This window comes from Peromyscus leucopus, chromosome 11 (assembly GCF_004664715.2).
Source record: "Peromyscus leucopus breed LL Stock chromosome 11, UCI_PerLeu_2.1, whole genome shotgun sequence".
Lineage (NCBI taxonomy): Eukaryota > Metazoa > Chordata > Mammalia > Rodentia > Cricetidae > Peromyscus > Peromyscus leucopus.
Genome location: NC_051072.1, coordinates 28,122,080 through 28,410,437, shown reverse-complemented (window position 1 = coordinate 28,410,437; position 288,358 = coordinate 28,122,080). Strand labels below are relative to the sequence as shown.

The 288,358-nt window shown below is 40.3% G+C and overlaps 3 protein-coding genes across 4 annotated transcripts; 1 reads left to right on the top strand and 2 right to left on the bottom strand.

Moving 5' to 3' along the window:
- Nucleotides 1-6,539: 6,539 nt before the first annotated feature.
- Nucleotides 6,540-21,479, bottom strand: Fbxo4 (F-box protein 4). Its single transcript, XM_028875572.2, has 7 exons — nucleotides 21,222-21,479; nucleotides 19,582-19,817; nucleotides 17,533-17,753; nucleotides 14,097-14,172; nucleotides 13,810-13,985; nucleotides 10,736-10,911; nucleotides 6,540-6,874 (listed from the first exon to the last, which is right to left on the bottom strand). Exons 1-7 carry the CDS (start codon nucleotides 21,402-21,404, stop codon nucleotides 6,785-6,787), a joined length of 1,158 nt encoding a protein of 385 aa, XP_028731405.1. The 5' UTR covers nucleotides 21,405-21,479; the 3' UTR covers nucleotides 6,540-6,784.
- Nucleotides 21,480-22,593: 1,114 nt separating this feature from the next.
- C11H5orf51 (chromosome 11 C5orf51 homolog) lies at nucleotides 22,594-39,912 on the bottom strand. 2 transcript variants are annotated; one of them, XM_028875575.2, is made up of 6 exons: nucleotides 39,650-39,912; nucleotides 36,299-36,405; nucleotides 33,863-34,009; nucleotides 32,032-32,163; nucleotides 31,001-31,082; nucleotides 22,594-28,769 (listed from the first exon to the last, which is right to left on the bottom strand). In XM_028875575.2, the coding sequence occupies exons 1-6, from the start codon at nucleotides 39,747-39,749 to the stop codon at nucleotides 28,486-28,488; spliced, it is 852 nt and encodes a 283-aa protein (XP_028731408.1). In that variant the 5' UTR covers nucleotides 39,750-39,912; the 3' UTR covers nucleotides 22,594-28,485. The 2 variants fall into 2 exon arrangements, with proteins under 2 accessions (XP_028731408.1, XP_028731407.1); XM_028875574.2 differs by having other exon boundaries at nucleotides 31,001-31,115; nucleotides 39,650-39,902.
- Nucleotides 39,913-74,139: 34,227 nt separating this feature from the next.
- Oxct1 (3-oxoacid CoA-transferase 1) lies at nucleotides 74,140-210,117 on the top strand. The gene is made up of 17 exons (XM_028875576.2): nucleotides 74,140-74,412; nucleotides 82,987-83,095; nucleotides 84,310-84,400; nucleotides 95,992-96,127; nucleotides 99,651-99,800; nucleotides 104,049-104,155; nucleotides 106,357-106,417; nucleotides 142,865-142,965; nucleotides 144,154-144,275; nucleotides 146,814-146,908; nucleotides 149,107-149,155; nucleotides 157,195-157,267; nucleotides 157,866-157,941; nucleotides 185,562-185,651; nucleotides 198,078-198,158; nucleotides 203,381-203,482; nucleotides 208,383-210,117. Exons 1-17 carry the CDS (start codon nucleotides 74,332-74,334, stop codon nucleotides 208,422-208,424), a joined length of 1,566 nt encoding a protein of 521 aa, XP_028731409.1. The 5' UTR covers nucleotides 74,140-74,331; the 3' UTR covers nucleotides 208,425-210,117.
- The last annotated feature ends 78,241 nt before the right edge of the window (nucleotides 210,118-288,358 follow it).

Below are 288,358 nucleotides of genomic sequence, written 5' to 3'. Positions count from 1 at the left end.
GCTCTGTAATCAGGACAAATACTTTGGAGGCAGCTTTTGTTACGAATGAGAATTCTTGCTGGGGTTATTTGGTAGCTGCCTTGACTTCTGGAGATCTGGTTTTAGTTTTTTAGTTAGTTTTGGCAGAAAGCTAATTAAGAACTATATGAAGTTTATCATGGTGGCAGCTGATCCATATAATCTGCAATATTTTCAGATATTACTCAATATGTGAAAGTCTTTAGCTTTTCAAATGGCAAAGACTTTGTTTATTTTGGTTTTTGTTTTTCAAGACAGAATTTCTCTGTGCAATAGCCCCAGCCGTCTTGGAACTCACTCTGTAGACCAGGCTGGCCTTGAACTCATAGAGATCCACTGCCTCTACCTCCTAAGTGCTGGGACTAAAGGCATGCACCACCTGGCCCAGCTGGCAAAGCTGGCAAGAGCTTTTGATAGGCATCAGACAGGTAGTTTCTGGAAGGGAAAATTACCCAAGGCAAGTGCTTTTAACAAGAAGAATGCTGTATTGTTTCCAGTACCAAAACTTAAAGATATCTGCTATGTTGTGGCTCAGAAAATAATACCCAGAGAGAAGCTTCAGAAACAGCCACAGAATTCAAGTTTCTGACCCTCTGTCTTCCTGCCTTTATTTCCTCTTTCTCCCTTGCCCAAACAAACCTCAGGAAATAGAATTCTTCTTCTTCAAAGTGGGTCATGGAAACTAGAACCGCTGCTCCCCCAAAGCCAACCATGAAGTTTAAGATTTTTGTACTGTAATTTTCACATACCTTACTGTTTTGAGTAAACCAACATCTGGACCTACCTTGTCTGATGGAGATCAAAACAACCAATTTTGGCCAGCAAGATGGCTAGGTGGATAAATGTACTTGCCATCAGTCTCAATGACCTGAGTTCAGTCCCACATGGTAGGAGCGAATCAACTCCCACAAGTTGTCTTCTTACTTCCACATGGGTGCACACACATACACATGCAAACGTGTGACAAATACATGTAAATTACATTAATAAAATCTAAAAAAAAAGTGTGCTACACAGAGAGGCCAAGAAAACCCCAGATAGACTGTGCTTCATTTTCTCACTCTGACGATCAGCATGTGGTAATATCCTTTTCCCTAAATCCATCTTTCTACAGTTGTTAGTAGTTTATGTCTGAACCCATGAACAAAAGCATCCTAAGTAACTGGACCTTCAGTTGGGTCTTATGTTACATAATAGTAGGTTAAATAAGTTTACTTATGTTCTCTTGTTAATTTATAATATGGGTGTTGGCTGTGACCTTTTATGATAGACAGGAGGAGGTCATTTCTTTTTCCACCTCTACAGCAACATTCAGGCATATTTCTCTACCAGATATTAATTTTTTGTTCTCTTATTTTGTTGTTTGTAGTCCTGAGGATTTAACACTTAGGGCCTCCTCACACATACTAGGTAAGGGCTCTGCCAATGAGACATGCCACCCGCCCTCTTCTCTACTTTTTTGTTTTGAGACAGGTCTCACTAATTTGTGCAAGCTAGCCTGGCACTCACTCATTAGTCCACACTGTCCTTGGATTTGTAATCCTCCTGCCTCAGCCTTTGGAGTAGCTCATACTATAGGATGCCACCATGCCTGGCTACATTTTTGAGATCCTGACTTCTGAAAAGGGCAATGTGTTCTTTGGCTAAAGTTATGCCTTTTAAATGTAAAACACAAGAAGATTGAATGAACATAAGAGCAACATTTTAACACTGTTTTACAGTCTGCCTTTTTACTTAAAATATACTGTGATCATTTTTTATGAATTTAGGTATAATTTAAAGCCATTTTAAGGCCACATTTCATCATATATTCTTTCATCACTCATTTTAAAAATATTTACCACACACCTACTATGTGCTAATCACTGTTGTTGGTGACAAATGGTAAGCTGGTAAAACACATAGTAATTCACAAAGCTTACATGCCATTTCTCTTTATAGTTTTGTGGTTGAAAGTTTCTCAACCAAGTGTTGTTTTGGTTTTGATTTGGGTTTTTGTTTGGTTGTTTGTTTGTTTGTTTGTTTTTTTGTTTTTGTTTTTTGCTCTGATTTGAAATATAATGTTCTCTAAAGGTCCAGACACAAAGTCTTGGCCTCCAGATGGTAGTATTAGAGTTCTATGGACCTTTTAAGATACAGAAACTGAGGGAGTCCTTAGAGGTTACACAGTCCCACCATCTGGTATTTTCTGTTTCTACTCCTTGGCTCATGAGTGGTTTTCTCTACCACATGCTTCTGCCATATGCTGTCCTTACCAAAGGCTCAAAACAATGGGGCAGCCCTGTCTTGGACTAGAAACTCCAGAACCCTGAAGCAAAATTCGCCTCATCTCTTTAAAATTTGATATTCCAGGCATTTTATTAAAGTAATGAAGAGCTTGTTAATATAGCATGTGTGGTTGTGAAGATTTTTTTCGCTTTCTCTCAGTTATCATGTGGAATTCTTTTCCTTTTTTTTTTCTTATTAGTTGTAACTTTGTGCAAATCAGTGACTATTCCTTGAAGATATGTGTCTTCTTTAGGGTTTCTATTGCTGAGAAGAAACACCATGGCCATGGCAACTCTTATAAAAGAAAAGATTTAATTGGGACTGGCTTACAGTTCAGAGGTTTAGTTCATTATCATCGTGACAGGAAGCATAGTAGCATGCAGCAGGGCATGGTACTGGAGAGGTAACTGAGAGTTCTGCATCTGGATCAGTAGGCAGCAGGAAGAGAGAGAGAGACACTTGGGCTTCACTTGAGCATCTGAGACCTCAAAGCTCACCCCCAGGGACACACCTCCTCCAGCAAGGCCATGCCTCCTTAATGGTGTCACTCCCTCTGGGGGCCATTTTCATTCAAACACCACAATATGCTTTAAAAAATAAGTTACTGGGGGCTGGAGAGATGGCTCAGAGGTTAAGAGCACTGACTGTTCTTCCAGAGGTCCTGAGTTCAATTCCCAGCAACCACATGGTGGCTCACAACCATCTGTAATGAGATCTGATGCCCTCTTCTGGCGTGCAGTCATACATGCTGTATACATAATAAATAAATAAATAAATCTTTAAAAAAAAATAAGTTACTAAGTCAAAACAGTTAATGTTTTTAATAAACTTGACATTCATTGTCAAAGCCTTTCTCAAAAACTTGGGTCTCCCTAATGCTTATCACTTCTGCTATCAGTTTAAAATGTCCTGAAAAGAAACCAATAATTTCAAGTTTAAATCTTGTCTCTCTCATCAGATGAGGAATTCACTTTTTGTATACTAGCATGGTCAATTTATAATTATCACCAATTTATATACCACTGGAAACTAATCCAACTTTGGCTGATACCAGACTGCTGAAAAAGTCATTGTGCTGAGAGCTTTATAGCACTGGTTTTTATTTCTGTATCCCCAGAAATGGCACAAAGCCTGGCACACAGTAGGCCTGAACTGAATCTTAAGCTTATTATTTCTATATTTTCTATTACTACAAATCTGAAATATCTCATAAATGAAGATGTCTAATGCTTATGTGATTTGATTATTTTGTTGGATGTATTTCAGAATGACAAATTTGATAGTCAATCACTATGGTAACGATCACAATTTCCACAAATCATTAGTTCTGTCTTCCTACTCCATGCAATGAAGCACTGAGAAAACTGCTCTTTTTGTATCGTGAGATCAAGCTATAAATGTTAGGAATCATTAAAAGGAATGGTGAGCCACTAGGTTCTAAAGAGTAATGAAATAGAATAAAGATTTCAGAAAAATAATTTTGACAATAATATGGGGAATTATACTTTTCCTTGGTAGAAATAAAGCCAATAGTCCTTTAACATATACTTATTTTAATTGTAGTTATAAAACTGAATACCATTATATATTGAGACCTTCTGTATGATTTCTGCAAGACAGCAGCCTAAAACCAATACAAAACAACATTCAATTGTGAAGCTAGTTTTCTTTGGATGCCATGGCAAAATAGTTCAAACAGCTGAAAAAGATAGAAGGTGATTTTGTCACACTCCTGAAGGGTATATGATAGGTTGGTCTTTTCTTGAGGTTTCTTGATTACAAATATCAGTCTTTTGTGTCTTCATGGAGTTTTTTCTCTGCTCACCCACATCATTAATGTGCCTCTTTGATTATAAGGACAGTAGTTATATTAGATTAGGTCTATTAGATTAAGTATGATCATGTAATCCCATTTGATCATTATTACCTCCTTAATTAAAGTCCCTCAGCTGGCTGTGGCGGCACACACCTTTAATCCCAGCACTCAAGAGGCAGAGGCAAGCCTGGATCTACAGAGCAAATTCCAGGACAGCCAGAGAAACCCTGTCTAAAACAAACAAACAAGCAAGCAAGCCCTCCATTTGAATATAGTCACATTCTGAGGTATACTGAGGTATCCTAGCGGATTTCAACACATGAATTTAGAAGGATATCATTTAGTTCACAACATTTACAAATAAATACATGTGGTTCTCATAACATCTCTAGGGCACACTTTTCCAGTTATTTTTCAGCCATTTGGATGATGAAATATTGGTCCTTACTTTTTAATCATATGATCCATAGCAGTTAAGTGGCTGTCCAAGCGGAATAATCATCTCAGAGTGATACTGAAAAAAAAACTTAGGTTAGCACCGAAGTGAAGACCTTCCCACAGAGAGTTAATCTAGCTCTTGGTAGAGCCAAAACTCAATTTCAAAGCAAATGTAGTGATCCCTATTCTGTACAGGAGAAAACAAGAATTCAGAATTTAAGAAACTTACTTGGTCATGTGAACAAGAACTGGAATCCCTGGGATTTGAATGAGGTCATTGTCAACATCAGAGGTACCATGCCCAGCTGTTTTTTATTTACTTCATCTCCTAAACAGCACTGATGAGAGTTTAGTGAACCATAACAGAGTCCAGGAAATTGACTTTTAAAGTTGTTACTGTGTGTTTCTTCACGTGTGTACACACATGCTCATATATGCATGCATGCTATTGCATGTATGTAGAGGTCAGAGGATAACTTTTAGGAGCTGATACTCTCCATCCAATGTAGGTTCAGGAGATCTGTGGTGCTTTGAATGAGAGTGGCCCCAATGACTCATATATGTTTGAATGCTTGGTCCCCAGTTTATGGAACCATTTAGGAAAGGCGAGGAGGTGTGGCTTTGTCACTAGGGGTGGATTTTGATTTCCATGCCATTTCCCAATTAGCTCTCTTTCTGCCTGATGCTTGTGAATCAAGGTGTGAGATTTCAGCTACTGCTCCAGCACTCTGTCTGCCTGCCTGCTGGCATGTTGCCTGTCTTGATGGGAATGGACTCTAACCTTCTGGAATCATGAACCCCCAAATTACATGCTTTCTTTATAAGCTGCCTTGGTCAGGGTGTCTTATCATAGCAACAGGGAAGTAACTAACACAGGGCCTACCCTGGGGTGCCGGCTTTTCCTGCTGAGTCATCTCAATGGCCCCAGGGAATTGATTTCTCAATTAACATTGTAATAACTGGTCATTCTTTAACTTAGGTGAAAGAATCTGCAGTACCCATCTCATGTCCTCCCTAGTTAGACATACCATGGTATGGGACCTGGAATTCCCCACTTCTCTGTGTCTCTGTTGCTTCAACTAAAACCAAGAAAAATATGTGGCTGTGATTTTACACAATTTGTCCTTTCTGAAGCACATGTTGAGTTTAATCCCTTATATATACTATTAAGAGGTAGGAACAAATGGGATCTTTAAACGCCAATTTGGGAGCTGCTTTCTTGAGCGGGTTGAAGCTATTCATGAGCTCAATGGATTCATGAGCACATGTGTTAGCTCAGGAACATCCTCATGAGCTCAATGGATTCATGAGTACATATGTTAGTTCAGGAACATCCTCTCCCAGTTAGTCAGTCCCATGTATGTTTCTCTTGACATGTGAGGTCCAGCACAGCTGCGAACTCTACCAGCAAGACCTTCACCAGAAGGTCAAAATGGCAACAACAATCACCAGACTATTAAGAAAGAATACGATCATATGTATGGTACAGCTTTCTCCACAAAAGAAAAATACATTTAAATACAGAACCAAACAGCACCATTTATATTCCTTTCACTATAACTTGAAAATTCCCCAGTTCCAATGGGGTGCTAGGTTATTTCCTCTGTAAAACACGGGCATTTGGTGAGGTAGTATCACACATGTAAATATCTGGGATGTTTTCTTCATGACCCAGAAGTTAGCACTTCCATGTTCAAAATTATTTGAACATGACAACCAGGAAAAATTCATTTGCACTGAAGCAGTATCGGATATAACATAATATTCTTTCTAGTCTCTCAAAAAAGAACAGAGGTTTAGGCCATAATATTAATGCAGTTCTATTGAAATTTTCATAACTAGTATAACTAGTATTGAGAACAGATTAAAAACTCCTTTCTGATAGCCAATTAGTGAGTCCCCTGAAAATATCCTAAGCTAAGCAGGTTGACTATTACCCATCAGGGCAAACTTGTTGGCAAAAAAAAGAGAAACCACGAGGAATGAGAGAATCACAAACTTTTGTTTCACAGAATTTAATATTTTCAAAAAGACAGAAACTATAAAAGTTATCAAAAATGTGAGAATTCATTTCGGGGAAAGGTAGTACGATTGAAACTTGCAACTGATTATGGTCGAGAGTCAGGATCACGGCAACTATAGCTGTCCTGAGTAAGCCCTGCTACAGAAATGCAGGCACAGGATGGATGACGGGAAACACACACCACGTCATGCCCTGAGGCTTCTGAATGTCCAAAAGGAACATCATTTTGCATGTTTAGATTCCACTTCCTCAAGAATCCACTCAATGCCATTCAAGAAACCAGTCAGAGTTTCAGCCTCTATATCCTGGACCTGTGAGCAGGTGAGAGAGGATGCTGTCAGTTCAAACCAGAAGCTTAGTGCGAGACACATTTCTCTAGACATTATTTTGTTTTTGAGCTAAACAATATGAGCTAAAATAAAATGACCGGCACAAAGACTGAGTACGTTTTTTCAAGTACTATCACTGGGCACAATCATGTAAATAAGTGATCTTCTTTTATGTCTTCTAACCATGTTAGTGTTAGTCTTATTTCTCAGAACTCAGCTCTGGAAATGGGAGGGACAGGCTTCTTGTACATCCTGGAAAACAATTTCTCCAAAGGATCCACTTTAAAAACTAAAACACTTTTTAATAAACCTAACTGGCCAACTAATAAATGTGACATACTGCAGAGCTGACCGGAGCCACATGAACCTGACAGACATTTAGAGAACATTTTATCTAAAAACTACAGAATATACACTTGGTTTTCATCACATATTGGAACATTTTCTAGAATAGACATTATTTTAGACCACAAAATCTTCAACAATGAAAACAATTAAGTTAAAAAATCATATGTATTTTTATGATTAAAGGCAGAATAAAACTAGAAATAACAACAAAAAAACTAGAAAATGGACAAATACATAGACGTAACATGCTACTAAACAAACAATGGGCCATTAGATAAATTAGAAGGACAAATAAAAATTGGAAACAATGCTGTGGAACAATCTTTCTGTACACTGTGAATATGAATTACTCTCTGTTCTGGTGGAAGGTTCACCTCAGCCCCTGGCACCCTGGCATCCATATACCCAAAAGTCTGGAATGTTCTGATGGAAGATCCACCTCAACTCCCCTCCCCCATCTCTTTCCCAAACCCAGCCCCTTTAAAGCCTGCCAAACATGACTCCTCCCCCAGAGATGCTCAGCACCACTCCCACAGGGTATTTAAGCTGCATCCCAGAAAACAGACAAGTGGTTTTCCAGTCTCTCATCCCTGTCTCCTCTTCTGGGGGCTGGAGAATCACCGGGAATGCTTTACACATTAAACTGTTTTTGTTTGTTTGTTTGTTTGTTTTTCTTCTAATTTGGTCTGATGTGGATTGCTACATTGGCATAGAGTGCAAAACTTTTAATTCTCATTGTCTAATAAAAAGCTGACAGGTCAGTAACTAGGCAGAAAGTTAGGCAGGACAATCAAACCAAGAATGCTGGGAAGAAGGAGAGCAGATGAAGAGATGCCAGCCAGCTGCCTAGGAAACAAAACATGTAGAAAATGAGGTAACAAGCCATGAGCTGTGTGGCGAAGCAGAGATAAAAAATATGGATGAATTTAAGTGAAAGGTTTCTGTACCCTGATATTAAGTCTCTCTGCCAATGCAGTAATCCAAATCAAGCCTAATTAAAAATAAAAGATCAAGCTTATTGGGCAAAAAACGTTGGGGAGGTGGGGGAGACACAACCACACGGCCATTCTCCAGGAGGCAGTTTAAATACCCTGTAGGCATGGTCTTGAGTAGCTCTGAGGGGAAGAGCCGCAGTTTGGCACGCTTTCTGAGGGCAGGGTCTGGAGAAAGAGAGGAGGGGCTGAAGCAGAGTTCTTAGATAAACATTCCAACCTTTTTGGATATATGGGCATGGGTTCAAGTCTAGCTACTTCCTGGTTCAAGTCTAGTTACTTCCTGCTGGCATAGAACAATGTGGGGGGGGGGGTCGGAATCTGTGGGCTCATGCTCAGTGGAAGGTGGGGGTGAAGAAGTATTTGGATAACTGCCATCCTGGAGACCTCAGGGATCTGTTTCTCTAGGAAGTGAAGAAGACTGGTTGTTAGAAGAAAAAAATAGGTTGTTATCACTGGCCCTGCGAACAGGACTAGCCATGGGGGTGGGGAGATTGTCAGTAGGAATGGAATAGAGATATTAGCTAGTAACAAGTCTGAGCTATCACCCAAACACTTATATTTAATGTAAGCCTCTGTGTTGGTTATTTGGGAACTGGCGGGAGGAAGAGAAACATCTACCTACAAAAGAATACACCAAACATATGGGATACAGCAAACACAGTACAAAAAGGCAAATTAGAGCAAGAAGTACCTACATTAAAATACACACACACACACACACACACACACACACACACACACACACACACACACACACGCTGTGGATATCGCTCTGTATGCTGTGAATGTGTTGCTGTGATCAGTAAATAAATAAAATGCTGATTGGCCAGTAGCCAGGCAGGGAGTATAGGCGGGACAAGCAGAGAAGAGGATTCTGGGAACAGGAAGGCTGAGTCAGGAGTTGCCAGCCAGACACAAAGGAAGCAAGATGACAAGGCAGAACTGAGAAAAGGTACCAAGCCATGTGGCTAAACATAGATAAGAATTATGGATAAATTTAAGTGTAAGAGCTAGTCAGTAATAAGCCTGAGCAAATGGCCAAACAGTTTTAATTAATATAAGCCTCTGTGTGTTTACTTGGGGAACGAAAGTGGGAAAGATTTGTCCTGACTGTGGGCCAGGCGGGACACAGAAAAACTTAAACTACACACACACACACACACACACACACACACACACACACACACACAGGTAGGGGCATATTTTGGGCCCAAGCCCCAGTAAATAAATAAGATTTCAAATAAACATGCTAACGATGTATCTCAGGGGTTTAGGGAAATCAGAGCAAAACAAACACCATATTATGAGATGGAAAGAAACAACCAAGAAAACAGTAGAAATAAATGAAACAATGATTTAAAAGATAAACAGTTGGTTTTCTGAATTTTAAACAAAATCAACAAACCTTTAGGTAGATAGGGAAAAAAAGAAAAATCTTTAACCCTAGCACTTGGGAGGCAGAGGCAGGTAGATATCTGTGAGTTCAAGACCAGCCTGACCTACATAGCAAATACCAGGATAGCCAGAGCTACATAGAGAGGCCCTGTCTAAAAGTAATAATAATAATAATAATAATAACAATGAAGGAAGATGCAAATAAAAACACAATAGACCAATAGAGACTATTATAAACAATTTATCTATGGAGTTTCATATCAGCTATCATTTGAGAAAAAGGGTTTATTATACAAATAAAATTTAAAGCACTAACCCATGAGATGTACATTTTCAGGGGTGTTGGAAACCAAACCCTTGAGTTCCTGCCTGTTGGGTAGGTACTTCACCACTGAGCAACATCCTTAGCCCCAATGATCTGTATTTTTACATGGGAAATGCTACTCATCCTAAGATTCTTAAAGCATACACATTGGTGATGAGAAAACCATGAGAGTGGGGTCCTTAAAACTACCCCCAGTTACTGTCTTACTGTTCCTACCATAGGAGGGGTGAGTAGGGAACAGATGACCATTCAAATTCTCAGCCATCAGTCAAGCCCTTAAAATTCACTTTAGGGTAGTAGTTCATTTCGAAAACAAATGCTGTCGTTCCAATTAGTGTTCCCTAAAGTTCTGTGTGTCACAGGCCTGGTCCCTACCCCACACTGCTGTTAGGGAGTGGTGAAATTTTCAAGAAGTGGTGACTTCTGGGAGGTCACTTGGGATGTTCCTTGAAGGTCATCTTGTGATCTCAGCCCCTTCCTCTTTCTCTTCCCCTTTTGTTCCAAGACAGAAGTTTCCTCTATCATGTTTACAGTATGATAATCCACCTTGCCACAGGCTCAAAATCAAGAGGGTCAACTGATCATGAACCAAAACATAAACTGAGAGAAAATATGCCTTCTTTTCTTTTTAAGTTATTGTCTTAGGTATTTTGTTACCATAAAAGAAAGCTCACAAACACACATACATGCAAACATACATGTGCACATATATAAATAAATACATACAATAGAAAGTTCACTAAAATAAATTCTTTGTTACCAGAGCAGTTAGGACCTTACCATCCATGGGTGGTTTAGAAGATTGAGACGCAGCTCATGAGCTAAATAAAAACAGGGCATTCTTTTTACATCTGCTTGAGAAATACAAGATAAAACCAGCATTGGCCTTCCTGATGATCCAAAAGCTGGATCAGTCATGGCCATAATACGAGAAAATTCATCTTGCCATTCATGTCCTAAGGAATTTAAAGTTAAAATTTGTAATTTACATTACTTACAATTACTCTAAAAATAATTATAGTTAAAAACAGCACACAAAGGAATTAAAATTTTTACCAGGATTTAAACACAATAAACTGCCTTTATTGCTAAATCTCCCACAAAATTGTATTAAACTCACTTTCAAAAGTAGAAATTTTGATGATGACATAAAAAAATATAGTCACAAGAACATTCAGGTGTCCCGATCGTTTAAAGTAACTTTCTATGACATGATAATTTTCTCTTACACATTCAGCACCTGTCTGATTACTCTTTCTTTCAAAGGCCTTACTTCCAATATCTGAGCATAAAATTGGCTCTATTTTTTTTTCATCCAGATTTTTTTACCTCTGCCTTTTTACTGGAGGGTCCAGATCACTGACAGCATGTGGTAAACAAAATTCCCAAGCCATTCCCCTATATCAGCCTCCCAAAAGCTTGGCCTACAGATACAAGCCACTGTTCCTTTTTCTGTCTCAGAACTTTTAGATTTAATGCTAAGCATTTTATTTAGAAAAGCAATTGGAGACAGAGGTAAAGAGGATCGACTCTTAGAAGCAGGCATGTTCCTTTGACTGTTGGGCCATTAACACATTGGTTGGAGTCAAAGTAGTCTGTCATTGGTGGATTTGGCCTCTATTGCTAAAGTTAATGCCAACACAGAGAATTCAAATTCTCTCTGCAGCTAGGTATGATAGATCACACTTGTCATACCAGCAATCAGGAGGATGAGGCAGAATAAATGCCATGAATTCCAGGCCAGCCCAGGCTATGTAGTGAGGTCCAGGCTGTTTTTACACACCAGCTTCAGTCTTAGGATGATATGCTCCTAAGTGTAACATGAATTTCTAAACGGTCTTATTAAATAAAAAAACTCAGGGGAGCCAGGTATTGGGGTGAATTCTGAAAGATCAGATAAACAGAACATGCCACAGCCAACCTCACCTCGTCAGTTCCTCAACTGATCCTGTTTCCTCAAACTGAAAGCATCTGAGTCCTCACCTGAATGGATCTTAGCTGAACTGCTGCTCAAAAGCCTAAAAGATTAAAAAGCCTCTAGTTCCCCATCCTCTCGCCTTATCTACCTTTCTGCTTCCTGCCATCACTTCCTGGATTAAAGTTGTATGTCTTTCCCAAGCAAAGACAGGAGATCTCAAGTGCTGGTATTAAAGGTATGTGCCACCACATCTGGCTCTGTTCCTAGTGTGTCCTTGAACTCATAGAGATCCAAACGGACCTCTACCTCCCAAGTGATAGGATTAAAGGCATCTGTGCCACCATTTTCTGCCCTCTATGTCTAATCTAGTGGCTGTTCTGTTCTCTGACCCTCAGATAAGTTTATTAGGATACACAATATATCAACCACACCTAAGCATGAATTGTGGAAGCATTCTTGGTGTCCAAGCATGACTACTGAATTCTGCCCTGTATTGATAGAAAGGTCTTCTGTGAAAACATCCTTCCCTCCACAGAATCAGAAAACAAAAGAGTACTTGCTACAAGTTAGATTCCTACCTCTGTGCTCAGGCAATGAGCTTTGGTTTCTACCCTTCTCTCAGGAGCAGTCAGTCTCTGGTGGAATAAGAGGCAGAGGGATTTCTCATCCTATCACTGTTGATAGAAAGCTATGGCTTCATCTGAGAAAATGATATAGAAAACAGGGCTCCTCTCACCTGCATAGCAGCCATTTAACACATGCCTCTTTCCCAAAGGACTCAGAGGGTGCCTGTCCTACCACTAAACTTTTAATGAAAACCTAGCAGAGTTCCATGGAAGAAATTCTGTAAGTACGTATAGATTATTTTTGTATCCTATGTTTTAATTAATTAATTAATTTTTATCCATCATGCTTGGGATTGAGTCTGAGGCCTCAGTTATGACCTAGGCTAATACCCTACTTTTTCTGCCCATTTTATAAGGGGCTATTGGGACCAACCTGGAAGACTAGATGAAAGTGAGTTCTCTATCAGTTTTTGCTCTCAGTCTTATCTCCACCAGCAAATACAGGGTCTGACCTCTGCAACTATTGGTAACTCACCAAGTACTGGTTGAACAAATCAATCTACCTTTTATTTTGCTATTAATTTTTCCTTTTACAGTCCTATAATAACATAATAATTTATTATTTTCTTATGAATAATTTATCCAGGATTTCTAAGAATAATTGCCTTCAGGACTTAACAGATTGTTAGAAAAATAAATTCATTGTAAATTAAAATCAACATATTAGATAACTATGATATATGTATCATATATATTATATATAAGCAACATACACAATAAATTATTTATTGTATATTTATATTCTACTTTGTACACAAAGGATTTGGAGGAAATTATAATACTAGTTCATGGTCCAATGATATAGCAATGTCACCACCAAAACAATATTGTCAGTGATAATTATTCAGAGTATATGGAGTATATTATCAATCCACTGATTTAATTAACTTTAACCAACTCAACTAACATCCTATCCCCACACCTCTCTCCAGTATGGGTAGAACAAACCAATGCATTTTCAGTTACCTACATAAATTATTTGAATATATCAGAGACTGAGAAAGCATCAGTAGTTTTTAAAATGTAGAACTATACAAAAATATGGCTATAGATATCAGGACTCCGTGGTGCTTATAAAAACCGGATGTCCAGGATAACAGGCCAAATCTATGGATCACAATGTGGCAAGCTAGGAAGTCCCCATGTAGTCCCCACGTACAAGGTTTGAAAACACTGGTGACAGTAGCGGCCATAAAGTCACAGTGGTAAAATCTAACTCTTCTATTACTATGGTGCTGTAACGATAGGATTATTTATTTTGCAAAGAATGAAGTCATAGCACCTTGAAGAAGAAAGAAAAGAATGCTTACGTTTGTGAGCTTCGGCATTTGCCACATAGATGAAGCCATCTACAACTTCACACACCTTCTGAATTTGTGGAATCACACTGTAGCGGCTTCCTTGGTGTTCATCTCCTTCACTCTGTAGGCTGAACATCTTGTTAACTGTACTTGTATGCTCTTCCCTTGCCCTGTCTCTTTCCTTTCTGCAAGAAAAAAAAAATGTAAACATAAGAAAAAGACATCAAACAGGTTCCTTCCCACTAAAACGTTCCCCTGCTGATGTTTCGGGCAGCCCACTGAGCAGGCAGCCTTACCTGGTAGTCGAATATAATATAAGGATGTTGAATTTATGTTGATTGCTCAGCTGGAAATTGACTCCAGATCCAATACCTACACAAGAAAGTCAGTTATACAAACAAGCCAATCATAAAAACATAAAAAAAAAAAAAATTCCACTGAAAAATTATGCAGTGCAATCGAAAAGGGCAAAGAAAAAAAAAAAAAAAACAGCAAGTTACATGCAACTGTGGAATAAAATGCAATGCTTGTGATGAGGACAAAAAAGTTGTGTGGACTTGTGAACTCTGATTCACAAGGCAGCACAAACACAGATAGAGAATTAAGTACAGCTTGGCTCATCAGTCTTCAGTCATCATTACAAACATCACAGTAGCAGCCAGGGCATGGTAACTACTTCTATTTATCCTCAACGTTGACTCCTTTTCTTATTTTATGCTTCCAACCTCCACTGGTCTTATAATCCATGTATATATTCATTGAGGGTCTCTTCTTCCCCTATGAAAAACTGTTTGTAAACATGTGGTGTGGCATTAGAAATCCCTTAGAAATGGAGCCAGACCTACAGATGCTGAAATTTGAAAAACTAGAGTGATGTGGATTAGAATCCTAAGCTTGTCAGGACAGTCACTTATTTGTGAGACTGTTTCAACACAAAAAAGAAATAATCTATACCTCTTAGGGGTCGCTTCCAGGATTGCCTGAGATCTAATTTGTGATATCCTTAGATTGCAAATATTGGCTTCTTACTCCTTTGTGTCTGAGTCACCCAAAACTGTTGCTGTCCCTTTCTTGGCCTCTTCTGCTTTGTTGTTGTTGTTGGTGGTGTTGTTGTTGGTGGTGGTGGTGGTGGTGGTGGTTTTGTTCATGATCAATGTCTTTTTTTGGTCTCCAGGAAACATTCTTGATTCCATCACTCTAGTTTTTACTATACAAATTCTCTGCATGGCTCGTCTCCTTTTAGTATCAATTAAAAATCTGGAATCTAACCAGTCCTCTAAATCCTCTTGCTTTAACTAGTCTTTCTTGCAGCAGCAGATATACTGCTTAATGATACATATCTAAGTGTTTCTCTTCTCTACAAAGCCATAGGCCTCCAGATATACAAACAAATCAATATAGTCTGACCCCACTTACCTCAGTAGAGCGAACTCCAGTCTTTCATTCCCCTAATTCTCCAATTCTACTTAAATAAGCTATGTCATGTCATCTTATGTCACCATTCTAAGTATCACATGTGTAGATTTGGACTTATGGGCATGGAAACCATAACTATCCCCAAACTACATGATCCTCTGCTCCTTCGGTTACGTTAGTCCACAGAAAGCACATGGAAACAGAACCAAATGTTTCTGCCGTTTGTTTAGATCAGTTTAATTTCCAAAGATTATTCTTTCAAAACATGTCTAACCTGGGCCCAACTTATTATGCAACCCGTATTCTTCTCTGACCTTGTAGACTTTTCCAGCAATCACTTAAGTCTCTGTAAGAAGAATGTAATTGCCATTTCGTCATTATCAAATTTCCTCATATCTTCTGGCTTGTCCTGAATCGTTGCTTCTACTATGAGTCCTTGCCTGAAACTGGCCTGCCTTAGGTAATACTTCTCTCAGTTATCAGAACTGCTTATTTCCTCATACCCTACGGTGAAGAAGTGGGCTGATCTCTCTACTCCCAATGACTTGTCTAAACCATTACTCAAGAACCATCTGGAATAGTTCCATCTGAGAAACACACCAAGCAGCTGGAGAGCAGTCTCTCTGTCCTCAGCTTTGTCACCCATCCTCATCCCCTCCCCCACGGAGATTTCAGCATGCCGCTCACTATCTTTCTCTCCATCCTCCTAAACTTCCAACTCCGTGTGGACCTGAACTACTTATGACTCCCAAATGTTAATTTCTCTGGTTCTTGATCTTCTGACCTGGACACACAATCTGTAAGCCATTTATTTGCCGTGTGTGTGTGTGTGTGTGTGTGTGTGTGTGTGTGTGTGTGTGTGTGTGACAAAACGCCATGACTAAGGCAACTTATAAAAGACAGCACTTAATTTGGAGCTCGTGACTCCAGAGGGTTAGAGTCCTTGACCACTTGACCATCCTGGAGATGGTCATAGCAACAGGCAGCAGGCAGGCTTAGCAGTAGCTGAGAGCTTACATTTGAGACACAAACACGCAGAGGGAGGGCTAACTGGGAATGGTATGTGAGCTTTTGAAACCTCAAAGCCCTCCCTTAGTGATGCACCTCCTCTAAAAAGGCCACGCCTCTTAATCCTTACCAAAGAGTTCTACCAACTGGGGGCCAAGTACGTAAATATATGAGACTATGGAGCACATTCCCATCCAAACCACCATAGTGTGGAACCTATGATGTGTCTGGCATTACAGACACTAGTAAAAATAAAACTGACAAGACCCCTAGCTCTTGGCACCAAAGACAGTAAACCACAAACGCCATTCTTCTCTGATGAATCCTTACCCTAGTGAACAACTTTAAACCCAACAGAAACCACAAGGCAGAAATCTGTTATCCTCATTACAAAATCCTTATTCATTGCATCAACTTTCATCCTTGATGTTCATTCGTTTTCATCCAATGACCCCCTTTCATGTTTTTAAATCATAGATTATAGCAGCTTCTTTAGGCTCTTCTAAAGAGTTCTTACTCAGGAGCTGGAATAAGCTTTCTAAAATGAAATCTTCATCCTCTCAACCCCCTGAGGAAACTTCTTCAACAGCTCCCACATACTCATGCATGCCATGTGGTGGTGATGCCTACCCAGCTCCACTCTTGCTAGGTTTATAGACACTCCAGAATGCTGTGCTTTTATCCTTCCCCTTTTAAGGGGATACAGCTACTAATACTCAAGAGTCTTAGCAGGCATCATCTTCAGTGAGCAGCCTTCTTTGGTTCTTATCTTCCTATTCAAAAACTAACTGGTCACATTCCAATTACCTAAATACCTGTCTGTATCCTCACTTAGAGCCATTGTCGTCGTGGAAGACCAAGACTTGTTCTGCATCTCTGTATCTATGCTGTATAATGAATAAAGCACATTTTACATTGTGTATCAGTACTCACATTTGTAATACTTTCCCACCTTACCAAAAGGTCACACGCTGTCTTGTGGGTTGTTTTTGTTTTTTTCTATAGAGATGCAATAATATAAATCTTTTTCAAAAATCCCAACATATATAAAATAATTTGCAAATAGGTGTTCAGGGGTTTTCCTTGGTAAGTTTTTCATATGGTAAACATGATATACACTGCTAAAATATAATAATGTATTTTAGCATATTAAATTCTAAATTATACAAATTTGAGAAATTAAGAACAAACATACTTCTTATATTAATTTTTTCCCATTTAGTGGGAGCAGGGAGTTCATCCACCAATTTCTGTATTTCACTACAAGATTTAATTTAAAAACATATTGTATATTAGCATGAAAATTACCATCAATCTGTCTATGAGGCAAACCAGCAGTTGGGCAAAGTTCCTCAGAAGACATCAAACTCAACACCAAAGATGTATTCAGTTCTTCCAAACCTGGTCCAAACATAGCAAATCGGGGTTCATTCTGAATGATCAATGAGTGTAAAAAAGAGGTGACAGCTCCGTACATAGGACGGCTGGCTTTCAGGGCTCTTCTCGTATGTGGACAGCACATTTTATAACTGCATAAAATTGCCACAATTAGACAATAAAATAGAAAACATTTGACTTCTTCATTTGAGAATATATCATTTATGGAGTCCTTGCAAGACACAGTAATATAAAGAGTATGGTTTCGCCCCTCCCAGACAGTTGGTAAATACACCATTGTAACATGTACGCAGAGTGCCATGACAAGGAAAACCACCAAGTGATAGAGAGTGGGAGTGATCATGAAGCTGCAGGACCCTCCCCAGGGAAGACGTTCTTTATGTTCATATCTTTTATTTAGTTTCTCTCATGAAACAGCAATATTTGTTTGAACAGTTGAAACTAATTGCATAGACTAGTAACTGTTCTCTTTCTGAGAAAGATTTCACCCCTCATCCTAGAGTGTGTGGCAATGTCTGAACAATTTTATTTTCACATCTGGGGAAAAGGGACTGTGCCACCAGCATCAACTTAGTAGAACCAGAGATGTCACCGTACATCCTACAATTTCCAGGACAGTCCCCCACAACTGCTCCAAAATGTCAATAATGTTAAGATTAAGAATCCCCATAATTAAGATAGGCTACAGATACTTAGCATTAAATCCCAGAAAATTTAAAATATTACTAAAGCCACTAATATCAAACTTCTTTAATACTCTTTTAATACTCTCCAATTCAATAGTTCATTCGAACTATTACATAAATAAATACACAGGGAGGCCCAAATATACATCATTGAAAATTAGCAAAATAAAAACCATGTGCAAGAAAATATGATGGCTCAGCAGGTCAATGTGGCCAAGCCTAATGACATGAGTTTGATCCCAGGGACCCATATGATGGAAGGAGAGAATGGACCCCAAAGGTTGTCCTCTGACCTCCATATGTACAATGGCATGTGTGTGCCCACCCATACATACATACAACAAATAATAAGTAAGAGTAATTTTAAAAAAGAGAAAAGTCTTTTGAAATTATCTATAAAGATCATGGTACATTTGATCTAGTCATCCCATATTACCTGACATAATAACATCTGGATTAGAAAGGCTGAGTAACAAATAAAATGCAGATAGAAAAATTATAAATGTAGCTACTGAATCTAGCATAGTACAACAATTCTTACCCAAAGATCAAGGTTCTCTTGTTTTTTTTTTTTTATTATGCTTTAAATGTGGGGTTCACAATAAAGTAGGTTTTACCTACATACAGTGACACATTCTGAGGGAACAAGATAGTATTGAACAGTCCCTTACACGCTATGCCATATGCAAATCATATATCCTTTCTGAACCTCTACATCCTTAACACAAAGATAAAACCTTTACGTTATTCAAGTACAGGAGTTAACATACACAGAACAGATCCCCATAGAATCCAATATGCAGCATTTGTTCAATGAAAATAGCTTTCTCATGTGCATGATACTCAAGAAACAACAAGGTTTTGAGGGGATAACAAGATCTTATTTCTTGGATTCTCAAAAATAGTTTGCTTCCCTACCAAAAAGAATTGTTTTCTGATCTCTGGACATTCCTTCTGATTATAAAAAGGCATTACAATTTAACAAAATGGGAAATATTAGAAAAGTTATGAGAATGTTAAGAAATATGTCTACTTTCTTGCCTATTGTACCACATATAATGAATTGATAACTAGTCAGTCACAACAGGAAAATAACAAAGGGTTAAAGCTGTAAGGGTCTTATGAAAAAAGTCAATTAGCTCTACCCATCATTTTATCAAGGGGCCATTCAGACAAATTCCATGCAACAAATTTGTAGCAGAGTCAGAACTAATGTGGACTATTTGGTGTAACACTTAGTATCTCTTGTTAATTCACAGAAATTGATACTTACACATCCATGTAATCAAAACACTTGCTGTCGGTGACCTCAGATATGGGCTTTTTTAAGATCTCTAGATCTGGAAGTGACTTCCAGTCAATGGAAGACCAAGCAGGGAGGTCCCGCAACAGAAAATACCTCCAGAGAATTGGGTCTCTTACGGTTTTATTCCAGTACCGATCTGTACTTCCCAACTGGCACAGATCATGGGGAGAGAGAAATGACAAAATATACAGCTGTACATCGATCTGAAACAGAAACACGTGACACAGAAGAAAAAGGAATAATTTGTCTTGGAAGGCTGGTGATAACTTAGATAATCCACAAAGAATTGCTATACTAAAGGTCAACTGAATGAGTCACTTGTAGATGTAATCAACCATCTTATTAAATAAGAAACACAGAACCAATGCAAGAAGAAAGCCAAGAGGTCAGAGCTAAGAGCTAAAACCTTACCTTTCCTCCTGCGAGTGGTCCTACCTCTCCCAACCAGAGCTACTTCCTGTGTTAAAGTCTTTATATAGAGTTTCTGTTCTGCCTTCTCATTGGTTGTAAACCCAACCACATGACCGCCTCGTCACGGCCTGTCTGTATAGACCTCCAGGTTTTCTATGGTTGGTATTGAGATTAAAGGTGTGTGTATCCAATTCTGGTTGTATCCCTGAACACACAGAGACTTACCTAGCTCTGCCTACCAAGTGCTGGGATTACAAGCATATGCCACCACTGCCCTGCTTTCCTATGGCTTGCTAATAGCTCTGACCCCTAGGCAACTTTATTAACAGTCACTCTTTATACTACTTAAGTTTATTTTACTTTCCTTTCCTTCAGAGAATAATCAAAACTCAACATTTTAATTCCTAACACATATGAAACATTCTTGAAAGCTCAAGGCTCTGTGTTCCTACTTTTCAAGCAAGATAATTACTTCTGTATTTTTCTTCCCATAGATATTTTGATATATCACTTAATCAATAATTTTTCCTCAAAAAAAAGTGTATCTAGTGGAAATTTTTCTGATTTTACTATTAGACCAAATGAAAGCGTGTCAATCTGTCATCTGAATTTCTCTATATAGTCTATTAATCCATTTCAAAGGACACAGAAGAGAAACTTGGAGTGTTTTCATTTGGAATGAATATCAGTGGGATGTACCAATAATTCAACTGAGATAAAAAGAACTGTTATAACCAACAATGTCTAATCCCTTCATTTTCTGATCTTTCTCTGAAACTTCAAATAACATGCACTCTCTTTGTGACCTGTTCTAACTTGAGCTTATTTTCAATTTCGTTTATTTTCAACTACATGGCAGTTTTGTTGTTTAGGATATATCAGACTTGCTTGCTCCAGGCGATCCCCTACCTGGAATGAATGAATACACTGAGACTACTTTCCCAAGCTAGCCCCTTTCCTTAGCCACTTTTCCAGAAATCCTACTGGGACGACTGAGTCTATGGGTGTCGTGCTGGTCACTAGTGTGGGTTGTGGGGCGACCTTGGCTGGCTGGGAGGGGGGACACGCTGAGTCCGTGTCAGGACGACGCTGGCCACTCTCCTTCCAGGCCAGCACACACCCGGAAGTGGCTGCCCTGCGGCCCAGGCCCAGGCCCGGGGGAGGGGGCTGTGCGCGGCCCTGCGGTCTCGGCTCACCGGCAGCCGCGTCAGTGCGCTGGTCTCCTCCGCCGCCTCCTCCCGGGGCGCCGCCCGCGCCGCCCGCTCCTTGCCCACCGCCTGCCAGAAGGTCCTCCAGCCGCTCAGGATGGCGGCCTCCAGGCGGCTCCAGTCGCTGGCGGGCGGCGGGGAGCCGGCTCCGCGGGGCTCGCTTCCAGCCATGGCCGTGTTCGCGCGACACAGCCGGACGCACCGGCTTCCTGGCCGCTCGGCCTCCGTCTCCGCCTGCGCCCGCCCGCCGCGCTGGGCAGACCCGGGCTGGCCTATTGGGCGCGGTTCCGGGCCGAGGTCCGCGTCAACCATGGCTCACCCACTCGCTCTCTTAGCACTGCGGGAATGACTGTCCCCTCCCGCCCCACCCCCTTCTCCAGCCTGTACCTTCTCTTCTCATCCCCGGCTCTACTCACTGCAAGGACCTAGGAGGGAGGGCTTGTTGAGTAGCCACCCTTTTCTGTGATCTTGGGCGGGCCTAATGACACTTGCTTCCCCGTAGTAAGAATTAGTTGTAAGTGGGCTCTGTGTGTGCATCTGTGTTTTGGAATCACCAGTTGACCGCTTTCTTGGAGCTTGGTAAAAACTGAGCCTGTGGATACTATCAGGAGTCCGTGGAATTAAAGTTCTCCAAGAAGCTACATCTGTAGTAAAGATAGTGCAGGCTGTGTGACCATCCTGCTTTGGAGAAAGTACTGTAGGTGGAGAGCCAAAACTGCCTCAGGCACAGTCCTTTAAATAGCTCTTTACCTTCAAGCTCTGTGTTTACAGGACTAACCTCTTCAGGAATATTAGGTAAAACTGGTGGTTAGTAAGCTTAGCAAACATCTAGCCCTTACAAATGTTTTAAGGTTAACTAGATGTATGTGGGTATTTGCACGAACGTGCAGGTTCCTGCTGAGCCACCATCTCGCCATCCCCTTTAACTATCTTAACATAAACAATGTAACATCTGAAATCAGAAAAGATTTACCCAACTTTATCTAGGTTGTCTACATAATGCCTCCATCAGTGTAGGTGGTAAATGTATTTGATATACGGCCTTTGTTCTGTGGCTGTCAGTTCATGGTAACTGCTTCCACAACTCAGTGTGCCCTTCAAGGTAACTTGAATACAGTCTCTGGCCATGGTCACGCTTATCTTGCTTACATAAGAGTTGTTATTGTCCCTCAAAAAAGCCCAATCGTTAGGTACTTTATACCAAAACGGCGAGTTTAGGCCCACTACAAAAATTTAAGTACACTAAAAAATTGTTCAATGATCTATCATAAAAGGACAGGATGGAAGAAAAGTTGATAGGAAAACAGAATGTGGTATTCTTAAAAGTAACTAGTGAATTTTTAATCTTTCAAAAGCCAAGTCTGTTCTGTTCACTTTAATCTTAATTTAAAAGAAATTTAAGAAACCAGAGGTAGACTATAGAACAAAATAATATTATACAGCGCTGGATACAGTTTCTTTAGGAAAGACACAAACACCTGTGTAGTAGCATGTGTCAGTCATTTTCAAGTAGATTAATCTAATCCCCAAATCCGTTCCAAATCTAGACTTGTTACTTACATGGGATACTTTAATATTCTCATGCTAAATTATTTAAAATCTTTTAAGAATATTTAGTAAGGACCAAAACATGTTACACCACAGTAAGACAAACTACATCCCAATCAAAATAACCTGAAGGTGTAAGTAAAATCCTGTTCTTGATAACAAGCATGGTAGGTGGATTCCACATAATTTAGTTTAAAATCTTTGTCAACCTGTAACTGTTTACCATTCCAAGACATGAAGCTATATTATTTTTTGGAAAATATTTAAATTTTTTGATCTTGCATATATAATTGTTTTAACCTCTATTGTCAAAATGTTCTCCTACATCTAGTTCATAGAGTGTTTAAAAATTAATCCCATTTTATAACTTCAAAGTAGAAGGCAAGACCCACATCTTTATAAACATTAAATCTTTAAAGAACACACAAGGCTACAGGAAACAGTTGCTAGTGTATGAACAGTGAAGTGACAGATACTTAACAATATAAGCCAGCATGTACCAGAACTTACGGCTCAGTAGTAGACCCTAAATGCTTTCAACAGAACCCTTTATTCAAAAAATAGTACCCGAGGATCTAAATGACAAGCAGAGATTCAACAAAGCTTGGTGCCGGGGCAACTGAGGCTCCGTGAGAATCTGAATCTAAAATGACTATTATTCCACATGCCATTGCTAATAGTGAATAGGTCAACCACCGGCTTATCAGGAAAAGACTTATGAATTAATTACTTAGATGACATTTCTCCTCCTAAGTTGTGTTTTATTTTTCGTATTCAGAGAAAGAAAATTAGCATGAGAAACTAAGTCAGTTAAATTGAAGAAACGAGACGCCACTGCTCCTACATTTCGAGGAAATGTGAATTATCTATTGAACGGGAAGAATTCAGATTCATTATGGAAATACTTGTTGAAATAAGATTAAGGGGCTAGAGAGACGGATCATGGTTAAGAGCTTCCCCTGCTCCCGCAGAGGATGGAAGCTGGAGTTCCAACACCCACATCAGGTGACTTACAACCATCTGAAACTTCAGCTCCAGAGGATCTGAAGCCTCCAGCTTCCATGGGCCACATGCACAGAAACACACCATTTAAACATGCTTAAAAATAATAAAAAGAAATAGAATATTAAAAGTCAGGAAGATTTATTAATTTACATAAGCGTTACAGTTAGGAAGTGGCAGGGTTGTGATTTAACTCAGGCCTTCTAGCCCCAGAACTCACAATCTGAATCATTATGCTAACCTATCTGCAAGTTATCAGGACCAGAATAGCATTCAGAGATTAGAAAAGCATACTGAGAGGAAACATTTTTACTCTGATGCAAGAATAAAATATAAAACAAGAAACAAGTAGGGGAATGTGATTTTATTTTATTAATCATAGGTTCCAAAACACTGTAGTTGAAAAATGTTACTGAAAGTTGGTAAAACAAAACTACTAAACACCAGCATAAGTACATAATGAATACTTTTAATTCCTGTTATATTAAGCTTATGTTAATATAATACTTCCATAATGTATTTCATTTTATATTAAAAGAACTCAGGTAAGTAATACTAGAGAACTATGGGATCCTGGATTATGTGGCAGATGGGGTATTCATAGAGTTACAAAGGGGCCCTAGAAGACAGACCAAGGAGACAAGCAACCTAAAAGTAGACCATGTTAGTAGCAGTGGGTTTTTAAAGGTCAGGAAGGTAACTCTGAGAATGCCTTCACAGCACTCACACTTTAATGACTATCAAAGCACTGATCACAGACTGTAAAGCTAGGAATGTAACTTTACGGTGGCCTTTTAGTCATGACTCTTAGCTCATTCTACTGTATGTAAAAGATAAGGGAATGTCAATGATATGTACCTTAACATCAGATAATGCACAGTAGCCAGAAAGCCTATAAACACAGCAAGAGACAGTCTCTTAAGTCCTTTTTTTTCTTTTGGTTTTTGTTTTTTAAGACAGGGTTTCTCTGTTTAATAGCCCTGGCTACTCTGAAACTCTCTTTATAGACCAGGCTGGCCTCAAACTCACAATCAAGTCTTAAAGCCTAATCCACATCAGAAAATTCATACTGAGTAAAGAATGATAAACATTTAAGGATTATGGAAAATCCTATAACATTTTACATCTTAATAAACAGCAGAGAATTCATACTGAAGATAGTGATTTTTCACTAGAAGTAGGAAAACAAAAACTGCTGAACACTAACATGAATATATAATGTATAAATTAATCGTGACTATATTAAGTACCTCTTAATATAATATTTCCATACTATGTTACCTCATATTGTGTTTAAAATATATAGGGAAGTGATATTAAAGAAACTACAGTTTTGGCTTCTGTGGACAGAAGTAGTAACCTTATAGAAGGCAGAAAAGGGAAATGGAAGGTAGAAAGAAAACCACCTGGAATGAATAAAAAGCCCAAGGCCTTTAGGCAGTATAGATTAGGAACACCACTGATCAGAAATCTATTAAATGCAACAGAAATGAGAAAGTTTTAAGTGGTGACTTCAGTAAGAAAATCTTTGAATGTACTGAATATACAAGGCATCTAAACAACAGGATGGAAATTGAAGATGGGTGCTTCCAGATGTGCCTTTCCAACTACTCCTTATAAGATAGCACCCATCTCCAAGTCACTTGTCCCTTACACCCTGCTTAATGCTTTATAGTGTTGTCACTTGGCATAGTGTATATATTCTTCCTCTACTGAAAGCCCCATAATAGGAGGGTGTTTCCAAAGCTATATCCTCAGTGCCTAGAACAAGATATGGCATGTAGTAGGCATACAATAGCTGTTGAAAGAATTGATTGTAGGCTTAATTACTGTCCATATGTGGAATATTTTGTATTTTGAGGTTACTTCATTCTAAATAAAGAATTTACTCCTCAAGATTAAATGAATACAAAATGTGTTGTTCTTTTATAATAACACAGTAAAAAGTACTGAAACTATCATGGTCTACAAATTGTTCTCCAATTGTTTGGGTGGAGGGAGTAAAATACACAAAAAGCACCCAGGAATACCCTCATAATTGTACCATCCAGTGAGTCCACAAAGGTCATAAAGGCAAAACTTGAAGCTCTCAGCTTCTGAAGATGAAGTCTTATTTTCTCAGGTTTAGTATCCAAGGAACACTTTACTCCTCTGAGGAGTAAATTCCTCATTGCTGTATCAACTGCTGGTATAGAGGGCATGGCAGTTTGGAATGCAATAGCAGCAACCCTTTTGTGCAAAATTTGGCATTTCAAATCATGCCTCACTAATTCAAAAAACATTACTACCTTACCATGCAAAGAACAGTATGTGCAAAGGTAAAATTTTAAGATATGGAGTTCATTCAGTAGTAAGGAAAATAATTACAACACATTGAACTGTGGTCACATGGGAAAGGAAGATAGAAAAAATAAAGGAACATCTAATCTCTACTGGAAAGGGCTGAAGAAAAGCCTTTGGACATAGTATTACTAAAGGTACATCATACAAGTAAAGTATTATCTGGCCACAAAGAAGGGCCTAGAAATAATGATGTCTACAAAGGTACTGAGGTTGGAAAACGTAAGTGCATTTGGGAAAAGTACTGGAAGCACTTGATTAATGGATTATGACCCACTGAAGAAGCCTGTGCTTCTAAAAAGCACATTAAAGATCATTTAATTTTAGAAAGCTAAGGTATTTTCATAATAAAACTTGCTAAAATGCTAGGTTAGATAAAAATCTTGGTTGTATAAAGACAGGCCAGGAGATATAGCAGGGATGGAGGAATCTCCCCTGACTTCCAATGCTCATTTAGAATTTTGTTTATCAAAAGGAGCCTGGGGTTTTGATGTGTGAAAACCATTGATCTAGAACACAAGTGAGAGTGTTGTAGAAATGAGGATGGGAAGGTAGGCCTCTGTTTCCCTACTTGAAAAATACACAAAACTGGGGGAAACGAAGCAAAGAGGATTTCCCATAAAGGCTAAAAATTTGATGTTTGCTCATACTGACCTTAAAATTATTGTGCAGTCAGTATTTGTCCAAGTGAAGACATTTAATAGGCAGTTAGAAATAAACTTCAGAGAACAAGGGAAATGGAGCTCAAGTTCCTGGAATGGAAATCAGCCTGGTATAGGCATTATTACAAGCCAAATGGCCGTGAAAGGTATTGCTTAATATGAGCATTTGGAATAAAAAGAAAGAAGGACAGAAGAAAGAACAGACCCTTCATGAGGACAAGCAGAAAATGAGAAACAACAAGAGAAACAAAGGGAATAGCAAAGAGTAGTCAACAGAAAACAAGCAGCCTATTTTTTCTTTTAAAGCAGAATAGTGAGTAAATGTAAGTTGACTCCCTTAGAATCTAAACTTCCTGTTAAAGAACCAAGGTAGAAGTGACTAATGAAATTGGACTCTACCACAGTGGGAAGGACAGGCACCTTGTCGCTTGCAGTTAGGGTTCTTCTAAGTGAAGTCATACATGTAGTAACACACTTGGAAGGACTACATGCCTTCCATAGAACTGAGCCTCCTAAGAATAAATGGCCGAGGAAGGATTAACCCAGTGCTGAGAGCCTGCTAAAGACAAAAGAGAAGAATGAAGACCAAGGGACAGTAGTTCCGATGAAGCCCCATGAGGTGCAGGGTAAAGAAGTCATGAAAAAGGTTCCCTGCTCAAGAGTTAGGACAACAGTCAAGAACGAACCTGCAAAAAGGATGAAAGCTGTAGAATGAAAGTAGAGAAAAACCAATACAAACAAGGGCATTTTAAAAGCTGAAAAGATGAGAACTGTCATCTGTTACTGAAATTTAAGATTTTAGAAAAAGAAACTGAGTATGGCTGATACTCAAGGAGCAGTAACAGAAATGACCAGATGTACAGATATCACTGGGACAAAAGTCTAGCGCGTCAGAAGGTCTCATCATACAGACCATCCCAAGACAACAGGAGTTGAGGTAGGCAGGAAGACGGTGAGCAAGACAGCAAACGAGGCTCTCTGACCATCAGCATGTCAATCCTAATAAAGGCAAAACATATGTAAAGTTCATTAGGCAAAGATGTGCCCTGAACTAATGACAGAACCATCTACACTGATTTTTATCTTCATTATTGGAAACACCATGCAGTTTTTGTTTTAAACAAAATAAGAAAATAATTTATAAAATAGCTAAGTCAATAATTTAAGTATTATTAGTAACATATGGCAAAATAAATACAATGATTCGTTTTTAAAATATTTTGCTATTTAGCTTACTGGAAATGAAGTCTAAATATTAGTTATAATTTTTTAATTGCCTACATTTATACTTATAGTATATATTTGAAACAAGGAGGAAAACTGATTTTCATCTTTGAAGTATGCCTACTTCAAAATAAGGAGATTTTGTGTTACATATACTTTACTACAATGAAATATAACCTAAAGTATTAGAAAACAACTGTCAATCTACATTGGGTTCCTCCTTATCAGTGGCAGGATTGTATGTAGTTCAAGTTCAGTTAGAATAACATATATGCCATTTTAGAAATTGGAGAATACTTTTTTCACAGATTAAGACTATACAATGAAAGGTGATAGCATTAAAGAAGGGTGGCCACATTGGGCATCTTCACGTAGTGTACTATTCTCAAGATCAGTGTAGCAGAGCTCCTTCTCTGAAGCCTTCTTTTCCGGTTCACCCATCTTTACTTCTCTCAGTTGGGAGGACAGATGACCACCTAGCTGCAGCGCTGCTGAAAGAAGCTGAGGATCTGCTTTGCATTGGCTGTGCTCCACTCCTGCGCTTTCAGAGGTCCTTCACACACCGACACATACTTCTTCAGGATTTTTTCTCCCACTTCTCGGAAATCCAAAGGTTCTTTGTGTGTGGTGCAGCTCGCTCCAAAAGCATCAGTATCAACTTCAGGATTTTCTGACTGTGGATCTGGGCAGTGCTTTAATCCCCAGTAGCACATTTCTCCACTGTACATCATAGCCAGCACATGAATATCACTAAATATTCCTGGGAAGGTCATTCATTTTGAAATTAGAATTAAGTTTATAGAAGAAACATCAGCTATTGAAAAGCTAATAAAGTCATCACCAATAAACATTTTTCATGCCACTTATTAATGCTCAGAAAAGCCCACTACCACTCTCACAATCCTAACTTAATCAATACTTTTGTCTTTTACCCAGAAAAGAAACTCATCCCCAAACAAAGCAGAGTATTGTCAAATAATATTTTTTTTAATAACCATCTAGGTATTCTTAACATTTCTAGGAGTCCTCTTTAGGACCTTTTTTTTTGAGAATTAATTTCACTAGTGGAACACTTCTAGATTGTACCCTAAATTCTGTATACAACTTCAGAACTCTCATAAATTCCCTGAACTGCATCCATGAACACAAAGTTTATTTTGAAGGATGTTCTAGGATCAGTGATATAACTGTATTGTTATGACAGTCCCATATTTGAGTCTACTAATAATCTTATGTATCATTATGTGTTTGATGGGCCATACAATTCTAAATTATCAGATGCTAATGATATGCAAGATGCTTTGTATCACTAGGAAAAAAGCACATCCAGGACCATTTCCATCAAAAGATGAATAGTTCTTTAACATTATTCCCAGCAATTATGTAATTAAATATTTAAGGTCAAAAGCATGTTAATTTGTAAGAAATATAAATTAGACTTAGAATAAGAGAGTTCACCAGGAGTAGTAGGAACATTTGTAATTTGAACCTTGGAGGTGAGCAGAATTACAGTTGCAGACCAGCCTCCTGTACTACAGAGGAGTTCCAGGCTAACTGAAGCTACATAGTAAAACCTTATCTCAAAAAAAAAACAAAAACAAAAAAAACCCATAAGATTAAAAAGTGAATAATTAAAACAAAAAATGGTGTTATTAAAATATATGATCAACTTCTTACAGTCACTTAGACACAAACAAATGATTTATTCCAATGTACAAGTACTTGTATGATAAGCAAATTTACATCAAATAAATGGTCATGATAACCTCACCATGTTGGTTTAAATAAGAATGGCCCCAGAGGCTCATATATTTGAATACTTAGTCACCAGGGAGCTACATTATTTAAAAGAATTAAAGGTTGGCCTGGTTAGAGAAGTGTGTCACTAGGGGTAGGCTTTGAGGATTCAAAAGCCCATGCCAAACAAGCCCAGAGTCTCGCTCTCTGCCAGGCCCAGTCTCTGCCTGCTATATGTGGATCAGGACGTAGCTCTCAGCTACTTCTCCAGCACCAGGCCTGCCTGCCTGCCATCATGCTCCCACCATGATGATGGCCTAAACATCTGAACTGCAAGCAAGCCCTCAATTAAATGCTTTCTTTCATAAGAGTTGCCTTGGTCATGATGTCTCTTCACAGCAATAGAACAGTGACAAAGACACTCACATAAAATAATTCAATAAAACTACAAGTATGACTGTAGCAGAATGCAAATTTCTGCTGTTTTGAATGTGCCTAAGTCACCAAATTTGTTCTTATAAGCTGCCATCTTCAAATTCTATCTAGAAAGAGCAGCAAGTGAGGTAAGAGTTTGCAGAACAGCTGATTCACTAAAGCATGCTTCAATAAAAAGTAGTCACCAAAGAGCAGAGTCTGGGATGTGAATTCTGGAAAATGAGAGACCACACTACATTATGTTGTCTATGTGTAAAGCAATTTCTACTTAGCAAGTACAATTAGCACATACATGTCTATTTCATTTAAAACTTACTTCCAGTATAATACTAATAGCCAACTCTAGTTCTTGTCAAAACAAAAATAAGCAAAAGTAACACCAAACATTAACTCTCCCAAATTAACTCCATCTCTGCATCCTCTTCTGGCCTCCATAGGTACCCCCATACATGTACATATATTCACTCACACACAAAGACATTAATGAAAGTACACACACACACATATATCACATCTCATTATATACCTCTGATTGTCCTGGAACTCACTATGTAGACCAGGCTGATCTTGAACTCACAATTCCTCATGCCTCTGCCTCTTAAATACTGGGATTAAAGATTTGTGCCACTATATCTAGCCAAAACTAAATATGTTTTAAGTGTTTTTCTACATTATATGAAAAGATTTTAGTCCTTGAATTCATTTTAAATGCAGTATGAAATTCAAATGAGAGTAAAGTTAGCAAGTTTTCTAAAATCTTAAAACAACAACAACAACAAAAAACTTCACTTATGAAACTTTAAGAAGAAATCACCTTACCTGTACTTAGTAATTTAGCTGTGTCTAGGTCTTGGAAAGAAACACCTTCATTTAACTGGATAGGGCATCGATAATTTAGCATCTGCAGCAAGTAATTGATCCCATCAACAAGGTACTAAATAAATAAGTCAAATAATTAAAAGCATTATACACAGAACTATAAACAAGTACTTTTTGTCTCATTCTTTACTCAAGAATAAATGGACTGATACACAAGTATATATAATTACCATTACATTCCAATGACATAAAAACTCACCACTCTAAGACTGTTCTAATATAAGTAACCCCCCCAAATAATAAGAGTATGGAACAAGAAGAAAATATCAACCACAAACACATGGGGCAGTAATTCATTTATTAAATATCAAAGGATAAATGTTGTAAAGGTGAATTAAAAAAAAAAAAAAACTTTAATATATATGGAGTTTTGTTTGTTCTGCAGTCCTGGGAACTACACCTAGGTTATCATATGCTAGACAAGTGCTCTAACACCAAACTATATTTTCAGCCCTTTTTATGATTCAGATATAGTATATCTAAAATTTTCTACTAAAAGTATGGCTTCCTGTTTCCAAGCCTATGTAAACTATGTGTACATTTAGACTGAGCTGGAAACCTTAGTGACACAATACTAAGATTCATGTCTCTGGAATAATAATGTTAAAACAGATACAAATCAGAGTCATACTGTCTTAGGAGCACAGTTATACAGGCTTCTCAGAATCACCTTGCCTACAAAGGGAGACTCATAACAAAACCTCTTTAAATATTTAGAAATTAATAGCTTTATCTCATATTCAAATGAAAATAAAAATCAAGAACTTGAGAGACACATGTAGTAGTCTCCAAATGATGATATTCTTTCATGTGTCATCTTAGTCTTCACAGAAATTCCAAGAACCTAAAGCCTGTGAACCTAAAATGTAGGTCTACTAGTCCAGAATCTCTGATTTCACTACTGTTATTATAAAATGTTTTAAAGCCTGCAAATGCTAACATTCAAAATCAAAACTGAAATTGTTTCTTACCTTCTGAAGCAAGTTAGATTTTCTCAAGAGCCACTCTCTTCTCTTAGTTAGAGAATGACAATACATATATAACAGGGCTCCTCGTCTCCAAGAGAGGCATTCCAGTAGCTCATCCCCAAGCAAATCACATAGCTAAAAAGAAACATAAAATGCATATCCACAAAAAAGCCATACATTTACAAAAATCAAACTTCTAAAGAAAACTAAGTGATTCAAGCACTCTCATTTCACAGAATGTGTCTAGGTTAGGCTATAGAGGAAGGCTTATGTTGGAATTAAGTAGACTTAATTGTTGTCTGTTGGTATATACACAGCAAACTAACTGTAATTTACAAATAGTTTCATAAAATAACTTGAAATACCATAGTAGCAAAACCCCTTACTATAATTTGGAAAATGGAAAAAAATCCATTATCTCATTAAAATGATACCCTTTTAGAAACACACTTTGTCAAGATCATATCTATTTTTCTAGAAAGAAATAGGAACTAGAGAATAGAATAAGAATTAAATTGCTAGAATAATGAAAAGATATATATATATGAAAAAAATAATTTTAATAAATCAAAATGTTTGTAGTGGTATGGCCTTTAAATCTTGGGGTAATCTGCTTTTCCAGCAAGCTTGTCCTAATAAATATATAGAGCCAAGAAGGTATTTAGGTAGACAGTCAGCAGGCACATAAATACAAGAAGTAATTTACTTGAAATAGTATCCAGCAGGGCCAGTAAGGAGGCTCAGCAGGTAATGGTGCTTGTGGTCAAACCTTAAAACCTGAATTCAATTCCAGAACCCATATGGCGAAAGAAGAGAAATAACTCCTGTACGCCGGCCTGACCTCCACATGTGTACTGTGGCACATACACGTGCATGTACACAATGCACCCACAAATAAATGTTTAAAAAAATAAAGAAATACCCAAGACTAGATATATTAAGGCCAACAAAGTGTGTGAACAGGACATTCCAGACAGAACAGAGACTACCAAAGCATGAAGGAGACATCCTTGGGCAACGCCTGTCTCTAAGATGAAAAAGAGGAATTTCCAGCAAAGAGCAAGGGAAAGCTTCTTAGGGTGAAGGAGAAAAGAGCACACAGAAGACGAGCCATCAGTGCTAGTAAAAAAAGGCAGCAAATGTTCACCAGGACCAGGATTTAAACAAACAGTAAGGACCAGGTGTGGTGGGACATGATTTTTCCTTCTAGTACTTAGGAGGTGGAGGCAGGTAGATTTCTGTGAATCTAAGGCCAGCCTGACCTACAGAGTTCAAGGGCAGCCAGCATTACACAGTGAGACCCTGTCTCAAAACTCTAAAGGAAAAAAAAGGCAATGAAGACAAATGTAGAAATGAGATTATATGACTATCAAGAAACAGCACCTGCAAAGTAAAAGGACAAGGGAGCATCCATGTTAGAAAAGGATTCTGTATGTAATACAGTTAAAATTCCATTATATAAATATTTTGAAAGGAGTTCATAAAATATACTTTTCTGGTCATGACCTGGAGTGTTAAGCTCCTCTCCCTTAACCCTACCCTCTTTGAGACAGGATCTTTTCAAACAGTCTTAGCTAGCCTGGAACTTACTATGTAGACCAGGCTGGCCTAGAACTCCCTATTTAGACCAGGTTGGCCCCGAACTCAGAACTCTTGCCTCTCTCAAGTGCGAGGATTAAAACATGTGAAACCATGCCCAACAAACCTCTTTCTTTTAATCCTAATTTAAAACAAAGATACATTCACAAGCAACACAAATACAGTCTAAAGAGCGGGACAGCAGAAAGACAATGTGACAATGTTCTGTTACCATTCGCAAGCATACAGAACTTACTTTGGGATGCATATTGTTTTCTTTAACTAAAATTTCTGGTTCTGAAAGGAAACTGAGGAGCTCTTTTACTTTCTGGGGAGAAGAGTCTTCAGGAAAATCTTCATCTACTAGTTTATTCTCCTCAAAATATGTCATGTCCAATATGGCCTTAAGACAAAGAAGAAAAGTATCTGTAAGAGATGGAACTTCACAGAGTAACAAAGAATTTAGCCTTGCATATATAAAGCTTTATTAGACACTCAACCATGTTAACACATGTATTTAAATATGAAAGTAAGCAAAATGTTCAGGGCTAAACAGGATTAGTGATAGTACTGTTTCAAGAAGTAAATAAAGATTCATGTTTCAATTACCATAATTATGAAATGTAATCAATTATTAAATTATTTGCTGTTTATATTTGTATAACCCCTGAAAAGTTTATAAATGCCTGAAGGATTATAGTCTACTTCTACTTTTCAATATTGAATCTTCAGGAGATTTGTTTTTCCCAAATATACAGCCAGTATTTGAGAGCATACATTCTGCCACCACATAAATGAAGCATGCTATTCATGTATGAATTCCAACACTGAGTCCCTAACAGCCTGTAAGATGTTAAAACTCCTTAGCCCTTTTACTTATTTTAATCAACTAGACTAATACTAAGGAAATTGGGTTGTAGTGGTAGTTTTTCTACTGGTCACAAAACTAAGCAAGGATAAGCCAGTGCCTTTGAAATTTCCTTTCTTTGAGAATAAAATGCATATGTAAAACATGTGAAACACTACAAGCACAATTAATAATACCTAAGTGATAAGGCCTAAGCCTTATCTTCAAGGGGAGAGAGATCAGCATCTTACAGGCTTGATTGAAAGCCATGAGCATCTTACAGAGAGAAGCCATGGATTCAGAGCCATGGGCAGAATTCAAGGCATGGGAAATTTAAGTCTGTATCTCTAAATATTCTGCTGTATTGGGGGAAGTTCAAATATTTATAGGATCTTCATGTGAAAGACCAAGCATAATCCTCATCATAGCAGACAAGAGTGGAAAGTCTTCTGAAGAGCTAGATACCTTCCAAGTTAGTTCTTAGGGGTTTAGCTACTATAGGTTAATTCAGCCATGCTTGGAGGGAGAAACACTGACATGTACCTCCTATGAGGAAGCACAGTGATGGGCCTGTCAACACTATAAATATGCACTTGCAAAACTTAACCAAGTCCTCTACTTTCCATAACTACTTCATCTTTACTATCTCTTAGCAATCAAGAAAGGGCATATGAAAGCACTTTGCTAACCACAAAGTGCTATTCAAATATTAATTACTGTGATGGCATTATAGTTCTTGATGTCAGCTTTCCTCAGAAGTGCTTGAGAAGACCAAGAAAGCAGATACCACTCAAAAGAAAGGTGTGATGGTTTAAAAGAAAATGGTCCCCATAGGGAGTGGCATTATTAGGAAGTGTGGCTTTGTTGGGTAGGTATGGCCTTGTTGGAAGAAATGTTTCACTATTGGGGTGGACTCTGAGGTTTCATATATCCTCAAGACGCCCAGTGTCTCAGAGTACTTCCTGTTGCCAGCGGGTCAAGATATAGGACTCTCAGCTCCTTCTCTAGCACCATGTCTGTCTGCATTCTGCCATGTTCTGCCATGATGATAATGGACTGAACCTCTGAAACTATAAGCCACCCCAATTAAATGATTTTTCCTTGTAAGAGTTGCCGTGGACTTGGTGTCTCTTCACAGCAATAGTAACCCTAACTAAGACAGAAGGCAAAAAGTAACAGAAAAATGTCATGAATGTATATAATGACAGCACAGGAATCATATTTACAGTGCTAGGAAAATGTGAATTCCAGGGGAGAAAATTAGGCCTTAGTTTCTAGTATTCGGATTAGTTATCATTAACAGTGTTAATAGCAGTTTATTTACACATCTAATGAATCTTCCTCCTTTGCAAACTGCAGTTTCTTTTTCTCATTAATAAAATTCAATGCTTTAAGATTAATTTGACTTTATTACATATTTAGCCTTTGGGAGTCTACCATTTAAATAATCAATCTGCCTTCAAAACACCAGAGTTCAGGGACTGAGGAAAATGGCCCAGTCAATGCAGTCTTTGAGACAAGCATAAGGAACTGAGTTTCTCAGCATCCCTGGAAGAAGTTGGGCCTGGCAGTGAGCACCTGTAATCCCGGCACTGGGGAGGCTAAGACAGCTGGATCTCTGGCCCTCACTGGCTGGCCCATCAGCCCAGCTGAATCCGTAAGCTACAGGTTCAGTGAGAGACCCTGTCTCAAAAATCAAGATGGAGTGACTGAAGAAAAGACCTAACATCAACCTCTGATCTCCAGATGAATACACTCAAGTGCACAAGCACCCACATCCTCAAGAATATGTGTGTGCATCACACATACCCTCAGGAAAGCCAGACTTCACATTTGTTTCAGTACCTGTGTGTACAGTTCCAAAAGATTGGATGGATTTGAACATTCTTTCTCTTCTCCACACAAGAGTTTCAATTTTTCTAGAGCTGCAGAGGCCCGAATTAAAAAGTGATCTGTAAATAATAAAAACATGATTATTTTACATAAATTCAAAGTGCCTTTTAAACAAAAAAGCTATAAACAGAAATGATGTAACAAAACTATATTATGACAAGATAGCAATTTCTTACATAAAACCCAATCACAATAAAGTATATTTATTATCAAAAGCAAAGGAGTGAAAGCTTTTTAGATTCACTGTTGCTATTTCTTAAATTCGGTCTACATTCTTAAGCGACTTTATTAAAGAATTAAGTATACAGCCCACTTCTTTCTTGGGTGCAGTGTATATGCATATGTATGCATGTTCACACACGTGTGGGTGTGCACGTGGGAGGCAAAGACTGTCATCAAGATGTCCTCCTTAATCCCTCCTCACCGTCTATACTGAGCCAAGGTTACTCATTGAACACGGAGCTGCCAAGTTCGGCTAGTCTGGCTAGCCAACCTGCCCTGGGAGCCTTGGGATGACATGGGAACCACGACGGCAACCTGGCATTTACCACAGTTCATCCCGCTTGCACAGCACGTGCTTCGCCTGCTGAGCCGTCCACGTCGCTCTCAGTTTATTATAATGTTTTTTACAATGGTGAAACACTCAAAAAACTTAGTAAATTTACAACTTTTATCAAAATAATGCAAAATCTACACATCTGTGGGAAGAGTTCCACTGAATGCATTAATTTCATAAATGTAACTGCAAATGTTGCCTAAAAGAATAAGTGACCAAATCAAATCTGTAAAATTATCAGACTGTAAACAACTCAAACTTTTTTGTATTTGTATTTCTAGCTGCTACAACTACGATTACAATTTAAAAGGCTATCTTATTCCTTTAAAACTTTGCTATGGAACAAATTACCTCATTCCTTCAAAACCTACAGAAAAACAACAAGAAACAGACAAAAATTCCAATACTTCCTATGCACTTTCTTATCACAAGTTACCCAACCGTCCAGCCTTCACCATCTCCCCTTTACTACCACATCTTCTTTACGTCTGATTCCAGACTTCGTGGGTCCCAAAGATCCCGTCCTGCCTCTGCATCACTTCATGTAGTAAAATGTATACAAGCATGCCACAAGCAAGACATGAAAGTCTCTAAGCCTCTGCTCTGAAATACAGCACCTTTCCTAACCATCTGCCAATGGACAGGCAAGGCAGGAGTTGGTGTGGTCCCATCTGATCCAGCCTCTGCCGTTACATAAAGAGATAATCTGTTCAGTTTTAGAATAAAAATACCACCGGGTATATCAGCTGGCAGTCACATCATGACCTTTAGTTTTCCTGTGAAAAAAACTAAACTGTAGCTTTAGAGGATTTTTTTTTTTTTATTGCTGTTAAGATCGCTATTCACCTGGACTGAATGCTATCTAGTTAGCAGTCTTCCCATCTCTCCTTGGCCCCAAAAGTACTAACTGTACACAACTCAGAAGATTCTCCTGTGAACTCCAAAAGTATGGAATACTGCACTCCCCACACGCTTTAGAAGCTCTTTATATTTTTTCCTTAACTTCCAAGATGATTGTAAATGCCAAAACTTGTCCTGAACCAAGTCACTGCTGAAGAAAGATGGTAGCGTTATTACTGCAGGGGGATGAGGTCCTGGCGTAGGAATCACTTTGGAAAAGTCCATAAAAATACATCCCCTTTAACTAGAAATAGTTAAAGCAAACCAGCAAGGCAAAAGATAAAAGTGACTCACATCATCTCTGGAAAATGTCCTTCTTATGGTATAATTCCATACAAGACACTATCATACTGTTAGCAATGAGAAATAGATGAACAAAAAAAATTGGCCATAAATACAAAGAGCATTCTTAAGTAGAATGAAGATGTGCCTTATGTAATCTAGTTTGAATAAAATAGATTATCAATAGTGACAACTTAATAAAAACATGTAACTGTTAGGCTAAAGGACAAATTTCCAATGTGTGTTGTTTTTGTTGTTCGAAAAGGGGCCAAGTTTAATTCAAATACACATAATCTTGTTTTAATTATACTTAAGTAAGCCCTGTTAGTAATTCTCTAGTAAGATTAACTTCAATACTGACTAGGAGCTCATAAAGTGGACAGTTACCACTGTGATTTTTAGTAAAATTTAGATGTATAAAAGCCTCCCAAGACCATGTAACAATGAACTTCTCTTTCCAAGCTTCTTCTACAGGGGATCATAGAATCCTTTCCAAAGAAAATATGAATGACTGTTGGGTTAGGTAATAAGTGACTAAAGATTATTCAGGGATTCTGGGCTGACCCAAATAAAACTAGAATTAAAAGTAACCGGATACAGATCAGGTAACAGTCACTACTGAACCCTATCTTCCACTTGCCACAAAACAAAAGCCATAGCCTCACTGTAGTATGTGGGACACTGAGGAACACTGTCCCAAGAAGAAACAGTCCAGCAAATGTTCTTCATTCAAAGTGGCTCATTTAATTGTAGAACCAATTCTGTAAATATAAGCAACTATTCAATCACTTGGAAAAATGCTTCACTATGGTTTTTCTATGAATCTAGTTATAATAATTTTAAAGCTTGTGTACGGTAAAGGCACAACATTAAAAAAAAAAAAGTACTATCCAATCAGTTACAACTGAGAAATTATAAAAAGCAAACTGATTCTGATATCAGAAGAACGATCTATTTCCCAACCCACTTTTTCCCCCCTCCCTTTAAGGAAACAGCTCAGATATTTCTCGGTATATGCATGGCTTTGAAAGAACTAAGATAGTGTGGAGGGAAGCTCATTTAAACTACACCAGTGCAACTGTGTAAAATACTGTTTATTTGCGACTGAATTTTGAATTGAACACAAAGGGGGAAATTTACAAGGTAGGAATGAGAAAGTGAACTGTCACGCACGCCCCTTTGTATTTACTGGATGCAAAAATAAATAAATAAATAAAAAGAAAGAAACGTTCATTTGTGCACACTATTAAGCATTCAGGGAACCGTCCAAGGGTACTTTTATTCAGAGTCTACCCTTTCCGCAGATTCGACACTGCACATCTGGTGGGAGTAAACAAAAAGGGTTTCGAGGAATATCCTAAAACCGCTGCATGGGCAGCACGACTCCGGAGGAGAGGGTAAAGGACGGCCCAATGGGGACCGGCTCCGAAGCGCCAGCCCTCAGTGGGCCAGGGCCAGGGCCCCCGCCTGGGGACCGCGGGCCGCGCCTTCTGGCCAGCGAGCGCGGCGGCGGCACCGCGGGTCTCACCCCCGTCCGCCCGCCTCCCTCTGCGGCGCTCCCTCACCGTCTTCCCCCGCGGCTTCGCTAAGGTGCTGTATGTGGGCCTGAGCCAGGTCCCCGAGCTCTTCCACCCGCCTCACCACACCGGACACCGCGGCCGCCATGGCCAGCTCGGGCGCGCCCGCCCGCCCGGTCCACGTGACCGCGCCAGCCTGCGATCACCTGACGGCCCCGCTGGCGGAGCGAGGGCGGAGCCCACCCTGCCGGGGGTGGGGTGGGGGCGGAGACCTAGGCTCCGGGCGACGACCGTCCTGGCCCCGCAGAGGTCGTTCCGGGTATTTGGTTCCTCCTCCCAGTCGCCCCGTCCCTCCCACAATCCTGTGCTTCCAGGGGCCGGGATGATGTAAGGGCACACCTCCCTCCCGCCTCCTTCTTTCAACCAATCGGCAGCCGACCGTGCCCCAGGCTGAGCCAATGGGACGTCGGCTGTCTCCGCGGGGGGAAGGGGGGCTGGAGAGCGCGGCCCCTGCAGCTGTCTGGCAGAGGGCCGATTGGAAGGTCTGGAAAGAGGATTGCGGCAGCTGGTGCTGTCGTGGAGGAGGTTACCTAAAAATAAAAAGGATTGTTGTCCCGTGGTCAGACACGGAAGTCTGCGGACGGGTGAGGTTCATCCAAGCTCAGAGGCGGACGGTTCGACCGTCCGCTAGGTGCTAGTTGGAAAGACGCGTTCCCGATTATTAGCCCTGTACCTTGTTTTAGCTTGGATGTATCTGACGTGTCTTGCGCCCCGAATGTGATAACTGCAGCACTATCTGTTTTAGTTCACCTTGAGACCCTCCTTGAAAGTGTTAAGCGTTCTTCTGGATTTTAATAGGCACGTAAGAGGTCAAATCGGTTTGCATTCCGTGAATGCTAATTCTTGCCTATGGCCACAGAAATCTAATGCTCTTTGTGAGTTTTTCTGATACATGTTTGACACACTATGTCTTGAATAACTCTATCCTTTCCATCTTATTTTTAAAGTTCTTGTTCTTGCCTAGTAGAATGTATTGAAATTACAAAAGTACTACTGTGATCTTTCCTTCAACTAGCCTTTGTAACTTCAGTTTCTTCCTCCTTGTCAATTCACTCTGAATGAACAGAACAAAAAAAACCGTGTTCTGTGCCTTGGTGCTTGTATACCTGGCACATAGATTCATACTCAGAAAATGTTTTTTAATAAAAAACAATAAAATCCTCCAGTTAATTTCTAATCAAGAACCTGAAGGCCAGAAAAATTTCATCGTATAAGCAAGGTGAACTGAAAAGTACAAACACCTATGCTATTACTCCTGTAATCTCAACACTTGAGAGGCTGAGGCCAAAGGAATGCTACCTGTTCTAGAGCAGCCTGTACATAATGAGACCCTATTTACAAACAAACAACCCACAGAAACTAAAGGATCCCTATTCTAACATGCCAAACCCCACTAAATGAAAAATTTACAGATGCAAGATGGAGTGTAGTCTGAAGTTTCTGTCCCGCCAGCAACTCACAAATTCCCAGTAGCTGCTTCCCAAATTACCACACAGAGGCTTATATTAATTATAAATGCTCAGCCAGTAGCTCAGGCTTATTACTAACTAGCTCTTACACTTAACCCATAATTCCTATCCATGTTTAGCCATATGGCTTGGTACCTTTTCTCAGTATAACATCTTATCTTGCTTCCTCTGCATCTGGCTTGGTGACTCCTTACTCTGCCCTTCCTCTTCCCAGAATTCTCCTCATCTGGTTGCCCTACCTATACTTTCTGCCTGGCTCCTGGCCAATCAGCTTTTTATTAAACTAATTCCAGTGACAAATCTTTTCAGTGTACAAGAGGATTATTACATGGCATTTTACCCTTTTTGTCTAATTAAAAAGTAAGGTTTTGACTTTAACATAGTAAGATTATATATAGCAAAAACAGTAATTCAGTAAGAATTACAGTAATACTAACCTATTTACATTTGGCAAAATGGGAGAAAATAATTATCTTGGTGAGTATAAAGTTTTGTATCTAATTTACTTTCTATTATAACTAAGAAAAACTATAATTGTGGTAATATATTGTGTACCCTAATAAAATCTGCCTGAAGATCAGAGACCAGAACAAGCCACTAGATTGAACATAGATGCTAGGCAGTAGTGGCAAACACCTTTAATCCTAGCAGTCGGGAGGCAGAGATCTGTCTTGAGCTCTATGAGTTCAAAGACTGGACTACATGAGATTGACTCAGTCTAGGAGAGAAACAGCCAAGCAGTGGTGGCACACACCTTTAATCCCAGTACTTGGGAATCACGCACCTTTAATCCCAGCACTAGGAAAGAAATAATATGGCTGGGTGGAGAACATAAGGCATAAGGAGACAGGAACTAAGGTTTTTCCACTGAGAGCCTTTTGGGCTGGACTCCTTTTGTCTGAGGACTCAGTGACATTCAGTGAGAGGACTGGTAGAGTTGGCAAGGTGAGAAGTAGCTGTGGCTTGTTCCTTTGTCCCTCTGATCTTTCAGCAAATTTTATTGGGGTACAACAAAATATCACCACATGTATTTATAACTATTTAGTCTTCAACTCCATCAAAGACCCCAGAAGGATATAAAATTACCTGAGGAAACAGAAAGTGCAGAGCAAACAACTTCCAAAATTAAGAAAAACAGAAACAGCTGGCTGCCTGGATAGTCACCCAAGGCTCCTCTGCAACACTGGGGCATCCATCTTTGGCCTACAGGCTTGGAATATCTGACAGACTCATCTGTGAAGCAGGATTTTTGAAGGACTGTTCCATCTTGTCTTGGCAAAGTTCTGCAGTCACTTTCTTCACTGTCCTGCTTGTCCATTCTGCCAGCATACTGTCAGTAGTCAAGGCAAAGGTAATTTCTTGCCCAGCAGCTAACTTTTGCCACAAAGAAAGTAAACTCCATAGGGAGTTTCTTCAATGTCCATCATTTTCTTTGAAATAATAGATTGATGCTGCCAGGAGCATACATGTCTCATTGTCATTTAAAAAAAAAGAACTTTATGTTATTAAAATATCTTAAATTCCATATTCTGTAGATCTCTGAAGTGTTCAAAGACCACCTACCTATCTAAAATGTGTCTCTGTTTGACCTTTGAAAACATACCTAACATGACTACAAGTTTGATTGTAATAGGTGACTACTGTCCTACATTTTTTATTATCCTAAATAGTTTATAATAATAACTTTCAAGAGCTAGAAATTTACATTTGTGGTGATATTTTGTATATGCTCTAACAAATAAATCTTGCTTGGAGATCAGAGGGTGGAGCTAGCCACTAGTTAACCATAGAGGTCTGGAAGTCTGTACGGAGAGGAGATAGGAAGTGACTAGGCTGGGTGGAGAGAGGAAGTGATAAGGCAGGGTGGAGACAGGATCTTGGCCCTTTGGCCAGAGGATTTTGAGAGGTAGGAAGTGACTGTGGCTGCTCCTCTACTCTGATGTTTCAGTTTTCATCTGACTCCTGGTTTTTATTGATAAGACTAATTAAGATCATGCTTCATTGGAGTGATGATCAGTTAAGAGAACTGGATTAAATTCATGATTCCTGGAAACCACATGGCTACTCACAACTTTCTAGACCTTTAGCCCCATGGGATCTGATGACCTCTTTTAGCCTATGTGAGCATTGTATGCAGACATACATGCAGGTACTATACCCATACACATAAAATAAAAGTAAATGAAAAAAATTTAATTACAATCACGGTGATGCAGCTAAACCATAGTAGTCTAAATGAAAAGTCTTAACACTGGGAATTATTGTTCAACTGATATTTTGGTGTGTTCATTTTCAGAGAAAGAGAGTTGGAAGGGATCTGAGCCTAACAGTCTAGTCCTTTATTTGCAGAAAAGGAGAATGAAAAGGACAAGACTGTTAACCCCACAAACCATAGAATACATGATTCCATTGGTTATCCAAGATCATAACAAAGTAAGTTCCCATAGAAAGCTGGTTTCACCATGGAGATACACAGGCAACAACAGACAGCCTTTAACAATTCACAAGTTATTTAAACACAGGGAACCTCTGCACTAGAAAGAAAGCATTTCCCTCCTACAACTTATAGTTAGTTATAGTACTTTAGGAAACCCACATGACTAGAACAAATAAAAGATAATGCTAGATTTATTTTTAATATCAGATTAATTACAATGTACCAAAAATATACCAAAAGCAAAGTAATCACATTTGAACCATCTCCCTCTCCACTGACATACAATTAAAAACCATGTGGCAAAGAAGAAATAAATTTCTGTAGATATTTATGAAAGATTTAAAGTTTTTAAGTATTTTTAAACAGAAATCTTGCTTGTCTCTGAATTATCTTTACCAACGACTTGTAACATTCATCTGTAAACTTCTTTAATTACTTGGTATTTTTGTGGGGGTCTTATTTTCTCATAAAAGTCTCCGTGGACTGACTGGGTAGGAGTTCTGCGGAAGCTCTTTTTATTGATATACAAAAGTCCTTTTAGAAAGTCAATTCCCCAATACCAAAATCCCTTATCTGAACTAGGAATTGTCTTAAGGAACTGTTACCTAAGCAAACACAGTCATTATAAGAATTCCGGGTTTGCTTTCTGCCTATTTGCTTCTCTAGCCTGATTACAGTGTTCCATGGCTGCTGCTTCCCCTCTTCATCAAGTAAGCCATTGCAATTGAGGACCAGCTTCTAGTATAGCTGCCACAAAAGCCTTCCAAGCTTGTGGGATTAATCTATTCTGAGTATCCCAGTTATCTAAAATCTGTCTTACATGGGGTGAATGCATCCCATATGCCTCTGCTTCCTCTTTAAATCACTTCAGATCTATCATTTCTGTAGGTCTCCAACTAATTTGAATATAACCTTGAGGATATTGGTTATTTCTAGGCATTTGCTAGTTACTGGAAATACCTGAGGTGGTATCCTTATAATCTTAGGCAACAGTCCCTCAGTTCTTTCATAAGGAGACTCCATAGGTCCTTGATTATGCTTAACCATTTTTTCTCTACTGGGAAGAACCTTTTTTCTTTTTTTTTAATTAATTAATTTATTTATTTTTTATTTTACAACACCATTCAGTTCCACATAATAGCCACAGATTCCCATGCTCTCCCCCCCTCCCTCCCCTTACCCCAGGCCACCCCCATTCCCACCTCCTCCAGATCAAGGTCTCCCCCGAGGACCAGGATCGACCTGATAGACTCTGTCCAGGCAGGTCCAGTCCCCCCCTCCCAGACGGAACCAAACGTCCCTGCATAAGTCCCAGGATTCAAACAGCCAACTCATGCAACCAGCCCAGGACCCGGCACCACAGCCCAGCTGCCTCCCAAACAGATCAAGCCAAATGACTGTCTCACTCATTCAGAGGGCCTGACCCAGTTGGGGGCCCCTCAGCCTTTGGTTCATAGTTCATGTGCTTCCATTCATTTGAAGAACCTTTTTTCTTATTTCACTCTTTATCTCTGGAGTCTTTTTATTTGTATCTTCAAATTTGCAATTGTACAGCTAGTGCTACAATTTTTCCTTTTTCTAAATCTGTTTCATCTAAAAGAGGAGTAGATTAGTGTCTTGACCTTCCTCACTTTCTTTTTGTTGTTGTTGTTGTTTTTTGTTTTTCAAGACAGGATTTCTCTGTGTAGCTTTGCGCCTTTCCTGGAACTCGCTTTGGAGACCAGGTTGGCCTCGAACTCACAGAGATCCACCTGCCTCTGCCTCCCAAGTGCTGGGATTAAAGGCCACCACCGCCCTGCGACCTTCCTCACTTTCATCTTCCTCCAAAACATCATTTTTATCTCTGAGATGACATTCTCTGCTGACCAACAATTCCGAGCTATAATTTCCTCCTTCTCACTTCCCTGTTCGATCTCTGACCAAGCTTTTTCTGACTTTTCACTCTAGGGCAGCTCCAAAACACTGGAAATTAATTAACATAAAGATCAAATCATTAGTGTTATAGTTTCTCCTTTTTGATAAGCTCATCTCAAAGCTCTCAGTATTTATTTCTAATCTTGAGCTATACTCAAGAAACATTACAAAACCAGAACTTGAGATAGAATAATAACTGGCCCCCATTCTCTTTTCCTGGTTCCTTCTAGATAAGGAACTCTGTCAGCCATCACAGGGCTTTTGACCCTCTTGCTTTGGCAGCTCCTTGCTGTTGGCTCTTGCATCATTTTGCCTTAACTAAATGATAATTCCTGTCTGGGTACCACTAAGCTGATGATACTAAGGTCCCAATATCAGCCCCTGGAGCAGATCTATCTCAAGGATTTGAGATAGTCCACTACTCAAGGGGAAATGAGGTAGCCTGGCAAATATGACAGGCTTCTAATAACCCAGTTAAGAACTCGGCCTCAGTTCCTTCCCCTTGAAACTGGACAGACAGTTTCTAAGGAAGCCATGAACAAAGGACAATCAATCACCAATGCCCCTGACAGTAAGGATGAGGAGAATTGCACTGTACTAGGCTTGGACCAACTCCTCCCACAACCCCGGGTACCTCAAGGCAATAATCAAATAAGGACAAAGCCTGGAACTTGTCTAGACTTGCCCAAGAATGGAAAGCCTTAGCCAACCCCTGCTAGCCCTAACCAATTAGAAATGTACTAATATGATTGCCACTCACATAAACCAATCATAGATAAAATTATCTATCTGAACCTGAAACTCTTGGGGTCTTGCCATTTTGTATGTACAGGTGAATGAACCCACATGCATGCTGGTATAATAAACACTCTTACCGATTTTATCATGACTGGTGGTCTTTTATGGGACTTCTCACAGAACCTAACAGTCTCCACACCATCCATTTTAACTGAACATGAAGAGAGTCCTGAAACCAACAGCAATGACATTTAATCAATACTAAAAAGTTCGGTAAGCTGGTTTTTTTGTTTTTCACTTTCACTCCATTTTCTTTTTGGAAGAATTTTAACAACTGCATATATTGCTGCTTCTAAGATGGGGAACTCCCCATGTCTTTTCCAAATCCTGGAGTTTCACTTACCAGTAAGTGATCATTACCTCCAGTCCTGGAGTGTCCTGACCCCTCTTTTCTCCCAACCCACCACATTGGGTGTCAGATGTCAGTGTTCTGAGTTACATGGGCCAGGTAAAGAAAGAGAGACACTGCAGAATGAATTTAGGCTTAGCAAAAGCAGAAGGGGGAATCAGTTTCCATGGGCTGACTGGGTAGGAACTCTGCAGAAGCTCTTTTTAGCCTTTTATCAAGTTGATTCCCTCATTCCAAAATCTCTCATCTGAACTAGGAGTTGTCTTAAGGAACCATTAACTAAGAAAACAGTCACTATAAGAATTCCAGGTTTGCCAGGAATGTCTTATGACTGAGGTTATTCGAAATTCCCAAGAAAGAGCAACCCCATAAATCACAGACAACAATCACTGATTATTTCAAAGCCTAAGGGACCAGAGTAAATTCCAGGTGCAATGGCCCTTTTAATATTCCACTATAATCTGTTACATATTTATTGGGTCATGAACTATTGTTGGCACTGGAACTATAACAGTAAATACTTCCGGCTTAATCCCTGCCCTCTTGCAATTTATTATCTAGTAAATACTATAGAGATAATAACAATACACAAATGAATGTGCAATTTTAGAAGTGTGGAAGGTGAGATACTGAAGAAAGCATTCCTCAGGAAAAAAATATGAGTACCTAAATGATGATAAAATCGTCCAATGAAGAGCAATAATTGCTCAGTCAAAAGCCAACCAAGAGAGAGAAAACACATGGTGTCAGGCATGGTGATACACACCTCTAATCCAGATCAATGATGAGTTAGAATCTTGAGTTGAATAGTAAGGCCTTATTGAGAAAAGGGGGATTGGGAAGAAGGTGAGGCCACGTGGTAATATGAACATGGAAAATTCAACATAAGGAATTATAAAGTATAACAATTAGATTGACTGTAGCCAGTTTTTCTTTTGGGACCACCAACCCCCTAATAATGACATTAATTATGAAAGCTTGCCCTTAGCTTAGGCTTGTTCCCAACTAGCTCTAATAACTTAAATTAACCTGCTTTTATTAATCTGTGTTCTGTCATGCGGCTTTTTACCTCTCTTTCATTCTGTATGTCTGACTTCCTCTGTGTTTTGCTGGTATCTCCCCACCTCTCTGCTTCCCAGAGTTCCTCTCTCTCCCCAGAAATCCTGTCTATTCTCTCCTGCCTAGCTATTGGCCATTCAGCTTTTTATTAAACCAATCACAACAGCACATCTTCACACAGTGTAAACAAATATCCTGTAACAAATGACAGTGTATTGTTTAATAAAAATTAAGAAAGCTCTAACGAGTAAAAGAGTCACAGGCAGAAGAAATAGCTGTGGTGGTGGGACAAAGATTCAGATCTTGCTGGAGAGCTTATGTCCATAGTTCACTGGGTGGCAGTAAGTCACTGGGTCACTTCAGCAAAATGTTCTGGAACTCTGTTTTCTGAAACTTACTTTAAAGAGAAAGAAATCCTCTAGGGCAGGGGTTCTCAATCTTCCTAATGCTGCAACCCTTTAACACAGTTCCTTATATTATGGTGACCCCCCCAACCATAAAATTACTTTGTTCCTACTTTATAGCTATAATTTTGCTACTGTTATGACTCATCATGTAAATATCTGATATGCAAGTATCTAATGTACAATTCTATGAAAGGATCGTTTGATGACCCACAGGTTGAGAACCATTGCTCTAAGGCTTCCAGAAAATCTGTTCATGGGGAAGTATTTCACATCAGGATTGCTAGTATTAAACCTCCTGGGTGACTGTGAGATCAAGCTGGCAGCTGTGCTTTATAACAATTCCTGGCCCAGATAACTTGTGTTACCCATGGCAGGAGCCTGGTACCAGCAAGCCACTCACACTTCAGGAGACTGCCAAGAAAAGGGCGCTCAAACCAGGAAAGACCTTTTGCCTCCTGTAGTGTCTCCATAATTCCCTCTACAATCAAAGTTGAATATCATTTCTGCTGACCAAGTAAAACATTTAAAGGGCACAGATATGCTTGCACAAGTTGGCCAGGAGGTTACGTTGGAGCTGAGAGGCAGAGATCCATGATTGGCACGGAATGGAAAAACGTACAAGATGCAGGAGATAACATATGCAGGAGGCCTGGAGCTGGGAAAGAGCTTAGTGCTTTGTTGAAAGAATAAAGGAAAGTCAAGCAAAGGCCAAGAGCAGAGGAGAACTGGCAGGACACCTAGAGGTGACATCTAGAACACATGACTCCCGTTAACCACAGGGATGGACCCCAAAGTCTGTGTGTAAGTCCCAAGTCGGTCATGGCTGTTAATTGTCCTCTGACCCTTAATTTCAATATTTAATGACTGTTGACCTTTCACATCATCCTAGTGGACCAACAGGGGCATCAATTTATATGAACCCGAATCCAAATACTATCTCTGCTCTTTTACTGTATGCCAACCAGAAAGTGAATTAAAATTTCTAGGCCTCCAGTTCATCATTTATAGAATAGGGGTTAAGAAAACTATTTACTCATTGAGTTGCTGTGAGGGTTAAATTAATGGGTATTTGTAAGGTGTATTACCCAATATATAGTAACATCAAGTAAGAATAAATGAATGGTGATTCACTGCTGGTCAACTTCGACATAATCTATGGGGTTATATCTTTTCTTGTTATATTCCATGGCTGAAAAGCTCTGTTCCCAAAAGAGTACAACTGAGGAGATGGATTCTCTGTAAATTAAGATCTTTACCCTCACTGGAGTCAGCAATGCTTCTTTAGGTCCCTAATCAGTTCTTCTTGTGCCCACAAACACACCTAACAATTTCATGACTTCCCTTCAGGCTGTGGATTTAGCAATAAGAAGTGACTCGATGCTTGCAACGGCTTGGCTGAATCTCAAGGGAATGTGAGTAAGAGAAAAATTACAAAGCCTGAAAAATTATAGCCTATATAATCCCATCTATTGTTCTTAAAGTGACAAAATTCTAGAAAACAAGAACATTTTAATGGTGATCAGAGTCACAGATAGAGGGGGGGGGGAGAGAAGCGAGTGAGCGTGGTCACAGAAGAGCAGCAGGTGCTGGGACTATCCTGCCCTTCTTGACTGTGGAAATAGGCACGAGACTACTTGACCAAGTTTCACAGAACTAAATACACATGCAAACTGATATCACAAGGAGTTCGTAAAAATCTGCCAAATGTCCCTGGATAATAATATCAGTGTCAATTTCCTTGTTGAGATATAGTAATACAGTTTTTGCAAGATCCTTCTTTGCATTGGGAATAAATGTGATGAGATTTTTCTGCTATTTCTTCCAAACACATGTGAATCTACAGCTATTAAAAATAGCTTAGCTTAGCTACAGAAAATGACAAAACATTAGCACTCTCGTGGTATAATGCATCATCTGGAATGGGTCATGACAGAGACAGAAGTGAAGTGTTAAGAGGAACTTAAGTCAGCAAAACGACACAGGGAGGTGAAGTGAAGATTATATTTAAGGAAAAACCTGAGACTGAGCTTAGTGGAAATCTAGAAAACAAATACGGAAGTGCTATGGAGAACGAGGAAAGAACATAAACCAGAGAAGCAGTGATGGCATCAGAGCACAGGAGAAAGCATTCTCCTGAGACTGGTGATCCGATAAGACACTGGGTCATTCTGTCCTAATAGGACATCATTTGTCACTCTTCTCAGCTGTCCAATGTCTGAAAATCCCAACGTTCAGTCAACCACTAGACAGGAAACCTTCCTAACATTCTAGATGACAAGGAGTTATAGTATGGCTTGTGAGACTACACAGTTGTTCAGTGTCCTGAGATGCTAACAGGTTGTTAAATATAAACTAGAAGTTGCAGTGAGAGAAGGTGGTCACAACAGTTGTTGTAAGGGTCAGGTGTAGAAGGTAGGAAAGAGAGAGATCATGTCTGAGGGAAAGTTCATAAGGAAACATTTTAATGGCTGATACAGAGCTAATAATAGACGGAAAGAACAGGGTTACGCTAGATGCCTTCTGAATCATCAGTAGTTTAGAATCCAATAAAACCTAAAAATCGTATAACGAATTGATCAGAGAATAACTTTTGAAAAATAATAAACACTTGACTTAGAAATTTTGTTCTCCTTAAAAATTTATAATTGCCTATCTTCCAAGACCCTTAAAAATATGCCTGGCAATGTAGCCCACAGACAAAGGAAAATTGTGGGTATCTAGGTTCTTTCTACTAAATAGTTAGCTTTGAGTTCTACTATTCTCAACTTATGAGCCTTACAGAAGCTATAATAGGGTGCACATAATTGGATAATGCATTTTCTAGCCATGGAGTTTCCTGTAGGAGAACTTGCTCATGATCTATTAGTCACCTTTGGTTGGTATTTGAATCAAAGAAGAGTTCCTTGATAAAATAGATAGTCAAATATTTGATAGATTCTTTGATTACACCTATGTTTTATCTGTTGACTTCCATAAATGGCATTAAGGTTAAATGCAGAGTGTTTCCAACCACTCGTTAGCCTTTTTCTTTTTTTCCTTCATGTTTTCTTCCCTTACTTGGTGGTATGGACCAGTGTAGGAACCTCATAATTGTCATTACATTCATTTAGTGCAGAGTTTTACACAAACTTTAAAATATCAAAATCTACCGATGCCATCTTCACTTCCATTCCTTCTCCCATGCCATCGTCTCTCAGTCCCTGAGGACCATGTTGCATCTCCGCTGGCCCTAATGAGCTGAGCTAGTCATCTCTGGTTAAATTTAAACTACTTAAGGAGCACGGAGTTCAGACATCAGCACTCTTTCAAATTTGCTGAACACCAAAACTCTCTCAGATACTTTGTAAAACCACTTTTCCCTCTAGCAGGAAGTGTGGCTATATTTTTTAGACCTTTCGGAAAGTAAACACTAAACTTTGTGATAAGAAAGCACAAGACTGGATATAAAGAAAAAATACCAGGAATATATTGCACTATCTATAGGCACTCACATGGTGCATGTACAAACACACAGGCAAAATACATACATATATATATATATACATATATATATTCTTTTTTATAAGGCAGAGCACATAATCAGATGATGCATTTTCTAGCCATGGAGTTTGCTGTAGGAGAACTTGTTCATAATTTTTTAGTCACCTTTAATTGATATTTGAATCATTTGATATTTGAAGCTTCTTGATTAAATAGTCAAATATTTGATAGATTCTTTGATTACACCTATGTTTTATCTGTTTACTTCCATACGTAAACACTGTTTAAGTAGGTCAGCCATTAAGAGCACTTTCTGCTATTGGGGAGGACTGGGATTCAGTTTCCAGCACCCACATGGTGCTTCACAATCATCTGTATCCAGTTCTAGGGAATCCAGTATCCTCTTCAGGCCTCCACAAGCACCAGGCATGTACACAGTGCACATACATATATGTAGGCAAAACATTCATACATATATTTTAATTATTTATTTTATTTTTGAGACTATAATATAATCACATCATATCTCCCTTCCCTTTCTCCTCTCCTCCTCACCCCTCCCCCATATACCCCTCTGCTTTCTTATAGCCTCCACTTTCATTATTTGTTGTTGTTGTTGTATGTGTACTTCTGAACACATAACACAATCTGCTCAATCCGTTCGATTACTTGTATATGAATGTTTTCAGGTCTGACCGTTTGCTATTGGACAGCCAAATGGTATGCTCTTCCTTTGGGAAGACTACTTCTCTCACTCTCAGCATTCCAAAGTTGACAGTGGTTTTTTTGTGTAGGGTGAGGCCTCCAAGGCTTTCCTGCATCCACATTATCACATTCATTGGTGCTGTCCTTGTTCAGGTCATGTTTAGGAGGTCATGTTGGTGAGACTTTATGGGTAGAGCTTCTGACATTCCTGGGAGACACAGTCTCACATCAAACTCCCTGTTTCTGGCTCTTACAATATTCCCCCCCACCCCCCCACCCCCCCCACCCCCTATTTCATGATGATCCCTGAGCTTCATGAGTAAGAGCTGTGTTGATGCATCAGTTGGAACTGGGCTCCACAACTTTGTTTCTGTAATGGTCTTTGTCTGTTGTAAAGAGAAGTTTCCTTGGTGAAGAATGAGGATTATACTTATCTGTGGGTATAAGGACAGATATTTAGACTAAAATTAAGCAGTTACAGGCACTCTAAGATCCATGGATTAACTATCCCTGGGTAGTTTGCTAGATTTCCCTTATGCTGAGCAGGTCTTAAGTCCAATTAGAAAGCTAGTGGTAATCAGCAAGGTATGTTTGACACTGCTGCACCCTTAGAGTTATCACCCCATGCTAGTCACTGTAGGCATCATAGCTGGGCAGGGCTGTTGGTTGCTTCTCTTCTTTGGAAGCTTGCTTGACACCTTCTGGTACCATGAAAGTTAGTCAGTCGCTAGGCAGGTCATTTCCAGCTTTACCCTTCAAAGACCTACCTCCTCCAAAAAGACCCTGCTCCTAACAGCTCTTTAAGATCTCGGCGCATTAATCCCTGGATGAAGTCAGCGCTACCAATTCAGTTGCCTCTCAGTAGTGGCACCTGGTGAACCAAACCTTTAACATGTGAGCCTTGGGGAGGGGGCATCTTATATACAAATGGCAACAGTTATTTAGACTTAATATGCACTTACCAGTTTACATTTTCAAAGACCTTAAGTTATGAAAAGTAAATTTATAATCTCGATGCATTCACACGTAGGAAAAAAAAACATTTGCAAGGCACATGTCTAATAGGAGGCGGGTATAAGGAATTCTGTTGCAGAGAGATGCCTGCTGCTGTAGGCAGCAAAGCCCCTTCGAGGAGCCAATGTAAATGTGAACGGTTTATGTTGACTTCAGCCTTTCAGAAGGCTCACTCCTTGGTTACTCGGCTCCGTCAATCTGGGCCTGTTGCATTATTTATAATGAACAAAAATCAGAAATAACCTGACTGCTTTTGAACTGATTAATGAAATCCGTCTTAATCAGACAATAGAACATCATTCAGGCATAAGAAGCAATAGTGTTGGTGTACATGCTAGAAAATAGACCCCCAACAAAATGAATTATTCTGTGCGACAGAATCCAGACACAAGAGACAAGTCACATGATTGTATTTTTACTAAATGTCCAAGTTATATAAATCCCAGAGACAAAGCATATCTAATGAGTCAGGGTAGGTGAGAATATAGAGAGACTCCTCAAGCACTGTAATGAGGAATTGGTGATGGATGAATAGTATTTACCTGTGACTTTCCTAAAAGTGGTGGAAATTAATATATTCGAATGAATTTTATGGTGTGTAAGTAATATTTCAATAAAACGTTTTAAAACCACTGTCCAAGTTGAGCACGTGAAATTTATTCCATAGCAGTGCCGGCTCACAAATTCAGAGGCTGTGGCTCTGATGGATTCTCACAATTCCTCAGATATCTTGGCAGTCAGAGCTATTTCACTCGAGAGCAATTTCTCTGCAGCTACACTTAGAATTTGTCAAGCACAGAACAGACACGTGTTAAATGGGTATTTATTAAGTTTTAGAAATGCAGTCTCTCTCTCTCTCTCTCTCACACACATACACACACACACACACACACACACACACACAGAGAGAGAGAGACAGAGAGAGAGAGAAATTTATTTAAATGGGACCCTGAATGAAAAAAAAAAAAAAAACTTTGAAAAGTTGGCAGAGGAGACATTACGGAATTCTTCCCATGTCAGGGAAGGGATAGATAGATACAGGCCTTGGAAAGATCTGGAATGGCTCTTAGCTAGACACAAGGCAAGATAAAACCTGTGGCAGACACACAGGCAGTAAGCAGGAGGAATTTGGATGTATAAGTGTAGAGAGAGCGAAGCTGGTAAGAAGACAGCATGTAAGACTCAAACTAGGACATTAGTATGTGTGGAAGAGAAGGTAGTCATGAGCAGGGAAATAGTAAAGGGGAAAATAAGGATTTTTTTTGCTCACTAATATATCACAAAGTAAACACCCCCAAACATTTCTGCCAATGAGAAAAATCCATCATTTAATCTATTAAACTTCCCTACTGTGTCATTTTCATGTTAATTTTAGAGATCAGAAATCATTTTAGCATCCTTGGGCCAGGCACAAGTCTCAGCAGTTTCTATTTTTGCCATCAACGCAGTGAGAAACTGAATATATCACAAAATATAGTGTCAGAGAGCAGCCTGAACAAATATCCTTTCCTTTCTTCATCCAGAAAGTACTCTCCTTTGCCTTTACTGCCTCCAATAACATACTCAGCTCTGAGAGACGCAATTTACTTTCCCTGCTCTGAAACAAGGTACGCTCTGGTAAGTGGTCTGAAGCCTGTGGTCTCCAGCTGCACTCCCGAGCCCTTGGCGATGGAATCGATGCAGTCTGAAATCTGCATCCACGCCCTTATCTCTCTACCCTCAGCTTCTTTCCCAGGATTTCCTAACGGACTGCCCGCAGCTTTTCACTGCACCCCTGGGGGACTCTTGCTCTTGTGTCATCAGAACCTTCGTTCCTCGAATTTTCCACTTCACTGCAAACTTGACTGTTATTTTGTGGTTCCTCTTCTCGGGGCCAGGCTTCCTTAATGCTTCTCCCCACCCCCACCCCCGCCCCGCTAATCTCTGGATCCTACTCTCACACTAAGTACAGACACTGAATGTCTGTCGCTCCTTTAACCATTCTACTTCACTCTAAATTTCTGCCGCAAGTGGAACACAGTACAACATCATGGTACACCAGAAAATGTCTTAAACCCCAAAAGGGAATCTCTGACTTTATTCCATATTTCCTTTACATTTTGGTCTTGATTACTGATCGTTATCCCTTTAGTTCCCTCCTGGATTTTTGTCTTTCTTTATGTCGCCTGGGGCACGTGACTGTTCACTTGAGCAAGTGCTGTCAGCCCCCCCCAGCCCCCGCCCCGGACCTTTTACCTTATCAAACCCTGCCTTCCCTCCCAGGCCACTCAGCCGCGTGTGAGCGACTCCCTCCCCTGGTGTCAGTGGGCTTTTGGTGTCTGCTCAGAGAAAAGGCTCCGGAATTGTTCTTTCAACTCAGCACACCCTTGCTGGATTCCTGACAAAACCCCAAGAACATAAATTGTCTTCGTAAGCCATTAAACGTAACTGCTCGTCACCACAGTGGAAAGTAAATAAGCTCCTTTCCTTGGTCTATTTTGAACTCTACAGATCTATCGCTATAAGTGAAGACTTACATCCTAGATTCTCACTTAGAGCTAGGCTGGGGACTTAGTTCAGTCATAGAGTACTCTCCTAGTACATACAGGTCCTGGGTTCAATACTCCGTAACTCCCCAAATACTCCAGAGTTAGAGTCTCATATAATAATCCAACTTGTAATCCTTTCTGCCAATTCTTAAGAGGATTGGCCAGAAACTACTAATGTCTAAGCCAGTGGTTCTCAGCCTTCCTAATGCTGCGACCCTTTAATATAGTTCCTCATGTTGTGGGGACCCCCAACCACAAAATTATTTTCATTACTACTTTATAACTGTAATTTTCCCACTGCTGTGAATCATAATGTAAACATCTGTGTTTTCCGATGGTCTTAGGTGACCCCTAAGAAAAGATCATTTGGCCCCAAAGGGGTCGCAACCCTCGGGTTGAGAACCACTGGTCTAAAGGCTACTCAGCCTTTACATTCCTGCTAGACAGACAAGCACTGTCTAATACAATCTCTGTGGTAAAAGAAATGACCTGTACTCATAAATTACCAGAAAATTAATATTATATATGACTATTTGCGATTGGCTTCTTCACTTTTTTTTTTTGGACTATTTGGTAATTTTTTTATTAGGCAAGTGAATTTCACACATAATAAGCAATGCCTCTTCATCACTCCTGCTACTCATCCTCCTACTCCTTCCGTGTTTGATACCTCCCTCTGAAATTCATGCTCTCCTCTTTAATTATTATTGTTATACATATGTACATATGTATACATGTATACACACATACATGTGTGTACACATGCATATTCAACCCATGAATGTTACTTGTATGTACTTGTGTCTGGGGATTACCAATCGAAATTGAAAAAACGTGTGAGGGAGCTCTTCCCTGGAGGAACTCGATTCTTCCTCTCTCATGAGCCACTGGCCACCTGTAGATCTTCAGCTCACATCATGGAAGGCAAGAAGCAGAGAGGATGACAGGGAGAGATCTGAGTCATGATGCAAATCCCAAGAATATGACCTACTTCTTCCAGCTAGCTCTGTCCCATCTCCTAATGTTTCCAGACCTTCTCAAAATAGCATTGCAAGCTGAGGGCAAACCTGTTGGTGCATGATCTGTTTTGGGTGACTCATCATATTGAAACCATTATATGACCAGAGAAGAGAAATAAAAAGGGTTACACATATGCTGGATGAATACCTCCACCTAATACACAGGCACCTGGACCTCTTTCTTCCCCCGCCCTTAACATTTATCTGAGTTCCCCAAGACTTTGAGTGTGGAGAGTCAGGGCAGGAAGGAAATGGTAACCCCATCCCTACATTCCAGCTCTTCAGCAGAACTTGTTTCCATCTTATCACCTCTTCTTTCCAAATGCCAGACCTATGTCCAATAACATTCCTGGTAATGAGACAGGCTAGTGACCAAATCTCCAACACATGGCCTTTGAGGGATATATAAGATCCAAAGCACAACAAAGATTATCCTATTGTTCCTTCCCATGCACTGATGGACAAAGGAAAGATTAATGTGAAATATGGAGCATAGCTAATCTCCTGAAATTATTCCTGGGTTACCAGGTTAAGAATGAAGCAGGCAAAAGTTGATAACCAAATAGTGTTTTTATTACTGTGGCCAGGAAACACATACAATACCTACCTTCTTAATGAAGAAATCCAAGTTGCCTTTTGGGTTCTTACTCTCATTGATAAAATAATTTAAAAACAGACCAAAAGGATCATTTTGAGTTTGAATAAAAACAATATAACAGGCAAGCTGTAAATCTTGGCAGCTGGTGGGACGAGCAGAATGAAGAAAAGGAAGTCATGCCTTTGAGTTGGGCTTTAAAAAAAGAACCCTCCTGCTCAGCAATGGAAGTCAGCAAGCAGCCGCATGATGGAGGGGAAGAGAGGCTTCTGAGCAAGCATGAGAAAGTCCTGAGTGGGAAAAGAAGTCACAGTTAGGCTTTGGGCTGGTTTCTGAAAGAAGAAGATAGAAGGAAAAGTGAGTTACTTTGTTGTTGTTGTTTATTTAGAACTAAGAAAAGCAAGCAGGCTGAGCAGAGGACGCAAGATGAACGCTCGGTAAGCAGTGTAAGCAGCTGCAGCTGAGGAGCGGCTTTTGGGAGAGCTAAGCACATCATCTCATTAAGGGGTGATTATTTCTCCCGTCTTCTGGCCAGGCGGTTTTACAAGCCTAGCTGAATTAACTCTTAAAGCAGAAGACAACGGTATATAATGATCTAACTTTTGGAGTAGATCAGAATGTCGTATCTCCAGCTAGGGCTGGAAATAGAATCCGTTCCTTCGACCAGGAAGTCATTTCTCTTAATAGTCCTCTCAATAGAGGCCTGATATCTCAATCTTTTCATACAGCATTTTAAATCCTAAGACGGTGCATTTGTGGTGTTTACCTTTCTAGTGTTACAAGGGAAACAGGAGGTGGTATCCAAAGCCAACCATATCTCTAGAACTTATTTTGTATAACTAAAAGGCATATTCTTTGAATAGTAGTTCTATTGTAGGGTAGACACCACAGACATGGGTTTAAGCCAATAGAAAGTCTTTATTAGCCATCCAGTGAGTACACTAGGTGTTTGGGATCCCAGTGTAGCTCTGAGCCTTTCTCAGGGTGAGCTTTTAAAGACAAAACCCATGCTCTGGGTTGACACACTTCAGTTAACAAGAACAGTTAACCAGAATGGAACCAGAGAAGCCAAAAGGCAAGGTTAGTACATTTGAAGACTTTTCCAGAACTGTGGACTTTGATGGATTAAGTCTTTGTTTTCACTTTGGCTGGTGGTGCTGTCTATGTGCTGAGTTTTATGACCTGAATGGTACTTTCATCATGGAGTCAGTTGTGCTAAGGTCCGGGCTCCTACTAAGGTCTGCAGCCCGGTTACAGTTCCTCATTTCCCACCCATCACACTCCTGGAAAACATTTCTCAGAATTTGACCATGTTGGGACCTAATATAAGTGGGATCATAGAGCATTTCGTCCTTCTTCGAGGAATATTTTTTTTTTCTATCAATGCTAGCTAACTCACCAAGGGCCAATATTTATAAATCCCCTCCCTCCTTGTAAAACTTTGGTTTCCACGAAGGCCTTACCCACCCACCCCCACTTCCTGGAACCCGATGGCCTGGAGCTGCTGAGCCTCTCCCCCTTTCCTACATTTCCTTGGCAGCAATTCTTTTCAAACTAGCCAATCACAAACCGCTGTGAGGTTGGACTCCAGCCTATGAGGAAAAAAGCAGCCATTGCCTGTGTTGGGAAAAAACGAGTGAGCTCCCTGCCCTTGTCAATCTCGTTTGAGTTGTTCCTCATTTTTTTTTGCAAAAGACATGGCTGTGCTGGGCTACCTTCACTTTGTTCTGGTGTTCCTTTGTGAGACACAGGGGTCATTCTTTGTTTCTCATCTTCTAGAGCTGTCCTATTTCGTACAGCTTAGCCTCAAGGTTCACTCACACTGTCACACGTGTCAGGATATCTTTTTTTTTTTGTTGTTTTTGTTTTTTCGAGACAGGGTTTTTCTCTGTGTAGCTTTGCGCCTGTCCTGGAGCTCACTCTGTAGCCCAGGCTGGCCTTGAACTCACAGAGATCTGCCTGGCTTTTGCCTCCTGAGTGCTGGGATTAAAGGCGTGCACCACCACTGCCTGGCTCAGGATATCATTTTTTAAGGTGTAAAAGTATCTAACTATTATGCATTACCATGTTTTATTTATCCACCCATACAGAGATGGATATTTAGGGTGTTCTTCTACCTTGATTGCTATATATAATACTATAATAAACATGAGAGTGCAAATATCTTTTTATGACTGTTTTTGAAAATTTTGTGTGTGTGTGTGTGTGTGTGTGTGTGTGTGTGTGTGTGTGTACACCACAGTAAATGTGTGGCAGTCAGAAGACAACTCGCTGGAGTTCATTTTCTCCTTTCACCATGTGGGAGTGGACTCAGATCAGCAGACTTGGTGGCAAGTACCTCTAAAACACAGAGGTCTTATATAAATTATATAATAGAATTTGACTCCTGCCTGTTATGTTTATCCTAATCATTTCTACACACGTGGGAGCCCACAGAGGTTTCCTGGTGAGATCCGAGCTTGCTTTACCCAGCAAGGGTACATAAGTGGGTGGATTGACCACATATGTGGTTACCAGGTGATTGGAAGGGCCTGCACTTGGCTGTGCTAGGGAGAGGTCTTTTGCTCCACCCCTTGGCATTCCTTTTAAAAGCTCTTTAGAAGAGACAGAAGGGGCTGGTGCATTAGGACCGAGGCCCTCCCGAGGCTATCCTGTGTTTCTATCTGTCTCTCTCCCCTCTATATTTTTGGCTAAATCTCGTATCCCTCACTCCTCAAGAGTACCCTGGGGGAAAAGGTGAGGGCATGCCCCCCACATACACACAATTTAATATTTTTACTTTTTCATGTGGCAAAATAGGGTCTCAGGAGCTAGATATTTATAAGTGACTCTGACCTGTATTATACTGGGCCACTACGATAATACACATGGAACAGGATATGGAAATAAATAAGGGACATTATAATATCTTGGCAGCAGTTTTTGAAATGTATTGCTGCAGGCATTAATAGCTATCTTGGTACATAATCAGTAGGAAGTGGTTGCCAACATTCACCTTTGGTTTTACTTTCTTCATTGTGAAAAAGAGTAGGATAGTTATGTTTTATTTTTCAGATGAGAGTAGGAAATAATAATGAAAAAAAGCACAGAAGACTTTGTGAGAAAATAAAGAAGTGTAAAATAATACCTAGCTCGTTGAGTAACTATTGAATTCATGTTCTTTAATGGCAGGTTATCTGTGGGGAAAGGGCAGCTAGAGGTACTGGATCCAGACAAAAGGCTAAGAGCATGGTGGTCAGCAGAAGAAAGAGAATGCATGTGGGAATAATTAGTACTTTCCCGTCTTGATTAAGGAAGAGATGCTCCATCTAAAGAGGTGAGCTGAGAGGTACAGATTAAGGCTCATGGCTTGTGTTAGGATAGAGAAAAGGGCAACTCAAATTAATAAAACCAAAATATGTTGAGCATCTGCTCTGAATTTAGCATTAATTCCATGACACAATGAATATAAAAATCAACAATGACATTCTTGAACAGATCATAATCCAGGAGACAAAAGTCCCTGAAAGCATGGAGTAAAAGAAAAAAAAAAAATTGGAAGTGGACTCTGGTGTAAGTAGTCAAGGTTCATGATATGTGATGTTGATCCTCAAAGATGAGCAGGAGCTTGCTCAGTTGATAAAGGAAAAAGTCATTAGCAAAGATTCCATGTCATAAGGTCTCTGTTATGAGCAAGAAACAGAAAGGCTGATTTAGTTAAAGTCATTGTGTTCAAAGATACGTGAAGTAAGAGTGATCCTTCCAAATAAATTCAGATAGAACCCCAACATATAAGATAATTGGTATATAAGGTAGCATATAATATATATCACATTCTTTCATTTGAAGAACATTGTCCTGTTGTAAATGGAAACCAACAGGAACAACAAATCTGATCATTGCTGCAACCATTGGTTGACATCCAGTGGCTTATTATTACTGTCTTTGTATTTGGCTATACAATATCAAGAACATTTTGATCACACTACAGCTTGCCCTTGTGGTGGTAATCTAATTGTACTGAATTATTATTTTGATTGTATGTTAATAAATAAAGTTGTCTGGGGGTCAGAGCTATTAGAGCCATAGCAAGAGTGTGGCGGTGGTGGCACACGCCTTTAATCCCATAAGATCTCTGTGTGTTCAGGGATACAGTCAGCATTGGAGACATATACCTTTAAGACCTAGGGGGCTGTACATTCAGACAGTGACGAGGCAGTCATGTGTTTGGGTTTACAACCAATGAGAAGGCAGAACAACATACTTTAAAAAAACTAACCGACAGGAAGTAGGTCTCTTTTCGCGAAGCTGGGACAGCAGAAGGAAGGGTGAGATTTAGCTCTGAGCTCTGACCTCTTGGCTTTCTCTTTTACATTGTTTCTGTGTTTCTTATTTAATAAGACGGTTGGTTACATCAACATGCCCTCAACTCTCAGTGCATGCTTTAACTAAAGAATCTGAGAAATGTGAAGCAAGGAGCAGAAAACATTTTCTTCAATAGCTGACAGGTACTGATATCAGTGCCTCATGCTGCCATGTAGAAATGTCAAGTAAGAAGCAGTCAAATTGAAATAAGCCTCTGAAACTATATAGTGGACAGTCATGTTTTTAACTTTTTATTGTTTGTGAATTTCACATCATGCACCACAATCCCACTCATCTCCCTGTCTCTCCATATCCACCCTCTGCCCTTGCACCCCCCACCCCTGCCAAAGAAAACAAAAGAATAAAAGAAAAATATTTTTTTTTGATATATATTTTTTATTTTACAATACCATTCAGTTCTACATATCAGCCATGGGTTCCCCTATTCTCCCCCTCCCACGCCCTCCCTTACCCCAGCCCACCCTCCATTCCCACCTCCTCCAGGACAAGTCCTCCCCCGAGGACTGTGGTCATCTTGTTAGACTCAGTCCAGGGAGGTCCAGTCCCTTCCTCCCAGACTAAGCCAAGTGTCCCTGCATAAGTTCCTGGTTTCAAACAGCCAATTCATGCAATGAGCACAGGACTTGGTCCCACTGCCTAGATGCCTCCCAAACTGATCAAGCCAATCAACTGTCTCACCTATTCAGAGGCCTGATCCAGCTGGGAGCCCTCAGCCTTTGGTTCATAGTTCATGTGTTTCCATTCATTTGGCTATTTTTTTTTCAATAATTGAGTAAAACTGAAATTTATTATATGCCACAGTCGTCCTAGGGACCTCCATGCTATATATATATAGCCTTTATGGTTCTATGGGTTGTGGTCTGATTGTTCATTTTATAACTAGAATCCACCAATGAGTGAGTACATACCATAACTGTCTTTTTGGGTTTGGGTTACCTCACTCAGGATGATTTTTTCTAGTTCCATCCATTTGCCTGCAAATTTCATGCTTTCATTGTTTTTCTCTGCTGAGTAGTACTCCATTGTGTATATGTACCACATTTTTTTCATCCATTCTTCCGTTGATGGGCATCTAGGTTGTTTCCAGGTTCTGGCTATTACAAATAGTGCTGCTATGAACATAGCTGAGCATGTATCTTTATGGTATGTATCAGCATTCTTTGGGTATATGCCCAAGAGTGGGATGGCTGGGTCTTGAGGTAGTTCAATTCCTAATTTTCTGAGAAACCGCCATACTGATTTCCACAGTGGTTGTACAAGTTTACATTCCCACCAACAGTGGAGGAGTGTTCCCTTTGCTCCACATCCTCTCCAACATTGGTTGTCATTGGTGTTTTTGATCTTAGCCATTCTAACAGGTGTAAGGTGGTATCTCAGAGTCGTTTTGATTTGCATTTCTCTGATGATTAAGGATGTTGAGCATTTCTTTAAATGTCTTTCAGCCATTTGTAGTTCTTGTTTTGTGAATTCTCTGTTTAGCTCTTTAGCCCATTTTTTAATTGGACTGTTCAGTGCTTTGATGTCTAGTTTCTTGAGTTCTTTATATATTGTGGAGATCAATCCTCTGTCAGATGTGGGGTTGGTGAAGATCTTTTCCCAATCTGTTGGCTGTCTTTTTGTCTTATTGACTGTGTCTTTTGCCCTGCAAAAGCTTCTCAGTTTTGAGAGGTCCATTTATTAATGGTTGTGCTCAGGGTCTGTGCTGTCGGTCTTTTATTTAGGAAATGGTCTCCAGTGCCAATGCGTTCAAGAGTGCTTCCTATTTTCTTTTCTATTAAGTTTAGTGTAACTGGATTTATGTTTAGGTCTTTGATCCACTTGGACTTGAGTTTTGTGCATGGTGACAGATATGGATCTATTTGTAATCTTTTACATATTGACATCCAGTTATGCCAGCACCATTTGTTGAAGATACTTTCTTTGTTCCATTGTATAGTTTTGGCTCCTTTGTCAAAAACCAGGTGTTCATATGTGCATGGATTAATGTCAGGGTCTTCAATTCGATTCCATTGGTCCGTATGTCGGTTTTTATACCAGTACCAAGCTGTTTTTATTACTATAGCTCTATAGTAGAGTTTGAGGTCAGGGATGGTGATGCCTCCAAGGGTTGCTTTATCGTATAGGATTCTTTTAGCTATCCTGGGTCTTTTGTTTTTCCATATAAAGTTGAGTATTTTTCTTTCCAAGTCTGTGAAGAATTGTGTTGGGATTTTGATGGGGATTGCATTGAATCTGTAGATTGCTTTTGGTAAGATTGCCATTTTTACTATGTTAATCCTACCTATCCATTTCACATCATGCACCACAATCCCACTCATCTCCCTGTCTCTCCATATCCACCCTCTGCCCTTGCACCCCCCACCCCTGCCAAAGAAAACAAAAGAATAAAAGAAAAATATTTAAAAAAAAAAATCTCATGGTGGAAACTGCAGTGTGTCACCTTGTGTCACACGGTTTTCCTTGCAAATGTTCACTGTAATGAGTCATTGGTCTGGTTTGAGACCTCTGGCTTCCGACACTATCAATACTGGATCTTGCCCTTGCCAGGACTCCTCTGGGATATCCTGTTGTTGCCCTGTGCCATGGAGATCCTGTAGCCTTGGATCTGCAGGACCGGCCCCTTCATGCACTCCAGCAGTTCATGGATGGGGTAGATGTTGGGGGTCCGCCAACTCAAAGCCCTGGATCTGGGCCTCGGTTGTATAGGATGAGGAAGTGAGGTAGCTGGGCTAAGAGAGGGCAGAACAGCAAGGCAATGAAGTCATGGATAGATAGGAAGTAACTTGCATTTTGGAAGCTGCAGAGTTGATGAGGTAAGGTTGGCTGGTGGCTTTCCCTATTTCCCTGATCTAAGGCTTTCACCCCTATATTTGGCTCCATTTTTTTTTTATTTGATAAGATCATTTTAGAAATTCGTCTACACTGGGTGGTAGCTGAGTTGGTCAGCCCGCCTGATCGCCTGCACCGGTGCCACCAAGGTCAGCTTTTCTGTTTTTGCACAGGTGAGGGGTGGGGCCAGCTCTCCTGCCTGGGGCAGCTGGCAAGGGGTGAGACAGGCTCTACCAGAGCGGGGTGCTACAGCCAGCAGGACCAGCTCTCCCACACTGCCCAGGAGCGAGGCAGGACCAGCTCTCCCATACTGCCCAGGAGCGGGGCAGGACCGGCTCTCCCACACTGCCCGGGAGCGAGGCAGGACCAGCTCTCCCACACTGCCCAGGAGCGGGGCAGGACCAGCTCTCCCACACTGCCCAGGAACGGGACACGGCCAGCTCTCCCACACTACCTGGGAGTGGGGCAGGACCAGCTCTCCCACACTGCCCAGGATACGGGCAGGGTCAGCTCTCCCACACTGCCCAGGAGCAGGGCAGGACCAGCTCTCCCACACTACCCAGGAGCGGGGCAGGACCAGCTCTCCCACACTGCCCAGGATACGGGCAGGGTCAGCTCTCCCACACTGCCCAGGAGCAGGGCAGGACCAGCTCTCCCACACTGCCCAGGAGCGGGGTAGGACTGGCTCTCCCACACTGCCCAGGAGCGGTGTAGGTCCGGCTCTCCCACACTGCCCAGGAGCGGGGCAGGGCCAGCTCTCCCACACTGCCCAGGAGCGGGGCAGGGCCAGCTCTCCCACACTGCCCAGGAGCGTGGGGGACAGGACCAGCTCTCCCACACTGCCCAGGAGCGGTGTAGGTCCGGCTCTCCCACACTGCCCAGGAGCGGGGCAGGACCAGCTCTCCCACACTGCCCAGGAGCGGGGCAGGACCAGCTCTCCCATACTGCCCAGGAGCCGGGCAGGACCAGCTCTCCCACACTGCCCAGGAGCCGGGCAGGGTCAGCTCTCCCACACTGCCCAGGAGCCGGGCAGGGCCAGCTCTCTAGCTTTCATGTCCTCAGAGCTGACTCACCTGTGTCCACGCCACCAGGGCCAGCTCTACTGTGCTGTCCTGGGGGAGGTGTGGAGCCTGCTTTCCCAAGTGTTGTACCTGACAAGGGGTGGAGCTTTCTCTCCTGCTCTCAAGGCCAGCTCTCCCACCTGTAGTAGGTGAGGGGTGGAAGGGGGCAGAGCCGGCCCTGTCCCTCACTGGCTGTGGCACTCCACTCAGGAGAGCTGGCCCCACCCCTCCCCTAGGCAAGGTGGAAGAGCTGGCCTTAAGGGTGTGAGAGCGGAGAAAAGCAACTGAAAAGGGCATAGTGGCTGGAGAAATGGCTCAATGATTAAGAACACTGGTTGTTCTTCCAAAGGACCCAGGTTCAAGTCCCAGCACTCACATGGCAGCTCACAACTCCAGTCCCAGATGATCTGACACCCTCTTCTGGCCTCCTTGGCACTGCATGCACATGGTGCACAGACACATATGCCAGAAAAACACCCCCACCCCCACTAAATAAACAAATAAATAAAAATTAAAAAAAAAATTTTTAAAGCCACTTAAGGGAGAGAGGGTTTATTTTGGCTCACAGTTTGCAGGTAAAGGTCATCATGGCAGGAAAGGTCACGGCAGCTGGTCACATGGTCTCTGCAGTCTGGAAGAAAAGAGCTCTGAATGCACATGCTTAGCTAAGCTCTCTCCTTTTTATTTATATTTGCAGTCTAGGACATCCCTCGGGGAATGGTGTGCCCCTGGGGAATGGTGTCATCTACATTTAGTGTAGGTCATCCCCCCTTAATAAACCCAGTCAAGAAAGCCCTTGCTAGCCGGCCCAAAGGTTGGTACACTGAGTGATTCTCAAGCCTAACAAGTTGATAATCAGTATTAACCATCACAGGCAGTATGTATGCTGGCCAGAGCATTCAAGTATTTTAAACAAGCGAATACTCAGAGAGCAAAGGGATAAAACAGGGAATACAAATAGACAACTCTTTGAATGATTTATTTTCTAGGTTTAAGTGATAGAAACTGAGATGGTAGAAAAACTATCCTGATGTCTCTTTCCAAAATGTACAATCTGCTAATCATTAATATGTTAAAATATGTCACAACTGAACATACAAGTGATTTGGGTTGCAGCTGCTATAACAGTTAAAAGATAAAAAGTTCCATTTCAAATGTCAAGCAGTATCTCTGTTGAGTCCTTAGGATTAGACGGGTTTTTCAAGCCGCCTGCCTTGTAAATTCTGGCATTTGGAATATGACTTGTATAACTCTGCCTTGTAAATAACTGGATGTCGGACTTTACCTTGTGCTGCTGACAGGAGCTTCTGACTCAGTGATATTGGAAATAAATCTGAAGCAAATAGTAGGAAGACTGAAACAAAGCTTCAGTGGAAGCTTTTCCTCAAGAAGTGGTGGAGAAGGGGGGTGAGCAGCACTGACAGAAACAGGTATCTGTCTACTACCTCAGAATCAGAAGCAGGATAATGAGCAGCACTGACAGAAGCAGGTATCTGTCTACTACCTCAGAATCAGAAGCAGGATAACATTTTTATGAGATTGCTGGAGTGGGCTACGGTCTGGTAATTTTACAGTCATATTGCTTCTTCTTTGAAAAAAAAGATTTCATTTTTATTTTATGTGTATGATTGTTTTACCTACATTATGTAAGTGTGCTTTGTGTATGCCTGGTAACTGTGGAGGCCAGAAGAGGGTACAAGATGCCCTGGAAATGGAGTTATAGACAAATATAAGCTGCCATGTGGGTAATGGGAACCAAACGTAGGTCCTCTGGAAGAGTAGCAAGTTCTCTTAACTTCTGAGTCATCTCCACAGTTACTATTTTCTAAGAAATATCTTCATCTTGGAAGATAAGGGTCAGCAACCAGTTTATCCTTGTGCTCTTTGAGACACTGAGCCATCACCTTGGTCACAGACTTTTTTTTTGCCTCTTGTGTCCATCATGGGTACATGTGAAGACTTCTTGAACTATTTTAGGAAAGGTTGTAAAAACACTGGGCACGCATTTGAAATGGAAGTTGTAAGAATGCTTACATTTAAGAGAGAAGCTTACTTGGGAGGGATTCACAATAATCAATCTGAATGAAAGAGAAGTGGAAACTTGGAAATAGGTTTAGTCAAACTGGAGAACTGGGGTCAAATCCAAAGACATCTCAGGAAGTGGGAGATGCAAGGGTAGCAACAATTAATATCATAAAGTAGAGTTTGAATCCTGCCTGATATTTTCCAGGTTGTGAGGAAAGATGAAATATCAGTTATGGTATAAAAATGTACTCCCTATATTTCTTCACTTTATAACTTGATTCCTAATCACAAATGTAATAATATTTGGGGGTGTGGCTTTTTAGAAAGTTATTAAGTCATGAGGGTGGAGTTTCTATGAAATGGGATTGTTGCCAGTATAAAAGTTATAACACAGCTTTCTGCCATAAGGATATAAAGAGGGTAAACAAGCCTGTATAAGAAACCTGTTATAAGAAAAAGAGTAAACATTAAACCTAGCAGCTTATTTAAACAGAGAAATATTTATTTATGAGGCAGCATCCCAAGTCACTAGTAGTTCAGAGAGCTTTACTCATTAATATGGGCAGACATTAAGAAAAACAAAAAGAAATCCCTTGATTAATCACAGCTCAGCATTTGTCTTTTGGGTGCATGGTATCACGAGTTATTTGAGTCATAGGAAAATGGCCTGGTCAGCCTACGATTGGATGAAGTATAACTGCTAAGATTGGCTGCCATTCAGCTATTTGTTATAGGAATATATTCTTAAATTAGGTTGCAGTTTGCTTCACTGGAATGCAAAGCACTGAACTAGTTGTCACGCAGATCTTAGGCTCTCTAGCATCCAGAACTGTGTGAGATAAATTTCTAATTATGTTCCCTAGTATAAGGTAGACTGTTGTAGCAAAAGAATGGGCAGACAGCACTTAAGACATACATAAATTCACAAGGTATAGGTTTTTATCACCCTTCTATTACAAATAGATACTGGTTGGTATATTCTCACATGTCTCAGCAATTTGCAAAGATATCATTAACTATCACACCACAGGAGCTACTAGTTAGGGAACGACAGTGCTGGGATTGCTTTGAACTCAATCCACCTACCAGAATTCACATGTGTCTTGGTTTGTTTGCTCTCAGTTGTTACTGAAGCTATGTGAGTTCATCATGTAAAATTCCAAAGGCACATGTAATTTGGAATAAAAATGTGTGTAGGAGAGGAAGATTAGGAAAGACAATTCATTTGTATGTCTCTAAGAAGTGTGGAATTTTGGTCCCCAAAGGCATGGGGGAGGCCATATGGGCTAGCTGTTGTGATTAAAAATACCAAGGCAACTTATAGATGGAAGCGTTTATGTTGGCATATAGTTCCAGGAGTATGAGAGTCCATCGCGCGGAAAGGCATGGCAGCAAGTAGTAGGCATGGCTGCAGGAACGGAAGCAGAGTTATTGCATCTCAACCATGAGCATTAAATGAGGCAGAGCATGGCAGAAGTAGGATGGGCTCTATACTCTCAAATCCTGTCCCCTGTGACAAACTTCCTCCAACAAGACCACACCTCCTAAACCTCCCCAAACAATGTCACCAACTGGGGAACCAAGTGTTCAAATTCCTTTGTCAATCGGGGACATTTCTCAATTAAACCACCACATTCCACTCCCTGGCCTCCAGAAGCTCATGACGACATTGTAACACAAAATGTATTTAATATAATTTCAAAACTCCCCCATTGTCTTTCACGACCTCAATACTGTTTAAAACTCAAAAGTTCAAAGTCTCCTCGGGGACTCAAGGCAATCTCTTAATTGTAACCCTTATAAAATCAAAACACAAATTACTTATATTCAATGTATAATTGCCCCAGAATATACACTACCCTTCCAAATGGGAATATTATAACAAAGTAATATCAGAACTCAACAGGGCAAGCACAAAATCCTGTACTTCCACATCTGATGTCAAAGGGCTTATAGTTGTCTCTACTCCTCGACTTTGCTGCCTGTAATGTACACTCCTCTCCTGGACTAATTCCATCCCCTGTATGCAGTTCTCCTTAACAGGTATCCCATGGCTACAGAATCACCAAAATTTGGGTATCTTTGCTGCAATTCAACCTTCACTTTCACAGCTTCATGCAAAACTTCTCAGAGCCTCTTACCTTCTCAAAGCCTTCATGCAGGGACTCCTCTCCCACAATTTTCCTGGCCTCCGAAGCTCTCTGAAGCCATGAAAGAAGAATTCACGACCCTTTCAATCTTGATTTTCCTTCATGCATCTATGACAGCACCATGTTGAGAAACCTGCCCCAGTGGATCACATTAGCAGCTGCCTTTGTTTGCCATTACCTTCCAAGAGCAGAAAAACCTCTTAGTCCTTTTTCTTTCAGAATCTGGAAGCTCAGCTGGGTGGGGTCTCACCCTGTTCCAGTGCCGATTAGGACTTCCCTTAATGGTGTTTAACTCCTTAACAATTGTAGCCTCTCTTTCAGTGCATGCCTTGACTGTAACATTCCGAATGCTCCTTTTCTTGCCAAACTGTATATTTTGTTTTCTTTCTATCCTACGTGTTCTCTTTCACTGTAGACCCAAAGAAGCATTATCAATAAAATCTATGCCACAGACTCAATATTATGTAGTTCTGAAATTTTCTTCACCAGAAAAATTAACCTGTCACTTTTATATTTAGCCTCAGGCAAGTTCTTAGGATAAAAGCAGAAGGTGGTCAGACTCTCTTCCCAAATGTCACAAGAATGGCTTCTCGCCCAATTGCTAATATTGTTTCCCTCTGAAACCTCTTGAGCTGGGCCTCCTGAGTCCTCACTGCTCTCAGGACTGGTGTCTTTCAGGTCTTACTAGGATTATCACTTAAAGGACTCAACTGCTTTTCTCGCCCACATTTCCAGTCTTGCACATTCCCCCTCAAAACAATATGGCCACATGCTTCACAGCAATAGCCTACTCTCTGGTACCAGCATTTGTATTAATTACTTATCTGTTGTTGTGACAAAAAACCATGACCAAAAGCAGCAACTTATTTAAGAAAGCACTTACTTTGGCCTACAGTTCCAGAGGGATAAAAGTCAGTCACGGCAGTCTCTCCCTCTCACTGGAGAGGCTGAGAATGAAGTTGAGTGTACTAGATTGCTGGGTTTTCCTCCTGAAGCTTTCTTAGCCCCTTAACATGACTCTCATTTTCATTCCTGGGGTGAGCTCTTTCTGACCGTGTAGCGCATATATTTTCATTTTCTTCTATGAAAAATGGAATAGGGAAAAAAGTCAATTCTTTTATTTTTCTTTCTTTTTTTTTTGAGACATGGTTTCTTTGTGTAACACTAGCTGTCCTGGAACTCACTCTGTAGATCAGGCTGGCCTCGAACTCACAGAGAATAGCCTGCCTCTGCCTTGAATGCTGGGAACAAAGGCATGAGTCACCATCGCCTGGCAGAATCCAATTCATTTTAATGTATTAATTAAACAAAATCAAGTAAAAATTATTGCTTCAAGGGAACGATGGAAATATTAGGTTAACAAAATAGGCAAATCAAGGCATAATGATTTACAGAGTAAACAGTACTTAGGTTTGCAAATTTATATGAGGACTTTGTATATTTTCTTACTGGAAGACACTGTGTTTGAAAGATTTTTTTCTTTGCGGCTTAAAGGACCATTATATAAAATGAGGCATTTATGCATTTTGTAACTGCTGCACACCACATAGATAAAACTCCTATGACTAGTTAAGCCAGTCAGACAACATTTGAAAGCCGGTCTTCCCAGCCCCTGACTTTCATCTTGGAGGAACATGCTGTTAACTAGGGAAGGGTGTCTTATCTTTCAGTAAAAGGAGGAACTATTACACTATATTTCAGGAGAATTAAAATGAAATCTCTCAAGCAGAAACACGGTGACTATACTCTAATTCACGATCCAACAGACTGCATTCAGCTGGTGAAAGACACCTCAACTCTCAACCTCAGAACACAAACTTCCCTGTTGGTTGTGTCGACCTGTCATTTACAGTCTCTGAGTTTAGTCTTCCCAGTCTTTAAGAGTGTGAAAATCAAGTGGTATAATATTTTATGAGGAAACTTTCATGAATGTGAAATATTTGCCACAAACTGCCTGTCAAGTGCATTGAGGACGCTGGTCCTGCTAGTGCAGGCCTATAGTCCTAGCTACTCGGGAGGTTGAGACAGAAGAAGGATCAGGAGTTCAAGGCTAGCCCTGGACTACAGAGCTTATTTAAGGCTCAGCTGGGCAACTTAAAAATACAGCAGAGGATATAGTGCAGTGGTTGGGTGCTCATGCAGGAGGCCTTAGGTTCAGTCCCCAGAGCCTATGCCCCCACACATATGGGAGAGGGAAATGTTCCTATTAATCAGAAATTTAAAAGAATCAGGATTTTTACATGCAAGTTAAAATTAAAATGACCTTCGTAGAGCCTGGATAAAGATTTGTACAAAGTAAATACTCTTTTCAAGTTGCATGGATCGCTTGCCTACACATTGTTGAGCAGGTGTAAAATGAAGCCGATGACGGAGGCATCAGCAACACAGCACCCTGTCTTCTGGCTGTGCAGTGGGAAGCCTGATTTTTTTTTTTTTTTCCAGGAGCAGTAGTTCCCCAGAATACAAGATTTAAAATACCTGTTTTCCTCATCTAGGAGCAACAAAATGAACCAGCCAAGAAGAATGCGTCAGATGACTACACACAAAGTTGCCAGTGCCCTTCCCTCCGCCCCCCTTTTCACATGGCCCTGGAAAGGAAAAAATGGAAAAGGAACGCTAGCTTTTGTTCCTTCTATAAACTGCAACACATCAGCTGCCACGTACGTACTGTGTTGGGGCTAGTCAGGAAGCCCCGGTTCGAACTCTTCACAACCCGGAGCATACTAAAATGTGCCTGAAAATATCCAGGATTACCGAGCTAACTTCTTCTAGGTGACTGGATCGTTTCACCTGATGTTTTACTCCCCATATTAAAGCCATAGTATTCGCAGGGGAAAAATCTTTGAGTTACAAGAATACTGAGATGGTTGCTTTTGTGGACAGACTTAAGAAGGATTTATCCATTTATTTTGTGCATATGCAAATGCACGTGCGCACGCACATGCCACAACACACGTGAGGTTAGAGGATGACTTGTGGGAGCTGGTTCTCCCCTGGCACCGTGTGGGTCCTGGGTGTCAAACTGAGGTCACCAAGCCTGGAGGCAAGTGCCCTTACTATCTCACCAGGCCGATTGGTAGATTTTAATTAAACCAGATTATTCATCCCTCACTGCCTTAGTGTCCTTTCTAAGGAAGTTAAAGGGTCGTTTAATTTTCTCATGGGTTTTGCATTATCTCAAAATTAAATCAGTCTCTCAGGATGTGGGCAGCCTTTAATCCAATACAAAGTGTTCCTGGGCTTCCAGGTGGTTTTTTTTTTTTTTTTTCCACCCTGCCATGTGCATAGAAGGTCCTGACGAAATCGAATTTGTTCAGTCCAATGGGTGCCAGTCAAAAGATATGGCTTGAGCCAGGCACGATTGCACACACACACACACACTTGGATAAGCTGCAGCAGAAGGGGATGGAGAGGTGGAGGTCAGCCTAAGACACACATCCATGAGTTTCAGTGAGGGTGATATAGAGAAATGCTTTCTCAAACAAGACAAATCAAAAACAGCAACCAAACAAAACTCCAAAAAAAGTTAATCCAACCCCGAAACTGAAGTAAATTTAGTGCCTAACATTTGTGTGTTCACTGTGTCCCAGAAGCCTTGCCTAGCTTTTCTCATACAAAACCAAGACAGGCAGGACACTACAAGGTGAGGCAGGTTACGCAACTTGGCTAAGGCCAGGACAGACACTTCTGTTTGTACCTGCTGTGTAATCTCTGGAATTGTTGGGACTCCGGTGCCAGGAAAATCCTGGAACATAAACTAGGATGATGGGGAACAAGGGCCCTGTTCTAATTTTGTCCCTCTGTCGGTTAAGCAGGACACATCTCCTGAGGGTCAGTCAGCACACAGTTGGTTTTCTGAGGAAATTAAGGCCAAAGCCAGACTTTCTAAAGTGTGTGTGTGTGTGTGTGTGTGTGTGTGTGTGTGTGTGTGTGTGTGTGTTGGATGAGAAATGTTAGAAATATGAGCGGTCTAGACCTGGGAGAAGATCTTTTATCAGTGACCCTTGGTGCCTGTACACATTCCAGAGGCTGACTTGGAAAAGTAACCAAGAAGTTCAGCAAGAGGACCCCCTCCAGCCCACTTTTAACCCCGGTCAATGGTAAGCTTCGCGCTGCGGGGCAGGCACACACTAGCGCCTCCTCCAGGCTTAAGGTGGCTGCGGGTGCGCCCGCAGATAACCCCAGCACATCCGGCCCGGGGACCTTCGGCGGGACTCGCTTCCACTCGGAGCCGTGGGCCCCTCCCTGTCTCGCTGCTTGACAAGCCAGCCGCCTGCAAGGGGCAGCACCGCCCTGAGGTCCCCTAGGACGTCACGGACGCGCGGTCGAGCCTCCAGCCCGCCCCCCACGGCTCGCCTTTCCCTTCTCTCCTTAGCCGGTGACGCCGCCGCGGCCCCGGGCAACCAGCGCTTGCACACACTCCCGCGCGCTCGCCCCGCTCCTCCAGCTCCTCCAGCTCCTCCCGCATGATGGCGGCTCTCAAACTCCTGTCCTCCGGGCTTCGCCTCTGCACCCCGGCCCGCAGCTCGCGGGGCGCCTGGCACAAGGTAAATCGAAGGGGGAAGAGGAAGGCCACGCGCGGGAAAAAAAAAAAAAAAAAAAAGCGCGGACGAGCCGCGAGCGGCGCGCGCGTCCTCTGCCCCTGCCCGTCCCCACCATCTCCAGCCGGGGACCTGGCATCTGCAGCGCGCCGTGCCCGGGGCTCGGAGACGGTCGGGTTTCAGGCTCGCCCGCGCCACGGGCCGTCTGTCTGTCTTTGCTTCTCCATCCGCCTCCTTGATGGGGCGAGATGAAGACAAGCTGTGCGTGCAGCGCTGAGAAGCGGTCGGGGCTCTGGGCAGCGCTGCAGCGACTTTGGGGGGAGAGAGGGTGCCCGCGCCCCGGGGGCTCGCGTCCCCCACCCGCCTGCCCGCCTACGCCCTTGGGAAAGGGTCCCCGGGGCCGCCGCCCTAGAGAGGGGCGGGTTGGAGGAGCAGAGCCGGGAAGGGCGGCGCATCGAGGCTTGCGCCCACCTGAGGGAGCCTCTGGCGTTTGGCGTCGGCGCCAGCTGAGGCCCAGAACCCCCGGCCGGGTTAACCGCTGCTGGCTCAAGTTCACCGCCAAGTGGGCGGATGCTGTGTGCGGCGCGGGGCGGACTGCCGCTCCATCCTCCCCTTCCCTATATGGCGGTGGAAAGGGGAACCCGGACTGGAGCGCTCGTCACGGGGTGTCTAGCCTGCCAAGCGGTTGGGAGCGGATGGAGGACTGGCGGTACTCCGCTGCAGGCTGCAACGCCTCCCCGCTGCAGTGTGCAAACGCCGCTGCCATCCTTTACTTGTCGTCTCCTCCCGCCCCCACCCCCACACCCCCAGATCCGGATTAGAGACATGCAATTTCCAAAGACCTTTAAAAATATACCTTGACCCACTACACTCCCACAGCTCCACTAAATTGGTATCCAGAGACACCCTCCTAGCGGATCAGCGGGTCGTGGGTGTTTTTGCTTGTACACTAGCTTGCCTGTAAGCACACATTCGGTTGGATTTCACTGTGGGGCCAAGGAATTGAGTGCTGGACAAGAGTTCAGCTCCAGGAGGGTGACTTCACCGTGGTGGGTTCAGTTTGCTCAGGAACCTCTTCTTTGAACAGGAAAACGAAGTGTTTTCTTTGGTGATGTTTCAGATTGTAGTTCCGAGTTTAAGAATGCATTGCACAGGGCATGTGCTCACCATGTGTACTCTGAACTTTTTGCTTTCTCTGCTGCTTATTCCCGTGCTAGAGAAGTCATCAAGCTACTCCCGCATGTCCTAGGGAATGCCTCAGACCTGAATTATTGCATTGTTAAATTCCTCATAGGAGGCATTTTGGTAATTAGATATAGATTTGGGTAAACAAAACACGATTAAAAGAGAACTTGACCATCAGTCAGCCTGCTGCAAGTGATGGAGCAGATGCCAAAACCAGGACACAGGGATGTCCTTGGGCCAAGGTCGAAACATTCTTTTGGTAGTGCATGTTTGTCTGAGTATAATTTTTTTCACCCCTAGTCTACCCCACTTTCAATATAATCATTAAACCATTTCCCAAGCCAGCAAACCTCCAGGTGGATGAGCTATAATTATGGGTTTTCTGTCTCTTATTAAAAGTTCGTGGCAGAGTTCAAAGTTAGGCTTCTTGGGTATGGAAAAGAAGGCCTAACTCTTGCTGTCTGGAGTATTCTCCGGGCTCAGCATTGCTTGGTCTTCCTGCTTGCTTAGCACTGAAGTCATCCCACCTCTCTTGAGTTGTAACACTTGTGTACTTGTTGAACGTTGGGACCCTGATATAGGTCAGTTCTTTGTCTCCCTCAACATCGCACACCGCTTTGAAAAGAATGCTCATTGACTGTGTGCACGAGAGAACTCTGCTAGCAGCTTAAGTGACCTTGAACATTTTCCAGCTAAATATAGCCAACAGGTAAACTGAGATAGTTATTAAAGATGCTTTTATCTTTTTGTTTTGGGAGACAGGCTCTTGCTCTGAGGGCCAAGAAGGCCTGGCAGCCATGATCCTTTTGCTTTAGCTTGCAGAGGTCTGAAAGTACAGGTGTGAGCTTATTTACCATGCCTGGCTTTAAAACAAACAAACAAACAAAAAAATGGTTTCTTTGTTTATTTATTTTTCCCCCCATGGTGAGCAAGTTCATTGTCTGAAACTTTAGCATGACTCAGGTTTACCTGGAGGCTTTTAAATCCGATTGCTGTGCCAACTCCAAGGTTTCTAATTTGGTGGGCCTTAAGCAGACTCATTCACAATGAACTTGGATCGATTCCTGTTGGCAGAGGTGCCACACTTCCTGGCAAGCTTGTGCTTATTCACCCGAGTATTGCTGCCTCTTCCTCCTAACTAGTTTTCTTTGTCTCTTTCCATGACTTCTCTTCCCCAATTCTGTTTACCAAACTTTGATACTAAGGTAGGCAAAGTCAGCCTTTCCATGTCATGATTTCTTTAACAGTAGCGAGGTGACAATGTTATCACTTGGGTGTGTAGTTCTCTATCATTAAGGTAATATATATATTCAAAATGTATTTTGGGCCAGTGAGATGGATCATGGATTATAGCCTGAAGGTTTTTCCAGTCTTGCCCGGCTCTGCAGTCCCGCAGCCACTTATAAAATAATCATTCAGAGGTTTAATATTATTTACAAACTGTATGGCCTAGGGCAGGCTTCTTGCTAGCTAGCTCTTTCTTCTTAAATTAACCCATTTCTATTAATGGGTTATGTTTTGACAATTGGCCGTGGCATTACCGGTCTGCTGGCATCTTGCTTCTCCTTTGGCTGCAGCTGCATCTCCCTCACCTCTCCTTTCTTCTCTCTGTGTGTCTGCTTGGATTTCTGCCTGCCTGGAAGCTGCCTTGCCATTGGCCAATGCAACTTTATTTATCAACCAATCAGAGAGACATATACTCACATACTCACAGCATACAGAAAGACATCATCCCCCAGCAGTGGATAATGACACTTCCCTAAGTCTGATGACCCAAGTTCGAGCTCTATACCTTACACGGTAGAAAGAGAGAACTGACGTCTGCAAGTTGTCCTCTAACTTCCACAGGGGCACTCTGGCACATCCCTTCCCTACCCAGATACAAATACACGCACACAAAATTAAAAAAAAAAAAAACATAGTCAAAAATCTCAAATGTATTTTGAACATGTGTTTGGTGTATTTTCATCCCAAAGTACATTTCCCCCAAGTTCTCGAGTGTTGAATGACATCGGAAAGAGTTGGAGGTGAAAGAACTAACAGTGACGGTGAATGGCTGGAAAGGAAGTCGTGAGATGAAATTTAGGTTCAACCATGGAGTAAGACTTCAGAGGTCAGGTCGAAGAGCTGAAGGTCAAAGTGGAGATGATGCCGAAGGGAGAAGCATTAAACAGAAAAATATTTTCCACTCTTAAGAATTTTGTTTCTTTCATTAAAGTACTTCTTAATCACTATGTTCCTCACTCCTTTTTTTTTTTTTTTAAGATTTATTTATTATGTATACAATGTTCTGTCTGCATGTATGCCTGCAGGCCAGATGAGGCACCAGATCTCATTACAGATGGCTGTGAGTCACCATGTGGTTGCTGGGAATTGAACTCAGGACCTCTGGAAGAGCAGCCGGTGCTCTTAACCTCTGAGCCATCTCTCCCAACTCTCCTCACTCCATTTTCATATCAGAAATGAGTACCAGCAATAAAATGGGGTTCTGCTGAAGGTAGGAGAGTAGACAAAAATATAAGATACTTTGTGACGAAAAGCTATCCCCAGAGTAAGTGCCCCACATTCTTTTAGGTACTCTGTGCAAGCGTGAAAGTTATTTATGTATTTAGATATTTGGCAGCAGCTGGTACATGAACTTTTTTTTTTTTTTTCTCCAGGAATGATCTCATGAAGCCCAGGCTAGCTTCAAACGTGCTATGTAGCCAAGGCTGACCTTCAACTTCTGATCCTTCTAGCTTCTAGTACTGGGATTGCAGCTGGCTTGCTGGGGCCCACGAGGGCTTTGTTCACGATAGGCAAGCCCTCCACGAACAAGTTTGTTTTTTTCAAAACGCCTTTTAATGTATAGAATATATTGGAAGGAGAAGATTAATTGGGAGTGGTTTAAATAGAGTGTCTTTAAACTTGCCCATCTGAGGAAAGAAGGTAGATGTTAGCAGAGATACACGTTTCCCCAGTTGCCTCGTCTTAGGAATTACTGCCAGTGACATGGGTCTGTCTTGACCCGCAGAGACACAGTGTGAATAGAGGAGCAGGGGAGAAACTGGTTAAGACTGGTTAAAACTGCAAAGGCAAAAGCTTCCTGTGTGGCCCCTAAGGTGCTTTCTGGGCTTTGGGTTTTGAAGACCCTCTGTGGTACAGTTAGCCACGGGCCTTGGGCTTCCTCATTGCCCTGCCGTCTGCACTCACTTCCTGGCTCGCCAACTACCTCTCATTTTGCAGACTGGCAAGCTGGATGGCAAATGGCATGACCATATGGCTGGATAGTGGTGTGTGTTTGTAGTCCCGGCTGCGTGGCATTGAGGCAGGAGGATTGCTCAAGGCCAGGACTTTGAGACCAGCCAGACCCACACAGTGAGATATTGTCAAGAAGCAAGAATGACAGGACTGGACACATGAAGGAGGGAAAAAGTAATCATAAAGCTAAGACCTAGGCTTTGGAAATCGTGAAGCAATATCATATGGATGAATTTGCAGTGGTGATGGTCATGTTACAAATTTTCTGTATGAAATCATTGATGGGGGAGGGCAGGCAGGGAGTGGTGAGGTTAAAAATTGGACTCCAGTAAATGACAGCTTGCTTTGACTGTCTTAGCTGGGAATGGGAACAAGGTGTCATTTCCTAAAGGAAGATGACATCCGCTAGGAATTTCCTTGTAGTCTGGCATAGAGCTTCTTCTCTAGCTGTATCTTTGGGAGACGGTCCACAGTGGTCATCTTTAGGCACTGTGCAGGCTCCTCACTGGGCTTTGACCAAAACAGCACCTCTCTACAAAGACATAGTCAGTTGTTAAGTACTGGCACATCCATTCAGTCCTGGCTGAGCTGAGATTTGACACCAGGGTACTTTTGAGCCTAGGAGTATATGGCGTGTTACATCATACTATCTCCCAAAGTAGGTGGCTAATTTTCTGATACCGAAACATGTTTTACTAAAAGTTTGTTTCTCAGTACATAGTACATAAATATCAAATGCCAAAAGAGCATACATTAACAAATATTAACATGTTTGAATAATGAAAAAAATCAAGGGCTATGAAGTTCTTCATTATCTTAAGCTCATATTACATTCCCTGGAAATATGTCACTTTACTTTTATTTCTGTCCGTGTGTGTATGACCTCATGAGTGTATATGCACCACTCGCATGCATGTGTGCCTGCTGAGGCTGGACGTCATTGTATCCCTGGGGAACTACAGTTGCAGGCCTCGGATCCTCAGAACTGCAGCTGCAGACAGTTGTGAGTGCCACCTGATGGTCTGATGCTGGTGCAGGGGAACTGAGCCTACTACTCTGCAAGTCTTCTCTCCAGCCAACCTTGCTGGTTTTGAGTTTTGGTTGTGTGGGTACATTTATAACAACTTCCCACATCGGTTTGAACCCAGGGCCCTTTGCCTACTAGGTACTCGTTCTGCTACTGAACAAATCTCCAGCAGTTTCTACTTTTTCTTCCTTCCTTCCTTCCTTCCTTCCTTCCTTCCTTCCTTCCTTCCTTCCTTCCTTCCTTCCTTCCTTCCTTCCTTCCTTCTTTCCTTTCTTTCTTTTTCAAGAAGGGGGGGAAGTTCAGAGTGGGACAGGCTGCAGGGTAATTAGTGCTGACTGCTAATTAGTGCTATGACAACACTAATTATCAGCTACTCCAAAGGGGTGGGATTCTTGCTAAGTGTGTGGCTTTGGGCTGCTTCTGAATCTTCGAAGGCTCTCTGGGTCCGTGGGGGAACTGATTCTGCTTCCAGCATACTCTCCGTGGAATTCCACAGAGAAGCAGTTCAAGGTGACCTCACCTTTCAGCCTGTCTGGGTGGAGATGAATTCTTTCATTTTCTTCCGTATGTATCCTGCTGAGGCCTGGACTCTTTATTCCGAGGCAGAGATCCTGACAGCAGAGTTACACATTACAGAGCAGGACTCTCGTCAAGATTTGTTGTGTGTAAATGACAGGTGGAACAATAGAGGACTTTCAGAAAACATGCAAGAGCACACTGTGGTGGAAAGACTGTGTGACAGGAAGCCAAAACCCGAGACCAGTCAAAGATGTGTGTGTGTGTGTGTGTGTGTGTGTGTGTGTGTGTGTGTGTGTGGTTGTGCCAACACAGGCTAGAAGCATCAGATCCTCTGCAGCTGGAGTTCCAGGCAATTCTGAGCTGCCCAACATTGGTTCTTGGCAAGAGCAGTAGATGCTCTTAACCATTAAGCCATCCCTCTAGCCCCCTGGTCTTGTTTTTTGAGACTGAATCTCATGCTGTTTCCCAGGCTAACCTGGGACTTGCTATGTAGCTCAGGCTAGCAATCATTCTGTCTCAGCCTCCCTGGTGCTGGCTGGAATTACAGCATGTCTGTATTCAATCTATTATATTTTTTTATTTCTGAGACCAAAACTAGCTCTACTTGTCACTTGATGTGTGTGTGTGTGTGTGTGTGTGTGTGTGTGTGTGTGTGTGTGTGTGTTTTAAAAAAAGAAGCAAATGAATCCTCACTAGTTGAGGACAGGAAGAACAGAAACTTCTTTGTGGTTAAGCCCTTTCAGAGTCCTTGTCTCTCCCTCTACTTACGTCCTTACAGGCTTTGGGCAGTGTGCAGACTCTTGACCTGACCTTGACCAAAATAGAAACTTAGAGGGACAAAAGTCCTGTGATCATGTGTGTAACCTCAACCTTTTTTTTTTTAATCACTCATTAGACTCCCTCAGTGTTTACCCCTTAAATGGTCTTTTGTGGGTAGAAATTGACAGGTACTTTACAAAATGAAAACAGTTTTTAGAGGGAAGAAAGCATGATAGTTCTTGACCACCTCAGGTTGTGGCTGTCTGAATTTCTGTTGGGTAGTCAAGTGGGTGTGCCTTTATAGCTGGGCTTGTTAAAATGGCAGGATATCAGGGTTCAGCTGTTATTCTCTCCACTTCCTCTTTCTCAGGTTAAATATATAATGGGAGTCAAGTGAAGGATTGTTAATATGGGTCATTAGTTACCATAGAATCCATTTCCTCCTTTTCGCTTGCCCATATTGTGGATGGAATAGACAGGGCAATAACTTACAAGTGGTTTTATGAATGCTCACTGGGTGACTCATTTCGGCCCATCTCACTTGCTATAACAAACACTGGGTAGTTATAAAAGAAGTTTATGTAGCTTGTAGTTAGATGGAGACCAAAAGCCCACTAGTTGGTGACTACATCTGATGAGAGATTGTATTGCTTTATGACATGGCAGAGGAGCAGAGGGACCAGCAGGTGTGCAGGACAGGCAGCCTCACTTTAGGAAAAGCCTAGCTTTGGCAGTCAGCAATTCAGGGAGTGCAGCCAGAGCAAGGACTTGCTCGCTCCTACAAGAATGAATCCAGTAGCCTTCATACCTTTGTGCAGGCTCCAAACCTCATGAAAGTTCTACCGCTTCTCAACACCGTTGACCCGGGGACCCAGTTCTGACATGGGCTGTGGAGGTGACAGACCATCTCCAGATCGTACATGCCCTGGTAGTTCTCCGGTGTGGCCCACCAAGGCCTCCCTGGGGTGGTCATAGTCTGCTGCTTTGCCCTTCAGCTTCTGTGGTAGCGGCACAGGGAAGTGAGTCCTCTGGTGTGCTGCTCCTCACGTGACTCTAGAGTTCTCCTAGCACTTGGAACTGACCACACTGTATTTAATTCCCCAGAGAGCGGTACTCAGACCGTAATAGAGAGTCGACAAATGGCATAGAACTTGGCGCAGGTAGGTTCTCAGTACTTGTCGACTGACTGGAAAGCTAGGTTACTATGAGCAGTGGGTGAGACTCATGACACTAATATCATAAATCTGCATCCCAGTAGATGATGTGAGTTATCTACTTTTATTCTTTTGGGTGGTGGTCGCAAGTGACACAGCTGGATGTAGATCACAAGGGATCCTGGTGAGAACCTGTCCATCCTGGATAGAGCATGTCCATCCTGGCAAAGATAAACCATTGTACCAGAGAGACAGAGTCAAATGACATTCTAGATGTTAGAAGTTGAAGGAGTTGGGAAGATATCGGTCAGAGAACACATTTCAGTTAGACAGGAGAAATAAACTTAGGAATAGATGTCCTGGTGATGAGCAGTAGCAGTAACTATATTTGAAAACTCTGAGTAGTTGTGAACTGTTCTTACCACAAAAGAGTGACGTGCAAGGTGACGCTGTGTTAGATAGCTCCAGTTAGGCATTTTGCAATGTATGTATGTATCAAAATGTGATGTTATATACTGTAAACATATTGTTTTTGTCAATTAAAAATACCAAATGTTAAAAGGGACAACGAACTTACCACTATATATATACATATATATATGCACACACATACCTATGTATATATGGAATCATTTGCTATTTGTGAAAAGTGAAGCTGCAAATGATTGTTCACTGGAAATGTTTTTAATGTTCCAGGGGTGTGTCCGATACTTTTCTGTCAGTACTCGTCACCACACCAAATTTTACACAGATCCAGTGGAAGCTGTCAAAGATATCCCTAATGGTGCCACCTTGCTGGTTGGTGGTAAGTAGAGGAACTGTTTTCCTTTCGATGGTAATGTTCTTAGGTCTTTAGGAAAATCGTATGACAAAGCTACGTAGATTCTAAATGCCAGTTATTCTGTCATTTAGCTCTTCCTCATTTACTGTCTTACTTACGACGCGCCTTGACCCCTGCCACTCTGAGACAGTCTCTCCCTGGAAGATCAGCACTTTACTACTGTACTTTTCCTTTTCCTTTTGTTCTGATTATAATTGAAAAGCCGGAGGTTTAGTGTGCTAGTGTCTTGTCAGGAGCTGTCATGGATCCCTAAATCCTTGGGAATGCTGGTGAACTTGAAACACGTGCCTCATCTTATTAGGTACCCTAGCTCAGTGGCTTTCAACCTGTGGGTTGTGACCCCTTTGTGGGGGCTGAATGACTCTTTCATTCTGGAAAACACAGATAATGACATTACGGTTCATAGCAGTAGCAAAATTACAGTTATGAAGTAGCAATGAAATAATTTCATGCTTGGGGGTCAGCACAACATGAGACATTGAATTAAAGGGTCTCAGCATTAGCAAGACTGAGAACCGCCGCTCTAACCAGTCTGTATTGCTCCTTATTTGTTGAGCTGAAGAGCACAGAGCCTTTCTGTTGTTAAGTCCCCATATTCTGTTTCTGCTACTTCCTTGGGATGTCTTTTTTAATCTCTGCCTCGGATTTAATTATGCTTAACTTCCTGATTCTTATATATGGAATCAAGACTTATTTTGGGGCTGTTCTTCGTTCATTCATTCAAATTGGGGAGTTACTGAGTGTCCATCTTAAATCCTACACTCTTGGAAGAATTTTAAAGACATAAGAAATGAAAGTTATTAGCTTAGGGTTTTAGTTCTGTAAAATATACTACCTAGATGTATAAAATGTATATTTAAGTAAACAGCTGGATATGGTTTATATTATGAAGAGGGGCAATAGTACACATGTCATATCTAAGTGATTACATTTGGCCTTAACTTATTCAAATCCTTCACAACGGTGTCTGGTGATAGATAATGGTTTGAAACACAGAGATCCAGTAATCTGACTGATGGCTGTGTATTGAGTTGATGATAAGGTATAGTTGTTTATTTTGCTTATTACGTTTAACAAAATGCTTTGTGCCTTTTCTGTTCTATTGAGAATAATAACATATGTTTCTTGAAAGAACATTACCTCTGCACAGGTAATTGTTTCCCTTTTGGGTTTTGTAGGTTTTGGGCTGTGTGGAATTCCAGAAAATCTTATAGGAGCTTTATTGAAGACTGGAGTGAAAGATCTAACTGCAGTCAGCAACAATGCAGGGTGAGTAGATTTCTGAAATGATTAGCTAGAAAGAAAGGCCAGTTTTAAAATGTTACCTGAAAAGTTTATCAGCAATCAGGGATGAGACCCCTGATATATTATGCAGTGTCAAGTGGTCAGCCCTAAATACAAGTATACCCGAGAGACACCAAATGAACTCTGGATTTCTCTCTCTCTCTCTCTCTCTCTCTCTCTCTCTCTCTCTCTCTCTCTCTCTCTCTCCCCCCCCCCTTTCTCTTTCTCTCTCTGAATCTATAACAGTTAGAGAAGAAACAGTCATAAATCCAAGAGGGAGTAGGGGGAGGGGAAGGGAGAAACTGAATGGGGGTGGTGGTAGAAACAACGCAAATAGTAGATTCATATATGAAATTATCAAAACATAAAAAGCCTATCAATGAAATTAAATTTGCCTTCACTTATAAGAGTAATATATTCAGTCAAGACAGCGGCTAGCTGGATATAGTGGCACATGATTATAATCCCATCACTAAGTAGACTGGGGAGGATAATAAATTCATTACCAGCATGATCTGTTGCCAAGCAGTGAGAGTCCGCTCACAAGACAGAAAAGTGATAGTAAGGCCAAGAATGGAAGTTAATGTTTTTGTTTTTGTTTCTTGACTTGTAGCACCGTGATTGAGCTTAGAACCTTGGGCATGCCAGGCAGGTGGTCTACCTCTGGGCTATGGCCCCAGCCTCCTTTCTTTTTTCCCTTTTGATTTTATTACAAGATCTTACGAAATTGCCCAGCCTAGCCCTGGGCTTCCTCTGTAGCCTAGGGAGCTCTTGAATTAATGAGATCTTGAATTAATGAATTTCCCAACTCAACCTCTGAAGTAGGTGGAGTTGCAGGCTTGTGCTATCAGGCCCAGCTAAATTATACTTTGATGCCATGTTTCATAAGTAAATAAGCTTTGCTTTATCATAAATAAATATGTAAACTAATGGCTTATATCTGATATACTATCATTTTTTTTAAAAAATGTAAAATATATGTAAAAAAAGTCAGAATAAAAAAATTTAAAGATGGTCCCTCATGCTCTTTGTTATTATAGGCCATCATGTATAAAGCAAGGCAGACATCAATTTGTAATCTGTTTCAGGTTCTTTCTTTTGGTTTTATCATGACTCCAGATGCTATATAAAGAAATAAGTTGATTGTAAAATTTGTTGCTGGTCTTGATGGGATGTGAAGGACATGCTATCAGCTTAGCAGTAGGATGTAAATCAAAATGGTCATAATAATCTATGGTTTTAAAAAACGCATGCACATGTTGGTACATTTAGTGATGTCAGGAAAAGCTGTTTGTATGCAAAACAGTACGTCATTTCAACAAATGGATGAAAGACTTTAGCAATCTTAAGGTGTTTTGCATTAGCAGGTTGGCTTATTATTATAAAGGTTTTGGGAATAAACAGTGCAGATTATCCTGGAAGTGAGTGATGGCAAGAGCCCATTTTATGTAAGGATCTGTCGATGTCTTTCAGAACACTTACCTTGTGCTGTGTGACACTTTTCATGGGGAGGCGTGAACAAATGCCTCTTCATGTCGGATAGGGAACTGAATTAATGGATAGGGAACTGAATTAATGATACTACCGACATCACGAACCAGTGAGCTTATTGGAGTTACTTCCGGGGTAGGGGTTACTTACCAGATATAGACCATTCAAAGGCAGCTGTATCAACAAAAGGGCACCACATTGTGAAAGTTGAAGCCCTGGGGGACTTCAGGGAGACTGAAGGGTTGGAGAGTCTTCTCAGCAGTCCTTACTACTTATATAACCTTGGGGTGGGAGGGGCCTTGTGAATCTGGTAAGTTTCAGGAACTCCCAGAGACTTGTGAGTTTTTGATTTGTTTTGTTTTGTTTTGTTTGTTTGTTTCCTGAGTCTTAACAGTCTCTCTTTAAAACTTCCTGCATTTTAATGAGCTTCCTTCCAGCATGGAGTATTTCAGTTCAGAGGAAATTGCTACATAACACTTTTGTATGGGGTATTAACTGTTAGCCTTGATGAGATAAATGCTGCTTTAGGACCACACTTCTGAATATTTGATATTGTTGAATAAAAGGTTGAAAAAAGCTGCGAATTCATTGATTTTTGATAAACTTTAAGTTATAAACTGGTACGACCCAAAAGTTTCACAATAAATTGTATGTCAACCATTTAACTACAGAGCTAATAGAAAAATGGATATATTATGATATACGTGCTACTTTCTTTCTGACAAAATTATTTTGGGTTATAGATGTAAATGAATGGGATATAAATAACTTCCTGCTTATATGTGGAAGGTTCGATACTATTAGATGATACTTAAGCATGTGTACTTCTGGTTTCTTGTACATCATGCTAATCAGGTACAGGATAATTTCACTTGAAATAAAAATTCTAGTTGTGTGCCAGTGTCTTCACACCTGGAGTTAAATGCAAGTGGACTGTTGCTCTGCCCTATTCCTTTTTTTACTTCTACAGCATAGCTCTGGTGACCTTACTGAGCACATACTGGCCCCGTTGTCTTGACTGTGAGCGTTCCGTAGGGTTTGGTTATTTTGTTTGGAAAGGGCTAATGATGTCCTGAGATGTGTACTTACATTTATGTGCTTAGTTCATGAAAGGTTTTCTTTGTACCGTGAGATGACTGAACCTTACATCCAAATATAGCATTTTCTTTTATTTTTGTACTTTTGATATTACCAGAGTAGTTATAAATTGTATGATTGAGATTAAAACATGTTCCTAAATGAAGCAAAGGAAATAAAGTTTCCCCAATGCTTAATGTTTTAAAAATAATTAGTCAATTAGTGATATTTTAGAAAATAGATATACAAGAGGTTTTTTTTTGTTATTGTTGGCTCCTTTTTGATTAAGTTTTTTTTAACCTTCTTTTTATTTATTCTTTGTGTCTTTCCTCTCTAGAGCCCATTTACTTCCCTGTCCCTTTGATTCTGCCCTCTGCCCTTGTAACCCCTCCCCAAATAAAATAAAATTTAAAAGAAAAAAAGAAAAGAAAAAGGCAAAAAAATCTCATGGAAGTTGTAGTGTGACACAGTGAGTCACACAGTGTGTCCTTTTGTCCAAAGGTCTTTACTTACAAGTGTTCATTGCAGACAGTCATTGGTCTAGTTCAAAGCCTCTAGTTTCTGCTACACTGTCCATGCTGGGCCCTCACGGGGACTCTTCTTGGATAGCCTATTGTTGCCCTGTGTCATGGAGATCCTGCAGCTTTGGGTCCGCAGGACTGGTCCCCTCACATGCTCTAGCAGATTACAGATGGTGAGGATGTTGGAGTGGGTGAACTCATAACCCCGGTTCTGGGCTGAGTAGTTGCAGGGTTGGCCCGCCCGCCAGTTCTCCTCTGTCCTCATCACCATGGTGAGCTCTCTAGCATCTCCCCCCCTCCCCCGCCCCAGTTCACCCCTTGCAGCAAAGAGCAAGGGGGGTGGGGCTGGTTCTCCTGCTTCCCTACCCTCAGAGTTGGCATTCTCGCACCTAGACCTTCAGGGCCAGCTCCACTGTGTTGCCCAGGTGAGGTACAGGCGCCGCTCACCCAGTGCTGCAGTTGGAGAGGGGCCGGGATAGCTCTCCTGTTCTCGTGACCTCAGTGTCAGCTCCCCAACCTGTCACAGGCAATGAGGGGTGTGGGGACATCTCGCCCCTGCTCATGCCACCATATGGCAGGTGACGGGTGGGCCAAATTTCCCATACTCACATTCTCGGGCCAGTTCACCTGTATCCTTGTGAATAGGGTCAGGCTCTGCTGTGCTGCCCCGGGGAGGAGCATGGCCTACTTTCCTGAGTGTCTAGGCTGATAAGGGGGAGAGATGGCTCAGCCGTCAAAGGCCAGGCTTGCAACCCAAAATGTACAAGTTTTTTTTTTTTTTTTTTCTTCTGTTTGAGACAGGGTTTCTCCATGTAGTCCTGACTGTCCTAGAACTCGCTCTTTAGACCAGGCTGGCGTTGAACTCACAGATCCACCTGCCTCTGCCTCCCGAGTGCTGGGATCAAAGGCATGTGCCACCGCTCCTGCCTTCAAGAATTTACATTTCAGATGCAGAAATGAAATATTTTCAGAAGATGGATGCCCTTTGTGTAATGTCCATTTTTGTTTACATTAATACATCTCTATAGATTTTTGGCTTTAGAGTTCTTAAACCACTAAAATCTGACATCCTATGAAACCCAGAGTTTTCTTTCTTCAGGTATTCTAGAGAAATATTGGCTTCTGGTGGAAAGTCTGTCATCGTCACCTTCAATGTCTAGGAGCGTGGAGGGTCCTTCATACTCACTTCTCTATTAGAAATGGCATGGCCCCCATTTGCCAATGGGTACACATCCTCAGCCTTTGTTTTGTGAGCTCTTCGATGTTAGGGATGTAGTGAGCTTATGTTTTATCATCAGTGTTGATACTGTTATATCAGCAAATGTATTCAATGAGTTTGTGAATTAGAGACACTCTAGAAAGATACACTCTTACGGTAAACGATCTATCCAGTAGATTTTTCAAGGCCTAAGAACTCTTTGTCTGGCCCAGTTGTTGAGAATCTTAGGTATTGCCTGGTTGCTATGCCAGGAGATGACTAGTCTAAAACAAAAGCTAAATAGAGAGTCAGCCCCAGAGCCAAGATCAACAAATACAGAAGGTCATTTTTAAATAGGGCCATGTTAAAATGTGCAATGTGTGGCAAAAATAAACAGAGAGGTATGAACGAGTGGTCAGAGAAATTTCCAAGTCAATGAGTGACCAACTATGTTCTGGTTTTTGGAGTGGACTCGGAAGGCTTGGAGGTAGCTTCAGACCTTTACAACTATGACAAACAAATGGGCTATATCCACCTTCATGGATTGTTTCATGATTATGATTTTATTAGTCAGAGCTATGGATATTATCACTGGTAATTGAGGACTTTACCAAAGGGACTCCTTTAAAAGGATTGATTATAGTTGAAGGAAAGCAACATGACTGTTAAATAACCCTGGAGATAAAAACAGAGGGGTGCTGTTGTCACGGGCCCTCACATGGAAGGCCTTTAGAGAAGGAAGCAGTATTTAGAAGTTTTGTATATAGAAGGGAAGAGAGCCCGAGGACTGCAGATCCTGACATCACTGTTATTTGGACCTCATGCTCCCTGATCGTACCTCCCCGCCCCCTTGGCTCAGCCCAAGCAGAAGGAAGTAGCAGGAGAGCTCTTTGGTTCAAGGTGTAGGCTGGATACCAAACAGACTGGAAGCTAACAGTGGATCCAGAGGGACAAGTAGGAACTAATGAATGATTGTGCTTGTCAGTTTTGATGGCCACTGTCAACCTGACACCACCTAGAATTACCTGGGGGAGAGAATCTCCTTTATTTTTTATTTTTTATTTTCTTAGAGACAGGGTTTCTCTGTATAGTCCTGGCTGTCCTGGAACTCAGGCTGGCCTCAATTTCAGATCCGCTCACCTTCGCCTCCCCAGTGCTGGCTGGGATTAAAGGTGTGGGCCACCACTGCTCAGCCTGCCTGGCGAGAGAATGTTCATGAGGAATTATCTAGATCAGTTTGGCTTATGAGCGTATCTTTGAGGGATTGTTTTGATTGGATGAAGACACAGCCCATGGTGGTGGTACCATTTCCTAGGCAAGGGGTCCTGAAGTGTATTAGCGAGAAGAAAGCTAGCTGAGAGGGAGGAAGGATCGGTGCGTTTATTCCCTTCTGCGCTTAGCTGTGGATTTGTGGATATGATGCTTCAGTTTCCTGTCTTGTATTTCCTGAAGTAATGGATTATAACCCAGAGTTATAAGCTAAATGAATGCTTTCTGTCTCTGCCCGCCCCCAGTTGCTTTTTGTAGGGCTATTTAATCATAGCAATAGAAATGAACCTAGAATAGTTCATTCCCGTTAGAGAAGTTCTGGCTGGGAGGGGCAAATGGAATTCAGCAGTAAATTCTTTTAGCAAGTGCTCACCAAGTATTTCTGCAGTCCCTTCTATATGCCATAAGGCTGACAGGTGCTTGGGATGCAGAAGTGAAAGAAAAAAACAAAGAACCCCCCCCCAAAAAAAAACCCCACCATTACCACCATCACCACCACCACCAAAAGCAACAGCAGGTGGAGACCCCTTGTCACAGACCTTCTGTTCTACTTTGGAAAGTCAGATAATAGGTAAACATAAAAGTATGTAATTGGACTTTTTATGCCTGGTCCCAAATAACCAACTCAGAGGCTTAATATTACTTATAAATGCTTGGTCGGTAGCTCAGGCTTTTTACTATCTAACTCTTACACTTAAATTAACCCGTAATTCTTACCTATGTTTAGACACATGGCTTGGTACCTTTTCTCAGCACGACGTTCTCATCTTGCTTCTCTGCATTTGTGGAGAACCTTCTTACTTTACCCCTCCTCTTCCCAGCATTCTCCTACTCTGGCTCTGGCACTCAGTATCTTCCTGCCCAGCTATCAGCCAAACAGTTTTTTATTAGCCAATGAGAGTTATATATATTCATAGTGTAGAAAGATTGTTCCACAGCAAAAAAAAAATGGGTATATTTTCTGACACATTAAGAAGTTTTGTAACATGGGGGGGGGAAGAGCAAGCAAGAGGATTTGGACACCCCCCCCACCTATCCCCCCCCAGTAGGGAGGCGGCTGTCAGTAATCAACATGGTGGTCGGGGTGGCACAGAGGTAACATCTGAGCCCACATGAAGGAAGTTGTGGGCTGGGCGAGGAGTCATGCAGAGAAGAGTTTCAAAGACAGCTGAGAGCCAGTGCAAAGGCCCCTAGGGAAACATTTCTGGCATGACTAGAGTAGCCAAGAGGGCACCACATTTCTGGCATGACTAGGGTAGCCAAGAGGGCACCCGAGAGGTAGAGAAGTGAGCAAAGAGCCTAGAGAGCCCAGAGACATAAAAGGCACGCAAATAATGGGCCTTACAGGCTGCTCTAGAGCTCTTTGCTTTGTTCTGAATAAATAGTAACCTCTGCAGGGCTTCGGGCAGAGCGGGGCCCTGTTCCACTTCTATGTTTTACAAGGCATTATTTCAAGTTGCATCATAGGGACAGAAGCAGTGGCGGATGAAGGTCCTCTGGTGCCCAGGTAAAGACGGTTCAGGGCAGAGGAGGGAGTGGGGAATGATTTGGTTCTTAAACAGGTTGTGGAGTCAGCATGTCTTGATACGCTTGGTGGGGGGAGAGTGAAAGGTCACATTCCTAGTTCTGTCCTGTTCATCTCGGAGGAGGGAGCTGCTCTCAGGCATCCTGGGGCAGGCTGAAAGAGAAGCTGAGTTTGGAGGAGAATTGCTATCCTGCAGTGAGGCCTGGGCCTTAGGGGCAGGTTAGCAACAGACCAATGTGGGAAAAAGAGGAGGGGGAGGAGGGGGAGGGGGAGGGGGAGGAGGAGGAGGAGGGAGAAAACAGGAGGGAAAAAAAGACTAGAAAGCATGTCTCCCGGAAAGACAGCATCTTTGGTAATCCGGAGACCTCTAGTGGATAACTATATTATTGACCTGTGAGTCTGTTTGCCCTTTAACTTCAGTTTTCAAACTAGGATACCATCTGGGCAGTGGTTCACTTACTGTGTTCCATACTTAGCTGAAGACTGGACAGATGAGAAGCCACAGACCCCCCAACTTCCCGCTTTGTCCTAAGCTAGGTGAAGTCGATCTTGTGTGTGATCTCACTCACAAACTTTACTGGAGCCCATTAATTAGAAACTGTACCAGGCGGGGAAAGTACATGTTACTTAGCCTTTAATTTTCCTTTGGAAAAAAAGAATACTGTCTTAGTTAGGGTTTCTATTGCCTTGAAGAGACACCATGACCATGGCAAATCTTACAAAGGAAAATATTTAATTGAGGTGGCAGCTTCCAGTTTCAGAGGTTCAGTTTATTATCATCATGGTGGGACACGGAGGTGTGCAGGCAGACAGGGTGCTGGAGCTGATAGTGTGACATCTTGCAGGCAACAGGAAGTAGACTGAGTGTCACACTGAGGGAAGCTTGAATAAAAGAGACCCAAAGCCTGCCCCCACGGTGACACACTTCCTCCACACACCTACTTTAACAAAACCACACCTCCTAATAGTGCCACTCCCTTCGGGGGGCACAATTTTTCTTCAAACCACCACAGATACTAAATATAAATGATAGAGATATTTTTATGCCTCTGGTGGGTAGGAGGCAAAGATTACCGAATGATTAATGGTTCTTTGTTATTGATACACCTTGAGGGATATGGTGTGCAGGATGCTGTGGGAAGGGGAGGTAAGAGGCTTTAAATTAGGAAGAAACCATGTAAGCTGGAATGGGCACTGGTAAGCTTGGTAGCAGAGAGTGGAGGCAGGTGTTTGTTGCAATGTTAGCGGTTTGTCACACAGGCTGCCTTATTTAACACCTTCACTTGTCAAAACACGCGGGATGTCTCTTCTGACTATTAGACTCATTTCCCCCAGCTCACTCTTCCATTAGGTTCTGTTGTCAAAGCTAGAATTCTGCACTGGGTCCGGGTCTACACCAAGGCAACACGTCTTACGGATGAACCATTCCCCCAGTGCCTCTTGATGTACCCCCTCTTCTCCACTCCTGTGGCTTTCACTTTGGTTCAGATGCTCACCATTGTTTGGACTATGCCAAGCCTTTTCATTGATGTCCCTTCCTGACTTCACCTTTCAGCGGAAGCTTCTCCTGTCCTTCAGGATGAAGTCCTTCAAGGCTCGCCTCCCACTTCGGCCTCCCGTGCACATCCTGTTCATGCTGAGCACTGAGGAAGATGCCTCTAGCCTCAGGATCCTCATCTCCTACTGTGTTCTCAGATGCTGTTTTCTTTTGCTTCCATCTATTTTTCACCTTCCGTGCGAACTTTTTCCCTCACCTGGACTCCCTCTTTCTCTGTCAACAGTCAGGTCCTTGGTCTTCTGGGTTCTCATCACATATTATACAGACACCACTTAGCACATCCCACTGTGCTAATTACATACAGACTTACTGTTTATTTCGTCTGAACTCTCAACTACATAGGGCCCAGGCCCAGGCCTTCTCACAGCTGTATAGCCCCAGAAGCCAACATCCCATCTCTAGGGTAGAGTAAGCATTCGGTATGGGATTGCTGGATGAATGAGCCATGCAGGCAACATAAGCTGTATATGGGAGGGGCCCTCAGAACATGAGAGTGATCATTCGGGAGGAAATACAGACTCCTGTATCTAAGAGGATTTCAGGGTTGTTCTTATTGCAGTTTTATCTTTTAAAAACCTGTTGATACATAATATTATAGAGATGTAGAAAACTGACCACACATAGATGTAAAGATATGATTTTACAAGATGCACAGCCATGTAGCCAACATCCTTGAAAAGACATGGGACAGGACCAGATCTCCAGAAAGCTCCCTTCACAATGCTTCTGATGGAGGCTAGCTCCGACCTGTTGAAGGGTTCTTGGGGGGAGGAGAGATGAATAAAGAAATATTAAGATAGAAATATAGAAGGAGACAATGATGACGAGAAAGACAGAGACACAGGATAGCCCTGATCAATACCCAGCCACCCTGTTTATTTCTAATGGGATTTTTATACACTATCAAGGGGAGTGGCAAAAGACTTCCCCGCTTCAAGATCAAAGCACAATGTACAACCAAGTGTAGACCCTTCAAAACACCTGATAACCATGCTCATGATCACATCATCCCATTATGCAGCCTTGCTGGGCAAAGCAAGCTCAGACTTTCTGACCTTGAGTAAGGCCTTAGTAGGGAGCCTCTATGGGCCTCCACATACCCCCAGTTAATACTCTTATCTCTCTGCCCGATCTACATTATGGGCACTTTGAACCTCATTCATCAGTCCTGCCAAAGTCTGAAGCTCTTGTAAAAGGACTGATTCAATGTGTACACTTTTGTGTATAGCTTCTTTCATTTAACATTCTTTCTGAAATTTGTTCATGGTGTCTAGTGGTTGTCTATCATGCAGTCTCATTGCTGAATCTTATTACATTGTCTGGATAAACTCTAACTTTTCTGTTCTGAGGATAGGCATTTGAGAGGCTCTCATTTTTTTGTCATAATGCTATTGATGAGTATATTATATATGTCTTTTGGTGAACATGAATTCTTATTTGGTGAAGACCCAAGAGTGGAATTGCTGACTCAGCACCTGGATTTTCTTCAGTGTTAATAGGTTATGCTCACAGCTTTCTTATTTTTTTCCACTCCCTAAAGTAATTAGTATACATTCATCTTAGCACACAAGAAAATTCTGCTGTTTCATGTGCTTGCCAACTGGCGTGGTTTTTCTTTTTTGCATAATTATTCCTTTGTGTTGTCTCATTGTGATCTTCACCCCTAAAAATATGTTATCCTTAAAAGTAGTTTTATAAGCTCAGTAGTGGTGGCACACATCTTTAATCTCAGCACTTGGGAGGCAGATCTCTGTGAGTTCGAGGCCAGACTGTTACACAGAGAAACCCTGTCTCAAAAAACAACAACAGAACAACAAGAAAATAGTTTTATAAAGCCAGGCCTGTATCCCATCACTTGGAAAGCTGAGGCCGGGGGATCTTGAGTTCCAAACCACTTAGATTACATAATGAGACTGGCCCAGACAGACAAATGAATCTACAAAGAAAGTTTGTTCTTTTTTTTTTTTTACTCTAGTTGGGTAAAGAACTTCCAAAACCTTTGAGCATGGAGGGATAAACCAATGGACAAGGGATCAGCTTCCATCCAGTAGTTAATCTGTGAATAGTGCTTAAAAATATAGGTGCATTTTTCTTTGAAAATATGATAGAAATTAAGAAGTGTACACACCTGGAGATTTTTTATCTAGAAAAAGTTGATAGTACTTGCATCATATTCAAGAATAAACTGAGTCCTCATTTTAAAATAGAGGAATTATTAAACCAAAATATATGTATTGTAACAAATATAGATTCATTTTGCTACCTGCAGTCATTTCATTTAAGGGGATTAAGAACACTCAAGTATCTAAATAAGTGAAATGTCTATGATACAGGAACAATGTTCCTAGACTTATATATAATTTGGGTTCATATTTCAATGAGTGTGCTCACCTTTGTCTTAATACAGGAATGGTCCTTTCTATTTGCACTGGAGTGTTTGGGGGTGCTCCAAAGCACCAGGCCATCTGTGCCTAGAATCTATCCCAAGATCACTTTGCAGTAGTAAAAAGAACAAAAAAATGTGTGCACTAGAACTCCAGGATGAACGTGGACTGGAACTTTACTAGCTGTGTCCCTTACTCTCAGATCTTGGGGGATTTGAGATAGATCTCACTGTGTAGCCCTGGCTGACCTGGAACACACTATGTAGACCAGGCTGGTCTCAAACCCAGAGCTCCACCTGCCTCTGCCTCCCAGGTACTGGGATTCATGTCAGCCTTTTAAGCTTTATTTTCCCTACCTGTAAAATAAAAGACAGGCCACCTTGTAAGTTCTTGGAGTGATTCGGGGTAGAAGGAAATGTGGATAGAAATTCTTTAGAAGAAGAGATTTCTTTCCCTCCAGATTATTCAAGTTTCACCTCTTAAAAAAAAAGAACGTGTGCTAACAGTGTCCTGTAGATGGTCCTGATTACCAACTCTCTTTCTTTCCGTCTAGGGTTGACAACTTTGGCCTGGGCCTTTTACTTCGATCCAAGCAGATAAAACGCATGATTTCGTCCTACGTGGGAGAAAATGCAGAGTTTGAGCGACAGTACTTATCTGGTGAACTAGAAGTGGAGCTGACACCGCAGGTGAGGAGATCCCTCTGTCTTGTCTTACAGGACCAGTTTGTAGGAAAGGTCCCTTTCCCTTTCCTGAAATTCTGCTGTCCTTCAGACACAGAGATGCTACAATCGTCAAACCAAGAGATTTCGTGTTTGGGTTGCTCCTGTTGATTCTAGAGGATTAATGTTTTTGACTATGGAGGATTGGGTATTTCTAAGTCAAGAATATCTGCGCTACCGGATAGTTTTTAATACGACACTACAATGTACCTAAGTGCCAGAAGCAACAAAAGGACTTGCTGTAATGTCTGAGATGGTCCTAAAAGTCAACTTGAATGACTCTCAGGGCTAGAAATGTCTGAATGGTCAAGTCTTGCTGACTCATGTCAGGACAGGGAAGCCTGTTGGAGAGGGAAAGTGCTTCACCGAGGAAGGCTGGGCTCGGAGCCCAGCACTTTAGGGGACTGAGAGTGTGACAGGGCCAGCCATTTGTGCAGTTCCCGCAGCAAGTTCCTGCCTGTCTTCCGCCTCTCCTAATCCATCGAAGGCAGCATTTGAAGCCCTTTCGGGGAAAGCAAGGCTCTGCATGCCCTGTGTGGTGGGGTTCCCCTTCGACACACTCCGCCTTTGCTCTGGAACCAAGTGCACCATTGTGCCTCAGGGGAATGCTGCTTTAGAATTTTGCCAAGTTGATAAGCATGGAATGTAGCCAGATTTTATTAAAACAAAAAAAAAAAAGAGAATGATCGGGTCTTTGCTAGTCTAGAGAAGGCATGCCCAAGGGACTGTCCTTTCTGACTGAGGCTTTACAGTATCTTAGTCATACCTGGCCACCTAGAGCACTGTTACCTCTACTTGTTAGAACGCCGTGCTATGTTCAGTATTACTCAACTTTCATTTAAAGTTTTGTGAATGAACAAATATATACGTTTCTAGTCTCCATGGGTTTCTATAAAACAAACAATGAACTAAAATCCCTCCGTAGACTGGGTAGCTCAAACAACAGAAATTTGTTTCTCATAGTGAAAAATAGTTGGAAAGTCCAAGATTAGGAGCCAGCCAGTGTAGTTCCTAGTGAGTCTTTTCCTGGCTTCTGATGGCTGATGTCCTGCTCTGTCCTCTTGGGGCACGGAGATGAGCAAAGTAAGCTCTCTAGTGTCTTTTTACTGATCCTACTAGAACAGGACCTATATTTACAGGTTATTTCCATCTTAAATATTCCCTTGTACCTGTCACATTGGAGGTTAATGTGTCAACTTCAGTATTTAAAGGACACACAGTCCAGACCATCCCATACAGCTTTCGCATTGTTAGTTAGCACCATTGTGTAGTTATTGAAGATGACTCGTTACTCTTACGCATTGTCTCTGTTTTGCCAGAGGACACATACATGGGAGAGGAACTTCCTTAACACTTGCTGATTTTTTTCCCTTTAAACTAAAAGAAGTTAGTGTGTCTTTCCTCGACCACGTGGTACCCCATTCTTCTCGCCTCTTCCTGTGCAGCTTCAGAGCTGGGATGGGAGGACCACTGATGAAGTGTTAGAGACTGACACTCCTCTTGGGTAGGGAAGGTGATAATACCTGAAGGGCTCTGCTCTTCATAAATATTCTCCTTTCAGGCTTTTGGCCAGTGGGCAGAGAAATGGAGAAGGGTGTTTGGGAAGGGTGAACAAAAAAATATTTTAAAATGAGAGGGTGTTATTGTGACCATTTTAATGATTTAATTTTTTGAATGTTATTGGCTTAAAATACAGTGCAAAGTAGGGCCATTTGTCTATTAGGTGGAACAGAGATCAGTTAGCTGAGGAATTCGGCTCATGTGGCTTAGGTCTCCTTTTCTTCAGAATATTCCACATACTCAGGTGGCCCAGGGTCTGAGATCCTGACTGTTAGTCTCTTTGTTCCACATTCAAAGGCCCCAGTTAGTACAGAGTTCTCTGGCTGGGGCAGTGTAAACAGTGTCATTGATAACTATGTTGATTCTGGCTTCTGATTAGCTAATTGACTGTCTAGCAAGCATGGTGTACTAGCACCCCAGAAGTGGTTTCAGTATGGGAGAGAGGGAGTCAGGACACATTTAAAGCCAGAATTAGTGCAAAGTCAGCTGGGGATGGAGAGACCTAGCGAGCGGAAGTTTGAAATCGTCTGTCTCTGGGAGAGGGAAGGGAGCCCACCTGAAGGAGACATAAAGAGCCTTCACCTATATTAAACTTGAAGTACTCCTAGATTTTTACATATATATTTAAATTTCTCATTATTATTATCACTATCATCACCATCATCATCATCATCATCATCATCATCGTATGTGTGTGTGTTTGTGAATGTGTGTAGGCATGTGCATGCCGTGGTGCACCACTGGAGGTCAGAGGACACTTTCAAGAGTTGTTTCCCACCTCTATTGTGGGTGCCAGGGACTGAACTCAGGTTGTTAGGCTCCTGTGGTGTCTTAGTCACTTTTCGATTGCTGTGACAAAATACTAGGACCAAGGCAACTTACAGAAAGGAAGTGTTTAATTTGGGTTGCATGGTGGCAGAAGGTCAGAGTCCATGACCCTCATGGCGGGGAGCATGGTAGCAGGCAGACAGGAAGGCATGGTGCCAGAGCAGTATCTGAGAGCTTACATCCTCATCCTCAAGTAGGAGGCAGAGAGAGCTCACTGGGAATGGCTGGCCCTTTGAAACCTCAGTGCCTGACCCCAATAATATACCTCCTCCAACAAGGCCACACCTCCTAGTCCTTCCCAGATAGTTCCACCAACTGGGATTCAAGTATATGAGTCTATGGGGGCCATTCTCATTTAAACCACCATATGTAGCAAACACGTTTACCTGGTGAGCCATTTTGCTGTTTTACTCCCAGCTTTTAAAACCAGTTTCCCCATATGCCAGGTTTCGCTTCGATTTCCCTCGCTTAAATAAAACATTTATGAAAGTGATTTAAAATAAATTCTAAAGTAAATTTGAGCTTTTTTTTTTTTTTTTTTTTGAGATGGGTCCTGTTACATAGCCCCATTTGGCCTGGTGCTTGTGAGGTAGCTCATGTAAACCTCAAATTCATAGCAGTCTCCTTGCCTCAAGCCTCCCAGGTGTTAAAATTACAAATACTTTTCACCCTGCCTGGCATGCCTATTGCTGTGTAAATGATAAAAATATTTAGTTTACAATTACACATGATACACGGTAAGACACAATTGAACATTTAAAAATATACGACTAGCTACATTTACATAATTAAATTGTAAATTTGATTTCAAAATATTAGACATTTGTAGACTATGATGTCAAGAGACCAGTAGGCGTGGGGTCTAGAAACTGAAAGAGGGACTAGAGAAATGGACAGTTATGTCTGAATGTGGACTGAGAATGGAATGGTTATTGTCTTTTAATTGATGCCCCAGCTTGGGGGTGTTCGAGCGCATGCATCGCCACACGCTTTGCAGGATGGTGAGCCTCTAGAAAATGGGAACCGTATCTAACAGTATCTGTACTCCCCATCCCAAGTGCTCTTTGTGGACTTCTCACGGATGCTGGTTGCTTATTCGTAGGGCACGCTGGCAGAGAGGATCCGCGCAGGCGGGGCTGGAGTCCCTGCCTTCTACACCAGCACGGGGTATGGGACGCTGGTACAAGAAGGAGGGTCGCCCATAAAGTACAACAAGGACGGCAGTGTTGCCATTGCCAGCAAGCCACGAGAGGTAAGAAGCTCCTCACCCACGTGCCGCCGGGAGACCACGTTCCTCATGATTCTCTGTGGACTCATCTGATAGTTACCCCAGCGAGATACACGGCCATTCATTTTTAAAAAGGCAAGACTTGGGCTGGAGAGATGGCTCAGAGGTTAAGAGCACTGACTGTTCTTCCAGAGGTCCTGAGTTCAAGTCCCAGCAACCACATGGTGGCTCACAAACCATCTGTAATGAGATCTGGTGCCCTCTTCTGGTCTGCAGTCAGTCATACATGCTGTATACATTATAAAAAAAAAAAAGGCAAGACTTGTAGCTAAACCTGGGTATCTGTTCATACTTAAAAACCACACAAGGAAATTAGAATAAATTGGAATAAAAGAAGCCATAATGACTATACATTATATGATAACAAGGGTTAGTTAACTGACTTTCTGAAAGGATTCTAACAAAAGTGAGAACATCTACCATTGATGATCATGCTTCCATTCAAAACAAAACAAAACAAAAACCCCACAGAAGTTGTTTATGGTGTTTTGTATTACCCTCTTGTGCTCAGGTTCTTCCTAACATGATGGAAGGAAAATACAGTAACAAAGGAAATCTTGAGTTTATCTGAAATCTTATAGAATGGAGCACAGTTACAATTCTGTAATGGAAGAGAGAGTTCATACAATCACTTCCATATTTTACATCTTAGATATAGACCAAGCTTTTCACTGACTGGCTTGTGTGACGTAGGAGGGGGTACTTTAGAGTGAGCAACTTTACTCATATCAGACAACAGTAGACCTCTAGATAGAGTATTTGACACAGTTAGATTTAAAGTAATTTGAAAAGATATACAGGCCAATACATTTTTCTGACCTTAAAAATGGATGTCTTTCCATTCTTATTGTCCTTATGGCTCAAGGAAGAGAGTTGCTAGTGGTGGTTGTAGCAATGCTGGGCTGCACCTCTAGGGAGGTGAACTAGTCCAGGAAGGGATGCCCCACCAGTATTGGGAATGTAGTACTCTGGTTCTGTTGCTGTTCTGGGGAGACAAGGAGTCGATGATCATGCCCATGTCTGACTGTCTGGAGCCTTGCTCCTTGGCTGGGATTGACTTGTATTGATTCAGGTCACTTTTAGTCTAGTATTTTTTATATTTGGTCTTGCTTTTCCATTGCCGAATTAGGTTCAAAAGTTTCTTGATAATCAGGAACCTAATGAAAATGAATCTTAGGAGCATATGATAAAAGTGCCCCCAAAAATTGGGTTCACATTTTGAAAGTTAATATAAGGTGTAACTTTAACATGTCCCAAGAGAATGTGGAAGGCTAGACTCTTTCCTGACTTTTCATTTATGCCTGGATCCTGGTGTGTGAATCTAGTACCTTTATATAAAATTCAATCTCTCTCTGATTCTGTTTGTCTGTCTCTCTTCCTCTATCCCTGCCTCCCTCAGTCTCTGTCCTCTGTCTCTAGTCTGCCTGCTGTCTGCTCGTGTAGCTTAGAGTTCACTCAGTGTGGTAAGAAGCTAATGGAGGATTTGAGTGGGAGTATAAGCGTGCTGTGTTCTAAGTCCCATCTTATAAAGATCACTCTGTATGTTGGGTGGTAAGTTTTATGGTTTTGTTGTTTTGTAGAAGCCCAAGTTAGAGAGGGTGTTGATGGATCCTAACCGCTCCATTGGGGGAGTGGGTGAGAAGGCACAGTGTCAACCACACACTCCTTTATTTAATATTTAATAATGGGGAAGGTCTTATATACCCTCCTCCCAGCACCCAAGCTGTGTCCCAATCTGGTGGTATTGTGTAGTCGTCCATCATTGGCTGGGCGTGATCAGGTACTCTGAAAGTGAACAGGAACTCTGACAGTGCCTGTTGCTAGGCCATCAGGCAGACTCCAGGTTGACTCATAAAGAAGTACATTATGTGCATGCCTTGGCAACTGGTCTGAGCCAATTTCCTCAACCCTGTGGGCCTGACCTACTACAAGAGGGTAGGAGGCCAAGCATTGGTCCTGGTGGAAGCAGACATTGGCTAAGATAAGTGGTAAAGTGGAGTTTGTGCAAAGTGATTAGAATCAGGTCTGATGTTGGTGATGGAGCCACTGCATGTGACCTAGAAGACAGGAATCAAGATGGCTGCCTATTGAGATAGGAGCTGTCTGTTGGGGAAGAGGTGTCCTTAAGAACTTCAGGAGTCGCAAGAGGAAGTGCTTGGTGACTCTGGTCAGAAAATTTACAGAACAGGAGGCATGATATGCGGGCATTCAAACCCTTGGGACTAGACAGTGTTCTGGGCCACTGTGCAGATAGCAAGCCCGTCTGTAACAGTTAATGGCCAGGCAGAAGAAGAAGAAGAGCTACAATGGAAAATAGGAAGGGAGGCCAGGAGGAAACCCAGGGGAGTCTGGTGATCTGAAAGGTAAAAGAGGGAGCAGCCAGGCCAAAGGAAGGGTAAGGACTAGAACTGAACAGTAGTGTGCAGAAATAGGAGGTCACTGACAAAATCTGACTGGAATAGATTCAAGAAGAACCTAAAGATGGAGTGGAAGCCAAATGTACCATCTGAAGTGAGCACAGTTGTAATCCTGGTAAAGCTAGTTGTTTCCCTCTTTGAAGTTTTAAACAGGTCACACTAGCGAACATTTAGAAAACACTTGTGATCTTTAGGTCTCAGCCATCATCACTGGTGGATTTTTGGTTTGGTTTCTTTTGTGAAAGTTTTGTTCTGGAGTTTTTGAAGCTATCTAGGCCAGGCTTCTCTTGATCTCCCAGAAGTCCTCTTGCCCCTGCCTCTGGGATTATAGGCATGTGACACTACTTGCCTTGCCATTGATGTTCATAGGGATGACTTTTGAAAGACACAAACCTTTAAAAGAACTTTGTGTGCTGATGTGCAACTCATCTCATATGATTTCATATTAGTCCAGTCTTCATCAGTGGTTTTCCTAGCTCATATTTTCTAGCAAGAAAATGGGGTATCTTTGGAGAACCTTTCCTTTAAGAAACAATCTGTTGGAAACTCTTAACTTTAAAAGTAAGGTTGGAGATGGTCGTGGTGGCACATCCCTTAATCCAAGCACTCGGGAGGCAGAGGCAGTTGGATCTCTTGAGTTCAAGACCAGTCTGGTCTATAGAGTGAGTTCCAGGACAGACAGGGCTACACAGGGAAACACTGTCTTGGGAACAAACAAACAAACAAACAAACAAGCAAACAAACAAACAAAAATAAGGTTGGAACGTTACTGAGCACATGGTAATGTGCATGAGACCTCAGGTTCAGTTCCCAGCATCCCCTCCCCAAACAAAACAGAGCAGAAAGTAACTGAACCCCAACTTTGTGTTGGGACCTTCTAGAAAATGCATCCAGCCTTTTTTCCACTAGAGGGCGCAGTGGGAACGCCATTGGAATTCTGCTGTCACAGGGCTGCGTTTGTATAGGAGGGATCCAGCCCTCAGTGGGGTTGTTTGAATTCTCTGTTTAATTCCCAGAGGCAAATCTCCAAGGGGGAAAAGATAGGAAGAACATAATGGCAAAGGAGAGTTTTATTTTATGTTCTCTCCCAAAAGGCAGTAAACATTTAAAAAAGTCAAAAGCATTGTGTTAGATCAGTAATGACTGAAGATGTGCAAAACATTAAAACCAACCTTCATAGTGGCAAAATAAAGGAAGACGTTCCTATGAGTAAATGCAAAAGCCACTGAGATTTTATGTGAAGAAAATCTATCAAAGAAGTTAAATGAAGATGTTAATAGAAGGAAGCCTGCATTGTGCCCATACAGACGGGAGAATGCCAGCTCTTTTTCAATTTATTTACTTTTTTTCTGTCATCATCGATTATCTCAACAGTAATTATAGATCACAGACGAATGGGAAACAATAGATAAGCCATTTTGTGTAATGTGCATATTTTTATTTTAGGGGGGTAGAAGGAAAGAGGGCTATATTCTATGTCCCAAATGTAATCAAGGCACCCAGTCAAGTGGATAGTGACACACTTTACCATGTAGACGTGTAGAGGTTTCAGTTCCTCGAATGTGCTAAACTTGCACTCGTCATGGGACCTATGCCCATTCTCTTCCTAAAGCCTCCCTGGACCATTTTGAGAAGGCCCTATGCTATTGAGGAAGTCTCTTGAGGTTCCTCTCCCCCAAGAAAGCCTCCCTTGCTAGACTCACGTTCCTAGTGTGTGCCTCTTCAGAGCACATCGAGTAGTACAGTCACACAAGCCCTGCACAGATATCTGACAGCCGGTCTTTGTCTCCTGCAGGTGAGGGAGTTTAACGGTCAGCACTTTATTTTGGAGGAAGCCATCACGGGAGATTTTGCTTTGGTGAAAGCCTGGAAAGCAGACCGGGCAGGAAACGTGATTTTCAGGTATTGTGGGAGTTAAAAACAAAACAAAAGATACTACTGTAGGCCTTCCAGCCTATGTCTTGTATGTTGAGCCCCCACCCTTACCTCCTGTCTTGGGTAAAAAGGAAGCTATACCTCAGGCGATGTGCTTGCTTAAGGTCCTGTGTTCCATCCTTAGCACTAAAACAAAATGAATGCAATGGATGTCACCAGCTCTGTGTTTCCTAAATCAGGACAGCAGAAGTGAGTATCACAGAGGGTTGCTGTGGTATTCTGACCCCTTTCAAAGGGCTTAGAGTCGTGCACACCTGTGTATGGACTTGTGTCCAGAAGTGCATGCAGTCCCAGTGGTCTTGCTGATATGCTGTACGTGTGTAGGTCTGTTCCTATTGGCCAATGGCTTGCTAAATAATTGGGTCCAGGGCTGGGATGTAGCTGAGTTGGTAGAGTGCTTGCCTAGCATGCCTCAAGCCTTGGGTTTGATTCTACGGTATGGCATTCCCAGCACTTGGGAGGTAGAGGTAGGCAGAACAGAAGTTCAAAGTCATCCTCACCACATAATGAGTGTGAGGCTAGCTTGGGTTATATGAGACCCCGGTTAAAAATAATTGGATTTATACACTCTTGTTTATAGATACATAGATACATAAAATTATTTTCTTCCATCTGTATTTTCATTGCCAAGAGTGGTTATTTTCTTGGTAAGCATGACAGCAGCCAACACATATTTTTTTTGTTTTAATGTTGTTATCTTTTATACAGTGTCTTAACATGTCAAAATTGCTCTGATATTTTGGGGAAAATTGCTAATAATAGTTTAGGTGAGTTCTTTTCTTGTGCAGCTAATGTCTCCCAGGAAAGCCTTATAATTGTTCTATCTGAAGAGCTAATTATCTTCACAAATGATGAGCTCTTCCTGTTTTCATTATATGAGTAGCCACAGGCCTATGCTATTTTCCTGTCTTTTGAGTAACCTCTGCATACTAAACTCTAAGTAATTATAAGTATTTAATGTCTTGGATTTGTGGATTAGATAGTTGTGTTTTAAAAGTCGGGCCACTTTGGCTATATATGTAAGAGGTGAGCTACATCACCTATTCAGTTATAAAAAATTTTTCTTCTTAACCTTTTTTTTTATTTGCTGCTTTTAATGAAGGATTTAAAAACTATTTTTCTTAACAAATGTAGTTTGGCCTCAGTCACAGTCAAATTCTCAGCAGCACTTGCATTGTTTTTATTTATTTCTGAAGGACAATGTGATAATAATGATCTGATTTCTTGAATTGTAGGCTTTTGACACGCAACTACTTTTGGAAATTCTAGGCAGACTAATATACTGCTTGCTTTCTTTGACCATTGATGTGATGTTTGTAAAATCCTGATGCTTTATAAAAAAGACGAATGAAGTTATATAACAAGTATCAGTTACTTAAAATATTTGTAGAATTTCTTCCTGTGCTCCGATGCCTGGCTATGATCTCTGAAGACTTTCCTTGGGCCTGTAAGCGCCGACCGTATGTAGGTGCCGATGGTCACTGAGTGGTGGTCTGAAGCGAAAGCTCTCAACGCAGTGGTCAAGTGGTCTAGATGCTCAGAATACAAATTTCATTCACAGTCACTGGGACAGCTGATCCGTACATCACAAAATTGTTCTCCCAAATAATCGTTAGAAGGACTCACACATCTGTGAGTGTTTCGTATCCTGGCAGCTAGCAGAGGCTTCTCTTTGTTTAGTAGGGAATATTTAGTAGGAAAGACTGCACCTTCTCCCATGAGGCACTTTATACTTTACCTCTTTCTCTCTTCCTTTGTGGTGCTGGAGTTGGAGCCCAGGGCCTGGTGCACACGGAGTAAGTGCTTGACCACCGAGCTGCATCCCTGACTCTTCCTACTTTTAAAAAGTTTCTCAGTGAAGTATGTAACTATGGTAGCAAAGTTTAGTCTTGGTTAAAAGGTTAGGAGAATTTAATTTCAGATATTTATGAATACCCATTTTGTTTTTTATGTAAAAGCTATTGATTGAACATGAAAAACAGCCTTTCCTTCCACCTACTCTAAAAACCACATAAATCAAATGAAATGGCCCCGAGAGCTTCTAAGTTTAGAGACAGTTATAAGTCATGCACTCTTAGATCCATAGCTTCATGGTAGAAACGCTCTTGGTCTGCATTTCAAGTTGTCTTTGATCTTTCTCCCTCTTCTCTCTTCCTTGTCTGATACAGGAAAAGTGCAAGAAACTTCAACTTGCCAATGTGCAAAGCTGCAGGAACCACTGTGGTGGAGGTAAGAAAAAAGGCTTGTGAATTCATGGTGTTAATTTTTCTTTTTTCTTTTTTCTTTTTTTTGGCATTAGATTTTCAGGAGGACAAACAAGGAGAGTTGTTTTGTTATGTTTTACATATAGAGAGATTCTCTTTAGCTATCTATAATTTAGATAGGTAATAGCTGGCAACTTTCTGGTCATCTGGGCTGACTAGAATGCTCTGTTGTCTTTGGAAATTTATCTGGCTTATAAAAGTCATCTGGTCTTTGAACAAAATAAGATGAAAATCCCAAGATGAATTGGTGGATAGTCATGTCATACTGCTTAAGGACAAAAAATTGTCTGAGAAATAATTTTGCTGCTTTACAAATATCATGGAATGACTTACGCCAACCAAGTTAGGTACAATATCACTTAGTTGTATGATATTACAGGACCACTATAGTTCCATATGTAGTCATATGGGATGCACAACTGTATATGACATTCCGGTAAAGTAGGAAATCACTTGAACTGATTGTCTTACTGAGTTGGATGATGGGAATTCTTTAAAAGGAGGGTTATACAAATAACTACAGTAATATGTTCACTCAGAGCAGTTGGATCAAGGCACTGACTGACATCTTTGGGTGTTGTAGCATTTGAAAGAGGCTTGGACCATTCCAGAGCCTTTTTAGACTAAGGACCTGGAATCAAAATAGTTGCTTATACCAGCCTCCTGCCATTTGGGGTATACATATGTGAACTCCAAAGAAGACTTCAAAATGATTCTCAACTTGGCTTTGAGCATCACTTTGAACCAACTGTTTGTGGAAGTTTGGCATAGCCTTCCTTAGGGAGAACTTTGTAGGAACCTATTTTGGGACATGGAAATGTGAATATATGTTCCTAATTTTTCACCTGATGGTCATGTTGTATGACATCTTTTATGTGACAGTTGAATCCATCCATAGTTGGCTAAGATGTTACTTCATGGTGACACTTCAGGAATACTTTCTCAGAGAAAGAGAAGCACTGTGTGTCCCCAAGTGATGGGGGAATGTGTCATTTTCCATCCACTTTTATTTTTCAGTGTTTTTGGTATATTGTGTGCATCTGAAAAATGGATCATGCAGCTTACCTTATCTGTGTATCTTGTTTCTTATTTATTGAATCATCTTAATGACAAGACTGTGGCACACATCTGTAGCATTACTGAAGTTAGGGTTTTCAAGATGTGGTGTTGGAGAGGTGGTTCAGTGGCTCAGGGCACTAACCGCTCTTTCAGAGGTCCTGAGTTCAATTCCCAGCACCCATGTGGTGGTTCACAACTGTCTGTAACTGATGTCTCTCTATAACCATAGTCCCATGGGATTCAGTGCCTTCTGGTGTGCAGATGCGCAGACAAAACCATGTAAATAAGTAAGTAAATCAATCAATCAATCTTCTAATAAAAGGAATCATGATTCAATTCATATAGCATTCTGTCTTAGGTATTTAAGCAGAACATCTTGAGGCAATAGGAGTATTTTAGCCTGCCTCTCTGTATGCTCTTTATAAAGGGTCCACATACACTTAGATTAACCCACAACTGTGTTCCCAAAAGTAGAAGACAATTTGGACTTGACCTTTTTTTTAGTTTGAAATCTTCACATTTTGGAGGTGAAATTTTATGGTAACTTTCTGATGTTTGTTCTACTCCATGTCTGTCGAGAACCCTGGAACTGGGCTTCCTATCTCCCTCCTCGCCCTTCAGATTGGATCTCTTTCTCCCAGCCCCGTGTGATTCTGCTTTGCAGGAGTCTGCATGGGAGGGATGCTCAGGAATTCATCAAAAGTGTAGCGTTTAAAAGAAACTTGAGCCCGCGGTGGTGGCGCACGCCTTTAATCCCAGCACTCGGGAGGCAGAGCCAGGCGGATCTCTGTGAGTTCGAGGCCAGCCTGGGCTACCAAGTGAGTTCCAGGAAAGGCGCAAAACTGCACAGAGAAACCCTGCCTTGAAAAACAAACAAACAAACAAACAAACAAACAAATAAATAAATAAATAAAAGAAACTTGAGAGATTGTTAAATTCTGCACGCTATTCTGGACGTTAAATGTTGACCACGATGACAATTAAAAGTTTATTGTGTGCCCGTCCCTGCACACTTTCTGTGCGTTGTTATTTTTCATTATGCCACTAGGTGGAGCCACACAATAGAATGGCAGCATTTGCTCTTTGCTGTTAGGTTTTGTAAATACTTCAAGTCCCCATAAATGGATAAAGTTTCAAACTCTTGAATGACACTGAACCTCCAGGAGTGTAGGTCATTTCAGTGCTATCAGCATCAAGCACTGAATGTAGAGTTTTTTGTTTGTTTGTTTTGTTGTTGTACAATCTATCTGTAGCTTTCTTTGCACCTGTACCATCTACCTTAAAGATGACTTCGAGAAAACTGTCATCCTGTGAGTCATAGGAATTCACTCAACGTTTCTCTTGGATTCTGCTCACTCTATTTTTTTTTTTCACATTTTCCCCAAATCTGGTGATTAGAGGTCACTCTAGTGCTGCAAACAGTACCTTACACAGTGGGATGTATTGCCATGGTGGATCCTGTATTTCAGATAGCAAAGACAAAGGTTGTCTTAGCTGTGTTTATAGACTAAACCATCTTTCAACACATGACCTTCCTGCCTCCATCTACCAAGTGTTTGAATTCTGTAAATCATGCACCAATATGTTGTTCAATTTTATAGCAATTCATTTATGATAAATATTTTATGTCAAGAAATAAACCAGCCTGTATATGAAAAAGAAAATCAAATCGCCTTTGATATTAATTATTTCTACCATGTATAAATAACAGCGTTGCATTTGAGGATATGTTTTCTCTTTTTGGTGCATTCTATATAAACTTACAACGTATAAAAACAAAGAGGTGAGCAATGATGTGTGAGTATCATCGCGCATATCTTTCTGGAAGGGAACAGCCATTTGAGTATTTCCCCATGAAGCTGTAGCCCCCTCAGTCTGTCTGCCCCTGTGAAGAAACTGGGTGATTATTCAAGAAAAACAGTAAAAGTGGGTACATTTGTTGGCACACAAGCCAGAAAGATGTTTCTCTTTTTAGCCCAGACTGTTATTTCTGGACTTCCCTGTCTCTGAGGGGGAGAAGTCTTTGCTGATGATCTTCACAAGTTCCTGAGTAAAACCAGCCCGGAGTGAATGACTTCTGGGTGTTGCACATGTGTCTAATGAGGATCAGCGAAGGCTGTCTAGTCTCCTAGGCTGGCTCATTTGAGTGTGTCTCAGGAGGACTCTCATCAACCTCCCAACTCCCCGCAACACCTTCTCCCAGTCTCCTGTGTGTACAGCACGCTCAGTCCTGGCCTATTCTCTGTTTTTTTTTTTTTTTTTTTTTCCATGCTTTAACATAAATCTGGAGGGGAGCTGAGAGTGCTTCACTCAGGAGACGGTTGAGAATGCAGCTGCGTGCACATGTTGTCGTAAAAGGTCGTCTGACTCAGCCACCCAAGGCTGCCAGTGCTGCCTGTGACTGAAATAACCTGGCTGGTTTTGGTGTTTCCTTATTTGTTTTGGTGTGTGTGTGTGTGTGTGTGTGTGTGTGTGTGTGTGTGTGCCATCAGCCTGTGCACTGTGTGTGTGAGTGTGTGTCAGTTCTATTGGCCTGTACTCTGTGTATGTGTGCCTGTGTGTGTGTGTATGTGCGTGTGCGCATGTGTGCGTGTGTGCCATCAGCCTGTGCACTGTGTGTGTGAGTGTGTGTCAGTGCTATCGACATGTACTCTGTGTATGTGTGCCTCTGTGTGTGTGTGTATATGTGTGTCAATGCCATCAGCCTGTGCTCTGTGTGTGTGTGCCATCAACCTATGCTGTGTGTGTGTGTGTGTTTGTGTGTGTGCATGCATGTATATGTGTCAATGCCATCAGCCCGTGCTCTGTATGTGTGTGTGCCATCAACCTATGCTGTGTGTGTGTGTTTGTGTGCATGCATGTATATGTGTCAATGCCATCAGCATGTGCTGTGTGTGTGTGTGTGCCATCAACCTATGCTGTGTGTGTGTGTTTGTGTGTGTGCATGCATGTATATGTGTCAATGCCATCAGCCTATGCTGTGTATGTGTGTGTGTGTGTGTGTGTGTGTGTGTGTGTGTATTGTATGCATGTGTATGTGTCAATGCCCTCAGCCTGTGCTGAGTTTGATTTTATAAAGCAAAGATTTACACAGTGCCCTGTCAACTATTTTGGTTAATTTCATTACAATAAGTATATTCATTTTCACAACTTAAGCTCATTTCAATCGCACAGTATTTATGTTATGATATATTGACATAACTGAATATGAAAAAATTGTTTGCATAACAAGATAATAGATGCACATAAATATGGACAAGCCACCTGCATGGCTTACAAAGATTGAAGACCTGCGAATTATCTATTTGAAGGTGAGAGCCTCCCTCCCTCCCTCCAACCCCTATCATGATAATTTTGTGGTTTTAGTCCCCTTCTTTTAAAAATCTGTGTCATAAGGAGGTATACAATCTGTTTTCCAAAATGAAAATATAAGGTTTCTTTTTGTTACATCTTCAAGAGCAAAGCTTTGGAAACTGTGACTTCATGTTCTGTACCAGTGACAGGCAAAGCCATCTCTTTTTGGGAGGGTGACTTGAGGACTTGAGGAAAAGATTAGGAGGACATCTGCCACCTACCAGGCTGGCATGTGTTGTGTCTGGGTACAGAGTATGGGAAGATGAAGATGGCAGTGTAAATGACATGGCAAAGTTGTGCCCAAGATGTGTGGTTTCACGAAGGACTATGAATGCAGAGGGTGTGATGCACCCTTCCGAGCCCAACACTGCTGCAGTCACTGCCCATCACCCTTCCCGCCCCATCTCCATCCCCATCCTTTTCAACCCATTTTACTATGAAACAAGTGCTGGACGTTCTGACTCCGTGATGTCCTAACTTGAGTTCTCTCATGCACAGAAGTTCTAACCTTGCTGGCACTTCTCTGGGTGTTGCAAATTCATCCGGGGGGACACCACGATGGGTGGGGGGAGCTCTCTACGCTTGGGGGAGTTTCCTTCTGATCCAGATGGGCAATAGGTAGAATAAATAAGTGCAATGGATAGTATATAATCATGTTAAATACTAAGGAGGAAAGAAGTATGAAATGTTAAGGAAAGAAAGAACTTGTCATCAAGGTGTTCAGTGAAAAGCCTTGCTGCAAAGACCCCTTAGTAAACAACTCAAGAAATTAAGAAAGCTGGATTTTCAGTTAACCGAGGGGGCAGCTTCTTAGGGAGCACGGGTGAGTAGCATGTAGAGAGCTGTGAGAAGGGGGAGTGCTTTGTGGTTTATAACATGAGGATGCAGATTCTCTTCTGGGCATGGTGCTAGGCTACAGTCCTATGTGAGCATAACTTTTATGAAAGGCTAATGGTGGTATCTCTTCAGAGCTAGATGAAATGTAATTTTTATTTCTAGCACATTTTATAATAGTTCCATGAAATGATTAGGCCTTCCTATGGTTTGGATGTGATTTGGCCCACCTAGGCTCCTATTCTGCAAGCTGCTCCTCATTATGAGGTCCACTAAGGGCTAGTTAATGGAAGGTAATTAGGTAATGGGGGCATTTCCCTTAAGAGGGTTTAGCATGAGTCTTCTGGAGTGAGCTAGTCTCTAGAGTGTGAATTGTTCAAGGCACCATCTTGCTTTCTCTCTATGTTCATTATAGTCTTGGGAACCCTCAGCTGAGGCAGTCATGAAGGGGCTACCTGGTCTTGACTTCCAGTCTCTAAACTGATGAACTGAACACATTGTTTTTGTCTGTAAGGTACCCGGTCCCAGTCCTTTGTTATAATAACAGACAGCAGAGTACTGCCTAAGTCTGGCAGTGAGATCGAGTGAGAGAAGAATGTGATTTTGAGACGGGAACATCTTAGGGTTTGTGACGCCTTTCGTGCTCTGTTTAGAGAACTTTGTGTTAATAAAGCCTCATGAACTGTCTTAACAGAAGTGATCAAACTGGTTATTATTCCCTTTATGGTAGAATGTGGGAACATGGTGGCTTTTAACCAGGTGGCTGAATGACTTTAGTGGATAGTGTGGACTTGTAATCTTCATGGAGCACACCAGTTAATGAATCAGCATCTAGAGACTGACCATGTTCCTGCCTGCTTTAGAGAAAATGGAAACGCCTCAGGGGCAAACATTTCTCCTTTTCTCTTAAATTTCTTTTTATTTATTTCTTTTCAATTTTATGCACGTGGGTGTTTTGCCTATGCGTATATTTGTGTACTTACTTGTGTGCCTGGTATCTTCAGAGGCCAAAGCAGAATCTGATCCCTTGGAACTGGAGTTATAGATGGCTGTTTAAGCTTCCATGTGGGTGCTGGGCTTTGAACCCATGTCCTCTGGAAGAGGAGGCAGTATTCTTGACTGCTGAGCTATCTCTCCATCCAAATGTCTTTTACTTTAGGTCTTGAGATTGCTAAGGACTTGATACAGGGGTTATAAAAGCAGTGGGATTCAGACTGCCTTTAGTGGACCAGAAAAGGACAAAAATGCTATAAACAGACCAACGACAACCAAAAGTAAAGCTTCGATCCCCATAGGACAAATACTTTCAACCATGCTGAGGAATTTTTCCAGACAGAAAAATTCACTTCATACTACACACAGGCAACAGTTGCTCACACCTGTGCAGAATTCACTCACACAAACATCTGTGACCAGCATGTGGAGACACAGTATTTGTGAGAACTTGACTGAAGTGCCAAAATGACATTCGGTATGTGAACGCCCTTCAGTGCACTTTCGTATTGACCCAACAGAGCTCTCTGTGTCAGTGAGTCAGTGAGAAGAGTGAGGCCCATAAAGAAACAGTTTACCCTTCCAGACATAATGGCACACAGCTGTAATCCCGGCATGCAAGAGGTAGGGGTAGGAGCATTGCCAGTTTGAGGCTAGCCTGGACAACACAGTGAGTTCAGGGCTAGCCTGGATGACACAGTAAGACCCTGTTTCAAAAACAAAAGAAAGAAAAAAAAAAGAAAAGAACTGAAATAATAGATCCTGATCCTCTTGAATCCACTTTTTTTTGGGGGGGGGGGGACTGGCTGTGTTAAACAAACACAAAGAAGAAAACAGAAAGAGCTGTTTGCTGTGACCAAAACAGGGAAAGAACCCTTTCTGTCATTAACCTGTGCTCCTTGACAACCTTCGGTCTGAAGGCAGAATGTCGTTGGCATACTTGGCTCTTTTGGCATGGATGTGGGGGTGATAGAAATCATGCATAGAGTTTGTTTTGCTTTTAGACCCATTAAATTATATAACGTCTTCAACTCGCATTTATTTTCCTCATAATTTTTCAGTTATTTATGCTTTATTTTCATTTTCATTTACAAAACTGCTCTAAAAGAAGTAAATTCTGTGCTTCAAATTTGGCCAGGTGTAGAATGCTTTGACAGAAAGCCTGCTAATATCCTAACATAACTACACTAAATGAGCTGTTTGTTTTAGGGTATTGAAATTTTTAAAGACTGTTCATTTCCTTGAATTTTCATGATGTGTTGGCTTGCTTTAAAAAAAATTTTGGAGACTAATGGAGATGTATTTAATGAAGACATATTCTAGTTATGTGCTTGGTAAAATAACCTCATTACTAAAATTACTGTAATATTAATAAATGTAAAATATAGACTTGGTGGATGCCTGCTAGTTCCTTCTTTTCTTTTTTAGTGACTCGTTAGATTACTAAATATAAGTCTTAGCCTAATGTCCATTTGCATGGAGAACAGCAGACTAGAAGTGAGGTTCATTGATGATAAAGATATATTAAATGAAGTGCTAATCTTGGCATTTTATTTCTTGTTGCTTGGTAACAATGCAGTAACTTTGTGAGAGTGTTCCATTATCTCAGGCACAATGGACGTGGTTGCATTGTGGGGTAGAAACACGTATTACAGAAAGTGATTTGTGTGCCATTATCCTCACAAAAGTTTGGTTCAGTTTCTTTTTGTTAGTTCAGAGCCCCTGAAAGACAAAGTCATTTTAATAATATATTGTTTTTTGATGGATTGGTGAAGTTATTCTAGCTATTTTCAGCTTTTTACTTTGTAACTATTTATAATTTTCTAGGCTTTACAAATTTCTCTCTTAGGGACTTGTACATATAAATCTAGGTATTTAAATGTTATTAATATAAATATGCTGCTTCATTGGTTCTTAACAAGTATCTTTTGTCTTTGACCATGTGGAGAAGGGGGGCAGAATTCTTTATCTTATGAACAGTGGTCAGAATGTAGCCCTTACCTTTCTTTAGTATACAGTGTTCCTATTTTAGTAACTACTTCAGTAGATCAGAAGAACAAAGCTTCTTGAGCTGTGATTTGCTTTAAAGGAATGGCTGAATCATATTGTATATAGCTGTATTTTTCTCTGTACTATTTTCTATATGGTGTAATTATTATGATTTAAAAATATTATGTAAATATTATGTAACCTGTGGCCTATTTTTGTACTACCTAAGATCCAAAAGTACTTCTTCAGTTTTAGAGGGTTATTTGAGAAAGAGAAAGAAAACTACATGGTCAAAATAGTACTGTGTAGTGCACAGGGGATCACAAAAGACAGTAACTGTTGACATCAAAATATTTGAAGACTTTTATTTACAGCTTACTGTCCATTTTGCAATCTGAATATGTTAAACATCAGTTAGTAGTATGCCTTTCAAAGCTGACAAACTTAAAATTGAGAAAAAAATAATGATAGCCAATTTGAAGAGAAACCAGTATATGATTGACTGCAAGATTTGTAGGCTTGTTTGGGGGCACCCCTCAGGAGAGGGTGGTTATGTACAGAACCTTGCTTATCCAGTTGTGGTTGTCCCAGTCTATATTTTTAATACCTCTGTCATTAAATCTGACTTAACTGAGATTAAACTAGGTGCTGGTAGACCCATTCTCCTAGAAGTGTCTACCTTTTTTTCTGTTTGGCTGACTTCATATTTGTAGGCCAGTTCTAATGCACACAGATGAACAGCCATGAGAATAGCAACCCTGGGATTCGGGCTGAGGACTTTCCCACCTTGACAGGCTCCACATGGCGCTGCAGTGACTTATGGTTGTAGCATTTTCAGGAACTGTGTCAACCATTCAGGATTGCCATCTTCTTGTGTGTTTGCAGTTTTCAAAGGCCCCCACGGACAAGTTTTCACCTGACATCGTAGTCAGAGGGAAGAGCGATGGATGGTGTAGTGAGAGCTTGGACTGTGGTTTTCAAACTGTGACATTTGGGTGCCCGTTTTCCTTTTAGTTAGAAACATGCCTGTAAAATGTACTTGGGTATTCCTTCTTATTTGGTGGCATAGGAAAGCCTCTTATCAGGAAGTTAACCAGGGTGCAGTAACATGCTTCCCTCTTAAATAATAGAAAAGTCTTAGACCAATTCTCTTGACAAAAATCAGCTAGTTTATAGCTGGATTCACTTAGTTCCTCCTTTTTGCCGTAGGATGCATTCACATTTTTAATATTTTTTTTTTGAGAATTTCATAAATGAGTACAATATTTATATCATTTCCACCCTTCCAACTCCGTGTGTGTGTGTGTGTGTGTGTGTGTGTGTGTGTGTGTGTGTGTGTGTGTATGTACGTGTTTGCATGCATGTGTATGTTGTGTAGTTATACCATACAGGATGATGATGCTCCTTCCAAGAGCCAGAGACTATCTGAGAAGAACCTCAGTGCCCGGCCAAGGAAACTTCCCTTCAGGTTATTGGTATCCAGGAGAGTCCCCAAACCATATAGGCTGTTGCCATTATCCCTCGTTGCCTTCCAGAACTTGAAGGTAACACCCCTTCTGAAGACACATAATGAAGACACAGGGCTTCAAGGACGTTAGCTGGAATCTACCTGGAAGTCTCCTCTCTGAGGACCAGCTCTCATAGTGTCTGAGTTGCTATGGAAGCTACCAAGGGAGAGAGCAATTACCACTCCTGCTCAACTCCTGCTCAGTTGCCTACAACCCCTCAAAAGGACTGGCCTGGCAAAGAAACCACAATGGTGGAGTAGTGACACTTTTGTTTCTGGGGTAACCTATCGCTGTCTAACTGGAGTTGGGTCCTACTCATTGATTGGTTGGGTATTCATGTATTAACATGTTTCCCCCAACTTGGTCCTTCCTAGGACCACTGTTCCTACTGACTGGTGATGACCACTGTTAATCGGTATTATGGGTAGTTGCTGACAGGGCATGCCTTCTGTATCTTTTCCCTGTCTTCCAGGTTTGGTTTGGGGGAATAAAATTCCCACATTGCCTCTGCTTTCTAAAGTCTTAGAACATGGTCAAAATTCTATCCTAAATTATCTCCAGTAACACAGTTAATATTTAAAGCTTACCGACATCAACCCAAATATATTTATACCTTGCATCAAGCCAAATCTAGGATGTCTTTTTGAGGAATGTTTCTGGCATCTTGAAGAATGTGAGGCTGTAGTCAACTGTGTGCACCATGGTTTAGAAGATTTAGATCTTGTTTGGGATCAAATTGGAAGATTATTCTATGGTAAAACTTGCTTTTAGCCGGGTAGTGGTGGCACATGCCTTTAATCCCAGCACTCGAGAGGCAGAGGCAGGCGGATCTCTGTGAGTTCAAGGCCTGCCTGGACTACCAAGTGAGTTCCAGGAAAGGCACAAAGCTACACAGAGAAACCCTGTCTCGAAAAACAAAAAAGACTAAAACAACAAAAAACAAACAAACAGAAGAAAAACCTTGCTTTTACTGAATATACACCTTAATTTTTGAAAGAAAGTAACACCTGCTATGCTTTTCGGGGCCAGAGAACCAAATGCCTGAAGAAGGCCTCATATACTCACTAATGTCTCATGATCAATGATGGGACTCAACCGCCTGCCCACATCAGCGGGACCAAAGGCTCAGAACTAATGATTTATTTCCTTGGGATGGAGCTCTTTGTTGCAGATAGCTGTTACCTGCAAGGAAGCAGGCTTTACCCTCTCTACCTCCTTGTGAAAGCCTTGCCTTGTTGGATTTTCACAGACCCGTGACACAGTAGTTTGTTTTGCTTTTGAATGAAATAGTCCAACATTTGGGGGAAATAATGAAAGGTTAGAAATCAAGAATGATTAACTGTTAGAATGTAATGGCTTCTTCCCTTGTGGTTCTTCCCATAAAGAAACAGAGGCCAAAATGGGCATTCTGAAGCTTTTGAACTTCAGTGATCACATGGTAACTAAGCCCATCCTAAATCTATGGCATGTAAGAGAGAAGAGAGATGGGAATGTGATGAGCCCCTAACTTGCATTGTGTTTTCTTTGAAAATAGGCTGGGTCATCTGAGTGTCTGCTTTAGTTCCCTTAATATGTGGGGAAAGGCGTGTAGGTTTGCTTTGCAGTGTGAAAATATCCTGTTCAGTTTAGAAAATAAATTCCATTCGGTTTATAATTGCACTTTAAATTTTGAAAAAGTTTTGCTGGCCCAACCAAAAGCTGGGGAAGAAATATTCACCATTACCAAATTCAGAAGAATATATAGGTTGTCTAAAGAGCCGCAGGATTAAATCTGTTTAAAGACCTTGAAAGATTTGAGTTTAATGCAAATTTCTCTCAACTTGAAGAGTTTATGAAACTCATCCATTTTGAGAACTGGGTTTTCAGAAGTTGAATTAAAGTCTTTCAAAGTAAAGGAAGCATTAAATAGAAGCCTCAGGGGAATTCTGTAACACTAGGCACTACTACACAAAGGAATATTTTAAGTGCTGTTTTTTTTATAGACTTTTACATTTTTAATTTTATTTATTTTTTGTTGTTTGAGACAGGGTCTCTATCTATAGTCCTGGCTGTCCTGGAACCCACCTTGTTGATCAAGCTGATCTTAAACTCACAGAGATATTCCTGCTTCTATCTTCTGAGTGTAGGGATTAAAGGCACATATGACCTTGCTTGGCCAGGGTTTTAAAATGTTTTAACCTTTATTTTTATTTTATTTTATGTGTGTGGGTGTTTTGCCTTCATGTATTCAGTGCCTACATAGGCCAGAAACTGGAGTTAGAGATGCTTGTGAACTGCCATATGGGTGCTGGGGTATTAAACCTAGGTCCTCTGGAAGAACAGAATTCTTGACTGCTAAGCCATTTATAGGGTTTAAAAAACCATTTTATTGATAATTTCATAATGTATCTTGTGTGTTTTGATCAAAAAAATTCCCTAATATTTCAATTCCTTTTCTATCTGCCCCATTTCTTTTCCTTCCCAACGTCATGTAATCTCTGTGTGTGTGTGTGTGTGTGTGTATGTGTGTGTTTAATTCACTGAGTCCACGTGTGTGTGTGTGTGTGTGTGTGTGTATGTGTGTGTGTGTGTTTAATTCACTGAGTCCACCTACTGCTGCCTGTGTGTGCATGGGTGTAGAGGTACCTACTAGAGAATGGGGAGTTTCTTAGCCCACATCACCAAAGAAAACTGACTCTTTGTCCCCCAGCAGCCATCTAAAGCCAATAGGGGTCCCCAGCTAGGGGCAGGACTTTTTAAGCCCCTCCCTTCCATGTTGGAATTTTGGCTCACTTGGTCTTGTATAGGTCTCATACATGCAGTCACAGCCACTGCGAGTTCATGTGTGTGCAACAGGCTTGTCAGGTCTTGCAAACATTGTTTTACTGTGGACATCTATTACTTCTGCCCCACAGCCTCCCCACACCTCTTCCTTAATGATCCGTGAGCCTTGGGGAGAAGGCTGTGCCATAGACGTCTCATTCAGAGTGGATCACCCTACCGCTTCTTATTCTCTCAGAGCTGACCAGTTAAAGCTTTCCTGGTGGGCGCTGAGCGCTGCACTTAGGGGAATAAAAATAAGAACTTAGGGAATGGTTTATTACTTATGTCCCTTTGACAGAATAAGAGATTAGGTTCTCCCCTAGGGTCCCTGACCTGGCTAGCCATGGGTTTTTTGGCCCAGTTAATGGTACCAGGCGTGAGTTTCGTATTGTGGAGCAGGCCTCAAATCAAATCAGAAACTAGATGATTCCTCCTCTAACATCTGTCATGGCACCAGTGGACCTGTCTTCCCAGTCACTGTCACTGTAGCCTGCAGAGGTCACAGCTGGGTGAGACCATTGGTTCCTTTTTGGCTGGTCGGTGTGCACATTAACATCTTTGAGCACCGTGAAAGCTAGCTAGTAGGGATGAAGCTGCCAGGTCAGTGTCAGCCTGTTTTCTTCATGTCCTATATGACTCAAGTATGTGATGTCTATAGCAACAGGACCTTGTCATCAAGCTCTGGAGAGGGATAAAAAGCAGTGGTAGTAGTCTGCACAATTTTGGGGTGGGGGTGGGCCTATTAGATCCCTTTGGCTAACAACTTATTGATGATTTTTTTTTTAATCACAGTGCTTTTGACATCTAAATGTTTGTATTCAAAGCTGTTTATTTTTCTTCTTTGTTGATTCATACTTTTAATGTACAAGGTAACATTTTATGTAATAATGGATGCAGACCAGGTTTTTAAAGGAGGTGGCATAATGGAATGGAATTTTTTTCATTGTGGAATTTATCTCAGTAGTGCAGGGAGGTCAGTAAAGCTGGAAGTATACTGTATTCATCTAACGTGTATCCTGCTCTGCACAGTGTGGTAGACACTGTAACTGAAGAATTTTCAACAGTGGCAATAGCAGGTCAAGGAGTTATAGCCTAATAGCAATGAAAGTACCAACTGCAAACCAAGCATCAACAAGACTGTTTGTACCGTGCACTTTAGGGCAGAGCACTTGAAGTTATTTTTAAAAAACAACCTACCCAGGTACATTTTATTAACTCTTATTTGATAGAAGGAAGAAATGGGAATAAAGAAAAGCTTTAAAATAAAAAAAAAAAAATATAAGCCAGTGAGAGGGAATATTCACATTTACACACACTTTTGTATTTCATATTTTTTCTTTTTTGTTTTATTTTGCTTTTTTCCAAAGCTTCTGTTGTTAAGGACAAGCAGAAGTTGGGATGGTGAGCGTGTTTTCTGATGAAGATTTTACCTTGCTACACTTTTTTTTTTTAACATGGTTTTAACACTTTTGTATCATTTCCTTCCTAATTAGCAGAGTCATAGAGTTTTTCCTAACTGAATTTTTTAGTTAACTAAATGCACCTCCAGGACGATGTTGATGCTTTCATAAACACAAAATTAAAAGTCACCCAGTTATGTTAACTTTTAAAACATATAAAGTAATATAATCTGCTAAAAGCTGTGAGATGAAAGCCTTCTTGCTTGGGAAGCTAGATTTTTTTTTCCCTCCTGTAAAAATTGAAGTATATAACATTTAAACAGTCTTACATTCAAGATGGAAGTTTTAGTACTCTGTGTAGTAACTTTTGGTTATGATTGCTCTTTAAAAACAAGCACTTTGACTTTAGGTCCAGCATCCAAAGAACTTGGAGGTGAACATTCCCTGTAGTCACTAGAAGAAACAGTTGAAAAAAGAACAATCATCAATTCATTGTTAATCCTTCAGAGGGTTGAACTCACAGGACAAACCACTGCTCTCAAATGAGGTGACAAAGAGAACCAGAGTCCTGAACAGAAGCCTCCATGGAAACCACCCTTGGGATGGGAGAAGTCAGCCGCAGTGATGTTGGAGGGTCATGTCAAGAGGCCAAGAGCTACAAACACCAGAGTGCTTCATTCTTAGAAGAGACCATCCATTTCTATAGTTTGAACTCTTGGCTCCCTCCTTGTGCTTCTGTGAAGAGAGGGAAAAGTAACTGCTTTGATACATGTCCACTATTCTCTTCATAATCAGGCCTGTCTCCTGTGACTTGTAATGGGTGGGAAGAAGTGTGAACATTCTGTTTCAAGAAAGAAACATATTTACTGTCTTGGCCCATAGACCATTACAGTAGGAGATAGGACTGACCTGAAAACTTGAAGTTAGTAATTGGATAGTGTGCTAGATAGTTTTATATCAACGTGACACAAGCTAAAGTCTTCTGAGAGGAGGGAAACTCAAGAAAATGCCTCCCTAAGATTGGGTTGTAGGCAGGCCTGTGATTGATGGGGGAGGGCCTAGCCCATTGTGGGTGGTGCCATCCCTGGGCTGGTGAGCCTGGGTTCTATAAGAAAGGCTGAGCTAAAGATATGGTAATGGTGGTACCTGTCATAGGCTCAATGGCTGTTCTGGGTTGAGAATTTGGGGCACTAACCCTACAGGAGCCCTCTTTGTGTTTTGGTCTTATTGCTGTAACTGTTGGCATATGGTGGAAGTCAAGGTAGTTCACTAGATATTTTACACAGTTTCTCATGGCTCAAAGGTCCAAAGACATTGGATGAGGATGGAACAGAACTAGTGTGGAGAATCTTACTGCCTGAAGCCAAGGAACCTGTAGGGGAAAGTGAGGTCAGCCGTGTTTTGGCTGAATTTTGTTAGTTCCTATTTAGACACATCTTTATTTTCTTTTTCATAAAATTAATACTTTCATATATATTTTTTCAGCATATAAAACATTAAATGCATTTTGCAGTGTTTCCAAAAATTTCCCCAAAGAAAGATACAGTGTTATAGTAAACTTTATATTACCAAATTTATTGTTTCATTTTCATATTTACTATTTTTTTCTGATGCTTTATTAGATACCTTTCTTTGATCATACCCCCTTCTTTGATCACCCCTCTCCTCCACCATGTTTCTTTTGTGTGTGTCTGTGTGTGTACAGTTTTAAAAGTTCTGGCAAATATATGCTGCTAATTTTTATCTGTAAAAGCAATACCCTCAGTGACATGTAAAAGTATAATTTTGAGCTCTTCTTGACAACATGAATATAATACTTTAAACGTGCTTTTGATAAATTGTTAGGTAAAAACACTGTCTTGTAGCTTTAACTTTGTACCTTTGATGACAAGCGAAGGTGATGTTTAGTCATATGCTTGCTTGCTTGCTTGTTTTTTATGTCTTTCGTGAATTTATGTCTAGAGTACTACTATCTGGCTTGCTCTTGTGCAGGCAACCCTAGCCATGTCAGGTTTGGAAGACTGTATTTCACAGCTCTCCTTCCCATCCTCTTCCTTTCTGCTCTTCTTTTTTTCTGTGATCTTCCCTGAACCTTTGCGGGCAAAGGGACATATAAATGTCCCCTCTATTGCCAAGCAATCACCATTACTTGTACTTAGTGCATTGCTTAGCTAAGAGTCCTGCATTGACTGTTGTCCACTGGAACAAGCTTCACTGACCAATGCCAAGAGCTGCATAATGCATGGTCTAAGCATAAAGATTTAGAAGGAAGTTTAATAATATGACCATTTGGCAAAACAATAATAAGTTCCTCCTATTGCCCATGACCTCCCTAGCCATGGGCTTTTGACCAGGTTTATTCTATACTGTGACTTCCCTCCTGTAGAGCATGCCCCAATGAGAAAGCGGTTGGTTATCCCCATTCCTCCTGCAACAGACATACCAATATTGCCCCTTGGCAGTACAGTACTGTAGTACTCCAGATGAAGCCTGCGTAGGAGCCTGCTCCTAGTAGCTTCCATATCAGCTTACATCACTATGAAGTCTCTGTAACTAGGACCAAATGATCTTAAGTATCCCACTTAGATGAGGAATTGTTTCAGAGGGAGAATGATAAGGTTCTGGAGTGTGGTTGGCACACATGTCCAATGAGGGAGACATGCTCCTTCTTTTTCCCCCAGGGTACTCTTGAGGAGGGAGAAGTGAGAAATTTGTAGATAGAAGTATAGAGAGAGATACAGTTAGACAATATAGGATAGCTCAGGAGGGCCTGGATCCTAATCCATTGGCCCAGCCCTTCTCTCTTTACTAAAGGGCTTTTTAAAGAAATGCCAATGGGTGGAGCAAAAGACCTCCCCCCAGCACAGCCAAGTGCAGACCATCCCAAATACCTGGTGACGTTTGTTTCATGTGGTCAAGCCATCCCCTAATGCAGCCCTGCTGTGTAAAGCAAGCTCCAATCTCACTAGGAAATCTTTATGGGCTACCACAGTCCAAGACACTTGGAGTTTGAACTTAGCAACCCAGAGAATCTTCCTGTCTGCTTGACCCTAACAAGAATTTTGCTGTCGTCTGTGGTGGTAATCTAATTGTACTGAAATATTATTTTGATTGTATGTTAATAAATAAAGTTGTCTGGGGTCAGAGCTATTAGAGCCATAGCAAGAGTGTGGCAGTGGTGGCACACGCCTTTAATCCCATAGATATCTGTGTGTTCAGGGTCAGAGCTATTAGAGCCATAGCAAGAGTGTGGCGGTGGTGGCACACGCCTTTAATCCCATAAGATCTCTGTGTGTTCAGGGATACAGCCAGCATTGGAGACATATGCCTTTAAGACCTAGGGGGCTGTACATTCAGACAGTGACGAGGCAGTCATGTGTTTGGGTTTACAACCAATGAGAAGGCAGAACAACATACTTTAAAAAAACTAACCGACAGGAAGTAGGTCTCTTTTCGCGAAGCTGGGACAGCAGAAGGAAGGGTGAGATTTAGCTCTGAGCTCTGACCTCTTGGCTTTCTCTTTTACATTGTTTCTGTGTTTCTTATTTAATAAGACGGTTGGTTACATCAACATCTGGCGCCCAACGTGACAAGAATCCATTAAAAACTGCTTGGCTTGGCGGCAGGTCCGCTTTCCCGCAAGGGCGGCAGGCGGCCCGCGGCGGCGGCGGCGGCAGCGGCCGTGCTGCCGGCGATCAGCTTCTTAGTCCTTAGCCTGGGTCTAGTTCTGCTTGACCTCAGGCTGGACTATCGGTGAGCTGCTTGCTTAAATCCTGCTTGCTTAAAGCCGGTGCTACAAACAACTCAGAGTTGCCCTGCCGAACAGGGCCCTGCCTGTAAAGCCAACGCACGTGGTCGGAGCTTAAGGAAGCCAGACCCAAGCCTTGATTCGGCACAAGAGGGAACACGTGGCTGCATTTAAACTTTAGCCAGCTACGCTTTCTTGCGCTCTCTCTCTCTCTCTCTCTCTCTCTCTCTCTCTCTCTCTCTCTCTTTCTCTTTGGATTTACACCTGGGACACTAGGTGGCTGCTTTGAAAATCCCCTCGGATTTCTACTGTTCTACGCAGATTTGGTAAGTCATAACATATCAGATATTTTAAAGGAAACTATCTAAAAGAGAATTTTTTCCACATCAAAAAAAAATGGGTTTTATGTGTACATTGGAAGAAAATTGGTTTTTGTTCGAAATTTTAGGCAGTCTGGCAATGGAACAAATATATAATATTAGTATTGGTGGAATTATGCACCTTATCACTATAATAATTCACATTTTAATATTTAAAAAGATAGTCAATTTAAGTGCCAGGATAACAGCTTTAGAAGAACTTGCTAAACCTGTAAAAATTCAGACAGAAGAAATTAACAGTGAAGTTGTTTCAAGTCGGGATCATAAGGTTGCAGAAAGAAAGCCTGTTTTCACACAGTCACCCTTAATTTATCCTGTAACCGTACAGCAGATGCCTGATCAAATGGCTACACAAAATAATTGGGCTCCAATTGAAATGTTGGATTTAAAAAGGTTTAAGGAGGCAATAGTATCTTATGGCATGCATTCCCCATATGTAAAGCAGATGTTAAACTCTTGGTCAACATATAATAGGATAGTACCACAGGACTGGCGGGACCTGGCACAAGGTGTTCTGGAACCCAGCCAGAGACTTCAATTTCTGACTTGGTTTAAGGAGGAGGCTAAAAACATAGAAAAACAATGGAGGGATAAAGGAATACAAGTTTGCCAGGATCAGCTTATGGGCGAAGGCCAATATGCTTCAGCACAAACACAATGTTTATATGATGTCCAAACCCTAATTTTATGTCGAACGGCAGCCTTGAATGCATGGGACAAAGTTGAGGAACCAGGAAAAAAATCTGAGTCATTTACAAAGGTGAAGCAAGGCCCAAAAGAGTCTTTTACAGATTTTTTACAAAGACTGGCTTCAGCAGTAAAGAGAATGGTCTCGGATTCAGAAGCTAGTAAGGCAATAATTGAATCTTTGGCCTTTGAGAATGCGAATGCAGCATGCAAAAGAATAATCAGGCCATTAAGGGCAAGTTCTGCACCTATGGAAGATTGGATTAGAGAAACAATTAATGTTGAAGCTGATGAGCATGATGATACATGGGTAGGAGAAGTAATTTCAAAAGGTTTGAGGAGTGTTAGATGTTTTGGATGTGGAAAGCAAGGACATTTGAAAAGGGACTGTAGACAGGTCATTCCCAGAAACAATGTTTCTTCAAGGAACAATGGCAACAGAAGGCCCCTTCCTTCTGGAGTATGCAGAAGGTGTGGTAAGGGAAAACACTGGACCAACGAATGTAGATCAACAAAGGACAGACAGGGTAATCCTTTGCCTCAGTCTTCGGGAAACTCCCAGAGGGGCCTCAGGCAGGCCCCCAGTGCAAATCCAGTTCAAACCTTTCCTGCAGCCATAGAGGAAATGCCTGCTCTGGAGAGCGATTAAATAACCAAATGCCTATTGGAATAAATCATGCTGGTCAGGAAGATGAAACAGAGAGAATAGAAAATTCAGGAGAAAACATAAAGAAAATTTTTGGCAAACTTCTATTAATGAACAAAGACCAAAATTAACAATAAAAATAAATGGTGTTTTGTTGTCTGGTCTGGTAGACACAGGTGCGGACGTTACCATAATTGCACCAGAATTTTGGCATCCAACTTGGCCTCTTCAGGAGGTAAACGTTCAACTGTTAGGAATTGGGACATTATCTCAGGTGAAACAGAGTGCAAGATGGCTCGAATGTATAGGTCCAGAAGGACAGAGAGGAAAATTAAAACCATATGTGGCTAACATAACTATGAACCTGTGGGTCGAGACTTGTTGCAACAATGGAATACTCAGATTAACATCCCTCCAATCTCAGAAACAAATCATAAACTAGCACATGTTACTGAGAGAAATATTAGAAGATATTGTTCTAATGAGTGGTCACCAGCCATCCATATTATACAAGAACAGGGCACAATAACTGATGATCTTCCAAAGACACCAACAGCTCTACCTTTAAAATGGTTAACAGACAAGCCTGTATGGGTCCAGCAATGGCCTTTAACAACAGAGAAACTCCAGGCTTTAGAAGAGCTGGTAGAAGAACAGTTAAATGCTCAGCATATTGAAGAATCAACCAGCCCTTGGAATTCTCCTGTATTTGTTATTAAAAAGAAATCTGGTAAATGGAGAATGGTAACAGACCTTAGAGCAATTAACAAAGTAATTCAGCCAATGGGCTCTCTACAATCTGGGATGCCTTTGCCTACTCTGTTACCAAAAGGATGGCCTCTCATAGTTATTGATTTAAAAGACTGTTTCTTTTCAATACCCTTACAAGAAAAAGACAAAGAAAGATTTTCTTTTACAGTGCCTACTTATAATAATTCTCAACCGGTTAAAAGATTTCAATGGAGGGTCCTCCCACAGGGAATGCTGAATAGCCCAACTCTGTGCCAATATTTTGTGCAACAGCCATTGGAAGTGATACGTAAAAAATTTTCTAAATCTATAATTTATCATTATATGGACGATATTTTACTAGCTGACTCAAATGCAGATACTTTAGAAATAATGTTTGAAGAAGTAAAGAAAATTTTGCCTTGCTGGGGATTACAAATTGCTCCTGAAAAGATACAAAGAGGAGATTCTATTAATTATTTAGGATATAAAATAGAGCTACAAAAAATTAGACCCCAAAAGGTGCAAATTCGGAGAGATAGACTACAGACTCTTAATGACTTTCAAAGATTATTTGGAGACATTTCTCATCTACGAACTATTGTTGGGGTGAAAAATGATGAACTGACTAATTTGTTCAAAACCTTAGAAGGTGACAAGGACTTAAATAGTCCAAGAGAATTATCACCTGAAGCTGAGAATTAGCCTTGGTAGAAAAGAAAGTGCATGAAGGACACGTGGATCGTATTGATCCAAAGCTGGATTGCATTTTGGTTATCTTACCTTCTAGGCGTTCTCCTACTGGAATATTAATGCAGAGGGAAGATATTATATTGGAATGGATATTTTTACCAAATAAACCAAATAAAAAATTAAAAACTTATGTGGAAAAAATCTCTGACTTGATTTACAAAGGAAAATTGAGACTTCGTCAATTAGCAGGCATAGACCCAGCAGAAATTGTCGTACCATTAACTAAGGAGGACATTGAAAAATTATGGACAGAAAGTGAACCTTGGCAAAGAGCTTGCAGTAATTTTTTGGGAGAAATTAACAGCAAATATCCCAAAAGCAATAGAATTGATCTTATAAAGAGAGCTGAATGGATCTTGCCTCAAATTGTACGCCAAAAACCCATATCTGGAGTTCGTACATTTTATACAGATGCCAACAAAGAAGGAAAGGCAGGTTACAAATCAGAAAATTTAAGCAAAGTGGTTCAAAGTCCGTATAATTCAGTTCAAAAATCAGAATTGTATGCTATTCTATTGGTATTAATGGATTTTTCAGAACCTCTCAACATAGTAACTGACTCTCAGTATGCTGAAAGAGTGGTGTTACATATTGAGACTGCAGAATTTATCCCTGATGCTTCAGAATTAACTTCACTATTTATTCAATTACAAGATACAATCAGGAAAAGGAATCATCCTTTATATATAACTCACATTCGATCCCATACTGGTCTGCCAGGCCCTCTAGCACAAGGCAATGATGAGATTGATAAACTATTGATAGGAAATGTGCTGGAGGCCTCAGAATTTCATAAAAAACATCACGTTAATAGTAAAGGTTTAAAAAAGGATTTTTCCATAACCTGGCAACAAGCCAAAGAAATAGTAAAGAAATGTCCTACTTGTTCCTTCTACAATCAAACGCCATTACCAGCAGGATGTAACCCAAAGGGTACTCAGAGAAATGAAATCTGGCAGATGGACGTGTTTCACTTTGCAGAATTTGGAAAACTGAAATATGTACACCACACCATTGATACTTTTTCAGGATTTCAATGGGCAACTGCTTTGAGTTCTGAAAAGGCTGATTCTGCAATCACTCATTTGCTAGAAGTTATGGCCATCATGGGTATACCTGCACAAATCAAAACTGACAATGCTCCATCATATGTCTCTGTTAAAATGAAACAGTTTTTTGCTTATTACAATATAAAGCATATTACAGGCATACCACATAATCCTACAGGTCAAGCAGTTATAGAAAGATCAAACAGAACTCTAAAGGATATGCTAAATAAACAGAAATGGGTAACAAAAACCCCCAGAAATAGACTACATAATGCTCTTCTAACTTTGAATTTTCTGAATGCCAATGAGAAAGGAACAACAGCTGCAGAGAGACATTGGATAATAGAAAAAACTACAGAATTAAATCAGCCTATATACTTTAAGGATGTGCTGACCTCAGAATGGAAACCAGAGTATGTATTACATTGGGACGTGGTTTTGCTTTTGTTTCTACAGGAGAAGATAAGCTGTGGGTACCATCAAAATTGATAAAGGTTCGATTTGAACAAGAGAGACCTCTTAATTGAGGAGGTGATAGTTCATCAACCAGCATGAACATCCAATTTAAACTAACTTGTATCAATAAAACATGCCTTTTCATTTAATCAGATAATAACTTGCCAAAAAGGAACATCCCCAAAATTAGTCTTGGGAAAGGTTTTTGTTTTTGTCTTTTAGGAAAATGAAGGTTAAGGAATCTGAAGAACACTGGACAAATGAGACAACTGAAGAAAAGGGACAAATCATCTATCCAAGAAACAGAATGAAACGGTGTATGGGTATATATTATCTAAAAAATTTTATGTCTTCCTAAATGTTTGTTTCTGCTTTTCTCTAAAGATTTAACACTATTGGTTTTCTAATAGTCCCAGTTCAATTAAAATTTAAAGCTGACTTTGGAGTTGGAGAATGGCTCTCTCCTTCTTTAAAATCAAGCATGTTGTTAAAAGGTAAATGCAAACTCCCTGTATCATGCCAGAATAAGAGCCATCTTCTGCTATGGTACAGGACAAAAGCAAAATTAATTAAGGGACTATTCTATTACTAATCTCAACTCTTTGATTCTATTCTGATTCTTTAAACTTTTCTCAAAGTATAAATTTTATATCAAAATTTATAAGATTAATATATATATATACATTTTAAACTTTGTTAAGATATGAATGGTCACATAGAGTACTAACTAATTCTAGAAAAAAGGCTAGCTGCATATATATGTTTTTGTGCTCGAGTCTCTTATCAGTTTTCTGCAGGAAATCACGGCCAGGCCTAACATCAACTGAAGTCTCCAGAAAGAAGATGGGCCCCACAACAACAACAATTCCACGTGGACAATAATAATATCATTAAGCTGACAAACATCATCCATAGATCAGCTTTGAACTACGAGGTGCTCAGAGCAAATTTGAGATGACTAGCTGAGATGATCCAGTCTCAAAGACTACTTGAATAAGGACTTGAGATAAACCCTGAACTTTGGCATTATACACAGACTGGATAATGAAGGATATAGTTACCTCTCCTAGAATTTGACAATTAACCTAAAATTTTTCTTTCAGGATAAAGAAAACTTCGCCCATACCCAGCAGGAAGCAATTTTAAGAATACGACGCCCACATTCCCAAAGAGGTGGTGTGGGGCGGGTGGTTTTTTTGGTCTTTTTAATGGGTTTTGGGTCTGGGATAATTTTCAGTATTTAGGGGGGTTGGTTACAAGTTATTGTCAAGGGTTAGGAAAAAGGCTAAGCAAAGGAGATTAGATTTAAGGTTCTTGTTTAAAAAAAAAAAAAAAAGAAAAAGAAAAAGAAAGAAAGAAAAGAAAAAGACAATTACTAATTTTAAATACTTTACATTGGATTGGATTGTTTTATAATGTATACAAATTTGAAACTGATATTGTTAGAAAATGCTATATGTATATTTCTAATTGTATTTATTCCATCCATTTAACAATGTAATGCAAATTTCTGATCCTTGAATGTTATTATTATCAACTATTAGGATATAAAGAAATGAAAGCTAGTAGTTAGACATTATCATAGAACTTGTAGTCATATTAGATATGTTTTAAAAATTAAGCAGAGATGTTTTAGACAGGTCATCTTCAAACCCTTCAGAGATCTACAGAATATGGCATTTAAAATGTTTTAATAACTTAGAAAAATTTTCTTTTTTGAGACATGTCGGCTCCTGGCAGTACTAATCTACTTCAGAGAAAATATGGCATTGAAGAAACTGCATATGGAGTCAACTTTCCTTGTGGCAAAAGTTAGCCACTGGACAACAAAGTATCCTCAAATCAACAGAACAAAATGGACAGACAGAACACGAAACAAGGGACTACTGATTCTTGCCAAAACAAGTGTGGTTATGGCTTTATCAAAAGGCATCTTCTGAGGCCAGGACAATACGGCCCCATCCCTGAAATGGCCTTCGCATCCGGAAAAGGTACGGTGCCCTTTTCTTCAAAGCAGCTTAACAGGCAGAGGGCCAATGGATTCTGTTGTACAATGGAACAGCAGCTGAAAGCTCATGCCTCTCGAAAGTAGACTGGCATTTAATAGAGGGATGTGGAGAAGAAGGGATGCTGAGATGAAGCCATATATACACAGCCAAGAAGAATGGACAGTTGAATTTAAAAACTGTCAACAATTTCCAGAATTTAAAATCCTGAATCATGACAGAACACTAGTGGAATTCAGGTGTTTCTGGTACGTGGACTGCTCTCACCCAATGTGAGGTTGAACTGTTGACCTTGTGTACATCCTACTTCCAAATGAGTCTGTCAGATACACTGAGCCTATAGGCTGAAGATGATGCCCCAACACTGCGGAGAAACCTCAGGTGACTGCCCAGGCAGCTGGCTGTTTCTGTCAACTCACAAAATTTTTTGGAAGTTGCTTGGATGCACTTCCTGTTTTTATTTTTGTTAGCTAATATTATTCCCTTCTTGGGTTTCTGAGGGAGTTGAAGATTAGTTAGTTATGGTTGAAGATTAGTTAGTTATAGTTGAAAATTAATTAGGATAGAAAGTGCATTAGATACATCTTGGATTTACCAAAATAGGATAGATAATGGAATTGTTTTCTCTGATTTGTCAAATACCTGTTTAGGTATTTATTATAGTTGAAAATTAATTAGGATAGAAAATGCATTAGATACATCTTGGATTTACCAAAATAGGATAGAAAATGGAATTATTTTCTCTGATTTGTCAAATACCTGTTTAGGTATTTATTACTTGTATATATTGTATATAGTTATTGTACTTTTGTATATAGTTTTTCTTTTGTTAGTTATAACCTTTTGCTTTTTTTCTTTTTATTAAAATAGAAAAGGGGAAATGTGGTGGTAATCTAATTGTACTGAAATATTATTTTGATTGTATGTTAATAAATAAAGTTGTCTGGGGTCAGAGCTATTAGAGCCATAGCAAGAGTGTGGCAGTGGTGGCACACGCCTTTAATCCCATAGATATCTGTGTGTTCAGGGTCAGAGCTATTAGAGCCATAGCAAGAGTGTGGCGGTGGTGGCACACGCCTTTAATCCCATAAGATCTCTGTGTGTTCAGGGATACAGCCAGCATTGGAGACATATGCCTTTAAGACCTAGGGGGCTGTACATTCAGACAGTGACGAGGCAGTCATGTGTTTGGGTTTACAACCAATGAGAAGGCAGAACAACATACTTTAAAAAAACTAACCGACAGGAAGTAGGTCTCTTTTCGCGAAGCTGGGACAGCAGAAGGAAGGGTGAGATTTAGCTCTGAGCTCTGACCTCTTGGCTTTCTCTTTTACATTGTTTCTGTGTTTCTTATTTAATAAGACGGTTGGTTACATCAACAGTCGTCAGGTAGGTAGCATATTGGAGGAGGAAGAGCATTGTGAACCTAGAGCAGTGCCCACAGTTACTGAAGTAAATGTGGAGAAAGGTGGCCATGGCCAGCAGCTGTTCCTACAGAGCCTGTTCCCTAAATAAAACGCCAGTCAAATGCTTTCTTGAGTCCTTATTTTGAGCCAGCTCTTGAAATCTCATAGTCATAATTTCTCACACAATCATCTGGTTGTAAGTGAGAATGTAGATTCTGTTCACACAATGAAAAGATGGGCCAGAGGGTGTTATTTTTAACATGACATAATGGTTTTGTAATCTGTACCTATTATATCCTCTGAAATGGTTATTAAATAAGTGTAGTGTGACTGACATCAGCCAAGTAGGCTCTTACAAAACTGTCTTGCTGCAAAAGGGATAAAAATTCCATTTCCTCTTTTAGTTAACTAACAACTTCTGGCCTACTTATCAATTCATCCCATGTTTGTGTTAAGGCTTTAGCTTGGGATTTTAAAGTCACTCCCACTAAAAATAATACTGGCTTTCCTCACTCCTTCCAGAGACCTTGTCAAAAATGTTATTTTTTTTCTCACTTTAAATATAGATTGACTCTACAAATACTGAAGCAATAATTAGGGCTTATGCAACAATGTTTAGTATTTTAAATTAACTGCTTTTTTTTAAGGGGCTCATCTGCAGGGTGTGTTGTTATTGTTCATGAATATCTCTGAAGAAAGCGTTTTACAGTCATGACTTTCATAAATGATTTTAGCATGAAATATGTGAGAGGAAAAACAAAAACCTTTCCTCATGGAGCTCTTCAGTGCTAGTGGTTGTAAGTCTTAGGAGCCCATTTGCGTACATCCCTCTTGTAGTTTGAGTTTAGTTTTTCTACTAAAATTAGAATATATTCCAATATGCCAGTGGCCTGTTACTAGTGCTCTAGAAGAGTCCAGGTGTATAGCCAAAAACTGATAAGAGTAAAGGAAGTTAATTGCTACAATTTTAAAAATTTCTTCTTGGAGAGAAGCCACAATAATCAAAAGAAACTGCTCTGGTGGCATTAGCTCGGGGAACTTGTGAATTTTTTCAAGAATGAAGAAAATTACCTTTTTTTTGTTGTTGTTCAAGTGAGCAGTTGTTACTTTTGATACTCTTTCTAAAATTAGGTTCATTATTGCATGTAATTAAACATTCTGAACCTTTTTTTTCTGACCCCCTCCCATTCCTATGTATCCTGAGCTTTCTCAAATAATATCTTCCCATATTTCGCAAATAGCTTCCAACTGATGCCTAGAATGTCTTCTCTGTCCTTTTCATGGTACCCTTTCTGTCCTCTCTGTGGGGCTCTCCTCCATCACAGCATTTATTGCCATTTATTGCTATGATTCTCTGCCTGCTGGTCTTCTCCATGAAAACCTTGAGTATCTCCTATGACCTTGGCATAACTTACCTGTGTTGCCAGCCTGAGGCATGATGCGTGCACATAATAGATGCTCACTAAGTGATGTTTGAGTCTCTGAGCCAGACATTTTGCAATACGAACATCACTTCCCAAGCTTAGAAATACTCTGCCCATTCTGCTTTATTGATAACATGATCATGCCTCAGTGTAAGAAAGGAAAAATATGTTTTTCTCAGGGATTCTTTCTGGTGGCTTTATATTTCAGGCCATTGCCAGGTCCCGAGCTGATACATATTAATATGCTCCCAGTTGTTCTGAAATTCCTTTCCTTATTACTGTGACCGGCTTCCTCTGACTTTTCTGGGATCATTTTATCTTCAAGTGTGCCTTTTCATGCTGGCTGGAAGAGATAGTGTATCTCGCTTAGGAGACCTTTATTATTCCGCTAAAATAGAGCAAGCCATAATGTTAGTTAATGAGATATGTAAAGGGCTATAGATTGGTGGCATGTAATCTGCTCTTGTGAGTGCAACAGCCTTGTTATTCAGGAGAAAATTGGTGTGCCAAGTTCTGAGAGTGGGAGGGAGATAAACTGTATGACACAGAATTAAAATCATGTGTGGCATTTAGCAGCATGTGCCCAGTAATAGGGAACAGATTGATCCAGCATATCAATGACCCAGAATAATAAAAAAGACGCTGTCCAATAATGTGTATCCTTTATGGACTTGTTTATAGAATATTCCAGAAATAAGGCAAAGGTACAACCTGGGAGGGTTGGAAAGATTATTGGGCATCATTTACACCATTTACACTTTGACTTTCACATTTTAGAAATTGGCCTTTGGTGAGTTACGTAAGAACACAGTCATAGATGTTTTGAGGCGGGAATTTAACATTTGACTCCACATCTGCATTCTCTTTGTAACAGTCTGTTGTCTTATTTATTTTTTTTTTTAAATCATAGAAGTCATTACAATTCATGGTGTAAGGATCGTGTGGACAAAGGTCTTTCTTATGTATTAACACCATTTACTTTTGTTGTTTGTTGGTTGGTTGGTTTTCAGGCTAGCCTGGGATACACAGTATAGCTAGCTCAGCAGGCCACCACCTTCTGTCAGTCCTTTTATCTCAGCCTCTCAAGTGCTGGGATTACATGTGGGTCCCACCACACCGGATTTACTTACGTTCAGCCAGCCACATCTACTTTTCTTTAGTGGGGGAACTGGAGGGAAGAAAGGGAAGAGAGGAATGTTATAATTCTATATTATAATCTAAACTCTTTTCTAAAAAGAGCATGAGTTAACTTACATAGCCGCTGAGTTTCCAGGATGAGCTCCACATGTCAAGTAGACGCTGAGTAGACCTTGTTTTCTCTGGTGATGTCTCTGTGTTGTGATTGCTTATTGTGAAAATCTGGCCCCAAACGATGTTTGCTGGAAAAGCTCATTGTCTGGCTCTTCCGTTTATACTACTGGCTAGACATTTTGATCTTGATGCTCACATTGTAGAGGAGAATGTGATGGACGTGTTTCGATTTCTGTGGGGCTCGATGATAGAGTTTTAGAAACCGACCTACAGGGAAGAAAAGGGGCATTTTGTTCTGAGGTGTGTTGACTTTTGCATTTTGTGGCCCCCTCACACTTAGTCAGGAAAACCAAATACAACATTTTATTTTTCGAACTGAAATGAACAGAACTGCACTTTATATTTTCCACTCTGTAGGAACCAGAGTGGAGACTATTTGAAAGAGGAAGGTGATGATAAAAGCTCTGCTGTCCTGAGAGCACTAAATGATGTTCAGTTTGGGGATTATCGAGTCATTGACAAACGGAATTCCAGTCACAGTCTCCTTTAGAGTTAGCAACATCAACTGTCCTGGAAATATTAGCATTTAACCCAATTCCACGGAGTAGTTTATGTGTTCCTTTGTGTTCTTAGGTTATAAAGAGCTCCAAGGATGATTAACAGCCCCAAATGAAAGGGAACGTCTTGGAGAATAATCTTGGAAAGGTTTGGCGTCAACCTTTAAAGTTTAATTTGTCAACACCATGAGTTTGGGGCTGTAAATCTCCACAGGTTTTAATCTTCCCATTTTCTGTAACTCTCCTCACAGAGAACTTCTTATTTTCATTCTATTAATTACACTGTGTCTCCCTGATTTTCCTGGAGTGTGTGATAATGGTGTAATTTCTTTTTACTATTATCAGTGAATGCTCTGAATGAAAATGTTAGAAATATTTTATTCTTTTGGCTAGATGTATTCCATTTAATTATTTCTCTGGATTTGTTAAAGACTTAATGAAGTTTTCATTTAGAAAAAATGTGGCAAGTAAAAGATGGACATTGGGAATGTGGTTTACATGTTATGAAAGCATACATTATAAAATTACACATTCAGTGAAGACTGGCATTTTTTTTTTGTTAGACAAATTATAAGCAGAATACCAGAATAGGCCAAGCTAGGCTGTTTGGACTTGTTATGAGAGATGGCAAAGGTGAAAAAGAATGTTTTTAAACTATTTTTTGCATTAAAAAAAACAGTAATTCCAAATCACACACACACACAAAAAAAGCTATTAGGATGTTTCATGCTCATCATATTCCTACCTTTTTGGGTTAATATGTTCTATTGATTATGCTGTACGGCACAGTTGTCGCAGATTGAATTATTTTAACCAAAACTCTAAAAGGGGCTCCAACTGCTCCAGTCATTCTCACACACAGTCCACATTCTGAAACAACCCATATGTGGGAAGAAGGGTTGCTTTTGCTCAGTAATGAGAAACATTAAGCTGAAGGTGGCCACCCAAACTCTTGAGGTGGCTAGCAAGTGGAGAGAAAGCATCTGTACTTTTGGATGGTGATGTCTTTGCTGTCTTTATGCTGATGGTTCACTAAGCCCTTTTGTTATGTTTTCAACAAACGCTCTTATTATTTTAAGAATAGAAAACACAGGCATGATTTTATGGTTTTATATTTAATTCCTGTGAACTTCATTCTTCAACCTTATTCTTTTTTTTAATTAAGAGATTTTCTATTCATTTTACATATCAACCACAGATTCCCCTGTCCTCCCTCCTCCCACCCTGCCAGCCTTCCCACCCAACCTACCCCCCATTCCCACCTCCTCCAAAGGCAAGGTCTCCCATGGGGAGTCAGCAGAACCCTGTAGACTCCATTGAGGCAGGTCCAGGCCCTTCCTCCCCGCACCAAGGCTGCGCAAAGTGTCTTACCATAGGCACCAGGTTCCAGAAAGTCAGCTCATGTACCAGGGACAGGTCCCCGTCCCACTGCCTGGGCCCCCCCTCCCCCAAACAGTTTATGCCAAACAACTGTCTCGCTTATCCAAATGGCCTAACCTTATTCGTATTCTTATTTTCTAAACCAGTAGACACCATTTTTTATTAGCCATTCTTTCTGGCTTTGTATCATTCTCCAGTGTGATAAGCATACTCTCATTTTTACTTATTTTGTTCCAGATGTGAAGTAATGCAGTTTACAATACCTAGAGAGTGTGTGAGGTGGCACCAGGTCCTAGTAGGCTACAAGAAGGAAAGGCTGTATAGTGGAGGAAGGGTATGAGTAGAGAATGATGCTGTAAGGATAAACTTGACTGAGCTATGAGATGTTAAATAAAAATTCAAGCACTTGCCATTAGAGCTAATAGTACCTAGGATCTAAAAGAAAATGCACTAGTTAAGCGAATCACAACTGTTATTGCTACTAAATCCTGGTGGAATTTTCCTAGGCACCCCCTTTTCTTTCCACCTTACGCTTTTTGCAAATGCGCCAACATCCCTGGGTAAGACTCAAAAATACAGCAGCCTGCTGGGTTGCAGTGGCCCCTTCAGTGACAGCAAAGGCTGTCTGTGATTCTACGCTGCACCCCCTCTTTCAGAAGTCCACATTGAAATGAGGATACCGAGGAACAGAGGTCAAGGGACTGGCATGAGGTCAGACTGGAGGGAGATGTGCAGGAAGGGCCCAGAAATCTGTTGTTCCTCATGTTTGTTTTTAATGATTGATTTTGTTTTCTGATAATTATATATATGTGTACATATGCATATATATGTATACATATGCATATATATACATATAATATTCTAATTTCTCCCCCTCCTCCCACTCCTGTCTCTTACCTCCCATTCCCACTGACCCCACCTCCATTCCTACCAATCCCTTCCCTAGATTCATGACCTTTGGTTTTGTCTAGATGTCCATGTGCATTTTTGTTCTTGGTCTTCAAGCTCTGTGTTATTTTCCCACGTGTTTTAACTGGCCATACTCTATCTTAGCCTGAGGCTTAAGCAGGGAGCCATCCTCTGTTGGATTTCTTTTACCCCTTTGCATTTTTCCAAATGATAAATACTTCTCCTTCCTTCCTCTTCCTCGTCTCCTTCTCTGGGCGGAACTGTCATCCAAAGCACCTCTCCTTCAGGCTTGGGCCACTTTCCTGGCACACGAAGAGTGTTCTCGCTAACCTTCCGTGACAGCGGAAGTGCGGACGGGAGCCGTTCCCTTGCCTCCTCCGGACCCTCACTTTGCACCACCACCGACTGCTGCCCCGCAGCCATTTTCACTAACAGATTCTAGGGTCAGGCCCGTATTTGTGGATGTTGCAAACTGAGGTTACCACGTAAAGTGTTCCCTCCCAGCTGCTCTGTTCTCCCTGAGATGTTGTACAAGTGGAGAGAAATACGTTGTCACCAGGGATGACTACTTTTTTTTTTTTCCCCTCAAGGCTTTAAAATACAATTTCAGACTTAAAAAGTAGGGGCAATGCAAGGCAGAAAGAGTAAACCTTTAAAAACAAAGTTCGGATCAATAATGATTAGCATTTCCTAGCCTCGAGTTTCCTGCTAATGACTGAAAGAAGACAGGTACTAATTAGAGCAACCTCAAGTGTCTGGATTCTGAGCTGTACCAGATGGTGCTGTGTGCGAACTATTCATAGTGCCAGCGAGAAGGCCGGGTTGTTCTTAGCTACTGTTCTTTAGTCTTGAGTTTCTCCAAGGATGCTTACATTTGCCCGTTTCCCCACTCCCACCCGACCCCTGACCTTTGATTTTGCTCTGGTACTGTCCGGGGGCGTCTTCTGCTATCTTTACTGAGGGCCTAGGTAGAGCTCACGTCATTGTTGTCAGATTCCCTTTCTTGCCCGTGTTATAACTTGATCACCCTGGACGTTTCATCACCTTGTTGGCTCTTTCTGGATGTGTCTCAAGGTCACAGAAGATGGGGATGATCTTCAGCCCTGTGCGCAGACACCACACGGATATTTCGGCCTCTGTTGCTTAGTTGTCGTTGAGTCCTCATAGGTTGTCTGAAAACAGATCTTCTCCCTTTGGTTTGTACTTCAAATATTTGCTACCAGCTTGGCTAGCCAACACCCAGAAAGCCTTGTTTGTTTGTCTAGAAGTGTTCAGCACAGTCGTGTGTTGGTATTGTTTTGACAAACGCTGCACATGCATTTTCTACAATACGGAAATTCGCCCTACGAGGTGTGGAGCTGCTTATGTTTAACTGAATTTTTGCTCTTTAAAATTTTTAAACTAGGGAGCGTTTATTGTGTTTTGTTGTGAAAGTTTTAATTGCCCTTAGTCATAAAACTTTGCCTCGATCTCGTAAGTTTTGAAGAAATTACTTGGTGGAAACAGAGAAGTCAATAGTTTTTGTTTGCTCTTGAGGTTTCCAGTTTGAGTAAGGACCACTCTCTCTTTGTCCCCTCATCATTGTTTTCCTTGATCTGGCTAAAGAGCACTTCCGGTATCCACATCAGGAAGCCGCTATTGTAATTCCAGCAAGAGCTCTGAAAGGCCAGACCCACTGGAGTAATGTTAGGCATGGGACAGAATTCACGGTATGGTCATCAAGATAATAGGGAGAAGGGTCCTGTATTTATTTCCTAGTGTTGTAATGGATTTTTACAGCTTTTCTGTTTTCTGATTACCATGCCCTGTTCGTTAGGTATATGTCTGTGCATTCTCTCACATGCTCCATTCTTTATATTTCCTGGTTTGGGAAGCCATCTATCCAGTATCTCTTGTGCCTTTTGAATACATGACATTTATGAGGATCTGGGGTTGGAATTCGGTGGCAGAGTGTATGCTTAGCACTTGTGGGCCCTGGGCACTCTACCCAAATCCCCAAACTTTTTTAGGTTTCCTCCTTAAAGGAAACAAAATTATCTTTCACAGAGCCGGAGACACATGCTGGTCAGGAAAGTGCCTGCTTGTAAGTGTGAGGACCCAAGCTCAGTTCCCACAACCCACATCCCATATTTAGAGACCCCGGGGCAAGATGAATGTTTGTAATCCCAACCCTGGAAGGCAAAGACAAGCCAATTCCTGGATCTGTTGGCCTGTTAGTGTAGCTACTTGATCAGTTCCAGGTCAGTGAGAGACTGTTTCAAGTTGGGCGGTGGTGGCGCACGCCTTTAATCCCAGCACTCGGGAGGCAGAGCCAGGCGGATCTCTGTGAGTTTGAGGCCAGCCTGGGCTACCAAGTGAGTTCCAGGAAAGGCGCAAAGCTACACAGAGAAACCCTGTCTCGGAAAAAAAAACAAGTTGGGAGGTGTCTGAGAAATGGTACCCCAGGTTGCCCTCTGGCCTCTGCAAGCAGCCCCTGCCATAGAAATAACTGGTACAGCTACCCAGAGAGGTATTATTAGCACTTCATTGTGCTTCTGCTTTTCATAGGTCTAAATATAATTGTGCTGAGAGGAAATGCTAATTACCCTGGATTGATTAGTACAATATGCAAGTATCCAAATATCTACCATTTTTGTAATTAATATGTTTATCAAGAAAGAAAAAAGGAAAATAATGTAGTTGCATTGATGTATACATATTTGCTTGTAAAAAATGTCATGTATTTTTATGAAACATTAAATTGTGAGATGCTATCCAGTATTACAAAAGCATAATTAATATTGGTTCATTGTGTTAGGACACATGGTATTCATTTCTATCGATTCCCTACTGTTGAACATTGATGTTGTTTCTGACTTTACAGTAAATTCTGTGGTCAATAGTTTCTTGAATAATAAGCCTTCATATATATCCTCAGTATAATAGGAACACATTTTTAAAGTCAAGAACTTCATTGAAGGCTTAAATAGAACAATGTAAAGTTATGAATGAGCAGTAAAGGCTGGAATCTGGTTCAGACATAGCAACAATGCTTAATTGCTCAGAACTGCTTCTAGGTCTTTTTAACCTGATCCCCACCTATAGAAAAAAAAATGTCAGGACAGGGACTGGGCAGATGGCTAAGTCAGTCAAGTGCTCACTGTATAACACGAGGGCCTGAGTTTGGATCCCTAGGAAGTGATAAAGTCAAGTATGGCAGCCCACATGCGTACCCCCTGGGTCCCTGGAGCTCATGGGCCAGTGGGCCTAGCCAAAGTGATGAATTACAGGTTCAGTGAAGAATCTTGTCTAAAATAAAAGGGGAAGACTGTCAGTTTCTGGCCCCCATATACTCGTATACGTATGTGCATGTACACCTGTACACATACATGCATACACTCTTACAAACCTGTATGTATACCACATACACAAAGAGGAAGAGAGAAGGAGGAAGAGAGAGGGAGAAGGAGGAAAGGAGAGAGAAAGAGGGAGATAATGAATATGAATATGTCGTGGGAATATCAGAAAGGTTCAGTGGGTAAGACAAGAGTCTAGGGTAGGAAGTCCTCTTGTCTTGCCCTATAGAAGGACACGCCCCTTCCGTCCTCTCTTCTTGCTTGTTCCCAAGTTCATCTCCACACACTAACTCAATGTGGATGCCACATGATTCTTCCCTGACGTTTTGGTTTTTGCCCAGATCTTTCTTATCAGAAAAATAGTTCTCACCTCGTGTCCTGGTCTTCTGCCTGGGGGCATTGAGTAATAACTGAATATCTCCTGTAATCTGTTCCTTCTCTGTGGCAGGAACCTGGTGAGAGATAGCATGGCAGAATAACATAGTGAGGACTGAACTCCACAGACTGCTGGATAGTTTCTTTAATATTTTAGATGTCAAGTTCAGAGTAACTCTCCTTTAAATAAGTCAGCTCATTTAAGCAAATAATTATTTGCCTTAGGCGTTGTATTAGATTTCTGTCACTATAATAAAAGATTTGGTAATTATGTCATGAAGAGGAAAGGATGGTTTGGGGCTTATGACTTTGAATTGCTCTTTCATGAAAAGACAGGCCCACTGCCTTCGGGCCTCTGGTGGGTGGTAGATGGTAATCGAGGGGGAATGTGTGATGGAACAACCTGCTTGCCTCACTGTGGTCAGAGAGCGTAATGCACAGATGAAGGGGGTATAGTTCCATAAGGGTTAACCTCCCCTAAGCGACCTGAGGATGCTCCAAATCTCTTCACATAGACCCCGGGGAGCATCTAAGAGTCGAGCCATCACGAGTGCGAAATCCATTAAGCCGATTATACATTTGTCATGAGAAAGCTAATTCTTTAACCAAAATTAGCTTTAACCAGAATTCAATGTTGAGATTAGTTTTTCCTTGACTCCTTGTCATTCTTAGTTCATTTATCTTGCAGTAAAAAAAAAAAAAAAGGAATCCTAAAATAGCAGACTAACTTGGGGACATTTTTATATTATTGCAAAATGCCTGTGAATGACTCTGATTAGAATTAATTTGACTATTTCTAGTTATTACTTAATAATTCCTTCTTGAAATTTCCATATTAAAATCAATTATCCATCTTTGAGAAAAATTATTTCAATGATGACAGTTCGTCACGATTCTGAAGTGAACAACAGGAGAAATGAAAAATGGCCATGAGTGGCATTCACATCCATATTTAAAAATCTCCTCAATTGACCACACAGATGTTGTTACAGATTTTTGTCTTTGATCTGATAAATCTCTCACTAATTTTAAGGAGTGTGCTTTTGAGCTCTGCATTGCAGAGCTGCAATTTATGAAAGTCCAAGCAGCTGCCCTGATAAATTGGTTGAATTTGTAACCAAAGTTCTTTTGGAAAAGACTAAGATCTGTCACTTTATGTCCTTTATTTTGCGTTCATACATATGGATTTGGGGTTCTTGTCAGTTGTGGGTTTAAAAGGTATGGTAATATATTACATGATTTTATATAGATACATGTGCATATTATTTATACTAGATTCACAAGTGGGACATGAATTTGTATATGTTTTACTTTTAAAAACATAAACATGTTCATTTTAAGCTATGACTGTCTTACCTAACATTTTTTTCCTTTTTCTCTAGGTTGAAGAAATTGTAGACATTGGATCATTTGCCCCAGAAGATATCCACATTCCGAAGATTTATGTACACCGCCTTATAAAGGGAGAAAAATATGAAAAAGAATTGAGGTAATTTGCAGAGCTTTTTTTTTTTGTTTTTTTTTTTTTTTTGCCAGTATATTTGGATCTAATTACCAGAGACACATGTCTCTCAGGCCATTCCAAGTGATAGAAGGTTAGAGCAAAACAGTGTTACTCTGGGTCTCAAGTAGACATTTGTGGTGTGTCCATTGGAGAGGAACTGGATACTGATTGTGCTTCTGCCCAGCATAACAGTGTCTCTACATCTTGTGATTTTGAAGGCTGTCGTATCTGCCAGGATTCTTTAATGGTTGCAGTTTATGATCCCTGATTTTGGATAGCTATCCTAGAGGGTAGAGGTGAATTATTAGGTCTGAAGGCTTAATGCTTGCTCAGAAGTATCTCTGTGTCTTGGAATAGTTCTATACTTTCGTGGAATAGAGAAAGAATTAATTTTTAACTAGCTTTGAGCTATGGGCAGATGATGGGTATGAAGGTGTCCAGGGGTTGGGTATTAGGCACACTGGGGCTTTTCCACAATGACTGAACTACCAGGTCTCAGTTGATATCAAGATTTCAAAAGTTTCTAGGGAATAGCCCCACAATAGATATATAATAGGGAATATTGGGAATCAGAGTAAGAGGCGATATGCAATCCCAGACTGCTGCTATCTGGTGCTACGATAGGATATTTACAAAAAGACCAGTCTGTTTGAAGGAGATTTAGTGATGGAAACCATTTTCTGGCTGTTTCCATTATCCTGTGATGTACACGTCTAGACTCTGCAGGTGGAAATAGGCAGTTGGCCTCAGCACCACCTGGTAAACACATTCTGACAGCCCCAGGAAACAGATGTCCAGGGCCCATGTCTTTTCTTTTATTCAGGCTCAGTTTCTGAACACCTAAGGAGAATTCAGCTGTCAAGTTGTAGGTAGAACAGTGCACTAGTCAAAACGGCAATGACGGGATTGTTTGCTTTACAGTGCGAGCAGGTCTGTCTTCCCTTTCAAAGAAATCTGACCTGCTTTATTTACTTCCTAAAGAATGATCTTTGTCATGAAATATCACTCGTTGCATTCTTTTTTTTTAAAAAAAAAAAATGTTCCATTATATTGTAGACCTACCTCCTACTGGGAATAAGTGCTATTTTTTTTCTTGCAAATTTTTATATTGAAGCAATGAGAAATTTGAAAGCAGATCTTAAATGTGAATCATTTGTTTCTCCTTACTTTGAAGCGTCTATCACTCCGAAAGGAGGGAGCTGGAAAAGCCAAATCTGGTAAGCCTGGAGAAGATGTCCGGGAGCGGATCATCAAGAGAGCTGCTCTGGAGTTTGAGGATGGCATGTATGGTATCCTTCATCAGCCTGAGCTCCACCAAATTTGCAGGCCTTGATTTTCTATGATCAACAGGCTCCTAGGCCTGTGAGTAATGATTCTTGTCTAGTGCACTTTAAGAGTCGTCAGACTTTACAAAATGGGGTATGTAATCCAGATAGCAAGATATGGGAAGTTGATGTTTGTGATCTGTTTGCCTTCTTGATGGCAACTAAAATGCACTTGAATTGTCGAATGTACACAACATTTTTTGGACAGTTTGACATTTAGCCAGAAGTTTGAGGAGGAGTCATTCACTACTCAAGATGAGGGCTTTAAATCTTAGAACGACTATTGTCATCAGTGCTATTTATTTTCTTGGTGTCCTGACATTTGATTACTCAACGAGCCATAAAATCCCACTGCTTAGCAAGCTGCGGCTTCCTTTGAAAAAGATCCTATGAATGCACTCTTTTGTCTGATATTTTGTAAAGGCACTCAATGAATGATTCAAATTCTGTACTTCCCACCTTTTATCTTTGGTAAAAGAAAAATTACCAGAGCGGACATGATTCTGTACAATTAGTGCCTGAAGTTTGAATGCACTTAAATAACAGTTTCATTATTTACCATTTTGCTTATTTTCAGTGTGTGTTCACCATTTTGATAATTTTCTATATACTAGATGTTGAACTATATTGCACATAGTGTATAACAAGATAGATATTTATGGACTTTTGACTCCAGTGAAGCTGTACGTATAGACCTGAGGCAGATAGAACTTTCTAGAAACTGTCCATTCTACGAGTTTCCCTTCCCTATGAGTTGCAGTCATTTCCACTGTCTCTTGACTGAGAGAATTTTCCATTCCTCTTTTATTTTCACCTCTATCCCTCTTTATTTCTTGATTTTTTTTTTTCAATTTGCACTTGCGCTGTGGTGAGAATTCACACGGGGAAGAGAGAGCATCGTGTTGGTCATTGTCTGTCTTCCGCATGGACAAGGGAGGGAGTCAGCCTGCACCGAGTGGGTATCAGCCACCGGGCTTTTCTCAGCTGACCCACCATTGATATATAAGCACAGACTACAATGCTCGTTCCATATGATGATGGCTCCTAGGTGCTGTTCTTTGTTCACTGTTGCTGCGTTGCCTACGACAGATGCATATAACTCATTTCACCTTCATGGTCTTTCTCTGTCTAGGTCTAACCTACCTTAGTTAACACTAATCGTGCATAGGCATTTGTTTCCTGGTATATGTCTTACTGAAGAATTTTGTTTTTGTTTAGTTTTTTTTTTTTTTTTTTTGAGAAATAGCCTTGGCTGTCCTCAAAGTCACTATGTAGATCAGGCTAGCCTCAAACTCACAGAGATCCATCGGCCTCTGTCTCCTGAGTGCCAGATTAAACAAGTGCATCACCACACCCTGCTTCTTACTAAAGTATTTAAAAAGTAATACAATAATTGAATATGTTGATAGAGCTTAGGGTCAGGGTTTGCAATTAGGTTTGTGCTTCCCTGAAAACAATTGTCTATAACAGAATTAGTTCACAACATGCTCTATCATGACTGAGAAATGAAGTACAGATTACACTGACTTCTGACTGGTTGGTTAGACTGTGAACCAAGGAGCTGTCAGTGTAGTTTCACAGACTTCCTGTATCCACAGAAGTGACCTGGGCCATTGCATTATACTTTTGGCCTTGGTAGTTGGTAATTTGATGTTATATGTAAACTACATAAATACACCCCCCCCCCCCTCGGCTGTGATTCAGAATACTATTTTTTTTTTTCTTTTAAGTTAGTTCTGGTGAGGTCTTCTCTGAGAAGTGATCATGTAGAACAATGGAGAAAAGATCTCTGATCTCTTTCTTCTGCCCACATTGAGAACAGGATTAGTCTCACACCATGGAGAACAAACCAGCGTTGACCTACTGAGATCATGTAAGGGACAAGGGACCCTCCTGTTCTTGGACCTTCATGGTACCTATGCCCTCAGAGTGTTTGCTGAAATGCATCCTGTCCACTTCCATGATTTTGTCTCAGATATGCTTACCAATAAGCATCACTACAGCCATCATAACAGATGGACTTTAAATGACAATTTGCTCTGATCAGAATTCTTTTCTTTAAATTTAAAAAATGATGCTGTCTTTTTGGAATTTTAAATCATCTTTCTTTTTAGTGAGGGTTTTGTATAGTGAAAGTAGTTTTTAAACAAAGGCCAAACCATTCTTAATAATATCAGTCCTAAATGTATTAATCGAAGCTTGCCGAACACATTAGTAAAAATAAAGTATGTTGTAAAAAAATTGTTCAAATGACCTTGGTTATCTTCTGAAGCTACTTCTTTGATCTTTGTGATAAAGCATATTAATGTTATTGAGAAGACAGGGACTAATTAGAGATTTTTCTTTCTGGAGGATTATCAGTGAGTGCCCAGAGAATACATTCAATTATTATATTAGTAACCATTTTCCTCTAAGGAAGATTCTTGTTCTGATTTATATGTGTGAAGACTTGCAGCACCATCTCTGCTTTTGCCGTGTTGTGCCTTAACGTCTTTCTCCCAGCTAACTTGGGTATAGGAATACCTCTTCTGGCCAGCAACTTCATCAGTCCAAATATGACTGTTCATCTCCAAAGTGAGAATGGAGTCTTGGGTTTGGTAAGACGACAATTCAACTTTTCTTTAACTATGAACTATAGCAAAAGATATTTGTAGTTTACGCAGTATAACTTTCCAGTGTTTTATTACTTCTCAGTAGACTTCTATTACTGTGATAAAATTTTATATATATTTTACATTATACATATATATATGTCCTGCATGGTTAATATGTGTGATGATCACAGGTACATAGTAGCTACTGATTGGCTGAGTCATCTCCTGACTATTTTTAGGGACACAAAAATGCTGTGTGTCTGTCTGATAGAGGCAGGTTCCTAGTGAAGTCAAAGACTCGCACTTTAGAGGAACCCCTGAGGTTGTCTAGAGTGGTCAGCTTTTCATTTTGAAGACAGAATAAGTAAGTTTTATGTTGAATTATATCCATATTGGGCATTGCAAGGGAAAGGAGCAGAGGCCTAAAACATGAGGTGTCAACTCAGTCTATGTATAGGATAGCTTTCAGTCCTTCTTCGGGGAGTGTATTAAAAATGCATAGCCAGTATTCGCTCATTCTTAACTCGTACATCTTTTCTTTTCCCCTTTCTCCCTTTCTGATAGTGTATGCCATTATATAAAAGTGCTTGGCTCCATTCATTTCATTTTGTAAAAACAAGTACAAAATTAGCTCAGGGGTATACCTCAAATGTAGTAGAAAACGTGCATAACATGTCAAGTCCTCATTTTGATCTCCACCAAAACCTACATATATATATATATATATATATATATATATATATATATGTTTGTATGTGCATGTATGCATATATATATACATATACAAACATACACGATTATATTTTTAAAATATCTTACTGAGAAGAATGGAGCGAAGGGAACATAAGGATACCCACGTGTAGATACAGGGAGAGGTAAAATTAGAATCTCAAATTCAGACCTCCAAAGTGTTGTATACCAAAACAAAAGAACTGCTGTTCTAAGTCTTTGTAGCCAAATAACACAAGTGTAGGTGGCATTCACTGTCCTTCCAGAAAGGGTTGTAGGTAGGTTTAACTGGACAGGCTCCATGTGGACCAAACTAGGTATTCAACCCAAAAAAGATTACAAATTTAAAACAGGAGATTATTTTGTTATTGTTTTTCATATACTTTAAAAAATAATTTTAATTTTTATTTGAGAATAGATTTTTATACAATATATTCAGATCATGATTTCCCTTCCCCCAAGTCTTCCTAGATTTTCCCTACCTCCCCACCCACACAAATTCACCCCTCTCTCCTTTTCTCATTAGAGAACAAACAGGCAACTAAACAAAGAAAACAAACAACCCCCCCCAAACCAGAATAGGACCAAACAAACAGAAAAAGAGTCGAAGAAAAAGCACAAGAAACATGTACAGATGTAGACACACACATACTCACTCTCTCACACAGAGATCCCGTGAAAACACAAAATCAGAAACCATAATATACAAACAAGCCCAGAAAAAGGGTTATGAGATGAAAACCCTCCAAAAATACCATTGAGTTCATTTTCTTTTGACCATCTACTGCTGGGCATGGGTCCTTTGCTTAAGTACTGGTTGTAGACATGGTTAGACTCAGTTGGAGAGAAGCTAATTTTCCCTTTGTGAACAGTTGTCAATTGGAGATAGCTTCTAGATTGGGATGGGGGCTTTCATGCAACATATTCTGATCTCCCTCCCCCTTTTCCTTCCAGATCCTCCCTACCCTTCCAACTCCACACCACCTTTCTCCCTCCCCTTAGAAAACAACAGGAAAAAACCCAACAAATAATAATAATAATAATAATAATAATAATAATAATAATAATAATAAAATGAAACGAACACAAAGAAAAAGCACTAGAAATGCACACATGCACGCACACAGAGGCACACTCACACCTAGTTTGTGTGATGCTTGCATGAAGTTTGTAGACAACATTGTTATGGTACAATGTCAAAAGACTGACCATTCTTGGTACCTACATAGCAGGCACTGAAGAATGACTTTTCTTAAAGCAGACTGGTAATTTTAGGAGCTCATTCTCACCTGCCCAGTCATAATCAAAATGAGAAAAAGAGTTGTGAAGACCCAGGAGTTACTTTGGAAAAGTTTGCGTCAGTCTTTGGATGTTAGCTTTCTAGATCTTCAGAGGACCTATTGACAGTTTTGGGATGTGACAGGGGGCAATGCGATTCTGTTAACTCACTGGATGTGTGCTGTATTTGACAGGGGCCATACCCACTACAACATGAAGCTGATGCTGATCTCATCAATGCAGGTAAGTTCACTGCATGCTTTTTCAACCTTTTCTGTTGCTACTAGCTTAGTCCTGTGTCAAATACCGGCAACAATTTTAACCTGATTCTTTGTCTTCTCCTGGAGAGAATTTACTCTATTTATGACAAAGGAGGGAAATGACCTGTCTAGTCTTTGAGATCTCTCTTATTCCGTCTCAGCTGAGATAATGGAAGAAATGCAGATGGAGGTACATTTTAATGGCCTAGCTTTAATGGGTTAGGCAGGGTCCTGCCTGTAAATAGAGAACACACCCTTGCATGGTGTATTGAGAAGAGTTCAAAGACAAGGCAATTGACAAGGGTTGGGCCAGCATGAAGGAAACTCACAAATGATGAGGAAGTCCTAGAGAGAGTTATTCTACTTTATTATTTTTTTATTTTTTTTAAAAAAATTTAATTTAATTTTACATACCAGCTACGGATTCCCCTATCCTCCCTCCCCCTGCCCCCCAAACCCTTCTCCCAGCTCACCCTCCATTCCCATTTTCTCCAGGGCAAGGACTCCCCTGGGGATTCAGCTCAGCCTGGTAGATTTAGTTGAGGCAGGTCCAGTCCCCTCCTCCCTTCACCCAGGCTGAGCAAATTGTCCCTGCATAGGCCCTAGGTTCCAAACAGCCAGCTAGTGCACTAAGGACAGGTCCCGGTCCCAGGGCCTGGGGGCCTCCCAAAAAGTTCAAGCTAATCGACTGTCTCACTTATCCAGAGGACCTGATCCAGTTCCATGGGGGGCTCCTCAGCTATTGGGTTCCTAGTTCATGTGTTTCCACTAGTTTGGCTATTTGCCCCTGTGCTTTTTCCAATCATGGACTCAACAATTCTCGCTCATACAATCCCTCCTCTTGCCGATTGAACTCCCGGAGCTCCACCTGGGGCCTGGCTGTGGGTCTCTGCATCCACTTCCATCAGTCATTGGATGAGAGTTCTACCATGACAGTTAGGGTATTTGGCCATCTGATCACCAGAGAAGGTCAGTTTGGGCTTTCTCTCGACCATTGCCAATAGTCTATTGTGGAGGTATCTGTGGACTTCTGTGGACCTCTCTAGCACTTTGCTTCTTCCTATTCCCATGGGGTCTTCAAGGCTGGTGGCAGGAGAGAGCCACCCAAGAGAAACCATGACATTTTGATAAAAGACCATCACCAAATTACAGTGACCTTGGTGGACTAAGATATCTGCTGGGGTCTCCTGCTTGGGCCTTCTATTGGCCAACCCCAAGTGGAAATGTGTCAGGTTTTTGTGGATAGAGAACGTGGTACTCGATGCATAGTATCAGGCTGGTGCACTGGGGCTTTGATTGTAGATAATGCTTATCATTCTGTAATGTAGGTCTTATTAGCATGAGCCAGCATCCTCTAAAGGTGGAGTTGCTTAAGTCTGCACCAGGCCACTGACTTCATGCCGAGGATGTGAACTGAACACAAGTAGAGAGTTTCTTTGAGTTGGGGACTCACATTGTAGTTTCCTCTGCTCCTCGAGTCCTGTGCTTTGCCTTTTATTATCAGTCTGCTGATTGACAGGGACATCGACTATATTAGCAACCGAGAGAATGAACAGATCAGGCCTTTTGGCAATTGCCACAATGCTTGAGGTAACATTGCTGTTCCGTTGGCTTTTGGCTCATCCTTGGAGTGGAGCTGTTCTTAAGATAATTTATGTCCTAGGAGGATTTTTCAGTGCCTTTCTCTATTCATTCTGCCCCCACAGAAGTATTGTTCTTACTTTGCATTCAAAAATAGTATGTGTAACTCTCAGAAGTAATACGAGCTGAACATAAAGTCCAGCTGTCAAGTAGAATGATGTCTGGTACTTGGAGTTTTGGGAAGTGATACACATTGAGGTTGAATATTTGAATTAGCTAACACAACTCAACTCTGAAAGTCTCAGTGTGGTAACGCAGTGACATTTAACCAACACTGTACTCAAATTGTACTGTAACCTTTAGCAATAGCTCACTGGCCTGTGAAAATATTTGCTGCTTGCTTTAATTAATTTATTGTGTTAGTTGGTTATTTGCAAAATGAATAATTCCACTTCCCAGCTCTCAGGCTTTGAGTTTTTAAGACCTATTTTCCTTGGAAGAATAGCTAATCTTTTCAGCCACAGTGTTGGATGGGAGGGGTTTCCTACTCCGTGGAGCTTCAAAGCAGCTCAGTCCCCGTGGAGCTACCAATTTTCAAGTTCTCAAATCCCACTGTAAGCGTGAGGAGCCCAAGATAAAATCATTAGCATCGGAGCTCCCACGGTCTCTTGTTCCTGCTAGGTGGTTTTCTGTCCATGGACTGAATTAAACCTGCTGAAAAGCCAGCTCTAGAGAGGTGCAGATGGCAGCGGGCAGGTGCGGTGAAACCCTGGGTGCACACCGGGCGTAACTGTGAAGTTTCTAATAATTCCCATGCATTTGCTTTTTCATCCAGGGTGAGCTATGCATGCCTCCCCATCAGTGCTGTTTTCTTCTTTTAATACACAAGCCATGCTTTTAAGGACTTACCTCTCGTGGAAATTGCTTTAGAAAGAATCAGCTTGTGCATCTTGTGGCCTCTGAAAGCCCCTCCTAACTTCCACACTGGCTGTTGTCAACAGACTCTTGAGAACATCTGACAGTGCCTGAAGACATTTTTTGACTTCATTGTTACTTTTGGGAGCGAGTACTATTGGTGTCTAGTAGGTAGAGGCCAGAGACATTGCCCAACGTCCTGTGACTAGAACAGCGTCCCCAAAGGTCACCCTGCTTTTGAGGGCTCTACCACTTCTGGAGAATCACAGGCCTGCACACTGAAGTACAGGCAGCTCTATGCTGAATGTCTATAGGGTTCTCTCTGCTTAGGATCATCCCTTCATTCTGGTAGCCTTTGTGCTTACTGTGTGCTCACCAGATTTTCCTCTTTGTTTATATCCCCATTTCTAAGCTCATAATTTACCATCAGAATGTATTAGAACAGTCCTTCCCATTTTGGCCCATTGGGCCACTTCCAATCCTTCCGCAGGACAAGAATGTCCCCTCCCCGGAACCTACAACATATTGAGTGTCTTTCTCCTAAGCACCCATCATTTTGTCTTGTAACTTTCTCTCTTTCTTGCTAGATTATAAGCTCCTTAGTTTTTTCTTAGGGTATTGGTTCTTTAAGTCTCCACATCCTTAGTGTCAGCATGACCAGTGACTCTTAGATCTCAGCCCCTACCACCCACGTACTGAATTAGAAACTGGGGGGTTGGAGGCAGTAGCAGCCTGCATATGTAGAAGCCCTCCATGTGAGTCTGGTGGGAATTCACGTTTGAGAACCAATAGTTATAGGGTAGTTGAATTTTGTTTATAGTGTATGTTCAGTGCTCATAATAATTACTGACTCACTATTGAATTATGAACCAAAGGACAAGTAGGTAAGGATAAAATTAATGCACTCTTGACAAAATAGTATGAAAAGATATAGATGGACACACAGAAAAGAGTTATTTGTTTGATATTGTCACACATGCATTAGTGCATTCTGATGACTTTATTCTCACACCCCTTTCATCCCTGTCATCCCCTCATTGCCTGCTCCCTCCAACCCCAGATTCCTGACTTATGCTTCATGATCCATTTAATTTAGCCAGGGCCATCTGTATGTCCATTGGGTTGGGCTAGCCGTTGGAGCCTGTTGGAGTCAGCAGTAGGTATACAACTGAAGGCAGGGACTCTCTTTCTCTCTGAATCTATTAGTAGCAAATAGCTCAGTAATGAGGGTTGGCCTTGCTGAGCCCCTCCTCCATTCATACCTGACTGTTGTCAGGGCCATCCTTGTTCAGAGTTAGTATGGGAACCTGCAGTTACCGTGAGCTCATGATCACAATGGCCGTGGCTTATCTATAGGGTATTTTATCACAGCCCTTCTTCCTATCATCTAGCTTTTATATTCTTTCTGCCCCCTCTTCTGCAGTATCATTGGAACCTTAGAAGGGATGTTAAAAATGGCTTGTTTAGGGCTCAGCACTCAGCTGTCACTTATTCTCAGCACTGTGTGAAGCTAGGAATCTCTGTATTTACTGCCATTCACTGGAGAGAAGCTCAGAGTAGCATTTGTTGGGTTCTATCTATTGTGTGGGGTGGTTGTTTGGAGAGGGTCCCAGAATGGAGCAGGACAGAGCTGAAGCAGCAAGCTTGAGCTGGTGCCTGCCATCACTGCTATGTGGGCTGGATGCCTGGACAGTGTTCTGGATCAGTGGTAAGGCTATTATTCTTTACATGATTTATTGTTGTAGTTACTGACCAAATCCTTGATGTTGAATTAGAAAATTGTGGATTCAACATAGTATATTTAGATACTAGATTCATTTAGATATTGGATATTTAAAAATGATGGCACCCAAAAGTATAACCATCATATAATCTAGTAATTCTACTTTGAGATATATTGCCAAAAGAAATAAAATCAGCAAATCACAGAGACATCTGTCTAGACTGTGTTTGTGGCAATACTGTTTGCCACAGCTAATAAAATGGAAAGAGGCTGAGTTTTTTTTCAACTAATCAATGGGTAAATAAAACACATAGTGGAATACTATTAAATGGTTAAAAAAAAGATGATATTTTGGCATTTGAGACAATGTGGATTATGCTAAGTAAAATGGATCAGGCGCAGAAAGACAAGTCATGTACATTGTTAGTCATATGTGAAACCCCCCCCCCCAAAAAAAAAAAATCAGTCTCATGGCAGTTGAGACTAAAACAGTGGTTACCAGAGCAGGCAGAAGGCAGGTTTGAGGAAAGGCTTACCAGTGGGTATTAAGTTATGATTAGATACCAGTTAGGAGTTCTCATGTGCTGTTGCATGGTAGGGTAATCATAGTTATCAGTGACCTAGTGTGTGTTCCAAAAAACTAAAAGGGGTTTCATGTTTTCATAGTTGAGAAAGGGTCAGCTTTAGAGGAAAAGCGGAAATGTTTCTTCTGATTTGAAAAGTCGCTTTATGTATAAACCCATAAACATGTATGCTTTTATTTTTTTTTAATTTTTTGAGACAATAATCATCACTTACCCCTTCTCTTTCCTCCCTTCAAACCTTTCAATTGGTGTGTGTGTGTGTGTGTGTGTGTGTGGTGTGTGTGTATTCCTAAGCATATAAATATGGCCTGCTTAGTCCGAATAATGCTGCTCATATGTATGTTTTCGGGGCTGACCTTTGGATTGGATAGCCAGTTGGAGTGCTTACGCAATTATGAATGAGTAAAAGTCAGGCTAGCGAAGTGGCTCATGGGTAGAGAGGTGCTTAGGTACAGGCCTGACCTGAGTTCAATGCCTGGATCCCACAAGGTGGCAGGAGAGAAATGAGTCCTGAGAATTATACTCTGACCTCACACACATACACATATACACACACTCAAAAGAAGTAACATAAATAAATAAAATTGTGGGTAGGTAACTACTTCAAAAGAATATAACACTGCCTTAGAAGACACACATGCACACTTGAAATAAACAGTGTAAATAAATAAAAACATGAGCAGTTGACTCTGCTTCAGAAGAATATAATTTGTAAGACTGCCTAGGAAGAAGCCTGGATACTTTCCTGTGAGGGTTGCTCTCAGGGCTTTAAATACAGTTATGCTTTGTGCAGCGTAGAGAGAGCCAAAATGCTCCCCATTGGTCTCAGCATTGCCTACAAAATGCTAATAATAGTAGTAATAATAACTATAATAATAATAATTATTATTATTAATTTAAAAAACCACCTCCCATATATCACCAATGGAGACTGTCTTTTGGAAGTCATTGTGATTTAACACTCAGAAAACAGAAGACTTGGTATGTTTATGTCTCTTTCATGTTCTCTACAGTTTTCCTCTATGACTTTCCACCTCACAAAAGTGGCGAGGATCTGGTGGAGAAGTGTGTGGACGAGATCTAGCTGTTGTGTGCATGTCCTGAAGCTTAGGGCTCATGCAGACTGGCCGGGAGCCCTACTGTAGAAGCAAGCCAGTTTGTGGTCCTATGCAGTTATGCAGTTATCCCTGGAGGGAAAGCCGCTCTGCCTCTTATTCTGAGTGGTTTGGAGAGAGTAGTAATAATGGTAATAGTGACAGTTGCTGTCATGGAGCTTCTGCTCTGTGCCAGGCCCCGACGGAGGACTTCACATGCATTATCTCACTTAATCCTCTAAGTCTTTGGTGCTGTCTAAAAGCTACTTCTAACCACACTAGAAAGTGTTTCCCAAAGCGTTTCAGGTTTATGGTACTTTGGAAGATGAGAAAATGTTTCCATTATTTAGAATCAAACTCCCTCGGGCAATAAATATTTCAGCATGATATAAATAGGCTTACTTTCCCCCCATACTTGAGCTGAAGTGGGGGATATTGATGAAAGAGTTAGCTTTCAGCAGTCCTTGAGAAGCCAGCCAGGGTAGCTGTGGTGCGTTAGCTGGGGATGGACAGACCTCTTCTGGTACTGAGGCATCTGAGAGCTTTTCCTGAATTCTGAACTCTCAACCATAGCTTTTCTTCCTCTTCTTAGCTACCTTATGCATCAGAGCAGAGGATGGAATGTTCTGGGACAGTTGAGAGATGCCATTTAAGCACTTTTCAGGGGGGACCATATGATATTCTGAGCTCTGGAACACACAGAAAGTAGATCCCACAAGACAGGCAGCTTGGGTCTGACCAAGGTACTGGTAGTTGTTAGCTAGAGTGCTAACTGGATAAACATGGAGATTTTATTTATATAGCTGTCTTATTTTTGAAATAGGGTGTCAGTCAGTCTGTAATCCTGGTTAGGTGGAATTCCCTATATAGACTGTGTGATCCTTCTGCCTCAGGCTCCCGAGTGGTGGGATTGGTGGGTGCCACACCCAGCTTAATATGAAGGTTTTTTTTTTCCAGCTCTGAACTTTTATAACAATGTGTCATTTTTAGAAGTCTTAACAAGAGAATCTCTTAGAAATTAGTATTGAACGTGTTCAGAAGTATTCTCTGATTTCAAGAAAGTGTGATCTGACGGAAGTTCACAGCTTATAGGGGCTAGAGAATAAAGATGGATGTGTTATATACTTGCATGGTGAGGTGGGTCTTTTTATATTGTTAATTTATTTTTATTTTAGATTTCTCCCCACAATTATTAAGGTACAGTTGGTGTCTTAGTTAGGGTTACTATTGCTGTTATTAAACACCATGACCAAAGCAACTTGGGGAGGGGAGGATTTATCTGACTTAGGCATGTCCATCACAGTTCATCATCAAAGGAAGTCAGGACAGGAACTCAAGCAGGGCAGGAACCTGGAGGCTGGCACTGATGCAGAAGCCATGGAGGAGTGCTGCTTACTGGCTTGCTCCCCATGGCTTGCTCAGCCTACTTTTTTATAGAACCCAGAACCACCAGCCCAGGTATGGCACCACCCACCAATCACTAATTAAGAAAATGCCCCACAGGTTTGCCGACAGCCAGATCTTATGGAGGCTTTTTCTCCATTGAGGCTCCTTCCTTTCTAGTGATTCTAGCTTGTGTCAAGTTGACATAGAACTAGCCAACACAGTTGGCAAAAGAAAGAAGTGTATATTCAGTGTTTAACATTTGGTGTGTTGATTTGATATGTGTGTGCATAGCGAAATGACTGACATAATCAAGTTAATGACCATTCATCCCCTCACAGCTGCCATCTGAGGTTCAAATGTGCAGTGTGGTGCTGTTGCCTGTAGCCACTGTGTTGCGTGTTAGATCTTTGGCAAGCTCTCGTCTTTAACTGCAGATTGTCAGTGTCTAAAGCTGCAAAGCTGAAGGGCATTGTATAGACATTAGAGGATGCTTTGCCTGTAGAGAATTTCCAAGCAGTAATCCCATACATGCTGGTTGTTACCACTTTGCAGGGACAAAAACTAAACAGTGCCAGTGACAGAACACGCCACTTCTCAGGGTGGACAGCTGCGTTTTGATTGGACCGTAGAGTCTTTCAGAAGCACAGATGGTGCAGGCCTCTTGGTCCTTCATGATGATCTCAGAGATCTAATAGTTCTCTCCCCATCCTTTTCTTTTTTCTTTTGTGTGTGCCTTTAGGAAAGGAAACGGTTACTGTTCTCCCAGGAGCCTCTTTCTTCTCCAGCGATGAATCATTTGCAATGATTAGAGGGTATGTAATAACGGAGCCCCTCATATTCACACGGTGTAGAGTGGGCTGAGTCATCTCCTGAGCCTGTGAGCAAGACTCTGAGGCACAGTCCCATTTCCCACAGTCCCATTAAACGATCACGGTTTGTTCAGCTGCAGAAAGCTGTGAAATTATTCCCACCGAGGGTTGGGCATGGAAATATCCACCCCACTACTTTGCAAAGACCCCCTACATGGAGTCTGCATCTTTGTGCCAGCTTGATTGAAATAACATTATAAGGTATTCCCAACATTTCCTTCAAACTGTGGGCTCACTTTCCAGCCACGGGTTGTCTTCAAAACAAGTCACATTCTCCCTCTCCGAAGGAAACAAACTTCACTGTGCACACCTGTGTTTAGTTTGTTTTTGGGAGACAATATAAGCTATAATTTTTTTAAAGGACTCTTAATGGTTACTTCTTTGTACCAGCGTGGAGCTCTGATCTATTTAGAAATCAATTGCAGGGAGTGGGAAAATAGATGCATTTTGGGGCATAAGATTATTTTAATTGCTGATGCTTTAAAGCAAAGGGGATATAAAGCCTGTGAAGTTTGCTTTATACTTTTTTTTTCTTTGCCAGGGGACATGTCAATCTAACAATGCTGGGAGCCATGCAGGTTTCTAAATATGGTGACCTGGCCAACTGGATGATACCTGTAAGTAGACATTTTTCCTTCTTCTGAATTATGTTGGGTTAGAAAACTTTCAAAACACTAAGAAAAACCCTTGAATTGCTATGGAAGTATAATATAATTATCAGAAATGAATAAATATATTCTCTTCTTGGTAGAATTGATTTTTTTTTTTTTGAGACAAGATTTTACTCTTAGCCCAGGCTGCCTCTGAATCCATAGCATGGCTCTAGTCTCCTAAGTGCTGGGACTACAGATATGAGCCACTATACTTAGCCCAAATTTAATTTAGCAGCCCTGAGAAGTGCCTAGTGTTTACTATGTCTTTGGGACTAGTGACCAAAAATGTCACGGAAGGCTTTTCCTTGGAGAAACGGAGTTGGAGGATTAAGAAGCTGGGCAGGTTATAAAACCTCATGAATATAAGAACTGACAAACATTTATTACAAGCAAGATTTATATCTCGAAAGAACAAGGGACAATTTCAATGAGTGTATGTGAATTCTATTTTTTCTTACATACAGTGATTAAAAATCCTTTCTTGATTGGTTGTATGACTCCTTAATCACATTGTTGTCTGTTAGGGAATTGCAAACCTGTGGTAGTTAAATACGCATGTAAAAGGCAGCTGGTTGGTTTTCATTTAATGATGCAAACCAAAGAAGATGTCTCAGGGTTAGCTTTGGAAAAGGCTTACAGTATTTCCTTCCTTTGGTTTTGGCCATGATAAGGCTGTGACTGTAAGATTACATTAAGGGGAACAGAAGTGGACATGTGTCCCTGGGTGTGAGCGCACTGTGGCTGTTGACTCAGGGGTGTGTATGTGTGTGTGTGTGTGTAAGGATTTCTGTGTGTTTCTCTGTAGCACCAGCTAAAAGGAGTCTTGTTAAGTAACTAATGTTGGTGTTCTATGATAGTTTATTTTGATATCTCTTCATTTTATTTCAAAGAAAAATTTGAACATGATCAATTTACATAATTGATAGCTATGTTAGAAATTGTGTTAGGTTGTTAGCCTTGTTGATCGACTACTACCTGAAACATTAAAGTTTAATAAGGATTAAAGCTCTGGTTGTCAAATTTAATGCATATTGAGGTTTGGGCTGGAGAGATGGCTCTATGCTTAAGAGCACTTGCTGCTCTTCCAGGGGACCTGAGTTTGGTTCCCAGCACCTAGGTCAGGTTCCCGGCACCTGTAATTCCTGCTCCAGTGGATCTAACACCCTCTCTGGCCTCCACAGTTACATGTACACATATGGCATACATGCACCCAGACTTGCACATAAACAAACATAATCTTTAAAAATTTGAGTCCAGTTTGCCTCCAGCCAATCTTTTCAGTTTAATTAATCTGTGACATAGCCTGGGAATGGGATGGCTTAAAGTAATCTAAGTGATTCTAGGAAGTAACTAAGTTAGGAAATAAGCACATTAACTAGTTATCACCATTCATCATTAAAATGTATAGGAAAATACTGTGGGTCCATCTTTAGTAAGAATTCTTAGCAGATGGTGGGTTATATTGTTATTCGAGTTGTAAAAAGATCAGTTATTCTAAGTCAGATGTAGGCATACTGATGGCAGCTTTTGGAGGCTCTAAAGAAATCATGGAGGGTGTCCCAGCTATCATCCAGTGAGTTACATTGGCAAGTAACAAGGTATGTATTTGTGTAGGTGTGGTGGCCTACAGAGGCTTCTTAGTGAAACCTTACTCGGGATCAGAGAATCTGAGCTTGCTTTACCCAACAGGGCTGCATAAGATGATTTGGCCATTGATGTATTTACCAGTTGTTTGGAAGGGTCTATTCTTGGCTGTATGGTGTGTTTTGATCTTGCAAGGGGAAAGTCTTTTGCTGTTCCCCTTGGCATATTATAAAAAGCCTTTTTGAATAAAAGACTGGGTGGCTGGGTATTGAGCCAGAGCTCTCCAGGAGCTATCCTATGTCTCTGTCTTTCTCCTCATCGTCTGGGTCTTTCTACCTAATATTTCTTCATTCCTCTCTCTTCCACCCAAGAACCCTTCGAAAGGTGGGAGAAGGTCGGAGCTGGACTCCCACAAGTAGGAAATGAGAATGTCTATCTTTCTTCAAATTTTACAAAAAGACAACGTGAAGTAGGAGAAGGAACTTAGAAAAGCAAGTCTTGGGCTTTGTACTGACAATTTCATTAGTTAAGGTATGACCCTGAGCATACAACTTAAAATTTTTGTATTAAAATAGATTGCTGGCAATGGTCGGGAGTTTGAGACTAGAGTCTGGCTCTCCTAACTTAGTAGTTAAGGAAAAAAAAAAAAAAACCCGTGGTGAGATAAATCCTAGTTGAAATCTGTTGTCACATTGGAGCACTGTAACTGGTCAATTTCCTGCTTTTGTTTTTCTATAAAATAGGAATGACATAGTGATACCTGCTATATAGGCCTCTATATGTAAAGGAAAAAGAAAACGTGGAGTAAATTTCACAGAGCTTGACTCCCAGTACATGGCAAGTAAATGGGCTATTATTTTGAGAAGCTAAGAAGATGATCCTAGTAGAGAAGTTGGGATCCTGACAGGGGAAGGAATCACAGCATTGGCTCCAGTAAGGAGGAGCAGGGAGCCTTCCTGTTTGTCCACTCTGTGGCTTGAAAAATGGTACGCACAACACCTCTGGGTGGAGCCTGTTCAGCAGGAGACACTTTTAGGAGAACTTGGACATCTGTAAACAGAGTCAAGATACGCACTGTTTGTTTACATTATGCTTAAACATGCAGTGAGACTGGAAGTTTTGTTTTGTTTTGTATTGTTTTTTACTGCAAATTATACGTTATAGATTCCCATTTTAAAGAACTTTCCAATGTATGTCATATTTTATGTCTTCCTCAGATTGCTATGAATGATTAAAACATCACTTTTAATGTGTCGCTTTACAATTTTCTTCATACAGTTTTGGAATTCATGAGTTCCAAAGGAAAGGGCCTGTTGGGATGTTGATGGGGAACTCTGGAGCATCATGAAATGACATTGGATGATCTGAGGAACTAAGCGTAGGAAGTGTTCTTTGGTCTGGTCCCATGTTTTTGGTAATGGAAGTTGGCAGCATCATTTGTACTTCACATTTTTTTTTTTTGGTTGTTTGTTTTGGGAACTGACAGTCACTTCGTGACCTCTGTGCATGCAACACACGGTCCATATTGTTATCCTCTATGACTCGTGGTAGTCAAGACAATAACGTCTGGTTTTGAGATCAGTTTGAGCTTCAGATGTCCCCTTTACAAGTGATACGATCTGGAACACATGTTTTCATTAGGAATGAGTGATGGGAAATTTTGAAAGCACTAATGCCTTCCATGAATGAGGCTATTATTTCCATCTCCATTAATGCTATGCCACACAATATCAAATAGAGATTATCTGCTTAAAACCAAACTGACTTATCCAAGACATGGCCATGGGAACCAGTAGAACCTGTTTAGCCTCAGTTTATATTCAAGGGCCAAACTTTAAATGCTTTCAGGTCATTTCTTCCTTTTGTTGGTTTTAGGTAAGATGTATTCTGCCCTCTCTGTGTAGTTTTAGTAAGCAATCTATTTCTGTTTGTCTCAAGGATTTATGTTGATTTATAAAATTTAGATACATTTTTATTACAGAATCTGACAGTCAAGAAGCTAGAAAGTTGAGCTTTATTACATCATTTTTCATTGACTTTATCTTTCCACTAAGTGTAATAATCTTTCATTGGCTATATAAGTCTTTAGCTCTCAGTACCAATGCATCTGCATCGATCATTACTATGTCAGAATATAATAAATGCTGAGACCTTAAGACAAGAAAATGGTGTGGATGCTATTTGTCTCATCCTTTAATATCTTCTTAGTATGCAGCATTGCTCTCATGTACACAGATTTTTAACAATTTTCCTCTGAGTATCCAAAAAGGGAAAATTTTGACAACACAGTAGTTCCACTCCTTCCTATTCCCTGATTGGCATGGTGATGGTGAAACCCCAGATGAGCTAAGAAAACATGGAAAGATGTGCAGCTGACGGAATCTACATTTGGGTCTGCTCTGGTGCCTTCCTAATGGATATTTTTGGAAAACAGCTGGCGTAGATGATTGACTTAAGAAGGAACGCAGATGTGGAGGATCATCTAGGAGAGCTGGTTGTTGAAAGCATGAAAGAGCTGCCCACAGTGCAGGGCTGCCTAACGTGAGCGGTACTAGAGACAGAGGTCCCCGTGATGCACCAGAGACATGAGCATTGTTAAGGCAGAGGAAAAATGGGCATTTGGATACTAGTTTTCCACTCCTATTTTTCATCATTTGAGAAGCATAGACCTAAATTAATACTGTACATATATATGCACTTTCTGTGCCAATTAGAAACTTGGTGCTTGTGTTATTTTCAAGAGCACACACAACACAGTGTGTGAGTATAGCAGCCCAAGACTGAGGGTGGGTTTCTTCCTTGATCATACTCTACTTTCTGAGGCAGGGTCTCTCACTGAAACCAGAGCTTGACATTCCCACTGGTCCAGCTAGCCAGCATGCCTTGGGTATCCTGTCTCTGTCTCACCAGGACTGGGATTACAGACAGAATACCACACTCACATGGCCCTGAGTGGATGCTGAAGGTCTGAACTCTGATCCTGACATTTGTAATGATTAGTACTTTATCTATCGAGCCATCATGCCAGATCTTTAAGTTACTTATTATAGCTCTTTACTTGGATACCGTGCTTGTTTATTCAAAAATAATTTTATCTGTGTATGTCTGGAAAATATTATGTTGAAAAAAAATGTTCCTTACTTACAGTCAGTATTATTCAGGTTAAAGCCCTTCTGGAAGTACTTTTAAGAATTTGCTCAAATACTTTGTGTCTCTTCTGTTGTTAGAAGGCAGACTCCTTGCATAGAGGGAAGTCTGTTCCTCTCTCCTCTCCCTCCCTCCATCTCTCTCTCACATTCACTTGCCTTCTCCCTCTCCCTCTTCTTTTTATGGATGCGATGTTTGCAATAATATGTTTGGCTAATGATGCATCCCCATGACTGCAGCAGCAGCCCCTTCTCATTAAACAACCCACTTGAAAGGAGAGGAAACATTAGAAATGATAGATGAGACCTTCTAGACGCCCATTATTAGTAATATGACAACTAATGGTACAGCTGAGATGACTTCGGGAATGAAACCGCAGGGCTGATGGCAGTGCGACCCTGCAGCCAAGGGCTAACAACTGTTGAACACTAAATTTTATTAAATCACTGAATTTGACATTTACGCTTCATGAAATTGTCACTTCCTACTTTATCCTTTTGGGTTAGAGACCATTTTGATCAACACTTTAAGTTTAGATACAGTGGTGTTTATATGTGGAAATACATAGCTATAATATTTCCACATTGTCTCTGAAATAATCCTTTCAGATTTGTTTTTTTTTTTTTTCATGGAAGGATTGTTTTATAGATCACGGTCCTGTTATCCCAACTGCCAGTAAGGAATTAAGTAATTTCATTCTCTAATATGCAGTTGCAGAACAACAGAAAAACTGAATGTAGAGAAATGAAGTGACTGAACTCATGTTTGAAAGCTCCTTCTTAGCTATTCCAGCACTTGAGCTCATTCTCCAGGCTGAGTCTGCTGCTGATGCACTTAGCATTATGGGTGGAAGAATTCAATGTGTGTTCCCTCTGCACAGAAACCTCCATCTTCTTTTAAGCACGTTCGAAGTATCTCTCCATCTCTACATTCTAGACTGCAACTCTTTATTTTTAATGTGCGATGGAAAGAATAACACTTATCCAGTAGATTTCATTAGCTCATCCTAAAACAAAAAGTTTATCTTATATTTACTTGATGAGTATGGACCTGAACGTTGTCTCTGCACCATGTGTGTGTCTGGTGCTGGCAGAGGCAGAAGAGAGCATCACATCCCCTGGAACTGTAGTTATAAGGAGTTGCTAGTAGCCACATAGGGGCTAGAAATCAAATCTGGATCCACTCCAGAGCAGCCAATGCTCTTAATGTCTGAGTCATTTCCAGGCCTGGAACATTTCCCTTTTTGTATTATGCATTTTATTAGCAGTGATGGGAGAGCTGTGAGCAGCACCAATATGGCCTTCCACCTTACAGAGAGGGTTGTTTCTAGGATGAAGATAAGAAAGATGGGTGGGTAGTGCTGTCCATGTGCCTCCAGAGCACCAAGTATTACATGTGTTCACTAGGAACAGTTTGTGATAGTCTCCTTGGCCAGAAGCATGGCACCAGAAGCAGTCACATACAAGAGATTACCTAGTACTGTTCAATCTATTCATTTATTCTTTTATTTTTGTTACACTTTCATTTCATTGCATTGCATTATTTTGTAGATTTTGTCAATATTCTGAGCTAGTTATTGCATTTAAATTTCAAAATGGCTTGATAATATAGAAGGAAATTATTTACTATTGATCTTATAACTCACTTAAAACGCACATCTTTTTTTTGTATTAGTCTACAATGTTACCCTTCAAGTAGGGTTTTCTCATGCCAGCTATCTTCTTGTCTTTACTTAATATAATTTCTATGATACTATAAGTGAATCATAATGATTAAAGATTTTATTTTAATGAAACAATTCAGAATTTTAACTTTTAGTATTATACTTGATGTTTTCCTTTTTAATATTAAAAATAATTTTTAAAATTTTTGGTTGCATGCAAACGCTTTTAATCCCAGCACTCGGGAGGCAGAGCCAGGCGGATCTCTGTGAGTTCGAGGCCAGCCTGGGCTACCAAGTGAGTTCCAGGAAAGGCGCAAAGCTACACAAGAGAAACCCTGTTTCGGAAAAAAAAAAAAAAAAAAAAAAAAAAAAAACAAACAACAAAAAACAAAAAAAAATCAAACAAAAATTCCAATAAGACAAAAAAAAATACCAAAAACAAAATAGAAAATAGACACACACACACACACAAAAAAAAAAGGTGTCTGATTTGTGTTGGACAACTCCTCCTGGGCACAGAGCCTGCCCTGAGTGTGGTTGATGTACCCAATGTCGCTCCATTGGAGGATACTGATTCTCCCTTTCCCAGCAGGTTATCAATGGGAAATAGCTTCTAGGTTAGCAGTAGGACTTTGTGTTCATTTCTTCTATCTGTGCTGGAATTTTGTCTGCTTTGAACCTGTGCAGATCTTCTGGGTGCTATCATAGTCCCTCTGAGTTCATATATGTATCAGTTCTCTTGTGTCTGGAAGATACTGTTTCCTTGATCACATCTATTACATCTGGCACTTACCATTTTTTCTACATCCTCTTCTACATAGATTCCTGAGCCTTGAGGGAAGGCGTTTGGTAAAGATGTTCTATTTAAGACTGAGTGCTCCAAAGTGCCTCACTCTTTGTATAGTATCTCTGTATAGTATTTAGTTGTGAGTTTGTGTTAATTACTATCTAATGTAAGAATAAACTTTTATGATGGATGAGTGATGCTCTGATTTTTAGGTATAGCAATATGTATTAGGAGCTTTGTTCCTTTAGTGGAGTAATAGTGGTAGGTTTTCCCTTAGGGCCCATGACCTATCTAGTCTCAGGCACCTGGCCACTTTAGCAGTGTCAGATATGGGTTCTATCTCATGGTATGGGCCTTAAATCCAATCTCAAATGTTACTTCCATAACATTTGGGCCACTGTTGACCTGGTGTATCTTGTAGGCAGGTTGATGTTATAGGTTGCAGGGTTTGTAGCTGGGTGATATTGATGATTCCTTGTAGCTGGAAGTTTCTCCAGTCCTGCCCGGCCCCGAGGTCAGGACGAATCTTGCCCACCCCTGGTCCTGCAACTGCTTGGCCCCAAGTAAACACACAGAGGCTTATATTAATTGTGAACTGTATGGCCATGGCCTATGACTCAAGCTTCTTGCTAGCTAGCTCTTATAACTTAACCCATTTATTTCTATTAATCTGTGTTTTGCCACGTGTTCTATGGCAGTACTGGTCTGCTGCATCTTGCTGCTCCTTCAGTGGTGGCTGGTGTCTCCCTCTAGACTTTGCCTTTCTCTTTCCCTTTTCTCTCCTTGGATTTCCTGCTGGCCTCTAAGTTGCCTTGCCATAGGCCAAAGCAGCTTTATGTATCAACCAATCTGAGCAACACATATTCACAGCATACAGAAAGACATCCCACAGCCATTCCTTTTCTCTTCCAGTAATTTTGGTTTCCATTTCATGATGGCTAAGCATGTTGAGCATTTTATAAAGTATTTCTCAGTTATTTGTGTTTCATCTTTTGAGAACTCTCGGTTTAATTCTATACCCAAGTTTTAATTGGGTTATTTCTTTTCTTGAATTTCAGGGTTTTTCTTTTAGTTCATGTATTCTAGTCACTAGCCCTTTATCAGATCTTTAATTAATAAAGTTCTTTTTCCATTCTGTAGGCTGATAGTTTGCTCAAAGAATGATAGTGTCCTTTGTTGTATAGAGAGGCCTTTTTAGCTTCATGAAGTCCCATTTATTAATTGTTGGTCTTAATGCCTTCACTATCAGTGTCTTGTTCAGAAAGTCCTTTCCTGTGCCAATGAGTTCAAGCCTAGTCCGCATTTTCTCTTCTATGAGATTGAGTGTATCGAGTCTTACATTGAGGTTCTTGATCCATTTGAAGTTGAGTTTTGTGCAGGGTGATTGAGTCTTCTATGTATAGTTACCCTATTTGACCAGCACCATCTGTTGAAAATGCTATCTTTTCTCCAGTGTGTACTTTTGGCTTCACAAACATTAAGTGTCCAGCTAGCTGTATGGACATATAGCTGGGTCTGCAAGTTGATTCCATTGGTTAGCATGTCTGTTTTTGTGTAATTTTCATTACTATATCTTTGTAATACAACTTAAAATCTGGGATGGCAGTAGCTCCAGCAGTTCTTTCATTATTCAGGATTTTCCTAAGTTATGCTGTTTTGTTTTGTTTGCTTAGTCTTTATTTGCTTGTTTGTGTGTGTGAGTGTATGTATTTCCATGTGAGGTTAATGACTGATTTTTTTCAATTTCTGTGCATTGAGGCTATAGATTCTTTTCAGTGGGATGGCCATTTTTGCGATATTAATCCTAATAATCTATGAGCACGGGAGATCTTTCTGCTGTCCGGTGTCTTCTTGAATTTCTTTCTTCAGTATCTTAAAGTTTTTATTATACAAGTCTTTTACTTGCTTGGTTAGAGTTATTCCAACATATATAAATTGTTGGACAATTTAAAAACTGCATGACAGTTGGATTTTATCCTGCATTTTAATCTTTTGATCATACTTTTTTAAACCATTGATTTGATAATGTAATTTAAGTTGATCAATGTTAAACCATTCTTACTCTTCCAACAGTCAGATTTTCAAAATATATAAGGTACTTTTATGCTTGATGACCTCACATTTTAATGCCTTTGTTGGGATAGTTTTCTTAAAGCATATTTCAGAAATCATCCACTTCTTTTGCATTTTCAGTTTTCTGAAAGAGTGTGTGGTATTCTTGCATAATTTAACGTTCTCAAAAGCAATTGTATCTGTCATTTATTCTTTATCTTTCAGTTTTTCATCGTATCTCTTTTAATTAAGCTTGTAAAATTGTTTTTAACTCATAATTATACTCTGTTTTTTCTTTAGATTGTATAAATCTTCTACCTTTTAAAATAGGAAACATCTGAGTTATTAATTTTGTTTTTTTATTATTGTTAATTCCCTCTCATATGAAACTTACTAGCTCTAGATTTGGAAACTGAATTTTGCTTTATCTATCATGTTTTTAATTATAAATTATAAATACATTTAAGGTTCCCCTGTTGACTTGAATGTGACTAATTATATTCCATAAGCCTTGACATAAACTTCTCATTTTGGTTACTTTCTGGGTGATTTTTAATGTGTTTTGCTTTCTTTTAGAAAAGGTTTCTTCCTAATTTCAAATATTTGGGGACTTATTCTTATCATCTTTTGGAATTTATTAGATTTCCTTGATGGTCAAGTCCATGACTGGAATTTTAAAAATAACTGTGCAGGAAAGTTAGATAAGCTCACATTTGACTTAGCCTGATGTTTTCTACATTCAGATCCCTCATTAGTTCTCATAGACACTGGCTAAGTATGGAGCAGATCAAAATAGAAATTATGACCTGAATTTTAGCTTTAACTCTGCTGCAAACAAACTGTGACTTTATACCAGTGTGGTATGGTGCAAACCCCTAACTGTGGTGGAGAAAATTCATCATGCACTTTGTCCAATATGGTAGTTACTAGTCACAGGGCTGCTGAGCACTTGAACTTTGACTGTGTACCTGAAGAACTGAATTTTTAGTATACTAAAATCCAGATTTGTACAACCACAAATGGCTATTGTACCCGATCAGATAGGCAAATCTAATCTGTGAAATTAAGTCTCAGATTTAATAAATCTTAAGAGACCTTAACTCTAAAATCTTAACTTTATCAATCTGTTAGTTTATATATTTAAGCTGAAGGTGTTCTGATATAATAGAAAATCAGAATGGATAGGAAAAAGTCACTAAGATGTGGTAAAATGTCAGAACCTTGGTGTTCTGCTCAAACTTCTAAAATTTTGAGAATCAGAAATTTTCCACATTCCATATCTGAGCCTATAATAATTCAAGGATTTGGCTATATGGAATCATTTCAATATAAGCCAGTCTCTAAAAGTCAACCCAGATGTGAAAATCACACTATTCATGTTATAATTATTGTTTTACTTTTCTATCAAAGGTTAGAAAACCCTAACATCTATCACACATTCCTTCCTCATGGGCTTTTGCTTTAACAAACAATCATAACTAAAATCGCAAATTACTTAAAACTCATGAAAATAGCTTCACATTTAAACTTGTGGAATACAATGAAAATTATACACCAGAAAAGATGAGGCATTATTTGTAGAAAGGGTTCATTGGTTGCTTCCAAATGCTTGTGCTTCTTACCATTTTATACTGCTGTGTTCAGATTGTTGTTAAAGGGCTTCTGGCACACAGTCATACACACACACTACAGTGTGGATGAGTAGGGCCCCCAGCAGGAGTGCTGGGTCAGATCACTGCATGGGCCCCAGGAGCACTGCTGGGTCAGATCACTGCATGGGCCCCCAGGAGCAGTGCTGGGGTAGATCACTGCATGGACCCCTAGGAGCAGTGCTGGGTTAGATCACTGCATGGGCCCCCAGGAGCAGTGCTGGGTCAGATCACTGCATGGGCCCCCAGGAGCAGTGCTGGGTCAGATCACTGCATGGGCCCCCAGGAGCAGTGCTGGGTCAGATCACAGTCCCCAGGAGCAGTGCTGGGTCAGATCACTGCATGGCCCCCAGGAGCAGTGCTGGGTCAGATCATGGCCCCCAAGAGGAGTGTTGGGTCAGATCACAGCTATTTTTCAGGATTGGAGATAGCAGTTACTTCATTTGAGCATATGCTATGATGACATAAAATTTTTAAACCATCAAGATTTCCTTTGACTTTACATTAAATGTGTAAGGCAAGCAGAGTGAGCATGAGTTTTCAAAACATCTCTCATTTGTCCTCTCTTCAGAACTTTTTACAGACTGGCAAAATAACCATTTTTTTTTTTTTTACTTACCTTTCTCTATTTGTCCCCCTCAGACAGTATGCCGTTATGGCAGGGATTTTCTGCATATAGTTTTTTTTTTTTTTAATATTGTTGTGTCCAATAAAGTCAGTATTGTTCATATTATCACTTGGCAACTCAAACCAGTCTTCAAAATATTTTAACAACCCTTCAACTATTGAGAACTATTAATGAATAAGATCATGTATATTCTATTATCCAAGTTAGTGACTAAGGGAAATTCTGAGCACCAATTTCCAAAGACAGTTTTGGGTGAAATACCCGATTCCTACTTTGGTTACAATTGTCTGTGCATAGAGCATAGGAGCCATACTAGTTTTTGACGTGTTTTAGATCTTCTTTGTCCATTTGGCTTATTGCAATGTAGAACATTTCTAAGTAATAAGAAACTGAAAACTGAATCCATAAATAAAACAGAAGGAGCTACCTTGAAAAGACAACATTTGTATGTTTGTCTTTTTTTTTTCCTTTTCAACAAAACTTTATTGGAAGTGGATTCTGGTGCTGACAGATGTTGTCAGCTAGCAGGTTACCACCCTGAACATAACTGCTGCTCATGAGGATTGTTTTGGAGGAAACTTGATTTCCTTAAGTCACAGATTTCAGGTTGGTTTGTTTATAAGGATTTTGAAAAGTTTTATAATTTGCATCCCAAAGAATCTGTAGTTTTAGAAGTTGTCCAAACTGAAGCTATATAGGACATGTCCAGGCTTACTGTCTGCCTCCTAACTAAATTAATTAACACCATCCAACAGATTAGAAACAATAAGAAAGAAGAATAATGCAATAAGTTCAACCAAATGGGTGCTTTAAGATAGGAAACATCTTCTGTGGGGATTCAATTACTTCTCCCTGGAAGTGGAAAGAGGTTTCCTCCCATTCTTTTTTCTCTGACTTGTTTTATAACTTTAGGTAATTTAGTTAACTTTTCCATGTTTTTGTTTTTAATAAAGGATGTAAGCACCACAAGTTTTATTATTTATTATTTTTATGATTATAATATAATTACAACATTTCCTCCTTCCTTAATAAGGAATTACCTTCATAAAATGAAGTTTATTGAATGATGTACAATACGAACAAAATAAATTACAACAGTAAAAAGAAATCATGATAACAAAAGAGAGAAGCAGTTCTTTCTAGTTGGAAAGATTTCCTGTGTCCCATTTGGGACACAGGAAAACTTTCAGCTACAGTTTATTGTGCAACAAAGGTCTAATTCATAATTTTTTAATACTGATCATATTGTGGTTTTTGTTAGAAGGTCTTGATTACTTACTATGTTTGGTTTCACAAAGGCTTTCTTAGAAATTTAAAATGCCTAGCATTGGGATAGGCTGATCAAAAGGAGAATGTTTAGATGGCAACATTTACTGTTATAAAAATGAAAAGGAAAAAAAAAAACCCAAACCTAGAGCCCATATATGCAGTTCTCATAATTATCTGTTTATTTTTAAATAGTGGTAGCCACTCTATTGTTAAATGTTGAGTTCTGCAAAGGAATAAAGTCTAATTCTTGCCAGAGAACAAACTTTATCTTAATAGAAAGCATAGATTGTCATAAGTTTACTTATTCTTGCAGTCAGATTTTCTAAAGCCATCAGAGGAGCCACCAGAGAGGGAGATTTGAGCACCAAATCTCTGTTTTATTTCAGCTTGATGAGAAACAAACAGCCTCCATGAGGGGGGAAATTTGAGCATCTAATCTCTGTTTTATTTTCAGTTTGGCAGAAAAACGAACAGCCACAGGGGCAAATAATGAGTGGAACTTTATTTTTTAAGAAATTAAAAAAATTAGAGTAACTCTAGATTTACAGGAAATTATCACAGATAGAACAGAGTTTCTCCCATTATTATAATCCTGTATTACCATGGCTTGTGCCATATTTGTCAGCACTGAGAAATACACATGGACACATTTCTGTTACATAAATATAGTCTATGTGTGGATTCTATATTTTCCCTCCCCATTAATGTCTTCTTTCTGTTCAAAATCCACTTCAGGGTTGTATATTGTATTCTTTCTTACACAATTTTAATAGACTAGTTAGGAGATGTAAATGCCCCAGAATTTTCATCGATTATTCTCTAGTGTTATCTGATTTGTGACAGTTTCTGTCATTCCTCATTTTTCATGACTTTGCCCGTCTTGAGAAGTATTGACCAGGTGCCTGTCAAATGTCCTCCAGTAAGGCTTTGTCTGATGATTTTCTCTTAGGGGGTGGGGTAGGGAAAGTTTGATTAATGAGTGCTAAATTACAGTTAGATTGGAGTGAGACGTTCTTATGCTATTCATGGAACCACGACTCTGTACAGCAGTATCACACTATATGCACAGAAAGGATTTTTAAAGGTTTTGTCCTAAAAAAGACAAATGTTTGAGAAGACAAATATGCTTAAACTGGTGTTGCATGAATCCTAATTGGTCTTATAATAAAAATCAGGAGCCAGATGTCAGGGTGAAAGCTGAAAGATCAGAGATGCAGAGCAAGCCATAGCCGCTACCTCTTATCTCACCAACTCCTCAGCCTGAAAGAGCACGAATTCTGTCTTCTAAAGCCTTATATTCTTTTCTCTGCCCAGCCATATCACTTCCTGTTTTAAGCTTCCAAGTGCTGGAATTAAAGGTGTGTGCCATCACTGCCTGGCTCTGTTTCTTTTTTCGACTGGATTAATCTCATGTAGCCTAGTGTGGCCTTGAATTACAGAAATCCAGACAAATCTCTGCCTCTGCCTCCGAGTGTTAGGATTAAAGGTGTGCGCCACCACTGCCTGACCTCTATGGCTAACTCTGTGGCTCACTCTGTCATCTGATCTTCAGGCAAGCTTTATTTCCTAGATTACAAACAATATTCCACCACAAACTGGCTTAAACATTGTATAATATGTACATGTTTTTAAATATTGTGTTCCTCCATTGATACGTATAACTTTATTGTGTTTAGTTTTGTTGTTGTTTGTTTCTGCTCTTTTGGGGGGCCCGCCACCCAGCTCCCAGATAAATTACACACAGAGGCTTATTCTTAATTATGAATGTCCAGCCTTTGCTTGGCTTGTTGCTAGCCAGCTTTACTTAACTTAAAATTATTCTGTCTAACTTTTGCCTTCTGGCTTTTACCGTTCTTTATTTCTCTATACCTTCCATTATTTCTTATTCCATGGCTTACTGTGTAGCTGGATGGCTGGCCCCTGATGTTCTCCTCATCTGGCTACTCCTTCCAGCCAGATTTCTCCTCCTGTATCTTCCCTCTGCTTGCCAGCCCCACCTATCCTCTCTCCTGCTTTGCTATTGGCCATTCAGTTCTTTATTAGACCATCAGGTGTTTTAGACAGGCACAGTAACACAGCTTCACAGAGTTAAACAAATGCAACACAAACAAATGCAACACACCTTAAAATAATATTCTCCAATGACTGTTGTTTGGTGGCAGGGTCCTGTTACAGTCCTCGCTTGTCTGGAACTCATTTTGTAGACGAGGCTGACCTCAGACTTGTAGTCATCTGCTGCTTGTCTCCCAAGTGCTGAGACTATAGACATGTGCCACCATGCCCATATTACTTGGATGATTTTAACCAGTTAAAAATAAGTTTAACTGGTTGAAGAAACAATACTGGATAGGTAAAAATGTCCTTCTTGGACTTAGAAGCAAATGGCATCACATGGCACATTCTACTCTTTGTCACTTGGTTTTCCAGGTTTGTTCACAATTAAATATTATTTTTCCTTTTCCCTTTTCCTTAGAATGCTACTTTATTCTCTGAAGGCAGTTCAATGCATTTAGCCCCCTTCAAAGGTCAGTGGAGATGAGTTTCTGCCTATTGAAGTGAAGCTGTAACAGTAAGAAAAACACATCTACCCTGACTCTCTAAATTGCTTGGAATTTCCTGATGGGAGCATCAGTTGTGGATGGCAAGTCCTTTCTATCTGTGACCGAGTTAGGTGACTCAGGGTCTCCAGAGCCATGATTAGATGGACACCAGTTCAATAGCACTGTCATTATATCCCCCATGGAGAGAAGATGAGGGCTGGAGATCCAGTTCAGTTACCAATGCTGATGATTTAATCAATGCCTACATAGTGAGACTTTTACAAAAGCCCTAGGTGATGGGGTCTGAGGCTTCCGGATATAGAATACAGTCACGAAGGTGGTATAGCCAACACAGAAGCTCTGCACTCCATGTGTCCGGTAGTGCCTTGCTCTAGGTATCTTTCACTTGATTGGTCTTTGGGTGTGTCCTTTCTAACAAACAGCAGGAAGTCAGATGCCTTCTAGGTTTCAGTGACCTGTTTTAGCCAATTGCTAAACCCAAAAGGGGGTTGTGGGAGCTGCTGACTTCATAGATAGATGATCAGAAATGTTGAGAGTTAATATTTACAATTGTCTTTTGAGGTATGACAAGGTCATTCTTGTGGGACCAAGTCCTTTTCCTGTGGGTCTACACGAACACCAGATGTTTAAAGTCAGAATTGTATTGAATTGGCGAGCACACAGCAGGTGTTAGGAGAATTGAGAGGTTTTTCCTGTGAAGAAAATTTTTACACATTTGTTGTCAGAAGTATTGAGTGTAAACAGAAAGGGCTGTATACTTTTTTTTAACAGTTGTTCTAGAGAGAAAATGTTTCTTCTTTCATATTTATTCATGATTTGATTCCTTTGGTACAACACGGTGCTACTTATTATCTTGCTCTATGTGTTCTACCTATCCTCACTGGGAGATCTTTTGGCTGGCTCACACTTAGATCTCGTTGGGACACTCCCATGTTTATCAGTTTTCATTGAGTGCTTCCTCACGTGCTGGCGCTACAAAAGATGCTCATCTCACTGCGGAAAATTCTTCCTTCAGGTGGTCTGGTTTCTCATCAAGATGTGGGTGCTGGCTGTGCCTGTTGCTGTAAGGTGGTCATTGTTCCTGGCCTTTCAGGTCACAGACCTGGATGGGTCTCCACTGCGTCACTTAGAGCGTTTTGAAGAATGCAAACATCTTTCCATTTTTAACCTAGTTAGTCACTGAGGGAAAAAAACAAAAAAAAAAAAAAAAGGAAAAGAAAAACAAGACACAGCTCCTTCTTGAAGAGTGTTCATGTCTCTAATTTCAAAGCAATCCCTTGAACCAATCTTGGTATTTGAAAAGATCCTTATTGGCACCTCATTCTGTGTGGTTTGAAGAAGAGTCGTTTTTAACTTATAGCAACGCTCCTGGTTCCAAAGTCTGCAAATGAGAAAGTGAACTCTTGATTTCTGAAAAGTGGCCATTGCTTGTGATGTCAGGACCCCTGGCTCTTCCTACATCAACTCAGGTCTCCCCTATTCCTAGTATTTCAGAAGGGTCATGGTTCTTCTGTGGACCTCCAGGAGCTCAGGCTTCCCACTGTGAGTCTGTATGCAGTGGTACTTAGGAGGCCCATGGATCCCCAAGTGTCAGAAACGGGGCTTCCTCAGTCACCAGAGTTAGACCTGCCTCTCATGTCAGAAGCTCTCTTCATACGATAAGACTTGAGCCTGAAATAAAAAACAAGGCTTGCTAACTAAGCCAGGGCGAGACCAGTTTGCCACTAACATTCATAACCAACCACTCCCCGCTGGTTCTTCACCATCCTCAGACTGGGCATTAGCTGAGGTGCAGACAGAGTACATATAATTAAAATAGATTCAAAATGATTTTGTCCTCTTTCATCCAAACTTTTACTTGCTTAATAGAGAAATGCCATTTAGTGTCCACAACATGCTCTTTCATAATTTCTCTTAGTGGGCTTAAAAAAAAAACAAACTTTTAAATTATCTTCTACCCTATTTTTTTTTATCCTATCTGCTGTGGATAAAAACGCTTTTGCTAGCTTCACTGTATTCCTCAGTAATGTTCTTTCAGTCACCATGCCTCTCACTGTAAAAGTCCCATCCAGCTGTCAGAAATGGCAGTGTAATTACAATAATTCTGTAATGTGCTCTTCAGAGCTTTGCAGATGGTGGGAGGTGATGGTGAGGCAAGCGTGCCTCTGTCGTGGCTCAGGCTCTGACATCCTCTTTGAGGAATCAGAAAGGAAAATTTCCAAGACTGGCTATTTCAGATGGCAAAGACAGCAATAATTTAATATTCCATGGCAGTGGATTGTTAAAAATTGATGTATCCTCATACATGCACATCCATAGAAATGTTTTTGGTTTAGTTCTTATTTCCCATGGATTATCCAGGAACTTCCTAAAAGTGGCATAAGCTTTGAAATAGCTGTATGGTGGTGAATGAGACCTTTTAACCCCTATACCCTCAAACTATTAGAACGTATGTTTGAACCCAACACACAGAATGTATGTGTTTGTACGTCATACTTGGTCATGTGTGGATGATTTCCTAGGATTCCTCCTTGGTGCATGCACATTCCTCCTTGGTGGTCCAATGGAAAGAAAAATTAATCCTTGGGATTTTGAATGTGGTGTTGGTACCTATTTTTGTTTCTGTTTAATGAATGACTATTATCACAGCACTTAAATCATTCTAAATAGAAGCACCTCATACATCTATTCTGAAAACACTTGCTCAGATTCCTCCCACCGATGCCTTTGAAGGTGGCCAAGCAAAGATGGTGAACGTAAGGCAGCTCAAGTGATGTTTGATTTCATCTCTGCCGTGTTGTGATTAGACTCAGTGAAAACTGAAGGTACAGCTTTGAGCATCGTTGGAAGGAATAGGCTTTTTTCTGACTGCCCATTTTGTTAGTCCAGAAAATAGATCAGACAACTAATCTTTGTGACAAAGAAGTTAACCTCTATAATGTGCTTTCTTTGTAATGGCATCAGCAAAAGGAACATGGTCTCACATCCCTTGTACCTTAGGAAAGGACAATATGTTGTTGCATAGTTCACTTAAGAAGTACTTATTAACTCCCTATAGCCAGGTTTAATGGCCTTGATATAATTGATGGCAGCCAATGTTAGATGTATTGGGATTTTGTTTGTTACAGTGATGTCTCATGAGAACGCTCTAGAAGCACTCTTTGAATGGTATTTACTCCTTTATGATATAAGAGATTCATTGTGGTTAATAGCAGGAACAAAACTCACTTTTCATATATGAAGTTAATTGATTTTTTTAGGAATCAGGCCTATACCATTTTTGACATGTTCTAGCCTACATGACTGGTTGTTATGGATTACCCCATAGTAAATCAATGAAGATTCTGATCATGGCTTTAAAAGACATCTTTCATTTACAGGAGGAATTGTTTATTCAGTTTCACTTGACATAAATAGTATATTAAACATGTAGCTTTGCCTCCATAGTTTCTCTTATAAAGTGACATAAACAGTTTCTATAGAGAATAAATTTTCAGAAATTTGTCCCAGAACTAGAAATTACACGTGGTTGAAAAATTTTCTGTGTAATCAAGAATATTTTAAAGTTGATACACAGTACTTGTTCTATAATTCTATCAGTTATAGCAGAATTTATTCCTTGTACTTCGAGGGGACATAAAGTTTACTCTTTGTGAATATTTGAAAGGAAATGGTGAGTTTTTAGGCTTTAGAATTTGCATTGTTGGTCTTAGTCCACCCCAGGAACAAAGGAGGACATTCAGGAACTCTGAGGTGTTCAAAGCAAAGAATTTGGTGTGGCCAGAGATAGGAGAGGGTATCCAATAAATGTGAAGTAGAGGCTGACTTCATGACCATGGCTTAGGTTATCAAGTTTCTTAAGTTCTTTTTCTGTGGTTAACTTATACAGGACATTTTCCCCTTTTGAGAAATAAACAATAAATTCAGTATATTTTGTATTTTTATGAAATAACATTTACTTAGCACTTCACCCTGAGGAGGATATAAGAGTTATTATATAAAAGAGTTATGGTCCCTTATTGGGATCAATTCAGAGTACCATATTCTCTGCTATGTCTTGGTCTCTGCCTCCATTTTCACTGAAGGAACTGTTGAACATTAAACTTTGTTGTGCCTGAAGTAAGGGTCAGTTTCACATCTTATTTTTATTACCTCTTACAGGTCCAGTTCTTTCCCTTAATCTGTGTTTTTACCTATTACTCTCCATGCTCTAGGGAGCAATGAGAAACACCCTGAATGTCTTCATCAGATCCAGCTACTGTGATTGTGTCTGGGGAAAACTAAAACCTGTAAGATAACAGTGATGGAAATTCAGGTGGTCAGATGGCTTGGGGTGTGTGTGTGTGTGTGTGTGTGTATGTGTGTGTGTGTGTGTGTGTGTGTGTGTGTGTGTGTGTGTGTGTAATTTGAATCACCTCTATAATGCATTAAGGAGCATACATCCTGAGAAGTTCTTGTTTTTACCTATCCTTGGGTACGTATTTCCCTTTCCTCTTTGCTGTAGAAACTTACGGTTCTCTGTCTTTCCTCAAGCTCCTATCATATCCTTAATACTTTGGGCTTTTTATTAGTTGGTTTTGTTTCTTTGAGATAGGATCTCTTGCTGTAGTCCACGCTAGTCGAGGACTCACTATGTATTTGAAGCTGGCCTTGAGCTACAATGATCCTCCTGCCCCACCCTCCCAAGTGCCGGGATTACAGGCATAAGCTCTCATGCCTGGCTTTGGATTTTGATTTTTCTCCTTGCTGTTCTTTTCCCTGTAGGTAAAACCCCAAATTTTAATTTGTTATACTTTGGCTTTCCTTCTCAAATTCTGTATTTTATAAACAGAGCTTACTTTAAAATATAAATTCAATTTTCCTTAAACACCGACTATGAAACCTACTATGTATCAGTCACTTTTGGGCTTGAGCTGAACAGGAAGACGAGGGGCCTATATGTTCTAGCTAACAAGATAAGGCTTTCCATCTGTGGCTGATGGTATCCTCTCTATATGAGGTGTCAGGGCCCCTGATGCATTTAGCACATGATATTAGCTGAATGGGGACTTGGAGGCTTCTATTAGCTGAATGGGGACTTGGAGGCTTCCCATTTAGGTGGCGGAATTGTAAGAGTGTGATTATTGACCAGACAGTGCCCCTCTCATAAGAAAGACTTAAATTGTGTCTATATGGTTTTGTCACTACCCACCAGGGACCACCAGCTCCATATTATTACAAATAATGTGATAAATTCTAAAATGTCAGTATTCATGGATTCTGTGAAGGTACTCATGAGTGGTCGGTCCCTCATCGTTTCTTGTTAGTAAGGTAAGATGGGAACTGGAGAAGACTTTCTGGAGGAATAATCATGACTGACTATAAAAGATGTGCTGGGGTTCACTTGCCTGCGGATTGACTGTGAAAGTACACTCAACAGCCATACGTAATGTCTGATCACTTTACGGTTCCTGCCATGGTGATAAGAATGTGGAAATCAGGAAGTGAGGAAGGCATGGGTCAGGATTTCATTGGCTTGCATTTCAAGCTGAGTTGCTTATACTTTACCCAGATATACTGAGCGGCCACTTATAGAGGGTTAAAGCAGAGAATGAGTGTAATCAGCTACTTAGATCAGTTCCCATTTTCATTGACTAGGATGTTTGGGAGGCACAAGGCTGGACACAGATGACAGGGAGAAATTGTGAGAACATTGGCTTGGACAAGAAAAGGTCAAGTTTAAGAAGTGTTGGGAAAGCTTGCAGTTCTCAGTGATTGAATGACTGATTTGGTTGGGATATAAAGGAGAGGCAGGAGATAAAAACATTTCTGATTTGGATCCTGAGGTGGATGACCTAGGAAGTTAACAGGTAAGCAAGATTTGCCTCAATGAAAACACCTAATTTCATTAGGAACACACTGAGCCGAGGCATATGTTAATTAACACACTATAAACAATCATGTTCTATTTCTCATGCATGTAGAATTAAAATGAGTATCTGTGACTGCCAACTACTGGCTTATGCACAATGATTCAAGGATTGGGATTCCTCTATTCAGGTTTGGCCATTTCCAGCTTGTACTTTGTAGAAGGTTCAGGAACATGGATCATTCTTGGGAAGTCTTATTGTCCAGCCCTGAAATATTGTATATCACTTTCATTGGCCAGAACTTACTTGTATGACTTTAATGAAGGCTGGAAAAATCTATCACATGAGCCAAGGAATTAGGGGAAAAACTGGGGAATCAGCCATCAGGCTGCCACAGAGACCTCTGAAGCATTTTAGACATTGTAGTCTGAAGCTCAGAGGACTTGAACTGGAAATAGCAAGAGAGGCAAAGGCAATTTATGTTCAGGAGAGCCGATGAAGTCACTCTTGGAGAAAAAGTAGAGGCAAGAGCTATTGGCCAAGGAGAGAACTCTTAAATCTGACCATCCTACTAAGATGGTTTGGGGAAAGGATGCTAAGGAACCTCGGAGCTCCCAAAGGGGCCTGAAGAACCAGGCCAGGCTTGTGCCATGGAAACTTTTGAGTGAATAGTTTCAAGCAGTTGGTGGAACACACTGTAAAATGCCTGGAGGATGTGAACTCCAAAGCTGCCTCTCAAATCGGACAACTGCCAGAGAGCTCACTGAGTCCAGTTCTCACTTGTAAAGGCACAGGCCTGGAGGGACCCAACTTTCAACTCAGAGGAGTAAATCCAGAGGAGCCCCAGGGTGGGTTGTAACTGATGAAACAGGTCCTTGCGAGAACAAGAATAAAAGTGCTTATTAAAATGAAATGTCAAGTTTATTACATTTTGCTTCTGGAAAGGCCATTTTATGATGGATAACTGATATTTATGATGCATAAGCAATTTTACCTACCTAGCAATAGAGAATATAATTATATTTCCAGTCCCACACTAGTTCATTTACATGATCAATTCACCTGTCCTGGGAAATAGAAGGAAATCTGTGAAAGGAAAGTTGCTGTCTTTCTAGGGTTTTGAAAACTCTAATGCAAAGAGGAAAGCACTCTGCTGTAACTTCATTGTAAACTAAGACAAACTGAAAATCCTCATCGTCCGTAAAGAAAAGCAGTTATAGCCTGCTTTCTTTGTGTTTCAACAAATGTTATTATTTAATCATCATAGTTTGCCTCTCTCCTACTGTTTAGCTGGGAGCATGCGAAGGAGAACTTTTCTTCCCTTGAGCATTGTTTAATAATGGGGAAGACAGAAATAAAGAGGCTTATATTTGGATTGAGGTGGGTACTTCATGTTCTGGTGTTTAATATTGAGCAGCAAGTGCCAGTTTTATTAATAAATCGCCCCACAGCCATCCTTCCCTTGGACTTCCAGGGAGTTCACATTTCCTACTGCGGCACATGCCGCCACTTAAAAATGCTATAAATTGTTTCTATATATGATTCAATGGTTTCTCACTTCAGACCAGAATACTGAAAAGTAACAAATCTAGAACTGATCCGTTGCTATTTCTGGCCTAATGAAAAAGATGGTGTCATGAATAATTTTCAGCATGTTTTTTTTTTTTTAATTTTATTTAAAGCATATTTTGCAGTACTCTCCAAAATACTCAAACTCCTTGCAAAAATCATCAAAAATTATATGATCATGTTCAGAGCTTAGTTTATTATTTTTCTTTTTACATGTAGCTGAATATTTGTAGTTTGATGCATTAACATTTTTAATGTTAATACCTTAATAGTTTTACTTTTTAGAAAAAATTCTAGCATTAGTAAATAGAAACAAAGCAGATGAAATACATTGAAGATATTGATTTATAATTGAAGTCTATCTCCTGGATTTTTATTGAAAATAATAATTGTAGCTGAAAGTTTTCCTGTGTCCCACCCAGTCTGCAGCCACTCAGACCCAAGTAAACACACAGAGGCAAATAATGGTCTTTTATTTCTGATTTCTGCCATGGTACTTGTATAACAGACCCTGGGTGAACAGTTAGGGATTAAGGATCATAGTTGGAACATTATCATTTTAGAAGTGTTGTGTGACTCTGTCGTAATGGAGAATACCACATTTCTAGCTCATTTTATTGCATTCTTTTCATGCTTGATATCAGGGTCAGCCTTTAAATGAAAAAATGATGAGATGGCTATAAGCTGAACATCCAGCAATCATCTCCACATTATGCTAGATGGGCATACATTACAGATCTAAAGTTCACCATTCAAGAAATATGCGTTTGCTGATGAGAGTTTTAAAGAGGCTGTGCTTGGTGTCACTCTGCCCAATGCTCAACTCATGCCCCAAACCTCTTCTTCATTACAGGCCTATTTTTCTGCAAGTGTCAACTTTCTCTCATGAGTTATTTAAAACTATATTTTTAGTGCCTTAATTCCCTTGTTTTTTTTTTCAGCTTTTTGTTTTGCATGTTGAATAGGATATTGAATTGGTGGAGGAAGATGAGTGTGGAAGTAGAACCTATATTCCTTTTCAGCTGTTCTCTTGACAGATCCATTCTATTCACTTATCACTCACTCACTCACTCACTCACTCACTCACTCACTCACTCACAGAGAAAGAATATTGTGCCTTCTTAAGAATATGTGCCAGACTTTTGGATAGAGCAGTGAATTACGGTACCCAGTATAGTGTCTGGAAGAGTCATCTTCCTCTTGCCTCTGAAGAGCCTTGCTAATCCCCTTGCATTTGCCCCATTATATAATTAACTGTCAATCTACCTTGAGTTCTTTGCTATCCATTCGACATACTTGGTCACCACTTCATTGAATTAGTTATACTAACTAGCTGCTGTGTCAAATAAGTCTTCCAGGTCCAGTGACTTGGCACCCAAAACATTTGCTTTTCCTTGGATGTTGAATAGTGGAATGGGGTTCTGAGTAAGTGGGCTTTGTTGTACACAGTCATGCAAGGGCCCAAGATGAAGAGAGCTCCTCCATATTCTGTCATGTTGCCTCTCCATGTCCATACTGCAGAAGGGGAAAGAACATGAAGAATGTGTACAGGGATTGTTATAGGCCAGCACCTAGAAGTCACAAATATCACCTTTCTTTTTTTCCATTATCTGGAATGCAGGCTCACTGCTACTCTTAACTGCAGCAGAGCTGGGAAATGCAAGTGGTTGGGTCTTAAATGAAGGCTGATAAGCCGGGTTAAAAGGGAACGATGAGTATGCCTTAGATAACTGTTTTTCTTTCTCTCACGCCAGTCTAGACAGAATCACTTGTCTTCCTTCAGTAATTGATTCTGTTTCAGAAGTCTTTGGGGAGTTTAGATGGTAGGAAACATTCTATTTTCCTTTTACAATGTGTTGAGCATACTAAAAGGGAGGAAAACCAGATACCTGAACATTTTATTGCTACTACTGGAGACACTTTGATTTGAGAGCACTGCTCTACTATTTTTCAGTATTACTTTCCTCAACTGGTGAATAAGTGTACTGAAATCTCCTCTTGGTAAGAATGCTGCTGTCTCTTCGTTCCATCCCTTCTCCAGGCACACTTGCCAGGGGCACCCTCCATGTTCTGCGACGACTTGAACATGTCTGTGTTCCTTTAATTCCCTCACCCAGTTATTTATGGTTTAGGGGGAAAGGAGTCAGTAGGGCGGGAAGGACAAAGCTGGAAACCCCTGTAATCATAGAATTACACTCGGACAGGACAAAGTGAAAGGCCACTCAGCTGTGTATTGGGGATGAGGGAGATGTGGGGAATGCCACTTTCCGAGAAAGAAAGCTTGCTCTCCATCTAAAGCTTTTTTAAAAATGACTCACGGTTTCTCTTCTCTAACTAGACAATGAGCATTTCAAAGAAAAGAATCCTATTTTTGAAGATTTCTAGAGTAGTATCAAGCTTACACTAGGTACTCAACACGTTGAATTGCCTGACTGAAGATCATCTACATGAGTACCTTTGTAAACTTTATTTACCATACACTTGCATACATTGTCTTATGCAGGGTTAACCACAGCTCTATGGCAGAGATAAACAGTCTTATTTTAGGCATCTGCGTACTTAACTGAAATTCCGAGAGGTTTGCTATTTTGCCAGTGCCACACAGAGGTCAACAGAACAGATGCAGGTGTTCTGTTTCAGTCCTGTGTGTTTTTTTCACTGTTGGAAGCAGGCATTTCAGGGTTAAGAATGGTGCTGGGTGTACCAGGCTCTGCTGAATCCTCATGGGAGGCCTCACTTTCTTATAGGAGGGAATGAGGGGGTGGTTTGGAGGGGGAAGGCTGGAGGAGTGGAAGGAGGGAAGAGGGAGATCTATGATTGGTATGTAAAATGAATAAAAAATTTCTTAATAAAAAAAAAATGGTGCTGTGAAATTTCCAGCCTGCGCTTTGGGGACTGGAGAACATCAGATCACTTAGCTGAGCGATGCAGGACCCCATCTATGATGAGTGAGTGGAGAGAGGACTCTTTTTAATAGAAGCAAACAGGTGGCTTTTCTAGAATTGTTAAACATGCTATGTGTCTGCCAGCTCTGTATTTTGTACTCAGGAGGTTCTCTGTAAGTCTTTAACTAATTGAAGTGATTTCAAATATGTACATTAGATTTAGTTAAATTGGGCAAGCTTCCTGTTAGAGGCTGTCATAAGTTCTTAAATCTTTGTCATCATCATGTCTCAGAATTTGCCTGTGGTGTACTCTAAGCCAGAATTTTTTTTTTAATTCAAGGAATTTATAGCACATTAACTTGATTTCTGGTTTTCTGTTTTCTGTCTGTGGCTTTCTCATATTTATTGAGCTGTAAGGACATTGGTATTTTCTGTGGAAATGTGATGACCTGATGGCCAATCTGTTAAAGTTCCCCCTGACTAAGGGTCACAGCATTGATTGGAGAAGTTAAAATTGCACATTTCCATGTGGCTATTTTGCATTGTTTCCAGCTTCCTTGTCTGAAGCCACCTGATCCTGCATCCTCCACACACCTCTCCCCTCCACTGTTGCCAGCTGCTCCCCACCTCTTTGGTGGCAGGCTCAAAGCCACAAAGCGCCCAGCCACTTCCTCCTTTCCTATGCGCTGTTCATCTAACTCATGCTGGCGTCATGCTGTTTACCTCGGAAATGTCTCGCGAGTCCTGGATTTGAGGTCCTATTTTAAATCCAGGTGCCCATCTTAATCTCCTTATAGCTCTGAGATGATTGGGGAGTATTTACTGACAAATGAGCAACAGGACTGAGCTTAAAAATAAATAAATAAAACGTTTCCACATTAGAAGTCATATCTTCACTGAGCCGTGGGAGGATTTATTTCATCATCTTTGGAAACACCTGTGTTTTCCAAAACTCTGTATCCAGGAGACCGAGCAGGCAGTGGGAATCTTTGCCTGTGCATGGCACAGAGAAGGCAGTTGATAAATGAATAATGAATGGAGCTGAAGGGGTGGGGAGGGATAGATGGGCGATGGCAGGATGGTTCTGAATGCAGCTTATAGTTTCTGCTTTTGCTTGACTGGAAATGCGTTTTTTCCTTTTGTTCTCTCTCTCTCTCTTTTCCAAGCTCAAGATGAAAGCCCAGAGCTGGAAAGATACACAGACAGAACCACCTTCGTGATTAGTCACTACTAGAGAGTGTCTTAGTGCCTCAGCCTACTAATGTGAATCTATGGGAAACCCAGATGTGCTTTAGAAAGTGTCTGTAGTGGAAAAAAAAAATCAGTAATAGCAACTGCTTATTTAAAAGAAAGAAATGGAGGGCATAGGAGTCAGGCTTCAATCAAATATTTTTGGAAGAACTCTACAAAGGTTCTTACATTGGTTTCTTATTCACGGATGGTCTTATTACTAATAAATTGTCCACAAAAATTGTATTAGTAGCACTTAGGAGTTAAATGAGGTTATAATATCCATCCTGGGGGCTGGTGAGTTGAATCAGCAGGTTAAGTGCCTGCTGCACAAGCCTGGTGGGCTGAGCTTGATCCTGAGAACCCATCAAAAGGTGGAAGGGAGAGAACATGCTTCACAGAGTTGTTCTTTAACTTGCACATACGTGCCATGTCACGTTTACCTCCGCGTCATTCACCCCCATGCACACAATTAACAATAACAACATCAACAACAATAATAAAGATATTTTGAAAATCATTCTGAACTTTCTCCTTCAACCACAGGTTAATGGAACTACAAGTTTTAGGTTCCAAAGCTTCAAGGACTGAGTAGTGATGGTCAGGAAGTGTTTCCCACAGTGGCTTGTTCCGGCAAGTTGACAGCATACTTCCTCTTGTGACGGAAGTGAACGGTCACGTGACTACTCATTTTCTGTTTCTATTTTACAGGGGAAAATGGTGAAAGGAATGGGAGGAGCTATGGATTTAGTGTCCAGTTCCAAGACCAAAGTGGTGGTCACCATGGAGCATTCTGCAAAGGTAACGTGCTCTTTCCTCACAGTTCTGAAAAACTCACAGGCCATTGAGCTCCACTGTGCCCTGTCTTGTGACTGTGGTTTTTAGTTTTCCTCTGGCTTACGGAAGGTGATGGCACTTAGGTTTCAGTGGGAAGGAACACAGAGAGGTGGTAATTTCTTACCTGGCCAGGTGCTCGTTCAACTTCGAGGGCCTCCAGGTATCAGGGTGTTCTTGGAACACCTGTCTCGCATGCGCATCTGAAGTAAAGGCTTTCCTGTCTCTGAAGTCAGTGGAAAGATGTTGGGGCAGATGTATTGGTTCCTGATGTAAGGTGATTATAGTTTTGGGCTTCACTGTGTTCGAATGAAAAGCCCAAAAGCATGTCGGTTTTCAACAGCAGTTCTTTTCAGCTGGACAGTCTGGCCTTACCAAGGCGGTGGCGTCCTTTCCAGAACGTATGAGAGAATGATGGCTGTGCTGTGGTGATAGCAAACGTTCTCGTTCTGAACAGTGTTATTTTTTGACAAATTACCACAGAGTTATGGAGTGCCTACTAAGATGCTGGGTGATCACAGCTTGGATTTGGCAATGCCCCCCCCCCCACGTAAGCCAAAGCCACCGATCTAAGGGAGTTCATTTTCAGTCTTCCACTCTCTTTCATCCTATAATAAATAAAAGCAGCTAACATTTAGTGAGCTTTCACTGCATGCCAGCCGTTATGGTGTGTTTGTGTGTGTGCGTGCCCATGAAGTGGATCACAGGTCTCTCTTTTTTTTTTAAATTACATTTATTTGTTTTCTGATCCATTGTGTGTTTGCATATACATGCATGCACCCCTGCCTCCGCTTGCCACAACATGTGTGTAGAGGTCAGAGGACAACTTGCAGGAGCTGGTTCAGGTTCTGGTGATGAAGTTCAGGCTGTGAACCTTGAAAGCAAGCGCCTTGAAATCAAGCATCTTTATCCACTGGGCCATCTCACTGGCCTCTAAGAATAGTTTTCCCCTGCTCTTCCCCCCCCCCCCTCTTCTGTTTGTGTTTTGGTTCAGGAAGCAGAGCTTTGGAGTGGTAAAGTCACTTGCTTCAAGTCCTTCACTGCAGAGCCCAGTCTTCTAACAAATGGAGCCGCTGTTATAACTTGTTTTCTTCTTAATGTTTTTTTTTTGCTGTCCAGAACCCATTGTTCTCTGGTGATTTGTGAAGGCAGTGTCAGGTGGTCTGTTCCTCCCTTGGTGTGGCCTTCGATTTTGCTTTATTAATCCCGTGAGGCTCACTAATCTGAGTGAAACGGTGGTGTGCATGCCTGGCTTCATTTAGGGATGCACACCAACCACCACACACACACACACACCCACCACACCACCCCCGTGTAAGAGCATGGGGCTAGATTCGCTTTCGCCTTCACTTGCTGGCCGGGTGTGTGTGTGTGTGGGGGGTGTTCTGTTGGTGCTGTGTGCTGCTGTGAACGCTGTCCTTGTGGAGACTGCCCTGCCCTAAGAGTGGATTTGCATAGGTTGTATGGGTAAAGGGTGGGTGGGAAGTGAGCAGTGGGGCGTGAACGTGAAATAATAGGAAGGGAACCAGCACAGGTGACTGCTGTGAGAAGCCTTTGCGCAGCATCCAAAAATGTTCATTCCAGAGGCGGAAGAACACCAAGCTTCCAAGTCTCCTCTGGAATGTAATGCCTCCTTGGAGGAAATTCCGTCCAGCTCCCCTTTGGTTGTTACTTTAATGTGGACGCATAGGCAGTGGAGTCTGGCTTGTTTTGGATTATTTTTATGTATTCATTTTCAAAACATTAGGCCTGTGTTTAACAAATTCACTCTCTCTCTTTCTTTTTTTCTTCCCCCAAGTTTTTTTCTTCTCCTCAGCTGGAATTTCTGGTAGAGGAGAATAAACGGTACTTCAAACCTGTGGCTGCCTGAAGCCCTGTGAAAGCTTGCCGCAGATGCAAGATCACATCCTCTCCCTTCCTCCTTTCTTCTGTTCTCAGTGAGGCATGGGGTTGTTTCACACTTCAAGTGGAGTGTTTGCCACAGATACTTTCATGTGAACAAAGCAACAGAAAAATCTATTTGTGATTAATTTTTTCCAAACAATTGGAGGAAGGGGTTGACTTGTTAGACAGTTTGATTCTGTAGTCCAGGCTTGCCTGGAACTCACCCTGTAGCCAATGTTAACCTCAAACTCATGGAGTTCCTCCTGCCTCAGAGTACTGGGACTACGGGTATGAGCCACCATATACAGGTGTGATTAAAATAAGTATAAAGGACTCTTCACACACAACTGTTAGATAACTTCCAAATACTCATCAATAGAACACCTGTCCTCACATTTAATCTGTGGTCCTAGGATGCATGAATCTACTTGGGGCTGCTACTCTGAACTCACTGTGAATGGCACTATGTGAACCTTACCACTTCTTCCCTGAATCCTTTACTTGGGTAAAGGCTGGAAAGGGACAGGTGGGGGTTTCCTGTTGTTGGTTGTTTTTGTTCTTTTGGGGGGCCTGCCACCCAGCTCCCAAATAAATCACACACAGAGGCTTATTCTTAATTATAAATGTCCAGCCTTAGCTTGGCTTGTTTCTTGCCAGCTTCCCTTCACTTAAATTATCCCGGCTACCTTTTGCCTCTGAGCTTTTTCCATTCTCTTACTTCTGTAAATCTTACTCTTACTCTGTGGTTTGCTATGTTGCTGGTGGCTGACCCCTGGAGGCCTCCTCCTTCTCTGGCTGCTTCCTCTCCTCTCAGATTTCTCCCTCTATATATTCTTTCTGCCCGTCAGCCCCACCTGTCCTTTCTCCTGCCTTGCTATTGGCCATTCAGTTCTTTATTAGACCATCAGGTGTTTTAGACAGGCACAGTAACACAGATTCACGGAGTTAAACAAACACAACATAAACAAAAGTAACACATCTTAAACTAATATTCTACAATGGTTTCCCATCCATGGTAGCCCCTCCAGTCAGCCACCTGTCCTTTCAGGACTGCCTGGCACTTGCTGTATTATATGACACATGGGCAGCCAAGTGAACTAAGCCCCACGCCCGGGTTTATTGATTCAGGGTGCAGAGCTCACAAAGGGATTCCAACACGAGAGAGAAACGTAATCCCGTATTCCTGGGTGGTACTTTTGTTTCCACAAGTGTCTGGACCTGCCCACCAGAGTTTCATCTTTTCTCTTACTTACTCACCTGTAGGCTTACAGGTGCGTTGGCTGACCTCCAAAGCATGCTTCTATTGTTTTAATAAGAACAAAGGAAACTTTTTGAAACCGGCTGCCTGCTGTGCTGCTGCCGAGTGGCCCCTTGCCCTCTGGCAATTTCTGGAGCCAACAGTGGGTGCAAGCACCAGACTGGAAGGTGGTTTTGGTTGAGGCTGAGACATAATGGTATCTCACTGTATAGATAGTGCTTTTGTATTGTCCATCCATCTTTCTTCATTTTTGAAAGTATAATATTTTTTTAAAAAAGATTAGCTTGTGGATTATTCCTTACATGCACACCTTTCTTCTTTTCATCTTTGGACCTAGTTCTTCTCTGCCTCTTACAACTGGAAAGGGAAGCAGGAAGAGTTTGAGTCCTTAGCAGCTGGAGATGTGCCTAACATTGCACGGACTTAGTCTCACTTTCTTAGAGACCCTCTGAGTAAGTCCAGAATGTAGGCAGGCAACTGTAGGAAAGTGGCGGCGCTGGGAGTTTGATTCCATCTGTGCCAGCCTATGTCCTTCTCACTCTCACAGACCCAGATTTGTCTTTTCAGGTTTCAGAGAAACTCCTTGGCACCCCTTTACCCTGGCCATACCTCCTTTTGCTTTGGTGAGAAAGCCATCAAGACCTTGAAAGAAAAACCTGAGAAAGCAAGCTCTCCGTTTTTATTTCCTCGGATTCTGTGTTATGATCTTTCCTCACTAGATACTTAGTACCCCAGCGACAGATGGCATTTTATAACCTCTCCTGTTTGCCACTAGGCTGGGCTCAGTGCTACTCGAACATTTTATGATTTCTGGGATGTTTAAGTTAGAATTTTAAAGATAAATCCAGTTACAGTATGCTGCCCTTGTCTTCATTCTATTTGCTAAAGGCCTTAAAAGTTGGGCTGAGTTACATTGCTACTCTGCCACCATGGGCCCACAGATGTCTAGTCTTCTCCTTTGTGAGTTCCCAGCAAGACTTGGAGCTCCATCTCTGGTCCCCTGCGCCTTACATCTCCTAGGCTATTCTTGGGTATTATATAAAACATTTTTTTTTTTGTACCAACCATTGTATTTCACCCAGTGGTTCCCGAAAGCCTTTGTCTCCAACTGGAATTCTCTGGTGAGCGCTAGAATTGTATTTCTAATTCCTGTTAGAGGATGTCGCTGGATGTTCAGAGCCACCTCAGCTACAACACGCTCCCAAATGAAATTATCTCCCTTTCCCTTAAACAGACTCATCCTCTTTCTGCCTCAGCTAGAGAAATGCTGACCTCTCCACGCCTACCTGAACCATCACTGTGGTCCTCACCCCTGCCTGAACCATCACCATGGTGCCTTTCAGTTTGCACCCCATCTCCATAAACGTGGATTTGTAGTGCTCCACAATCTTCTTGCTCTCTATTTTCCTTTCCCTACACATATTTAGGTCCCTGGTGAAGTGTCCAAAAGGTCTTCCAACTGCTTGAGACCCTCCTCGTAATCAAGTACATGGACCAAGGAGTGCCTCTTTAACATCTTGATACAGTCAACCCTGCCTGGGTTACCATAGCCTGCCTGCTTTTTACAGTCAGCTGCCCTGCCCCCAAGCCCCCTGCCTCGTCCTTGTTTCCAGGATTTCAGTTCTGCTCCATGTTGTGGCTCCTGCCCTTGAGTGATCCTACTCTCCTGCCTCACCCTTTTGGTCTTACTTTTGGCTTACAACCGTCTGTACAGAGTTCTGAGTGAATGGGATAAGACTTGATGGGTCTGAGGGTAGAGTGTCTACCATTTTCTATGAATGGCCAAAGGAGTGTTCTTTGATGTTTTGCCTTGGAATTTGGTAGGAAAGCCTTATGTGGATGTGTTGGGTCACCTGTTTATGCAGGCATCAAACCTTTATCAGGGACTACTACGTGGTGGGCACTAATGGTAGGGACCGAGGAAGTAAAAATGAACAGATGTGGTTCTTCCTTCATGGGCTGCACAGCTGAGTGGAAAGTTCATTTTGAGGGGCAACAACAAGCTTTTTCCCATGGAGCATTTTCAGGGACATCTGACGGCTGGGGCAGAGTTTGACAGGGACCTCAGTGTTATAATAGAAGGGACATTAGGATGGTGTGAGACCGGGACAATGTTTGTCAAGGGATTGAGTATGTCCTTGTCAGAGAGCAAAGGTGGAAGAGTTAGGTGGGAGCAGGCACACACAGTGGCTTTAAATATACATTACACACACACACACACACACACACACACACACACACACACACACTCACAGCCATGCTACCTCGTTCTCAGTTCAAACCCTCCAGTAACTTCCCATCTCTCTTAGACTCAAGACTTCAGTTTCTTACTGTTGTCTCTTAGAGCGTACATGGTATACGGCTTGACTCCACCCCCTCCCCCACTGCTACCGTTCTCTCTCTGTCTCTGTCTCTGTCTCTCTCTCTCTCTCTCTCTCTCTCTCTCTCTCTCTCTCTCTCTCTCTTAACTCCAACTATACTCCCTTCTGGAAAGTCTGGAACATTTCAAGCAGAATCCTGCCTCAAGGCCTTTGCACTTGGTATTCTCTGTGCTTTAAATGTTTTCCCCTAGATAACCTTCACAGCTCACTCCCACGCTTCATTCAGGCTCAAGGTACCAGACAGGCTTTTTCTCAACGCTTTTCTTCTACAGACCTTCCTGCACTTTCTGCAGTAGAAGGTGAGAGGCTCCATAAGAGCAAGGACTCTGTGTGCTACAAGCTCGGGACACAATGGTGCCATTCTGTTAGAATGTAAACCATATTAGTCAAGCTTGACAAGTTCTTGCTGGATCATGATACTTTGAGCACGTAAAGCTCTCTTAAGCCTTCCCTGTGGCTGATGTTTATTGTTTCCATTTCATTACTGGAGACCTTATTATTTCCCTTCCACAGATAGACAAACCATATTCCATAGAAACTGAATATGCCAGTAAAAGTCGATTGGAGCTCGAGTGTGAGACCAAGCCCAGAATCCGTGTAGCCTTCTCCTAAATCTCCTTTGCCCTTGAGAGAAACTTTTTCTGATAATGCCATCACAGCTAGTAGTGTATACCACGAGCTTCCTTGTCAGTACTGCGTGCTGAAATCTATTCCCAGGGCTGTAACTGGGGGCAGGGCGCCGGGGCAAAGTACTTCAGTTGCACTTAACATCTACTGTAAACCTGCAAAGCAGAGCATCTTTTTTTTTTTTTTTTTTAAACAACACAAAAGAGAGCTCTGTTTCTAAGGAAGGTATATTTTGTTTTTATTACAGTGAGAGATTTGGGTTCTGAATGATGAATCAGAATATGTTGTTATGAAGTTGAGACTAAATCTTCGGGAATGATTTTTCCTATTTAGTCTAATCTATCTGGTAGCAAGGTCTTGTGTAGCGATTTGGATGCCTATTTTATCTTCTCCTTGCTTTTTCCTCCCTGAAGTTTATTAATCTCATTTATTTTAGACCAGATGTGTTACCAAAAGCAACAAGGTGATCTTTGGCAACACTAAAAAGCACTCCCAATTAAATAAAGTACCCCTTTATTTGGATTAATTCATAATTAATGATAGTTTATGCTTGTGTTTCTATTTTTTTCTAGACTGTCTATATAATTTGGAAGAAAAATAGTCTACCTTTAAAAAAACAAATTATAAGGGGCTCACGGTAGTGAAATGTACACTTAGCACCCACAAAGTCCTGGTACCATCCAAAAATATAACTAAGAACATAGACATGCTTACATTGTTCTGCCCTTTTATTTCTCCCTTGTGACAGAGATCCTTGAAAAAACAAACAAACAAAAAACTTTAATGTAGAAAAAACAGACACAACACAATCCAACATCCAGTATAGCTTTAAAATACGTCTTAGGGAATTTAATTAAGCTAATAATTTTAAACTATATAAGTTTGAGTTTGTCAATGAAACCCTGTATTTTTTATAAGGAAAATAAAAGGTAATACTAAGAAAAACTAAATTACCACTCCTATTTGTGAGTGGGGAAAAAATTTTCCTACTTATTCCTGGACTCTGCTATCCAGATGTTAAGGATTTGGCTTTTACAGAGTTAGGAAAGCCTGGCCACAATGATGATCTGGCTGAAGAAAAGGGGCCTTCTATCCCAAGACCTCAAAACTTCCTCAGCACTTCTTCACGGGAAATGGCTTGCCATTGTCCATCCTCTCAGCCGGCTGCTCCCTCCTTTGAGAGTGTCCCTGTGGCCACAAACTCACTGCATCGCTATATAAAGATGGGTCATAGCAGCAGAAGTTCTCTGCCAACTGAGAGTCGCCACCAGTGCCCTGCAAACGGTTAGGACCCACCGGGCAGGTACAGGGAAAGGCCAAAAGGCCCCAATGAGGATAAACTTGGTGAGAGCAAGTTCATCCTGGCGTGCTACCCTGTGTACCCGATTTTCTTTGTTCTTTCTTTGCAATCCATTTTTATCATGCCCCACATCCCTCATCCTAGTGACCTGACAGTCATGTAGTTGGTAACAAACACAGCATTCCCCAAGGAGGGGCATGTGCATGTAGAAGATTATTTACTTGCTTTCGTCATTATGGTGAGGGGTGACCAGGGAGAAGGCACTGCATGCTGACAAACAGGCTTCTGTGATACTGTGCACTAAAAATTAAATATCAGAGAATATTTAATTTCTAATATTAAACATGGAAAGCAGAGTTCAGCCTCCGTGGTAGATTATGACAAGCTTTGGCGGCTAGAAAGGAGCAAGTGGAAGGCACAGAGACTGGTTTCATTTCTCCTTTTGAAGTTCTGTTTCACACTACAGGCCTGATGTGCCTTTGCTCCGCCCCTTTTGCCCTCCGCTCCCCAAATCTTGTGATCCCCTTTCAAGTGCTTCTGTTAGATGAACTTCTGTTGAGCTCAGAGATACTGGGACTGTGTGTGCAAGTGTACTTCTGAGAGCCAGAAAGACACCCCAGGCAGTCCACAGGTACTTAGCCACATGGTATTTGATAGCTCCAATTCTGTCAGAGTTCTCTGAATCAGATGGTAATATCCAGACAGCGTATATTGGTCACTGTGGTTTACTTAGTTTCTTCTCGTTCCTGAAATGCAGAAATGAATGGTTTTAACTTTGAGCACACCAAGAAGCTACTGGGAATTGATAGGAGATGAACAACATACCATGGGTAGTGGGGAGAAGGAGGCACAGAGCATCAAAGGGCCATCGTACTGGGGGTGCCCCGGGACACTGGAGTGTACATTATGGAAGGGATATTGGAGAAGTTGTTCTTAAAACTAGAAAGGCTATGGTCATTTGAGTCTGAGGTGATGGGATGTAATTTGGTTCATTTTCCCGGTAGCTGGTGGCATGGGAATGACCAGTTCCTAGAACATTCTGCTGTATGCCAAAAGAGCTGGTTCCATGAGACTGAGTGCATTTTGATGCCCTGAAATGTGCTGTTATGATAGCAGGAGATATTATCCTTTAACCAGAGTTGTTCATTACTGCAAAATGTAGTTCTTGGATGTCATGTAGAGATCTAAAGAATTGCAGAGCTCACAAGGAAGCAAGTACTGGAAAGTTCTGAGGCCCAAGTCATTGAAAAACAACGTGAAGTACCTAAGGTATGGAAGAGGAGAAAGCTGTCGGGGAAATAGTTGGAAGCAATAAGGTTTGGGAATTAGTAAAGAAGTGTAGTGAAACTGGGAGCTCTCAGGATTGGTCAAAACCATTTTTGGAGGCCTGCTGAGTTGTTCAGGTCAGTGCTGAATTCCTTGCTCCAGTGACCCTCTTGCTTCAGCTTCCTGAGACGTTGGGTCTGCAAGCGTGGACCACTCGTCTAGCTCCAAACGTTTTAACTCTTATGCTTTGTATCCATGCTTCTGCCTTTTCTGAACTGCCTTTTGGAGAACACGGAAAAGAAGCAGAATGATGAGGATGCATGCCCAAACCCTGTTTTTATTTTTAAGCATCAATTTAACCCCTCCTCGTTCAGTACACCTTCAACATTTCAGTTAGTTCTTATCATGATCGAGAAAGCAGATCAAGGCAATAGGAGATTCACAACCCAAAGAGATTGAACGTCCAAATAATGCCTTCCTGTTAAATGAGAGTCCTGGTCTTCGGACTTCTCTAGTGTTTTGGATGCTGCCATACTATAGTGACAGTCTTTATTAGAACTTATTTTTAAACGTTCAAAATCAGCAATTGTTCCTGCTCTGTGAATCGCTAATGTATGCAGCTGTCATGCTGCACTGATGCTCAGCCTGGCGTGCTTAGGAAAGCGTGCTAAAGTGGGAGTCAGTCATGGTTTGGCTGGAGAGCTAACCTATTGTTGCATTGCAACGGTGACATTGTTTCATCTTTCTGCATTTTGTTTTTGCTCTCTCCTTGATCTCTGCTATGTCTTGGAGCTAAATGTGAATGGATTCACCTAGTTATGTTGTTCTAACTGCACAAATACACCAGGGGCTGGTTTCCTAGGCAAGCCTTATGGTTTGTCTCCAAATATGTACTGTTTTCTCCTGTGGGTCTTAGGAAATTAATTTAGGCCATTTTTTTTTTTTGGCTTATTTCTATGTCAGACTTCATGTAGGGACTTACAAGCTCATAAATAATTTATTGGTAGGTTATATGAATTTTAATTGTAAGTTGTATAAGCAATTGCAGTTAACATTTCTTCTTACTAAGTGTTGGATGGCTATATTTAGTTTAAATCTAATAATACTGTGAAGTAAGGTGGGCAAGAAAGTATGGACACACTGACCTCACACAGACAATGTGAGAAGGTCCAGGCTTTGTACAAAAGTTCTTTGGTGAGAGGTCTACACCTTTCCTATCTATGTTATATTATTTATGTAGAAAATAGTTTATAAAACGTCTCTGTTGGTAGGGTACTATTAATGTCGGTAGCTAGAGTTTTCCTGCCTTGCCCACAGTCAGGACAAGTCTTTGTCACCCGGCAGTCCCACAGCTGCTCAGACCCAACCAAGTAAACACAGAGACTTATATTGCTTACAAACTGTATGGCCATGGCAGGCTTCTTGCTAACTGTTCTTATAGCTTAAATTAATCCATTTTCATAAATCTATACCTTGCCATGTGGCTCATGGCTTACCGGTGTCTTCACATGCTGTTTATCATGGCGGCAGCTAGCAGTGTCTCCCTCCTCCTTCCTGTTCTTTCTTTTCTCCTCTCTGTTAGTCCCACCTGTACTTCCTGCCTAGCCACTGGCCAATCAGTGTTTTATTTATTGCCCAATCAGAGTAATTTGACATACAGACCATCCCACAACAGTTGTCAGTTAAAATTCATCATTTCCCCTAAAACAGGGTTGCTTGTTCATTACAATCCATGAGGTGGCCTTCACACCAAATGCAGCTCTTTGTCAAATAATGAGAACAAAGTGAGAGCTCCCTGCACGACGTGTTCCTCAGAGGCCTACAAACTATTCACTTCATTTGAAGTCAGGCTTGGGATTCATTGTGACATGTCTTATTTGAGCTATATTAAATGTAAGAAAACCTGACAACTATAGAAGTTCAATGTTCATCATTAATTTCAGCTGTTAAATTTAGCTTCCATGACTTGCAGAATGTGAACTCTCACAAGGGAGGTGATAGTAGAAGAGAAGTGAGGACGAGGTTTTCGTTCTACATCTGTAAATTTTCTTACATAGCAAGATCTAGAAACAACTTAGTCTTGAAGGTGTAATATCTAGCTACTTAATATGTAGTCAACACTAGTTTTGACTAAGTTAAGCTTAGTTTGTCCTTTAAAAAACAACCCATCCAAGATTTATAAAAGTTGTCCATCCCCATTCATTCATTCTTTCATTCATTCAGTCATTCATTCATATGTTCATCCATTCAGAAACAGAAGACCTTTTATGCCTTGCACTGACTTGCATGTACTGAAGCCTTCTTAATTACAGGTGCATTGCAAAGTTGACAAGTTACTACAAAGAGTAGAATCATAATTCGACCCTGATACCTGAAATTCATTGCCTCTCAACATGTGGTTGGTTTGATACCAGTGTGGGGAGATATCTAAACCAATTCATAGGTGGATGTTTAAGCAGACAAAATAGGCAGATGGCTGATGATGGTCGTGACATCATTGTATTTGGTGTGTTTAGGTCCAAAAGAAAGCTGAAACATTATGGTGTTTTTAAGAAAAGACCCTCAGTGTGTTAGGCCAGCCTTCGACCCATTCATTTATGCTCCTAGTACTCTGTAGCTAAAAGGGAGCTGAATCATAACTGGGAGAGGTCAGAGCTGATATTACAGCTGGGCCCCACAGAAGCACCCGGGAAGGCATTTCTACCTTTGGGGTCACGATGGGGCTGGGGAAGGGAGTTAATGGGTAAAACCTGGTTTTTGTTCGAAATCCCTCTTTTGCTTTATGTTTGAAGAAAGGGCACTGTGGCTAAAAGAAATCTGAAAAAGAAAAAGTTCATTGAAGCCAGGTCATGTGTTTTATTAATGAGCAAATTAGAGCTCATTCTCAAGGGGAAAAAGTCATAAGAGAGAGTGAACGTAGTGTACTGAGTCCAGCTGCCTGAGCAGTGGTCTGTTTTGCATGGGCATTAGGTAAGAATAAAATCAGTTCTGATGGCTAAAATTAACAACAAATTGTGACTGGGAGGACTGAAAATGATGATGGGGACTTTGGGGCTGCAAATGGAACTTGTAAGAGAATTAGGTGCTCGTGTACCACAAAAATAGACCAGTACATAATCTCTAAAGTTGACAGCAAGGAATAAGTGGCATGCTAAATATAATGCTTTAAATGTAGGAGAAAATGCATGAAAATATAGGAGAAAATTGAGGTGTTTTCCTATTGAAAAGGGAAGCAAGGCATTGCTATTTTCTGTGCATCTGTTACTTTTTTAACAAATAATATTAAATCTGTTTTAGAAGAGGGAGGCTGGGTTGCAGGTTCATTTTCCATGCATACTTCCTACTCTTGGCAAATAAGTACAGATGTTTTTAAGATATGAGACTTGGAACTGTGCATTAGGTAGTACAGGAATTGAGGAATTAATATATGTGGAACAGGGCTTCCCAATAAATCTCTTAAGCATTCGGTTAGTTGTAGGGGTCCTCTCTAAGTTATTCCAGGCATGGAAGCTGCCTTGAGAAAGAGGAGAGCTTGATTGTGCAAAGGTTTGGAAACAAGTCTATGCTTAAAAGTGGATGTCTCTGATAGTTCCTGGTTTTCCTGTAGTCACCAATTCTAAGTAAGAATTGCTCCTTAAACACTGTTGTTGATGTTTTCTTGTTGTTCTTTGAAACAGGGAAATGCACATAAAATCATGGAGAAGTGTACATTACCACTGACGGGAAAGCAGTGTGTCAACCGCATTATTACAGAAAAGGTAAAGTACCTTCCTCTTTTGATTCTACTCACATCAACTGCCGTCTTTCTTATTTTATTTAGAGACACATTTGAGGCTTTTAAAAAATTATCATCTAAAATTATAGAATGGGAAAATTAATGTATCTAAATGTAGACTTGCTCATGTACAACTCTCTGGAATTACACACACAAATGGGAACTCTTATCCTGGGTAGCTTTCACAGTTTGCTCTAATCAGAGAAGAGCATTATTGAGCCTTAAATTTGGACTCTTAAATGTCAAGATGGATGATCTATATAAAGTTCAGAGTATACTTATCTTTCTTCTCTTTCTTTCTTACCTGCCAAAATCACACAAATATACTCTTGGGTTTTGATTTTAGGAAATTCACACACAATTGAGTTTGAGTTACTTGGGTATGAGGTACAGTATAGACCTACAATAAATAGGTCAAGACAAACACTCTGCATCTTACATGGTTTCTGATCTTTTTATGAAGTGAACTTCAGAACACACCCACCATCTCTATGCTTCTGTATTTTGTTTCATAAATGGAAAACTTTGACCAACTATACAGTTAAAACTGTTCGTATCAGAGAAATAGTTGTGATAGCTGTGCACAGCCAGATTCCTATCCCAGATTTGAACTTAGGAAGTGGGAATGGCGTGATTTCCGCAAGTCATTGGGGAAGTGTTTTTCTTGATGAAGCCACAGGACAGAATTGCCTGTTTGAGTTTTTCCCCCTTCTCAGTGATGCCTTTCTTTTTTTTTTTTTTTTTTTTTTTTTTTTTTTGACCAGAGTTGTATGGTGGTAGTATCTTCACAGTGTCTGTCTCACTAGCCTTCTTTACAGGATGGGAAGAAACACCCTAAAGCATGCTCTGTGGTAGGTTAGGTATACAACACTCCCAGAAGCTGCATTTTCAAGGCAGGTTCCATCTGGTTGGGCATTCCTGAGATTGTGTGGAATTCCATAAACGTGCTCTATGGAGAACAAGTGCACCAAAGTCATTGTTATTTCTTGAGTCTCCTCTAAACTATGGACAGGACCTGTCGAGAAGAACCATTGCTTTGCAGTTAAGACAGAGTCATCCTCAATCCTGATTTCTTTAATACAATGGTAGCCCTGACCAGGAGTCTTCTAGCACTGTTGTTCTCCGACCCAATCCCCATCCCCCACCATCCCCCACCCCAGTAAGCCTCTCCCTGCTGCCCTGCGCTTGGCTTTCCAGGTCTCCTACCTACAGAGCCTCCTACTCCTCATTCTCCTCTCTTGCATTTCATCCATCCTTGAAGCCTGGCTACAGTTTCCACCTGCATCACAAAGGGGCTTCTCATCCTCTTAGTGCACAGTGATCACATCCTCAGAGTGGACCACTGCCCCCACCATTCACTCTGGCATGTTGATACCTATGATATAACCTTTATGGGTGATAAGGCTGAATGACACTTCAGGCCCCTTCTGGACTTACTTTCTCTGTTCTTGCATGTTGTTTCATTCATTCAGTAAACTTTTCTTTGGAGGACCTTCTCTGAACCAGACCGTTTCTAACAATGACTTACAAAAAGGAGGGGAAGGTTGCAGTCAGTCATCAGGAGACCCATTCCATAGGATGAGACAGCAGGCATCCAGCATCTCCAGCAGCCAGAATAGCAAACTCCACAGAAGTCACGGTGTGGCACATACCAGATGCCATGTTAGGAACTCATACGGTAACCCAGCAGTAACTAAGGACTGCTTTTGGATGGCATCATACTCAGCATTCCCCAAGTGCCACCTTTTATAGTCAAGTCTCTCTGACTTAAGACTCTCCTGCCTTAGCAGTATTAAAAATGCCAGGAACTCTGTTGCATTCTCCCCTGGACCATGTGCTTCTGGGCCTGCACATTCTCTACCCCTCCCTGGAATGTTCTATCTGTCCATCCGTATGTCCGTATGTCCATCCATCCATCCATCCATCCATCCATCCATCCATCCATCCATCCATCCATCCATCCATCCCTGCTTCCTGTTGTCTTTTGTCTCAGACATGCATCTTTCTGGTTCTCTGTCAAGTATCTCTTCTCCCTCCCTGCATGTCTTGTGAGTGCTACCATGAATCCCTTGCTTACCCTAACTTAACACTGACCGCTGTATTGAAATGACCTCAAACCTCTGCCTGCTGCTCCTACAACACTTCACGTGGTAACTGATCTGGACTCAGTCATCTCATTAAATAGAGGCGTCATACTTATCCCGCTGAGAAAACTGATAAGTGGAACAGTGAGTCTTGAAAGACAAATGGGAGTTTTATGATTGAAAAGAAAATCAAAGAAGACATCACAGGCAAAGGAGAAACCCAGGCGAAGTCTCCCAGGGGTGAAGAAAGCCCAGGCTGTTCAAGAACCTGCAAACGGGACAGCTTAGAGCAAGGGTACAGCTGTATTCTGAACTCCAGCAGAAAATACAGTGAGGGATCAGGTCAGGGAAGGATGTGGATGCTCTCCTAAAAATACGATTCTTCTCAGGAGAGGTATAGGGAGCCCTTCAGCAATTCTCTTATTAATTAGGAAACCATTTTGCATTAGTCAGAGCACTGTAACTTTTGTTTTTTTTCTAAAAAACAGAGGAGGAGAAGAGACAAATCTAATTAAAAAGGGCCCACCAATGGACTAGGTAAGAAACACAAAGGATCCCAAATCTCAAACCAGAGAGAGAGTCCAGAGAGATTTAGGAGATGGGACTCAGCCTAATTGGATGAGTAGGGCACAGCTGGTAAGACAGGTGAGCCCTACATTTTCTAGCAAGAGAGAATGTCTGAGCTGCTGTGTCCTGGCAAAGCTGGAGAACGCAGGAGGCGGAAGAGCCGTGGGGGGCAGGGAAAAGAGAGGTTTAGTTTGACACCTTCAATTTAACGTTCCTGAGTTTTTGAAAAGAGGCAATGGGAGATTTGGATCTAGGGTTCAAAGGAGAAGTCAGTACTGGAATACGCTACTGAGGATCCTCAGCATGTGGCCACAATCAGAACATGAACTTGGGACACAAGTGAGAAAGGAAACCCAAGGCAGCTAATCCGAATCGTTGGCGTCTCAGGGAAGGAAGCTGCCTGTTTACCTCCGTGAGTCACAGAGAACAGATGCTCTGTAGATGCTGGATGAGTGGATGTGGTGCTTCATAGATGCTGCTGGATGAGAGGATGAGGACGCAGTGCTCCATAGATGCTGCTGCTGGATGAGAGGATAAGGATGCAGTGCCACTAAAAGCAATGGCAGTTAAGGAAGCTGAATTCCATAATCAGCACCGAGGAGAATTCCATTAGGTTGCCCTTTGAAAGTAATTAGAATTGTTTCCTGTTGTATGGATCAGGTTATAAAAGATAGCTTCCCCATCAGCACCTGGCTATAATTAACTGTCGGATCCATAATGTAGCCTTTATGGTGGTAATAAAGTAATTAACTTACTTATCTGTAAGACAAGGTAGTTTCAGTATCATTTTTGATTCGCAGTTAACAATTTAACTTTTAGGTTTTACTCTCTATTTTTATCAAATTTTTGTTTGCCCCTTAGACTACCAAATGAATCCTAATTCCTCTTAAATTTCAGTCATCATTTCAGTAACAGCCATGTTATCAAACAAACGTGGAAAGTAATCATCCCTTTGTCCTGCGATGTTCCTCCTGGAAGAAAACTCTAAACCAACTGGAAACAGTAATTCTCTTAGGCCTTTGACTTGGCTTAGGCAATCTGCTAAGGGATAATAACACACCTATGCTGTGGCCCGGACACGGACATGGTCCTGAGAATGTATTATTCTCCTGCCTGTATCTGGCACCACAGCTTCAGGGAGGCATTCCCGAGCTCTCTGACCACGGTTGCAAAGACAGGCTCCCCAGGCCGCTTAGCGGTTATGCAGCAGAGCTGTGTGACAGGCCAGCTCAAAAGCTGGTGCTGTTTCTCTGCATGTCGCCTGCTCGCTCACAGTGTGCTTAAACACGACAGTTTAGGGTTTGCCTTGAAAGGCAGTTGAAAATAAAGACCAAAGACTACAAATGATAGGCAAGTTTAAGTTACATCTGTGGAAGAAAACCTGGAAAACGTAACCTTTAAGTCTGAGAAAGGAAACTCCCTATGAGAGCTGGCAGAGGACCATGTTACTACACAGAGACCTGTAGAACAGGGTTTGAAGCACCAGAGAAGCAGTTAGGTCTCACAATGAAAGCTTTTTTTTTTAACCAGCAGACAATCTTCCCCAAGAAGTAAGTACCCCAGAACTAAGCAGGTCCCAGAAATCATCTGAGAAGACTTCTGAAGAATTCTCAAGTAGGAAGCTCTAGTGAATGCTTTGTAGACCCCTTTCACTGAAGTCAAGTGAGGCTATGGTGGTACCATGACGAGTTGGTACTGTGGCCATGACGTTGGTGATGGATTGTTCAGGCAGGGGTGAGCATTCCTGTCTGCCTTAGACACTACCACTACCATTTGATGTGCTCACCAAAAGGCTGTGGGTTCTCATGCCCTCCTCTTGAGACCCATGTGCTTTCTTGGGAATTTAGAGGTTGAAGAAGAGCTTTACCACTGAGAATTTGAACAGCTCCTTTGTGAAGTTGGCTGGGCTTTCCGGGCCAGGGCAACTTTTATTTCATAATTACGCCTGGGTACTATAGTGTCTTCTTTTGTTTCCTTCAGTTGTTTACCAAGCAACCTTTCCCCATCATCCCCATCCTTTCTTTTTCCAACTCCACCCTGCCTCGTTCCCACTTTGTTCAATCCTTTCCCTCTTCAGATCGTTGGTCACCTCTCTGGCCTTCACCCAATGTGTTAGAGTTAACTAATGGAAGACAGCTTAAAAACAAACAAACAGCTGGACGGTGATGACACATGCCTTTAATCCCAGCACTCGGGAGGCAGAGCCAGGTGGATCTATGTGAGTTCGAGGTCAGCCTGGTCTACAGAGCGAGATCCAGGGCAGGCACCAAAACTATACAGAGAAACCCTATCACAAACAAACAAACAACAACAACAAAAAACAACCCCCAAACTGATTACAGTGCTAGAAGATGCCAACTGTAGCCACCAGCTAAAGGCTGGTTAAGGAGTTGGTGTTATTTATAATAGTTATAGTGGACATTTTTTTCATTGTTGCTTTTCAGTCTTTGATCCTTGATCTTACCTCTCTTCTAGGAACTTGAAAGTCCATCTCTTTGTGTGTGACAGTTTTTACGATGGAAATGGTCCTTGTCATTTTCTTGACTTCCCACAGGGTGTGTTTGACGTGGATAAGAAGAACGGGCTGACACTGATTGAGCTCTGGGAGGGCCTGACTGTTGACGACATAAAGAAGAGCACCGGCTGTGACTTCGCAGTAAGTGTTTCTGTGAACAGAGCCAGCCTGGCGCTGAACCACAGAACCACAGGCTGGGTGAATCAATGGTTCCAGGACACAACCGTTCGCTTCTGAGAGTGTAAGGAGCTGATCTGAGCAGGCCTAGGAAAGGGCGCCTCCTATGAGAAGCTGGTAGAATAGTAAGTGTGTGACTCAGGCCAGGGCTGTCAGGTGTGAGATAGGAGCAGGAGGACACAGCAGGAGCCGCAGAGGACAGAGGACAAGCTCCTGCCCATCTGCCTTGTGTGAAGTCCTGGGGGCCATCTGTTCTTTCTCTAATCTTGATGTGTAGCTAGTCTTGATGTCAGCCACTTGTGGAAAATCAACACTTCCTTATTCTTACACTCATCTGACGATGACATCCTCCTCGACTGAGTCATTTCTGTGCCTTAGAGTCCATCCATTAGAGATGTTAGAATGTAAAAAGTGCAAACTCGTTGTAGTCTACTTGTAGGAAGATACTAATGCCCAGAAAACTCAGAGTTGGAAACCCAGTAAATATATAGGGAGGGTTCCTGTTAAAATTTTTGTACTTACACTTATTTATTTATACTTTAAAATTATATTTATTTTTATTTATTGTGTGCATACAAAGGTGCTTATTGCAAATCACCAGTTACCTTCCTGTTGGGGTTGACAGCTGGATGCAATTAACCTAAAGTTAGTCGAAGGTAAAAGGAATAGATATGTCTCGAAAACAGTGAAGGACAGAACCCATTTTTAATTACAATGAAATATAATGAGATGAAGTTAGGAAAGCCCATGTTTTACAAAAATTATTTGATATGCTACCCATAGATTTCATACTTAACTTCCTGTGCACACAGGCTTGGCTTGTATCTGCAAGTGCATAACAAATTTCTTTGAAAGGACTTTGTTGCATAATTCATTAAGTACATAGTAACCACTCCCGGTACTGTACCAAGGTCTTTTGTTTACTAACCTTTTCTGAATTTCCCTTTGGAAAAAAGAAGCAGCCTCCCAGCAATACCTTGCTTCAAAAGCAAATTTTAATTAGCTTTCTTATAACCTCAGGGAGAAGAAAGGGGATTTATTTATACTTGAACTGTTTAAGATTTCTTACTCCAGTGAAACAAGCCAACCGTTCTTAATCAGCTGTTCTTTTTTTTTTCATTCTGTGTGGAATAGGAACCCTCTGTCAGGTAACACCTTCAGAGATCCGCAGAAATTTCGGTTTCTGCTGCAAAGGAATATACAGCACAAGACCTTCATTATCTAGTAGCTATTTGTTTTCCATGTGTGTAAATCAGAAAGAAAATGTTGCTGTTTTTGTTAGACACACATGGGGGAGGAGGGCCGACTGAGTGCACACTGCGAGTTTTCCTATCTTCATAGATAGGAAAATGTCTCCGTGGTCCTTCTTGTTTTCCAGTATCATCCCTTCCTTTTACTATTACTACACTGATATGAAAATTGACTTCTTTAAGAGGTATATTTGGATGTTTTAATATCTGTATGGATTGTATTCAAGTCAGGATAAACATTCCTGCCCTCAGGCATGTCTTTGTGATAGAAACATTTAAAATCCTTTCTACCAATGTTAGGACGTACATAGCACGTTGCTGTTATAATTATATGCAGTCACGCCCCTGCACAGTGGCACATTGCATTCTCACTCCTAACAATAGCTCAGTACGCAGTGTTGGTCCAGCTGATCCCTCTCTCCGTTCTCCTCCCAGCGTCTGGGAACCACCATTCATTCATTCTACTGGCACCTTCTCTGACTTCACACTTTTTTCTTTTTTTTTTTGGTTTTTCGAGACAGGGTTTCTCTGTGTAGCTTTGCGCCTTTCCTGGAGCTCACTTGGTAGCCCAGGCTGGCCTCGAACTCACAGAGATCCGCCTGGCTCTGCCTTCCGAGTGCTGGGATTAAAGGCGTGCGCCACCAACGCCCGGCCACACTTTTTTCTATTCTACATGCAAGTGAGAGCATGCAATACTCATTTTAACGTGCTTGCCTGTTTATTTCACTTACAACATTGACTGTCAGTTTCATGGACGTTGCCCCAAAATTCAGTGATTCATTTTTTTTTAATTACTAGATAGCATTCCGTTGTGCATGGATACCATTTTCTATATCCATTCATTAGGTGGTAGACGTTCAGGTTGTTTCGATTTCTTGGTTCTTATGACCAGGGAATGTAGTTGTATCGTTGGTGTGATGGTCTTAGCTCCTTCATAGTGAGATTGCTAGGTCATGGGGTGATTCCATTTTTAATTTTTGAGGAAATCTTACAGTGCTCTTCCCAGTGGCTTTGCCATTCTGTTCCTACGAGTGTCCCTGCCGTTTCCTTGCCAGTACTTTTTCCTTCATGATGCTATGCTTGGTCTTAGCAGACAGACCCAGAGCATCTTTGTCTCTCTGGTAATAGCTAATCTACCTGGTTGAGCTTGCTGTCATCATGGCTTTGGTTTTTATTTCTTTCGTGATTAATGATTTTGAGAATTTTCATAATCTGTTAGCTTATTCTATGTTTGCCTTTCATGTCTATGTAGATATATTATATACTTTTTGTTTGCCTGTACATGGGTTTGTTTTGAGACAGGGTTTCTCTGTGTATCCCTGGCTATCCTGAAATGTGTTCTGCAGACCAGGCTGGTCTGGAATTCAGTGATCCTCCTGCCTCTGCCTCTTGATTAAAGATATGGTGCCCCCATACCCAGCCATGTTGCTCACTTTTAATTGGATTATTTGAGAAATGCTTTTGCTATTGAGTTGTTCAAATTCCACATATGCATTCTAGACATTAACTTTTTGTTGTATGTGTGTTGGCTGTTAATCCTTTGTGAGAGCATACCGCATGGAGTCTTGCCTCTCTGTACCTTGTTCACTCTGGGGCTCGTTCCCCCTACTCTTTAGTTGATACAATCTCATTTGGTTTTGGTTTTTATTTTTCCTCCTGTGCCTTAGTTTCTCCTTGATTAAAAAAGAAATATCCTTGCAAATTTCAAAGTCCTGAAGCTTTTGCCTTGCTTTCTTCTGGTGGTATTATAGTTTAAAGAGTCCTGTATTTTGTAATTGGTGATTGACAGAGTGGGGGAGGGGGGGTCTAATTCAATTTTGCACATGGATATCCAGACCTCACAGCTCCATGTATCGAGAAGCTTGGCTTTCCTCGGTGTTTTCAGTTTGCTGTTATTGTTAGTGCCTTTGTCAAAAGCAGGTGACTTTAGATGATGATTGGACTTAGTACTTGAGTACTTAGTACTCGAGGCTTTGTCCTTTTCCACAGGTCTATGTCTGCTTTCTAAAAACACCACACTATTTCAGTTGCCATCGATTTATAGCATATTTTAAATTCAAATATTGAAATGCTTCCTACTTTGCCCCTGTAGTTCAAACCGACCTTGACTATTCAAGAATTTTTGTGGTTCCACTTAAATTACAACGTTGCTTCTGGTTCTGTGAAGAAAGTGACTGGTATTTTGAAAAAGAACTTCATACCTGGAGGGGTGGCTTAGTGGTTAAGAATGCTTGCTGCTCTTGAGAAAGACAACTTCAGTCTTAGCACCCACATACATAGTGGCTTCAACCTCTGTAACTCCAATTCCAGGGGATCCACTGCCCTCTTCTGGCTTCCACAGGCATTGTACACACACGTGGTACATGTACATACATGCAGGCAAAACACTCATTTTTTTTTTTTATAAAGCACTACATTGGCTCTCTATATTACATTGAATAGGGTATATATTTTTAACCATATTTGTTCTTCCAATCCATGAGCATGTGCTAGCCTCCCATTTCTTTTTACCATATTCGGTTTCTTTAGGGCATTATAGTGTTCCTCTCTGCTTGGACATTGGGTTACCTCTACCTCTTCACTACTGTGACTATTGTGATAGACACTGGCATACAGTGTTTCTTGGAGATCCTGTTCTGAAACGTTTTGGACATGTCCCAGTAGGATGACTGGGTCATATGCAAACTCCATTCTTAATTCTGTGGGAACTTCCATGCCCTCTCCACAATGGCTGTATTCCAACCACCATTCTCAGGGCTTCCATTTGCATTTCTCTTACAATCACTGGCTTACAGAATCATTTGTATATTGGCCATCTGAGTATCTTTTTTGAAGAATCATCTGTTCAACTGCCTACTTTTAAATCAAGTTATTGTTCTTTGCTGACTTATAAGCTATCCTTATATATTCTGAGCATTAAACCCCTTTTTGGATACATGACTTAGTTGATTGTTGTCTTTGACATATAGAAGTTTGTAAGTTGGATAAGTTTGTAAGTGGCTTATTTTTGTGACAGCATGACCCAATATTTTCCTGACTAAAGAGTCTTGTTTACTTTTTTCCCCTTATGCTCACATTTTGAAAGAAGGATTTTTCAAAATATTTATCAAATAGTAATTAACCTGGGCTACTCACCAAGGGCCACAACCCCAAAGAAAAATGACTTCCCTTGCCCAACAGCCATCGATTGCCAATAGTTTTTCAGCTAGGTGTGCAGTTTCATGAGTTTCTCTCCTAACCATGTGGGAATGTGATTGACTCGACCTGCACTGATACTTTTAATTTTGTCTATACTTGTATTAGTCATTGTGTGCTTGATGGGCCAAAGTGGGGAGGGGGGAGTGATTTCTTACCATTTAAAGTCCATTATCTCTGAAATGTCATTTGCAGTGTATATTAAGTTAAATTGATTATTCATTTATTTATTTCCTGAATGAACACTTAATTTATGCAAAATAGGATTTCTTTATTCTATATATGTTGATCACTTTTGAAACTTAATATTTCCTTCAGTCTTTATTGTTTAATTTAAACAAATTTAAAATGAATTGAAGTCGCATTTGAACATTCTGTGGTAGAATAAACTTTAATTTTTTTCCTCTTTCTTTCACCAGGTTTCACCAAAACTCATGCCAATGCAGCAGATCTCAACTTGAAATGTGGAATAGACATTTGTCCCAAGATGCTAAGATTTCATTTTGAACACATAGGATTTAATTGAAAGGATGTCATAATCAAAATTATATATTTAACAAGAAGTTTTGACTAGTTTTCTTCTAGTATCTCTGGATTTGTGCAGCCATAGACTGTTCTTTTGAGTGTGTGCTAACATTTCCATGAAAAAGAAAAGGAAAACATTTCATTGTGGTCTTGTTTCATAAGTGCTAAGAAGGTTGTCTTCACTATTGGTGCTCACATTGGATGTATGTTCATCTTTTATGCTGTATATACTAGACCGTGACTTAGCAGTTCTGAAAGAAAATTTTCATGTGAATTTGTGATTAGGCAGAATACTTTTTTGATAACTATATATCTTTTACTTTCCTCTTCTTTTTGAGAGAAAGATCTGATTTGGTGATTATGCTTGCCTCTTTAGAACATCCTCCTTACCTCCACACTTCTTATAGTGAAATATATCTAAATAGATACCCAAGAAGGCAAACAGGGATGTCTTTGGGAGAAGTAAGCAGAAGAAAGAACAAGGCATAGGATCCACCAGTGCTGGCATCCCACCCGATGTTGCCTTTATAGACAACCAACTGTCTACCTATGTGCACTAACAACTGAGGCTAACTATGGGAAGGGGACTAGAAACATACTGACATACTTAACCTAGTTCTTCTATTTTAAGCACCATGCTATGCCTTTGTATTCAGAAGACTCTATTTCTGTTAGTGAGCCCTGGTGTTTACTTATACAACATCTCCTAAGCAAAGAAGAACGGTGGGCAATTTATTATGAGTCCTAAATCACAATGACAGCAGTATTTACAAAAACAATGTTCTTCCAAGATATTTCTCTTTTAGGCTCTCCATTCTGCTCAGCAAAGATTCCAAACCGTGAATGACTTTTTCTACAGAACCCTGGAATGTCCTCTACTTAAGCTACTTCTCTTACCAGAGTGCTGTTACTTTAGCCTTATATGAGTAGGAAAATGATGGGAGAGTCTCAGATCTGAGTAGTCAGCAAACTCTTTGTGCTGGGGAATGAACATGGTGGCTTGGGTTTAAAGGGATGCTTCCCCAGAAGTAGCCTCAGTACCAGACAGTTGCCCAGAAGCACCAGTTCAGAAGCTCCCTCGGTATCAGATGTGTGAAAGTCTAGGCACCCTGAAGCCAGGCTGGACAGCTGGTGTCTACGTGGTGAAATATACCGTTCTTATGTTACTAGTTATAGGAATGTATGCATGTTTTAGGTGATGGTTGTCATTAAACTCACTTCTCCTCAAGCATAGCCACAGCTAACCTGTACAGTTTGTGAAGGAGAAGACAGGCTTTCCCCCAATACTACTACTCTCTGTGTAGTACTGCTTTTCTGTCCGGCTTCATGGTTGAAGGCATCCACTGCCAGGACTGATAAGAAGAACCCTTCTTAGAAGGCACAAGGTCCATGAGAGTAAATATGTCTATGTTAGAGTCAACACTTGAAAATATTATTATTGTTGATATTGATATGTCTTCAGATGCACTTGCTTATCATTCCAGTCTGTTACTTTAAGACAAGGGGATTCTAAGAATGTTTCAGACATTGTCAACACGTGAATAGATGACTTAAGATTCTTGCTCAGAGTGCCATGATATTTTTAAAAATCCGTTAAGTGATACAATAAAGATTGAAAATTGACAGAGATCAATGTGTTTGTTTTCTTTTTTCACTTGGGAATGGTATGGTTCCACGTGGGGAAATACAACAAAGGTTGGTAGAATGGCCAGACATTAGGTCAGCGTGCTTTTACTTCTAAACAAGTCATTACTGTTTCTTTCTCCCCCCTTTTTTTTTTTTCAGGGGTTGGGGGTTGGTGAAACAAGGTCTCTCTATGTAGTCCTGGCTGGCCTGGAACTCACTATGTAGACAGGCTGGCCATGAACTCATGGAGATCTACCGGCCTGTTTCCTGAATGCTGGCATTAAAGGCATGTACCACCATGTCTGGCATTAACTTCTCTTTTTGCCTTACCAAATAGATAAATTTATATTCTAGGAAGAGCAAAAGAAACATTCCCTAAATGAATTCTGCTGTGCCTTGCTTCCTATCACAGCCAGTCATGTCTGTGAAAATTGATTTTCAAACCTGCTGTGGGTTGTATTTCTGTATGCTATTAATATGTGTTGCTCCCATTGACTATAAATAAAGCTGCATTGGCCTATGGCAAGGCAGCTTAGAGGCAGATGGGAAATCCAAGACAGAGGGAGGGGAAGAAAGGCAGAGGCAGAAAAGATGCCACCCTGCCACCCAAGGAGCAGCAATATGCCAGCAGACTGGTAATGCCACGGCTACATGGCAAAACATAGATGAATAGAAATGGGTTAATTTAAGGTGAAAGAACTAGCTAGCAAGAAGTCTGCCATAGACCATACAGTTGGCAATTAATATTAAGCCTCTGGATGATTATTTTGTAAGTGTCTGAGGGACCTTGGAGCTGGGCGGAACTGGAGGGTCTCGGGACCACAGGACTGGGAGGGACCTGAGAAAACTTAGGGCTACACAAACCTTCATATGTTATTTATTTATTTATTTATTTTGCTTTATCTCACATTTTCCTTTATGGTACATTTCCATTAATCAAGTGGCATTTTGAGTTTTATTGCAGTTTTAAATGTCTTCTTGTAAACCATTACCTCTCTACTAACAGTCTTTTCTTCCTGGCCCAAATCCTAGAATTGGGGATGGGTTTCTTTCTTCTTTCCTTTTTTTTTTGGGGGGGGGGCGGTTTCCAGACAGGTTTTCTCTGTATAGTGCTTGCTGTCCTGGAACTCACTCTGTAGACCAGGCTGGCCTCGAACTCACAGAGATCTGCCTGCCTCTGCCTCCTAAGTACTGGGATTAAGGGGACAGGTTTCTAAGATAGGTCATTCTTTATAGCTCCCCTCTGTCCACTCTGTCCAGGAGTTGTACCAATCATGTTATTTCTCCCATGTTCAAACACAGTGAGAGAAAAGAGTTTTATTCCCCTTCTCTCCAGGAGCTGGAAGAATGTGATCTGGCACTAGCACCCAGTCCTCTGATAAACACATACATATGAATGCACGCTACTGCTTTGTAAATGCAAAGAAAGGAGCCGACACACAGGAACTGTGGAGGGAACATTCTCTTGGTACCCTGGCCCTGAGTTCTGCTTATACCTAAGCCAGTTTCCCTCCAGCGTATCTGTAAACCAGCTTCCAAGTCTTCCATTTTGTTTGTCACCTGCCACCACAGTATATATTCAGCTTTTGTGGTTCTTGAGTTCTGTGTGGGGCCTGGCCTCTGACAGATGTGTGCAATATGAGAAGAACAGGCTGTACACTGAGTCCAGTGTGGGTGTTGGGGCTACCAGTGGGTAGTAGGTTTAAGTTAAGTTGAAAGACTTTCCTCTTATGGTTGTACACTCTAAAGGCCTGCTGTATACCAATGGAAATTAAGCAGAGGTTTAATCAGTGGATTGGTTTCTTTGACGTTAACATTCCTTTTTTTTAATATAGGCTATGATCTGTCATTTCTTAAGCTTACTTTTGGATCATCTATCTTTAATTTAATATGATTATACAGTTTTCCGTGGTGGTTCCATAAGATGAAATTAATATATTTGATCTCAAAAAAGTCTTACAGATCTTTCAAAAACACTATATCATATTAGTTTAGTATGGAATTAATTAGTCCTATTCTTAGTTTTCAGTGTCTACCCTGCCTGGCTATTGGAGGCCATATTAATATCAAATATCAGGATAAGCATAAATACCAATAGTAATTTCTTCAGGTATATCTGTGTGACATGCTTGAAGTCTCTTCCATCTAAAAAGTTAGACATGTCTAGCTGTGGAATCTTCCAGAGATATTTTGTGAATCACCCAGCATCTTTGAGATCTCTGGATAACTAATTAAACAGATGAGTTCTTTCTGCAATCATGTTTTATTGTGGAGGCTCAATAGGCTTGATCATGGTCACTGTGATCTTTAATGGAGTACCCTTGTGGTAGTTTGGATGTAATTGGCCCCCATAAGCTCATAGGGAATGGCACTGTTAGGAGGTGTGGCTTTGTTGGAGTAGGTATGGCCTTGTCAGAGGAAGTGTGTCACTGTGGGTTCGGGCTTTGAAGTTTCCTATGCTCAAGATATCACCCAGTGTCATAGACCATTTCCTGTTGCCTGCAAGATGTAGGACTCTCAGCTACTTTACCAGTACCATGTCTGTCTGCATGCTGCCATGTTCCCCACCATGGTGATAATTTAATAGACTGAATCTCTGAAATATAAGTGAGCCACCCCAATTAAATGTTTCCCTTTATAAAAGTTTCCATGGTCATGGTATCTCTTCACAGCAATAGAAACCCTAAGACAACCTTTTGGAAGAGACCTCAGGCTGCTGTATCCTGGCTCTTCTGTAGCATGACTTGCAATATCTCAGTTAACAAACTGTGGGATCCTGGTATCAACATAGCCCATTTTGTGTCTGGCTCACTGCTTTGTAGTGATGCATTCCATTTGTTACCCTTTATTCAGTTTAGGGGGAAAGTGAGTCCAGAAACTCACATCTTAATCCTGTTTCCCCTGGAGCCTTGCTTTTGATTTAGGGGGAGAGGGAGTAGCATCTCCCACTTTTTTTTTTTTTTTTTCTGGAATTGGAATGCCTTATAGCCTCTTAAGATATGGTCTACAGCTCCCAACCTTTGCACACAGTCGTGGCAAGAGTTAAATAGTTGTGCTGCTTCTCAGGCAGGTCTGCCAAAATCAGTGTGCATATGTGTGTGTACATGTGCATGCACACCCACTGTGTTCTCAATGCGTATGCCTGTTTAACAACTCCATGGCTGGCCATCGCTGGCCTGTGATAGTTTTCTAAATATACTTGTTGAATTAACCTAGCAGTTGAAAACATGGTTAATTTTAAGTCAGGCTTAGGTTCCCCTTGGTTAAATAGTGATGTAATATCTCTTTAGGAATATGTACGGGGTGGGGGGGATGGAACCTAGGGACTGTCACAAAGGAATAAACAGTTCTGAAATGCCTATATTTGTTTAAACACTTTATAATTTACAAATCACCTAGAATATGTGAGGTAGCTTATCTCATTTTCACAGTAATTTGCCAGGGAGACATTATTACAGCCATTAAAATTAACTTGATTAGCCTGTGAGAAGTAATGTCCACTAGTTCTTTAATCAAATGAGCCTTTCTAGGCTAATGTTGAATTCTGCCAAGCTAGTTCATGAGATGCAAATTAAATTCCCTGACTAGAACTAGATTTGTTGCTCTCTGGTTAAGCCATAAAATAAAGTCTATGCCCTTCAAACCTAATGGGACAAATATTTTAGTTTTGTTCCCTCTGTTCACATGTTCTTGTACATAACCTAGTTTATGGTGAAATGGATAGTTCTTAAGACAAAACTGATCACCCGGATCTATTCACTTGAAAGGCTTTGACTGGGTAACCAGGGGTAAGAAAGCTCACGTGACAGCAACAGGAAGGACTGACAGTCTGAAACCATTTCTGAACTTCTACTTCCTGGGCGCTACCCATTCCTTATGTTGGAAATGTCATACATCAGACTGATTCCGATGAACTCCCTGAGAGAAGGCTTGACATGATGAGGTCAACCATTCCTTTTTCAAGAGAGAAAAGAGCCATATAGAGAAGGCGGCTAGACACATAGGAGACTGAGATGCTGGGTGATGGGATGCATGAGGAGGCCTGCTCAGCAAGGCAAATGTAAATTTAAGCATTACTGTCACATTTCTTGGAATGTAAGGCATCGACATGTATGAAATACAACATGCTTTTGTTTACTCTTTCATCATTGAGAAATTGTATTGTGTACATAGTAAGAATTTTTAAATTTCTTGCCAGTCCCAGATGGATTCTCTCCTCACTGACAAAAGGGTCATTGATGAATGTTTGATGTGACTGATAGGAAACCCAGATAGTTAATGGACCAAGGAAATTGCCTATCTAAAGTCTGTACATTTGGAATCTGGGGACTTCTTCATGATCAGAGATAAGGAGTTAAAAAGGTCAAGGTCATATTGGTAGCCATGGCTGCTTGTCTCAGCTTCTCCTCTGAAGCTATGGGGCAGCACGAAGCTGAGATCTCTCAACTATCAGATGCCATCAGTTGTGTGATTCATCTTATTTTCAGATACGTTAATTGTGGGGAAGTAATGAATTAGAGTTAGTCCTCCAAAGTCCTGCTGAAAGACATCAGACTAAAAAATAACTTGAAGAAAAATGCTGCTTTCATGTATCTACACAGCACTAACTGCCGAGAAAAATGTCCTTAAGATCAACTTTAAGGGGAAAGAAAGAGTTGGCAGTTTTATTCATATGTATATAAATAAGTACATGGAAACGTTGCCAATCAATTCACCAGTCCAATGGTTCATTATGCCATCCTCCCATCGTGCTTTTCCCAGTGTGTATAGCACAGTCCTCTTGTCTTCAACCCTTCAATGCCATCTTTTCTATACATCTCAAGCATATATAAGTTGAAACATTTTAGATATTGTCATTAAATATGTTTGCTATATTACATAGACTCAAGTACATAAACCAAGCATGAAAAGCCAAAACATTGGAAGGATATTCTTGGGCTGGTAAAATGCCTCAGCAGGTAAAAGCACATGCGTTGCAACCCTGACCACCCAAGTTTGGTACCTAAAGTTGACTCCCAAAAGTTGTCCTCTGACTTTTACATGAATGTCATGACACATGCATTGCAGAAATAACAAACAACATAACAAAACAATAACGTTTAAAAGAGGGCTAAGAAGATCCCTTAGAGCAATGGTTCTCAACCTTCCTAATGCTGTGACCAGTTAATACAGTTGCTCATAGTGTGGTGACCTCCAACCATAAAATTATTTCATCAGTACTTCACAGCTGTAATTTTGCTACTGTTAGGAATTGTAATGTAAATATCTGATATGCAGGATATGCAAAAGAGTTGTGACCCATAGTGTGGGGCGTTTACCCACCACCCCCACAGTTCCCCAGAGTTTTCTTGAATGCGAGCAGCAGGAAATATTAGATAGAAGGATTTATAGTGGAAAATCTTGCGGAGATAAATAGATAGAAAATAAAGGATAGCCTCGAGAGGGCCTGGAACCTATTCCAACAGGCCCTGACTGTCTCTGGCCCAGGGTTTTTTATAGAGACACCAAGGGGTGGAGCAAAAGATCTCCTCCCCCAGCACAGCCAAGTGCACACCATCTCAGACACTTGCACTCAGGCCCGTGGTCCTGATCATCCTCTATTCGGACCTGCTGGGTAAAGCCACGAGGAACCCAAGAATGGGCTCCCACAGGTCCTCCCTTCCCTTTAATATATTAAAAAAAAAAAACTATTAATGGCTTATAGTAATCTCCATAGCTGTCACACCTCCCAGTATGGGAGTAGAGGATGATATAGATGGCATTTCTCTTTTGAATTAGGTCCAAGGTGACCACAGCAGTCTTAGCTGCCTCAAGCCCTTTCTAAACCAAAAACTCTTAAGGCGACTACAAACTTAAAGAATCCCTTAGCTTCATAATTACCATTAACAGGTTAACATAAATATTGCTATACATAGTCACAATTATCTCAATCTTACAACTCAAAGCAAACTCTTAACAGAACCATTTGAATTAGCATATATGGTACTATATATAGTTAACAATTTTCTCCGTCTTACAACTTTAACTCAGTCATTTGAATTTTCTTGTTAACAAAACACAGGAAAAACTTCAATGTATTCACATCAAACTTAAACATTTCCTCAACTCCACAAAACCAGGGTGCATTAATATCAATAGGTTTCTGTGAACATAATTCAATCTCATAACTCCTCCTTTTCTGTATAATTTTTTAACAAAAACTCAAACCTAGTTAGAGGAACCCAAACTTTTCTGTCTAAACAGTTCCATTTGTAACACAAAACCAGTTCCATAAGTAATTGCATTTTTACATAAACAGTTCCACAAAACAATTCATAAATCACCAGTTAATAAAGCATATATGCATACACAAAATTGCATCTTGATTCTAAGTAGAAATAAATTTCTTCATTTAAACAGTTCCATTTTTAACCCAATTCCAGAAAACCGTTCATAGGTCAGTACTCAAAACTGTCCCATTGCAATGAAATCTCTATTGTTTATTTCATTTAAGTCTTAAAATTCAAATGATAAATTCTGGTACTAGCCTTCCAAATATGAGAAATCCATAACCAAAATCTTTTTGTAATTTTATCTCATTTTTAAGTTAAAAAAGTTCAAACAAGAAAAATTCTGGTATCAGGCTTTCACTTCCAAATATGAAGAGACATTTTTCAACCAAAACTTTTTGCAGTTAGTAATTTTTGTTCAAACAAGCGTCTCTGCAACTTTTGTTCTCACAGACAGACCTTTTTAGTTATAGCAATATTTTAAACCGCACCGTTTTTGCTGTTAGCTCAGGTTTTTCTGTGCTGCATTGATATTCCATGGATCTCAGCCGTGGATACCTTGTGCTGGTTCTGGTGTCCGCCATTCTTAGCTTCTTAGCAGCTTCTGGAGCTTTTGAAACCACTCTACTGCCTGCTTTGCAGTCTACTAGGACACTAGCTTCTGTGTTTCAGGTGTTTTCACCATATACATTAAGAATAGACACACGCTTAACATTTACTCTTTACAAACCCACATATAACATATTTTGCCTTTCAAAGCATTTAGACTCACATTCAACGTTTACATGTTTTTACAAACTCACATACAACATTAATATCTACTTATTTATACTCCTTAAGAAAACTATAGAACTACTTTAGCAAATATATTTCTTATTAATTCTTATATACTTATATTCATTCCATCTTCTTATTTCTTATTTAAACTTACATTTACAACTAGCATCTTACACGCTTATTACTACATGTCTTAAGATTACCTTAGATACTTCTTGCAAGCTTATATTCTTAAAAAAATTCTATAGTTCTATTTTACAAACTTATATAGGGCTACCATTAGCATATATTTAACTTAGCAAACACCTAAAGATTTCTTAACACAGAGACTAACAAGAGAATATTTTCTACAAACTCACATCTTATTTCCATCTTTCTACTTCTCACTCTTAATTATTATCACTATCTCTATTAGAAAGATTCTCTTAACTAGACAGGAAGTACGTACATCATTTCTAAAGTTTAGAGTTTATAGTCAGCTTTGTTATAAAGCACTGGATTTAGTGAGTGTTGTCATTATAGAGTTGTGATACTTGTTGCTAGGGGGTTGTAACATTCTCCGGACAAAGCCACACCCCAAAGTTGCCGAGTTCTCTCGGTCTTTCGAACCGGCAGAGATGTACTGTCAGTGGTAAACGGTTTTTAACTAGAGGCTGTTCCTTCACCCAAATTCATAATAGCTCCCCTTAGAACTGCAATTCAAACAAACGTGATATAAAGTATTTTTCCAAAGGAACTAGTAAAGCCAAAAGCGGCACAGCTCTGAACTCTATTTCCTCACTGTTTGCATTAAACCAGTGACAAAAACTCAAATACTAATCGAGCCACTTTCATTCTGGTTCCTTTATAGGAACGTCATTGGAACTGACTTTTCTTAGTTCCATGCTCCTTAACAAATGCTCCAGTAACCACTGAGCTTCATTCTCTTGTAAAAAAAACACAAACATGTCCTCGACCCCATATTAACACAGGATCGGGACCCTTCCATAATCCCGAGCAGGGATCTTTCCATTTCATTTGAGCGAAAGTCGCTTGGGTGCCACTGTGCCAAAATCTATCTGCAGCAGACTGTTTATAGACATCCAAATTCAAAAAGTTCAGAACAAAAAGCATGATTTAATGCATTATGTGGCGATTGAGGGTAAATTTCTTCCTTTTATTATTTGAAGTTGTATTTTAAGACTGTTATGAGCCCTTTCCACAATACCTTGTCCCTGAGGATTATGAGGAATACCTGTTTTATGTTTTCAGAATTTAGTATTTTCACTTCATTAGCTTTAACTCCTGATATTATTAGCAGCGGTGATATTTAGCATTGATTTCTTATAAGGAACTTTAAGGTAAAGCAACTATTTAAGACAGCCAGATTTTCTGAAGTTTGTTTCCCATTTAATAAAGCAGTCATTTCTTTTATGAATGTCTGTTTCCTTGTCTCCTAATTAGATTTGCAAATATATTTCTTATTAATTCTAATATACTTATATTCATTCCATCTTCTGCAGTTTGTTCAAAAGGCACCTCCTCTACCTCTACCTCTACCTCTACCTCTACCTCTACCTCTACCTCTACCTCTACCTCTACCTCTACCTCTACCTACACCTCTACCTCTACCTCTACCTCTACCTCTACCTCTACCTCTACCTCTACCTCTACCTCGCATGATGCAGGAGCTGGGTGGCAGAAAAAGTGAGCTGCAAGATGCTGGCAGATAAATCATAGCAGAAGAAGAGACATCTCTTCCTGCATAGCACCTCATACTGGCAAGGATGGACAAAATATCACAAGGTTGAAAAAAAAAGTCTTTGCTACCTCCAACTTAGTTTTTCAGGCAAGGAAGGGTAGATTTGGAACTAAAAAGTAACAAATTGCTAATGACATAAGGACCTTATTAACCAACATTGTGTAATATGCTAGGGATACTGTAGTTAAAAAAAAATATGGTTTCACCTTTAAGAGCTTAAACTTCTGGTGGAGAGAAATAACTCAGCAAACAATGACATGTGAGGGTTGAATTTTCCAATTTTATGAAGGGAGGGTATGAACACCATAAGAGATTATTTGAGCATCCTTGAAATTATATTTTATATGCATAACATCACATCCTTAACTATATCATAGTTTTTTTTTCAACAAAATTGTAGGCATATTTAAGAAGCAGAAAAGTGACTTGATAGACAAACCCCCGAAAAACAATAAGGAGATCAAGTAATTTGTGACTTATGATTTATTCAAAGTCACAGAAGAAACTCTTCCACAATGGCAACCCATGAGGAAGAAATGGTTGGAGAACAAAAATCAAATATGCATATGCTTGATTTTATAAAATTTAAACTTCAGAGTTTCAGAGAAATAATAGGGCTGTTGAAAGCATATGAAATGAAATGATCCTGGCCCGGAATAGGGGAGCACACTATTCAGTAGCTATTGTAGCCATTTGATTATGGATGTTTTATTGTTGAAGGAGATCGCATAAATACAATCTGTTCTGAAGGGGTCAATTGAAATATTCTGGTGACTCAGGAAATGCAGCGACGAGAATGCCACTAGCCAAACAGAACCAGCTGTGCTTTGCAGAAACGCAGCAATTGTGAAATGACCTCATTGTTATCTGTAATGTCGAGGAGAAGCAGAAATGTTCCAAGGACATGTGAGCCGGTGGTAGAGCTGAGCATACGTACAGAAGTAAACTAACTCATAAACTGAAAAGAAATTCCTGTTGGTAGAAAAGAAAAATCAGATAGTGAAATAATTAACCCTCTTTTATGGGGAGTAGGCCCATGTATATTTCACATGGCCATAAATTGATAAGGAAATTTTCTATTGTAATTTTCTATTGTATCAAGACCATATCACAGAAGATCAAATTACCCATATGTATAAAACTCCTTTGCCTATTCCAAATGACGAACAGTTATGCCAAAACATATCCACTAAAATATTCCAAGAAGCTGTCAAAGGCATCGTATTTTGCATGGACTGTTTTTTTTTTTTAAGGATTTATTTACTTTCACTTTATGTATATGAGTGTTTGACCTGCACCACCTGCATAAAGTAACTCCAGAAGGCAGAAGAGGGCGTCAAATCCCCTAGAAGAGGAACTTAGAAGGTTGTAAGCCATATATAGGTGCTGAAAACCCAACTCAGGTTCTTTGCAAGAGCAACAGGCATACTGCAAAATAAATAAATAAGTAATATGAAACCCAATGAGATATCGTGATACAGTCAATAGTGACTCAAATGAAGCAGTGACAGCCAAGTGCTGGTGAGGGTGTGAAGACACTAACCCACCCATGCATGGCTGTAGAAAATGAAAAGTGTGTAGCAAACCCAAAGCATTTTGGCAGTTTCTAATCAAACTTAACAAGTAACTCAGTAGATGACTCTGCAAATGCAATATTTCATTTCAAAAATCAAAGGTTGTATCCATGTAAAACCTTATAAGCAAATGTCAGCATCAGTCCCAAACGAGAAGAATTCCATATGTCCTTCGGTGTGTGAATGTTTAATCAAATTAGCAAATCCATATGTGGAATGTCACTCCACAGTAAAAAATAATATCCTGCTAATATGCACAACAACCAGGATGAATCCTCAGGAAATTACAGAGTTAAAAAGGACAATACTAAAGGATACATACATGTTATTTCATTTATAACATTTTTAGAATGATAACATTTTAGGAGCAGAGAGCACATTAGTGATTCTCAGGGGTTAGGGACTCTGAGCAAGAGAGGGAAGAGGTGGGTGTGATTTTTACATAGTCATAGAAGAGGTCCTTGTGATGGAACTACTCTGTTATCTTAACTTAGATGGTATGACATCTAAGTTGGTGTGGTATGTGCATGACAGAAGTACACACTGCAACACACACACACACACACACACAAACACACACACACACAAATGTTGAAGATGGTGGCGAGGGTAGAACTGAGAAGTAGGTGTGAAAGTAGTGAGCTGCCTTTAGCATACTCTCAAGATTGAACTATAGTTTCTTAAAATGATAACCTTGGAGGAAAATAGAGAGACCCAAGGGATCTCTGCTGTTACATCTTACAACTACACACGGGCAGAGCATGTTCTCAACAGAGCTACTAACAAATATAAAGTTTAAAAGCAACTTGGTTTGCAGTGACTGGCCTCCTTGTCCTTTCCAATACTGAGGGTGAAGCCATGGCCTTCAGCATGCTGGGCCAACAACACTCTAATAGAGACCCACAACCACAATCTAAACTTGCCTTTTGATCTTTTTCAAAACTTTGGTGGCTATCCTTTGTTTTGTTTTGTTTTGTTTTTATATTATTTTGCTTTACTTTTCTTTTTAATTAAAAGGGAAATATTTCCAATTTTCTTATGAATGATAAGCAAATAGTTGTTCTGGTATTGAGGATGAGGGAGAGCCAGAGGGCTGATGAACCCAGCAACCACCCAGGTCCAGAGCTATGAGTTGGCCTATCCCAACATTCACCTCATCTATGATCTGCTGGAGCATGTAAAGGGGCCAGTCCTGCAGTCCCAAACTTGCAGGATCTCCATGACACAGGACAACAGCAGGACATCCAAGAGGAGTCCCAGTGAGGGCAAAGTGTCAATAGTGCAGCAGAACCTCGAACCAGACCAGTGACTCATTGCAATGAACACTTGCAAGTAAAGACGTATGGACTAAAGGACGGTGTGACTCACTGTGTCACACTACAGCTCCCACCATGAGGCTTTTCTTTTTCTTTCTTTTCAATTTTATTTTGTTTCATTTTGGGGGTCTGTTGCAAAGGAAGAGGGATCGTGTGAAGGGATTAGGGTAAGAGTGGGATTGAGATGCATGATATGAAACCCACGAAGAATCAATAAAAAGTTTTTAAAATGCTGGGTGGTGGTGGCGCACACCTTTAATCCCAGCACTTGGGAGGCAGAGCCAGGCAGATCTCTGTGAGTTTGAGGCCAGCCTGGTCTACAGAGCGAGATCCAGGATAGGCACCAAAACTACACAGAGAAATCCTGTCTCAAAAAACCAAAAAAAAAAAAAAAAAAAAAAAAAAAAAAAAAAAAAAAAAAGTTTTTAAAGAAATTAGAAAAAGAAAAGAAATAGTTATTCTAGGAAGCTACCCACTAACTGGATATTTCCTATTTCCTAATAGATTTCTTCAACCCCTGGTTAGTCTTTCTGATATGTAAAGGGACATGATACCTTACTCAGAGGGCTACTGTAAGAACTAAAAATATATTTTATGTCCATGACACACAGTAGCCACTTAAAGATTTCCCTTTACACTAGAAATCAGGGTGTTCTCTCTGTCTCTGTCTCTCTGTTCTCTGTCTCTGTTTGTCTCTGTCTCTGTCTCTGTCTCTGTCTCTCTCTCTGTGTGTCTGTGTGTATTTCCCTTTTGTGGTATTTTTAGGGCCTCTGAATTTCCTCCTTTGTTTTACCTTTGTCTTTGGAATTTTGTCATGTGATTGTAAATGTTTAGGTACAGTAAAATCTATAGTTAAGAGAAAACATTTAGAATAAAATACCAGTGTGTGTGTGTGTGTGTGTGTGTGTGTGTGTGTGTGAGAGAGAGAGAGAGAGAGAGAGAGAGAGAGAGAGAGAGAGAGAGAGAGAGAGAAAATGTAAATACTCATGGTGGTCTCCTATTGATCTTCATTTATCATCAAGAATACTTGTGAATTTAAAAGTGTAACAATACTCATGAAAAACTTTTTCTGGCCTTTTATTGAAATGTTATTTTTAAAACTGCATTGGGCCATCAGTAATTATGTTCATACTCTGGTCCATTAATTTTATAAAGCAGTCTGTACCTCTTTTAAAGGTAAAAATGGGAAGATGTACTCTTGAAAAGAAAGCAAGGGATTCACTACCTCTAGTAATGGTGCATAGATAAAAACAGATTGTTGTAGAATATTATTTTAAGAAGTGTTACATTTGTTTATGTTGTGGAACATTTATTTAATGATGCAAAGATGTGCTGCATTATCTTATGTTACATTTGTTTAACTCAGTGAAGCTGTGTTGCTTTCCCTGTCTAAAATACCTGATGGTCTAATAAAGAAATGAACAGCCAATAGCGAGGCAGGAGAAAGGATAGGTGGGGCTGACAGGCAGAGAGAATAAATAGAGACTGTATTGTGTGTGGTTTTTAGTAACCACTCATGCAGTTCTGTAATGAAAAGGAACAGGCTGAGCAAGGAAAAGTACAAAATGTTCAGTTTGAGGACAAAAAGAGGACAGGGAAGTTTAAGGGAGCCAAGTCCAATGCTCAAAGAGACAAAGTATAAAGAAAATCCTGGTGCTAAATGGAATAATGGGAGTGGTTACCTCAGGGAAGACTCCACCCAGATAAGCCTCCAACTTTTAAAAACAAATTAGAGAAGCTTAGGCAGTGAAGGAACCCATCGAAAACTGGTGAAAATGTATTTGAACAGGAGGGCCAAGTTCCAGCTCCAGCAAGCAGAAAAAGTTGGCAGGTTTGGCCACATGGTTCTGGGTTTAGAGTCAAGGATACATGAAAGGGCTTGTGAGATTTCTCTTCATGGCTGAGGAGAGCTGCTGAGGCTAGGATTGCCAGGCATTTCTGTATGGAGGCCCAGAAGGGTCATTGCATAAGGCTGTGAAGGTGAAGCCTGAATTCTGTTGGAGACCCCAAGATGTTAGAGATGCCACCGGGCAGTGGTGGTGCACGCCTTTTAATCCCAATACTCAGGAGGCAGAGGCAGGCAGATCTCTATGAGTTCAAGGCCAGCCTGGGCTATAGAGTGAGTTCTGTAACGGCACAAAGCTACACAGAAAAACCCTGTCTCAAAAAACAAACAAACAAAAAGATGTTAGAGATGCCAAAGTGATGGGATATTTGCCTAGAAGAGCTGCAGACTGGGTATGGAACCAGCCCAAGAGATAGAAATGTGCTGTATTCAAAGCTGAAAGGAATTGGAGATCTGAGGGGTGCTTTGACATCAAACATGGAGATGCAGAGTTTGGAGTTTGCCCAGCTAGTTTTGGGTCTTGATTTGGTCCAGTATTTCCTCACCATGCTCTGTTTCCTCCCTTTTGGAATGGTAATGTACATTCTGTGATATTGCATGTTGAAAGTATGTGATCTGCTTTTTGATTTTGGTTTTACAGAGTATTACAATAAGAGACTGCATGAGTCTCAGAAGATACTTTGAACTTTTAAACAATGTTGAGACTGTGATAGACTATGGGGACTCTTGAAATTGGACTAAGTGCATTTTGTGTTATGATATGGCTATAAGCCTATGGGGGCCAGGGAGTAGACTATGGTGGTTTGTATGAGAATGGCCCCCATAGGCTCATAGATTTGAACCCTTGGTCACCAGGAGTGGCACTATTTGAAAAGATTAGGAGGTGTGACCTATTAATTATTGGTGGAAATGTGTCGACTAGGGGTGGGCTTTGAGGTTCCAAACATCCTATTCCAAGCCTGGAGTCTTTCTCCTCCTGCTGTCTGAAGATCCATACATAGAACTCTTAGTTACTCTGTCTGTGTGCTGCCATGCTCCCCACCAAGACTATGGTGAACTAAACCTCTGAAACTGTAAGCAAGCCCCAAGTAAATGTTTTTTTTATAAGTTTCTGTAGTCATGGTATCTCTTCAGAGCAATAGAACACTGAGACAATATTCTTACCTATGTATCAACATTTATGCATGCTTATGTGTAAATGATGTAGGAATGGAAGAGGGTAAGGAGATCTTTGTTTCATAAGATCAGCACACTATTTGAAAGTAGTCCTAAAACTCCAAGGCAACTACAGGAAAAGACTTTTAAAAGTATAATATAATGACTGCATTAGAAGGCCACAATAAAACACAATTTCAAGGACAGTGTTTCCCAAACACAGAAAGAAGATAAAGTTCATAGGTTTTCCCTATAACCTAAGAGTAGTAGATTTTATGGGTCTGTTAGGTCCCTTCTCTCATTTTTATATTAGTAATTGTATTCTCAACCTTCCTGATGCTGTGACCTGTTAATACAGATTTTCATGCTTTTGTGACTCCCAACCATAAAATTATTTTTGTTGCTACTTCATAACTGTAATTTTGCTACTGTTATGAATCACAATGTAAATATCTGATATACAGGATATCTGATATGTGACCCCCCAAAAGGGTCGCGACCCATAGGTTGAGAACCACTGTCCTAAAGCATATCAATTTTATCACCTTCACAAAGAGCCAGTTTTTGGTTTTGTTCCTTTTTCTTAGCTGGTTTCTTATTTATTTGATTTCTGTTGTAATTTTTACTTCTTTTCAGTTTACTTTGGCTTTAATTTGCAGTTGTTTTAGTAATTTATTAAAGGGGAAGTTTGGATAACTGATTTTAGGTCTCTCTTATTTTCCAGTATATCTATTCAAAACCAAATATTCCTCTGCTTTCATTGTGCCACACAAATTTTGATAAGGGTATTTTCACCTTTATTTACTTTAAAATATTCATAATTTCTCAAGCTCTTTGATTATTGTGCTATTTCAAAATGAGTTGTTCAATGACATATGCATACATATACCCCTCATCATTGAAAAGGCCATGAGAGATATCTGTGCTTTGGTGGTGAGAAGAAATTCAATGATAGGAGATGGTCGCTTGTATATTATGACTATCACTATATCTAACTGCTATTTTCAAGTTATGATAGTTAATGAAAACTTGATGTGAGGGCTATTTCTGTATCAACGTGATGTGAGCTAGTCATTAGGGAAGAGGGACTCTCAACTGAGGAAAATGCCTCGATAAGATTTGCCTAAAGTCGCCAGGCAGTGGTGGTGCACGCCTTTAATACCAGCACTAGGAAGGCAGAAGCAGGAGGATCTCTGTGAGTTCGAGGCCAGCCTGGTCTCCAAAGCGAGTTCCAGGAAAGGTGCAAAGCTACACAGAGAAAACCCTGTCTTGAAAAACCAAAAAAAAAAAAAAAAAAAAAAAAAAAAAAAAAAAAAAAAAAAGATTTGCCTAACGTTAAGCCTATACTGTATTTTTGTGATTGATGATTGACAGATGATTACAGCTCACTGGAGAAATGTCATCCCTAGGCAGGTGGAGAAACAAGTCAGTAAGTAGTACACCTCCATGGCTTCTGTATCAGCTCTGTCCCCAGGTTCCTGACCAATGTGAATTACTGCCCTGACTTCCCCCAGTGATGGAGTGTGACCTGAGACATAGTTGTAAACTTAAATAAACCCCTTCCTCCATAAGCTATTTGGATTACGGTGTTTTATCACAGCAATAGAAAATTTAAGGCATTTGACTGTAGATGCACATTTAAACATTTTTTATAATTATCTCATTAAATAGAAAGCATATTATGTTTCATGGTGGATGCATGAAACCATGAAATCAAATGTCTTTACGATTCGAAGAGTAAGAAACTAGAAGAAATGTGCTAAAGTAAAAGGGAGCAATAGGGAATGAGTAGAATCCATTTAACTAAGCCAGCTAGAGCACCAGACCGACAGACTGTGTGGTACAATGTTGCCATATCTTTTTATTTTTTAAAATGAATTTTATGTATGAATTTTCAGATTTGGAGTATTTAATTTAAAAAAAAGTTAGATCACTGTGTACACGTGCTCCCTTTGAAAAAGTATGGTATTAGAAGAATATTAAGAGAAGCCATACCTACCATTGTCTTTAGGTTTCTGTATGCTATGTACAGAGATCAGAAACGAAAGAGACAGCCTGGTAAACATTTGTATATTCAGGAAATCTAGCAGGCACTGTGCTAAGAATCGGAATTAAATTAGCTGACAAATAGGCAAAACTTGATCCCTGGTGTCATGGAGCTGCTGCTGGGCTGAACCAAAGAAAGTATGTGTGCATAGTGTTATCAAGGAAATCTAGATTCCCTTTAGGCTTATTTTATCTTTAAGATTTATTTTATTATTTATTCTTGTGTTTCTGTGTGGGTTTGGGTAAGTGTGTATCTGTGTGTGTGTGTGTGTGTGTGTGTGTGTGTGTGTGTGTGTGTGCCTGGAGAGGCCAGAACAGGGCTTTGGATTCCCTGGAGCTAGAGTTACATGTTTTGAGCCACCTAATATAGGTCTGGGAACCAAACTCTAGTCTTCTGAGAGAGCAGCATCCTCTCTTAAGACCCAAGCTATCTCCCTAGCACCCCATTTAGGGTTCTTAATTTCATTAATAAAGTAATTTTAAACCTCAGAAAGAAGCTTAAGGGCCATTTTTATTAGAGTTTGAAAGAAAAGTCTGCAAGCTGTGATCTTGGCAGCTGTCAGTCAGAGGGAGATTGGACAAGAAGGAGGGAGAGAGACATACTTTTGAGTTAGGGTCCGAGAAAGCGGGCATGGTCAGCTGTGGAGGGTGGGGAGCAGCTGCATGGTAGAAGGGAGAGGAGCTTCAGAAAAAGAACGATGTATTCCAGAGTGTCAGGGAAAGCCTATTTAGGCTTTTGGCCAGTGTCCAAAAATAAGACCGAAATAAGGAAAAGGACAAGTTAGATTTTTCAGTTAGAACTCAGAAAAGCAGGCAGGCTTAGGAGCTGCATGGCAAAGTGCGGTAAACAGCTGCATTGGGGTGGCCCTGCAGGGATGCACACTGTGTTGTTTCGTTAGTGAGATAATTATTCTCCTAGCTCCTTAGCATGTATTCAGGTGAATCAGCTTTCATGGGTTAGGGTCTCTTTGCCAGGCGATTGGCAGGCCCAGCTGGATTAATTCTTAAAGGAGGAGACAATAGTCTTCTACTAATATAGTCTCCAGGGTACAACAGAATGCCATGTCTCTACCCAGCACAAGAGCCAGAGACTTAGATCCCATCCTTCTGACCAGGAGCAAGGAACTTTCCCTTAATGGGACTCAGCAAGTCCCTGATAGCCTCCATCTTCTATTATGCATTTTAAATCCAAAGGGAGACACTTGTGATATAGTGTACAAAGCAGATAATGAGAGATAGTCCACCTTCAATGGCCTCTAAGTCAGCAGTTCTCAACCTGTGAGTCTCGATCCCCACAGGGTCGCATACCAGATATCCTGAATATCAGATATTTACATTATGACTCATAACAGTAGCAAAATTATAGTTACGAAGTAACAATGGAATAATTTTATGGTTGGGGGTCACCACAACATGAGGAACTGTATTAAGGGGTTGCAGCATTAGGAAGGTTGAGAACCACCTGCAAGCTGGTAATTTTCTTAACAACAGTTGAGACCTCCCTGTCACAAACAACAGTGCAGCTTCCCTCTGTGTGCATTCCCAGTTCCTAAGTACAGTGGACAGGATGCCATGCTTGGCTAGTGCTGGCATTCTCAATCGCTGGAACATTCAGATAATTGGAAATACCTGGCTCAGAAAACTGGGGCTGTGTTTCACCATTTCATCTAGAAAGGTAGAGTAAACAGTAATAGAACAAATGGGTTGAAATGGTACAAAAAAAACACAAAATGAAACAAACAAAAAACCCAAACTCCAAACCATTCTTTTAGTCCTTTGCAGAAGAAAAGGCGTTTGCTATTTTCACCAATGCAATTTTCAGGTGTATTGACTTGGACATTTTAAATAAGTCTTCCAGAAGAATGCATTATGTTCCTGCTTGCTGCAGAGATACTGAGATGGCAGGGAACTTAACTTCTTGCTGGCGTGACCATTGCCTTTTCCATGTCAGAGCTCTCTATTAATTTAATCTGGAATATATTCCTGTTCATTTAAATCCCACCTGTCCCTTATGATACAGCAGAAAGATGACACTGCATTGAAGTAGAATTTTACACTTCCCTCTGCCGAGTCCTCACTGGTGTTTATTCCTTATCACAGTAACACTTGGAAGTTTCTTAATATTTCACAAATAGGTATAACATTTTCCCCTTATTGTTGAGTAACACTCTTCTTTCCTTCAGAATATTATAATCTTAAACTTATCTATGTTCATATAGAAGTCTGATCTAGTGGAGTTTCAGGGAGATGACATCGATCCAAAAATAGTTAAGATGAGGTCCCTATGAGACTGAAAGAAACCATATCACTTTTCACTAGTATTGAAAAAAAAAATACTAGTTTGGTATAGAGGATGGATAGGATGTGGGGAGGAAATCACTTTTTAAAATCTTTACAAAGGCTTCTTTTCTATGAAATCTAATTGGGACAGTGATCAAATTGGAAATTAATTGTGTTAATTTATATTGTTTCATAAATAAGTCAGGAGAAGCATTTTAATAGTTACAGTACAACTGAAAACCAAACTGTGGACAATTATGAAATCATACCTGGAGTAACATGCACTGTCCCTCTGGAAAACACGTTTTGAGTACATATGATCATCTCTGCTGATGACATTATATGACAGTTGGATGCTGTCAACTGTCTCAGTCAACTGTGCAACTGAGCACCAGGGATGGTGACTTTAAGACAAACCTACATTTAGTTTTTTTTTTGTCTTTAGTTATTTTAATTGATGACTGCTTGTTCATGTGCATATATGTGTACCATGTATGTTCAGAAGTCAGAAGAGGGCCTCAGATTCTTTGGAACTGGAGTCACGAATGGTTGTGAAATACCTTGTGGGTGCTGGGAATCCAATCTGGGTTGTCAGGAAGAGCAACAAGTGCTCTTAACTGCTTAGCCATCTCTTCAGGCCTAAAACATTTTAGTTTTTCATGTACTTTATTTTTTATTTTACTAATGTCATATATACACAACTGTAATGTCACATAGCATAGTTTCTCTTCCCTAAAACATTTGTGTTCTATAGATTTATCGCCTTTTTTCTCTTCTTTCCCCTGGCAACCATTGTTCTTCCTACTGTCAAGATAGCTCTGTAGTAGTAACTGTTAGTGGTACTATTGCTTAATACCATAAAGGCCACATACCAAACACTTTGCATGAATTATTTAATTGACTCTACCAAAGCTTCTGCAATAAGTAGGACCAACTTCTTTGCATGAATGAAGAAAAGACTTGGACAGATTTCGCCACCTGTATGAAATCATCCAGCTTGCTATGGACAGAGCCAAGCTTCAGGTCCACAACAGTCTGATTTCCCCTACAGCCTATCTTATGTCCCCATAATACTCTGAAATATATGAGTTTGAGCAGGCATTCATATCTGGCATTAAGGTTACCCAAAGCCAGAGCCCTCTTCACTTCATCAAATTTGTCTTCTAATGCTCCCTTATGTGTCAGCAAAATTGGCGCTCTCCTTGTCCATTCAATAGACAGAGTGCTTCTGTATCTCCCTGCTTTCTTGTCATTTTAAAAACTGTAAATAGATAAATAAACTTAATTGCTTTACGTAGAAGAACCTCTACACAGTGACTAAATATCTTTGTTTCCTTTTTAAATTAAAATATAATTGCGTCATTTCCCTAGTCCCTCTTTCTTCTTCCAACTCCTGCCATGATAGACTGTTCCTGGTACTGTGAGCAAAAATAAACCTTCTCTTCTTTAAATGACTCTTTTAGAGTATTTTTCACAGCCACGGGCAAAGAAGCAAAGACACTCATCTTTTTATATTTTTTCCATCAGTTTCACAAGGTGAAGTTAAGTTTTGGAGAAGTAAATAGACTTGCTTAAGGTTGTGTAACTGGTACGATGACAAATAGAATTTGGCCACATTCATGTTAATCCCACAGCCTGTTTATAAACTGGAGAAAAGAATAGGCATTAATTGCAGACTTAATAATTCAAGCTAACACCTCAATTAGCTAATCCTCAGCTGCTCTCACACCATGCACACACAGTGGGCAAGCAGCTTCTAGCAACTGCAAGGGCAGATATTTCAAGTAAAGCATGGTTGCTATGCAGACCACCCAGGTTTGCAAACAGAAGGGAAACAAAGTCCACAGCTTCTGGGGGGACTTTGAAGATAAGTTTTTCTAAAGAGCAGGTGATTGTTTAAAAGATATTTGGATGAGTTTCCTAGAATGGCTATTGTACTTTGAATGACAGTTCTTACTTTCATTTAAGAAACATGGTCTCTGAGAAGTTTTGAAGAGAGATGCAAGACAGGTAATAGTTTAAATAGCTTTCTAAAATGTAAGCAACAATGCCATGAAGCCTAAATAAAGAACTCAGTGAAAAAGGCAACTACCACCAGCAATCATTAATTCTTTCTTCTTTTATTCCTTTCTTCTTTCTATTTTCTTAATTATGAAATCCACCAAGCAGTATATAAAGTGTACATAGTGATTTTATTAAGCTTTATTTTATTTTTGAGGTAGGGTCTTGCTATGTAGCAGAGGCTGGCCTTCCATTTGCAGCAAATCTTCCAAAGCACTAGGATTATAGGCATGTGCCATCAAGCAGTGACTTTAAAAATGACTATAAAGCAAATACCCCAAAGTATAAGCAACAATATAATGATTATTAGCTCACTAAATGATGAGTTCTGAGTGTCCTTGTCATTAAGTCCCTTCATCCCTAGAGATGATCAAAGTTACTTTCTTACCTCCCTCCCTGTTTATCATTACAAAGTGAAAAATTCTGAAGGGTTTTATATTTAATTACAAGGACCGGAGGATGGAGAAGAGAGGTGGAGGAGGTTAATTACTTAACAGTCACACCAAAAACAATGAAAGATTAGATAACAAAGTCTCATCATGACTCCAAGGAAGGCCACTGCACCCTTCCTAAGCCCAACAACCCAGAAGCAACAATTGTTTATCTTTAGGAGATGCTAATTCTCCTGCTCCGAGCAGTCATTAGTTTTTTGTCTAGTGGTGGGTCACCATGAAAATTTTTCCCTGCTATATTAACACGACCATTGATATACTATGATAACTTGACCTAAGACTTGCTGTTGTTCTGCCAAACATCTATAAAGACTCATCCCATTCTTTTATTTTAGGGTTTCTGCTGTCTCTATATTTCCATACAGAGATACTCTTCTGTAAAAAAAATTAATATGCTTTTAATTGAAATGGAATTGCATCAATTTCCCTTCTTCCCCTTTCTCCATCCTCTCCCAACCACACTCCCTTGGACCCTTCCCATGCTCCTTCCATTCTCAAGTAGATAAACTCTTTCTTTGATTATTATTGTTACATATGTGTGTGTACATGTGTGAACAATATATATGTATATATATATATATATTCTTAATAATTTGTTGAGTCTATTTTTTGTTGTTTGTGTGTATATGGTTTCAGGGCTGATGAGTCCGCATTGAACAGCCAATAAGGGGCTCATCCCTAGGGGATGCTAATTCTCCTTCTCCCAGCAGTCATTGGTTGCCTGTAGTTCTTTGTCTAGGGGTGGGACTCCATGAGATTTTCTCTCTTTTCAGTTAACATATCAGTTGATATTACCATTCTTATTTATGCAATAATTTCTAGGAGAGATAGTTTCACATTCTTATTTATGCAATAATTCTTATTTATGCAATAATTTCTAGGAGAGATAGTTTCACAGCAGACTTCCTGATCTTCTGGCTCTCACAATCTTTCTGCCCCTCTTCCACATTGTTCCTTGAGGTGAAGGTGCAAGAGCTGTAATGCAGAGGTGTCTGTTGGTGCTGGCACACCCATATTCTGTTGATCTCTGCATGGTGTCCAGTTGTGCTTTTCTGGGATGGTCTCCATTTGCTATAAAGAGAGGTTTCTTGGATAAAGAGTTGTAGCTACATTTATGTGTGGGTATAAGAATAAGATTTAGAATATAAGAAGGGATTATGTTGGTCTAGCTCACCTTCCTGAGCGATATTGTAGTTATCATTTCTGCTATTCCTAGCACTAAATAACAATAGGTGTGGGTAGAAATGTAGTTCAACGGTAGAACACAAATCGACATTCACAAGGCTGTGGATTCCATCATAAATGATGTAATAAGTCAAAACCAAACCAAACAAAAAAGTTATAATTTTCTTGAATCAATTATTTTACAGTTTCACATGATCATATAGTAAATCCAAGGATGTTAAAAACTCGAATAGAGTCTATATATTTCATAAGATTTAAGATTTATTTGGCCATTTTCTGATACACCTATTTGATCACAGAAAATATTTAATGCATTTTTTCATGATTGAGACATTCACTTTTATTTATATACATGGCATAAAAGAGAAAAAAAACCACTAGATCAACTTTGAACAGTAAGATATTTGATACCATATTTGTATTTACATGCCATGCCGGGAATAGCAGATTTGAAAGGCAACCAAGGTTAATGTTCTAGTAATCAGCAAAAGTTAATTGATGGAGACACTTCAGAGTAAAATAAAATTATCTTGACAGCTTTTCATTAGGATAACAACCTGACAGTCAAAGGACTGTCTAATTTTTTCTTTAATCGTGACAAATTATTATTAATAGCAGCTGTCTTGGTTTCTTTTCCCATTGCTGTGGTAAAATATCCTAACAAAAGCAACACAGGGAGAATTGGTTTATTTGGCTCATAATTCCAGGTTACAGTCCCACATTGTAGGAAAATCAAGTGGCAGGAAATTGAAGAAGCCACATCCACAGTTATGAGTAGAGAGCAATGAACTAACACATACATGTTCAGCTTGCTTTCTCCTTTTTATTTAGTACAAAACTCCAAGCTTAGGAAATGGTGATGCCATAGTGGGTGAGTCTTCTCGTATCTATTAATGTAATTAAGATAATCCCTCCACAGGCACTCTCAGGTTAGACTCTAGATTGTATCAAGTGGACAATGTTAACTATGCAGTAGCTTACATATATAATGTAAATATTAAGATCTTTGCAGACATAAAACATGATCAATTAGTCTTCTTCCCCATTAGCTAAAACCAGAGAATCTTAAAACAGTGATGTAAAATAGTATTTATTTCAAACAATGTTCAAAGTTCTCTTTAGCTTTGTAGATTTAGTCCAGAAAGCAAAGGTATAAAAACATGAATATTAAAAGGTCAAGATAAAGTTAATCAAGATTCTAGCATGCAACAGGAAGGGATTCAAAAGTCCCTATCCATAATTGAGGAGCTGTGGACAGTTGTTTGTTTCCAATGAAGGAAAAATCACTTTCATTTAATGGTGTGGCTCTTAGTGGGTTAACCATACTTTGGTGGATGGACCCATACCCAGAAGTTTACTGACAATACAAAAATGGAGCAGATAGAGTGTTAATTAAAAACAAAGGCATGAGGTTGAGTGCAGTATGGAGATGGGGTAGATCTGGGAGGAGTTGGAATGTAATCAAAGCACATTTTATAAAATGCTGAAATAATTAATAATTTTTAAAAAGTAATGTTCCAGAAACTTTCAAGAAGTTATTTTTGTCCAAGTGAGTAAATTTTATTTTCCTTTTCTCCCTTATTCTTTTTCCATTGGATCAAATGACTTATTGTACAGTAAGTATTTTATAACTTATAAAATGTGCATTGCATGCTACAATGGGAGTAACCTTTCAGAGTTTTCAACTGGATCAAAAATATTTACAGAAGAGCAAGAAAGGATTTTTTTTTTGTTATTTGGACACATATCCTGGTATAGATTTTAATAGTGTTTTATGAACATACTGGTAAGAATCCTAACTCTTATTTTCTTATGCCTTTGATGGTCTGTGAGAGCTTGGACAAAAAGAAGAATCTTGATTCATGTTCTTGTTTTGAATCCAAGGAAATGACAAATTAGTAATATGGAGAGTAGAGTTGGTGAGATTTCTCATCTGGACTGGAGAGTTGAACACAATATTGAGAGTTCCTGACTAAAAACAATGAAAAGGCCTGCTCCTGACATAAACAATGTCAGTTTATAAACTATTTTCTCCGCTGTCTTTGATTTTACACCCATAACAACTAATTTAAAAATTGTGGAAGACAATTATTTTTATATGATAGATTTATATAATCATGATTATACTTGCTAATTAATATTAAAAGAATAATAAAATGGTAAGTGATTAATAGCATATAAATAAATTCACTTAAGTAAGCTGAAATTTAACATATTTTAAAGCATAATTCAATTTTATTAAAAGGTCTTATTTTTTATAGTTGTGGGCTTTCCAGCTGGTTAGCCATGTACAGAAGAATACCACACCTAGACATATACACTTGAGGGTGAATTGTTTACCACTGAAAAAAATTTTTCAACCAAGCACAATTGTTATGAAAATCATACTAATTCATGAAGATCTCTCGAATTTATTCATTTCCGTAACAAAGAAAATAATAAAAATATTTAGAACTAGCAGAAGAGTTGTTATATAAGAGTATCGCATGCATCAGGTTTGAGGGGAAAGATTTGATAGTCGTTCCTTCCTTCCTTCTCCACTGCCCCTCTTTCTTAGACATCTACTGCCTGTATTTTACCTCATATGTGTTTCAACAGGGGCACACACTAAAAGCTTCATAGCTACATCCCCCTCCCCCAGCTTGGGCAAAGGGAGGAGATGAGAAGAAACCTTAGGTCCTGAATAGTCTTGGTTCCAGGTAAGGGTATGGAAGCCTGTATGCTCTTTACCTCAGCTGAGCATAGGATCTGAAGGTACAGTAAAACAGATGTGTTTTTAACTTTTATCTCTATGCATACTTGTCATGTACATACAGACAATTTATTCTCACTCTTGGAAATATGATTTTTATTAATTTTTTACATGTGTTTGTGGTTTTGGCTCTCACCAAGCCATGTATAGGAAATCTTCTTGTGCAAACTCCGGAGAGGATTTGCTATTTTAAAGGGGGTAATGAATTCTAGCCATTGCACCATGCTTGTAGAAGGCCATGGGAATGTCACAGATAATGTTCCTATGAAGACAGGAACAAGTGCATCACAAGAGCATTGGGAGGGTGTGTGCTATCTCATGGCTTGGATGCAGGAGGGTATGGAGGGTGCAAGCAGGAGGCATGAGTGGAAGTGAGGATGGGGAAAATGCTTTGAAGGCACCGTTTTTTGAGGTTTCCACATAAGCAAACCTTGGACTAGAAATTGTAACTGTTACATGGGTGTCTAGATTCAAAATCTTATGAAAGGTATCTTGGAGTCTTTTCTTCTCCATAGAAATAGGTCAAAGATTCTTCAAATAACCCTGTGACCCCCCAAAAACCTGTTAAGAAGCAGCTTCAGGTGTATAAAGTTCCCCAGAGTACCATTTCGGTTGCCATAATAAAGTAAGATAAAAGAGACAGAATCCAAGAGCTTTGACGACAGGCTCAGTTTTTAGAGCATTTGTCTGTGATCTCCTCTCTTCTGGTTCCTGTTTTCCATGTGTGTGAAGAGTGCAGAGGTTAAAACTGAAGAGGATTGGAACAAAGCACCAGGCATCCATCAAGCAATCCTTTGTTCTTTTTTAGAGAGGGACCACAATGTAATGCACATTTCAAATGAATTTTATTTTCTTGGCTTGTCATTTATATAAACAAAACATTTAAAACAAGATAGTACAAAAATTAAGGTTGCCTTAGAGATTGTCCTGTATACACGTGATTGGTAAGCATTTCATCTTGAAATAGGTAGTCTCAAAGAAATATAAATTCAGATTGCTGCAATAATAATTGCAAGCCTAAGTAAGGAGGTTACTATTTTATGTTCTCTTATTTATTTAAAAAATAAGAATATAATTCTCTGTTTCATTTTCTTTTTTTTTTTTAAATTCTTTCCTCATATGTAACACCCTGACTGCAGTTTCCCCTCCCTCCTCTCCTTCCACTCTCCCTCTCAACCTCCTCTCTCCCCCAGATTCATTCCTCCTCCTTTCCCTTCAGAAAAGGGCTAGCCTCCCAGGGATATCAACCAAACATTGTATATCAAGTTATAATAAGACCAAGCACACAACCTCATATTAAGGCTGGATGAGGCAGCCCAGTAAGAGGAAAAGGATCCCCCAAACAGGCAAAAGAGTCAGACTCAGACAGCCCCCCACTCCCACTATTAAAAATTCAACAAGAATGCCAAGCTATACAACCATAATGTATCTGCAGAGGACCTAGCTCAGACCCATACAGGCTCCCTGATTGTCAGTTCAGTCTCTGTGAGCCCCTATGAACCTTGGTTATTTGATTATATAGGTTTTCTGATGGTGTCCTTGACCCCTCTGGCTCCTATAATCCTTCCTTGTCCTTTTCCACAGGATTCTCTGAGTTCTGCCTAATGTTTGGTTGTGCGTCTCGATATCTGCTCCCATCAGTTGCTAGATGAAGTCTCTCTGATGACAATTATGCTAGGCTCTGGTCTATGAGTGTAGCAGAATATCATTAGGAATCACTTTATAACCCAGGGTCCTAGGATAGAACCAAACATGACTGGCAATTCTCTGCATTAATAGTATGGTCAGAAACTAAATGATGGGGTTTGGGTAGACTTGGTTAATGAGAATTAATCTGGACTGCATAGAAAAGACTAGTGCTCCCCATGAAAGGTAGATGTGTTTCCACATTTGTTTTTATTTAACATATTGCTAAGAAACCATTCTCCACATCTTTATCAAGACCTCCTGCACTCTCTAAACAGTGTCTAAATTCTAGTGCCTATACTTCCTTTGGTTGATTTCTTGAAAGCCCCAAAGTCTTTAAAAGAGTGTTTTAGTAATCAACAAGATTAAAAAAATAGTGCTCTATGACGTTCAGGTCTTTTTTTTTTTTAAAACTTCACAGAGACAGAGAAGCAGATACCAAACCAAGTCTATACTCCAGCTTGACTAGGTGCTGCAATAACTTCATGATAGAAACGAAATCTTAGCGGCAAGCCATGAACAGTAAGGTTGTTTTTTACTGTAACCCACCGCATGGATCAGGTTAACTTTTTTTTGTCACCATTTTATGTAGCATCATTGTTATTAGGCTTTGTGTTGTCTATTCTGAACTCATGGTTTTGTGCCAGACACTTAAAGAGGTAGATTAATTTTCTCCTGGCATGAGAGTCGCTCAGTGTGTTATTGTTGCTGTATGCTTAATGATACCCTAAAGACATAAAAGAGTTCATGTTCCTCCTTCAGCTTTAGGAGTTAATTTGAGACTACAGAAAAATCAGGATTCTTGTTATTATAATCAGAGATAAAAGAGATAATATGCAGAGGTAATTGGTGCACAGTGCCTCTAAAACTGTGACAAGCCTGGGCAATTCTATTTGGTCAGACCACGTATTAGTGCAGGAGGACAGTTGATAGAGTCTGCATGCTTTAATTCCTAAATCTATTTGGTTTTAGGTTTACGGTGTCTGTCACCCAGTCTTCTTTTTTGACCACATGCTGAACATTGGATGAGTTAAAATTGTTTTGTTATGACCTATCCATATTACCTGAGGGAAGATGGCTTACACTGAGTATCACTGAACACTAAATATATGTCTCAGGATAAATGGGTTGCTGTGAACATGATGTGTGACCATCGGCTGAGTCTGTGGGCTGTAATCTTGTGGTGTCCCTGGCTCCTTAGGTTTCTCCAACCCTTCTCTTTGATGTCAATTCTGCTTGGCTCTGGTTCAGAACACTGTAGGTCAAAGGTTTTGTGATTGGGTTGGTATTCCAGTCCTTCCACTTGAGGCCTTCCCTGATTACAGAAGATGGTCGGTTCAGGCTCAGTGTCTCCCCATGACTAGAAGTCTTGTTAGTATCACTCTCATAGACTCCATGGAGTTTACATAGCACTACCTTTTCACCTAACCCCCCAAATGCTCCCCAATTCCAGTCTTTTCTCCCAGTATTATCTTCCTCCCCCAACAGTTGATCCCTCCTATTCCCAACCCTGCCAGCCTCCAGTCTACCACAAAATCTATTCTATTTTCCCTTCCCAGGGAGATCCTTGCTTCCCTCCTGAAGCCCCTCTTGTTACTTAGCCTGAGTCTGTGGACCATGATACTACTATTCTCAAAGGGTATCCTTCACCAAACACTTTGGTTTTCAAGAAAAACCATCAGTACCCAATGACATATAGTTTTATATGTCATTTACCCATTTGAACTCTCAGCTTCTGCCATTCAGACCAAATATCCAAATTGACACCACTGAAGTTTCAGCAACCAATGTGTCTTTTATATTCCCCCAAATCTGCATGTGGTTGAAGTGTTTTCTGATGGAAATCAGAGGAGACGTGTTTAATATTCTTCCCAGATGGCCCTGAAAACAAATTCAGCTTTAGTTTCCAGTTGTTAGATGAGGACATTTGTACCTGTGAGAATCATTAGATATGATGCACTGGAAAGTCCTACACAGAGAAGTCCTATAAAAATGCAAGCTCTTGGTGTTCTTATCTGACAGTGCTGCTATATAAAAACTGGGGAATCTTACAGGCCTCTCTGTGTTAGTTAGCATTTTATTGTTATGATATTAGAGGGAGGGTAACTATAAAAATTTGGATGCTGAAAGTCCGAACAGCGGCCCTTTATCTTCATTACCTCATCGTGGATTGTTACATAGTGAGAGTATGTTGAGATGCAAATACATTTCTAAATAGGAAGCAGGAGAGAAAGATTTTGTGGCCAGGCTCAAAATTGTATGACAATGCTCACAAATGAACTCAACTTCAAAAAATCTGTATTCTTTCCCAAAGCTACAGTTACCTAAGGAGTTCCCACCACATTCTTCCTCTTAGAGGCCTTACCTTTCCCACACTGCAGTGCTGAGTGACACATCTCTGACACGACCACTGGAGGCAAACCACATCTGGGTCATAGCATGATGTAAGAGAGAAACTCCTCTCCACTAGAGAAATAGGTTTTATACTTCACGAATCTAAAGCAGAATTTTAGAAAGGCTCTCCTGATACATTAAAACATTTTAAATCAATTTTATACACAATGAAAAAGAAACTGTAGCTTTTAGAAGATGGACTTCACTGATGAGGGCCTAGGGTCATAATCTTCAGAGGCAAAGTAGAATCCAAATTTCAGTTAAAATATGTCACCTAGTAACTGTTGGGCATACAGGTGAATATATGTATATATGTACGTACACACACCCCACATATATGCAAACAAAAGGGGAAGAAAGAAAGCTCACCAAAATCCAATTGAGATATATGCAGCTAACTAACTATATTGTTGTTTGGCCATAAAGTATTTTTTTTTTTTTCACGAGTCAGTTTACAACATCACTTGGTCATCTGACTTTCTTATTCTCTTGAGTGTTATAGTTTTTCTATCTCTTGATTTTTCATGGATCTCATTGTGTCCATACTCCCCAGGTAGGCTTTGGAATTGAAGCTTGAGCTATTATCGTTTGTCCTTTGCCCATGCAATGCTTTGCTTTTGCTATGGCTGACTAAGTAATGGAAAGTGAAGGTCTTGACTTCATGATATGCCCTGTCTTCGTTGGAAGGACTGTGAGATGTCTCATCACTTTAGATAGCTTAATTCAGCTCATGCCCAGAGCATACTGATCTCTGTCATATTACTAATAAGCAAGGTTTTCATGACATTATAGTCACATATTGTTTATGGACGAGAATTGTCTTTCACTAGCACTTCCACTAGTACCAGGAAGAGAACCTGGATACTGTTTCGCAGTGATTAAGACAGCTGTAATCTGGATGGTATCAATGGGATTCAAAGGTTTGGGACTCATCGTGTAAGTTGCCATGGGAAACTGTAGACTTTTCCAAAATTCTTATGAGTGGTTCTTCACCAGGTGCCATTTAGCTCTCCTATTCCAGAAGATACCTGGAAATGTCTCGAGACATTTTTGATGTCATGATAGGGGAAGTGTTGCTGATATCAAGTAGTTAGAGGCCACAGATGCTTCTAAACAAGCTGCAATGCACAGGACAGCTTCCCCTTACCAGAAAATATCAGGAAAAAGATGTCAATAGTTTCAAGATACAGCAAACTGCCTTTGAGCTAAACAGCTGGCAGGATGAATGGGGAATGAACTACAATCTTGGATCAGATCTCCCCCAACAGACTGTGTTTTAAAAAGTCAGATTTAATGATGCCAAAGTATGATTCATAGAGTTCCTGCTCTGAGAATACCAAGACCTCCCTTCTCTTCCTGAACTACATTAATATTGCTCATATTTCATTGCTGACTTTCTAAAATAAAGCATTTAATGTTCACTCTCCTACCTTTTTTTTTTTTTTGATAAAGTGCTAAAAGAAGAGATAATACAGAACAATTACTGACATGATGTCATATTCCCATTGTAGTCCAATCTATTGCCACCCCAAACATCCAGAGAGGGCTGCAGATTATACACAGAGACAACTTTATTTTTGGTCAACTTTTAATGAGGAGCTTGTGGGAGCTATGCATTGTCTGTGTCTAAAATATGCAGATGTTGTGGCCGAGCAACTGCTCAATAACTGATTGAGTTTCCAAGTTCCGGGGATCATGTCAAGATTCATTTACATTAAGACAACCTGGAGTTGCAATCCACTGTAAACTAAACTAATTTAAGAAGGGCATCTGTTGCATTCTCTCTCCCATGGCCTTCAGCAGTCCCTGTTTTTATAAGTGAGGTTATTGTTTTTGTGCCTCGTTAGGGCGACTTCCCCCTCCACGAAGAGCTGAGCCTCTGCCAACTTCTGAATAAACTATCCACCAGCAGGTTCCAGAGAGGGCACTCTGAGTTTTCTTATGCAAGGTGGTTTGACATACTTAATTGAAATAATATATTTTTCAGATGCTCTTGATATACTATAAGGAAATGTACAACGTGTCACATCATGACAAATATCTACTAGCTTAAATGTGGAATAAATGTGTTTCATTTTGCAGAGAAATGGTGTTGTTTGAGAGGGGGAAAAATCTACCTCTAGAAATTCTACGGTACTAAGGCAGACAGCTATGCCTAAGAAGGGCATCAATTTGAGGCTAATTTATAATAAACTGAATAAAGAAGGTTACTTGTACAAAATTAGCTGTAATTTAGGAAAAGAATAGCTTTCAAAAAGCCAACATAGAAGTGTATAATTTAGAAAATCAAACTCCCTTCCTGGGCTTCAGAGTCCACAAAATAGGAATAAATTTTCTTGTAATAGAATTTCACTGGGGCCTGATGGGAAGAAACAACTAACTTAGTAGCCTAATCTCCAAGGGAGCTCCAGGTGTGCTCAAAACTAACAGCCAAGAAAATCGTTTCCCTGAGGAAATTTCCAAATTAAGTTTTTTTTAGGTCTGGTTCTTTGGGTAGAGAAACTTTTGCAGTGGAATCGATAGATGTAAAAGACTGACCCCCCCCCCCCAATAGAAGCAGGGTCATGCCTTTCTTCAGTCTGGTTAGGTTCTCCTGGAAACCCAAGGGTGTAATAAGAAGGCCGGGCCTGAGAAAATGACTGCCACAGTGCTGTAGCCAGGCTCACCAGGAGAGAACTGTGTAATAATGAGTTAGCGGGAAGGAGGGAAGGGGTTTATGAGAGCAGGAGTGAGCTGGTGCCCGCAGCATCCCTGCCTTGCATGACTCCGCACTGTCTAGACTGGACTGATTGATAGCCCAGACAGCCCCTTTATCCTGCCTGGGTCTCACAGCCATTCAGAGAAAGAAAGAGCTTGAAGCTGCTTCCCTGGAGGGTTTGTCAATGTCTTAGGGGCCTGGTCCTTAGTTATTTATGACAGATCATTATCAGCTGGGAAGAGAGGTTGGTGAAGGAGCAAAGCTGGCATTTCTGAAACAATCTACTTATGGTTGTCCTTTACAGGCAAATATTTTAAAAATAAGTGTGGTTTCTCGTATATCCCAATTCTCCCTTTATTCGGGCTTTTGCTCAAATGCCATCACCCTAGGGAGGTAGGCCATCTCATGCTTTTCCATCCAAAATACCAGAATCTATATTCTCAGTCTGGTCTAGTCTGATTTGTTGGTATCATTTATCACATCTTGATATAATTTTTCAAATCAAGTTATCTCTTTTCCACTCCCCTTCCCAGGATGTCTCCCACTCCCTCTTCCCACCTTGAATGTAATATCCTAAAGGAAGGAACCCCAGAAGTCTCTCTTGTCCACTCTTTTATTCTCAGCATCTAGGTCATTGCTGATAGGTAGTGTGTGACTACATAAATCCTTTTGATATTTCCCAAACTGGTTTTGACTTTGTGATCAGTCTGCACTCCACTTCCACATGAAGAGTAAATGTCATTGCCATGAATGTCACCCTAGTTAAGCGAGGTGGAGACACTGGTAGATAGTGATAGGTGTTTCGGATACTCGGGGGATTTTACAGATGAGGGGCTCTGTCCTCTCCTCTTTGAGACTCTGATCCTGACATATGGGCTTCCTCCCATTGCTTTTAAACCACCCTTCCTTCTGATTTTAGCACACCAACCTAATTCTAATTCAAGCTCTCTGAATCCTGATTTTAGTCACCAGAATTCTAGTCTTATTTGTCCAAGATTACAATCAAATTCCTGATTTCAACAGCACTCCCACATTCTTTCTAGGTGGTAAAAGTACTTTCTAGCACTTCTGGGCATTTGGCAATGCAGAAGCTTTCTGAACCCTGCAGTGATTTTGTGAAGGCATCATTACCTATGCATGATGGATGGCATCATTGGCTATTGGAAATCACCTCAAACTTCCCTCTTCAGCTTCAGAATTCGGTGTGAATATGTCATCCTAAGAAAAACATGTCCTGACCTCCAGGTTGGTTTGAGGTCCTTAATAGTTTCTTTCAAGGGAATTTTTGCAGTGGCATTTGAATTATTAATTTGCATATTTTTGTTAATTCTTATCAGTCCCCTGGAATGCAAAACAGAAATTACTCAATGTAAATTTGATTTGGTCTTCAGCATGATCAGAAATTCTTCCATACTCTCAGTAGGCAGTAGGCAGAGTTTTCATGATTGATTAATTGCATAGATGGATAAATCACTGTTATTACACACACACACACACACACACACACACACACACACACACACACACACACACACACAGTGTTTCTCCTTGCTGGGGAAGTGATATCTTGCAAACACTGTGTGATGGTTGATGTCGATTGTCATCTTGATCAATTTAAAATCACCAAGGAAACAGGATGCTAGGAATTTCTGTCAAGGATTACCTCGATTCAGTTAATTGGGGTGGGAAGACCCACCCTAATGTGAATGACATCATTATGTGGGCTGGGTCAAGGACTGCATAAATAGGAGAATGCTAACTGAGCATAAGCATTCCTCCCTCCCTGTTTCATAGCTATAAATACTTCTCCACCATGATGGGGAACTCAAGTCTCTCAGCCAAAACAAAACACCTCTCCCCTATTTTTCTTTCAGGGAAATTGACACTTGGTTTTATTGCCCCAGAGGACATTACTGATGGTGGGCCTTGTCAACACCTGCAGGGTATGGATGCCTCATCTGCCAAGGCTGCTCCCACTCCCTAAACTCAAATCTTAGGTAGCGGCTATGATCTCCAAAGACACCCCTCTCTCACGATTCCAAACAAGACTAGTGGTGGTGGAAGTAAATGCCGCAAGGTCAGGGGCTCATTGTCCAAAGCCAGTCAGCCACCTGCAACCCCTGCCATCTCCCTCTGGCTCATCTGCTCGGCCCCTCCGAGGAGCTGAAGGCCAGAAGACAGCAGAAACCCAGCTCTCTGACCGCCCGCCATGCCCCATGACCAGCCTGCCAACTGTAGCCAAACCGGAGACGCTAGCCTCACAGAGCCTCAGTGTTGCTATCCACATTGTTTTCGATTTGTTGATTTTATAAGATAAAAGCACATTTTTTATTAAGAAAAATTTAACGTGCAAGGCTCAGATTCTTGGGGTAATAGGAAGGAAAATTTCCCATTTCTGCCTTTCCTATCATCATTGTCAGGGAGGGTTAACAGGTTTCCCGGATCTGTAAGGAAGAGTGAGCAGACAACTTCCGTTGTCTGAGGGTGTCTCTCTTCTGGGGCTGCCTGATTGTCAGATGGTCTGTCTCTGTGTGCCTCTTGCCTACCTGCGGCACCATTTCCAGAGTCCTCTGGGGAATGCTGAGACAAGGGGCAATATGGTACATCAGCTGACAGAGACCCAGGTGGCAGTAGGGACGAGATGGATGGAGCACACGGGTGGGCCAGCCGGGAGGCGGGGGGAGTGGAAAAGAGGAAATGAAGGAAGGAAGCTAAGAAGGAAGAAAGCCAAAGGAGGTTGGGTGGCATCAAAGGACAGGAGTAGGGGGTGGGATGGTGTCCAGTCCCTGGGTCTCTATCAGTTCTTATCTGGGGTGGGTCTCGGTGCACTTTGTTTCTCTTCATACTGTCTAGGTATTCCTGCTGAGACCTCCCCCTTAAGTTGCTTTTGTTAAGGTATTTTATCATAGCAACAGGAAAAACACCTAACACACACTGCATTTATTTTCTTTCTTTTCAATGTATTTTATTATTTATTTATTTATTCATTCATTCATTCATTTATCTATCTATCTATCTATCTATCTATCTATTTATTTATTTATTTATTTTGAGATCTGAGGTAGGAACAGACCACAGCTTGAATCAAAAGAATAGTTATTGCTCTCCCGGGGCATGATTATAAGTTAAATTGGTTGGCTCTGCCCTGTCACATCCCTCCTTACATCCTCAACCTGTTTCTTATTTATAGGAATACACGACAGAAGGAGCTCAGGGTTCTTTGACCAAACCAGGTGGGTGGAGGAGATGTAACCGTTAAATGGAAGCTTGAGTATGTGGTTCAGCCGGTCCTTCAGACTTCCGAAAGCGAGCCTGCAGTGGGCTCAAGATCTTACTGTTAGTTTAAGGCTTGGGTTAACGTTATGAAGAGAATGAATCACATTTCAGATTGACTACAGGCATTTCCAGTATTGAAAGTTAAAATACACACACACACACACACACACACACACACACACACACACACACAGATACCTTAGCTACTTTGGAAGGAGGAAACTAAACCAAGATGTTTCTTCCTTTTGTGTCAGGTTCTCCAGAGTCCTGTATACTTAGCTGTCCCGATTTCCAGTTTCCTGTGGTGTCAGATGTTTGGCAGAAAAATGTGAGCTCCATTTTTAGAGACAGCCACTTAGCAGGAAGTTAGAAAACTCCATTGTGAAGCCTTTGAAAAGCTCTTCTTCTGGTCTATTTCTAGGTGAGTTTCTGTCTTTCTAATGACAGTGTGACAGTTCTGCTCAGACACTGAGGGCTCTGGCACCTCCATCTGCTTCCAGAGATTATGGCATCCCACCCAGATCATGAAGACCAGAGATGTGATGTGGCTAAAGTGACTGTCTCCTTTGAAATGTTTATGGTGTCTGTTAGGTCCATGATATAGTAATGAGGCTTTCTTAATGAAGGTCTTTGGGTACCCAAACTAAAAGTGGTCAAATTAATCATTCAATGGTTGAGTGTTCAAATAAAAAAAAAAAAGCCCCAAATTGACAAGCTAATAATGTCAAGGGCCTTTACTAATACAGAAATCCCTTCCCAGATCTGCCCTACTTTCAAAATCACAATCTGGCTGAAGAACTCAGGTGTTACAAGAACTATGTCATGCGCAAGGATGATCCCAAGCCACTCCACAGAGTTCAGCACTGGGGCATTGTCCTGGTCTCTTGTGTCTGAGACTAGCTGGAAACAGTGAGAAGAAAATATTCTTTAAAGCCCAGAGTCAACAGAACAGATTTGTTGGATCATCAACTTTACTCTATCACCCTCTGATCTTCACTTTGGATGTTCTTGCTTAGTACAATTTTTTATAAACTTTAGATCATGATATCCCAGATTATAATGAGGATCGAGCCTCCTTCATGATAGCTTTGGACCCTACTTCTTGTTACCCTGACAACACACCAATTTTAAGAAAAGGGAAACATCCTTGTCCTCCTTAGAATTTGAAATACCTTCCGAAAGGAATGAGAATATGTCATAACTGTCCTTTCTGTGGGCTTAAAATGCCATACGGAAAGGAGGAAGGTGGAGATAGCATAGACCTATCAAGGGAAGGCACTTTCCTACTGGCAAAGCAAAGCTATTTAGTAGATTTTAATTTTTTATTTACGTTTTAAAATTTACTCTGTTGTAGAGTTTTGGTTAAAGTAATGGGACCTAAATTATATCTCTGGTCATTAGTAGAGATTTGGCATTCTAAACTGTCCCCAAAGAACGTAAAATCCTGACGAAATACTATTGTCCCTTCCTACTAAGAGTTAATGTAAATGGGCCCTGTCAAACACCTGTAAAGAAAATCTACCCCCAGAAAGCTGTCTGTTCTAGAAACTTCAGCCACACCAGAAGTCACAGTGAGAAAGTAGAAGTAACTATTCTCTTACTGAACCTCAAAAAACCGTCCTTGGATGCAGTTGCTTATAGTACCTCACTGCCAAGTCTGCTTTCCTTTTTAAAATTCTGTCCAAAATCCTAAGCAAATATGCCTTAACACTTTGGGCTCTGTCTCTCTGTCTCTGTCTCTCTCTGTTCTCTGTCTCACTCTGTATCTCTCTGGCCTTTCTCTCTCTCTTTCTCTCTCTCTCTCCCTCTCTCTCTCTCTCTCTCTCTCTCTCTATCTCTCTCTCTCTCTCTCCCTCCCTCCCTCCCTTTCTTGCTCCCCCCACCCCTCTCTATCTTTCTCCTCCGTACACACAATATAGCTTCTTACAGACTTTCATTGCTGGGCCTATCTACATTGCGTATAAATCAAAAAGTATAATGTTCTCTCTTTTGTTTATCTATTCTTTTGGCAGCTACTGGTATCTCCATCTTGCTGGTTTCTTTCTGATCTTTTTTCTTTAAATAGATTAATTTGCCATCTTTCACTCCATTCTTTCTAATTTTTATATTGTTTTAAATTATTTCTATTTTTGAGATTAACATAATTATATCATTTTCCCATTCACTTTCTGCTTTTATATTCTTTTATCTACAAGGCTAAGAAACCATCAAAGGGAACCCATGCTTCCTGATAACAATAGCGTATTAGAAAAAAATGGTGCAAACCCATTATGCTCAGTGAGAAGTCACAGTGATGGTCATCTTATGATACAGGATGTGGACTCAAAAGCAGCAAATACACATTGCAGCAAGTAGCCTGTGTTCCTTTTGTGCATGGACAACTGGCCCTCTTTGGTTAGAAAGCATTTCTGTACAATACTCTGCAGTGTAAGAAATAAGATGTTCGAAGTATTGACCATGAATATCAAACAATGTTAAGTGGAGAAAAGTGTGGCTGGTAACCTCTGTTTAAGAGGCAGAGAATTCTTCAGTGTATTTAGAAACACTTTCAAATGAAATAGTTTAAACAAAACACATTGCAAGACTCAGTTTAATAGATAAATCACAGTTTCTCATTTATTTGAAACATTTTGTAGTGTCAAATAAATGAGGTGTGTTATGTGATAGTGGCTACAGAGTGTAGATAACGCAATCTTGATTTCATTGATGTGCTGAAATATTCAAGAGGTGCTTCTCAAATAAAAGTAATAAGACTATATTGTGGCTGTATTTTAATGTTTCTGGCATCAGGGAGAGGGGATGGAAATTCACATGATAAATATGAGTGCTAGCTTGTGTATAAAATGTTTGCACCTGAGTAGTTTTCCTTGGGAAGATGAGTTCTCCAGTCTGTGTAAACTGCAGACAGTCTGGTCAACAACAGATTGAAACAGTTCAGTTAGCAAATGTTTTCAGTAGAACAGAGGAACATCATTTAAATAGCCAAAACCAAGGGAAGAAAATCTTACTCAGTGTCCCGAAAAGGTCGGCTCTCCGTCTCTCTGTGCTGTGTTTGGCAGGCAGAGAGGGAATCAGATGCATGTGTTTGCCCAGATTTACCTGGCTTTTTTGTAAGAGACACTCGGGTTATTTCTTCCTTTGTTCCTATATCTGTCTGTCTGCCTTTTGGGGAACTCTAGGAGATAAGTGCTTTGAAACTGCCCAAAGGAAAGCAGAATAATGGTTTTGTTTTCAAGTATCATGGTAAAAAGATGTAAAAATTATTATATGTAAAGTTGTAAGTAGATACCCAATGAACCTTGGCAAATTAAACATTCCCTTTAGATACATGGGATTAATACCATGGCCTAAAGATCCTCAAAGTGAAATTTTTCTTAGGTAAGTCAGAAATTCTCAAGAGTCCTTGTCTCTGCTTCCCAGATTCCACTCCTGTAAGGGACCCTTGCTGTCTTTTCATACACTGTTTAGAGACTCCTGTCTATCTTGAATCCCATGATAGAGGCTATGAAGTACTGGTTGGAGTGCATGTAGTGTCCCATCTATCACAATTTGAGGGAGTTATGGAAAGCTCTTAAGAACCATGAGAACCCAGTCATTGACGACGTTTTCTAAAGTCTTAGCAGTATGTATCTATAGTGACAGTAAACGTGACAGCCAGTGATGGCTGTCAGTGCCACTCTAAGACGTCCTCAGGAGTGCTGTGACAATGACTTACTGTTGGAAGTGAAATATTCTCCCTCAGAAATGTCTCAGCCCATGACTTTCTGTCTTAGTCCTGAATTTTCAGTATATCTTCCTGACACTAATTCAGTTATTCTGAGGGCCAGGTGTCATCTGGGAAAATTCTCTTTCTAAATATTCCTTTCAAAGTCTGACTTCATTGGTGAAGGCCTTTTTCCATTTTATTCTTAAATTCTATTTGTTTATTTTTTATTATTTATTTACTATTATTTATGAATAATTTTTAATTATATTTCACTTTACAGCATATTTAGAGTATAACTACGTCATTCTTCTCCATCCCTTTTGTGCTGGTTGTTTTTTTGTCAGCTTTCACACAAATCTGGACATATAATGGGAAGACAAAAGCTTAACTGAGAAAATGCCTTCATAAGACTGGCCTGGAGGCAAGTCTATTGTGTATTTTCTTAATCAATTATTGAAGCAGAAGAGCCCAACAATATCTGCACTTTCACCCCTGGGCAGGTGGTCCTGGGTAGTATAAGGAAGCAAGCCAGTAAGCAGCATTCCGTCATGGCTTCTGCTTCAGTTACTACCTCTAAGTTCATGTCCTGCTTGAGTTCTTGACCTGACTTCCCTCAGTAATAAACTATTAGCTGAAGCCCTAGATAAAAAAAACAAAAACAAAAACAAAAACAAAAACAAAACCTTTTTCTGCTCAAATTGTTTTTGTTCATGGTGTTTTTGTTACAGTAATAAAAACCATAAGACACTCTCCCCCCTTTCTAGTCCCCTCCATGTTCTTTCCCTTTAACCTCCCCCTCTCAAATCCATAGCTTCTGCCCTTTGATTATTATTGTTACACACACACACACACACACACACACACACACACACACACACACAGAAATATATTATATTTTCATCTTGGGGCAGGATCCCTGTGAGATTTTTCGCTTCTACATTCACATGTCTATTGATATTGCTGTTGTTCAGATCATGTTTATACATTCCCTTCTAAAACAGGCAGTCCCACAGCAGGCTTCTGGCTATTCTAGTTCTTACAATCTTTCCACCCTGCTCTTCTACCATGTTCCCTGAGCCATAGAATCAGGACCTGTGCTGTGGATGTATCCATTGTGGCTGGGCATCTCACAATTCATTTACCTTTTGTGTCCAGCTGTGGCTTTCTTTGTTTCTGTTTTCTGTAGAGAGAAACTTCTCTCTACAGATGAGGGATGGCGGTGAGTATAAGCATAAGATTCAGCATGGAGTTAAGGAGTTAGGCTGGTCTAGCAAAATGTCGGTAGTAGGCTCTTTTCTAAGTTCTATGACTTCCCTAGCCATAGTAGGCACCCAGGTTTCTGGCACTAGCCGTGTTTCCTTCCTGTTGGGTGGGCCTTAAGTCTACTTAGACAGCTGTTGGTTATCACCAATACATCAATATCTACCACTATTGGATCTTTACAGATATCTTGCTGTGTCAGTCATTGTTCTGATTCATTGATGTCACAGCTAGTTAGGACTATTAATTGCTTCTCTTCCTAGGCAGCTTGCATAGCACTTTCTGCTATATGGAAGTTAAACCATAGGAGGAGGCTTTCAGTTTAGGTCTAGCTTGAATAATACTAGTCCTGTGTCCTAAGTGTGAAGAGTCTTTAGCAATAGGAGCTAAATTTTTACCTGTGAGCAACGTCCAAGGGTAACAGCAATTTCCCATGTTGTTTGGTGGAATCATTTGGACTATCCTGACCAACCACTCAGAAGGGGGATTCATGTGATTGGTATTGTGGTTTTGTTAGTCTATGGTTATTGTGGGGTGCATTGCCAGTCCAAGAGGTAAGTGGCATAATTTGTTTAAGCTCTCTCTCTCTCTCTCCCTCTCCCTCTCTCTCTTTCTCTCTGTGTATGCATACATTTATTGTGCATAGTTTTAGGTGAATATAAAACAATATGATTTCCTGAGGCTTGACGAAACAACACTGGCATTATTTGTCCCTCTTCCTTACTTCTCCTCTATATTGACTTTTCTCTCTCCTTCCATTTTTTTATTGCTCCTTTCATATCATCTATGTTCTGTTATTTTCCTATTTTAAATATCTTGGGAGAAAGTGAGTTCTTGAACTCTAGTCTTCTTGTAGCTCTTGATAATGTGGGGGGGGGAGGCTGCTTTTCCTTTCTTTAGGCCATTGAATGTATGACTTTCATATTGACTTGAAGATAGCCTCGGCCAGCCCACCAGTATTTTGTATACCCTTTCACTGTGTACTAACTCAAATTTTCCCAGCTGGTTTACTTTTCACATTTTACTTCTACTTGTTATCATCACTACTACTATTATTATTATTGAGTGTGCATGGGTACATGTATGTTTATCCCCCCTGGTGTGTGTCTGTGTGTCTGTGTCTGTGTGTATGTGTGTGTGTGGTCGCACATGTGCCATGATATGCAAGTAGAGGTCAGAGGACAATACTTTAGAGTTGTACTCCCCTTTACCATGTGAATTCTGGGAATCAAACTCATATCATCAGACCACCTTCCTTTATCCACTAAGGCATCTTGCCATCCCACAAAGAAGGTTTTATATCCTTAACTGATATGAGATTATAGTTCAACATTCAGAATAGCAATGACAGCAGAGAGGACTCTGTAACACTTTTATGCTCAGGACCTCTTATGAACTTCAAAACAATCTTATATGGAAAGTATATAAGTTTAGTTTGGTCATTTTTACTTTATAGAAAAGATAGGAGGGGAGTGACCTATTGATTTATACATCCAGAGATGGGCAGAAGAACAATGGATTGAGGGCTCTGGATCTTTCTTCTGGCTATTGCGTTTCTTGTCTATGGCAGACAGCCTATGATGCTTAGATGTAACAACAAATCAATATTGACTCTGGTATGTGAAGGAGAGAATATAGGCACCATAAGAGATTGGTGCAAAGCCGTATATCTTCTTGTTCCTCATGTAAGTGCCTGGATTTCCAAGTTGTTTGGGATTCATGAGCAGTGAAGCTTTAAAATGAGACAAATAAAATGCTCCTGCTGTCGATGACATCTTTGATCTGATTCATATCAGGCTCTGTCTAATGGAGAGGACAGTCATACGTAATAAATAGATTAAACTGCTTTCATTAAAGGGCAAAGAAACTCAGGAAATTCCAACAGATATGTTTTGTACTCCACTGCAAGTAAACTGTGTGCCCTTTTTGATTTTAAATCCTGTGAAATGAATCTCTCCTTTTGAACAGAAAGTACACAATGAAACAGGCAAAGGCAAGGTGCAGAAGACTGAATGTTCCCAGGACTGGCCTCCCTGCTCACACATGTTACAAGCACATTTCAAAGGGATCAGAACTTCCACCCTCCTGTGGTCTTGCTTGCTCAATTAGAGGGGCCAGCCTGACCTTTTTCATATTGCCCTGTGGGAACACCCTTTGATATTGGTGGGAATCCTAGGGCTGAATGTGAGAACAGAATGAGAAGCTGGCTCCAGGGACTACTTGATCTCTGAGCTGGGTCACAGAGGGAGCAGATCCCTAGGAGGACAGACAGTCTCCTATTAACTAAGACATCAGTCCCTGCCAGGCTAACTGCAGCCAGGTGCAAGACTTTCCTCTGCTGAACCTGAATGAGTAGCTGTATATCAGCAATAAGCATATTCACTGAGCTGGAGATTCCAGACACCCATTATGCCAGGTCTTCTATCAGAAGCAGAATGTTTGCTTAGTTTCTGCACTTTTCTTCCTGAGGAGACTGTTATAAAAAAATAAAAGAACTTGCCCAACAGAGCCTGGAGTCCGAGTCAGTGGACAGAGTGCCTCAAGCTCTGCCAATCTCATCCCCACCACTTCGTCTCACTTGGGTTCTAAGATGACTGTTTTCTGTCCTCTTGTTTATTTTAGCTGGGAGGAGAGATGAAGATGGAGGATGGTGAAGAAAGGAGGATGGGACAGAAAGAATAAAAACTAAGGCAGGTTTCTATGGTGATATTTTATTTGTACTGAAATGCGATTTTAATTTTATGTTAATAAATAAAGTTGCCCTGGGGTCAGAGCTATTAGAGCCATAGCAAGAACGTGGTGGTTAGAAGAGCTAGGTAGATTTCTGTGTGTTCAGGGATACAGCCAGTATTGGAGACATACGCCTTTAAGACCTGGAGGGCGGTACTTACAGGCAGTGATGAGGCAGTCATGTGGTTGGGTTTACAACCAATGAGAAGGCAGAACAGAAACACTATTTAAACACAGACAAACAGGAAGTAGCTCTCTCTCGGGGAAGTTAGGAGCACTGCAGGAGGTAAGATTTTATCTCTGAGCTCTGACCTCTCGGCTTTCTCTTTTACATTGGCGCTGTGTTTCTTATTTTAATAAGACCATTGGTTACATCTACAGGTTTTGGAAAGGCTTGTACACTTAGGGGAAGAAAGGAGAAACCAGCATGAAACCAGCCCGTCAGCCAACCCAACAAAAACTCCAGATGAAAACAAGGTCTTTTCTATGCTCAGCCTTAGACAGTCAACCTTCCTCCGGGACCGTCCTTATGGCAGAATAACCTGTACTCATGGTCTCACCAATGTGTTCCCTTGAGGAGTGTGATGTCAGAGTTTAGTCTACGGGAGTTTCCCTCTCCCCGCTGCAGGGTTTTCTTATGCATTTTGTAGAATTTTCCTCTGGTTGAATTTATGTGAAGAAACATTTACAGTTTCTAATGCTGTTGGTGGACAATGTATACACACTGACACCAGTGTATGGTTATTTTGGAATCTCTCTTTAGGATTTGGAATAAGAATAAAGCAAGGCTTCAGAGACCCTTACCTTCAAACAAGTCCAGACAGTGGCATTTCTGGAGCAACAAAAGACTCTTAGCAAAAAAAACAAACAAACAAACAAAAAAAAACTGGTGAAACAAAATAAGGGCAAGCTTTGACAATGAGGAGTGCCCTTGGATAGCAAAGGTCATAGATGGGAGGACTTGGAAAGAGTAGCCCTTTCCTTCATGCTAGTTCTAGGTTGTACTACCCTATCATTTTCTATGGTGAAATCACAATTCATGGCTTTTCGTTTATTACAGGAATTTTGTCAGACATAATAGATAGACTGCCATATTTGAAGGCGCTAGTAGTTATTGCTTTTGGCCACTTCTGTGTCCTGTCATTTACTCCACTTCGTATGTTATTTGTGTAGACTTGGGGATACTTTCGTGATGCATCACGCTATACTTAAAAGCACAAGTTCTAAACTCTGGCTACACATTAGAGTAATTTAAGATGTTTAATTGTTATACTCATCCTTAAACTTGCAGTATATCTAAGGAACATCTTGACCTCTTGGATCTCCTGCTTCTAGCTCTCAAGTGCTGGGATGATATGTGTGTAATGCCATGTTGTTTAAGACAAGGTATATTTTAGCATCATTCATCTCTTTGGTTTTCCTCAGGTGATAGTCCTTTTGCTTCTTCAAATGACTTTCTATCTTTATTGGCAGCATTGTACCTTTCTGAAAAAAAAAAAAAAAAACCACTCCCACATAGCTCATTTGCTCTCCCTTAGACAATGAGAAAGTGACTGGTTTTTCTCAGGACAACAACCTACTGTTTCTACTGGTACTTATGTTAAACAAACAAACAAAAATGATAGTTCTTTGGCCAAAAGGCCAAGAAGCAACAGAATGATGATTCTTAAAACAAAAGGCACTGTGAAACTCATTGTGTAGTGCTATAAAATGAATTCCAAGCTATATTAGATAATATCAAGGTACATTTTTAAATTCACCGTTGACTTGTGCACCTTCCTCTCAGAAGTTCGATCCATCAGTCTGAGAGGGTGCTGCAAATCTGAGGTTTGATTAGATACATCTCCGTATGTTCAGTGTTCCAATTTCAGATAGGTTTGGAATCACCCTTTCACAAACAATCTCAGTTTGTTTTTCTAACAAACTAGTGCATGGCAAGGATACTGTATACAGAACCAGCCTTCCTCTGAGGAGGACAGTGGAATGGTAATGCTCTATGCCCCTGGAGAAAAAGGAGCGGCCAAAATTAGATGCAACTCCTTATTTCTAATTGGTCCAATTATTCAGAACCAGACTAGAGTATGAGAGAAATGGGTAAGCATTGTATCACTCATATAAAAGGTAAGGAATCAATACCATTGGAACTATTTATTTCTGTGAATAAAATGTTCAAAATCCCCACAAATATGACAGTGATCGAGTTAGACTAAAACCTTCCATAGAATGATTCCAGAGAAAGCAACAGATGACGGTTCATCTGAGATTCAGGTTAGGATAGAACATTTAGATTCCACAGAATAGCAACCTTAGAAATCTCTTTGGATTTGAGGATTTAGGGCTTTGCCTAAATCGTTGGTGGCTGTATTTGCCTAAATCACTGGTAATAGTGGTGTTCAAGTTATATAATTTAAAGTAACAGTGGGTGATCACAAGGGCTGTTTCCACCTGTGCTCCGGGTCTTTAGGAAAAAACGTGCTTCTGTAACAGTACCTGATGCTTTGTGTGATTCTTTTCATTCATTCTTTCTTTTTCCCCCATGTTTTAAAAGGCAATACTCTGCTGGGACAGAAGTGAAAGAATAACGTATTTTTCTAGTTAATGCCGGAGGTCAGACACCTCCCTAAATCCAGCATTGTTGCTGACAGGATTACCTAAAAGCATAATGCATGACTCATGAGCACAGATGGTTATGTGTTTAAAACAGGCCTGCATGTGGAGTTCCATTTTTACCTCTTGTGCCATTTGCACTAATGAGAGCTTTACAAATTCAGCCTGGGTGACTCTAGCCACACCTAAAGGAAAACAGGATCTCTATTATCAGGAAGTCATTGGCTTATTTCTTTCAAAGGAGAAAAACCCATGATCTTTGCTGGTTTTCAAAATGCAATGAAAGAAAAATCATCTCACTGTTTCCTACTGACTCAAATATGTTTTTGGTTTCTTAGAACCACAAAAGGTCAAGACAACCCATGGTAGGATCTAGGGAGAGAGTGTGTTCCAAGGGGCCCACTGTCATTCAGGCCCAACACTATAGAATATATAAGCTTTAGAGGAGCTGAAGAAGAGATGTCTTATTTGAAATGAAGATATATCAGTGCAGAAATCTCCCCAGGCTATCCTCATACACCCAGAAGACTAGTGGGCATCATCAACATGGCTCTGGAGATGAGATCATGATGAGAAAAAGCATTCTTCTTCTGAAGAACCCATTAGTAAAAATCCCCTGTGGGGCTGGAAAAGCCCCAGGGCAGTTAATATGCTTCCCAAACTTTCTTGTCAATGACTGTTGCTTTGTCCAAGGCTTTTCCGCATGTGGTTTTATTCTGCAAACACCCATCCAATAAAACCAGGACAGCATTAAAATTGACAAGAGGCATTCTTCCAACCTCTTAGTATTACAGCTGGGATGGAGGGTGGGTGAGATGAATCTCAGGAGGGATGATTAGATTCTGTATTTAGCTAAGGTTTTTGTTTTTTTTTTTTTCCATTTTCTTTATCATGGACTTGTGGATTTCCCACAAAACAGTGATTTTTTACTACTGAGTTTTTAGAATCAGCTTTAAATTTTGTGCCTGGGGTGAGTGTCCTTCCTGTGTCATTTTAGATGGCTTCAGCAGCAGCAGCCTAGACTGATGGTGTTTCAATGCTTGTGGAATTTAGGAAATTTTACCTGCAGATGATGAGGAACAGATATGTGTTCACGAGCATCTTGGAGACATGTTAAGAAACCAGCAAGCTTCCATGAATTCCCACTGAGCTCTGGGCATCTCCTTGTGAGTATTTTCATACACGATGCTTAGTTAAAATTGTCATAATTTCATTTTTAGAAGTAGAGGCTAAGTCCAGCCATGTTTCAATTTAGAACTGAAGACAACTGAGGATTGCTTGCTTCAGGATTCAGACGGATCTAGCCACTTTCATCATCCTTCATTTGCCTGGCAACAGGAAAGTTCTTTTGAATCACAGACATGACAAGTGGCTCAAAATTAATTTAAAGCAGTATGGAGCAAGTTTGTACCTGTTAAGTAGAGAAATGGTGGCAAGAAATGCTTCTCGGTAGAGAAACAGGAAGTCTTCCTACAGATAAGGGAGCAATGCAGAGCTGCTCTGTGCTATAGCAGCCTGTCCTCAGGCTTTCCAAGGTCATGCCTGGGTCTGGAGACACAGGTGAACATAGACCCATCGGCCTGTCGAGACACGTAAATAGAGTCGTGCTGGTTGAGACACAGGTGAACATACACCCCCGAGCTTGTTTGCAATAATTCTTTACCATCTTCTTATTATAATTCTCCTTCCTTAGAACTGTGTGTTCAGCACCTAACCTAAATCCAGACAGAAACCTATCTTCCAGGTATTTGGCTTTGTTCCTTTTCTCCCTTATCTACCAGGATTCCATCTGGTTCTAGATAATGGACCCCCAGTGGTGCTGGCTGGAATTAACACAGATTTATTTTCTCATTGTCAGAAGTAGATAGTCTATGTATGCTGAGAATTATTACCCTGAACAAAAAGGTAAAAGGAAGACATTAATAAATGCTTATTTAAATGAACATGCATTGAGGCGGGAAAATGGCTAGGTAGTTGAGAGAACTTGCTGTTCTTCCAGAAAACCTGGGATTCTCAGCATCCATGTGGTGGCTCATAACCATCTGTAACTCCAGTTCCAGGAGATCTCACTATACACACACATAGAGAACATACACACATGCAGGCAAAACACTCATACACATAAAATAGCTTTTTAATTAATAAAAAATATGCCTTAGACTAGGTGTGGTGGTATACATCTTTAATATCAGCACTTAGGAAACAGGAAGGCATTTCTCTGTGCATTTGAAAACAGGTTGGTTTACATAGAAACTTTACGAAAACCAAAAGTACATAATGATACATTGTCTCAAAAAAGTGATAATTTGACTGTGCACCCTTTAATCCAGCATCACAGAGCAGCGGATCTCTGATTGAGAGCTACAAGTGAGTCCACAAAAGGCACAAAGCTACACAGAGAAACCCTGTCTCGAAAAACTGAAAAAAAAAAGTTGTAATTATGTACCCTTTAAATACTACATCTAATAATCAAAGCATGCTGAGTATTCACAACTGAAGTATAAAAATTTAAAAGTTAAAACAAGAAAATTTAGTAGAATATTTGGAGGCTGAGTATAGATTATAATGTTGCAGAAATATTTGAAAATCAATTAACATGCTTTCTTAGCATCAGACCCAAGGTTTATAACTTATATGTAGAGCTTTTACTCTAGAATTCATACCTCAGATATAGGCTCACATAGAACCAAATGTGAAAGTGTGATATTGTTAGAAATATTGATATTCAATGAGAAACAAAATCATGACTATAGAAGGGTCCCATCATGCTGGGGATATCTTTCTGTATGCTGTGAATGTGTTGCTCTGATTGATTGATAAATAAAACACTGACTGGCCAGTAGCCAGGTAGGAAATATAGTATAGGCAGGATAAGCAGAGAAGAGAATTCTGGGGAGTGGAAGGCTGAGTCAGGAGATGCTGCCAGCCGCTGCCACCATGAGAAGTAAGATGTAAAGTACCGGCAAGCCACAAGCCACATGGCAACTTATAGATTAATAGAAATGGGTTAATTTAAGATGTAAGGTCTAGCTAGCAAGAAGCCTGCCATGGCCATACAGTTTATAAGTAATATAAGTCTCTGTGTGTTTACTTGGGTCTGAGTGGCTGAGGGCCCAAGCAGGACTGGAGAAAACTCCAGCTACAACATCAGAAAGCACAATATAGTCATTTGACTTGTAGCTCTATAATAGTGGTTCTCAACCTTCCTAATTCTCTGACCGCTTATGTTTTGGCATCATCCCCCAACCATAAAATTATTTCTTTTGCTACTTCATAACTGGAATTTTGCAACTATTATGAATCATAATGTAAATATATGATATGCAGACAGTCTTAGCCAACCCCAAAGGAGTCATGAGCCGCAGGTTAAGAACCACTGCTCTAGACTGTGACTAGGTAAACTTTTTTGTTGTTCAGAAACCTGAGGAAATGGGGCAAAATACCCAGCTTAATTTGCCTCTGGAATCTTTCTTTGTTTTTTTGTTGTTGTTTTGTTTTGTTTTTGTTTGTTTTCTTGAGAGTTAAGGAGGACATAGGCATCTTTATGGATTCCAAGGACTTCAGTTCCACAAAGACATACATCATGCAGCTGGGCTTCCTGGAGCTCCAGGAAGACATGTACATTGTCTGTGATTCATACAGGGCATCCAAGCAAAGAACAGCTGTCTTCTTTCACTCACCACGGTGCTAAGGTGCTGTTTTGGAGGCAGATAGACACAGATTGAAATCGTGGTATATGTTTACTAAGTATACCACTATAGCCATCTTACCCAATCATCTGGAGCCCTATCCTCCTCATTCATTAGCATTTACTAAGTGCTTATTTGAGCCAGTGCTTGAATTAAAATAAATGACATTTTTCTGCCCTTAAGATACAATAGTATATGTTTTCCAGTTTAACTTTAGAATGAGCTATATACAGGTTAACTTAACAAATCTAGGACTAATCATTTGTTCTCTCTCTCTCTCTCTCTCTCTCTCTCTCTCTCTCTCTCTCTCTCTCTCTTTCTCTTTGTGAGTGTGTGTGTGTGTGTTTGAGACAGGGTTGCATGTTGCCAGGGTGACCCTAACTTTGCAGTCAAGTGTCACCAGTCTAGAGGTGGTGGGACCTGGGAGAATGAAGCTGACAAATGAGACAGACTGAAGTTTCATGTAAAGTTTCAACTTTATTCCAAGCATCAGACAATTTATACTCTGAGGGTTCAGAGGAGTCACATGAGTAAAGTGTCCAATTACAAGGGCAAGCCACACATTTAAGCCAAACTGTACATGGCAAAAATGTGTTTTCTTTTTCCACAGATGTATATAAACAAATAACAATAGCCAGGTGTAATGAATAATCTGAAGTAAACTCACTTCTATATACTATGCCTGGGAGTGGCACAAAAGTATAATCTAAGAACAATTCTATGTTTTTGAAGAAACTGAGGTCACAAGACTCTTGTCTTTGTTTCTTGGAGTTTTCTCACAAGCACTCAGAAGTCTCCACACAGGACTCCATTCTTGGAACTTGTTGTGAGAGCCAAGGAGAGGATGACCTTGAACTTCCCAAGCATAGTAATTACAGGTATGTGTCATGGCACCCAGTTTTATGTGGTGCTGGAGATCAAGCCTAGGACTTCATATATGTTAGGTATCCATTTTCCCAGCTTAGTTGTATTCCCAGGTCATAACTGTTAGTATTCATTGCCATTCTCCTAGCTCCTCGATACTACATTATGAAATATTTTATTCTAACATCACAAGTCAGAAATGTTTAACTCAATCAAATGGTATCTTTTTTTAAATGAGGCTTCACTTAATTCTCTAATAGTCTTTAATTTTCAGATTCATGTTATGCTTATAGATAACAGGCTCTAACACCATATTGGCTTCTAACAGTACCTTATATATAAGAAGCTTTTAATATACAGTTGGGTTGAATTAGAAGAACACCAGAATGGAGGGAGAATAGAGTCAAGATATGTAAATCCTAAAGGCTATTGGTAAACACAAGTATTTGTGTTTGACCCCATCATGTGTTATTCTGATTCCCATTGTGGTGGTTTGAATAGATAGGGACCCCATGGATTCGGGTGTTTTAATGCTTAGCTCATAAGGGAGTGGCACTATTACGAGGTGTGACCTTGTTAGAGTAAGTGTGGCCTCATTAGATGAAGTGTGTCACTGTGGAGGTGGGTTTGAGGTCATATATGCTCATGCTAGGCCTAGTATGACACACAGTTTCCTTCTGCTGTAAACTTCTGAAACTATAAGCCAGAACAAATTTAATGTTTTCCTTATAAGAGTTGCCATGGTCATGGTGTCTCTTCACAGCAATAAAAGTCTAACTAAGATACCCATTTAAGAGTAAGAATTCATTACCCTATTGGTTGGAGGTATTTTCAGTTGAAAACCCATTGATTTAGCTGAAACCAAAACTTGTAAGTTTAAATCTTCTCTCTGCTCTTACCTAATTCAGGGGAAAGCACCCCATTCACCTTTCCCAGTCTTAGGATCATTCTGAAAGTTCATAACAGCTGTGTAGAGATAGCTGAGGCCTTTTTCTGGTCAGTATTGAGTTTCAGTTTCTCTTTGATGATTTTGATTCTTTTCTATTATTGGGGTTGATCTCAAGATTCTTCCCCACATGTTAGTTCAGATTCTATCATTGAGATGTTCAAGCCACCACAGTGGTATTAATATTCTAGGAAAGTACACAGTCTGATGGGATTTTTGGAACTGGATACTACAGCCACCTAGCAATGAGAACTCCCTAGTATTAGTAAATACTGGATACTCTTGGTATAAAATGGAAGTATAGATACTGAAACTTACATCAGTGCTGAGCCAAGAGAGTAAGCAGGTAAAAAGAAAGTGCTTTGTTAAATACAGTGAATCAAGCTTTTGAGTAATTATAAACACTGTGGAGTTGGAGGCTACTGCTGGGGAAACTGATGTTCTGGAAAAAAGGAGAAAAGAGAAACTGATTAATTAACATCAAAGTTTAAGTGTGAAAACCAGAAAGTCTCCTTGGTAGCAAATAAAAGAACTTCCATTTCTTCTACTGAATATAAAACAAAAATAACTAGCAAATAAATAAAATAGAACCTTCAAAATAGACATGAAACTCATACCAAGTATTAAAGCAGAAAGAGCAGGCTAGCTCAAAAAAGAATAAAGTCACATTTTTAATATTGAACATTTGCTTAGCTAAAATCAGGACTCTGACTGAGAAGTAATGGAACACTGGTTTGTGGAATAAGGATTCCAGGGTTGATAATCTCCAAAATCATGAATTTTGGACATATACTTCCAGATTCTTCTGAACATTGTGGACTTGCAGAAACGTCTTTTAAACTCCGTGTGGCTCTAAAACAAACAGCAAGGATTAGAACACAATATGACCTTGCCAGTGTTATGCTAGAGTTCTGTTAGAGGAGGAAAAGAAATAAACTCAGAAAGAGCTGTAGCACCTAGTTAAAATGTACTTGAATAAACCAGAAGGATACATACAGAGGTGATGTTTAAAAAGTGACAGAACACATTAAAAAATGAAGAGAGGGTTGCTATGGAAATAGTCTTCAAGGAGTAGATTTAATACACTTGTAAGGGATATGGTACTGAGATACAGCTATGATAAAACTTAGAAGCTCATGGAAAACTATAGTCTACACCATGTGGTTTGTTGAAATTGCTTTGGTAGATAATGGGAAATGAGATCCATGGACTCCTAGAAATGGCATGCTGGCATGCTACAGTAGACTGTTTAATGGTTAATTGTACCAAATCTAGATGTAGCTGCAATGGCAGTTTTCAATGAAATTAGCACTTGAGTTGATTTATAACCATAATACATTAGACTGTGCCCATCCAATCAATTGAAGGTCTTAAGAGAGAAGTGGCTAGTATTTCTTGAGGCACGGGGAATTTTACCAGCAAACTGTGAACTTGAACTGCAAATCTAAGCTGTTTGCCGACTTACCTTGCAAGTTTTGGGCTTGCTAGCTTCCTTGAATAAGGCTTAGGCTGGCTCTCTCTCTCTCTCTCTCTCTCTCTCTCTCTCTCTCCTGCTGATTCTGTTTTTCTGAAGAACAGTTACTAGACTGACTCCTAATAACATAGTTAATAATAACAAAGGAAGATCTGTTGATTTTTCCATTTACTAACACAATGAGAGCTATGTTGCTGAGATGGATATTAGCACCACTGAGGAACATAGCCTCTCCTTTCTGTCATGTTAACAGTAAGAGATGATGATGCAAAACTGCGTTTGATGATACCAATAAGAGTGTTAAGGTTCCAAAACATGAGGCTTGGACTAAGCCCTTACGTATGAGATTCAAAATGGATAAAGTGACTGTGATGAATAGCAAGAGTGAGCCCTGGAACTTGTTTATGAAGCATGACATCATTTAAGGAAAGGTATTTAGCTACCTATTCTTTCCATTGAATTCCAGTAAACCTAGGACAGGTGATTAAGAAACTGATGGCAGCTGTCCAAATAAAATGCCATGACCCCTTGTCCAGCTTTTGGACCTCAGATAGCTGAAAATGATGGAAGGAAATGCAAAACCTGTTGACTAGGTGTATGGTGCTCCTCTGGAGTCCAGAGCTTGAGAAGTAGTGGAATCATTTGAACCTTAGTGTTCAAGATAGGCCTGGGCACCATAGTCTGTGTAAAAATAAACAGAGCAAAGAAACAAAGGCAGCAGAGGAAAATGCATCAACTGACAGAGTATTAGGCTCTTTGGGTGACTAGATCCTTCACCACTGGGAGAGAGAGAGAGAGAGAGAGAGAGAGAGAGAGAGAGAGAGAGAGAGAGAGAGAGAGAGAGAGAGAGAGAGATTAGTTCTTGCCCAAAGGGATCTACAGCCACTTTTAAAGAGTCTAAGGAAAATGAAGTACTTAAAACATTTGAGAACTTTTGGATTTAAATCCACATTGTTAAACTTGATATTGCTTATTGTGTAACTGAAGTGGCATAGTTACTGTTCCTATTAGAGGAGAGCCATATGGAGGGCAGGTAATATATTTAATAAATTGTCACTTAGCCAAGATCTGGCTCAAAGTATCTTGACTAGGTTGAGGTATTGACTGGTATGTACTTCATTTACATATTTTTATTATCCATTAATTCCTTGGCCTCTATAGCAAGAACTATTATATTGAGAAAACCTAAGTAGACCTTCCCTTTAACCATCTGAAAAATAGTAAAAAAAAAAAAAAGAACTATTATCTTTCAGGAGGAAGTGTAGAAATTGGTAACACCACTAAAATATAAGGGACTTAACCCTACTAATTCCAGTGTTATTTTTTTAAAAAAGTATTTTTTTTTATTTTTGAGGTTATAATATAATTACATAATTTCCTCCTTTCTATTTATATCACCCCAACAAACTTTCCTATTTCCCTTCTTACTTTCTTTCAAATTCATGATCTCATCTTTCATTAATTGTTTTTACACACACACACACACACACACACACACACACACACACACATATATATATATATACATACATACATATCTATTCCTAAATATATAAATACATCCTGGCTAGTCTGCATAATGTTACTTGTATATGTGTTTTCATGGCTGACCATTTGGTACTGGATAACCAGTTGGTGTGCTCTTCTCTGGGGAAGACTATTTCTCCCACTCTGAGCATTCCTTAGTTGCTGTAGTTCTTTGTGCAGGTTGAGGCCTTGTGGACTTTCCACTGTTCACTTTTCCATGCCTATTGTTAGTTCACACCTATGACCACTAGTGGTATCCATTAAAAAGAAGCTAATGAAGGAAGGCACAAAGACCAGGCCTGGATTATCGATGAGTGACTTGGCATGTGGACAAAAACTGAAAATGGTGGACTACAGGGAATTTAAGATTTGTTAAGCAGGGAAATTATCCTGAGCAAAACCAGATGACTTGTTTTATATGAAAGGAGAAGTGCCAATGGCTATTCCAGTTGAACAGGGCCCAAAACAGTGTCAGGAAGATTGAGGACAAGTCAGTTAGACAGGGAGATATAGCTGGACTCATGGGAGTGAGAAATGAAGGATAAAGACCTTCCTATCTTACCCAAGAGAACATTAACCACTCAGGAGACACCAAACAACCTTTCAGAGACTCTGTGCAGGTTTGTCATGGTAGAAGGTAATGATGCTATCACTAGGATCAGGACAAGGGCTTTTACTCAACAGGTCGAATCGAGGGGCGGCTACTACCATTTGCCCAACAGCAAAGCCAAGGCTGTCTTCAACATGACGGCATTTATGGAAAGACCAACCAATTGATAAAAGGCACATTGACTAACACATACTTCCTCCCTGAAAAGGCCAGTGACTCACTGTGATAAAGACATATTCCAAGTGCATATTTTCTTTTCTAGTTCTCACAGCTTGAGCCAACACCATTTTCTGAAGGTTGGATTGACTAATATGGAATCCTACTGAATACTGAGTAAGATTTTAGATTACTTCTGAACTGGGCCACTCAAAATGGGGCTTTAAGGAAACTTTTTTTTTTTTGAGGGACCATGTATGGGAAATTTGTCTTTAGGATTTTAATACATTTACTGCTATTTAAATTTTTATTTTAGTTTTTAGTATTATTTAAATTTGTGAAACAATGTAATCAGTTCTCTAAAATATAGAACCTTCAATTTAGGTATATGGCCACCAGATGTCATTATATATCAGAGCCATGCCTATATCAGAAGTACCATCTCTACTCTAGAATTCTTTATGAAAACACTTACGCTGAAATTACATACTATTAAAGCCTATGAACTTTTAGACTAAGAGTTTGGAATAATTTTTAGTCATCCACTTATTGCTGGAGAATCCTGATTGCTTTAGCAAATCTGAGAGCATCCTCTCATCTTTTGAGATTTACATTTTTAGTCCACAAAAATCCTTGCTGAGAAAATATTTCTCTTCTCCATAAGATGTTTCTGCTGAACTGATTGATTTGTAAAATCTCGGTCATATTTAGATTATATTTTTCCAGCATGTTTAATAAGCAGAGCGTGAATTCTTACAAACACATTGAGTCTCATGTTTTCCAACCAGAGACTCACTCTGGTCTGCTTTCGCCATCACCACAGTGTTCAGTTGGGTTTATGATGGTTAATCTTCACCGTCAGCTTGACTGGGCTTGGAATCAACCAGGAAGATATTCACCTTTGGCCATGTCTGTGAGGGTTTTTCCAGAGAGGTTTGACCAAGAAAGGAAGACCCTCTGTAAGTGTGGGTAGCATCATATTATACAAGTCCTAGGCTGAATAAAAAAGGGTGGGGCTAATAAAATAATTCAGCTGAGCATCAGCATTCACATCCGTAAGAGCATTTCTACCGAGGTTTAAGCAAGGAGGAAAGGCCCACTATGAACTGTGTGCAGCACCAGTTCATAGGCAAGTGCCAGGCTGAGCAAAATGGGGTAAAAAAGAAGCCAGCTGAGGACCAGCATTGATGTCTCTGCTTCCTGCGTGCAGACACAGTGTGACCTGTTTCCTTATGCTCTCAGTGCTCCGCCTTCTTCAGCATGATAAACTGTCTCCTCTCAAACTGTGAGTCAAAACTGCCTCTTCCTTAAGTCGCTTTTCTCAGGTATGAGGAAAGTAACTAACCTAGGGTTTTACTGATAATATTTTATTGGATCAATTTTTCTACTATAGACTCTTCTTAACAAAGGACAGAATCTTTTAGAGTAACATTGGTCTCTGACAAGACCATAAAGGAAGCTTCATATTTCGAGTGAATTGAAAAAAAAAATTAGATTTCATTTATTCAGCTCTTTGAATAAAGTCTTTTATCAAAAGCATTTCAGCATTGATCTTTACCTTTTACTCTCTTTTTATTTTTTCTGCTTTGTGACCACTGTGCCCACACAGTATCTGTCCTTGGTATGCTTAGTTTATGTGCTTACTTTAGTTTCCCAGTTTCTTTTCTTTTCTTTTCTTTTCTTGTTTTCTCCTAAACCCCTTGCTATCTATCTCTGCTGTCTCATACCATGCGCCCATAGACTTGTTCCAGATAGCCAGTCACTTGCAGTGGTTCCCTTTGCCATATCCCACTACCCTTTTAACACATCTGTACTTCATAGGAACCCACAAGCCACTTTCTTTGTGTCATTCCGCAGAACTCTGCATCCTCTTTTTTTTTTTTTTTTTAAATCTTGGTTCATTAAACAATGCGATGGCATAAAAAAAAACCTTGGCTTTTAATTTTTGTATTTGATAAATAAACATAAATCTAAGCACATAATGCATATGTGTGAACATAACCTGAATGGGTAGTTGATTTTCACTTGAAAGAGTTAAAAGAGAAAGGCAAAACAGGATTTAAGAACAGCTCTCTAGTTAAGCAATGAGCCCTTGCTTTGCTCTATAAATATCTAGAACTTGAGTCGAAAAAAAAAAAAGTGAGCAGCTCTTTATGGATGCTGATGATTCTCGGAGTGGAATCTTATCGACTGATTGTTTGGAAGAAAAGCTTCTCATACCCTCCAAAATTAGTTTAAATGTATGTGGGGCAGAGTCTGTGTGTATGTTATTAGATTAGATAGCGGATGGCATGGTTTTACCAATGCTTTAAGAGAGAACACAACATGTCCCTCTAAAGGTAATTTATTGCCACTCTTCAGGTTAATGTTTTTAATATCTGAATATTTGTTACTGCCAGAGAGGTAATGTTTATATAAATCAATTGTGCCATTTTATTATGCATTTGTAATAAAGTCTAGGTTTTCACATGCCCCTTGAGTTTAAGCTGTCAGAATTGACTTTTTAAAAAATGTTACTATCTCCTTCCATTCCTGCATCGACTGAAACAAAAATGGATGTGGTCTTTTGTAAATATGGCTGTCTAGGGAGCTTCATGCTTCTCTGGAATTCACCTCAGTGCACTGGAGACCTCCATGTATGCTCAGCTAAGAATTTTTAAGTATCTAAAAATCTTCTCACTGCAGAGGAGGTGAGAGAAGTGCTTGGTTGACCTCCTTTGCTCCTGCCTATCGTTTTTTGAGATCTAGGTACATGTTTAAGGGATAGAAAATTAGTACTAGTTACCTAGAAAATTTTACAAAGGCACAAAAGAAAAATGCTTTCTGGGTTGGCCTGGAATGTATTCGCCCTGTTTGTGTAGTAATGGTTGATTGGCTTGAAATCAAAAGGTAGAGATAAAATCAAAAGCCATCAATTTTGCATGCATCGAGATGCAAGTAGTGTTTCTATGAAGATCAATATCCTCACCAAAGGAACATTAACAGGACAGTTCCTAGAAGTGTCACCTACAAGAGTCCTAGAGACTAGTCACAATGCTAAACTAAGGAATGGTTTCAGTTTAACATAGCCAATTAGGAACCATGTATTAAGACTTAACTGAGTAGGTTGGCTATGCAGTAGAAACATTCCTTGCTTCCTCCCAGACTTCACTTTGTCTTCTCAAGACTGAAGGTGAGAAGGAAGTCAGGAGAAGGAGAGATGTCACAGCAACCCAGAATAAAGAGCCCAAATGCTGACAAGGATGTGAGGAAAAGGAACCCTGTTGGGCATGGAGAAATATAAATTAGTGTAGCTACTGTGAAAATCAGTAAGGAGATGCCTCAAAAAGCTCAAACTAGAACTATGAAATGATCTAGTCACCCTACTTTTGGATATATCAAAGACTGAAATTTACATTCCACAAGAGAGTATGAAGGTTCTACAATGAACGTGCTTCCCCCACTTTCTAGGTTAGTGATGTTGAATCTGGGGAGAGGATGAACCAGGACAAAGAAGGAAGAACTCTTTGGGCCAGCCTTTCCACTGAGGTACTTTAAGTAAGAATGTCCTCCATAGGCTCATATAGTTGAATGCTTAGTCACCAGGGAGTGGAACTCTTTGAAAGGATTAGAAGAATTAGGATTAGATGGTGTGGACTTTTTGGAGGAAGCATGTCACTGGGACTTTGAGATTTCAAAAGTCCATGATAGGCCCAGTCTCTTTCTGCCTGCTACATGTGGATCAGAAGTAGCTCTTGGCTACTTCTGCAGCACCATGCTTTCAGTCTGCCACGATTCCTGCCATGATGATAATGAACTCATCTCTGATACTGGAAGCAAGCCCCTGATTAAATGCTTTTTTAAAAAAAAGAATTGCCTTGGTCATGGTGTCTCTTCACAGCAACAGAATAGTGACTAAGACACCACTTTCAATCTGTGATCTAGTTCCCAGAGAAGAAGGCCTTCATTTTCAGACCCTGATCGTCTCATGTGATTAGGCATTTTTGAGTTGCCTTTTCCTCTCCCACCATCATGACAGTAGGAATTCTAGAATAAATTACCAGTCACTGGTACTGCCCACACAGAGGAAGTATCAGCTATGAAACAGGCTTTTGTTAAAATGTGCCTGCCTTATATCCTCACTCTTTCAAAGAGTAAGAAGAGAAATGGATGATAAGGGAATTTGCATTTATCAGACTCATTGTCTGTGGTGGGGCTATCTCTCCAAAGTTGCCTCTTGCTTCATCAACTAAGCAGAAGGCTGGTATCCATGAAGAGATGCCCTAGCTTGTAGTTGCCTGGGGTACTCAACACAGACACAGTGTGCAGGAGATAAAGGGAACAGCAAGATAGCTCATTTAAATTCTGGAGATTTGAGGAAACTTTTTTTTTTTTTTTAGTTGACAGTATTGGGGTGGCTAGTGGGGAGGGTCTTCTGGTCTTAGCATTTATGTGTCCTTCTCCCACTTAGGTCTCTTACAGCAGCATTCATAGATGTAAACAGATAGTCAACCATGATTAATAAGAAAAAACAGCTGTCTAGGGCATAGAAATATGACTACGCTGTTGCTATAGTATTTCCTGATAATCATGCATCTAGAAAATTATTGCTTGCCTGTCTGTTAGTTTGAAGTATTTCTTTCCTCACTCTCATCCTCATCATCCCATTCAGAATGTCTGGATACAATATCCTCTGTATTGATGCCCATTTATCCAACATTTCCAATGTTCCTATGAATGGCTTACTTCTGCAGAAGGATATTAAACACTAAATCTTGTGTAGAGGCATTAGCTAACAATGGAGTATTCAAAGCTGTGAAGAAGACTCTGAAACATCAAGTGGGGAAGAGGAGGAGATATGAGGAGGGGCAGTTAAAATCAAGGGACATTTAAGGGTGGTATGGAAACTAAATACAGTAGAAGTTATATATATGAGAAGGTGATGATCTTTGTTAGGGTTTCTCTTCCAATGAAGAGACACCATGACCATGGTAACTCTTATAAGAAAAGCATTTAATTGAGAAGGCTTACTAACAGTTTCAGAGGTTCAGTCCATTATCATCATGGCAGGGAACATGTTGGCATGCAGGCTGATGATGTTCTGCTGGAAAAGTAGCACCACTGTCTTCCATACTCCTACTAGTATGGCTCATTAAGTAGTGCTTAAAACATTCTACTACTTTCCTAACCCAAACTCAAAGTCCATATTGCTCAAAACAGAAACATAGTCAGGCCTATCATAGTAATAACCCAGTCCCTGGTAACAATTTCTGTCTTCTTTGGGGTTTCTGTTGCTGTAAAAGGATACCATGACCACTTATAAGGAAAATGCTTAATTGAGGGGTTTGCTTATACTTTCAGAGGTTCAGTCCATTATCATCATTTTAGGGAGCATGGTAGCATGTAGGCAGATATGGTGCTAGAGAAATAGCTGAGAGTCCTACATCTTGCAGGCAACAGGAAGTCGACTGAGACACCGGGTGGCATCCTGAGCATAGGAAACCTCAAAGCCCACCCCCACAGTGACACATTTCCTCCAACAAGGCCATACCTACTCCAACAAAGCCACACCTCCTAATAGTGCCACTCCCTATGAGATTATGAGGGCCAATTAAATTCAAAATACCATGGTGATCTAAAAGAAATTGCCAAATAATGGGGGAAACAGAGCCCCAACTGGACATCTCTTGTCACCATTAAGTTTCCAGTACTGGTGGGAATGGATTACATTTAATTGAATTGTTGATCAAACTCTCCCCCAAAATCCAGGCTGTTGCCATGACCATAGGTTGCTATCCATAAACGGACTACAAGACTCCATTGCTAAAGACAAGGCTCACATACATATTGAACATAGAGAAATAGAGCTTGTGCCTACATTGTGCTTTCACGCCTATGTGCTGTTGCCTTTGATATAGGAAGGTACTCTGTGTGCTACCAAAGGAAGAATATAAATCCTGACCCAGTTATAAACCCTTTGATTTACACCGGTGTCCTACCTGCAAGATAGGGTAGTGTAATAGTGTCACAAAGGTTGTGGGAGTAACCAACCAATATCTGATTAGACTTGAGGCCTACTCCACAAGATTGAACTCATACTCAACACTGCTTGGGTGACTGAGAACCCGAGACTAGATAGCCCAGGGACTTGGGGTAAAACCAAATACTACTGTTCTTCTGTAAGAACACAGGTATAAAATGGTTCCAAATGATATTCTGCTATACTTGTTGATCAGTGCCTTGCATAGCCATCATCAGAGAGGCTTCCTGTTATTGTATTTTACTCTTCATTCTTTGGGGAGCCTGCCACCCAGCTCCGGAATAAATCACACAGAGGCTTATTCTTTCTTATAATTGCCCAGTCTTAGCTTGGCTTATTTCTAACCAGCTTTTCTTAATGTATCCCATCTACCTTTTGCCTCTGGGCTTTTACCTTTTCTTACTTCTGTAATCTTACTTTCATTCTTATTCCATGGCTGATTGTGTGGCTGTGTGGCTGTGTGGCTGGCCCCTTTTTTCTCACTCCTTCATCCTCTCTTTTTCTCCTATTTATTCTCTCTGCCTGCCAGCCTCCCCTATCCTTTCTCCTGCCTTGCTATTGGCCATTTAGCTCTTTATTAGTTGAAATCAGGTGTTTTAGGAAGGCAAAATAACACAGCTTCACAGAGTTAAACAAATGTGACATAAGAGAACACAACACATCTTTGCATCACTAAACAAATGTTCCACCACATAAACAAATGTAAAACATCTTAAAATAATATTCTACAACAGCTTCCTCATACAATAGAAGGGAACAAGACAGGGACTTACATCAAGACACTATGCAGAGTGAGACACCTTGGAACACTCAGCCCTACATGTAGCCTCTATCAAATCTCTGCCCGTGAGGAGCAGAGATCCCTGTAGAAGAGGAGGCAGAAAAAGTCTAAGAGCCAGAGGGGATGGAGGACACCAAGAAAACAAGACCCTCTAAATCAACAGGATTGTCACGCATATTTACTGACAGAGACTGAGGCAGTGTGCACAAGGCCTGCATGAGTCTGCACCGGATGGGGTCCTAGAGCTGAAAGGAAAAGTGAATACATGCCCCCATCCCTAAACCAGAAGTTATCTCAAATTGATAATCACTTTAAAATGAAAAGTTGGTTTTCTTCAAAGGAATCTCACTGGAGAGACAAAGTATCCTTAAGCGTGTAGGTTACATGCCCAGCAGTGGATGGCCAGCAGAAATCAAATTCAATGGCATCTTTGTTTCTTACCTCTTAATGTCATAACAGGACTTCAATATTTTTTCACTTTTTTAAATTTATATATTTTTCTCATTTTAACCCTATAGGTCCTTTGCATATATATTATGGCTTTCAGTTTAATATTTTTATGGGATTTGTGAATGTGCAAATGAGTATTTTTCTGCATCTATATCTGTTTCTTCGCATCTTTTCCTTTTGTTTGTTTTGTCTTATTCTCATGTGTTAGTTTTGATATATCATATCATATCATATATTATATTATATTATATTATATCATATTATATTATAATCATCTCTTAGAAGCCTGTTTATTTCTAATGAGAGATAGAAAATGGGTGGATCTGGATGGGAGAAGTAGGGAGGATCTGGGAGAAGTAGATGGAGGGGAAACCATAATCAGAATATATTATATGAGAACAAAAATCTACTTCCAACAGAAAAAAAAACTTGTAACATTTTATCTTTTATTTTTGAGATTATAATGTATTGTTTTTCTCTTCCTTTTTGTCCCTTCAAATCCTCATATATATCCCTTCATGCTCTCTTTCAAATTCAAGACTTCTGTTTTTCATTAATTGGCAACCAGGTATACATCATTGGTTACCCAATACCAAACAATCAGCCCTGAAAACATACATACAAATAACAATATACAGACTTGAATAGATTGTACTGATGGAGTGTTTCTATAAAGACAGTTTTATAGCCTTGTTTTAAATGGTCTCAGTATATATTCTTTCCAGGTCATAATAACAGGGTCCTTTATACTGCTACATCTTCAGTTTTCTTTTGACCAGAAACAAGAACATGCCTTAAAATCTTTCTTTTTCTTTACCAACCATTGTCTACCCATCTCAATGTACATCAGTTTTCTTAATTTCCAGTGTGAAGAGCAGCACAGAATATTTGATAAAAAATTCTCAAATATCAGGACTTACCATCAAGAGATGGCTAAATCCAGAAACTGGCATATGTGAATGAACCTAGAACGTTTTACTGCAGGGACCTTTGCTCACAGCTTGGGAGCACCATTCCATCCTTTGCTGTTTAAGTGTGGTGGGTGAACAATGACTGTGTGGCTGGGTGTATTTTCAGCTTCATTGTTTTCTTCTTTAGAATTAAAAACAAAAACAAGCTAGATGGGGAATGCCAGGGAATCATGCCACTGTTTTATTGTTATTGTATTTGAGTCTGAGCCTTTGTCTCTGTTCATTTTTCTCTCTTATTGTATTTCAGTGATGGAGAAAGTTGTATTTGTTCCCATTGGGCAGCATTTTATCTTTGATAAATGAGGCTCACGGATGAGTTAATTTTCAAGGACACTTTGAATGCAAAATTATTAGTTGCTTTCAATATATGAGATCAGGTTTATTTTTGGAAATTATTTTTGTTGAGAAATCGTTAGAAGCCAGATAATGAGTAGCCACCGTAATTGCACATATAAATGAAAGTTTACTTTCAAGTGCATTTCAAATACTCTGAGGAGTTTAGGTATCCTGAAAAAAAAAAACGAGAACTGGTTTTCTTGGTAAAGGGAACACTAATTTGGTAACAAGCCATTATTCCCTACTTTGGCTGATGTATAATTTTGGCTATTTGTGCTGTGCTCTATTAGACAAAGTGCTTGCAAGTAATCATAGCTGTGAGGGAAAAAACAAAACAAACCTGACTTTTCAGGAGTGCAGGGGTTGAGGTAGATCTCACAAGACTGGAGAGGAAGGCAGAAGTCTCACCATGTACTGAATGTCAAATGTCTGCTGTCTTGACTGCTCATCAAAACCTGACCAGGCAAATGTTACTATCCTTACTTTATGCTGTAAAAAACTGGAGTTTAATGTACTTGTTTGAAGCCATGAAGATGGCAAGGGGCCCATCCAGATTTGATGCCAGACATAACTCAGACACCTATGGTCCTCCCCTTCCTAAGTGCTGATTCACACATTTCAGAGGGTAAGTGACACAATTTGGAACAAGAAGGCCAGAAGTTCTCATCTTATCAGGCTCATTTATTCTCTAATTTGACTAATGTGTAAGTCTATTTCAACAGCATCCCGCAGCACATCTTGCTAACTGAAAGTTAACCACTTCTGTTCACAAGGTTACTTGGAGAACTGGGTCATTTGAAAGAGAGATGATCAGTGCCTGTTTTAGTTAGGATTTCTATTGCTGCAGCAAAACGCCATGATCAAAAAGCAAGTTGGGAAGGAAAGAGTTTATTTAGCTTACACTTCCACAGTACTGCCCATCATCAAAGGAAGTTAGGACAGGAACCCAAACAGAGCAAGAACCTGAAGGTGGGAGCTGATGCAGAGACTATGGAGGATTGCTGCTTACTGGCTTGCTCCCCAATGGCTTGCTCAGCCTGCTTTTTTATAGAACCCAGGGCCACCAGCCCAGGGATAGCACTACCTATCTGGGTCCTCCCTTGCCAATCATTAATTTAAAAAATGCCCTATGGTTGGATCTTACAGAGGTTTTTTTTTTTTTTTTTTGAATTGAGGTTCCCTCCTTTCAGATAACTCTAGACTGTGTCAAGTTGACATAAAACTAGCCAGCATTGTACCTTAGAGGGATTAGATCCCATCATGGCTCCGTCTTAACATAGCTCTTCCACAGCTATCAATAGCACAGCTGCACTTGGCATACAGTCTGCATTTAGCCTTAATGACTTTGGAGGTATAATTTGCATGTAATAAGCCTCATATATTTAAATTGTGTGATATGGTAAGTTTTGACATACACTTGGTAACCGTCGTCAAAATTAAGATAAATACCTCCAAGCCATCTTTGTCAACCGTGGAGCTATTACTGGCCATATGAATTTCCTTTTTACTTTCTGGAGTTCCTATGAGGGAATCACGTAGTTTGTACTCCTTTATATCTGGATTCTTTAATTAGGATAATTATTTAGATTCATCTATGTTGCAACAACCATTCACTTATAACAACAGTTCCTTTCCCTCTTGCTGCTGAATAGCATCCAAAACGTGGATATGGCATGATTCACTTGCCCGTTTGCCTATTGATGGATGCTTTCAATTTTCTGACTATTCAAGTATAAACTTTTATAAGCAAGTCTTTGCATGTGTATATTGTTTCATTTCATACCTACTATATAAGTGTGGTAGTAATATATCTGGGTCAAGGGGTTTTCATAGTCAAGTTTTTTCTTACTCTTTCAAATGTGTCTATAATAGTGCCATGTTATAGTCCCACTGACAACATATGTGGTTCCTGATTACTCCATCTCATCATCTCTTTGGTGACATACCTGTTCAGATCCACTGTAAAATCAGAGCATATAGTGTGTATATGAGGTCTGTCTATGCATGACTTGCAATCAGTTTCTATAACTTGGGGTCTCATTTTTTTTTTATTCTCAATAGTATCTGGCATGAGTTCTTGAAGTCTGACTTACCAGTCTTGTTCCCCACTATGGTTTGCATGCTTGGCATAGGGTTTCTATTTCTGTAAAGAGACACTATGACCACAGCAACTCTGATAAAGGTAATTATTTAATTGCGGCTGGCTTATCATTTAGAGGGTTAGTCTGTCACAGCAAGAAGCGTGGTGGCATGCAGGCAGACATGGTGCTGGAGAGGTAGCTGAGAGTTCTACATCTAGATCTACATGCAGTAGCAAGAGAGAGAGAGAGAGCTACTGGACCTGGCTTGAGCTTCTGAAGCCTCAAAGCCCACCCCCAGTGACACACTTCCTCCAACAAGGCCACACCTCCTACTAGTGCCCCTCCCTATGAGCCTATGGGGGCCATTTTCATTCAAACCACTACAGCACACTATTCAAGTAATTGTTGTTTAGCTCAAAAACCACAATAATTTCTTCCTGTTTTATACTGCATTTGGGTTGCTGAATAAAAGGATGCATTCAGATGAGTAATTTATAAACAGTAGTAATTTTTTTTCATACTTCTGAAGTCTATAGAGTCTCGTAGATGGTGGTTTCAATGTGTCCTCTTAAGCAGGGCCTAACCAGCTCTTCCAGTGCTGCTTTATGGTCGTTTAATCTATTTATGGAGGTAGAGGCCTCATAACATAGTTAACCCCCAGATGCCATACTTCTTAATACCCTGGAGGTTAATTTCTATTATATGGACTTCAGTGAGGATGCAAACATTCAGACTAGAGCATTTAGTGTTGCTATTATGAGTAGGGTCTTCCAACCAAGATGACCTCAAAAGCATCATAGATCATTTTTTAAACAGAACAAATGCACTTCTCTGTGTGTGTGGTTGCATGCACAGTGCATTACATAAATTCTAGGGCATGTCTTTCCTATTGTGCACATATACTTTATATATTTGGAAAAATTCTATTTGAAACATTTCCAGCAGATACTGAGTAAGAGAAATCTTTCCTTGTTTCACTCAAAGAGACCACATTTTGTGAATACGACATAGATTCTGATGTTCTGGGACCTCTTACAATTACATTTCTTTCATGGTCCTCCCCATTCTTACCATGCATAGGTAGATATAAATATTGATATCTGTACTCCAGGAGACAGAATCATGGTCTCCCATGGATATTTGTTGGTACTAGTTTTAGCAGATGTTTTCCAGAGATATCTATTATTTTTCTGTCAAAACACAAAAGCAGAAATTGAGCAAAGGACTGAAACTGCTTTTAAGAAAGACTATGTATTACTTGCCTTTCTTGTTGCTATAACAAAATAAACAAAAGCAACTTAAGAAAGATTTATTCTGGTTTAACAGTTCAAGGGGACACATTTCATCATGGCAGGAAAGGGGCCAGCTGGTCACAGTGCATCTGCAGTCAGAAAGCAAAAGGTGAATAGGAAGTGTTATTCCCTCAAGGGCCAAAACCAGTGGCCCACTTCTAGCAAGGCTCCACCTCCAGAAGGGTCTACAGACTTCCCAAACTATTACCAACTGGGGACCAAGTGTCCAAACATATGAGCCTATGGCAGACATTTTACATTCAATCCACAACAAAATATCTGGTGTAGTTTAACTTCATCATCTACAGTTACAAAATGAGGAAATTAGACATGTTGATCATCAAAATAATTTCTAATTATAAGATGTCAGGATTCCATGTAAACCTCTATTATTGGTTGTTTTATTACTCTTTTGGGGTGCCTGCCATCCAGCTCCCAAGTAAATCACATACTTAATATGAATACTCATATTCTTAATTATGAATGCCTGGCTTCAGCTTGGCTTAGTTTCTAGCCAGCTTTTCTTAAATCATCCTGTCTACCTTTTGCCTCTGGGTTTTTCCTGTTCTCTGACTTCTGTAAATCTTACTCTTACTCTGTAGCTTACTGAGTAGCTGGGTGGCTGGCCCCTGGGGTCCTCTTCTTCTCTGGCTGCTTCTTTCTTCTCTCTCCCCCATCCCTTTTCTTCCAGATTTCTCCCTCTCTATCTTCTCTCGGACTGCCAGCCCGCCTATTCTTTCTCCTGCCTTGCTATTGGCCGTTCAGTTCTTCATTAGACCATCAGGTGTTTTAGACAGGCACAGTAACACAGCTTCACAGAGTTAAACAAATGCAACATAAACAAAAGTAACACACCTTAAAATAATATTCCACAACAAACCTCTGTAAGGTTTTGCGTAAGGTTACTTGGTTAACAAAATAAGATTATTTAAAATTTTCTTCTGAATTACTCCAAAGGTGAAGAAGATAAGGGACCTAAGTAATTTTCAGCCTTTATTTAGAGCAGCACCATTTAAAATCTGAAAATATTGTTCTAGGTGAACATATGTTTGTGAGGTTTAAGCACTCTATCTTCTTCACTCTCATTCCCTTATACTAGTAGGGGAAGCAGTTCCCCTAGAGGCTTAGTCTAAAATCCTGAGGGAGGGAGATTCTAGCTTTGCCACTTACATGACCCTGAGCTAGCTAGTAACTACATTTCTTCTTTATATTCTCTTTTTTATGTATAATGGAAACGATAACATCTTCTTTCAAGATTATTAGGTAGACTAACCAGAATTGTAATTTTAAAAGGTCTCAGTAGACTCTAACATATATGTGTACATGCAGCTCTCCAGATATCATCTGTCTATCCATCTTTCTATCTTCCCATCATTTAGATAAATTCATATTCTCCATGTTCAAGGAGCCAGTGGTATGATGCTCAGGGGTTTCTCACCACAGTTAAATGTCAACAAATGCAACAGCACTGAAGGAATCCTTTGTACCATTTAATCTTCCTGACATAATTGGGAAATTTATTTAGATTTTAGACCAGGAAGAAAACACATAAGTTAAGATTGATTGTATTTTATCATTTTTGAAGATTCCCCTCAATATATTTGGAGATATTTGAATTGATTTTTTCTCTATTATATATTCTAGAAAAAGGAAGAATCCATTCTGATAATTTAGTTTATGTTTTAAATTTTTCCTCTTTTATTCCTTCAAGGTTCTCAATGCTATATTTCTATTTCTATTTTAAAAAGAGGACTCCTAAGAGCCACACACATGAAGAAGCAGGCAGAGAATGTGAATCATTTTTGGTTCCTATTTCGGCAGAAGATTATCTTTCTGTTCTTCCTGACCTTGGCAAAGTTGGTGAGACATATTTTAAATACTAGTGTGTTTGATCTTTTTATTAATATTTCCTATGTCTATATAGAAGCCTTATCCCAGAACCTCAAAAGCAATTCATTGTCATTATTAGTCAATAGATTCAGTGTCCTTGAGAGTCAGGCACAGGGCAGGTGGTTGTTATCTGCCTTGCTCATATGAGAGAACTGGAAGTCAGTGTGATGTTTCCCAGCTCTTCTGAGGAAGATTCAAGCTCAAATCTCAGTTGTTTGCCCAGAATCAGTACTTTCAACAGTACTGATTTTTTTTATTGAAAAAAACATTTGGGCTCATGAACAGCAATAACAGGCTTATAATGATAACATTCAAATTGATGGGGTCCACCTACCTCCCAAATAAATACAAAGAGACTTATTCTTACCTATGAATGCCCGACCTTAACTTGGCTTGTTTCCGGCCAGCTTTTCTAACTTAAATTATCTCATTTCTCTTTAACTAAATTTTATCTCTGGGCTTTTTATCTGTTTCTATTCTATATATCTTTCTTTTCTTCTTACTCCCTGGCTTTCTGTGTGGCTGAGTATCTGGTTCCTAGCATCCTCCTCTCCTTCTCCTTTTCTTGTTCTTCCCTCTTCTCTTCTGGAGCCTAGATTTCTCCTCCTATTATTCTGTCTATCTGGCAGTCCCACCGTTCTTTCTCCTGTCTAGCTATTGGCCATTCATCTCTTTATTAGATCAAGTGTTTTAGGCAAGGAAAGTAACACAGCTTTACAGAGTTAAACAAATGCAACATAAAAGAATGCAACACATCTTTCCATCATTTAACAAATATTTCATAGTATAAATGAATGTAACACATCTTAAACTAATATTCTACAACACCATTACATAATCCATGTATCCAGTCTGCATCTATCAATGTACACATCCAGATGTCCATTTTCAACAAAATAATTACAGGTATTATTCTAGATCTCAAAGCTACAAAATTGAAAAATATTTAATCTTTGATTTCTAGGGTCTTACCTTCTATTGGAGATTAAAATATTACTTAATAAGTTATTAAAAACAAAACTAGATTGTGTTAAGACACACATACAGGAAATAGTAAGTCCCTTAGTTAGGGTTTCTATTGCTACAATGAAATACCATGACCAAAAGCAAGTTGGGGAGGAAAGGATTTATTAGGCTTACACTTCCACAGCACCATTCATCATTGAAGGCAGTCAGAACAGGGACTCAAATAAGACAGGATCCTGGAGGCAGGAGCTGATATAAAGGTCATAGAGGGGTGCTGCTTACTGGCTTGCTTCTTCTGCCTTGCTCTGCCTCTTTTTTTATAGAACCCTGGACCACCAGCCCAGGGCTAGCTCCATCCACAATAGACTGAGCATCAATTACTAAGAAAATACCTTACAGCTGGATCTTTTAGAGACATTTTTCTCAATCATGACTCCCTCCTTTCAAATAACTCTAGCTTGTATATCAAGTTCACATAAGACTAGCCAGCACAGCAAGGTAAATATGAGGACAGACCTGGCCAATTCTATCTAGTTAAAAACTTTATATAAGAAATAAGTTGTGTCTTCAAAATACAAATCCACCAGTTTTAAAATCCATGCAGATGCTTTGAATTAATCCATCTATCCTGCTCTCATTTTCAAGAAATGTATCATTATGTGTGTGTGTTTGTACACGATCCATGTGTGTGGACATGTGTGACGTGGCATGTGTGGAGATCAGAGGACATTGTTGTAGAGACAGTTATCTCCTTTTGCCTCTATGTGGGTTTGAATGGGGATTGAATTGGGGATTGAATGCAGGTCCTATGACTTGCACACAAGCATCCTTTTCCACCGAGTCATGTCATCAGCCACATCATGCTTTAGGCTGTGCACTTTAGATGTTACTTGATGAAACGTGGGTTCTGTGGCTCCCACATCTGTAAACTCTCAGATGGTGTGGATACATGGCCTGTACTTCAAGACACAGTAATCTAGAAGCAGAAAGAATCCTCAAAAAAATCACCATGTCATCAAGATGATCCCTTGGATCATTTCCCCAAGAGCTTGCATGGAATCTAAGAATGGCATAGATAAAAAGGAAAAAAAAAATCTAGGGAGGGACTTTGTGAAATTTCCCCATGCATGTTCACATGTTGACTGCTGTCATCATGCAGTTCTTGTGTAGACAATGGTGTCATTGAGATTTCATGGATAAAGACCACTGTCATGTCTAGAAGCCCCCATCTAGCATTGGGCATCCTTCTCTTTTGGCTCTTAAAATTGTTTTGTCTGCTCTTCTGGAGTGTTACCTAAGCCTAGACCCAATCTTTTCTGGGCACACCTATTGCCTTGATAGGTTATCCAGGTGCAAGTGGTCAGCCCTAAACACATGCAAATAAGAGTCACACTAAATGGGATCAGCATGCTTGCTATGTGTGTGTAACAATAATTATAGAAGTCATGAAACTGAAAGAGAGTAGGAGCCATTGAAAGAGTTGAATAGGGGTGAGGAAGGGTTTGAAGTGTTGTAAATGCATCGTATGTAAATTCATATGAAATCCTCAAAAATAAAAAAAGCCTTAAAACAAGACAAAACAAAAATGAATGAAAATTCCAAAAGAAGCGCGTATGACACAGAATTTTTAGTGATATGTTGATGATTTAGTCAGGGGCAAGGTTGACGGCATAATGTTTTTCAAACAGTATTTTCTGATAAATATGCTTCACAGAATCTACGGTCAGAGATTTTTGCTTACTTTGATAAGCATTAAGGTGCTTGATAGAAAATAGCATTGTGAGGTGAATGTTGGGGTCCCTGCAGTGAGAAGATGAAAAGCGGCACTAGGAGAGAGACAGGACTCACTGCCACAGCAAGAACTTCAGGGCTCCCAGTTGCCTCAATTGTAAGCTTCCCAGGGCTTTGTAGTGAAGCAACATAACCCTGAAGCCAGCTCGCAGGACTCCTGTTCTGGTAGAGAATTACTTCTTATGCATACAGAGAAGTTTACAGACACAGCAACTCTTGTTCATTCAGACTTAGATTTGGAGGGATGGGATGGCATCTGGGAATTTCAAGGTGTCCATCACTTTAATATTGGAGTGGGACTTTTGTTTAGTCCCTCCGCTGTTCAGGTTACCAATCTTATGTCTTAGCCAGAGGTGTATTTCACAAACTTCTCAGGGAATCTCTAATCCCAAATATCTCTTTGTAAGGTCTAGGCCTTGTTGTCTTTGTATCTCCAGGCTTGAGATATTGGCTGTAGTAAAGCCTCAGGGAATATTTGCTGAATGGATGAGGGCACTGTAAATATATGAAGCCCCTACAAAAGAGTATTAGATTCTCCCCAAAGCAACAAAACAAGGCTTGGGGCTTGCCAGAGGCAAAACTAGAAAATTGGAGAAGTTTTTTCCCCACACAACAAAAACAAATCCTTTACAGACACTTGATCCCTTCTAAACTTTTTCAGGCTCATAGTGCCTCTGTGGGGTTTTATGCTGCCCATGACCTGTCTGGAGACCATTCTTACTTACCTCTGCTCATTTTCTTAGTGTGTGCATTCTTTGTTGATTGATTAATAGTGGTTTAAAAGTCATAACATAAAACTTACCACATTAACTATTTTAAGTTCCCATTTTGGAAGTTAAGTATATTCACATGGTGAAACTGAAATTGCCAAAAAAATTTTTTTATCTTACAAATCTGAAGTTTTGTACCCATTAAACCAAAGTTCCTCTTTTAATAGACACTTATAACTACCATTTTACGCATTATTTCCCTAAACGTGACAACTTCAGGTACCTCTTATAAGTGGAATCCTGCAGACTGTCTTTTCTGATTGACTTGTTTCACTTGGCATATTACCATCAAGGGTCATTCATGTGTACCATGGGACAGGAAGGGTGCCATGTGTACTCTTTCTGGAAGACTGGATATTTTTTCACTGTCTGTACACAGCACACATAGTGTTTTATTTATTTACTCATCTCATAATGGATGTTACGTTTCCTCTATTTGGTGGCCATTGTGAATTATAATACTATAAATGCACTATGCAAGTATTTTTTTGAGATCTTGCTTTTAATTTTTAAAAATACACATGCAGAAATGGTTTTTTGGAACCATATAGCAGTTCTAGTTTTAATGATTTGAAGAATCTTCACACCCGTTTCCACAGTCATTATATTATTCTATGCTTACGCATAAAGGTTGTAGGTTGTTTACACCCCAAGATGCACATCAGTTTCTAATGAGAATGAGTTGATAAATAACTCATGGCATTGGTTTGTATTTTTCCAGTTATTTGTGATGTTAGTAGAATATAATTCTTGTCAATTTTTAGATCACCTTTGAAGAAATATGTATTTAATTATCTACTCACATTTGATTTGTTGTTGAGCTTAAATGTGTTATAGACTGTGTTCGATGTCCTATAAGCTCTAGTTACAAATACTTCTTGTTCTGAGTGTGCATTACTTACTTAGCCTGAGACTCTGAGAGGCTGACCACCAAGGATCAGTGGATGTACAATGTACTCAGTTGTTGGACTTATCTGTCTGCTGCACCACAGAAAGATTTAAAAACTTTTCTCTGTGAAGAATAAACTTTATCCCTTTTATGCCTACTTAGGTACTCCAGGGGTGGGGCAAATCCTACCTCAGCAGAAACTTCTGTAAAAATACCAAAAAGGGGCTAAAGTGGTTAAGAATACTTGGTATTCTTGTAGAGAACCTGAGTTTGGTTCCTAGTATACACATAGTAATTCAAAACTATCCTTTACTCCACTTCCAGGTGATCCAGTACCTTCTTCTGACCTCAACAGGTACCAGGCACACATGGTGGACATACATCCCTACATGTATGCAAACAAAATACCCATACATATAAAACCAACCAACAAACAAACAAATAAGAAAATTTAAAAAGAATGCCCAAACCAAGCTTTATGTATTTCTGTGTACAATGGACAGTCTGAAGTCTGGAGATTTGATTGGATCAGTCTAATGTGGAAAATAACAGGCCTTTAACCCATTCCTTTCCAAGTATCTATTCACATGTATTGATGTCCATGGGAGTCAACGAAGCTTCTAGGCATGGGCTTTTCCAGAATTCAGAGGTGAAAGATATGACTGAATTGTTATCTGTGGAGATAGATTGATAATAAAAGCCAGCTTTCTGCAACCATGCATGGAAAGAAGTTTTACATGAGCAGAGATTCTCAACAAGTGAACTTCAGACTGAGGCAGTGTATAGGTTCTAGGTAGAGGGTGTAGCTATTAACCCATATAGCCAGATATTCTGTAGGTGGATATGCTCAAAAAGAAAATTCATCTCTCACACATACTGGAACTCTGTAGCATTTTGGTGTTTAAGAAATTCTGTTGACAGATTCTCTCACAGAGTGCAACATCAAAGAAAAATTGTTTATATCAAAGAAGCAAGAATGTCTAGGCTCGAACAACAGAATAGAAGCTGTAGCTGGAGTAGTTTTAGAGTCATATGTGATGCTCCTATAAATGTCTAAAAGTAATGCATGACGAGGAAGTCAGTCAGAGCTAGCAGACTTAAGTAATGTTAATATGAACCAAGTTCACTAATTAATTCTACAAATGTGTATTGGTCACCTACTAAATGCCCGGTGTGTTAAGTCCTTAATATAAGGACAATAATAAGCCATAGACATTGCATCCTAGGAACTTACAGTCTAAGAAGGAAGAGAGACATTTAGATAGATAAACTGTCTTGGCATGCATTCACATGAGCATATACCCCCAGGTACTTCATTTAGCCCAAAAATACATACTGAGAATATGGTTTTGTATCAGCTATGTCATACTTTATACAGTGTTTGTATAAACTTAACATGTACTTACGAACTAATGACACCTGGGATCCTAGGTGTACACAGTTTGAGAATAGAGAATAGTCTGCTTTCTCCAGAGGGATGCTATAACTGTATGAGGCACATAGTTTGTTCCTGTAGTCATCATCTCCGAGGAAGAGCTACTGAAGCTGGGGTGTGTCACTGGGCAGGTACTTTTAACCATGACATGTTTGAGTCAACATACATGAGAGAAGAGTATGAAATTTCCAGCACTTACAAAGGAGTGGTGTTCGAAGAGATGGAAATGCACTAGGAATTTGTGTCATGTAATTTCCACCAAGTTTTAATGGACAGAGGTGCTGGTGACCATGTCCCACTCTCGAAAGTTGCAAAATGATCATTAATATATGTTGACCCATCATCCAATGTTGTCCTGTGGTCTATGCCTCATTTTTCTTGCCTCCAACAAGTTTAAAAAATGGGACTTTGTTTTGATGTCGCAGCATCTTCTAATGTGAACCCTTTAGTATATGACTTGAATAATTTTAGGCATAACAGAAGAACTAAAACAGCTGATGGGAACTCAAAGTACAAACAATGAATTACAGGCAAGCCAATATGCCATAAATCCACTGTCCCTTAGCTAACTAACAGCTCCTGTTAACACATAAGGAAATTCAGAAGTCTCTGGGGGTACAGCTTCAGATATAGAGGCAGGGGTGGAACCATGATAGCAACTGTGGAAAATAAGGAATAAACGTTGGCCCCTGTATTTTGTGGATTGAAAAGTCTGCAAAAGACAGCTCAAAGAGAACCACATGGTTCCAGAGACATGGTCTTGCAACCCTTTGCTTACTCTTTGCCTTCTTGTTCAATATGGGCCTGGTTAAGTCTCATTCTATGATGAATATGCACCGAGACCCAGGCAACTTGATTGCAAACATCACCAGTGCTGTAACTAAAACAAGCTCCTCTGTATCTGTCTTGCTTAGGAACTGCCCTATTGGTGAAATTATTTTGGCCACTCTACGTAGTTAAAAGGATATTTATTTAATGGCATAACTCACAAATTAACTGATAGGTAGGTCGCAGGGTCTGGGAAAGGTATATCACAATCCAGCTGTGTTCTCTGGAGCTCTGCACAGTCCACCTCCACCGTTCAGCGTCCCGGCACAGAGAGCGCTGGCCCGTTCAGCTCTCAGGTCTCCAGGTGCCTCCCCTGGCCCTGCCTCATAGGTGTGACAGTTGCCAGAGTCTCAATGGGGGTTGGGACTTCCAGATCCAAGCTGGAATGGCTACCCACTACACTGCCCCCTGCTTCCCATCTATGGATCAGATTGATTGCTGATATTTTCAGACACTAGCAGTTTCTGGGGCACTCATAGCAACCTGTATGCCCACAGTTGGCTCTTTGTTTCTATGTCTCATGTGAATTATACTTTTGAGATATATAACAATTCCAACGAAAGCTCATATCTAATAATCCTTTATTTCTTCATGGGGCCATATGTTTTCAGAACCTCTGAGCAAGCTTGTATCACTTAGGTTTTCACAGATTAAAGCTAGCCGGCAATATGGTAGTACTACTATACTTCTTTGGTTTTCCACATCTTGCTGGAACAGGCAGGCATGGATAGCTTCAAATGGGAAGATTTCACAATTGAATGGACCCCCATCCCAACTCCACACCAAACAATATGATAACAAGGTGATGCTATCACATGCATAGATTCTCTCTCTCTCTCTCTCTCTCTCTCTCTCTCTCTCTCTCTCTCTCTCTCTCTCTTGTGTGTGTGTGTGTGTGTGTGTGTTTTCAGTTCATATAGTGCTGGCCATTAAGTGTTGTTGGATGAGGAATCAGAACATGAAAAAGACATAGTCAGTCATACTGGCTGACAAGAGCTGTTTTATTATATTGTTACATTTTAGTCTATTATTTTTAAATTACTATGGTTGGGTTGTGTGTGTATGGTACTGGTAACTTGAAGCCAGGGCCATATATGTATAAGCTTTCTTCTCAGTCACCTTTAAAAATATTTCTCCTGTGTGTGTTCACATGTGAAATCCAGAGGTTAACATCAGTGTCTTCCTCTATTGCTTTCTATTTTAATTTTGATACAAGTTCTCCCAAGGAACCTGTATAATGATTGGTCAAACAGGCTGGTAAGCAAGACATCGCATCCTTTTGTCTCTCCTTCCTAGCACTGGGATTATAGGTATGTGCTGGCTGCCCTTCTGAGCTTTTTATGTGAGCACTGGGGACTTAACTAAAACTCAGTTCTCATGTTTGAGCAGCAAGCAAATTACCTACTGGGCTGTCTTCCCAGCCCTGCCTCACTTCTTTAATATATATATTTTATTTTATTTATTTTGAGCAAGGGTCTCACTAAATTACCCAGATGCCCTTGATCTTGCTCTGTAGCCCAGGCAAACCTTTCTATTGTGATCCTCCTGCATTAGCCTATGTCGGAGGCACAGAACATTTACAGACAAGCATTGGGAAAAGCAGGGATGTTAATTGGGTAGGATTGTTTCCTCAGTGGAGAAAATTAAATATCTGTTTTCCACCCAGAAGGCTGGGAATGGATGTTGTTAATGACCTGGTAACCTTTGTTATCTGCAGAGCCAGACTTCATCCAAATCCCTAAAAATGATGATTCCAGATTCTCCCTTCCTAGAACCTTAGGTTTGTTTCTCATTCCATAGAATCCATCCTTAGGGGAAGATGGGTCACATGTCCTTTAAAGCCTGCTGACCTTCATGCTACCTCAGTCGGAGAACACACCAGATTCTACTGTGTTAAGATCCCTTAAGCTATAGAACCCATCTTCATGGTCACATGTACTTTGTAAAAGAGTTTTGATACAGTCATGCCTTAAGCTTTATTGTGCACATGGGGTTGGAATAATTGTTACCTGGAAGCTTTCCCCCCAAACTGTACTGCTTTTTAAAATATGTCTCAAATAAACCGGCCTGGGGTCAGACTCCAGAAGTTTTGACTAACATCGTCTAAGTTGTGCTGAACCAAGTTTTCTTCTTGCCTCCTGAAGTTTGTTTCCCTGCCAGCCATAGACCTTGCAGGGGTCCCCACAAGCTTCCAGAACAGCTTGGATAATGGCATGCTTTACCAGACCTGATGAGCCAAGTAAGATTTAAAAAAAGGATAAAAATAGTAAAGTAAGAATTTAAAGTATCTTTATTTGTGGATGATACGATTACATACATAAAAGACCCTGAGGACTCCACCTGAGAGCTTTCTGCAACTGATAAACACATCCAGCAAACAGTGGGATGCAAAATTAACACATAAATAACAGTAGCCTTCCTGTATATGAAAGATGAATACACCGAGAAAGACATCAGGGAAGCAATACCATTCACAGTAGCCTCAGAAGAAACTTGGAATAAATCTAACCAAAGAAATGAAAGATTTACATAATGAAAATTTTAAGACACTGAAAAGAGAAAGTAGAGAAGATACCAGAACATAGACAGACCTCCCATGCTCTTGGATTGGTAGAATTAATATTGTGAAAATGACCATTCTACCAAAACCAATCTGTAGATTTAGCAC

Coding starts and splice junctions, on each gene's coding strand:
- Oxct1 (XM_028875576.2), top strand. CDS start 74,332: ATGATGGCGGCTCTCAAACTCCTGTCCTCCGGGCTTCGCCTCTGCACC. Junction 99,801..104,048: donor TTGCCAGCAAGCCACGAGAG/GTAAGAAGCTCC, acceptor TGTCTCCTGCAG/GTGAGGGAGTTTAACGGTCA. Junction 157,942..185,561: donor TGGCCAACTGGATGATACCT/GTAAGTAGACAT, acceptor TCTATTTTACAG/GGGAAAATGGTGAAAGGAAT.
- C11H5orf51 (XM_028875574.2), bottom strand. CDS start 39,749: ATGGCGGCCGCGGTGTCCGGTGTGGTGAGGCGGGTGGAAGAGCTCGGG. Junction 36,406..39,649: donor CGAAGCCGCGGGGGAAGACG/GTGAGGGAGCGC, acceptor TATTATTTACAG/ATCACTTTTTAATTCGGGCC. Junction 31,116..32,031: donor AATCTAACTTGCTTCAGAAG/GTAAGAAACAAT, acceptor TTATTTATTTAG/TACCTTGTTGATGGGATCAA.
- Fbxo4 (XM_028875572.2), bottom strand. CDS start 21,404: ATGGCTGGAAGCGAGCCCCGCGGAGCCGGCTCCCCGCCGCCCGCCAGC. Junction 17,754..19,581: donor TGTTTTGATTACATGGATGT/GTAAGTATCAAT, acceptor AATTTTATGCAG/TTATAAAATGTGCTGTCCAC. Junction 14,173..17,532: donor GCCTCATAGACAGATTGATG/GTAATTTTCATG, acceptor TTTCTTGTGTAG/GTATTGGATCTGGAGTCAAT.